The 264,609-nt window shown below is 42.0% G+C and overlaps 2 protein-coding genes across 3 annotated transcripts; one reads left to right on the forward strand and one right to left on the reverse strand.

The window, feature by feature from the left end:
• Nucleotides 1-22,021: 22,021 nt before the first annotated feature.
• TMEM252 (transmembrane protein 252) lies at nt 22,022-25,674 on the forward strand. Its single transcript, XM_030877193.1, has 2 exons — nt 22,022-22,299; nt 25,437-25,674. Exons 1-2 carry the CDS (start codon nt 22,022-22,024, stop codon nt 25,672-25,674), a joined length of 516 nt encoding a protein of 171 aa, XP_030733053.1.
• Nucleotides 25,675-32,505: 6,831 nt separating this feature from the next.
• PGM5 (phosphoglucomutase 5) lies at nt 32,506-226,559 on the reverse strand. Of its 2 annotated transcripts, XM_030877055.3 has the most exons (11): nt 225,867-226,559; nt 201,612-201,774; nt 194,592-194,738; nt 191,062-191,187; nt 186,642-186,832; nt 185,886-186,040; nt 107,630-107,745; nt 90,150-90,285; nt 86,400-86,583; nt 68,490-68,624; nt 32,507-34,132 (listed from the first exon to the last, which is right to left on the reverse strand). In XM_030877055.3, exons 1-11 carry the CDS (start codon nt 226,125-226,127, stop codon nt 34,043-34,045), a joined length of 1,704 nt encoding a protein of 567 aa, XP_030732915.1. In that variant the 5' UTR covers nt 226,128-226,559; the 3' UTR covers nt 32,507-34,042. The 2 variants fall into 2 exon arrangements, with proteins under 2 accessions (XP_060155960.1, XP_030732915.1); XM_060299977.2 differs by lacking the exon at nt 194,592-194,738 and having other exon boundaries at nt 32,506-34,132.
• Between the last annotated feature and the right edge of the window lie 38,050 nt (nt 226,560-264,609).

The following is a 264,609-nucleotide window of genomic DNA, read 5'->3' on the forward strand; positions in this document are numbered from 1 at the left end:
GATTAGCAGATACAAACGACTATATATAAAATAGAGAAACAGCAAGGTCCTACTGTATAGCACAGGGAACTATATTCAACATTTTGTAATAAGCCATAACGAAAAAGAATATGAAAAGATATATATGTATAAAGGAATCACTTTGCTGTACCTTGGAAACAACATTTTAAATCGACTATACTTCAATTTTTTTAAAAAAGGCAGCTGAGGTGCAGCTCCTTGATTGTTATCATGCAGGATCACGGATGCAGAATCGCCGTGACGTGTCGGTTGTTAAGCTATTATCTACTCTACATTCAGTTTAGCGATGCTGGGGCCTTTCTCTTTCGTCAACCGCCTTCCTGGTAGGTTCTGCCAGCAGAGGGCAGTAGAGGGAGCCTGGACGGCAGGAGACAGGAGGGAGCAAAAGTCCCTTGTGCCTGTTTGCTTGTTGGAGGCGCCAGCCTCACCCCGGCAGTTACCTTCACGCCAGCAGCAACATCTGGTTTCAGATGCCAGCTTTCTTTCTCACTCCCAGAATCAGCCTGTGTCCCCACAAAGGAACCAGCAGCTGCCCCGGGGCTCCCACCTCTTCACAGGGGACTCCTCCTACCCAACTCCACAGACCCCATTTCTCTGAGCCCCTGGGTTTTGATAACCCCTGTTTATTCCCTTCATTCCACCAACCCCAGGAGCGGTGGCTCCCTCCTGTAGTTACTACATGTGGGTACCACGATGTCCCCCATTTTTACTTTTCAGCCTCCCCTACACTTGTTTAATGACCCCACGACATTCAATCTCTGTTGAAGTACCCAGTGTGGGTTCTCTTTGCCTGCCTGGACTCTGACTGATTCACCAGTTCTTTTGACTTTAGGAGAAGCTAAGTATCTAGATTATTTTATGGAATCACTCATTTTTTAAAATACTGTGGATAGAAAAACATGTATCTGAAGACCAAATTCAGCCTCAGAGCCAATGCAGCGGTATTCCCTGAGATGAGGGTTGCCGCATCCCTTGCCAGTTGCTGGGATTATCAGCTATGGGCAGCTCACTGCCGTCCCCGTCCCCAGGAACTCCCCTCCACTGAAGGGAACTACCTGACCTGGTCCAAGAATAAACCCCTTCCCAAGGACAGCCTGTGGCCAGTGACCGGCTGATATAGGGAAACAAAGGCCTGGCCCCTAGCTTCCTTTTGGGACACCTCTGGAGGGCCATCCAGCTGCAGAGATCCCTGCACGATTGGCTAAGGCCTTTGGGTTGCAGCCGCATCGTGGGACAGCTTTTCCCCTTGCCCAATTCTGCCTTTTTCACATCCTTACTTGTACAGCCCCCTAGAGCACCCCCTAATGAACCTGCACGCGGCTCTCTATCACAGAGCCTATTTCCAGGGAACCGAAACTAAGCCAAGGCTGCATTAGTTTGGTGTACAGAGCATTACACTCACACAGGAAGCACGTGAAGAAACAAGAACAATTAATTCGCCAAGACATATTCCACTGGGAAGAGGGCAAAGTAGAGAGAGAAAATAATTAGAAGAGTCCACGTAAAATAAGATGGGGACTCTCACAGGAGTGAAGATAAGGCGAATAGTCCCCAGAGGCAGAATGGTCATTAAGAGTGTGATGACTTCCCTGGAGCTGCTTTGGGAACCATAGCAGACATCCTTCCCCAAAGCCAAGAAGACACAGCAGCCACCTCAGCCTTTTCTGTCTCTGAATGGACAGAGAAGGGGAAACACTGCCAGGGACTTTATTTAAACAAAATTTGAACTCGCTCCACCAGCAGAGGTCTCCCCATAGCCTAATGGGGGAACAAGTGGGTGTTTTGCTTCTGACCAGTGGCTTGGAAAGGTAGGAAAAGGCCTGTGCTTCCTTTCTGTTGAGCAGTGCTGGGGCTACAAGTGATGGAGACACCGGCAGAGTCCCCACACGTGTGTAGGCTCTTCACCAGCAGCAGGAAGGAGCCGCCCCTTTCACATCTCCTGCACTGGTTGGTGCAGAAGGGAAGATGGACCCCGACTGAGGCCTGGCCTTTGTAGTTTCTACAGAATGCAGTATGGGCGCCTCCATGGCCTGTCCCAAGATAACTTTCCTGGGAACGTGAAATGGCTGTTTTTTTTTTTTTTTAATTAAAGTATAACATGTCCCTTTCCCTGCTAACTCCCTTCTGTAGCTCACCCACGTTTGTCTGATCAGCAGGCTGGTCAGAATCACGTCAAAGGGGAGATGTCGGGAGGCAGGGGTCAACCACACTGTAATATTTAACTATATTACTTAAAGCAACTGGAGAAAAGTCATTTTAATTTTCAACTTCAAAGAGAGGCCAAGGCCAAGCGGATGATTTTAGTATTCCCTGGGGACAGGTTGAGGAATAACATGTTGAAGGGCATGAAAAGTAAAGTAAGTGAGGCCTCCGTTATCAGGAGTCAGTGGCCTAGCTGGCGCCTCTCTGTCTGTAGGCCTGAGGCTGGCAGGGGAGCCGAAGAGACAGAAAAAGAATGATAGGCAGTAGAAGGCAGAGAGAGAATCACGCCACTTCAGGTATCACTAAGTCACATCTCTGAATGTGTGTTCTGATCATTAGCGACACAGAGAAGTCCGACGGGGATGAACGATTTCATTGTAGGGATCTGATTAGCCAGCAACTTACTATCAGATGAGTAGCACAGTCAGACACCTGGTGAACACACGCTTCTGTTAGACAGATGAAGTTGAGCTGGAGTTGACAGCCCTTATCTGGAATATCAAAGAAGTCCAAACCTCCCAGAAAAGCTCACATGGCAACGTTCCACTTTCAGGCACTCAGGTGTTCTTTCGAGGACGTAACATCACAATTGGCCACATGTAATTATTTAAAGAAATGTCTTAAATACAGTCTTCTTCAATCTATTCAAAAAGAATGATTGAGCCACTGCTGTGTACCAGACCCTGGGCATGGCACTGTGGTTCCAAGGCGAAGAAGCACAGCAGATGCATTCTTGGCCTTGACGGAGCTGAGAGTCTCATGGTGAATATAGACCTTAGAACAAGTAAATAATTACAATTGTGCTATGTGTTACGTTGGAAGGACCTAATCTTACTCAGGAACCAAGGAAGGCCTCCCTAAGGAGGTGACAGCCTTCTGAGACTTCAAGGAATAAGGGAAGCTTGGATACATTAAGAGATGAAGGGAGAAGAGGGCTCCTGGAAAGAAAAGCATCTCCAGAGACCCAGACATGAGATGGTATGGTACGTATGAAAGGCTGAGAGCAGCCCCAGATGGGAAGCTATGAGGGAGAGACCAGGGAGATGGTCAGGAACTAGTTACGGAGCACCTTTCAAGCCAGATTGATTTGTGGCTCTTCCTTTCGATTTTAGTAGGGCAGTGACATGGTTAATAGATCCCTCTGTCTGCAGAGTGAAGAATGGATTGGAAAGGGCCAAAGGATGCTGTGGAGAGGCAAGTTAGGAAGCAAATGCCCTTGTCCAGAAGGGAGATGACAGTAGTTTGCATCAGGATGGTAGCGTGTAAGGGAGAGGGGTGAAAGTTATTGCAAAGATACCTTTTTGAAAGCTATATAGGCATGAAATAAAATTGAGAGACAGAGAATGCAGTGTGTGAAGGGCCAAGAATGACTCCCAGGGTTCCAGTTTGCCTAGTGGGTAGATGGTCATGAAAGATGGGTAGATGGCTGATGAAAGAAACAAGGGAGGTTTGTAGCTGGCAGTGGGGTAGGGATGGGAGCAGGCCTGGAAGGGATGATGGCAAAAGGAGCTCTGACTGTGAACTACTCTGTGCTTTCTGAGCGGACATGTTAAGCAGGCAGTTGAAGATATGGGTTTGGAATTGATATAGACAGACAGGTAAAGACAAAGGTTTGGGAGTCAAAGAAATAATGAGACCATATACACCTGTGGCTCTCAAACTATTTTTTTTTTTTTTTTTTTTTTTTGCGGTACGCAGGCCTCTCACTGTTGTGGCCTCTCCCGTTGTGGAACACAGGCTCCGGACGTGCAGGCTCAGCGGCCATGGCTCACGGGCCCAGCCGCTCTGCGGCATGTGGGATCCTCCCGGATCAGGGCACGAACCCGTGTCCCCTGCACCGGCAGGCGGACTCTCAACCACTGTGTCACCAAGGAAGCCCCTCTCAAACTTTTTTGATGAGGATCTACAGTAAGAAATGTATTTTACAACACACACACACACACATCCCAGAAACAAATTACCCTGAACAATTCTCACCTCTGCCACGCCTGATGTGCGGTGATTCTCTGTTCTTTTTCTGTGCTGGTCAAAACTTTTATGTTGATTTAATGGCCTTACAATGGGTTACTACCCACGGTTTGAATACTCTAATTTAGAGAACACATGATGAGAAGAAAAGAGGGTCTATAAAATCCTTCAATGCTTTGAAATCCTTCAAGCTTTTAAAGCTCATCTGTATTCTTCTCTGCAAAGGCTTCTGTAGTCTCACCATTTAAAATTAATCATTCTTTCCTCCGTGTTCCTCTAATGCGATGCTTATACTAGTTTAGAACTTATTTTCCTTTGCCTTATGGTTGATTTTTTGCATGTCTCACACTAAGTTTTCTAACGACAAAGACCATGCCTTACTCTCTGTGCTCCCCCCAGCACCAAGGGGCAAACCTGCTAAGAGTTAATGCCACTCACCAAATATTTCTGGCTATTAGAGTCTTCTGGGTCTATAACAGGTTTTCACTTCTTGGTCCCCTATGGTTGGCTGGGGACATGTGGCCAATTAACACCAATGAGTTGTAAGTAAAGTGATGTGTGACACATCTGGGACAAAATTTAATCACCAATGCAAGACCCTTTAGGTCACCTTTCTTCTTGGCTATTGTGACTGTTCATGCTCTAGAGAATAATTCCTCCCTCAGCTGGGATAATGTCAACTTATAACAGAGCCCCAGCTGATCTATGACGGCCATGGTGAGTGAACAAGAAATAAACTTTTGTTATTGAAAGTCACTGAGATCTGGAGGTTGCCACAAAGCAAAGCCTACCCCATCCTGATTGATACACTTGTAAATGGTAATACTGTGAGTCTAGAATTTTTACAAAATCCATTAGAAGCAGCAATCAATGTCTATCACTTGTAAATTAATCAAGTAAAATCATCAGACTTAAACGGAGCTGTCAAGAGAGGCACTGTGATATACAATGAAGAGTGTAGGATATAGAGCCCATGAGGGTTTGCAGACAGGCTCTAAATGACCTTGGTCACTGATTCTCTCAGAACTCAGCATCCTCCGATCTTGAATGGAGCTTATGATATTTACCTTGTGGTATTGATGCAAGAATTAGAAATAGTAAATGAGTGGTACCTGGTACATGGTGGTACTCAACAAATTGTTATCACAATTGTTTTAGGTGTTTTCCACGTTGGATCATGAGATGTGAGAAACTATACATATTTCAATTTAAACCAAGGTACTCACTGCTAACTCTTTCCTATTCATCAGCAGCAAGTTGTCCTCACCAATCTTCTTTCACTCATCTTTCAGAAAAGAAATAAATTTGGGCCCCTATTGATTTAAAAAAATCTATGAAACTATTATATGTGAAGAGATGACGGTTTACTTATAAACATCACTTCTCATTTAGAGAAAGGAACGTTTTAATAAATTATTCAACTTTATGCTTGCTAGACACCAGTGACTCACAGTAAATAAATAGATGCATTGAAAAAAGGGAAAGAGGGACTTCCCTGGCAGTCCAGTGGTTAAGACTCCACACTTCCATTGCAGGGGTCACGGGTTCGATCCCTGGTCATGGAACTAAGATCCCACATGCCTCATGGCATGGTCAAAAACAAAAAAAAAGGGCAGGGGGTGAAAGAGAAAAAAAATAAGACTGGATTTGTTTTTCAGTTTTTGTGGATAGAAAATCGGAATCATCAGATTTTGAGGCTCCCAGTTATATTTATAAAATTTGAAAAAATAATTCTAGGTTTGATGATATGTGAGTATAATGTTGTCTTATGCCTTCTTGGTTTGATTTCCAATACTTGTTCAAGTGTAGTGAACGATTCATCCCAATACGCTTCCATAAAGGTTTCTAACAATCTGAATGTCACAATCCCATGAGAGTTCACAGTTCCTATCATAGCATTTTCACGACTTGATTACACTCCTGGCTGTGAGGAGTCTTGACTTCAGTCTCTCAACATAAACAGAATGACTCATCCTTCTGAGGCAGTAAAGAGCAACTTGGGTAGATCAACACCATCTTTATATTTCTTACTACACCTGTAATTTAGAAACACATCCCTTCTGGAGTATTTTATACATACTGTGATATGTGCTGAAAGAAACATTGTGCTCCAAAGATAGGTTCTTATTTCTAGGGCTTTAGAAAGAGAGAGGAAAATCTCAACATCCATATTTCCCAGTCCAACTAAGGATCAACTTCTTTTTCTTTCATTGAGGTAAAATTGGTGTATAACATTGTTAGTTTCAGGTGTACAGCATAATAATTCAATCTCCGTATATACTACAAAGTGATCAACACATAAGTCTAGTTGCCATTCATCACTATTCAAGTGACACCCTTCACCAATTTTACCCACCCCTTACCCACCCACTTCCCCCCTCTGATAACTACCAACCTGTTTTCTGTATCTGGGTGTTGGTTTTGTTTTGGTTTTTAGATTCCACATGCAAGTGAAATCACACAGTATTTATCTTTCACTGCCTGACTTATTTCACTTAGCATAATACCCTCAAGGTCCATCCATGTTGTCACAAGATTTCCTTCTTTTTGTGGCTGAGTAGTACTCCATGTGTGTATGTGTCTGTGTGTGTATATATCTCACATACTCTTTATTCATTCATCCGTCAGTGGATACTTAGGTTGCTTCCATATCTTAGCTACAGTACTTAATGCTACAATGAGCCTAGGTGCATATATTTTTTCAAATTAGTGGGGTTTTTTTTTCCCCTTTGGATATATTCCCAGAAGTTGAATAGCTGGATCATATGGTTGTTCTATTTTTAATTTTCTGAGGAATCACCATACTATTTTCCATAGTGGCTGCACGAGGATCAACTGCTGCAATAGCACAGAAATGTAGGAGAGGGGGAATCACATAGAAACACAGGAACGCACACAGTTAGTGTTCTCTGTTCCCAAATCAACCTTCCTCCCTGCTTTCTCTCTCCACTGCTACCCCAAGTCTCTACATTTGTTCTCACCTGTTCAACTGAAAAAAAAAAAAAAATCAGATTGAATCAGGAATGCTTATGAACTGCTACATGCCAGACATTTCAATTAGTCTTAAGGATCTACAAAGCTGACATTCCTCTCTCTCCTCAAGGACCTTATGATTTAGTGGTGAAGAAAGAGAAGAAAATTAGTATATACACTCCAGTATGATGAACTATGAAGGCTCATTCATTAAAAATAATGTTTTCGATAACATATGTTGTTCTACTCATACACTCGGAAAAAATATGGGGATCAAATTGACAGGCTGAGCACACCTGTCTGCTTTTCCTTCCCCACTAAATTCCACTGAAATACCAAACAAGAAAAGTTACAGTCAAAGATCAGATAATGTGAAGATATTATCCTTGAAAACAGAGGAAAGATAGAATTGGATTGAAAGAGCAATAAAAGCGGGGCGGGGGGAAAGCCAGCAGAAGGACACTGCAAAGGTAACAGCTGTTTTGTGCACTAACTTTCTAGAGGAACTTCAAGCTCAGGGTTAACAGTACAGCGTAGGGAGGGGCCTTGTCAATAATTATCTGGTAAATAAACTAAAAGACTGTATTATGAACTAAGGGGCTTAGCATGATCCACGCATGTGCATCATACGCTGAAGTTCTGGCACGAATGACGTCTGCTCCTATGTTAAAGCCTCAGCAACTGCTTCAACCAGTGAAGTTGGGTGGTCTCCTATCAGAAGGGCGGCCTCTGGGCAGAGAAGTAGGGCAGAACTTGATACGTCTACCCATATAACAACAAGAATTAGAGTGGGAAGAGGTGACAAGAAAAAGAAACCACAAGATGCTTCTGATACAAGAGGTTCCCAGACCTCTTACGCTGGGGAGAGGCATCTCCCACACGAAGATAATCTACCTGCATGTCTGCAACATTCTACTCTACACACCCTAGAAGGCGGCTCTTCAGTCAGAACCTTCATTCACCTGGGATGCTTATTGCAGCCATAACATAGAAAAGCAGCCTTGTGAAAGAAATACACAGACTTCTGGATTACTGAAAATAGAATCACCATTACTTAAAATTGGGCTGAGGGCTTCCCTGGTGGCGCAGTGGTTGAGAGTCCGCCTGCCGATGCAGGGGACACGGGTTCGTGCCCCGGTCCGGGAAGATCCCACATGCCGCGGAGCGGCTGGGTCCGCGAGCCATGGCCGCTGCGCCTGCGCGTCTGGAGTCTGTGCTCCGCAACGGGAGAGGCCACAACAGTGAGAGGCCCGCGTACCGCAAAAAAAAAGAAAAAAAAATTGGGCTGAATATTCAAACGGGCTGTTGAGCGGCACCCCGCAGGCCTACAAGGCCTGTACTTGCCCAGCTTTAAGACCGAAGAAAGAGCCCGGGGTCAGCGACAGAGACATCAATGGTTTAACCGATGGGGGAGCTTACTTGTCTGCAGCAAGGTCCTGGAGCTACACCCCACTGTGTACGTCCAACGGCGGGCAGGACAACATGGCAGGCTTCACTCCCGGGGGAGGGGAGATTGCCAGTTATAGGGGGACTGACAGCAGGTGCGCTCGCTGGTTACCAGGGAAACCAGCAGAGGGCACGCCCCTCACTGCCCCTTGATAAGAACAATCATCAGCTGGGGCCTGAGGCGAGTATGTAAAAAGGAGGTCAGTCAGGTGAGTAGCGTGTAGGTGAAGCTGGCACTGGTCAGGCAGGCGATGTACAGAGACCAAGAGAACAGCCACCTTGGGTGGCCTGACCATACATGGGCACAGATGAATATTATTTTAATGAGCTGCAACATTGGGCCGAGGAGCTCTTTCAAAACAGTGCAAAGATATGAAGATATTTCCAGAAGCTACTACATCTGTCTAGAGAGTTTTGTAATGGAGGGAACAAAGGCAATAGATGGAAGGGCATTCAAAAGTCAGAGAGGACTATTTTTCAGAGCTGAAGAAATATGAAGTCATGGGTTTTTAGGTAATTTATTTGTTTCTATTCATTACAGTTTTTGAAACTTTGGGTCCCAGGTTGCCCCTTCTTGGGCTAGTGCAGTCCTCAACTAGGGACAATTTTGATCCCCAGGAGACGTTCACCAATGCCTGGAGACACTTTTGATTGCCATGACTGAGTATCTAGTGGATAGAGGTCAGGGCTGCTATTAAACCATGTACAACAGGGCACAGGTAAGCCCCACTGCAAAGGATTATTTGGTTCAAAATGTCAGTATGTAGTGCAGAGGATGAGTGCAGGCTAGTAAGGGCCCCTTCAGGTTTGCTCCTACACCTCTTAGGCATAACTCCCGAAGTTTTTGTTAGTTTCCTTGTTTGGGGGGTCACTATTATATCTCCTAGGTCTTCTGCCCGAGACCTAGAATCAACCATTTGTTTACAAAGATGGTTGTTTTGTTTTGTTTTGTTTGTTTATTTTGGGGAGAGACCACAATCTGAGTGCTAGGGATGCTCTTTGCTGTTGGGTTTGTTTGCTTCTAAAAGCTTTTCAGTGCCAGATTATATGCAATTTTCATAAACAGCAAAATAAATCATGAATTCGTAAGTGCTTTTTCAAGCTAAAATGTAAGACTATGCAGATCTTATTTAACTTTGATTTTTATGTGTATCTTATGCTGAAATTTTTGTCCATACTGACATTAACCTGTTTGGCTTATCCTACCATACACATATAAAAATTTGAAAATAATACTTTATATTCTTACTAACAATAAGACTACTTAATATATAGTAGGATTTATTCCTAGGTTTTGCTTTTGTTTTGTTTTTCATTAACGTCTTTTCCACTAAGTGAAAATACTGCATTTTAAATTTACTTAAAATAATTATTTTCATTACGGTTGGTTATCAACCTGATCAGGAGTTAGCTTTATTTGTTTCCTATTTCTTTTTTTTTATTTGTAGCCAGAAAATATGCCCAGATGTATTTGTTTGTTTGTTTGTTGGCATTTTCCTGCTTGGTGTTCTCTGAGCTTCCTGGATCTCTGATTCGGTGTCTGACATTTGGAGAAATTCTCAGTCCTTATTGTTTCAAATATTCCTTCTGTTCCTTTCTCTCTTCTCCTTCTGGTATTCCCATTACACATACCACACCTTTTGTAGTTGTCCCACAGTCCTTGGATAGTCTCTTCTGTGTTTTTTTCTTTTTTATCCAGCCTTTTGTTCCCTTTACTTTTTTATTTTGAGGATTCTATTGATAGATTCTCTAGCTCAGAGTCTTTCTTCAGCTGTGTCTAGTCTACACAAGCCATCAAAGTCACTCTTCATTTCTACTGCAGTGTTTCTTATCTCTAGCATTACTTTTTGGTTATTTCTTAGGATTTCTACCTGCTTATATTGTCGACTGTTCTTGCACGCTGTCTGCTTTATCCATCAGAGTCCTTAGCATACTAATCACAGTTGTTTTAAATTCCTGGTCTGATAACTCCGACATCCCTACAATGTCTGGTTCTAATCTTTCAAATGCTGTCTTTTGCCCTTTGGTAGGCCTTGTTTTTGCTTGGTTGTTTGTTTCTTTGTTGACAGCTGGACACGATGTACCAGGTAAGAGGAATAGCAGTAAACAGGCCCTTAGTAATGTGGTGGAGAGGTGGCAGGGAGGAGAAGTGTTCTGGAGCGCTATAGAATGAGAATGTTTGTGTCTCAGGTTTTTAGTGAGCTTGTGCCCTCTGGACTGTGAACTTCACAAGTGTTCTCAGTTTTGTTTTGTTTTGTTTTGTTTCTCCCCCCTTAAGTGGGACAGGATGGCTAGACGGGATGAATTTGTGTATTTATCTTCCTCCATATCAAAGGCTAGAGCCAGCTAGAGTTGGGTATTTCCATTCTCCCATATTGGTTAGGCTCCTCTTAACTAGTTTCTCCTGAGGGCAGGCCTCATTAAGAAGAACAGAGTGCTCAGGGATATTTCAGAATAGTTCCTTTTCCCCTCCCCCTGCCAGAAGCATGAGGGGATTTCCCCCCAGTATTTACTGTGGGAACTTGGCTGAGCTCCTAGAAGTAAATCTCACAATATTGTGCAGGGGTCCACCTCTGACGGGGCCCCTCTGCAGTTTTTAACTCTCAGAACTGTCCACGGGGAGTCTCCAGCAATTTTCAATTCAATTTTCAGTGCAGTGTCTTCCTGCACTGGCACTAGTCCCTACCATGGTTCCTGGCCTCGAGGGGCTCCAGGAAGCCATGACTCCCTGTATTCACCTGTCAGTCTTTCTAATCTTGGAGGCAGTGGTTTGCCTTGTGTCCTCCCTACTCTCATGGATCCAAGAAAATTGTTGATTTTTCAGTCTATTTAGCTCCTTATTTGTTAGGATGGTGTGGCAACTTCCAAGTTCCTTACATCAGAACCAGAAACCTTAAGTCCTTCATTTAAAAAAGAAAATATTTAGAGATTGCCCTGTCTTTCAGTTTTAATTTAATTTTGTTTTAATTATATAAAGCGTGTGTCAGTTCCAATGTCAAAACTATTTTTAAAAGGCACATTCGGACAAGTCTGTTTTCCAGTCTTGTCCCTCCTACACTTTTACCTCCCTCTTCCTAAAGGTAATCACTTTTTTAAAAATTAATTTTGTTTGATACTTTCATTGTTTCTTTTTGAAAATATACAGGCATTGATGCATATATATTTTTTATCCCATTCTTTTATAAAAATGACTTTATTTAATAGACTTTATTTTTTAGAACAATTTTAGGTTCACAGCAAGATTGAACGGAAGTGCAGAGATTTCCCATATATCCCATGCCACACTCACATGCATAGCCTCCTCCATTATCAAACCCCACAACTGATGAACCTATAGTGATAGATTATTATCACCTAGAGCCCATAGTTTATATTAGGATTCAGTCTTGATGTTGTACATTCTATGGGTTTGGACAAATTTATACTGGCATGTATCTACCATTGTTTTATCAACTACTCCTTTTTTTATACTCTAAACTCTGTTGTTCACTTTGACTTTTTATCTTATCAATATATCCTGGATATCATTCTATAGTAATATAAAAATATTACTCATTCCTTTACAACTGTATAACACTATTATGTGGATGTACCTTAGTTTTTTTTCTGACCCATTATTCATAGCCATTTGGGTGTTTCCAGTTTTATGTAACTATAAACAGTGCTGCTGTAATGAGTGGATGTATGCATTTATACTTTTGGGTTTTTGCCAGTGTATCTTTGGAACGAATCTCCAGAAGTGTGATTTCTGGGTCAGAAGAAAAATACAAACGTAATTTTGCTAGATTTTGTGTTCCCACGAGTAACATATGAGAGTGAGTGCCTTTTCCTAAGTCTTACCAACAGAATGTGTTGTCAGACTTTGAGATTTACCAATCTGACTGGTGAGAAATTGTATTTTAGTGTTTTTCCTATTACAAGTAAGGTTGAATATTTTTTCATTATTTAAGGGCTATTTTCATTTCTTTTTCTATCATTTATATGTTTATATATTTTGCTCTTTTTTTTTTTTTTTTTTTGCTCTACACGGGCCTCTCACTGTTGTGGCCTTTCCCGTTGCGGAGCACAGGCTCCGGACGCGCAGGCTCAGCGGCCATGGCTCACGGGCCCAGCCGCTCCGCGGCATGTGGGATCTTTCCGGACCGGGGCACGAACCCGTGTCCCCTGCATTGGTAGGCGGACTCTCAACCACTGTGCCACCAGGGAAGCCCACACAAAGGCCTTTTTAAAAAGGCCTGAATAATAAAACCAAATGTGCTGACTCTTGGAAAAGATCAGTACATGAACAAGTATCTTTGAAATAAGCTAGTAAAATAGCTTTCTTGTCTCATCAAGGAAAAAGTGTAAAGACACAAATAGCAATGTTAAAGAAATGGAAAGGTGACATACCTACAGAATCAGAGGAGATTTTAAAATTATGAGTGAAACATATATATATATATATATATATATTCTATGTGCATTTTCTAGGAAACTGTACATTGCAAAAACTGATTCAAGAAAAGGAGATAACACTATATTAATCCCTAGGAAACTTTGAAAAAGTAATTAAAATTGCCCCATTTAAAAAGATTGTGCCAAGGATGGTCTGCTTCTGCCTAGAATGTAGAAAGCTGGAAAGAGCTTTGTTCTCACTCTCCCAACAAGGAAATGTCTGATAACCTACAAAAACCATAATTTTTCTTGAATCCATCAGAGAGCTGAAGTTAAAGGGAAAACAGCCTGAAGACCAAGGAAAGACAGGAGTCTCCAAGGGAAGCTGGGACGTGAGCCCTGGCTCACTTGTGGTAGGTCACACAAGCTGGTAGCAAGAATCCAGTTAACATTTTTAGTGAATTGTTAAATGTTAAATGTGGGCTAACTTGAGAGAACAGAACCACTGGGAGCTGCGGGCACAAGGGGAGTTTGCACCTACTTTTCTAGGTTCTTTTCCGTGGACCTTCACCAAGCTGCTACATGAATGTCAAAACCCCACCTGACGTTGTTAAGCTACAGCTTGGGGAGAGAAGGGCAGCAGAACCTCTTCCCCCAGGACAGAGCTGAAACCCATGTAGCTGGGGTCAACGAAAAGGAAAAACACCCTCTACCTCAAGAGGAGGGTCAGGGAACCATCCTGAGGCCAGATCTTTAGAGGAGACTAATGTTGGAGAAATCGTGGGACCACTGAGAAAGCCCTCACCCCCAAGACCCAGGACCACAGAGCCTGCCTAAGACTGAGGTGGACAGGATAACAGAGAAAGCCCCTGACCCCACCACCCAGCTAGCAAGCACCAGTCTCAAGCAACAGCAGTATACTGCTGAGCGAGTAGGTGAGTGTGAAGACCCCTTGTGGGCCCACAGTGAAGCTCTACAGTCGAGAGCAGAGGAGAAACACTGAAAAAAACCCCTCCAGCAACCCAACCCTCACCCCAAGCACCAGTTAACACATGAAGAATTGGAAACCAGTAGTGCACCGAAGGTAACCATAGTGACAGTGAAACCCAAACTCAGTTCAAATCTTGACTAGATTCACTCGACCCGGTCCACGGATAGGTGAGCACAGAAGGAGGTGTTCCCATTTCCAGGCATGGCATAAATACTACTTACCTTAGACTCTACTATCATATGCATACCATCTGGCATTCAATTAAAAAAAACCCCAAACTGTAAGATATAAAAAAGTGAGAACAAAAATGTCTTGGATCCTGTGGTTTTATGAGTGAGTTCTACCAAATCTTTGAGGAACATCTAATTATGCTATCATTTAAGTCATCCAAGAGTATTAAAAACCAGGGAGGTAGGAAATAGAAGATCAATATTAAAGAAAATTTCATGAGGTGGGATACAGAACCCACTTCATATTTCCAAGTCACTGGCCATCACACCAACTGGTGTAAGCTAGGCAGTCAAAGCTGCCCTGGCCTGAGGCTTCTGCTCTGATCCAAAGTGGCCACCGAAGTATGGCCTCCTTTCAGTTTTCTAAGGATCCATAAAGAAATTAAATCTCTTCTGGCTTGTTTCTGGATTAAATTGGAAGCTGAGCTCTCTCTAGAGCAGAATTTGTCTTGTTTGGTCCACAGACATGACCCAATTTCCTCACCAAAACTTTACTTACAGAAACAGGGGGCAGCTCGTAAGCCATATTTGCCTATTTGATTTTTTAAACATTGTTTGAAGTTTTGATTTATCTTGAGTACTGAGTTTTTGGTGCCCCCAGAAGTCTGTACTCTAGTTGAGTGCCTCATGGGCCTCCCCCTGCAGGGGCAGCATGAGTCCTGCGTGCTGGTCTCATAGCCCCTTACCTCACTACACCACACTTGCTCTCTGAAGCTGTTTGTCCTCTGCTGACCTAAAAATGCCTTCATTTAAACCTTCCTGAGTGAGTGAGGGGAGAAAAGAGAGGTGGGGGAAAGGGTCAGAAGCAAAAAAAACAAGGAGCTGGAGGAGGAAGTGGCCAGTGCCCAGTGAACCCACACGTGTGAAAGGCTAATCCAGAAATCACTCAGTAATCACCACCATGAAATCAGACCAGGTGACATCGCTCACTGCGCAGATACTCACCTTCCCCACCTCCCACAGAGCCTCACTTCCTAAACCCAAGTGACCTTCTGAAATCTGGCCACTCTGTCCCAGCTCTTGGCCCCATGTCCCTCCTACGCAACACCCTTTACACACCATTAGCTTCTTTCCAAAGTCCCCATCTACTTCTCATGAAGGGCAACGTGCTTTTCCGGCTTTCAGGAGAAGGGTGCTGGCCCGTGTGCTCAGTCAACAAAGACGGGCGTGCAGAGGGCTGTTAGAAGTTCCAAGACACATCTTACACTGGAGAGTTTGAAAAAAGGGTGAGGTTTTGGAGGCTCGGAGGTAGAAGGCAGAACAGTGCTTGGAACTCAGCTGCACTCAATGTTCAGAACGGCACTGTGGGTCAGTCATGCTCAAAGGAACAGAGTGTTGAAAGAGTGATTACGTTTTAAGATAGTTGGGCTGTCCACCAAATAACATGTTACTGCCTACTGCCAAGTCAGGCGCTACTGTTGATTGGTGAATTTTAATGAATGATAATAATAAATAAACTGGTTTAGAAGGAAGACATCATTTCTTAGGTGAATCTCTTGTGGAGGGGATGGGAATTGGGATGGGGGATCTTGGCTTCCACTGGGTCCCAGAACGTTTCTTTATAGAAGGTGGGCCTCTGTCCACACTCCTCCCAGAGTATCCATTTTCTCATCAATCCCATGCTGACCATCTTAACTTAGATGAGTCATCCATCTCTCCCTCTTGCAGTTTCTCTGCCTGAAATGGAGTCAGTGTCATTGGCCTCTTCCCCTCACACTGAGTGCTGGCTAAGTGGCAAGGTGGGCGAGCACAGGAAAGGAGGCCTAGGAGTGAAGGCAGAGCCGGAAGACAGGGCCCAGCCTAAGGAAGGCCAGCCAGAGGCCCAAAGGTCTCCTGAAACTGACTCTTTAAGGTGATATTTTTGGTGTTTGGCTGTTTATTGGACTCTTTTCATTTTTTCCCCAGTTCTGAGGATCTGGCCTGTTTTTTTTTTCCCTCTCTATCATTATAACTGCTCTTCTGCTGGGGTTTCTGCCCCTTCAAGGCTGAGGAAGACCAGAAGGCTTCCTCTCAATGTTCGTGCTACTGTAGTATCACACAAGCAAGCACACACCTTCTTTCATTTTTCACTTTTCAGAACTATTTCCACTGCTAGGGATTGTGGGGAAAGAGGGCATATACCACAGCACAAAGAAACAGGGAAACCACAAGTAATTAGGATTATTTAAAACTACAGATCACTTGTTTTAGTTATCCTTGGTCATTTTTGAGGTATCAGAGGGGAATAATGCTCATAGAGCGGTGATGCATGTGGTTCAGAACTGAAGGAGAATCACAGTAAAAAAAAAAATTTAATAATTTATATATTTAATTATAATAATAAACACAATCATGCAAAAATAACTTCCACATAAATCCCTCACTAGTGTGCCTCAAGAACCATGAAGGAGACACACACGTTCTCAGAAATACTTCATAGTTCTTTCTTTCTTTTTTTAAAAAGTTAATTAGTTAATTTATTTATTTTTGGCTGCGTTGGGTCTTTGTTGCTGCGTGCGGGCTTTATCTAGTTGCGGCGAGTGGGGGCTACTCTTCGTTGCGGTGCACGGGCTTCTCATTGCGGTGGCTTCTCTTGTTGCAGAGCTCGGGCTCTAGGTGCACAGGTTTCAGTAGTTGTGACACGCGGGCTCAGTACTTGTGGCTCACAGGCTTAGCTGCTCTGTGGCATGTGGGATCTTCCCAGACCAGAGATCGAACCCATGTCCCCTGCACTGGCAGGCAGATTCATAACCACTGCACCACCAGGGAAGTCCTAATACTTCATATTTCTATACTGATTTTTGCCTCACCCCCCCTTTCTCATCTACTTTCTTCATATACTACAGATTCTCCTATACTTCCTCTTTGGGGCCCCATCTCATCCCAGATAAACTCCTTAAATACTCTGAGCCCAGGGACTCACTCTTTATTTTATATAAATTTTATATAAAATAACTAAGATCTTCCACCCTTCTGCCACTTCCTGGATCTTGCTCTTTCCTATTCAATTTCTCACCAAAACAAAGAAGCGAAAAACCAACCACCACAACAAAATACACTGCTCTGGAATGACACACACCACCTTAAAGGGTGTTGGAGAGGAAGAACCTATTTGACAAGCTATAAGGCACTAGCTACCCTTTATTGGAACTGGAGGAGAGAAAACATAGAGACACTTCCTTACTCAGATATTCATGTGATCCCAGGAACTATAGGCCTGACGTGTCATAAGGCCCAGCCTGACTAATCCTCAAGTTTTGGTTTAAAACAAAGAAGCCCAACCCTATGCGCTTTTATGGGCAGTTCTCAATGAGAATGTTAGCCCTCCTTACTCTAATACTTCATTGTAGCTCGGGGGCTGTACCATTTACCTGTTCTTGGGACCCAAGTCCTAGTGCAGACCTTTCCGTTGGAAATCCTGGGTCTTTCCCAGCTTTTTGGATTTACAGCAGTGATGATAGTAATAATAATGGTGAGGATGATTATAGCTGACTTTGATAGGGCACTTTCTATGTGCTTGGTACTGGGTAAACACATAAAACCGATTGTCTCCTCTGGTTTCCAAGTCCTAAAGAACTGTTTTAGTTACCCATTGTTGCCTAACAAATTGCCCCAAAACTTAGCAGCTTAAAGCAACACACACTTGTCATCTCACAGTTTCTGTGGGTCTAGAATTTGGCCATGACTTAGCTGGGTCCTCGGTTTCAAGTTCTCTCAATCAAGGTGTTGCTTAGGGTCTGGTCCTTTCAAGGCTCATCTGGGCAAGGCTTTCATGTCATTGGCAGGATGCAGCTCCTCACTGGCTGGGGGACTAAGAGCCTCAGTTCTTTACTGACTGTCGGCCAGAAGCTGCCTTGTCATGTGGGCTTCTCCAATATGGTGGCTTCCTTCTCCAAGAGAGCAAGCCATGAGGGCAATAGAGAGAGTCTGCTAGCAAGACAGAGGTCACAACCTTTTGTAACCTAATCACAGAAGTACCATCCCATCGGGCTTCCCGGGTGGCGCAGTGGTTGAGAATCTGCCTGCTAATGTAGGGGACACGGGTTCGAGCCCTGGTCTGGGAAGATCCCACATGCCGCGGAGCAACTAGGCCCGTGAACCACAACTACTGAGCCTGCGCGTCTGGAGCCTGTGCTCCGCAACAAGAGAGGCCGCGATAGTGAGAGGCCCGCGCACCGCGATGAAGAGTGGCCCCCACTTGCCGCAACTAGAGAAAGCCCTCGCACAGAAATTAAGACCCAACACAGCAAAAATAAAAATAAAAATAAATAAATAAATAAAATTTTTAGCACGTACCATCCCATAACCTTTGCCATATTCTATTGGTTAGAGTCAGGTCATTATGTCCAGCCCACACTCAAGAGGACATGGATAGCAGGCGGGAGGGATCTCCAGGGGTCATTTTAGAAATCTGTCAACCTCAAGACCAATTGAATCTAAGAACTCCTCTGTAAGTTTAACTGAAAGTGCTCAAAGAATTGCACATTGAGGGATGTACAACATTCTTTATGCTAATAATAAATATATTGGACAAAGGATTAATCTCCAAAATATACAAACAGCTCAATATCAAAAAGACAACCAGTCCAGTTAAAAAATGGGCAGAAGACCTAAATAGACATTTCACCAAGGAAGATATACAGATGGCCAAGAGGCCCATGAAAAGATACTCAACATCACTAATTATTAGAGAAATGCAAATCAAAACTACAATGAGGTAACACCTCACACCAGTCAGAATGGCCATTATCAAAAAAACTAGAAACAGTAAATTCTGAAAAGGGTGTGGTGAAAAGGGAAACCTGCTGCATTGCTGCTGGGAACGTAAATTGATACCACTATGGAAAACAATATGGAGGTTCCTTAGAAAACTACAAATAGAACTACCATACGACCCAGCAATCCCACTGCTGGGCATATACCCTGAGAAAACCATAATTCAAAAAGAGTCATGTACCAAAATGTTCATTGCAGCTCTATTTACAATAGCCAGGACACAGAATCAACCTAAATGTCCATTGACAGATGAATGGATAAAGAAGATGTGGCACATATACACAATGGAATATTACTCAGCCATAAAAAGAAACGAAATTGAGTTATTTGTAGTGAGGTGGATGGACCTAGAGTCTGTCCTACAGAGTGAAGTAAGTCAGAAAGAGAAAAACAAATACCATATGCTAACACATATATATGGAATCTTAAAAAAAAATGGTACGGATGAATCTAGTGGCAGGGCAGGAATAAAGATGTAGACATAGAGGATGGACTTGAGGACACAGAGTGCGAGGGAGAAGCTGGGGCGAAGTCAGAGTAGCATCGACATATACACACTACCGAATGTAAAACAGCTAGCTAGTGGGAAGCAGACGCATAGCACAGGAAGATCAGCTCGGTGCTTTGCTATGACCTAGAGGGGTGGGAGAGGGAGGGTGGGAGGGAGGCTCAAGAGGGAAGGCATATGCGGACATATGTATGCATATGGCTGGTTCACTTTGTTGTACAACAGAAACTAACACAGTATTATGAAGAAATTATACTCCAATAAAGATTTGTTAAAAAAATTAAAAAATAAACATATATATGAATTGACATATTAGATACTGGAAGTAAACATACATTTGATTAAAATTTTGAATATGGCAAAAAAAAGAAACAGTTGGAGAAAAAAGGAGAAGGGGTTGCTTTAAGGCTACAAGGATAATATCAAGATTAGAAGATGAAAGTAGGTGAGGATAAGGATTGAAGCTAACAAAGATAAAGGTTACGAGGTGAAATGAGGAAGGACTGTATATTATTATTATTATTTATTTTTTTTTTTTTGGCGGTACGCGGGCCTCTCACTGTTGTGGCCTCTCCCGTTGCGGAGCACAGCCTCCGGACGCGCAGGCCCAGCGGCCATGGCTCACGGGCCCAGCCGCTCCGCGGCATGTGGGATCTTCCCGGACCGGGGCACAAACCCGTGTCCCCCGCATCGGCAGGCGGACTCAACCACTGCGCCACCAGGGAAGCCCTGTATATTCTTTTTTATCCGGTGACTTTCTCTCTTTCTCCTAGCCCATATCATGAAAGTAGAGCTGAGGAGGTGGTGGGTATGAGGCAAAAGGGTATACATGGAACTTCTACTAGGGCACTGCACAAAGAACTGCTTTTTCCATTGGGATAGTAAATGGAAAAGAATAGTAATGCAGTAATGGAGTATCAAAGAGGAACTGAAGATAACCTTTCTGGACAAAAGTGATCCAGAGTCCCTCTGGGAGGAGACTTTTGGCAGGGACATGTCAAAGCATCAAATAAAAAAGGAAGGAATCAGAGCATGAACCTGCTCTGGAGTAGGGTGTCTAAACCAAAGACAGACAAGATGGAAGAAACCAATTCCAAACAGAATACAGAAGGCTGGTTCTGGAAAGATTTTTGTTTCTGTTTTTTTTTTTTTTTGCTCTACGCGGGCCTCTCACTGTTGTGGCCTCTCCGTTGCGGAGCACAGGCTCCGGATGCACAGGCTCAGCGGCCATGGCTCACGGGCCCAGCCGCTCTGCCGCATGTGGGATCTTCCTGGACCGGGGCATGAACCCGTGTCCCCTGCATCGGCAGGCGGACTCTCAACCACTGCGCCACCAGGGGAGCCCTAGAAAGATTTTTTTAAGGCAGTGCTACATAGAGCAATGGTACAGAGGAGAAGACAGGGAACAATTTTTAGCAGCATCTACCAAAACAAATTTCATTTAATATGTATTTTGTGAGGGGAAAAAATTGTAGGACTTTTCAGAGCCTTCAATATTTTAGTGCGCTCTGTGAAAGCCTAAGATATGTTGGGGGGAGGGTAAGGATTGAACAGGCAGCACTTCTCATACGTATTTGTTTTTCATGGAGGTGGAAACATGCTACACATGTTTAGGGAATGCTCTTTTATCAAATACCTGTGGCTTTTTTGAGAGCAGGAACGGTGAGATCTGGTTTAAATACTTCTACTGAGCCAAGTGTGATAGCCAGTGGTTGAGCAATAGGCAAAAAAATGTATCTAACACCTATGTATGAACAAGAAATGACCCTAGGATTATTTCAGCATTGGGGCTGGGGAAATGGGAAAAGATACAATGGGACAATGGGAAAGATGGGAAAGATACAAAATCAGACTCAGAGCAGAAGCCACCAGATTATTACCATTTACAACCATCCTCAGAAATCCCCTCACATTCCTGAAGATCTGTCAGTTACAATCCTTCTCCATAGCACTTTCTTCCCCCTCCTGCTGACACTCCCCTTTGAATCAGGGAGTTCACCCCTCAGCTTTTTTCATGGAATCCTTCCAACATTATAAAGTGAAGGCAATAAAGGGAGAATCACTGAGAGAAGCAAGACAAATATGGTAAGAGCCTTAACAATTATCTTTTTAGGACAGAAAAAGGAAGACGCAATTAGGAAAGGACTCCCTGCCAAACCACAAAGAACAGGGTTCAGCAAGGAATGCTAATTTCTCTAGCATTAGTTTGGAATCACCCGCATGGGAATCAAGAGACTCTTTTAATCAAAGGATGGGAGACCTTCCCTCAAATAACTGGGGTCAGCCTAGGGTCCCATTCAGCTCAGAAGAGCAAGAGAGCTATGCCACGCCTTCCTGCAGTACACAATGCTGCGTTTTTAGGTTAATCAAGGATATTACAGTTACTTTCAATAGTTAATGAATAGCTTCTAAGTGCCTGCTTCATTTAATTGTCCAAAGGCCAGTTGGTCCCAGAGCATATAAAGCTGACAGCTGGCTAATGAGAGCATTCTCTCTGAGCAGGGGAAGCAGGGGAGTGGCAGGGTCAGGGAGCTGGGTTCCAAAGAAGCAGGGATGCAGAACAGAACCTGTCTAGCTCTCTGTGCCTTTGCCCTTCTGACGGGCTTCCTGATGATCTGCCTGGGGGCCTTCTTCATTTCCTCGGGCTCCCTGTTCAACTGCCAGGGGAACCTGATCCTGGCCTATTTGCTTCTGCCTCTGGGGTTTGTGATCCTTCTGAGTGGAATTTTCTGGAGCACCTACCACCAGGCCAGTGAAAGCAAAGGGGTGTTCAGCCGTGTGCTCAGACACTACGGTGCTCAGGGGGCCCTGCCCCTGGCCACAGTGGACAGGTACGTGCTGAGAAGCCAGAGGACTGGGGAGCACTGAGGTGGGGCTGAGTTCCGGAAAAGGTCAATGACTTCTAATCCACTGGCGAGCAACTTACACGTCCCATGGGGCTGTGTGTCTACAACTGAAGCTTTATTGTCAGGGAATGACTCTGGGATTAGACATTAGGAAGAATGGTGCTGCCTCTGGGGAAAACTATGAAGTAGAGGGAATTTATGCCAGAGAATAACCACCCTTCTCCCATCACCACTGAAAAACACACCAAAGCCAATTTAAGAGGCCAAACTCATTTTCTTTTGTTGTATCATGGGAGCTGTCCTTACAGGCAGGTGATGGTTAGTTATTCCTCATAACCTGGCTACCAGGTTGTAAGGAAAGCAAGTCCCAGACCAAATTCTGTCACGCAACAAATGAGCAAGCAAGCATGAAATCAGCTATACAATCTCTTCGTGAACTCAGTGAAGTCCCAGCTTTCTGTACTCTTAGGTGTTCTGATCACATATTACATGAAAGATTTCCCTGAGACAAGGCACTCATATTCCAGAGGTAATCATTGGTTAACCTTACTACCTCATACCCATTAGGATGGCTATTATCAAAAAAGCAGAAAACAACAAGGTTAGCAAGGATGTGGAAAAACTGGGAAACCTGTGCACTGCTGGTGGGAATGCAAAATAGTGCAGCTGCTCTGTGGTACGGAGGATCCTCAAAACATTAAATATAAAATTACCACTTGATCTAACAATTCCACTTCTGGGTATATAGACAAAATAATTGAAAGCAGGGACTTGAACAGATATTTGTACCCCAGTGTTCACAGCAGCATTCTTCACAACAGCCAAACTGTGGAAACAACCCATATATCCATCAATAGATGAATGGATAAACAAAATATGGTATGTACAAAAGATGGAATATTATTCATCCTTAAAAAGAAAGGAAATACTGATGCAGCTATAACATGAATGAACCTTGAAGACAATACGCTCAGTGAAATAGGCCAGAAATAAGCCCAAAAGACAAATATTATATGATTCCACTTATATGAGGTACCTAGAGCAGTCAGATTCATAGACAGAATGTACAGCAGTGGTTACCAGGTGCCAGGGGAGGAGGGAATGGAGAGTTACTGTTTAATGAGTACAGAGTTTCAGCCTGGAATGATGAAAAAGTTCTGAAGATGGATAATGGTGATGGCTGCAAAACGATGTGAATGTATTTAATACCATTGAACTGTACACTTAAAATTGCTAAAGTGGTAAATTTTATGTTATATGTACTTTACCACAATAAAAAAATTTCAGTTAACCTTATGGTAAGTATCGGACAACCAAAAATCTCCTAATTTCTGGCTGAACACGGAATCATTTAGGGATAAAACCTCAGGCATCATCCTTAAGGTACAGTCTGCAAGACTCCATAAATTCTTTTATTCTCTTCATCTAAGATATTGGGTCGGCCAAAAAGTTTGTTCGGGGTTTTTCTGTAACATCTTATGGAAAACCCCGAACGAACTTTTTAGCCAAACAATATTTTAGCTACTCCATGTACCTTGAATATAAGTGATTTTTATCCATGACAGTTGATTTTTGACATGATTATGCTAATTAATAAGATACTAATTACAATGACCAAAATCCATTTCCAATGTTTATTATACTAACTGCAAGGTCTCTGGGTTTGATAAAAAATTAAAGATAACTGAAGTGATTGTAGAAGATGCTTCTAGAGTGATGGTTTTCTTTCTTTCTTTCTTTTATTTTGGTATAAATGTTAGATGATTGCCTCCAGAGTGTGAATTCCTGATAAGAATAACTGATTGCCTTTAGGATGTAGCTTAATTTACTAACACATGCATAATATTGCACTGTCTGTGCTGAAATACTTTAAACTATGGTATCACGACACCTCCCTTTTACTGCCCTTTCTGCTGCATCTAATAGATGCCCAGCCCACTCAGAATGGCTAGTAAGTCAGTAAATGGTTAAGTTACATTTCTCAGAAGGATTTGCATTCAAAATGGGTACCCAAAGGGGTCTGCAATGGTGGAATTCAGGACACTGGGAAAGCGAAGCAGTGTGGGGAGACTGGGGGAAGGGAGAAGTGGATGGGACATGGGGGCAGGCAGCAGTCATCCTGGAGCCTCTCAAATCACTCCAGGGAACAGCTCAACTTTCTGTCTTCAATGCCTTTACACATGTGCCCCAGGGCATAGCCTTGGCTATTCTGAGTGAAGCTCAAAGCTTCAGCTCTTTGTTTTTGGGCCTGGTAACATTGGAATGGAGCTGCGGCTACAAATGGCAGTCCCTGTTCTGTTGTGGTTACGTACCACAAACACTCCCTGTAGGCACTGGAAGGACTCACTCTATAAATACACAACTAAATCAAGCTCACCCTCCCGCTTCTTCACCTCCACGCCACCCCCAATCCCATTCACGATGGAGAAGCCAGAGGATTTAGCAGTTAGCAACACTGGGCAAGATTACCGATGAGTACATCAGCTCTGGCATGAACGGCTCCTTTAGCCATTGGCCTGTTGGCATGGAAAGGACCACGACTGAAATCTACATAAAGTTGTCAGTTGAAATAGTTTGAGAAATGAGTATGGCGGCGGGAGGAAGGGCGGCCTAGCTGATTGAAAGAGTGATAGGAAAGAGAGAAGCATCTGATATAGTTCCGGAATCTTCATGGAGCTGGTTTTCATTCATTATTTTGTTGGTTGTGAGGATCTGAGACAGTGAGTGCAATCGAGTAGAAGAGGATGTGTGTGAATGGGGACAAAAATGTGAATGAACTAAATAACTGGATAGAGAGATGCTCCAGCCAAGGCCCCCATGTCCCCTACCCCTGCTAAGGATCTCACACTGAAAGTCCCTGGTTCCAATGAGTAAGAGAGAGGGAATAGTCTGGAAAAAGATGAGTATAGAGGCACACATCCAACGGCTGACAAAGAGGGTTTTGCTGGAAGAGCAGCACATTTTTAAAAAACTGGTGATGCCAGGGAAGAACATCTGTTTCCGAATCAATGTTTCTTAACAGTTTAACTTCACACGATGTGATTTGAGAGAGGCAGACATATGCCTCTTTGGCATGAACCGCTTAAATAACACATGTATGTTTGTGGCATTTTGTCCCCCAGGCCAGATTTTTACCCTCCTGCTTATGAAGAGAGTCTTGATGCTGAAAAGCAAGGCTGTCCTGCAGAGCAAGAGACCTCGGATGTTCCTCCACCTCCGTATACAGAGATGGGCCTCGAATTTGAGGATGAAGGTGATGCCCACCCGGAGGCCCCACCATCCTATGACGAGTCTGTAGCAGACAGGGTGGAGGCAGCAACGCCACTGCAGGATGCTGAGAGGCAAAACCAAGAGTGCTGAAGCAGGGGAAGCTCTCCAGCCCTCATGACGCACCCTCATGGGATGCAGCTGCTAGTAATAAACCCAGGCAGGGACTGTGGGAGGAAAAGCCACATCAGTGATCCCACATGGGAGTCTGCAGAGGGGATGCTGCGTGTGACAGCAATGCAATTCCGCACACGTGCTTGGCCTGCAAGGGCAGAGCGGAGCCCTGGAAGGGTGTGGTCGGCACCAGGCAAACGTTTCAAAGGATCTCAACCCAGGTGAACTTTTGGACTGCAAAAGTGTTGTGAGAGCTCTGCTCCACGGAGAGCTTTTCTGCTCTCTCAACTCCTCTCCCATTACCTAGACCCCCAAAAGGGAGGAATAGATGCTGCTTGGACACCACGTACCTTCCTGTACTGAATTACCAATAATCACAAAGGGAAAGCATGCTGGCAATGAAGGGGCATTATCATTTAAATTGTGGGTTCTGCTGGCTGGCTTTGAAGTTATCCTCATTTACCGTATTACCAGAGTGACACAGTAATTCACACTGTAAGAGATTTGCCTCTGGAACCCATGAATGTTATTTTGAATGACTTTACTTTAAATACGTGTATTTTATTTCTATGTGAAAGGAAAGTGACTTCACTATTTGCTTTCAAAATGGCTCAAGTACAAAATCTTAAATGAGTATTTTAAGAATGGATGGTTGTACAAGCATATATGATAAGATTTCTTAGAGACTCAAGTTGAATAAAGAGAATACTTAAAAATTCATCATACACAGGATTCAGGAAAAAAAGAATCTGTACTAGCCATAGGTTGTATTAATACAGAATTGGACATAAATCTTGAAAAGTTTTAAAATACCCATATATTTCAGGGAACCCCCCCTGTAAATCTCTAGGATTTGAAAGAAAGGAGACTATATTGTAGTACCTTAATCATTAACAGAAAATTCTTTGTGTCTCAAGATACAGATCCAGGCACTTTTAGACTTAGGACATTTATTTTAAAGCCCAGTGATTCCTCGTCAGCTTCATTATATCTTATTATAAGTTTTAATGCAAGAGGACAAATCAGGTGGCAGAATGGTGGGAGGAGATGCAGCCTGATGCTTTAGAGCTTGAGCAAAAACCTTCATCTCTCTGGGCCTCAGTTTCCTCCCCCATCAAGGGAGGACTTTATGTTGGGATTAATATCTAACAATCGGGGAATGCCTTTTATATCACAGGCACTGTGTTATGAACTTTTTACGCTTTTTATTTAGCCCTCGCTATAGCCTTCAGAGATAAGTGCTATGGTTATTCCCATTTTACAGATGCATAAATCGAGACTTGGAGAAGTTAAGAAACCTTTCCAACAACATACAGTTATTTCCAGGAGGGTGAAGAAAGGTTCCTAGGGGGCATGGGAAGACATGCTGACTTCACACTTTTGTGCTAGGTTGTGCTAATCCTGTCCTACTTCCTCCTCCCAGGGAACAGTTTGGACTTGTCTCCCACTTGAGGAAGTGGGCCCTAACAGGAAGTGGAGCCCCAGGGTTGCAGCACTATCTTAAAGAGAGGCAGCAAAGGTTGCTTTAGGGTTAACAGTCTGGCTGCTCTTTTAAAATGTAAATAAGCCCTCCGTTTTCTGCCTAGGAGCTTGGCCCTCACCTCCTGGTGTAATTTCCTTTCATCTGATTCTTATACTGTTGATGAAAGATGGTTCCTAATGATAATAGACAGCCTTGGTGAACGGGCACAGGAGGGCTTTGGACAGCGGTGGGAAGGATGGAGAGCTTTCAAGAGGATAAGGGTTGTAGAGGTAGGATGGGGCCTCTGTAGCCTCCTCTTCCCTGTTATTGCTGAGTGCTCAGATGAAGCATGTCCTGACAAATACACAGGAAGCCATAAAAGGAAATCCTGGTTCCTTTACACAAAGCAGGACTTTGGGCATCTGTGATTTGAATCCTTGACATCAAGAACATAAGTGGACATGAAGGTCACTCGTGGTTCTCCAACAGGAAGGCGGTCATTTATTAGCAAGGCGATTTATTATTTCTCTCTTGTCATCTCTTTCTATTCCTCTACTGAGATGGTTATCCTGAAATTTTCCTTGGGGTCTGAGCACATTCACTGACCTGAACAAGCTCTATAACTGGGCTATCGTCCAGAGTTTGAATTTGTAATAGATGGTTTTTCCAACTACTGGTAGTCATGTGAGACAAATGTAATTTTGGTTTACATAAGAAAATTGTTTTAATCTCTTTCCTGCAATAAATTTTGTACTTAAACTTTCCCCTTTTTTGCTGTTTTGTATCAGAAAAAAAATCAATAGAGGAGCGTAAGTCAAAATTTTATTCTCCATGTGGAACACAGCATCCAGATGAGTTAATCTTTTTGCAGAGCCTAACATCATTGAACATCAACTATTGAGTCAGAAAATGAGCCATGTGCCTTTCATAAAGAAATACGACTAAGAGATATTTATTGCCTTTTTTTTAAAAAAAACAAATGTACTCTGAAGCAAGCATCAGAAACATGGTTACTACCCACAGCAAATCCTGCCTTTGAGAGGCCTACCAATTAAAACCCACTGGGCGAGTCAGACAAAAGTGTCCTGTTGCCCACAGATTGGGAGAAAATATTTGCAAATGATGTGACCGACAAGGGATTAGTCTCCAAAATCTACAAACAGCTCATGTGGCTTAATATCATCAACACAAACAACCCAGTCAAAAAATGGGGAGAAAACCTAAATAGACATTTTTCCAAGGAACACATACGGATGGCCAAGAGGCACACGAAAAGGTGTTCAACGTCGCTAAGGATTAGAGAAATGCAAATCAAAACTACAATGAGATTATCACCTCACACAAGTCAAAATGGCCATCATCAGAAAATCCACAAACGATAAGTGCTGGAGAGGGTGTGCAGAGAAGGGATCCCTCCTACACTGTTGGTGGGAATGTAAATTGGTACAGCCACTATGGAGAACAGTATGGAGATTCCTTAAAAAACTACAAATAGAAGTACCATATGACCCTGCAATCCCACTCTTGGGCATATATCCGGAGAAAAACACGGTACGAAAGGATACACGCACCCCAACGTTCACTGCAGCACTGTTTACAACAGCCAAGACATGGAAGCCACCTAATTGTCCATTGACAAAGGAATGGATAAAGAAGAAGTGGTACATATATACAATGGACTATTACTCGACCATAAAAAAGAATGAAATAATGCCATGTGCAGCAACATGGATGGACCTAGAGATGTCATATTAAATTAAGTAAGTCAGACAGAGAAAGAGAAGTATCGTATGATATTCGTTTATATGCAGAATCTAAGAAGAAGTGATACAAATGAACATATTTACAAAAAGAAACGGACTCACAGACTTAGAGAATGAACTTACGGTTACAGGGTGCGGGGAAGGGTGGAGGGGAGGGATAGTTAGGGAGTTTGGGATTGACATGTACACACTGCTATATTTAAAAAGGATAACCAACAAAGACTTACTATATAGCACAGGGAACTCTGCTCAATGTTACGTGGCAGCCTGGATGGGAGGGGAATCTGGGGGAGAATGGATACATGTATATGTATGGTGGAGTCGCTTTGCTCTCACCTGAAATTATCATGACATTGTTAATCGGCTATACAATATAAAATGAAAAGTAAAAAAAAACAAAAAGTGTCCTGTTGTGATTAATGAAAATTCATTGGCCACCCCTGGAAGATTCACTCAGGGGAAGTAGACATTGTATCCCCTCTTCCTCCTGAAGTTTACAATCAATTTAATGGTGATGAATCGAGAACCACGATACTGTGAATGGCAGGCAGGGCACTTAGACTATGAGAAAGTGCAGTCTTTACCCGTTACCTCCTCTGAAATGTGGACGGCGGGGTGGCGGGCTCACGTGTCAACAAGGGAAGGGAAATTCTCAGAGGCGATGACTCTCCAGTGTTTTAATCTTATCACATCTAAGGAGCCACCTCCACCCCCAGAAGATAAGCATGACGAGGTCAGTTATAGAACACGCTGTGCTGCATCTTTTGCACACCTGAAATGTAGAGTATACTTTGGGCCCCTCCACTCAAAAACTCCCACTCGTATCCATCCTTTAAGATTCTACTTAAGCACACTGTCTTTGGTGAGGTATCTCCCCAGGCCACCTATTTTGTAAGGCACACACTAGGTGCTAAAAGACGTGGGAAGATGATACAGACATGGGTTTATACCGCATCCCTTCACCATATTCTATGCTCCGTGACATGACAACTTAGGCTGATGCACATACCAAGTGGGTCGTCAGCCGCATGAACCGTCCACTGAAGACGTTTCCAGCTGGTCGGAGTGGAGCAGGCATTCTGCTAAGCTCTGCCGCCTCGGATAATCTCTTGCTGTTTGTAACTTCTGAAGAGCCAAAGACTGATTTACTGGGAGTTACCTCATTTCCAAAGGCGTGTGATGTCTCAGCCCCTTCACCACTCAGGAATGGAAATCTCTTCAAGGCAGGTGTCTGGGATATCAGGGTCCACGTGTTTGGCGAGTAGCCGGTGGGTAATCAAGCAATAAAATGGAGTCATCTGTTATATCACTACGAGTTCCCGCAGGTGCATTTCAAATTCCCCACACCCGCCACAAGCCGTGGCTGATGGATGTGTTGCCAAGGTAAATCCTGTGCCTTACACTGAGCCACGCTGGCCAATCAGAAGTCACCATGCCATTAACCCTGTCATTGCCTGTATTACCTGCAGAGAACACTGGCTCAGTGTGGCCAACTCTCAGCCCATTGTGCCACCACGGGATTGGTCATCAATCTGAAGCTTCCTGTGCAGAAAGCCTTCATGTCTTGTGCAAGCCCTTCAGCCTGCAACATCACGCAGCACTATTTGCGCCAAGAACACGGTAGATGTAGGCTGCACCTTGGATCAGCAAGATGGCTAAAAGATCTCATTTTAATAATGGCTGTCTATCCATTTCCAAGCTCAGTCAATAAACTCAAGAATCATAGATGAGGCAAAACAACTTTTTGATCTAGGGGACTGGCTGACACAGCAGATTTCACATCCTCGGTCCCCTCCCGCTAAGCGCCTCCCTGGCACACATACACACACATTTCCAAACACTCCCTGGGAGGGTAGCGGCACTGCCCTCTTTGGGAATCACTGCATTACGTACACTGGTGCTTGTCATTGCTCTGGAAGCATGTGGTGCAGTGAGTGGACACCTCAATCCTAGCCGATCACAGGAGTGGCCTGACAGCTGCCATACTCTATCCACAGTCCCTCCCACGATTCTCTCCTGTGGTCCCCACAACATTCGTGGACCTCTCCAGTCATCTACTCCTAAGAGAGACTGGTGGCTGAAGCTCTGTCTTTAAGAACCAAAGAACATTATGTGCAGAAGGGTGACTTCCTGTCTTTCACTTCTCCCGAGGGTAAGGCAAGAGGATGTGCATGTATAGCTCAGCAAGAGAAGCTTGACTTTTATGTAAAGCAGAATTCATACCTTGGCAGTGTGATATGAAGCAGGCTCCAGAGGCAGGCTGTGTCCTGAGCCACTAGAGAACCTTCCCTTTTGCAACCTCGCTGAGAAAAAGCTCCATAAAAATAGGTGGCTGTGCAGCTGCTTCTTTCCGCAGCTGGGCCCAAGAATTTGCTTCGTCTGGTATTTATAACGTTGTGTCTGCTTCAGCCCCACTCATGCCAGCCAACCTCTCACTAGACCCAAAGCAAGCCTCTTCTCCAGCCATCCTACCCCTCCACTTCTAGTCTTTGTTCTTGCTACATTCACCCCTGGTGAAATTACAGAAATGGTTACCAGGCCCAGGAAACTCCACTCTTTGGGAAATCCCTTAGGTGCTAGTGCCTTCCATCTCTGAGTCAGTCTCTCTGTGTATTCCCACAGCCGGTTGCTTGTGCCGCTGCTGTAACCTTCATGTCTACCTGATTCATTGTGCATGTTAGCCATAGCCTCCCGTTCCCAAACTACAAACTCACAGAAGCAGGGATAATATTTTATGCATCCGTTTGCTGCACCAAAGAAACCCAGGACTCTGCATAGAGTAGTTGTTCAACTGGTGTTTGCTGAATGAATGAATTATATTTGTGTTGCTGGACACACATGACTCCATACTGAAATAAAGAAACAGGATTTTAAAATGAGGATTAATTTACATTTGAACTTCAAAGTTCGACATGATGAAAAGTTCAGCAACTTGAGAAAAAATATTGAAAAATAGGCTTAGCTGTCTAAGCCTGAGTGTATCTAGTTGTGCTGTCATCAACCTCCACTTTCTTTTTTTTTAAAAAAATACATTTGTTTATTTATTTTTGGCTGGGTTGGGTCTTCGTTGCTGAGCGTGGGCTCTCTCTAGTTGCAGTGAGCGGGGGCTACTCTTCGTTGTGGTGCGCAGGCTTCTCATTGCGATGGCTTCTCTTGTTGCAGAGCACGGGCTCTAGGCATGTGGGCTTCAGTAGTTGTGGCACGCGGGCTTAGTAGTTGTGGCACACGGGCTTAGTAGTTGTGGCACACGGGCTTAGTTGCTCCGCAGTATGTGGGATCTTTCCGGACCAGGGCTCGAATCTGCACTGGCAGGCAGGTTCTTAACCACTGCGCCACCAGGGAAGTCCCATGGACCTCCACTTTAAAGATGATGAGAACCAAAGCCACAAGGCAAGTTGTATTCCATTGCTGATAAACTTCATAACTAGTTCCTTAGAATCTCAGCTCAAAGCCACCCTACTATTATTTTGAAATCAAGACACTTGTGATGAAAGATTAGATGCCACGTTCGTTTCTTCTGACGCCCAAAGGCAGTTTTGAGCACTTTGCCTTCTCTGTTCCATTTATTTACTAAATTCCCAAGATCATAATGATGAATACCAGCCCTTGCAAGTGTTCTGCAAGGCAGACTTATCAGAAGAGTGACTAATACTGGAGTTTGTCAAATGGCAAGACAAACAAATAAGCAAAAATCCACAATTCTTGTGTAAGGTTGAAATCAGAAATTTCTTTTTTATTAGCTACTAAAGGTCCTAGCAAGTTTCTGACAGAAGCATAGATAGAAAATGGAAACAAATACCTTGCTGGGAATGTCTCTCTGCTTCCCCTAATCTTGACTACAGCAATAATGAATTTCTGAACGGTCAAAGCGCACCATGTTATCTGTGCCAATGACATGATAAGTGGGTGCGTTCCCAAGGAAGCAAAACATATGCAAACAGGTCCTGTGCGCCCAGGGTTCTGGCTGAGGACTGACGGAGGCTGCCAGGGACACAATATCTTTTTTTCTGGGCAAATAAAGCCAGCTGTGACCCTCTGCTTTCCAGCAGGGGACCCCACCCTCCCTGCCGTCTCATCAGGCCCATCACTGTGCCACCAGCAAGATTCTCTTCCAGCATCCACTTCATCTCCTACTTTTACAGCATTTCACTGTCTCCTTTTACAGCCATGACCAGTAAGATCTGAACTGTGTCCAAACAAGTGCATGAAAACAGGCCCTTATTGGGAGATAAGTTAGCAGAGTGAGAAAGTCAGAGAGACAGCCAACATGGTGGTATTTTGCCTTCGCAGCAGGAATTAGTATCAACTCATGTACCAACCCACGTGATATAATCAAGACGGGGCCCGAAAACGTTTAGCATTCATTCTCAGAGTCCTGCTAAGAAATGACCTCCCACCTGTGTAATGAATGGCTGAATTTGAAGGAATGCAGCCTGCTTAATAGCTAGTATTGATATTATTTACAAAATAAGAGAGAAAAACACCCTTTGATATGTTTTGTTGAAAGTGTGTCATTGTGGTTTGTAGAAAGCTCTTGAAGATGTGAAGGGGGTGGCATGGGGACTTTGGAGATGGGAAGGAGGGTGAGTGGCCATCAGGTGGTTGGTGGGCATGAGGTGGGCTATTAGGAGTTCTACAACTTTCACCCATGGGAGACCTGACCTGGGATGAAAAGTTAAATCCTCCCGCTGCTGAAGAGAGCCTTCTTAGGTCTGTCCGGGAGCACCTGGGGCTCAGGGTCAGCTGACTTCTGGCATTGCACTCTCCTCCGTTATTCCAGAACCTTCTCTCACCTGACGCCAACGATGCACAGATGCCCTGACTATTCCCAGCCCCCTGATTCTCTCTCAAAAGGGCAGGTTCCCTTGTGTGATAAAGCAGATATCAGATGACAGTGCAGCTTTCAGAGACAACCGAAGACCCTGTTGCATTTGCAGAAACTGACTAAAACCCAAACAAAACAGACATTTTTTTCTTTCCCCACCTACCCCGCCCACCACCAAATCAACCTTTGTTTTTTTTTCAAAGTCATAAGAGGCACAAACAGGTAGCAAGAAGGCATGAGTGAAGCGTCCCCCGCCGAGCGCGTTCTTTTGGCTGTGCTGAGTGATCTGTCCTCCGTTCAGGTGATGACAGTAGGGCCCCTCCGGCCGGTTCTCTCGTGAATCTGGGATATTTTCAGCGCGATGGCTATGAGAGGGCTTAGCACTGCCTGGAAAAGGAGGAAGAAAGTCTGTGAACAACTCGAGTCAGTCACAGGAGGGCTGCAGGGATGGGTTTCTATTCCAAGCATCTGGATTCAGTTCTGATTTGTGGATCTGGACACCTGTTCGCTGGTCCCTGGTTTCCTCTTCCGTAAGAGGAGACTCAGTGGGCGGGCGGTTAGGGAGAGGAGAGGCAGCAGTTGATCTCCAAAGTCTTACCTGGCTCCCACACACATTGCTCTAAGATAGGAGCTTGCACAACCCAACTACGAGAGTATTGAAGCATTTCGGGAACAGAGCGCTGTGAATCAAGGAAGTTCAGAAAACCCCCCAGTCTTCCTCTGCTACATTCCCTCCCCAACACATACCCGCCCCCCCGCCCCACCCCCCCCGCCACACACATGTGCGTGAACTTGAGGAAGAACACTCATTCTACATCCTAAGTCCATGGACCTGATGAACCTACTCTCCTGATGTTTTGGAGAAGACAGACCAATCCATCAGCTAGCGCTGCAGAGAATAACAGCTCATTTCTTCCCATCACATAACACAGTGGCTCATGGGGCACCTCAGCGTCCCCTAGAAGGAGGTGGGGAGGTTTGGAGGCCTAGGGAATAGATTCTTGGAAAGGTGAAGGACATGAAGGGGAGTGAGAATCACGTCTTGCCCTTTAGCTGCTCATCATTTCATGAGACTCAGGCAGCGTTTTCCAAAGTGAGAGCACACACCACTCAAGATGATTTTAGGTGGTGCAGGAGATGATTTTAGATGGTGCATGGGCATGGCACCGGAACACTGAGAAAGTCAGTCTATTTTCCATTCTTCTTCAATCCTCCTAATTTCATCAAAGAGAAAATCTATTTGCTGCCAATCTTTAACACTTTTACCAGGACAGAGCATGCCTCAGGCAAGAGTTACCTAGATAGAAGGTAATATCATTGTATTTTTTATTGCATTTATTTTTTATGATGAATTTTATTTATCAAGGGATGCTGTTTTATTTATCAAGGGAGTTTACCTAGGGATACTGTTTTTTCCTTGGAGAGCACTGATGTAAGCTTTCTAGAATAAAAAAAATAGATTTAAGTGAAAACAAAGTTAAGTCCATTTAAAGACGAATACTAATATAGGGGTACTGGCAGAAAAGAAGTTTGGGAAATGCTGGCATAAGGGGAAAAAAGATATCATATTGAGGAAAATAAAACCTGTATTTTTGGAGGGGAGAGAAAGATTCTATTACTTGCAACCTACACGTATTCCTAACAGATAGAGGGACGGAGGGAATGCATGCATCCTAATCAGACAGCAAGAGCCCAAGCAAACACCCAGGGCGCCAGAAGCACAAGTAGCCCAGCTGTCCTGAGTGGAGTGTGGACACAGGGCATTCCTGAGCCATAAGTGAGCAACACTTGTTTGGAGAGACCTAACCACCAGGGCCAAGTGTAAGGTTTTAATTCATTAGGTAAGGGGAGATGTTGGAGGTTCCTGAGCTAAACGTTGACACTGTCAGAACTGTGCTTTGGAAAGAATGCTCTAGCAGCAAGTCTCATGGTTTAATACATTTATGGCTAAATGTATTACATTATCTCACTCTATAGAGATGACGAGATGAAGCAGCGCAGATGTAATCCTGGAAGCCAGAAGAGAAGTGAAAATCTAGAGCCTTTTCACAACTACACAAGCAAGTGCTGCTTCCTTCTGGTTCCACGTCCATCAACTTGATACACAGAAACAGAAGCATTTCTTTTCCTTTTAATAACCCAACTGGTGCCCAGAAAAATTTTCCACTGGCACATTTTGCCAGGCCCTGTTCCACAGGATGCCCACAGGGCAGCATCTGGATTCTTTAAGGGCCAAGCACCCACTTTGTATAGATGTCAGAGTATTAGCTTTCCTCCTCTTCCTGTCTTCTCTCCCCTCTTTCCTTCTTCCCCCCTTTTCGGCTATCTAAGTCTACATAACACCTATAAGAGAGGTAAAGTGAGGACAGAGAAAGAGAATAAAGCTAAAATCAATCACTTTGAGGTCCTGGAGGATGAATAAAGCTAAAATATCCTATCAATTTAAGAAAATGCAGTGAAACTGAATTTGAAACCCTAACCCTGACCCTCACTTTTTTTAAAACCGAAAATTAAGACCTATTTTGTTTGACAGCATTGTAAGTTTCAAGATTAAGGATTTTCTACTCCTTACCTTTAAGTGGTGGTACCTATTGGCAAGAGGGTAAGGGAGCACAGCTGTAACCGATACTGTAAACACTGCAGGTGTTCTGTTAACTGATCTCTGCTGAACTCTACAGATGAACCTATGGTGCCCATTTCTTCTGTAAACCATCCTGACTGAGGTCCACTGCACACTGGATGTCTGTGACCAACACATGACTCTCTAACATGCTCAACTACTTCTGCCTCTAGCAGTTATGTGCTTATTAGGAGTCAGTTACGTTTGTTCCTAAATATGTTAATGCCTGTTGTACTTGTTATTGAAACTATGAATTTATTAAATTATATGTAAACCACGGAAATGTGAGAATAAATAGGAAGAGTTCTTTCTATGAAAATTAAGTTGAATGTTTTGGAAAGAGTTAGATAATGGTGATTAGCCATGCCTGTCCAATTAGATGTGAGTGAGATGCTGTAAAGTACTGGGGAGAATTTTTTAAAGTATAGAACGTTCTTTTTGCAGATTGCCTCACAAGTGGCCTTAAGTTCCCACTGACAATAAAGAAATTAAAGGTGAACATTACAGATTATGAATTATGAGTGGGAATCTTTTGTAGAAAGATAATCACAACACCAAAGAGTATGCTCATATTCAAAGAAAAGGTGTTGGACCAAAATTAAAAGATTGACAAACAAACATACATTTATATGTTTTGTGCTAAAAAATAGAATGGTCAAGATATGTGTACATTTAATTACCCCTTTTAACTCTCTTTTTGGAGTAGTGAATTAAGTACTTGTCCCTTATCCTGACCATGTCAGAGAAGAAGGCTTCCATGGTAATTATGCAAACTGAAAGGAAGGAAACACATTTTTGCAAATTCTCCATGAGGAAGACCTTGAACATGGGAACTCCCACCCTGAGCAAAGAGTTCCAGGCCAGCCTGACACAGAAGCTGTGGAACAATCTGCCCTCAAGAGACTGTGAGGGTTTGGGAAGAAAAACATCAGTGATGATCACCATGGACTGAATACTACTGAGGTCCTTTCACACATTTTTCAGGAACCCAGAAAGTCTTCAGATGCTTGTAGGATCCTAGGGAATTCTGGGAGAGATCCCTAAAAGTGCCCAAGTTTGAATTTTTTTGCCAGCCTTGTGAAATGGGAGCTTCAAGTCATAATTTAAGGATCATAAAGTATTTGTTTTTCTTGCTTGAGTGTGCATGTGAATGTGTGTGTGTACACAGGATGCATGGTCTAGAATGAATGGTTACACCATGAGAGCACGAGCTTTGTCTAATTTAGGGCTAGAAAAGTGCTGCTACTTCGGAGGCATTGAATAAATATTGGTGGAATAAAAGCATGCTATGTCAGTTTGATGAAAAGAAAATGATGAGGCTGATAGAGACTTCTGTGGCCATTCATGAAGGGCACTCTGGGTGAGCCGGAGGGTCAGTAGTACTGAATTTTTACTGTCACGTTTTTCTTTAGAAATCACAGCTTTGGTATGTGTGACTCCCAGATACTCTTCTCATTTCATCAACCATTCATCATGGAAAGGAGAGAGAGGGAGATTCATTTTTCTGAAGCAATTGGAAAGGTCCTCAGACTGGGGAGTGAGAAGAGGGGTAAAAAATTAGAAGCCTGCAGATGTGAAATTTCTGAGAAGCAGCTGGACACAGAGCTTAAGAAACAGAGAGGAGCACGGGATGATGTAATTTGATTCTTTCACGTGACAGATGAGGAAACTGAGCCCAGAGAGGAGATGTGATTGGCCCAGGGTCACACATCTGTTTGGTGGTTGAGCTGGGATAAGAACATAGTGATTCTTCCTCTACTGCCCTTTCCATGACACAATTCTGAACACAAGACCCATGAATGACAAGGAAAAACAGAGCGGACAAGATGAGCCTAAGAGGAGAGATAAAGAAAAAGTAGGATCGTCATCCCACTGTACTAGACCAGACCCACATCAGATGAGGGGTCAGATAGGACTGATTAGCCATCCCCACTGGCCAAGAACAGGTGGACAGTGGGGAGAAGAGCATTTCCGGTTTTGTGAATGTATTAGATGTTCCAAGATGACTCTTGGTGAATGAAGGAAATAAACTAATAGAGACTATAATCTATTAGAAATATAGTATCTTTTTTGTAATTCCAGTGCTTCTTAGAGCGCTTGACATAGCTTTTCTACGCTCAAGAGTAGGACGCAGAGAGTGCTCATCCTGCAGCAAACGGCATCGGCAATGCCTCCATTCGAGGGTACTCACACCGCGGCCCCAGTCAACCTTGGAGGTTTGGGTGGCTTTTGCTGTCATCTCAAGTTAATAAGCCTAGAGAGGGAAATGGAGTCTGCCTCTATTTCAAATTCTGATACTTAGCTCCTCATGGATTTTTTTGCATTGGTTTTGATTTTTTAAAGTATTGCATTACAATATTTATCTTGAGTACTGAATTTTTGGCACCCCCTTAAATTCTACACCCTGCTAACCTCAGCCTCATCCTAGCCCTGTGTTAGGCTTTAACCTGTTCATACCCGCCCCCTGCCCCCCCCCAAGGAAAGAGGTTTCTTCTTTCCCTTTCTTTTTCATCTTCTCTCTCGTTTTATATTGTTGTTGTTTTGATTCACATTCATGTAAATTGGAGCCATAAAAACAAGCCCCTAACAAATGAACTTCTTACCCTGACGGCAATAGACAGGAGAGGTGTAAATGATCTGAATGTCACAAGACTCAAAGTAAATAGGTAACGGATTTTTTTTGGAGAAAAACAAATGCTAACCAGAAACACAATCACTTATCAAGTCATATTTGTTCGAATCTGTGGAGGGAGCCCAGGGCTTGGCTGGTCCCAGTGAGGACTGTGCATCAGGAGAGTCAGAGGAGTATCCACGTGGGAAGGAGGGCATGGGGAAGACGGTACTTATCCTGGTTCATGGTGTGAGGCAGGTACTAAAACCTAGAGAATGCAGATCATTCAACAACATGAAACACTGCCATTCCAACATCCACAAAATAGGGATACAACAAATGCCACGTTGGCCTGATGCTTAGAGGCAACTTGCATCAACACTTCTGCTTGGGTTAAAGATGAACCACCTTTCTCTCATGATTTCATTCAAACATTCATTTTTAGTCCGTGTGCTTAGTCTAAGGCAGCGGTTCTCAAACTTGAGTGTGTAGCAGAATCACCTGGAGGGCCTGATAAAATGCAGATTGCTGGACTCCTCCCCTGGAGTTGCTCATTTAGGACATCTGGGCTGGGGCCCAAGAATCTGCACGTCTAACAAATTCCAGGTGATGCTGATATGCTGGTCCAGGAACCACACTCTGAGAACCACTGTCCTAAGGAATGCCCATGGATGTGCCTGTCAAATGCCTTGCTCCAGCTGGAGCCTAGGTTGCCTTGTTTGTTCACATGGTCCCACTCCTTGGCCACAGCTGACTGGACCAGGAGTAGGTCCCTGACCTACAGGCAGCGGATCCATAGGCTGGCCAGTGACTGAGCAATGGCCTGAGGCAAAACCTGAACCAGCTGATCAGATTTTTTCTGATCAATTTTTTTAAACTGGTAAGTAATGAAAGAAGAAGCCAGCCAGCAGTGGGAGCTAAATTAACCACGAGGTTATAATTCACTAATCACAAGGGCATAAGGCACCAGGGTAATCCAGGATTACGAGAAAGCAGAGATTCTGAGAAATATGAAAAATTCTAAGAAATTTAGAAAAGATCTTGGAGAAATAAAAATTAAACAGAGCAGAGGGAAATAATAAAGAGTTGGGAGAGAGAAAAGGATGGTGTACGTCGCAATAATCTCGAAAGTAAAGATCCACTAACTCCTGCCAGGCGGGCCTGAATCAATAACCTGCTCGAGGTCTAGTGTCTGAGACCTGGCCCTACTCTTGGATTTCTTGAGTTACCTTTGGTCTGTTTGTGCACTAAAATAAATCAAAATTTGAAAACAACAAAATCACACTAATAAGCAAACCCCGAGTATGTTTTTCTTGGATCACTTTGAGGAACCATCACTATCCAGCTTTCTACCACCAGTGAGAAAAAGCTTTTTTTCCTCCTAAAACGCAACCTCTTGCAAACTGAAAGTAACTTCCTCACCAAATCAGCTCAGGGCACCACCTTCCCCTTTCCGCTACTAGCAGATCCCACCAATCTCTCCATCAGCTGGGCTGGAAGTGCACTTTGGTGAGTCTTTCTCTCTTTTCCCCACATCTAAGCAGTCACACACTCCTTCTCATCCCATGGTTCCTCCCTTTAACACAGTCCCCTATTACCCCTGGCTTGCAGGAGTCTGCTAACTCTTCTCAGGCTCACCAGAGTGCGCTTTTAGGAACTCTAATGTAAACGTCCTGGATGGTTTCCTAAGCCTAAGGTGTGCCCTTGCAGTATGGCTGTCAGCTTCTTGACAGTTGGGTCTTACCCTCTGTGGTAGGCAGAATACTATGCCTCAACCCCCAAAGATATCAGGTCCTGTCCCCTGCAATCTGTGAATGTGACCTTATTTGGAAAAAGGGTCTTTGCAGATGTGGTTAAGTAAAAGATTCTGAGATGACAAGATTATCCTGGACTTTCCAGTTGGGCCCTAAGTGCAATCACAAGAGTCCTCAGAGGAGAGGGTCAGAGGGAGATCACATGCACACACAGAGGAGAAAGTGATGTGGCGATGGGGACAGAGATGGTGGTCACCAGCCAAAGAACGCCTGCAGCCACCAGAAGATGGAAGAGGGAGGAAAAGATCCTCTCCCAGAGGCTCCAAAGGGAATGTGTGCCTGCCGACACCTTGATTTCAGAATTCTGGCCTCTTGAACTCCGAGGGAATACATTTCTATTGTTTTAAGTAACCCAGTTTGTGGTAATTTGTTACACAGCAGCCAGAGGAAATGAACACACCCTTCCTTTCCACCATTCCTCCCCAGTCTTCTGCCTGCTCCTTGTCTCACCCCACTGCACCCCTTGAACAGTGACCTCTCAGCCCACGCTCTTCTCCACTTTTACATGGTTGTTCTTTCATTTTGGACCAATGCTGAAATCTTAGCCATCCCTCAAGGCCTTTTTCATGAAATCTCTCTGATAGTCCCAGGAAGGATCTCTCCATTCTCTGACCCCTTCACTTGCTTCTCTGATGATTCCTTTTTATCTTGATTTACAGGAATTTGTAAGGGTTTTCTTTTCTTTCCTCTATCACATTTCAACTAAACTCTAAGTTACTACAAGGCAAAATTTTTCCTAAATGTGTCTGTTTCCCTCCCTATACTATGTCTTGCCCATAAGAGATGCTGAAAGAAATGGTGGGCTTGGGATATTGTTTCGAGTGCTTAGTGCAGTGGGCGGTATACTGAGAAACTAACTTGTGCTTTGCACCCCCTTTATCAGGAAGGTTCACCAGGACGAGATGAGACTGTCCATCCAGTCTCCCTCCTGCCTCTTCCTCAGCCCAAGGGGAAGCCAGGAACTGCTCTGCCTGTGAAGGGTTAGCAGGTGCTTGGGCGGTTCTAGTTAGCACTAACTGCTAATGTGGAGATAGGGTTGAATGAAACCTTCACAATTCAGAGTTCAAAGAAAAGGAAAGCTGTCCAATCCGAGGAAGCAGGAAAGGGAAAAGAACTCTGAGAAAAGGACGGCCTGTGGCAGTGGAAAGGGCTATTAGGGAAAAGACTCTGTGCCCCTGCCCAGAGCAGTGCCCCAGACAGAGGACAGGACAACAGCAGAGGTGAAGGCGACCACAGAGACCTGCGCTCTCCCTCAGGACGGCGTGTGCCCTCCCCCTGCTCCATCCCCTCTGAGCTGTTTTATATGATCTGGAAAAGGGAAGGAGCCCCAAATGGCTACTGCTGGGCTTCTTGCCAATTCAGACGGGAGTTAGAGGTCCACACAATACAGAAATGTGACATTCCTTGCATCACAGGAGTCGTGGAAAAGTCCATACCTGCTATAATTATAAACTTGTAGGCGTCCTCTGGCTTTGCTTCCAATACATCTCAGCACTGGAGAAAGTTTCTTTCTTTTCTTTTTTTCTCTGAAGTCTTTTTGTAATTGAAGTATAGTTGGTGTACAATGTTGTGTTAGTTTCAGGTGTACAGCAAAGTGATTCAGTTATATATTCAGTTATACATATATAATTCAGTTATATATATATATATTCTTTTACAGATTCTTTTCCCTTATAAGTTATTACAAAATATTGAGTATAGTTCTCTGTGCTATACAGTAGAGAGAAAGTTTCTGATTACATTGCCCTTCAAATCTTGAACACTTACACAATGTAACAGAGAGAGCCAAGTATAGGAATCTGTAACTGTCAGGGCAAATTTATAAGGGCCCTGCCCAAAGAGGCAACCAGGGATGGAAATCTATGCCGGCTTCTCTCAGCAAGCCAGGCATCCTGGCAAGGGGCTGCATTTTCCCAGAGGAAGGGTGCCTTTGTCTTTTCACAAAGATGCCATCCCCTAGCCTCACCACCCTGTGCATTCCCGCTGAGGGAGCCTTTTTCTAATTTGCACAAAGGGGGCCTAGAGGCGAGATGCTGCCCTGTTTACAGAAGCCCAGATTTTGGGTAACAAAGATGACTAGCTATTTCAAATCCACCTGAGAAGTGTCTAGAAGAGAAACTGTAACAAAAAAAAATCAAATACATTTGTTGCTAATAAAAGTTAAGTGAGGGCTTCCCTGGTGGCACAGTGGTTAAGAATGTGCCCGCCAATGCAGGGGACACAGTTTCGAACTCTGGTCCGGGAAGATCCCACATGCCGCGGAGCAACTAAGCCCTTGAGCCACAACTACTGAGCCTGCTCTCTAGAGCCCGTGAGCCACAACTACTGATCCTGTGCACCACAACTGCTGAAGCCCACCCGCCTAGAGCCCGTGCTCCACAACAAGAGAAGCCCCCTCTGGCTGCAACTAGAGAAGGCCCGCACTCAGCAACGAAGACCCAATGCAGCCAAAAATAAAAATAAAATAAATAAATTTTAAAACAAAGATTAGTCCTTAAAAAAACAAAAAGTTAAGTGAAAATGCTGCAAACATTTTGCTCTTTAATATAATACATATAACCATGGTCCTAACTGTAATCCCCTTTTCATGTAATAAATCTATCTATCCATCTTGATCCAAAATGGACCTAAAATTAACCAAAATAGAGGATATGAAAAATGACTATAGATAAATCTGAATTCCGAGCCCAACCCTGAGGGAACCCATCTATTTTGTGAATGTCAGAAAACAGGCCTCCATAAAAGCTCTCTTCTGAGGGGGAGAAAGCCATTCCAGGATATAAGTGATGAGATACTCCCAAAGACGTTCAATCAAAGCAAGAACTAAGCTAGCGTTCTGGGAATGCAGTGATGAGCCTAACATAAACCGCACTGACCAGGCCAGCTGGGCCTCCTTCTCCATGGCCCTCCCCACCTTTGCAACTGACTTGGGACTTCAGGAAGCAAAAGGCAGTGCTTAGGCAGTGCTTGTTTTATCCAAAATAAATCAGAGGAGTCATGAAGCCATTTTTCCTATTTATTCCTATAAATTGGAGCTGCATTCGGTCCCTACTCAGAAGTATCGTGTTGGGCTGGAGAAGGAGAGAAAACAAACATGCTGGCCAGCATTTGGGGGCACAGCCAAAAGGCACTAAGCAGAATCCTGGTGGCCTTTCATTGTCCTGTCACGCAAACACAGACCAACCTGCGAGAGTTCACAGCTTCCATTCTATAGAACCGCTCCCCTGGTCACTCTTTCCCTTTTCCTCTTTCCTCTCTTCTCTCTTTCTATCCCCTCATCTGCCACGAAAAACATTGCAAAAAAGGTGGGAAATAGCTAAATGGTTCAGATCGTCACAATTTCTGCTTTCCTCCTCCAATGTCCCTATCGTGTCTTCACGTTTCGACTCCACAGCAGACTTCAAAGGTTTCCCTGATGTAGAATGCACTTTCCAGTTTAGAGGGAACCTAGAGTTGCCCACCTCCCTATCGCCACTTGCAAAACTGTTACCAGAAATATAACTGCAAGACTGAAAGCAGAGGTTTAGAAAAAAAAAGAACTACTCTCCAGTTCAAGTTCTCAAAGGACTCTCCTTGTAGCCATTTGCCTCCTCTTTTGAAGCCAAGGTCTAGGTTATTAGTAGTCGTCATTTTTTAAAAACTAGGTTCCTAGGGTTGGAACAATAATGTGATTCAGCTTGGCTTTCTGCGTATAGATCCCAGAAAGCCTGGCTCCTTAGAGATGGATTAAAAGCATCAACAGAAGTCTCCCAAAGATTGGTCAGCAGACTGCTACCTGAGGATGAGGTAAGAATCACCTGGGGATGCTGTTGTGGGCTCCAGTCATGGAGATGCTGTTTCAGTGAATCTAGGGACCAGGAATGGAATGTGTAGCTCTACAAGCTCCCACAGTGATTCTGCTGCATACCCAGGTCTTGAAAGCACACTTATTCTAGAATCTGCAGTGAAGAATGGTGGTTATAAGCATGGACTCTGAAGCCAAACTGCCTGGCTCTACCCGTTATGAGCTGTGCAAGCTTGGGCACCCGCCTTAACCTCCCTGAACCTTCATTCTCTTTCCATGAAAGAGGGAGCACTTACCTATTGTGATGGGGCTAGACTGGGGCATGCAAACTGGAGATCCATGGCCACCAGATCCACTCAAGCATCTCTTATTTTTGCTGGCACAAACTTAATATATACTTTAAAAAATATGAACTGAATGCCTTTAGATGGCATGCCAGTTCTAACTAACAACTTCCTACTGTCCTATGCCCTGCTGCCCTATTCACATGGGTGAGCTATCTGCCTGTCATTTGAATTTCTGACCCCAGGGTTTGCCATGGGGTGCATGCCCTGTAGTCACCCATCCCTGTCACAGGAAGCTGGCTGCTGTCGCGATGTGGGTGGTGGGTCTGTTGGTGAGAGGATGGTGCACGCCCCAGGGCTGCTCCTGAGTGCAGCTTTCGCTCCTGAGGGTGGCTTCGCATGGGGAAGAAGAGATCTATGGATACAGTACCAAAAAGCTCCTGACTGAGTTTCGAGGTGTCCTGACCCCAGATCTTACACCCTCTCCACCCTGGAGGAGCACCTGCAGCCAGCCTGGGTTTAGTGGTTGTACAACTTGAGGCCCAATATGGAACGTCTATCAGGACTATAGGGTACCCCCGGAGACCTGTGATCCTTAGACATAGGTGGTCATAGGTTTTTCCTCAAGGTGCACTTTAGGATCATGAAACCAAGCTTGGAACCTCAGCCAGCTTCCCTGTACCTTCCTCAATCTGCAGTGTCCACTGGACGTTTTTTGTTTTAGATGTTGGGGGTAGGAGTTTATTAATTTATTTATTTTGGCTGTGTTGGGTCTTCGTTTCCGTGCGAGGGCTTTCTCTAGTTGTGGCAAGCGGGGGCCGCTCTTCATCACGGTGCGTGGGCCTCTCACTATCGCGGCCTCTCTTGTTGCGGAGCACAGGCTCCAGACGCGCAGGCTCAGTAGTTGTGGCCTCCGGGCCCAGTTGCTCCGCGGCATGTGGGATCCTCCCAGACCAGGGCTCGAACCCGCATCCCCTGCACTGGCAGGCAGATTCTCAACCACTGCGCCACCAGGGAAGCCCCCTCCACTAGACTTTTGAATTTGGTTCATTTAACAGAAATTGAACACGTTTGCACACTGTTCATATTCAACCAAACTAACTCACCTTTCCACACTTCCAGAAGACCAGTTACAAATATTTGGTTCCAAAGCCCTCATAGGTCTAGGCTCAGAAAGATTATTCCAGATAATACATTTAAGCTTCCTTTCTTTCATGGCATTACTGGATCACTGTGGTGTCATCAGTGCCACACACCGATACCTACTGTTTCTCTCCTCCCTGCCACAGAAGGCTGAGCTTCCAGGCCTTCTCATGGTAAGGCAGGGCCCTTTGACAATTTCCAGGCAGTGGGTGGTCACTTTCAGCCAAAGCTCTTCCTCTCCTTATGGTAACCAGCTGCTGGGGAGCAAATCTGCCACTCCAAAGTGTCTCTTTGGCACGTAGGTTATTTCGAGCTGAAAACAATGAAGGCCCGAAAGACCCAGGAAGAAATTTTGACTTTCCCCCTAACTGCCTAAAAAATAAATTAGATAGAGGGTCTGTTCCCAGAATAGAGCTTTCACCAGAGACATCTGCAAAGAATATGGGCTTCGTGTCGGGGGAGAAACAGGGCCTAGAGATGCATCGACTCTAAGTCCCATTGTTTCTGCACAGCCCAGAAAACATTTATTTACCAAACCTTTGCTTTTCCATCTCCAGATCAACTGCCTTCCCCCTTTTTGAAGTCCCAAGCCCTGACAACATCTTCTTTTATCTTTAGCTGAAGATGGTATTTAAGGTGAAGGTTTCAGCCATTTGGGCAAGTTACTCAGTTTTTCTGGGTCTCCCCAATTGTAGACATGTTATTAAAATTTTGTCTGATTTTCTCCTGTTAATCTGTCTCGTGTCAGTTAGACCAGCCAGAAGAACCTAGAGGGTAGAGGACAATTTCTCCCTCCCTAACACAGCGATGTTCTAGACACCTGTTCTGTACACTTGGACCCTGGAGTAAGAACACAGAGGCAAGCACCCAGCCAAGCTGTGCTGAATATATAATAGGAATGAGAAGTAAACCTTATTTTCAGTGGTGGTTTTAAGCCAGTGAGATTTTGGGGTTGTTGGTTACTATGGCACTGGTCTAGCCCATCTGGACTAATGAAAATATTATTCACTAAAACGAAGTGGGAAATGCCATTTCAAAAACATTTTCCAAATCAGAAGGTGTGAAGAAAGAGAGTATGTCTTGGAAACTCTATACTGCTGAACTATTGTTTGCCTTTAGGCCTTAGGCCGTCTTTATTATATTGGATATTCTGAAGCCAATTAAAAGGATAAGAATGATGAATTAGTTTTCAAACACGGCTACAAATTCTTTGGGATTCTTTCCATTAAGAGGTGGGCCTAGTCCCTCTTCCCTTGAAACTTGGCAGCCTTATTCAACCAATACAGTTGGACAGAAGTGCTGTTCTGTGACTCGTGAGCCTGGGTCACGAAGCCCGGCGGCTTCCCCATATTGCCCTCAGCAATGTCATATGCAAGAAGACTTACTATCTCGAGGCCAAAAAGGTAAAGAGGCCTCCAGAAGACTCCAGCTCCCAGCCATTTGAGTCACTCCCAGTTTTTCTAGTTTTCCCATCAGAGACCCCAGACATCAGGGAGCAGAGGCAAGCTATCCCACTGTGCCACATCCAAGTATTCCTAGCCTACAGGGTCCACGAGCGGGCATAAATCATTGTCGTAGGGTGCCACCAAGTGTTAAGGTGATTTGTGAAGCAACAACAGGCAACCAGAGTGAAAGGTGAGCCGTCTAAACAGGACTTTAGGCTGATGCATTGCTTGGCCATTCATGAGGCGGGGAAAGAGGTTAAGGCTTAAGTGCAGTGAGAGAACTTACAGTATGTTGGTTAAATGCACGGATCCATTAGGCTTGGGCTTAATTCCGTCTCCAGCCCTCACCAGATAAGGTTCTTAATCTCTCTGTGCATCATTGTGTTTTACTGCGCATCAATTTTGAAACTGGGACGCTAATAATCGTTCCTGCTCCACGGGGTGATAAACATGAAACGAGATACAGCATGGTCCTCAGCAGCATCTCCAGCCCTGCACTTGTGACTCTGTCACTGAAGGCTGCCAGGAGGCCTCACCCTGCTCAATATGCAGCTTGCACATATGAACATCAGATAATTCCCGCTCTTGCCTAAGCAGTCTTGGAAGCCAGAAGATGTTATGTTTCCTGGCTGGGTTTAGGTCACAGGCAATAGAATTGGCTACACAAGAAGACAGAGAATTGATTTACTGACTTGCAAAAGTCTTGGGAAAAGGAAATTCCTTTCCTTGCTCTCATCTATAGTTTGAGCCTCGGGTTCTGAAGTTTTAATTCTTCTTCAGCAGTTTTTAATAGCTGACACTGAATATGTACCATGTGCCAAGCACTATTCCAAATTCATGCGTTGAGTTAATCTTTATAATAGATGGTTATATTTTATGTAATCTCTAACAGATATATCTATCATGTGAGGTAGGAAGTATTATCCCCATTTTACAGATGAGAAAACTGAGGCTCAGAGGCGTTACATCACTTGCTCAAAGACACACAGCTGGTAAGTGGCAGAGCTGAGCTCTGAACCCAGTTGGTGTCATGATTTTAACAGCAAAGCTGGGCTGTATCTCACTACCCTAGACTGCCCTTCTACTGGGGGAAAAGTTGCCATTTTCTGAATATTTAAAATATTTGTCTTCATGCCTTTACTGTAAAAGGTTTCTCTGTTTCAGGTACGCTATGAAAACTACCTTTTTAAGGACTGTGAAATGCAGCAATCACAGGGAAGTGCATAAAAGTTACATACTTGAATTACATGTAAAGCTGATGCTTGTACTTCTGAGGCCCTTGAGCATTTGAGCTCTCCATGAACTCATCAAATTTTTTCCCTAGTTAGCATGACATACTGTCAGCACATATAGCCCATGTCCAAGATTTTTCTTTAGCAATGTTCTTTATGAGATTAAAGGACTTCCTTTTGATTTCTATCTGCAGAGTTTTTATCATGAATAGATGATTTAGGAAAGCATTTTATCAAATGCTTTTCTGTATCCATTTTGTTATTATTGATACTTTCTAACTTAATTGCCCTTGTGATAATACTCTGCATTGTTTCATTGCCTAGTTAATTTTTATACATGGTTAATTTTTGTTTTGTTTTTTTGCGGTACGCGGGCCTCTCACTGCTGTGGTCTCTCCCGTTGCGGAGCACAGGCTCCGGACACACAGGCTCAGCGGCCACGGCTCACAGGCCCAGCCGCTCCGCGGCACGTGGGATATTCCCGGACCGGGGCACGAACCCGTGTCCCCCGCATCGGCAGGCGGACTCTCAACCACTGCGCCACCAAGGAAGCCCCACAGTTAATTTTTATAGTGAATTTTTATACATGTTCCCTGTGTCATGAAAACAATTTATATGTTGATATTGTTTGCTGTAGTATCTATATAAGTCCATTAAATAAGGCATGTTAACAATGTCGTTCAAATATTCTACAGCCTTATTAATTTTTCTATCTCCTTGTTCTAATAATTCCTGAAAGGGCTGTTAAAATATCCCAGGGCTATTGTCAGTTTCTCTATTTCTTCTTATAGTTTTACCAGTTTTTTGCTTTATAAATTTAAAATTATTAGGTCTTCCTGGGGGGAGTTAAAGTTTTGATCATTTTGAAGAGTCCCTCTTTATATTAAGCAATACTTTTGACCTTTATCTGAAACTAACAGAGTCAGATTTTTGGTTGTTAGTTGTATATATTTTTCCATTTTTTTAACTTCCAAATTTTCTGTATTTTTATGTAAAATGTGTCTCTTATAATGAGCTTATATTTGTCTTTTTAAAAAAATCCAAACTTTGTCTCTTCCCTGGAGCACTTAGTTCATCTATATTTAAAGTAATAACAAATACATTTGTGTTTAAATCTACCATCTTATATGCTTTTTATTTGACCAACCTGTTTTTCTTTCTTCTCTTGGATTGATTTTTTTAAGTTATTCTCTGTTTTCCTCTCTTAGGTTGGAAGTTATAGTCTTTCTATCTTTGTGTGTATGTCTGTGATGGTCCCCTAGAAACTACAACATGAATCCTTGACCTATCAAAGTCTAATACTGATCCATAAATTTACTTTCTTCCAAAATATGCAAGGATCTTAGTATATCTTAAGTATGATTACTCTCACAGTTCTTAGAGCTATTATGGTTGTCTATTTTAGTTCTTTATAATATTAATATGATAAAAATTGTCAGCACCATAAGACATTACTATTAAGGTTTTATATGGCTAATGTTCACATAAACCAACCCCTAGTTTTAATTTTTCTTTGCTTTTTATTCCTCGATGCATGTCTGAGGTTCATGGGGGATAATTTTCCTCCTAACTGAAGAATATCTTGGAGAATTTCTTTCTGTATGGGGCTGCTGATAGCTCATTCTCTCAGTTTTTGTCTGTCTAAAAACGTCTTCATTTTGCTTTCATTTTAGAAAGATCGTTTCTAGACTGTCAGTTATTTTATTTCAGCCTTCTGATTGTCAAGGTTGCCGTTGAAAAATTAGTTGTCAGTCAAACAACTTGTCTTTGATCTTCTGTAGTTTTAATCTGATGTGTCTAGATGTGAATTTATTTTTATTTACTCTGTTCAGGCTTCTAGCACCAGTGGATTGCTTTCCTTCATTGGTTCTGGGAAATCCTCAGCTATTATCTTTTCAAGTTTTACCTATACGCCAGTCTCTCTCCTCTCCTTTTGAGACTCCAATTAAATTATGCTGGACCTCAATGTATCCTCCACGTGTCTTACCCTCTATTCTATATTGTCTATTGATTCTGGTGCACACTGCTTTGTCTCTTCAGGTGCTTTGTAACCTTTTACCGTTTGCTAGCCATTTTGTTTGAAAACGTTATTGTAGAAATAACTTGAGACCTAGGATATCACTAGCATCCTTCATCACCTCCTGTGAGATGCCTGAGGGCACTAGTAGTTCAGAGCCGTGGCTTTATAACCCCTGGATTACAGTCTGTAGTCTACCTTTGGAATGATTCCCTTCAAATTTACAATCTAGAACAGGGGTTACTGTACCAAGATCTCTGCCTTTGATGAGTTCTTAGCTCTAACTATTTTTCCTTCAGCCACAGGAATGTGCCACACAGGTCTGCCTCTTAGCCTCCTTCGGTTCGTCCTTTGGGTGGCAGAGGCAGGTGGAAATAGACCAGGTTCTGCATTGGACCTGATGCCTGTCACCGACACCTTGTGTAATTTGCCAAAAGCAGCTCTTCTTAGCCCTTCGCCTGGGTAGGCAGATGCCCCGGGATAGAGAGAGCTCTGGCTCATCTCCCTGAGCCCCAACCTCCTTCCTATTCATGTTGCTATCTTATTAGGTCATTGGTCATTGATGCTTTTCCAAAGATATTTTTACAGATTTCTTTCAGCTTTTCTCTTTTCAGAGGGAAGGTTAGTTTGAATCATCTAGCCCACCCATACTAGAAGTCCTTCACACAGACAAGGTTTTGTTTTGGTTTTGGTGATCATTTTCCTGCCAATATTAAATTTCCTATGAAATCTAGATTTCTGAAAATTCGGGGGATCTGGCAACCCTGGGCTCACAGATTAACAAGGCAGTAACTGGAGAGAGCTGAGTGTCACCAGAGTTCCCACTGTGCTCTATGGTCTTAAACTAGCCCCAGTCTAGAATTGGCTGCCTGTCTAAACAGGCATCTGAATTGGCCACCACTGAATACGCAGTAATGAAATAGAAGCAATTAGATGATTTCAATATTAATGAGGATACATCTTACCTGGATAGTTCTATATCCAGGAATCTAGGACATTCTAACTTACATGTTTTCTTTTTCTGAAACAGGCAGTCTCACTGTGAGGGGCTTGAAGGCTGTGAGTGAGGGCCGGCAGATTTGCACGAGGAGCCATAACAGTTTTGGGGAATGAAGGGGCTGAGGTCGCCCCCAACCCACCGTCTCTGAGATTCAGATTCTCCACGTGGACTGAGCTGTCTCCTCTCAGCCCAGTCCTCCCAGGGGCACTCCCGAGGCTGGCAAAGCAGCGTGCAAAGGAAGCCACGGAGAGACATGAGGAGACTCTAGGTCCACTTTGGCAGGGAGAACTCCTGGCTGAGCGCAGTTCTGAGAACACAGGCTCTTTTCCTTTCCCACCTTGAGAAACCACCGAGGCCTAGGGGGATCTTCAGTGGCCTAGCCCACCATCTCCTTTCAGGCCCACCACTGGGGAGCCCACCCTGGGGTGGTGATACTACTTCTCCAGGGGAAAAGTTAACAGTCTCTTTGCATGTCCCATAACTGCCACCCCCCAGCCCACTTGATGTAACTGGTCACAGGTAGCATTGTGGCATTCTCTAGCCTCTAGAAGGTACAGCCTTCTAAGAGAGGACTAGTTCTTTGGAAAGGATTTGAGGACATAAACAGGGGTAGGAAGTCTAAAAGAGAAACTAGACTTCCCACTGCTCTGGAATTGTGGGGCTCAGGGGTTGCATCTGAGAATACTCTTAGAGGATGGGTTGGGAGCATCAGTGATATAGCAGACTGAAGACGGGCACCCTGATTACTCTATTTTTTCATAGCTGGGTGCACATCCATATATATATATATATATATATATACACACACACACACACACACACACATATATATATATATTTTATATATATATATGTGTATATATATATACACACACACATATATATATGTGTGTGTGTATATATATATATATTTTTGTTGTTGTTGTTGTTGTTGTTGTTTTTTGCGGTACGCGGGCCTCTCACTGCTGTGGCCTCTCCCGTTGCGGAGCCCAGGCTCCGGACGCGCAGGCTCAGCGGCCATGGCTCACGGGCCCAGCCGCTCCGCGGCCCATGGGATCTTCCCAGACGGGGGCACGAATCCACGTCCCCTGCATCGCTAGGCAGACTCCCAACCACTGCGCCACCAGGGAAGCCCACCCTATATTTTTTGATACCACATAGCACAGCACCCTAGCTAAGACCATGGGCTCTGGGGCCAGAGCCTAGGTTCAAATACCAGCTATATCATTTAGAAATAGTAGGTTATTCAAATCCCCAGGGCCAAAGTTTTATTATTTGCATAACAAGAATGGATGAGTACGTATCCCATTGGACTGTGGTGAGAATCAGATATAACTCACACAAAACACTTAGCATTCTACCCTAACCCAATACAGGCAGGCATGTAACACAAGCTCATGAATATATTATTACTGTTGTTGTTATTCTTGAAGCAGGAAGCCTGGCTTGCTAAGACCGCAGGGGGCGGAATTGAGTAGACCAGCATTCCAGCCCCAGCGTGTTGACCTTCGATAGACAGACAACAACTCCTCTGCCTTGTGCTTCCTTGTCCATAAAATGAAGTTCATACGATCTTTTCTGACGGAAGATCAGATACAAAAAGATTAAGAATATCACCAGTGTTCTCAGCTCTTTGAATGAAAGACACCCAAAGTCATTCTGGTCAGAACTAAGATCTCTCTGTATCAGTCAGATGCTCTGGGCCCCAGGAAATCCCTTCCTTTTTTGTTTGTGTGCACGGGGGGCCCCTCTATCCAGCCAGAGGGAACACAGTCAGATGGCAGGTGGACAACACAAAGCTGTAAACAGACGGAACAGGTGTGCCTACACTCGGAACACATTCCTTCAGGGTGTGTCTGTGTCTAAAGCAGTAAGTTAGCGAGGACCACCACAGGGAGAAAGGGCAGAAGCAACCGGGGAAGAAAGAGAACTTGGGCTGTGAGGCTGTCTGAGCAGGGGCAGCGCAGCGGAATCCTCAGCGCCAGGCTCTAAGGCGACAGCAGCGAGCCCTCTACGTACAGCCTTCCCTGCGATATAAACACCGCGCCTGGAATTTATGGGCGGCGAATATACATTTTACGAGTGCAGTGACTGAAAGTTTCTTCCACTTTTGACAAAAGAATATGTTCTTCCGTGGACTTTGCCTCTGTGACGTGGCTGCCATACTGCCCTTAAGTCCTTGAAGGATGCTGTTGGCCTTTTCATCGAAGTGGTGCTAGACTGTCTACCTACAATTTTGGCAAGGCTTCCTATCTCTGTAAAATCAAATCAGAACTTTCTTCATCCCCAGGTTATTTTGAATCTCTCAGTTTGACTAGTAATTGTGTGAAGAAAACACAGTCTAACACTACAGAGTTGATACTGAGGTAGGGTTTCTATGGTGATGCAAAGTAAAACTGATTTTCTTGTTTTGTTAAGTTTCTGAGAAGTGGAAACAGGTCTTCAAAGGTCTTGGGACATTTGTCTGAGTTATTTTCTGCACTTTTTGTAATCTTCCAGGAGGAGAGAATAGCAGAGGCCAGCTACCCCTATAAATGCCTCCTAGTGGTTTGGCTTTAGAAGGATTTATCTGGTCTGGAGGGAAAGTCAATCCTGCCAAACAGAGGTGGAAATAAGGATGCTGAAGGTTACCAGAGCAGGAACGCTCAGACTTGAATGTGGACACAGATCCCCTGGGGAGCTTCTTAAAATGCAAAATCTGATTTGGCAGGTTTGGGGTGGGGCCTGAGATTCTGCATCTCAGAAGCAACCAGGCGATGCTGATGCTACTGAACCAGGGACTACTCTTTGGGTAGCAAGAGTTTCAGGTACTGAGAGAAACAGTATAAATTATATCTGCTTTTAACCTGCTTAGGGAATCGTATTCGTTACACGGACGGTGAATTCATCAGGACTGCAAATTCTGAGCAGTATCAAAACGAAATACCCTATGTTGATGTAAGTCGGGGCCGGCAGTTGGATTCACCAATAGAGAAATGCCCAGGTGGTTAAAGACAGCACAAAATGTACAGCTGGAAAATCTTAGTCAGTTATCAAAGTATCTTAGCTTTTGTTAAGTACCATACCGCCCATCCTCATTGTGATACCTGAGGCTGTAACTAAAAGCAAACCAAGAACAAAAAGCAACAACAGACTTGGCTTCCTAAGGGATGTGGGGCTTCTGTGGGCGGTGGGTTTGAGGGTCACTGAGAAAGCATCTGAAATGCAATCATGCCTTGTTAGCCACTCCTGGGAGCCCCATTCACACCAGGACACAGTGTCAGGGCACTCCTGGCTTTGCACAAGTAGAAGTGGCCCACACTTGCTGCCCACGTGTTCTAAGTACTGTCCAGGACTCTCTCTCATACCTTTCTTTTTTCACACCATTTTCCCACAAGTTCCTCCTGAACAGCTCTCCTTTGTCTTCCAATATGGTTCTAATGCTGCTCATCTGAAAATCATTCGTAAGCAACTGCTTTAAAAAGAAAAAAGAAGGAATCCTTCCTATAAGAAACCGAACACCTGAAAAAGGAATTCGATTTCATGAAACAAACACACTCGAAGACATTTTCCTTTCAGGTTTTCTTGCCATCGAATGCTGGGGATTCAATCTCAGAAGGCCAGTTTTGGAGATTTCCAGGGATATTTGATACTTGTTTTGAAAACATTAAAATTCATCTCTCTATATAAACACACATGTGAATACGAATGTAATTGTACCTTTTACAAAATGTATTGTTGAGCCAAACTCATTTGGATGTATGCTTCCCTGAATATAATCAGAAATTGTGCATAATGTTCAAAAAGGCCAGGGTCAGCAAACTAGAACCTTGGGCTAAGTCTGGTCTACCACCTGGTTTTTGGATAGCCTGTGAACTAAGACTTAGCTTTAGCGTTTTAAATCATTGAAAAAAAAATCAGAAGCATATTTTGTGACGTGTGAAAGTTATATGAAATTCAAAGTTTAATACCCATAAATAAATTTACTTATTCATTCATGTATTGTCTGTGGCTGCTTTTATGCTACAGCGGCAGTTGAGAAGTTGCAACACGGACAATATGACTAGTGTTACGGGTTGACTCGTGTCCCCCACTCCCACATTCAGCTGTTCCAGCCCTAATCCCCACTACCTAAGAATGTGACCTTTGGAGATAAGGTCTTGACAGAGGCAATCTAGTTAAAATGAGGTCTTGAGGGTGGGTGCTACTCCAATATGCCTGGTCTGCTTACAAGGGGGGAAATTTGGACACAGGTACACACAGAGGGAAGATGATATAGAGACAGAAGGAGAAGACAGCTATTTACAAACCAGGGAGAGAGGCCTGGAACACATCCTTCCCTCACAGCACTTAGAAGGAACCAGCTCTGCCAACACCTTGATCTTGAACTTCTAGTCTCCAGAACTGTGAGACAATACATTTCTGTTGTCAAAGCACCCAGTCTGTCGGACTATTACATCAGCCCTAGCAAACTATTACAGCGAGCAAAACTTAAAGTATTTACTACCTGGTTTTTACAGAAAAAGCTTGCTAACACCTACTCCATGGGACTAATTTTTAAAAAAATTTTATTGGAGTATAGATGATTTACAATGTTGTGTTAGTTTCAGGTGTACAACAGAGTGAATCAGTTATACTATATCAATACATATATCCACTCTTTCTTATATTCTTTTCCCATATCGGCCATTACAGAGTATGGAGTAGAGTTCCCTGTGCTATACAGTAGGTCCTTATTAGCTATCTATTTTATATATAATATAAAATAGTATATGTCAATCCCAATCTCCCAACTCATGGGACTAATTTTTTGCATTTAATGCTTTGAAGCCAGCAAGCACATGCCTCATAACAAGCAACAGAGACTCCAGAAATCCTGTCTTTATCTCACACCTACCCTAGTCTTTAAATACTTTTTCTCTGGCAAATGAGTTGGGAACAACCAACCAATGGCACATTATCTTGGATAAAACAGAATTATTGAACAACCCCAACTCAGTACCTCTCGCTTCAAGCCAGGAGGGCAGCAAATTTGTTCCACTAGCTCCATGGATGTAAGAATTTTAAATAACGGGAGGAGGGAGAAAAGGAAAGGAGAATGCACAGACAGGAAGAGAATTTCAAATTCATTTTTGAACCTTTCAATACAGAATTATGTAACTAAAACATTGTGTCACAGGGCCCCGGCACCCTCTTATAAGACCAACATCTTTAAAAGCTGCCGGTTCACTTGGGATATCTTCCATAGATCCAGTTGGCCCTCAGAGAATTTAATGGCAGATGATAAGACAAGACAAGTTAATTCCATTATAAAACAAATTGCTAGTTAGTCTGGGACTTTTTGATCCTCACATGATCAAAACTCTGGTCTACATTGCTATTAATAAAAATAATGGCAAGAACGAAATTATTAACGACAGCAAACATTTAGTGAGCATTTTTTATGTACCAGGCATTGTCCAAAACACTTTAAATGAATTAGTTCATGTAATCATCACAATAATCCTATGAAATAAGTATTTTTATCCTCATGTGACTGATAAAGTAACTGAAGTTTACAGAAATTAAGTTGCCCAAGATTACAGAACTGGAAAATGGCAGACCCAGGGCTCAAGACCAAGGATGTAGGGTTCCAAAGCCCAGCCTCTCAACGTGGGCCACGTGGCCTCAACGGTATATGAAAAAAGCAAAATCTTGGTGCCTCCACAGTTTTATTCCCCTGAAAAAGTCACTGTGTTTTCTTCCTCTTTGTATTAAGCATGTCTCCATTCTGATGCTTTGACATTTGGGACCTTGCTGACACTGGAAGGGACAGCTCCTTCAGGATTAGCTAATTTCTAGAGAGAGCAGAGAGCTCTCCTGGGGGCCCCCTCTTTTATAATTAGAGCTCACTCCCCAACCACCTGCTTTGTTGGGCTCTCACACTCAGACCACTAGCCACCTGCCCTAATCACCCCAGGGCCAAGTACCCGACAACTAGGAACGTAGGAAGCCCTATGCCCAGAGCCTGCTGAAATTGTTCAAACTAGCTAATCTTAAGCCTACGAACCCTGCCTCCCTTCTTCCTTTCCATGGAAACCACAATAAAAGCTCTTAGCTACATTTCCCCCTATTCCTTCTGCCTCATAACCAACCGTGGTTCCTCCCCCCGCCTCCCCCGCACCGTGGCAGTGCATGGAGTGACTTGTCTCACCTCTTGGGAATGGTGAGTAACAAGCTACCTTTTCAATGACAATCCTCTCCTCACCTACTGGCCTCACCATACCGCAATAATAATAAAACCTACATTTTAAAACACTCTTATAGCCTCATCTACCTCCCATGCCCCTATAATTAAGTTTCGAATACCTACCAAACAATGCCTTACATGATGACTTCTACCAACAAAGGTGCTCGGAAATGAAACCAAGCAACCAACCACCCGTTCCTCCCCTAAAAAACAAACAACGAAAAACAGTACAACAAGAGTTTCATAAACCTTTCGTTGTTTTCCCTCCTGCCTAAGGCTGAAGTATTCTGCTATTGATATGCTGCTCTCCCGCTCTCCCGAAGTTTGCGTCATACCTCCCAACTTTCCTGGGAAGCGAAAACAAAGGATGCGGAACCCCCCCACCCCGACCTGCATCTTGAATAGGGTTTCTCTTTTGGGGATTAGGGCATCAAACTTAAAATCAGCCAAGAGCAGACAGGAGAGCTAAAAACAGCCACATTCCTCACCTCTACTGCCCAGACCCCGCGTTCATCATGGGAAAAAAGCGTGACCGTGGTGGGGAAGCCAGACAATGCCGCCTCCTTCTCAGGCTGCTTCAATGCATGGTCTCGTCCTGAGCCTTCTTCTGAATGTCACAGGCAATCTCAAGGTTCACCATCAGTGTTTATTTGCCAAGGTACACTCTTAACTTATGAGTAAAGCAAAGGATTTACTCTCCACCAAAGAAGGGCACTGATTCAAAGAAAGCCTGAATCACCGCCAGCCTATGAGCCTTCAGTAGCTTTCTGCTGAAAGGCATGGAAACTTGGTTGTGCTGTGCGTCTGAGCTGGAACAAAGAGGATGCTGGGAAAGCCAGATTGTGCCGGCCACAGCTTGTCAAGCCCATTCACCTGGCGAGAGGAGTTATGGCCAGTGACCCTCTGTGCTGTGACCAAGGCAAATTCATTCATGCTCCCTTTTCAGGCTGAGTAAACAAGATCCAGCAAGACTCCAGGTTAACCAATAGCTGGTTAAGTATGTGCTTTGGGCACAATAAAGCAGAAGCGCCAAAATAAATAGCCTTGTAAGGAAAAAAAATACCAAGGTTTTGTTAGATTTCCTTACCTTTATTTTTAAAGCTGATTTTGTTTTTATTTTGAATGACACGCAGGGACGTGGGGAGAGGAAATCTAATTTGCTTTCAGAGCTTTGGGTCTGTAAACCTTAATTCAAAATTGACCCAGAGCCAGGATCAAGGCATGACTTTTAGCTGATCTACTTCTTAAGACCACTAGGTTCTTGGGATAAATTAGCAATATCAAGACAGTCTGACAAGATTTGGAGCAAGGGTCTTTTTTGCATATACTGCAAAAAAAGGAGGATTTAAGATGGGCCCTATTTGTGGGATTGACATGAGTGACAGTCAGCTGTCATCAAGGCACACGCTTTCCCACAAGTCCCTGAATGTCCACAGTGTGGGGGGACAGGGTGAGTCTCTGCCCCAAGCCAGCACACACTCAGTACCTTAAAGGGAGTTGTGATCCCAGCAGAGGCCGAGGGAAAGGTGCATTGTCGTCAAAACCCTAAACAGCCCTGGATTGCGACAGTCACTAGCCCCTTCAAAACACCTGCCAAATTCCAAGCCCAAGGGAGTTTATCACACACCATCAGATGACCATCCCAGGAAAGGTCCCTCAGTTCCAGGGAAAACAATCCGCAGTAATAGCAGAGCGTGAGTCCAGATTTCAATATCCAAGTGAGAAAAATAAGGACTGTTTGCCCTGTCTCTTTTTTAATGGGCAATTCACCTAAATGAGTAGAAATAAAGAAAACCCATACATGTTTGCTTCTTTCTCAATTTTAATTCCGCTCCAAGTGACTCTGATTGGTGAAAACAGTTGTACTAAATTCCTTTCTAGGCCACTAGAGGGAAATCTAACCCACCTCACCAGAATTTGTTTCTTTTCTTTCTTTTTTAAAAAGTAATAATCACAGAACCAAAATTTTTAGGCTGAAGAATACGTTGAAATGTTACCTTTCTCTGTTCCTTCCACCCTTGCCCATATTTAAAAATTATTTGAATCTTTGTGGTCATGGAGACTTCTAGAAAAGCACAAACCAGCCATCTTAAGTTGGGAAATTGTTCTAACAGGCAATCTGAATCACTTCCAGTTCAGCTTGAATTTATTTCCTCAAATTACATATTCATCAGTTATGGAGAACAGCTGGTCATCTTTCTCTGCATCACATTATTCTTTAAATTCCTGAAGACCTCCAGGTCACGCCTCTCTTTCAAGCAAAATGAGCCAGCTCTGCAACTTGGCCATAGAGTTTACATCCCAACCCTTTAACCACGTGCTGCTCTTCTCAACTCTCTCTGCATCACTCCACCCTCCCCCATACCTCCAAACTACAGCAATACAGACTAAACTCTGAGGAGAAAAATGAAGTATTTCATGGTTTTCCTTGCATGTATGGCTATTAATACATCTGTGTGCTGGTTTTCTTTTTGAATACGACATACTGGTTTTGATATATATTTATGTAGTATGATTCCAAAACCATGTGTATATATGTGTGTATATAAATATACAAACACATACATACATAAACACACACATATGTATACATACATATACATATATATTTTTTCATCTTGTTATGAAAATTGAATGCCTAAGTTAATGTCCATTTATGTGTCACTTCTTTTTTTTTTTTTTTGCAGTACGCGGGCCTCTCACTGTTGTGGCCTCCCCCGTTGCGGAGCACAGGCTCTGGACGCGCAGGCTCAGCGGCCACGGCTCACGGGCCCAGCCGCTCTGCGGCATGTGGTATCTTCCCGGACCAGGGCATGAACCCGTGTCTCCTGCATCGGCAGGCGGACTCTCAACCACTGCGCCACCAGGGAAGCCCTATGTGTCACTTCTGAATTCCATTCTATTTCCAAGTTTTCCACAACACGCCCATTATTTCAATATCTAACTTTATTCTCCAACTTTTTAACCACTTACTTTAGATCCCTATTAGCTATAAAACATAACTGGTATGTATTTATAACATTATTCTTTTAATAATTTTTAATAACCTATTCATTGCTAATTCAAATTAAGGAGGAGAAAACTGGTTGTTCTCAAAGCACTCACCGTTATCAACATTTGTACGTGCAGTATAATAAAGAATAGATTCGGTCTTTGTCCCTGGCACAGAACTTCCAAAATCCTTTGAATTTCCTGAGTGACAGGAGTGTCAAGCCATAATAAGCCCGTTTCAACCATACCTGAGTTTATGTTAAGGAAGTGACTCTTGGTGCGAGCCGAGACAGCATCAGGATGAGGACTGTAGCCCAAGGAACCAACCAGGTGATGAGAGGATTGGAACCCTCCACCCAACCCCCATGTCCCAGGAAGGGGGAGGGGCTGGAGACTGAGTTCAATCAGGAACACTCAGTGATTTAATCAATTGTGCCTAGGTAATGAAACCTCCAAAAACTCCTAAACAACAGGGTTCAAAGAGCTTCTGAGCTGGCGAAGACCTCAGGGCGCTCCGGCAGCAGCATACCAGAAGAAGGCGTGGAACTCTGAACACCCTTCCCTGTGTACCTTGCCCTGTCTCTTCCATTGGGCTGTCCTCGAGTTGCATCCTCTATAAAAAATCACTGAGAGTAAGTAAAGTGCTTTTCTGGGTTCTGTGAGTCATTCTAGCAAATTATCAAGCCGAAGGGGGAAATCATGGGAACCCCTGAATTTGTAGTCAAATGGGTGGAAATGTGGGGAGCCTGGGTGCCCATTTGCAGCTAGTGTCTGAAGTGGGGGCAATCTTGTGGGACTGAGCCCTTAACCTGTGGGTCTGGGCTAACTCAACGTAGTTAATCTCAATTGAATTGAACTGTTAGACACCCCGTTGGTGGCTAAGAATCAGAGAATTGGTTGTTGGTGTGAGAAAAAAGTCTCTCAGTAACACTGAACCGAGGCTCCAGGTGCAACCTTGGGTTCAAGCACAGGTAAGAAGAAATTCTCTCTCCTCAGGACCTCCTCAGGACCTCAAAACATGGGTTTTATTAAGACCTAGTATGAATCTCCAATTCAGACCTTACCTGATCCGTGGGACTGAATGTTCCCTGACTCAGTTTACTCACTTGCAAAAGCGGGACGATAATTCCACTCTGGGGGCCACTGGAACCAATAATAAAATATTGGATACATCTAAAATACTGGGTTGGCCAAAAAGTGGGTCTGGGTTTTTCCATACAATGTTTTGCCCTTTGGGCCAACCCAATATGTAGAATGGTGCCTGGCATATTGTAGACCTTAAAAATGACAACTGGTTTTATTCAAACCCTCAATCACAGAAGAAAACCTGATGGTAGCACCAAGGTTCATACTGAGTACAGTTTCCTGTGTGATATAATCAGCGTGAGATATTGCAAAGCAATTAACACTGAATACAGATCTTCCTTGATTTACGATGGGTAACCTCCTGATAAACCCATCTTAAGCTGAAAATACCGTAAGTCAGAAATGCATTTAACACACCTAACATACGGAACACCTTAGCTTAGCCTAGCCTACCTTAAACGTGCTCAGAACACTTACATTAGCTTACAGTGGGGCAACTTCATCTAACACAAAGACTATTTTATAATAAAGTGTTGAATGGCTCATGTAATTTATTGAATACTGTACTGAAGTGAAAATCAGAACGGCTGTAGGGATACAGAGTGGTTGTAAGTGTATCCATTGATTGTTTTCCTTTGAGATTGTGTGGCTGACCGGGAGCTGTGGCTCAGTGCTGCTGTCCAGCATCACCAGAGAGTATGGGACCACATATCGCTAACCCAGGAAAAGATCAAAATTAGAAGTACGGTTTCTACTGAATGCTTATTACTTTCGTACCATCAAAAAGTAGAAAAATCAAGTTGAACCATGATAAGTCGGGGACTGTTTGTATTTTCGTTCATTTGGCAAAATTGTACTGGACATTTACCGTATGCCAGGTGGCATTCTGTGCATTAGGGATACAGTGAAAAAAAACTAAGCGCTGGCCTCCTGGTGTTTTATTCTACTGGGTGGAGACAGACAATAAAACAAACAAGTAAATATATATGTGACGGGACTATGTACTATGGAGAAAAGTAAAGCAGGGCAAGGGAGCTAAGTCACACTCGGGTATGAGGGCTATTTTATGTAGAGTGGCCAGGGTAACCCTCATTGAGGAGTGAGGGGGAAGGCCATGCAGATATCAGAGGGAAAAGCATTCCAGGCAGAGGGAACAGCCACTGTTAAGTGCCATGAGGCAGAGTATTCTTGGCATGTTCACCAAACAATGGCTGCAGTGGAGAGAGAAACAGGATGAGAGGTAGGAGGTGAAGTCAGAGGGAGAAAAGGGGCCATTTTCAGTTGCGTCTGAGACCACAGGAAGGGTTTCAGCTCTCTGAGTGAGCTGGGGACCCACTGGAGGATTTCAGAGTCATGAGGTGATCTAACATGTTTTTAAAAAAGTATTCTGGTTGCTGTGCTGAGACTAGGGTGTGGGCAAGGGAGTGGGCAAGACTGGAAGGAAGGAGGCCAGTGAGGAGAGCACCGCAATCGTCTAGAGAGGACAGTAGTTTGGCCCAGGGTAGCAATGGTGGGGATGGTAAGTCGGGGTCAGGCTCTGGTTGTGTTCTGAAGGTCAAGTTGATAGGATTTGCCCTTGGATGTGGGGTAGGAGAGAAAGAAAGGAGTCAAGGATGAATCTTAGATTTCTGGCCGAACCTACTGGAAGGATGAAACTGCCACTTACTGAGATGAAGAAGACACTGAAAGAAGCAGGGTTTGGTGGGGGAGGGGAGCAGAGCGCTGGCAGGCGTCAAGTTGGAAAGACCTACAAGACATTCACGTGGAGTCCACCAGGCAACTGGGAAGTCTAGAGGACAGTGGCCCATGCCTGCAAGGGCACTAAAAACAGGTGTTGCCCCTTCGACCATTTTAAAGATTTCAAGGTCGATCAAATATACTTTAATTTTTTAAAAAAAAGTTTAATTCTGAAAATGGAAAAAATATCTAAATAAAAATCAAATTTCCCCCTTAAAATTTTTTTTTCAAGGTCCTGTTTCTAGGGCTTCACAGTTCATCTAACTCTTAGCTGTTCAAGTGCGGCCCCTGTACCAGCAGCACAATATGCCTTGGGTCTTGTTAGAAATGCAGACTCTCCAGGCTTCCCCAAACCTGAGTCAGAATCGTCATCTTGATAAGATCTCCAGGTGATTCATATATACCTTAAAGTCTGAGACGCACTCGGCTAATCAGAATCATCTGGGTAGCTTTTTAAAACTATAAGTCCAGGCGGAATAATTAAAGTCAATCTCCGAGAGTGGGCCCAGGCGTGTTATCCTCACCAAGGCCGCCAAACGGTTCTGATGTGCAGTCCGGGTTAGAACCACTGATCTAACTCTTCCCCTCCTGGCCTGCTCTCTCTGTACTACTGGGTTTATATTGCTGACGCTCTCAGAAACCCATCTCTAAAGAGGTGTGCAGATCTCAGAGAGCAAGAAGGTGTGTAGCTAGAGTAACCAGCTGTTTATCTGGGATCAGTGCCCCCTTTCACTCTCAGAAGTACCGTGGTTTAGAAGATAAATTATATGCTCTCCCAGCATAGTACAAAAGGGCTCTGGGCTTTATATTGCTGGATTATAAAGTCAAAATAAGAACAGCTAGGACAAAACACCAGATGGCCTTTGGTTTGACAGAGGAATCCAGTGTAGAGAGACTTCTGGTGCTTAGATATTAGTTTTTAAGGTGTTGTATGTACAGCTTATCAGAAATACATACATAAATTCCCTCAATTTGTAAGGAGGGTTAGAGAAGATCAGTCTCCTTCCAGGGGCTGGATGGGGTGGAGCGCGGTTACAATCTGCAATTATAGTTCCAAAGCCAACTGCTGATTAGCAGGGAACTGATTATCAGCCTGTGATTACCCCAGGCCTTAGCTAAACTTCTCCTTCCTTTTCCTTTTGGATCTTTTATTGTTTATTAGCTATTCCACCCTCAGGCTCAAAGGGACAAGGAAAGAAGGTGAAGAAAAAGTGAATTTAGCGGTCCTGCTAATAAGCTTGGTGGGAAAGAAAATGGAAATAACTGGACTGTTTCTGGTTACCTGTGAATTTAAATTCTTTTGGCTCATCCCTTTTTCCAAATTATTCCCAGCTGGTGTGAGGGCTCATGGAAGGCCTACTGATTGCCAGTAAAATTAAAGTAAGCTTGTATTTTGAAAACTGTGTCATCTCCAAGAAATAGGCCTTGGAAGCTTTCCTTCCTAATTTACCAAGGACACAGGGTGAGGGCAAGGCAAGCACCTCTGCAACTCATCAGAGCCCTCCCCCCGCTTCCTCCCCTTGCCACCAATTCTTAGGTGCACATGAACAGAATTTTTTAAAAAATACTTTCTGATGTAGATAAGAAATTATTTTACATCAGCTTAAGACAAATAGCATAATCACTGTTAGACAAAAGGACTCAAATGGAAAATCTACACTCAGGAGTAGAGACTTACGTGCATATAGATTGTATCACAAGTTTTCCTAGTTGCATCACTAGGATAGCTATGAATACTTCCACAAGGCAACCACAGTATAAATGTTTAAAACATGTTCTGTTCACATGTGTCTAAAATGTCTGGAAAAGAAACTATCCATGTGCAAAGTAGAAGAGCCAGATGCTGATAAGCTAGTTAAAGGGAACTCTTGTTAAATGACAGTAATAAGGGAGTCTTCTTGTTAAATAACTTGTTAGCATGGGTAAAACATCCAAAAATACCTGTGGCATTAGAATAAGATTATCAATGGAATCTCTATAGACCAGAGACGTACTTTTATGGGCTTCTGAGTGCAAGTGGGAGTGTGTGTGTGTGGGGGATCTGTTCTCTGCTTTCTGGGCTCTGAGTCAGAACAAGCTAAAAAGGTGGAAGAGGGACTTCCCTGGTGGCGCAGTGGTTGAGAATCCGCCTGCCAATGCAGGGGACACGGGTTCGAGCCCTGGTCCGGGAAGATGCCACATGCCGCAGAGCAACTAAGCCCGTGCACCACAACTACTGAGCCTGCGCTCTAGAGCCAGTGAGCCACAACCACTGAGCCCGCGTGCCTAGAGCTCGTGCTCTGCAACAAGAGAAGCCACCGCAATGAGAAGCCCGCGCACCGCAACAAAAAGTAGCCCCTGCTCGCAGCAACTAGAGAAAGCCCGCGCACAGCAACGAAGACCCAACACAGCCAAATATAAGTTAATTAATTAATTAAAAAAAAAATAAAAAGGTGGAAGAGGTCTCTGTAGCTAAGAAAGCACCACACGCTGGTGTTGCCCTGCCAGGCCCCGGACCAATAATAATATTAGCAGCTTGAGCAGAAGGCCTTATCTTTGATCTCTGTTAACAGTTAACTGCAGGCTTTTCCTTCCAGAGCTCTTGGAAGGCAGAAGCAGGTGGTCCTGGAAAGCAGTGCTGGAAGGAGGCCCCCCAGTGGTTAAACTTAGATGCCTAGGGACAGTTCAGCAGTAATTGAGACAGGTGGGCCTATTGAGAGATGCTGCTTCCTCTTCCTTAGGGGTTTAGATGCCTTTTAAAATCTTACTCTAAATTGTATCTTGACTGAAATATATTACACAGTACGGCTTAAGATGATGAGCCAGTGATGTCTGGTCTTTGAACAAGGTGTTCTATTTTCATCTAAAATTTTTAGCTAGATCATAAGCTAAATATTCTGAGGCCCACCTAGCTACGTCCGGCAAAACCCTCACTTAGGGTTACAAAGGGAAGGAATACCAGCGATCAGAAGAAGAGCCCTATCAGTGAAGGGATTTCCCAACCATTCAAAGTGGCAAACTTTAACCAACAGGATGGGAAATACACAGCAATGGCGATTATAACCAGCACTACTTATGGTTTCTTTGACGTATATACTTACCACACAACCTTCTAGCAGCAGACCTGTGGTGGGTTTCAACTTCAAAGTAAACCTTAAAAACAAAGTGGTACCACTTGGCCTTTGGGGACCACCTCAGAGAGAGACTCATATGTGTATAGGGTATTTTTACATGTGTCTAATGGCTTGGACATACTTCTGCAGTTAGTGCAAAGGTAAATAAAAATAAGAAAACATCATAACCACTTACCCCGTGCAAATAGGGAAAGGAATGTTGAGGAAAAAATAGCCTCGAATCAGAGTGAGTCAGAGTTGGTGAGGCCAGGAATATCATTCCTCACCCTGTACGTAGCTCTGGACTTTCAGGCCCTTGCTTTAATCTCACTTCCCAACATGAGATGTAGAAGAGTTTTATATGGAAAGACAGTGTTAGCCTCCAATTCTCGCATGATTTGGTACTATCTGGGGTGAAATATACTCAGTAACAAATTATGCTGGCAGAGCGTGGCACATCCCTGCGTGGAGAGCCTGGGATCCTGAGAAGGAAAGGCCAAAGTCTCAATGCTGGCTTCATGCTCTGCCCCTTCACACTCTCAGTGACCCTGACAACAGAGGCCTCCCAGGCCTCTTCTTCCCCATCTGGGGTAATTTTACTCCAGATAGATCCACTGGTTACAGAGTCAGATGTAAGGTTCTATGGTACCATTTTCATCAAGTTCTTTGAGACCCTCCAAAGAAAGACACCATTAAAAACAAAACCAAAAACCACTAAATTAGTTACAAAGAAAGATAACCCTCCCTGGTATCTTATTCCATCCATGGCGCAACTTTGGCAAATTATACCTGAAAATCCTGGGCAACTCTACACTGAGAAGCAGTGAGTTTTTCTTTGCTTCTCTACTTCTCCACAAAAGAAGCATTGCAGATGGAACCAATGGTTTCATCTCAAGGAACCATTTGCTCAAGGACTCTGCCTCAAAACCCAGGCTGAACTAGAGACCAAGGCAGGGAGGGGCAGCTAGCAGTGTAGATGGAAGTGCCCAACATTATAATGGGTACTTTCTGGTATTCAGTAATGTTGCCGGGAGTTTTAACAAATACGGGGGTGAGGATATGGTTGTGCTGTTGCTTTTCTAAGTGAGTTTTTAATTAGCTCTGTGCTGACAACTTGAGGGGGCTCTGCCATACACAGCCCAGCCCAGCTGTGTCAGCGTCCTCCCTTCACTTTAAATTCAGACCAGCCATGGCCCCTCCTCTCACAGTGGGCCACGCAGCAACCTCAGAGAGGAAGCCCTGGGTAGCATCTATAGTGGCACCTGACAGACATGGTCCAACCCAGAGTTTTCCGAACACTTGGGAACCCATCATTTACATGAGTATAGACAAGGCTCTGAAGAGTTTGACCCGCTTGACTCTAACTCAAAATTTCCTTAACTGGTGTATACAAGGTGCCTCTCTTGAGGTTACCACAATCAACAAACTGCAGAACAGTCAAGAGAGGCAAGTGGTTTCGGAAATGCTGGTCTAAACTCACAGATGCTTGAGAGCAATTTTTCTGTTTCAAACACTGCAATAAATGAGTTAAATCTGCTTAGAGTCACCCGCAGTTTGTCCCTGATAGCTGGAGCTATCAATACACCTCTCCAGAAAGTAAAATCACCCCCACTAAAGCTCCTTAAGCTTTCCAGGAGCAGTAAGACACACAGTGCTGAGAGCACAGCTCCGTTCAGGTACCTGGGGCTCCTGGTCATGACCACTGGGATCCCTCTCATAGCTTTCTGCATACAGTCTGATGGTGGCCCGCACACCACTGGAGGAACTGAGCCGGAAGATGAGCCGAGATGCATCTGAGAAAATGATCCTCAGGCCCTAAGAGCAAGAATATCAAAGGATGGATCAGTGAACAAATGAATACACAGCTAAAAATGACGAATACCGACCTTGGAGATTAGTGTATTCTTATCGTCCAAAGATGCTCGGCATTGTGACAGTTTATAATTGGCTCTCTACATGCACCAAACAGGACAGTGAGGTAAACCTAGAAGTTACTTAAGGTTATCTATTTGTCTCTGTTCTATTTCTGTTGCCTTCTGGTTCATGTTGGGGGAGGGTTAGGAGCAAAACTATGAACAGATGCTCAAGATCCCTTGGTCTGGTGATGCAGAAATCAGAAAGCGGTAAAGGTAACAAGGATGGGGTGATATTTAATAAATGTCCCTGGGGTAATACCTAGGAATAAACCTACGTAATGAGACAAAAGACCTGTATGCAGAAAACTGTAAGACATTGATGAAAGAAATGAAAGATGATACAAACAGATGGAGATATATACTATGCTCTTGGATTGGAAGAATCAACATTGTGAAAATGACTATACTACCCAAAGCAATCTACAGATTCAATGCAATCCCTATCAAACTACCACTGGCATTTTTCACAGAACTAGAACAAAAAAGTTCACAATTTGTATGGAAACACAAAAGATCCCGAATAGCCAAAGCAATCTTGAGAACGAAAAACGGAGCTGGAGGAATCAGGCTCCCTGACTTCAGACTATACTACAAAGCTACAGTAATCAAAGACAGTATGGTACTGGCACAAAAACAGAAAGATAGATCAATGGAACAGGATAGAAAGCCCAGAGATAAACCCACGCACATATGGTCACCTTATCTTTGATAAAGGAGGCAGGAAAGTACAGTGGAGAAAGGACAGCCTCTTCAATAAGTGGTGCTGGGAAAACTGGACAGGTACATGTCAAAGTATGAGATTAGATCACTCCCTAACACCATACACAAAAGTAAGCTCAAGATGGATTAAAGACCTAAATGTAAGGCCAGAAACTATCAAACTCGTAGAGGAAAACATAGGCAGAACACTCTATGACACAAATCACAGCAAGATCCTTTTTGACCCACCTCCTAGAGAAATGGAAATAAAAACAAAAATAAACAAATGAGACCTAATGAAATTTCAAAGCTTTTGCACAGCAAAGGAAACCATAAACAAGATGAAAAGATAACCCTCAGAATGGGAGAAAATATTTGCAAATGAAGCAACTGACAAAGGATTAATCTCCAAAATTTATAAGCAGCTCATGCAGCTCAATAACAAACAAACAAACAACCCAATCCAAAAATGGGCAGAAGATCTAAATAGACATTTCTCCAAAGAAGATATACAGACTGCCAACAAACACATGAAAGAATGCTCAACATCATTAATTATTAGAGAAATGCAAATCAAAACTACCATGAGATATCATCTCACACCAGTCAGAATGGTCATCATCAAAAAATCTAGAAACAATAAATGCTGGAGAGGGTGTGGAGAAAGGGGAACACTCTTGCACTGCTGGTGGGAATGTGAATTGGTACAGCCACTATGGAGAACAGTATGGAGGTTCCTTAAAAAGCTACAAATAGAACTACCATATGACCCAGCAATCCCACTACTGGGCATATACCCTGAGAAAACCATAATTCAAAAAGAGTCATGTACCAAAATGTTCATTGCAGCTCTATTTACAATAGCCCGGAGATGGAAACAACCCAAGTGTCCATCATCAGATGAATGGATAAAGAAGATGTGGCACATATATACAACGGAACATTACTCAGCCATAAAAAGAAATGAAATTGAGCTATTTGTAATGAGGTGGATAGACCTAGAGTCTGTCATACAGAGTGAAGTAAGTCAGAAAGAGAAAGACAAATACCATATGCTAACACATATATATGGAATTTAAGAAAAAAAAATGTCATGAAGAACCTAGGGATAAGACAGGAATAAAGACACAGACCTACTAGAGAATGGACTTGAGGATATGGGGAGGGGGAAGGGTGAGCTGTAACAAAGCGAGAGAGAGGCATGGACATATATACACTACCAAACGTAAGGTAGATAGCTAGTGGGAAGCAGCCGCATAGCACAGGGAGATCAGCTCGGTGCTTTGTGACTGCCTGGAGGGGTGGGATAGGGAGGGTGGGAGGGAGGGAGATGCAAGAGGGAAGAGATATGGGAACATATGTATGTGTATAACTGACTCACTTTGTTATAAAGCAGAAACTGGCACCATTGTAAAGCAATTATACTCCAATAAAGATGTAAATAAATAAATAAATAAATAGGAAAAAAATGTAAAAAAAAAAACTCAAAATGGATTAAAGACCTAAATGTAAGGCCAGACACTATAAAACTCTTAGAGGAAAACACAGGCAGAACACTCTATGACATAAATCACAGCAAGATCCTTTTTGACACACCTCGTAGAGAAATGGAAATAAAAACAAAAATAAACAAATGGGACCTAATGAAACTTAAAAGCTTTTGCACAGCAAAGGAAACCATAAACAAGATGAAAAGACAGCCCTCAGAATGGAAGAAAATATTTACAAATGAAGCAGCTGACAAAGAATTAATCTCTAAAATATACAAGCAGTTCATGCAGCTCAATAGTAAAAAACAAACAACCCAATGCAGAAATGGGCAGAAGACCTAAATAGACATTTCTCCAAAGAAGATATACAGATTGCCAACAAACACATGAAAGGATGCTCAACATCACTAATCATCAGAGAAATGCGAATCAAACCTACAATGAGGTATCATCTCACACCAGTCAGAATGGCCATCATCAAAAACTCTAGAAAAAATAAATGCTGGAGAGGGTGTGGAGAAAAGGGAACCCTCTTGCACTGTTGGTGGGAATGTAAATTCATACAGCCGCTATGGAGACAGTACAGAGGTTCCCTAAAAAACTAAAAATAGAACTACCACATGACCCAGCAATCCCACTACTGGACATATACCCTGAGAAAACCATAATTCAAAAAGAGTTATGTACCACAATGTTCACTGCAGCTCTATTTACAATAGCCAGGCCATGGAAACAACCTAAGTGTCCATCGACAGATGAATGGATAAAGAAGATGTGGCACATATATACAATGGAATATTACTCAGCCATAAAAAGAAATGAAATTGAGTTATTTGTAGTGAGCTGGATGGACCTAGAGTCTGTCATATGGAGTGAAGTAAGTCAGAAGGAGAAAAACAAATACCGTTTGCTAACACATATATATAGAATCTCAAAACAAAAAATTGGTTCTGAAGAACCTAGGGGTAGGACAGGAATAAAGACACAGACGTAGAGAATGGACTTGAGGACATGGGGAAGGGGAAGGGGAAGCTGGGATGAAGTGAGAGAGTGGCATGGACATATATACACTACCAAATGTAAAATAGATAGCTAGTGGGAAGCAGCCACATAGCACAGGGAGATGAGCCAGTGCTTTGTGCCCACCTAGAGGGGTGGGATAGGGAGGGTGGGAGGGAGATGCAAGAGGGAAGGGATATGGGGATATACATGTGCATATGGCTGATTCACTTTGTTATACAGCAGAAACTAAAACAACATTGTAAAGCAATTATACTCCAATAAAGATGTTTAAAAAATAAATAAATGTCCCTGGGGCCAAAGTTTGTCCCTTATGAACCTGCTGAATGCAGTCAGGTAGGCAATTTATCTATTACAGTATGACAAATTACCCGTGTTAAATCTACCCCCACATGATGTTAGACTTTGCTTAAGTTCTGCTCTGTTTCTGTCCTCATTCCCACATTCCTCTGGTAGCCATGGAAGCCTACAATGAAATGCTCAGGGCTGGAGCATCTGCCGGGTTCTGAGGGTTTCTGTGTACGTCCTCATCCTCTTGGTTCTCTCCTTCCTTCCTACTGGTAAGACCTGGCCACCAGGGTGGGGTCGGGGCAGAGCTGTGGCAGCACCTCACACTGCTGCCCAGGATTTGATTTTTGGCTCGGAACGTCACTATTCTCTATGCATCTCTTCTCATTAGTGGCAGCAACATTTTAAAAAGTATGACTGGGGCTTCCCTGGTGGCGCAGTGGTTGAGAGTCCTCCTGCCGATGCAGGGGACATGGGTTCGTGCCCCGGTCCGGGAAGATCCCACATGCCGCGGAGCGGCTGGGCCCGTGAGCCATGGCCGCTGAGCCTGCGCGTCCGGAGCCTGTGCTCCGCAACGGGAGAGGCCACAACAGTGACAGGCCCGCGTACCACAAAAAAAAAAAAAAAAAAAGTATGACTGTAAGATCATGTTGTGACTTCTGTTGAAGGAAATTGGTTTCCTTAAGGCAACTGTGAAAGTTATTGTTATAAATAAGCATACTGGCAGGGGCGACAAGAAAAAGAGCCGGGAACAAAATAATATGTCTGGTCACTTGTTACTTCCTAAAAAATAGAAGTCTCACGCAACTTTGATACCAGTCATTTTCCCTAAGAAATTTACCCTGGAAACGTCTCTGGCCTCAAATCCTGCTTGTTAAGAATAGCATTATTAAAAATATTCATACGTGCCACGTGAACTTGATCGCTAATCTCTTACTCCCTCCCCCATCTGGTGATATCTGCTGGGAAACACTACGATCCCATCTGTGTGGTTTTCTGCTTTTTAAGTTGTGTAGGCATGCTTTGTCCCGATACCCAAACAAAAAGCTTAGTCTCTTTTGGAGGGTTCAATGTCTGCCACAAGTTGTGTAATGAAAAGGAGCCATGTCCTTTCCTGGCAGCCCATCACTCTGTGACACTAGCTACGCAAACAGGTTGATTTTGTCTGGGATTCATTCATTAGGCACACATTTTACAGCAACCCTTAGGGATCTGGTATGGGGCTAAGCCCTGGGTATATGAAGATAAAGACAGTATTTGCTCTCCATAAGCCTGAAATATTCTATCACAATGAGCAAAATTATTTTCTTAACCACCTTATGCTGCTGGAGAAGTGAATAGTTAGGAAATTCCCAACAGAGCAAACAAAACAATTCCCTGCTATCCAGAAAGTATGGTATACCAAATTCTGTTCAGACTGACAATGAAGCCCCAAAGGTTGGTTCCACCATTATATTCACAGCCATGTTTATATATATATATTTAAAATTTTTTTAATTAATTAATTAATTTATTTATTTATTTTTGGCTGTGTTGGGTCCTTGTTTCTGTGCGAGGGCTTTCTCTAGTTGTGGCGAGTGGGGGCCACTCTTCATCGCAGTGCGCGGGCCTCTCACTATCGTGGCCTCTCCTGTTGCGGAGCACAAGCTCCAGACGCGCAGGCTCAGTAGTTGTGGCTCAGGGGCCTAGTTGCTCTGCGGCATGTGGGATCTTCCCAGACCAGGGCTTGAACCCGTGTCCCCTGCATCGGCAGGCAGACTCTCAACCACTGCGCCACCAGGGAAGTCCCACAGCCATGTTTTTACAGACTTTAAGGCCGAAGCCCTAAAGCGCCTGTTGTTGCAGATACTAAATCACTTGAAGCCACCTCTTCTGAGGACTTCCCAGACTTAACCCTTTAAAGTAGCTCCATTACACAATTGACTTCCCAGATTAGTTTATGGCCAGTGGGTGGTACTTAAGAATTCAGGCCATGATAAACCTTCAACATGTATTATCGGCTCATAGCTAAGCCCCTTTTACAGTGAAATCATGTTTTGTTTTGTTTTGTTTTTTCACTGAGTGTAGCCATATCTTTGGCTGTACTCATGGAAGGTTGGTTAGAATCTGTATCGGGTAGCCTGGAATAGATTTTGCACTCGAAAAGATGATAAGAGAGTGAATAGCACACATCAGCCTGCTGGAAATAATCCAGTGTCTTCTCTCTGTCCTAAGGAACCATGAGATCTTAATAGAGAATCCATGTTGCTTTGTGAGACCTCCCAGTGAAGGCCATAACAATTCTCCTTCTCCACATGGAACAGAAAATGTTTAGACCCAGCCCAGCTCTCTGCTGCAACGACCGTAGTTCCGTGTCTGCTGAGCGTCACTTGGATGTGTGAATAGTTGTACTGGATTGCTTTGGGGTCTGCATGTTGTGCCAATGAGCTTAATGAATTTGTAACCTCAACATGAACCATGTTCTCTCCAGCATGTATCATCACCTGCTATCAACTAAATAATAAGGCCAAAGTAACCACTGACCAAGACTTGCCAAGTTTCGAAATGTTCCATAATTCCAACAAAAGAATACCAATAATATACTTGGCTTTAGAAAATTTTTTAGGTTAAACCAGGGGTTGGCAATATAGTTTGTCAGCCAAATTTGACCTGCCACCTGTTTTTATAAATCAGGCTTTACTGGAACACAGACATGCCCGTGCACTTATGTGTTGTCTGTGTCTGCTTTTGTATTACAACTGCAGCACTGAATTGTTATGGCAGAGATCGTCTGGCCCACAAGGGCTGAAATATTTACTATCTGCCCCTTTACAGAAAATGTTTGCTGACCCCTGGTAAAAACTATTCCATTATCCACAACATAGAACACTTACCCTTCAACTCTACCCCAGAAAATGAAAAATATAACCGTATGCCTATGGAAATCCCAGTAGAGAGAAACTATGAAGACTGTTATAAGGGTATCCCGCAGGCACTGCACCTTCCAGTCGTAGGTTCATCTGGACATATATTTGGCCCAAATCAACTTACTTCTGATCACCTACTCATGACAGAAATAGATTTATTAAATCGCATTTTTGTTTTATATCCTCACTTTTATTGCAGGGTCTGCAAGGCACTGTTATAAAATCCATTTTTCGCAGTCGCTATAGGAGACTGTGTGAAGCTCCACATTAGACGTCTCCTCAAGAGCCAAGTTGTTAGGAAAGCCTTTCCTTTCCTGAGGAAATGGTATTTTTTTTTTCTTTCTGACAACAAGAACTTTATAACTAACCATAGTTTCCTTTTTAATATGGCTGCCAGGACACTTAATGCCAAATTTGAGGTTCAGCCCAAGTGGATCCTTATGACTTGCATAATTTAAAATTTTTCTTCTTCTGTTCTTGACTCTCTACTCTTATTTATATTTTCCCTAGTCTTGATTTCTGTTTCTTATTTATATTCTAACAACTTCATTATGTGTGTTTGCTGCCACAAATCCTCTTGAAGAAACAAGGCCCAGTGCAAATGAATAAAATAAGTTCCCTTTACACTCTTAACCCTAAAGTGTTGGAATCACTGAATTATGCCGTTGGGTCCTTCATTAGCTGATAAGCTCTGGGAGGGAAAACCCTTACGTTCCTTGTTCACCGTCTATTGATACAGCCTAGGACAAGCCTGGTACACAGTAGGCCCTCCACAGACACTTGCTGAATGAATGTCATTACATGTCCAACAGCTGGTGTGAGCATTACTGGAAGGCCTCCTTCCACAGGTGACAAGGCCAACTGGAAACACGCTCATATTCTTCACTAATGAACTGGGGCTACATATTCACCTTGAAGGGCAATTGTGAAAGATACTATCTCTACTCATCCTTCATTTTTAGGGCAAGGGTCGGTTTTAGCTAAAAACAGTGGAGTTGAACCATGGTAAGTTCCTGTCCCCAGCTGTGTGATCTTGGACAAATCATTAGCTAGCCTATTGACTGCAAAATTTACTGCACACTGAAATCAGCTAGGGATCTTTAAAAAATTAGTGGTACCTGGCTCTCACTCCAGACATTGTGATTTAATTTGTACAGGGTGTGACTTGGGCACTGGGATTGTAAAAGCTCTCCAGGTGATTCTAACGTGTAGCCACATGCGGACAGCACTGTCGTAGCCTTTTTTTTCTAGGTCACCTCCCTCATGTACCAAGTGACTGACTATAGCACACGTCAGTCTTAAGGAAGATGCCTTTAAGATCTGAGGTTTCTTGCATATACTACCATCAGACTGGGATCTTAGGAGGCCATAACGCAGGGGCCTAATAAAACATCATGTTGCTGCTGAGTCCTGAAAGCCTCCTCCTAGCGCCTTGTCAGCAGCAGAACCACTAGAAGCATCTCCTCTTGAGCATCTGACATTAATTGTTTCTAGCACAATCTCCTAAGGAATTCCTGAAGCAACAGTGAAGGAATCCACGATACCACCGTAACCATAGCAGCTATAGGAGTGGGAACTTCCAGGATGACACAACAGCCCCAAGCTCAAAGAAGGGATGAAGATGCTCTCCTCCATGAGAAGATAATGTTAAGTATGGCGTGGGGTACACAAAGGGCACTGCACTTCCAGCCCAGGGGAAACACTTTGAGTGGCCATAGTTTTATGCCTCAGCGACCAGGGTGGGGTTTTGCCCACCTTAGCTCTGTCCCAATGAGAAAGAATTGTTAAAGAACTGCTCCACACAAAAATCCTGCAGTCTGCTTCCAGTTATCTCTGTAGCATTTCTTTCCCTCCCCAGATTTGCCCCCTCTTCGGTTTGCCGTTTGCGGAGTTTGGAAACAATATAGGAATAACTAGAGAACTGAGCTGAAATTCTGGCTTGGCTTGTTAGCTGGCGGTCTTGAGTAAGCCATTTAAGCTCTCTAAGCCTTAGTTTCCTAAAAAGCGGATGAAAAATAATACACCCTGGCTTACTGGATTGTTGTGAGCAACAGATCAGAAAATGTATGTGAAAAGTGCTTTGAAAATTATAAATCACTATATAAATAGAATTATTTTTCTTATGTTAAAGCTTTTAGTGAAAATGGTGCTATGCTCTAACTTGTCTAACTTTCCAGATTTTGCAGAAGGTTGCTATATAAAGCCTAAATGGCCATGGTTTGTGGTGCGATGCTACATACTTATTTTTAAATTAGGCAGAATTAAGATTAATTTTATTTTTAAAACTTTGCCATGTCCTCTGAAATCACTACTAAACACAAAGATCTGTTACCATTTATCTTCTCCATATCTCCCACCGAACTGGCTTCCTGGCAATAAAATTCTCTTTCCTGGATGGTCAATTTACAATCCTAAGGTCTTGAAAGGAGGACCTCAGGGTCATCCAGGCCATCTCCTCCTTTTACTGAAAAGAACAGGGAAGTCAGAAAACCTGCTCAAATTAACACAACCAGTAAATGCAGGAGCCAGGGTTTCAGCCTATGTCTTCTCACTGCAGGCTTATAATTTTAGGTTGAACCATATGAAACCTCTGAGAGCCATACATTGCTTCTCATGTGAAATATTTGAACAATATCTCATATGTTTTGTATGGTCCTGCAAACTGGCACAGAGCCTTCTGTAGAGTAGGTATCTGATAAACGTTTGATAAATGAATCTTGGGTTGTTTTCCTTTTTCTTTTTTTTTTTAAGCCCTTGTGTAAATCAACGCAGGGAAATCTGCAAGTTGCTAAGTACAAGCAGAGCTGCCAGATGTGAGTTTGGAGACTATAGGACATGTTGCAGCCAGGCGGGGAAGGAGGAACTGTACATTACCAACAGTTATTTGGCAGCATCTGACCTAGTCGAATACCGACTTAGGAAGAGTTCCAGGGGAAAACAGCATATGGCCCTGAAATCTGGTACAATGTCGCATATACAGTCAGTTGGCCACCCCAGGCATATGAACCTGGAGACAGGACAGGCTTGGAAGAGAGTGATTCTGTGAGATTAACTCAGATGTTATCTCCCACAGGAAATCCCAACGATTTATCTGGAACGCTTCAAGGTGAAAATATCGCTGTGTAACATCTGAACCATATTTTGTAGAAGAAAGCATGCAGCTTATAAAGCAGAAGATTTGGATTGGACAGACATTTCTTGCCACGAAAAAAATCACCTAGAATTACCCCATTTTTCTTTGTTTAAGTCACAGAGTTAGCTGTGAGCATGAGTTCACCAGTGGCTGAGCTGGGCAGCTGCTAGTGAATACCATGCCCTCATATAAATTACAAGCAATGCCCTCTCTGGGTGGACAAATTACGGGAGAGCATCTTTCCTCTTGGCTGGTCTGGATTTCAGCTTCTCCTCCAGCATTAGGCCCGTGCCTTTGTGCAGTGCACTGACTACACAGCCATACCCAGCTGCCCTACCCCTGGGAGCAGTTCTCATCTAGCCTTTTTTTTACAACCAACCAGCACTCTTGGGAGCCAACAATTGCAAATAATTATCTGGGGAAATCAAGGTCAAATGGCTTCTTAAGTGCACTTTTACAACACACATCCAGCAAAAACCACATTAGGTGATGAGAGGCGAAGTGGGAAGTGAAGACATAAATTAGTCCTCACCCAGATTCTAACTATCAAGTCTGGAACAATGGAACTAGGTCACACATGTTCCATTTCCCTGGGTCTTTGGCCAAAATGGCCAAAATGGCTGCTGATGCCTGTTCACTCAACACCAGGCCCGGTTCAGGGATATCTGGGATTCAGACATACTTTACCCAGACAACAGGGGTAGCTTCCTCCCTCAGTTCCTGTGATAGTTTGCAGCTTTTTCCTTTAATATTTATGTTTCCTGGTGACGGTTGCCCCCCTGACTGCACACAGACATTAGTAGTTCAGTAGGAAGAAACTGGGATGCCATTCCAGAAGGCTTAGATTCTTACCACACATCTTAGCAGGATTCTACTACCAACATTTTAGAAGATAGCCCTAAAGCAATCAATTATGTCAGGAGAAGGTAATTCATTATAACAAAACTCCAACAAATCGGAAGCAGGGGAGTCAGAACTTCCCAACTAACCAAAAACAGTGTCTCCCTCTCTCTGTTTCCAAATCAGCCGACAGGTCATTACAAAGCACTGAAAATATATTTGGTCCTTGGAAGGCAAATAGGCAAAATCATAGGAAAAGTAGCCATTAGGAAAAAATTTCTTTAATCCATAGTTTTCAAGGTATCCTACTAAGCGGCCCAATTGTCTCTATTTCCCACAACTACAGTGTTGTAGAATGAGCACTGGAGTTGAGAATCATAATCACAGCTATTGTAACATCCCATGGGGAATGTGATTGCCCATAGGAAACCCAGCTCTTTCTCTGGAAAGCTAAACAACTGTCTAAGTACATATGATGGAAGAAAAGCATGTAGTCTGATAAGATAGTTTCGCCGGAGTCAGCTTCCAACCATTCTTCAGGACCCAGCTTAAGTATCATCTCCCCATGGAGAGCTTTCCAGAGCCCTAGTCTAGGTTTGTTTCTTCTGCTATGCACTTCCAAATAAGTGATTTCTCTGTAATATTGTTAAACAAACTCTGAAGTCATTACAAGATTAATGTCAGTCTGCCTTCCCTGCTAGCCTGTCCTGTGTGCTGTTTTATCCTCAATGCCCAGGAAGCTGACTGCATGTGGTAGGTGTTTGGAAAATAGTCATTAAATGGATGCAGACGTGAATGAATCAAACTTCTACTACCTTCACCATGTTGTACTAAGGTGGGAAAGGAAGGTGTATTTATTAAGGGAAATTTTTTTAGACATCACAACTTGCAACGTAAAAAGGATTTTTTTAACCCAGGTTTGATCACAGTATACATTTAACGATTATACCTCACTCCCTAAACATTTCTGTCACTCAAGGACTGTTAATAGGTACTAACATTCAGATTTAGCTAAATTCCGTAGGTGGGATAACCAGTCTGACTGAAGTGATTTCTTAAATTCTACTTCTAGATGCCCAAAGCACACTCTAGCAAATGGCATATTATAGGACAAGGATTGTTAATATGACAGTCTCTCACTTGGTTCATTGATTGGAATGTAATAAAAGTTGAAGCTTGAAGTTAAAGGATGACCAGTTAACTCTGAGTAGAGAGCCCCTCTGGGGCCCCAGATTTTCCAGCTAAGACTGTTCAGTTGCCTTCATGTGAGGCCACCAGAGACGAGGCCTCAGTAAACTTCTCTATATCTGTTGACCAGGAGTTGGCAACACCGCAGTATATATTGAAGCACCACATGTCAGACTGAAATGTGATTTCAAGATTGCCAATTCACTTTCTTTATTATTTCTAAATACCAAAATTAAGAAGTACAGACACCTTCTTGTATATTAAAATAACAACACTAAAAGCAAACTGACTTCAGAATCAGTCTTCAAAGTGTGCTTTGTCTCTGAACTAATTTCAAATGGTTCTTTTTTCCAGGTTAAGGACAACATCAAAAATGTTTCCACACAGGCTGCATAACTTGAAGAGGTATTAATAAGCTCAAAGTTAGTCTGACATAATCAAATTGGATTTGGTTTTCCACATCAGCTAACTGGTATGCATTTATTTACATCAGTTTTTTTTTTTTTTAAATATCAGCTGAACTTTTACTTGCAAATGACTTCAGCACTCATAGAATTTAATGAGTTTTGATCTTTTAAATAGAAATAAAGGAGTTGGATGAGACATAAAGAGAGATTTGTTTGGTTAAATATTGCTCCTGAAGTATCAAGGTTTCTCATTTCAAAGCTAATTTTCAAAATACAGGTCATAGTTCTGGACTGATGCCCACCCTGGTGGCAATATGCCATCACTCAGTGCTGGTACCATTTGTGAAGTTGTCTTTCTTTCACAGCACCGGCATTGGAGCATCCCTTCTCCCAAAGCCGGAGAGTCTCATAGTCAGGGCTAGAAGGATGAGATGGGGAGGAAAACACTAACAGATAATCTGAGTATTGATAATGTTCCCGGGGAAAGTGATGGTTGAGGGAAGAGAGAGCGCGCCAAGCACCATGGAAAATCTTGATATTTGCACAATGAATCCATCCTTGAGGAAAGACTGGGCCACCCTTCATGCCTTCAGGAGCCGTCTAACCCTTCCTCATCTCTCCTATCTATTTATAAGGCATAAATCAAGAACCTCTTAAATTAGTCAGCAGTTTGATCCAACTGCTCCCCTACTCTCACAGTAGCTACTGGCTATTTTTCCCACTCGTATTTGAAGAAACCATCATCATTCATTCATGTGACTAGATTTTACCAGAAAATAACAAGTGACACATCCTCATGGGACCACAGAAAGACGAGCTGCGATTGTTGAACCACGCCTCTCAACTGCTATTTCTAAATCAGAGCCTCTCTTGGGTTCTGTTTAATGGAAGACACACATCAACTTTTCTCCTGGCACCCAAGGTCACAAAAATATCAGACACTTGGAGGCAGCCATAGTAAATTCCATGAGACCCGACAGGCCACAGTGAGGCCAGTGAGGTCCCTGGGAATTCACATCAGGGGATGAGTACTTCAGGGGGTTCCTTCTTGCTCTTTGAATGACCTCCACAGGATCTCACAGGCAGGATAGATTTTTTTTTTTTTTTTTGTGGTACGCGGGCCTCTCACTGCTGTGGCCTCTCCCGCTGCGGGGCACAGGCTCCGGACGCGCAGGCTCAGCGGCCATGGCTCACGGGCCCAGCCGCTCCGCGGCACGTGGGATCCTCCCGGACCGTGGCACGAACCCGCGTGCCCTGCATCGGCAGGTGGACTCCCAACCACTGCGCCACCAGGGAAGCCCGGCAGGATAGATTTTGCTGAACATTTCCATAGGAGTGGAGTAGATGGTGGGTGCAGGTGGGAGGGATGGCTTATCACCAGAACAGGATTTTCATTTCATTTTGGATGGAGAAGCATTTCTTATCTCTAGAGATACATGTAAAACAGCTTTTTTTTTCCCCCACGGTCTGTTTCCTGACTCTGACCTCAAATCAAGGACAAAAAGGGGACAGAGCTGCCTTAAAAAACCTTTTTCTTTCTGAAGCAAAATGTATGTGTGATGGAGGGTGGGGGGCCGTGGGGGGAGGCAGAGAAATGTGAGTTTGAATCAATTCACAGATAGCTCAGAAACTGACGGGGCCTTCCCGTATCTTCACGTGACACCCTGCAAAGTTGTTGTTGTATATGCTCTTCCCCACTGCTTTGCTTATCATTTATGGTTCATTAAATGCCAAAATCTTTCTTTCCCAAGGATGCTCTTTTAGCATAACTTATTTTAGTTAACCAGTTATTAATGTTTATTAGGTACTAGGACTTTATATCTATTATCTGATTGAATTCTCCCAATGGCCGTATGAGTTAGCCACAATTACTATTCCTATTTCCACAGATAGGAGAGAAAGGCACAGGGAGGTTGAGTAACTTGCCTAAGATCACCCAGCCAGGAGGTGGCAGAGCCGAAGCTCAAATCCAAGACAATCTGACTTTAAGCCTATACACTTAAATGCCACTCACGCCCTTTCCTCAGACTGACATGCAGTCAAGTTAAGGCTTCTGATAAGGGGGAAGGAACTGATATTTCTTGAGCATCAAATGAGTACTAGCTACTGTGCCTGGGGGCTTTATAAGTCTTTCTCCTAAAACCTTCTCCATAACCCTATATGGTAATTATCAGCATGCCCTCCCCCTCTCCTTCACTGTGTTGAGGTTCAAAGAAGTTAAGTAACATGCCCAAAGCCACAAATCTAGGCAGTGACAAAGCCAGCCTTCAAACCTATGTCTGTCTGACTCCAACATGACAGAACACTGGAGAAACCATAGCAATCGGCCTCCGACAGCAAAGAGAGATGTTACATTATTATGTTTCCTTTCAGTTTTGCTAGGTGAAGCATACTTCTGTTTCTCCTTGTGGAGGTTAAGTCTCCTTGTATCTTAATTTTGAAATAACCCATAATATAGTAGACTATTTTTAAGTTACAGTATTCTATAATTGAAAAAACATAATAACAAGGGTTGGTGGAAGTGTGCAGAAATTGGAACCCTCATACACTGCCAGTAGGAGTGTAAAATAGTACAATTGTGTTTGGAGACTATCTGGCAGCTTCTTTAAAGGTTAAACAGAGAGTTAACCATTTGATCCAGTAATTCCACTCCTAGGTATGTACCCAAGAGAACTGAAAACCTACGTCTACACAAAAACCTACATGAATATTCACAGCAGCATTATTCATAATAGTAAAAAAGTAGAACCATCTCACATGTCCATCAACTGAGTGGATAAACAAAATGTAGTTTATCTACACAGTGGAATTATTATTCGGCAATAAAAATGAATGAAGTAGTGATATATGGTATAGCACGGATAGACCCTGAAGACATTGTGCTAGGTGAGAGCAGCCAGTCACAAAGGACCACATATTATATGATTCCACTTATGTGAAATGTCCAGAATAGGAAGACCTATAGAGACAGAAAGTAGATCATTGGTTCCCAGGGGTTAGAAGGGAGATGATAGCTAAAGAGTAGATGGTTTATTTGGGGGGAGATTGATTAAAAAATGTGCTAAAATTGATTGTGGTAACAATTGCACAACTTTCTCTATGTACTACAAACCATTGAATGGTACACTTTAAATAGGTGAACGGTATGTTATGCGAATTATATCTCAATAGAGCAGTTATATATTTATATTAAAAAACTGCACCATGAAAAAAGCCAATATTATGCATTTGATAGGCTCTCAAGAAATACCTACTGAATGAATGCACCAAAGCACTTTATGACTATTTAAAAATAATACTAGTTTATTTAAATTCAAATATGTCTTTTAGGAATGGATAGTTTATTTTGCAACAACGTTGCATAAACTATGCCCCAGACTCAACTGTCCCCTGAGGTGAATGCTGATACTACTGACATCCCACGAGTGCTGAAACATGGTCCTCAGTGGTGAAAGATTAGCAATGGCCACACCTGTGGAGGAATTTCCCCTCTGTTCCAACAGGAACAACTGTGGTGAAAGAACCATCTGTGGCTTGCTGACAATAGGGATGCCGCTGAGTGTTAACTGATCTCCCGAAACCCTCACTGAGCCAAACCCAGACCAGCAAGAATCTCTAGTGTGACTCAGGGCCACCAGCTAATGAAGGTATCACTTGGGTCCTGGAATCCAGGAAGATGAAAAACTACCCTTCCTTTGTTACTTGAGAAACTCCCAAGAGCAGGTCCTGGTAGCACTTATCTATTTATGGTCACCTTTGAGGACAGATGAAAGAGTATGGGGAAAACATCAATAAATGCCGGAGTAAAAACAGAAACCAATATTCAGGGCTGAAGAGGAGGAACACAGAATAAATCGAAGTCCAAACTTGAGATCCAGTTGAGGAATTAGCCTGGTGTGAATGATTAAAGAAAAGCCAAGAAAAAAAAAGCACCCAAATGCTGAGTTCATTGAAGAAGAAACAAGGTAGAGTATTAGTAGATTTAACAGCTGAGCTCATAAACAAATGAGCTCAACAAACAAGCTCTGCATGAGTTGATATGGTCCAGAACCTACCAATGACTAGACATTCCCTTCAAGGAATAGTTTTCAAGCCTTCCTCATCAGGGAACAAAAAACCTCTCAGGGATACTTTAGAAAGCATGTATTTTACGACTCTTAAATTCTACAGTAACAACAACAAAATAAGTCTTGGATTAGGGAAGTTTGTTCTGAGGACCCTGTGTGAAACAGAAGTGAAAATATGGTACCAAACTGGAATAGATTATCTGAGACATGGAGGCTCAAAGATGCACATGTGCTGTGTGCTGGCTTCATATCTCCAGGGATTCACTGGTATTATTTTGGAGAGAATTCAATCCATTCTACAAGAAAGCATCCTTGTGCAAAACAAATCACAACTACAAAGCCTTGCGTAAAGGTTAGGAGTTTTTATGTATGCTATTTCGTTCTATTTCTTAAACAACTCTGTGAGATAGATGTTTCACAGATGAGGAAGAAACTGTGGCTCAAAGAAATCCAACAACCTTCCCAACTAATAAGTGGCAGGGATAGGATTCAATTCTGGGTCTTCAAACTTCTTAAACACTACTTTCTCCACTACCCTACACCTTTCCAAAGTAAGACTGTAATGAATTTGTCCAGCCATGGAAGGCCTTCAAGAATGAAAGACTGACATTTTGATAGAGATGAAAGATCACTACAAAATTAAGCAGACCAGAGGGAGAATATAACAAGAGTAACAGGAGGGTAATGGGCTTTGGAACATCGGCAAGTCAGGGGACCCTAGGGCAAGGACTATGTATGAAACACCAGTCAAAATAAAAATAGCAATATCTACCGTTACATCTAGTCCCCTAAAGCCTACAGCTTCTGATTTATTTTGTTGTCTGTACTTGGTGAAGCACGTATAAGAAGATAAGAATTTGGGGATTTTAGAATGGAACTCCTCTTAACATTACTCAGTGTCTTATTTAGACTATAAATGTTAAAATGTGCTCCCAGAGTGGCCAACATTGCCATAGCCAATAAATAAACAAAATCAAGAAGAAAAATAATGGTAATAGCTTTCAACATCTCTCATACAATTCACAGAGATGAGATCATAATAAAAGTTGTGGTTGATTTTGCCACTTATCTTTCATTTAATATAATTCTCCACCACAAATCTTACTTTGGGGTTTGTGGGGCAAAATTTCCAATTGTCTCTTCCCCTACCAGGAGTAACAAACCCATCTGGCTAAGCTCCTATCATTGACATAAGGTAATGACATAAGGTAATAAAAGGTGAAACATCCCTGTACCTGGGGGTCCCAAGGAAAGGGATCCCTTGCTCTTGGAAACTTTTCTGAATCTGTCACCAGTCATGGCCACTATATAGAGGGACTGCAGGCTGCAAACATTTCAGAAAGAAATGTTGGGTCTAAATCTATTTGTGGTGTTGGCCCATCAGTTACCAAGTGGAGAGAATACTGGACAGAGAGCCAGGGCCCTGTATTCTAATCCACTCTCTGCCATTAAGGAGGTAGGTAACCTTTGCCGAGGGCTTTCCTCTCTCCTGGCCACAGGGCTCTCATCTGTAAAATGAAGGGCTCGGAGCAGATCATCGCTGAAGATCTCTCCAGTTGTAGGATATTTTGCATCCCCACCGCACACCACCCCTCCTCTGCTTGATAACCTGTTCTGGCGATTTCATAGCAAGTACCTGTTTCTTGGTCACAGTGCCATCCACGGGGTCCACGTACTCAAAGCTGTCTGTCTTCGCCACACTGTAGACGTGGCTCCCCACAGCAAACTGCTGGCCGATGAAGGACTTGTCTGTGACCAAGGCCTCCAGGTCCCTCATGATGTAATAGGTCGTCTTGGGCTCTAACGCCTCGTAATCAAACCTGGTGAGGGAGGAGCAGGACACAGGATAAACACAAATCTTATCAGAGAACCAGCAGCTGGGTGGGCCTCTCAAGGTCATTTAATCATTGGTTTTGTTTAAAGAAGAACAGCACAGAGAAGCATCTGCAGCTGGTCACCCCTCTTCCCCCTGCCAGCCCTCCATTCATTCCCCACACAGCAGCCAGCATCATCTTGTAAACATCAAATCATGCCAATCCTTTCCTTTAAATCCCTCCAAAAATGCCTGTCATGTTGACAGCAAGAGTCAAAACCCTAACCACAGCCTACAAGGCACTGTGGGATCTGACCTGCCCACGTCCTTGATTTGACTCTGTCCCACTCTCGCTCTGGTTCGCTATGCTCCAGCCACATGGGCCCCCTCTTCAGTCCTCAGAGACACTTTGCCCTTTCCCTTCGTTGGGCCTTTGCTCTTGCTATCTGTTTCCTTTCCCTGGTACAATCTTCCCCAGGCTACTCAAATAGCTGACACTTTCCCTTCCTTCAGCTTCCAAATTTAGTGTTACCTCTAGAAAGTGACCTTCTCTGACCAGTCATCTAAGGTAGCTTCCCTCTATCTCTCCCCCGCCTCTTATCATCCTTTATTTCTTCTTTTGGTAGTTACCCCAATCTGTATTTACTTTGTTTATATATTTGTTTCCTTATTTCTTGTCTTTGCCCCTGAGTACTGTAAGCTCCAGGAGGGTAGAGATCTTACCTGTTTTGTTCTCTGTTGCTTCTGACAAGTAGTGTTTTTTGTAAGTGATGGAATGAAAGATGGGAGGATGTGAAGGAAGAAAGGAAGGAGAGAGAGGAATCAAGGCAGGGGAAGAGAGAAGGAGGAAGGGAATTCAATGTACCATAAAACCCTCTTGGAAACTTGGAAGAAATATCACAATTGTTCCATTAAAAAGAAGATCCCCCTAGCCAAGAACATCAAATATAACAATGGGGCTGGGAGGTGATTAGGGAAAAAAAAAAGACTAAAAATAACCCTTATCTCATTTGTTGTTGTGGAGTTTAAATATGATAATGCATACCAAGTAGTTGGCACAATGCCCGACGCCAGTGCTTAAAACTATTAATTACTTTTATTCTTAGTCACTGCCATAAGGAATGGTCTTTCCCGATGTCAGATGGTTTTGACCAAGTCCTTATGGCACACCCACGGGGCTCTGTTTAAGAAGGAAGCCCTAGGTGGGGCAGCTGTGCTCACGCAGCTGTGGTGGGATCTCACATTGGGCTCTCTGTAAACAGGAAAGAAGGTGAGTTCTCAGAGTGAACTAAAGAAGGAAGATCTGAATGGTTGTTACTACTTTTTTCCACCCAAGACCTTTTGTGACTTCAGCAGACAACAGGGTATTGGCTGAAAGGAATGATACCATGGCTAACAATGGGTCCCCTGCACCTGCATCCCCCCTCTCTTCTGTTCTCTCTTACACAAGGTGTGTGTTCTAATCCTAGATTCTCTTTAAAGATTACTTTTTGGGAAGGTAAAACCTAGCCAAGCAGAGAGGGGCAGGAGGTTGGGATAAGAGGGTGTAGCAGGAGACAGAGAGGCACTGAAAGAGATTCAGAAGTTGAGAAAATACGCTAATGTGACAGGTCACATCCAGTCTATGGCTGAGGTCATCAGACCAGCTGCCCAAATGCTCATCTTCATGCACATGCAGGTTCTAGCACTACCTTCCCCTCACTACCCCAAAACACCCCCTCTGACCATCACCCCCAACAACACACTTTCTACCTTCCCCTCACTACCCCAAAACACCCCCTCTGACCATCGCCACCACCAACACACTTTCAAGGAAAGAAATTTCAAAATGGAGAATTCCTTCTGGGGTCCACTCACACAAGGAAAATCATCTGGGTTCTCAGATACAACTGCAGGCTCAGTATTAGTTAAGCCAAAATTGTTTGATTATCTCCTCCCCACCAAGAAAGCCGTCAGGCTAGAAATCATTTTCTTTCACAAGCACTTTTAACCTACCTTTCCCAGAGGCTGAAGGAAATGTTTACTTTCATTCTACCTATTCCCTTGCCTTTTTCTTTATCTCTGTGATCTCCTTGTACAGAAATCTGAAACATAATTCAAAGTCCTACAAGAATTTATACCTCCACTGCATTATATTCTCTAATATGGTATTTGTTATGAAAAAAGTAATTGTCATGTAACCTCTTGGCCACGAAAAAATGAACTATATTACAAGTACACTTATCATAATACCATGTCTTCAAAATGCTGGCAGAAAGCTAGATAATCATTCCACAAATTATGAGGAACGCATCCCTGACTCAGAGCGATCTCACTAAGCCAGAGGCTGGCAGTCATAATATATTTTATCAGGTTGGAGTTTTTGGAGCAGCTTCAGGCAATAAAACAATTTGCTGTGCCAACTGGTCCCTCTGGTATGCCAAAAAAGCCCACAGGAATCAGGATTTTGGGCACTTGTTAGAAATACTAGTGAATAAAACAAGTTCCCGCCTGCCTTGAGAGTCCTTATTATAACACAATGAATAATTTGAGGTGATTTCCCGCCTGTCACATCCTCAGCCTTCTTAACTAAACAGACACCAAGAATATGATGGCGCTGTCTACATTTCCCACAGTACTGCAGTCTCTTTGATTCTACTGAAAACTATCACAGGCTTCCTTATTCTCTGATATTTATTTAAGTAAATGACCTCTTAAGAGAAGAAACAATCACCTTATAAGGGAAGTCTAAAGCTTTCTTTCTGTCCCTTAAGCTCTTGAAACGCAACCAAACATCCAAAGTAGTTAACTATTCATAAGCAAAGCCAATGAGGCACCGTCTCTGTTTTTAATACACAGAGAGCCGCTGAGACTACCCAAGGATTCCCTGCCCTAATCCCACATTCTCCACAGTTAACATCCTTTCCGACCACTGCTCCCCCTAAACCATGGCTTGGTACTAGCATATCTAGCAGGCAGCCACACAGCCAGAAGACTCTGCCCCCATCGCTTGCTTCAACAACAGGAAAGTGGTAGAAACCCCCAACCCTAAGCTCTTTGCCACTGACCTTTCCCCTCCCTCCTTCCCAGGGTAATATTTCTTTTTTCTGTAACTCCTTTCATGCGGACAAAACTTTAGCAAAATCTGGGGCTCCTGAGCCATGTGGTCCCTTCAGAGGATGCCAGCTCAGGCATCTTGGTCACAGTTTGGACCATTAGTGGGAACTTCTGTCTTTGCCTCGTTTTCCTTGATAATTATGGGTGGAGAGCCAACAAGGAAAGCCCCCAGTATGACTGTACAACTTTCATGGCCACCAAAGGACCTTTCAAGGTTCTGTAGTTCAGATTCCCTCTGGGGATGGCTGCCCACCGTACAGGCAGGATGAAAGATGACAGAGGGGTGTCACCAGGGGAGGGGTACTCCTTGACACCACTGTTACCACCTCTCAGGGTTATCTGGCTCTAGCGTCTCTGCTCCTCAGATCTTCCTGAAAGATGCCTCCCTCCTAAGGTTCTAGCCCACTTTTTTTTTAAAAAAAACCTTCTCTAAGAGCAGTTTCCCAGGGTCCATACAGAGACCCTTGCCCTTCTCACCTGCAGTAGTAGTGGCGGCCAAATTTGGCCCAGTGATCTCGGACAATTTCCTCCACACTCTGCTTCCGGGCAGCGATAATGGAGAGCCAGACCAAGACAGCCCAGAGGCCATCTTTCTCCCGGAGGTGATCAGAGCCTATGGGAGAAAGGAACAGTCTGCTGAAGATTTGTTCACGGGGGAAAAGTTAAAGCTAAATGAACTATGAAGACCAGTTAGCACTTGAGTGTTACATTGAAATGGTAGGATATATTTATCTATTGTGTGAAAAACATGTCCCACAGGACTTCCCTGGTGGCGCAGTGGTTGGGAGTCTGCCTGCCGATGCAAGGGACGCGGGTTCGTGTCCCGGTCCGGGAGGCTCCCACGTGACGCGTAGCGGGTGGGCCCGTGAGCCATGGCCGCTGAGCCTGTGCGTCTGGAGCCTGTGCTCCGCAACGGGGGAGGCCACAACAGTGAGAGGCCCGTGTACCACAAAAAAAAAAAAAAAACCATGTCCCATAATAAACTTGCATTTCTAAAAGTATGCAACCGAAATTCAAATAACACAAAACAATATCAAAAAGTAAAATAAAATCCTGGAAGTTGTTGAAAGGATCCAAGAGCCAAGCTGACATCACATTTGACTAATGGTATCGTTCATTCAGTAAATATTCGGTGATCCTTACAGTACACCAAGCATTGGTCTAGGTACTAGGGATACGGCAGTGAACAGGATAGCTCTTTATTCAACAAGTTTGAATTCAAGAAGGCAGGGAGGCGACAGGAAAGTAGATGAAAGAACAACATGTGTCAAATAAGGACAAGAGCTATGAAAAAAATTAAACTGGGTGATAATGTCACAGAGCACGATATCAGCAAAGACTTCCTTACTAGGGCAGTGCAGCTCACCTAGAGTAGGGTTGAATGGTACTCCCTAACCCCACTCTACCCGCCGAAGATATGGCCACCCAGAACCTGTGAATGTGACCTTATCTGGGGAAATAGTCCTGCAGATATAATTAAGTTAAGGATGTTGGGGTGAGATCAGCCTGGATTACCCAGGTGGGCCCAAAATCCAATGACAAGTATTCTGAGAAGAGAAGACACAGGGAGGAGAAATCCAAAGGAGCAGGTTATGTGAAGACAGAAGTGGGGATGAGAATTATGCTGCCACAAGCCAAGGAAGGCAGGGAGACAACAGAAATTGAAAGAGGCAAGGAAAGGTTCTCCCCTAAAGACTTCAGAGGAAGCATGGCTCTGCCAACACCCTGATTTCAGACTTCTGGCCTCCACAACTAGAAGAAAATTAACTTCTGCTGTTTTAAGCCACCCAGTTCTCGGTAATTTGTTATGGCAGCATTAGGAAACGAATACAGGTAGTCAGGGTCAGCCCCGCTGAAGTGATGATACGTGAGCTGATACCCGAGAAGAAGGAGTCAGCCATGCAGAGATCTGGGGACAAAGCACAAAGTCCCTGAGGCAGGAAGGAACTGGGAAGCTTATTCCTCTAGCTATTTACATAGAAAGAGAGGCAGCTCATATTGTGGCATTCACACGATCAAGTGTGCAGGCTAAACAGGTAGCTTCCTGTGCAAAAAGAACCCAGAGGAATATGTTGGAGGCTCATTTAAGCATCTGTCTATTGGCCAATTGTAAGCTCTGTCCTGAATACAAAGGAATGTGCTGTAGTGTAAGAAAGGTGATATAATGGAAAAAGCATGGGGAAGGCTTTGGAATTAGGGTTTAAAACTAAACTCTTCTACTACCCCGGAATGTGAGAAGTTATCGCAAAGTTGTTAACCTTTCTGAGTCTCAGCTTCTCATCTGTAAAATGGGGACACTATCACCCATCTTGTCGGGTTGTCATATGAATTTAATCACACTCAGTGGGTAGGCTCTGGAGTCAGATTGCTCACATTCAAATTCTGGCTCAGCCACTGACCTTTGTGTGACTTGCTGTCCTCATCTGTAACATAGGGAAGTAATAGCCCCTCCCTCATGGGTTACTATCATGATGAAGTAACTAAATACGCCCAGGCATTTGGATCAATGACTGGGATGTCACAAGTGGTTGTCTGGTTGTCGATCTTACTGGTAATTCACATAAAGTACCAACCTGGTGCTGATTCCTCAAAACGTGCTTTGAGGCAAATTGTTCTCAGTCATTCATTTAATTTTATCCTCTGACTCTAGCTACAGCAATGTCTTAAGACCAGGAGACTGGGACCAGGGGTTGGATCATTTCTTCTTGCAACAGAGCAATAAGAATGGACAACAGTACTTGGGTTTCAGGGCTATGAAACATAGAAACTCAGAAAGGAAGACCCAATGACACAGAACTGTTTAAACTTTGAAAATGGACTGAAACAATACACCTTAGTTAAGTTAGGCAGCTTTGAGAATGTCTCACCAAAGCTATGGACCATTTATACTTCTTGGTACATTTGCAGTGTTAAATGTTAAATGTTTTTCCTCGAAAAGAAAAACATACAACCTTGAGAGGACAGTGAAGATACTTAAAAGGAGAAATGATCAAGTCTTTGACTCCTCCATACACTGGTCAATGGTCTGCTGATGACACTTTTAGATGTCTGGTTGTGAGAACCAGACATCTTCTAGTTAGACATCTTCTAGCCTGAGAAGACCCTGGGCTTTTAATCATCACAGCATGGAGTGACTCTAGTCCCATCCAAGGCACTCTGCACACTGCTACAAAAATGGAAGAAATTTGGAAGATGCTGGGTTAGCTCCATGGCCTAGTGCAAAAAAAGAAGTCTAGGAAGCCCTGCCCAGTGGGATAATTTCAAAATCCTTTGTCCTTTTACAGCTGAAAAAAAATCACTTTTATTTACTGTCTAGAGAGAAATACCTTTTTGTTTTAAAACATGGGCTTTGCATACCTTGAATCTCCAGCTGGATTACATTACCTAGAGATAGACCCATTAGATGATAAGTCTGACATCTGATAAGATGTCATAACTTAGGGGAGAGAGACATAAAGTTATTTTAGCAGAATCAAAAAAAAAAAAAAAAAAGCCCACACAAACCCACCTCAACCCTTTGTCGCCAGCCACATAGTAAATTGTGAACTGGCTTGGATATTCTCACCTACAAGTTAAACATTGCCCAGATTCATAAGGGGTCAATGATCAAGAAAAATTAACTGTGCTTTTTACAGCTGTTTGAGGTGGGGGATAGAGACACTGATGACTTGCAATTACACACACATGATTCCACTGAACTCTCATAATGTGCTTTAGAGGGGGCTTTGGGGAAACAACTTTCCTTTTAATAACTCTGAGGCAAGTGAACTATAATGCCGTATCCGTGACAGATAAATTCAACAGGAAGTGCAGAAAATACAAAGGCATCAAATGGTTTCCTAAAACCCCACTATAAACAGAGTGAAAATGGATGCGAGAAATGCTGACACTATATATGACAGGACTAATAGACTTTATATTAAAAATGTTTTTATAAGTTAATCAGAAAAAGAGGAACCCCAATAGATAACTGGGTGGATAGGCACAAATGAGCAATTTTCAAGAGAAAAATATTAACAGTCAAAAACATTTGAAAAAATGTTCAATCTCACCTCAGTCAAAGAAAAGTCCATAAAATGGAATCCCATCTGGGGACTTTCAAATTAGCAAGCGTTCATTAGGGGCAGGGGAACACCTAGTACTAGCAAAGTACCAGTGTAAACGTGTACAGTTTGGTGGAATAATTTGGCAATAATAATCAACAGCCTTAAAATAGCAACCAGCTTTGGACCCAGCTATTCTATTTCTTAAATTTTAGTCAAAGGGACATTCACTAAAGCAGCTTAAAGGAGAGAGAAAGTTGAAGAAATAATAAAAAGGAAAAAAAATTGTTTCTAAAAGAAGAAGTTGAAAAATGAATACTAATTGTTAAAGAATAGGAAATGGTGGAAAATGCATACAAAAACTTGTGTAGATAGATAAAATATTGAATAAGAATCTTTGGTAACACATGGAATGATGTTCATCCAATTTTAAAACAAGTTAAAAAATCAGGTTACCAAAAAAGAGTATTCAGTATTTTTTTGGTAGAAGAACACATTTAGATATGTATTTATGTGTGTGCACAGGTTATCAACAGGATACACGCCCAGCTGTTAACAGTGTTATCTCTGAAGCAGTAGAACTGCGAATGTTTTGCTTCTTTTTCCTTTGCAGTATTTCCACAATAAATGTATATTATTTTCATTATAAGAAAAAAATTTTAAAGTGGTCAACGGTGTGTACAAATTCACATTTGAAAACATGAAATCCCATCTACCAAGGGTTAGCTGGGATATTAAAGGGATCAACACCGCTGATGAACAAGTGATGAATTTTGAACCTATTGCTCATCCCATTTCTTAGATTGAGTAATAGCTATTTAGAGCATAGAGACTGTATCTGACTCCCTCGTGGGGCTCACAGGTTTTGGGATTAGGTTCAGGATGTACTGTAAGGCTTTAGGACTTGACAGAAAATGAGAACAGGGAAGGCAGTGCACTGCTGAGCTGTCAACATTAGCCTTGGGGGAAGCTGGGCTTAGGGGATGTGTTTCGTTCACCTCACAGGGAGACTCCACTAGCAAGGACAAAGCTTCAGATTCATCCCAATAGCCCCTAGGGCATTTCTACTATTGCTGACAGCCCACGAAGAGGGGCTCACTCAGCCTGTGTTTCACTCCCTATCTTCCCAGGCAAAATCTCTACACTGTGAACAGTTATACAGTTGTTTGGGGAAAAACAAATAAAATAGCTCTTTTACTTCATATATGCACAGCTGCTCCATCTTTAGAACATGAGATTCCAGAAAAAAATTCTTCGGCACTAATATTTATACATGCATACTATTGCCTGTACAATTTTTAATAGATTTTATTTTTTAGAGCAGTTTTAGCTTCCTAGCAAAATTGAATGAAAAGAACGGAGAGTTCCATAAGAGTCTCTGTCTTCACACAAACACAATCTCCCCACCATCAATATCCTGCACCAGAGTGGGCTGTTTGTTACAAATGATGAACCTACACTGACACATCATCACCCAAAGTCCATAGTTCAGGTGAGGGTTCACTGATGGTGTTGTACATTCTATGGGTTTTGACAAACATATACCCACCATTACAGTATCATACAGAACAGTTTCACTGCCCTAAAGTTCCTCTGTGTTCTGACTATTCATCCTTCCCTCCCTAGTAGCCCCTGGCAACCACTAATCCTTTTATTATCTTTATTGTTTTGCCTTTTCCAGATTATCAAATCATTGGACTTTTTAGTTTGGCTTCTTTCACTTAGTAATATGCATTTCAGGTTCCTCCATGTCTTAATAGCTCATTTCTCCTTAGCATTGAGTAATACAGTACAATTTTTGAAGTTTGCTTCCTCTGGATTTCTGGCTGGTGGTGCAGCCAGAGCTTGCCACCTGGTTCAGAACACTGCAAGAAGCTTTAACCCATATTTCCAAAGCCTGTAAGTACCACTCAACTGGTCTTCCTCTATCCAGGCTAGCCCAGCCTGAAGCCCACTCAGACTTGCTTTGACCAGCCTGGAAAAGCAGTCATCCCCACCCAGATACCAGAAGGAAGGGGCTCAGCTCTCCCCGCCACAACTCCAGGAAAAACTGACACCAAAAACAGGTCTATTTTTTTCTTATCAGAAACATCCCTACTCTTCTATTCCCTAAAACTAGACTTTGAATTTTCTCAAGCTTTAAAACCATATTACTTTGAGCTAGGCAGTACACCAGTAAGTATACTGACATAAAAGAAACGGGGGGAAAAAAGAGAGTACTCAATCTCAAAGGAATTTTCCTCAAATGGAAATGCCAGCACGGGCAAATCAACTCAATAAAACACCACACATGTTACTAAAAGATCAAGTCATCTCAGCTGAAACTCAGATCAGGAAAGTCTGAATTTGTCATTTGGGAAAATATAAATCATTATGCACCTGTTGCCAACTCCAAGCTAGAAATAAGTTAGTGGTTCTCAACCCAGGCTACCCATTAGAATCTCCTAAAGAACTTATTAAAAATACCAATGCTCAGGCCCCACCCCGGACCAATAAAATCAGAATTTTTGGCAATGGGACCCAGGCATCAGTATATATATTTTTTAATTCCTTGGGGTAATTTTTATGAGCAGCCAGAGTTGAGAACCTGTTTTAAGAGAAACCTACTCAAAACAGTCCCATATCGGGGGCAGATTACTTAGGGGTAGTGAATTAGGCCTCTTCCTCTATTTGCTCAAATTTGGCACTAAAGGAAAGTGGTCATTGGTCTCTAGTTCAATGGATGCCCCTGGCCCTAGTCAGGGGGGGGCCTCTCACTGGAGCCAGCTTCAGTATCATGGTGTTCCCCCACCCCTTTTGTCTGGAAATCTTGTGAGGGCCTTGCCAAGTGTGGGGTAACCAACTCATCCTGGTGTGCCTGGGACTTTCCCCATTTTAACAGGAAATGAACAATGTCCCAGGAAACCTTTCCATCCCATGCATACCAAGGTGGCCGGCCAGCTGATAAGGAAGGCCACTTGCTCAAAGAGGTTCCTGACGGTTTTCAGGATATGTGCATATACAGCACGTATCTAAGCACACATAGTTCCTAGAGGCAGAAACGATAGGAAGTATATCTGTATACTTGTTCTTGATGCAGTTACACAGCAAGATAAATTCCATTTTTGGAAGAATAACAGCAAGGCACCGGGCACTTCACTCAGTACTTTATACATCTATTATCTAATTTTGACAATTTGATAGCTTCTCTTTACAGATAAGAGATTGAGGTTAGGTCATTTGCATGAAGTCACATGGCCACTAAGGGGTGAAAAGAAGATTCACACCTGGGCAGTTTGGCTCCAACGCCTGTGGACATAACCACTGCTGGAAATGCCCAGTAAAGCCAGTGGTCCTCAGGAGCTGCAATGAGGCAGATAAAGTGCCCCAGGTGGTTAGACCTGAGGCAACCCTTCTGAAGATCTGGGTGACGGATTGGTATTTTTTCCTCCTCACACTAGACATTCAGGAGAAGTTGCCAAATTTCCCTTTACTTCTCCTCTCCTATCGATTTACCCTTTTCATTTACAGACGAAGTTTTCATTAATTTGCAGTGAAATTCTTTCCATCCTCTTTTTATACACTCAAGGATTTGTCTTTTCAAAATAGTGAAGTCATGAGGGAACACTGGGAGGCAGCCCTTGCAGGGAATCGGAGATTTGAGAACATGCTATTGAACTGTGACAGGTTGTTGTTTTTGTTGTTTTTTTTTCCGTGTCTCAAATTGCTCATGTTCAGCTCTTTAAATCTGGCCAAAAAGCAGGGCTCATGGAAAAATTGTCACTTTTCCATGCTTAAAAAGAAACGCTTCTTGGGCTTCCCCGGTGGCGCAGTGGTTTAGAGTCCACCTGCCCATGCAGGGGACATGGGTTCGTGGTCCAGTCCGGGAAGATCCCACATGCCTTGGAGCAGCTGGGCCCGTGAGCCATGGTCGCTGAGCCTGCGCGTCCAGAGCCTGTGCTCCGCAACGGGAGGGGCCCCGACAGTGAGAGCCTCGCGTACCACAAAAAAAAAAAAAAAAAAAAAAAAGAAAGAAATGCTTCTTAAAAAATTAATGCTCTAAAATGTTTACAATTGGAAAACAAAGCTGTCCTGCATGTAAGCGGGTCAGAGCCAGCTGTCAGCTCAGAAAGGTAGGATGGCAGTAACCGACCGTGTAGCTCATGCTGTGCTGTGGGCATCCTGGCTCCCAATGCTATGTAACAATAAATTTGATGATGATGATGAAAATAATAATAATAGTGTTTGACACAATAATGCAGCAGGGCTCTTGGCTAGTATCCTGACCGTTGCAACACCCTGTAAACTCCATGAGGGAAGGACCCGTATCTGAAATGACTCATCATTCTATCTTGGCCCTGGCTCATAGAAGGTGCACAGTAAACCTTCATTGAATGAGTAAATGAATGATTAGGTGAAACTCTAGTATGTAGTGTGATTCATCAGATTCACTCCTCACTAAAAGCTAGAAGCAACCTAAAAAGATATATGGGAAAAAACTTTATAGATCATCCCATTGAACAGATTCAGCTTACGAATGAGGAAACTGAGGCCCAAAGAAGTGATCTGTGTAAGGAAGTTCAATGACAGAGAGGGGGAGTCAAGGTCTAACTGGGTCTAACTGGAACTGTCATCTCCTGGTGCTGTGTTGCTTACATGACACCATTCTTCCACGTCCCCGGCATGCCTTCCATCCCCATCTAAAAGAATTAACCAGATGGGAGAAAAGGACACCTTTGGCATGTCCTTAAACAGGAGCAGCAGAGCAAGACTGGGTTTGAATCCTGGCTCTGCCGTGTTAACTTGGCCAGTGGTTCGACTTTCCTCTCTAAGCCTCAATTACCTTATCTGTGGTCATTATGGTCCCTAGTTCATTTTAGAGTCAAGAAGTCTCAGTGAAATGACATATAGGAGGCCCTAAGAATGTACTTATCACTCAAGAGATGCTCAATAAATAACAAGTATTAGCACTGTTTCATTAACACAGCAGCCTACAGCAGCCAGGCCATCTATCCCATCTATCCCAGAGGAGGAAAAAGCGTTAACTACGTCAGGGCTGGTCAGCTGACACTTGTCCCTCATAGGAGCAAGCCAAGGTACGGGACAGTGGGACCTCCTGACTCGTATGTCCCATCCCATTTCTTTGTCTCCAGTGCTGATGGGAACAACACAACCCTCTAAGAATTGTTCCTTGCTTGGTCATAAGCTGAACCAGAAATCTCTCGAGCAGGTTTAAAGCCTGCACCACAGGGTTGAGGACTTGTCACTCTTTAGGCATTGTACTTTGTTCTCAGTGGGGCTACCTGGCACCTGGGAGAGAGCAGCAGGGGAAGCCTCAAAGCACAACCTTAGGGACTGTATCTTAAATACCAAGGGATGGGCCCCCTTGTTAAAAGCCCCCTAGTAGACACTGTGAAAGGAAACCCTTAGTCTGTTTGGAATTCTTCAATCCGTGAAGATTGAAGAATGATTTCCCAGGATTCCCAGTCCCAGCATGCACGGGTAAGTGTGGACACAGCCTCAGAGGGAGGCCCCATTCCTTTCTTTCTGCTCCACACTTTGGTGTCACACAACACCCCTCTTGCCACTTTTCATCATTGAAAGGGTCAGTGGAACTGGAACTGTGGCGACCCCAAGAAAAGGTTTTGTTTTGTTTTGTTTTTGATGGAGACATTCTTTCCACTCCAGGTGGGAGCTCTCTTGCCCAGCACAGGGGTTGAGAGTTTGTAGAGGGTCCAGAGGAGAGTTTCAGTTTTCAGAGTTTACAAGGAGGCTCTTGGGGAGTGTCAAGCACAGCACCTCTGTGCTCTGGCCCAGCCTAGATTGAATTGCACATGTGCACACAGCCTGTTTCAATCTGCCCAGCAGAGAAATTGCTCTCCTTGTGCTGATAATGCTGTCATCACAGCCTCCTCACGTCACATCTGCTACCCAGCCAAATGTACACAAATCGGCCAGAAATAAGAGAAAGAAATGTGGTAGAACCTCAATAATCTGAAACTCACAGATATATGGGCCTCCTTCTCTGGCCTAGAGACTGGACAGATGTGAAAACTGCCAAATGTAGAGTTAATGATTATCTAAATAGGGAATGAACTAAAGCTTTCCTTTATTGTACCTTAAAAAAATCTGGCATTAAATAAAAATAACTGTATAAGTAAGAGACAGTTAAACCTATTCAATATTCAACAGCACTCCTGTGAACCTAATCTTGAGTTAGGATGTACATAGTTCATGTGTGAAATACAGATGAAGAAGCAGGTATGGAACTTGAAAGTGTTATATACTGTTTAACTGTTATGGAAAATAAAATGTCCATTCACAAAGCAACCAGAGAGTAAGTCAGTAATATGAACCATAAGACAATAGAGCAGAGAATGTCTCTGCTAAAGGCTGTAAGAAGATCTTTATATACAAAAGATCACTAAAGCTGGAACCTGGCCGCTATTGAACACGGCTATTTACAGGTAATTGTCAGCAGCCTCCACTCCCCCCCGGGAAATAAATACATTAATAAAATGAATTATAAATACTTAACAGGATTTAAATTTTTTAATCTGTTCATTAACACAGGTCTTGGGAATGAATTTTCCTAGAAGCACTTTGTTCGCTATTAATTTGTGCTAATAATGATGTGATAATTGAAAGTACCAAAAGTTTATTTCAAAATTTTATATAATTCCAATTTTAATATCATTCATAAAATCCTTCCTCACCGCCTACCAACCGGTCTATATTTATGTGGTTTTGTTTTCATGAATTCTCCCAAATCTTGGGATACCCTAATGCCCAGATTTCCAGAAATACAACCACTCAAGGATGATAAAAATATAACTACTAACAATGCAAAGAAGAAATACCAAAATGGAAATTCTTTGTTTCTTCCTCCCTTCTTTCCTTCCATCCATCTACCTTCCATCCACCTTTCCTCCCTTCCTCCCTTCCTCCCTCCCTCCCTCCCTTCCTTCCTTCCTTCTTTCCATCCTTCCATCCAACCCACAATCACTCAAAGCCTATCATATATATAAGAAATAGAGCTGAGCAAGAGAGCCATGGCCCCTGTCCTCAGGGCATTTACGGTTGCATGGCAAGCAGAGGGATCCAGAAAAATCTCAAAAGACTGGAAAGATACTCGAGATTTCCTGTGAATGAAACACATACATACTCTGGGCCTCTTCCTTTTGTGCTAGAGACTGGAGAGATATAAAAATTGCCAAGGTCAAGAGCACCAGAGTTCACAGTGAAAAAAGTTGGTGTGACAATGAGGGACAAGTCATGTTGGTGCCAGGAGACCTGGATTCAATTCCAAATTTCCAGAAAGAGATGGAGGTATACAAAAGGCTTAGCAATGCCCCCAGTGCATACTAAGTGCTCGTTTAAAAAGATAATTGTTATTATTGTGAAGAACTCAACAGAGAGCACTTTCTTGGAAAGAGAAAACACTGTTGTATTGCCTGATTTTATTTGGCAAATTTATATGGCTACTGACATTAACTTTTTAAAAATACATAACAAAAGTAATAGTAATACTCAAGATGGTGATCAGCTTGGAGGTCTTCCAGGCATTCACAAACAGAGCAATTCTTTATGTTACCTGTAAAGGGACAAGCTTTGGCGTGATAATTCATACACTGCCCAGATGGTATGACTTCTTACAAAACTGATGACAATGATAGCAACCAATAGAGCATCATCAAGAAATTGCCCCCAAACCTCAAAGTTTTTGGTTTTTTAGCTCTTAGTTTTAGTATTTTAGTACATCCCCTTTTGTGTATGGGAACAAGTCCAGATTCCTTCCAATTTGGAACTTGAGAGAGTTAGCCAGAATGCCATTTAGATGAACAGCTTTCTTCTGTTAAAGGATTTGTAAAATGTTCTCCTTTCTCTCGGAAAAGAGTTTTCCAAAGCCCTTCCCAGGAAGTGGATGAATATCTGGCTCTAGCACAAAAGATGATTTGGCTTCTGAAATGACCTTGGTTCTTTGACAGAGCAATAAATATAGGCTCCCTATTGTCCAGGACCTGCACCTTTCCACAGGAGAGAAGCCTGAACTCTGATCCTATCACCAGCTTGTTACCTTGGAAAGTTCTGGGAGCTCAAGATGCCGGCTGATTTTCCCCTGAGGGAAATTTCCACTCAGGGTATATCCTTCATCTCTTGGGCAAAAAGCTTGGCATTCCTGAGCCTGAGGCAGATCCATATTTTCAAGGTTTCTTGGCACTAAACTATGCTTTCCTAGTTGGTACACAGCTCCATGCCCCAGGGGCACTCAAAAAGGCCTCCACTAGAGAAAGCTTTGATAAGTTTTAGAAGCGTCTCCCTAGTCTCAGGTCTAAAATCTTGCCATCTCTCTGCTTTCTCCTTCCTTAATTAGCCCACTTGGTTTTGAGAACTATATCCCAAGGCAGATGGGGAGCTCCTGTGATCAGCTGACTTTTACAGGCTGGAATTGTAAGGGGTCAGAGAGACCATGTGGCTTGTCTGTAGGTGGCAGGTGAGGGTCTTGAACGTAATCATCAGCTTCACATTCCAGGCCTCTAGACTTCCTGAACCGAACTTGGGGTGGCATCTCAGACACACTCTTTCTACCTTTCCTGATGAAAAACAAATACTGGTTTTCACTAGAGTAATGTTTCCTACTCCTGACTGCTCATCAGAATTACATGAGGATACTTATTTAAAATGCAGACTCTCAGGCTCCACCTTGCCAGGGATTCCAAGCAAGGATAGGATAGAAAAAATCTATATTTTTAGCAAGCTTCCCAGGTGATTCTTACACATTCAGCTCAGTGCCTCTCCAAGAACCGGCATTAATGAGGAACAGCATGAATCCACTTTTTCCTTCCAAGACTGAGTGGTCCAGTTCCTCAGGCCTTCTAACAGTCATTCACTGTCGGGTGCTGGAGAGATGGAATTAGCCATTGCTTTCATCGGAAAGACTGATCGGCACAGTGGAAAGCAGCATACACTGTAGGGCAGGAGACCTTTTAGTTCAACTGTAATTTAATTCAAGTGGAGGCCTTTTCCAGGCTCTGGGGCCCTGGGTGAGTCACTTAACTACTTCTTGGGTTCAGGAGCTTCACCTGGTGCATCAGACCAGTGTCACCAGAACCTGAAGAATGGTGGGGGTGGGCAATACCTTCAGAGCTCTACACATTGGAAAATCTCTTGTGCTCCTTGAAAGGAAAATGGCAAAGCAAATATAACAGCGAGAGGCTTTTAGAAGTCCCTTCTAGTCCAGCCCACATGTGGCACTCAGCATAACAGTCTGAAAGCAAAGCTTGCTGGAAAGTGGCTGCAAGCAGACCTCCCCCCGGGAAGACCATGGTTTCCTACTTCCAGTTGAGTCAAGTCTCAACGTCTAAGCTAGGCAGGCAAAGGGCTTCAGAAATGAGCCCCTCCCCACTGGTATTTCCAAGACTGTTTCTTGATACTCCCTTCTCTACCCTACGCTATACGTCAGAGGTTAGTGAACTACAGCCCATGGGCCGAATTTGGACTTAGGCCTATTTTTGTAAGTAAACTTTTATTGGCACACAGCCATACTCATTTATGTACTGTCTATGGCTGCTTTTGTGTTACAGTTACTGAGTTGAGTAATTGTGGAAGAGACCGCACATAGCCTCTCAGTTCACAAAGCCTAAAATATTTACTATCTGGCCCTTTACAGAAAAAGTTTGCCAACCCCGATATAGACCAGTTTTTTCAGTCTTTTGGCCATGACCCACAATAAATACATTTTACTGTGAGATCTAGCAAACACGTAGATACCTGTGCACACATTTACATATAAATATTTCTCAAAATAACATTTACCTTTCCTAAATACAATGCATTCTGATAGTTTCTAGCCTATTATGTTTTCTTAAAAAGCTGTTCACGACTATACCAACCTCATGACCCCAAATTAGTCTTGATTCATGTTCGGAAAATACTCTAGACAAACTGAACAGCTGGCTACTTACAACACATGGCCCCTACTCTCCCACTTCTATTCCTTTCTTGATATTGCTGCCCCCATCTGACAAGGCTCTGTCCTTTCATCTTTATGTGTGCAAATCCTTCCCATTCTTTAAGAACTACGCAAATTCCATTTCTTCCAGGAAGTCTGCTTTGAGCCTCCAGTTCCAAACCACTTTCTCCTTTTCTCATCTCCCACAGCACTTTTTCTGTTCCTCTATTGTGGAACTTTAAAGTTTCTGCTTTGTAGAAAACTCACCTGTGCATCTTTCTAACTATGTACCCTAAAGATCTTGAATTTCTTAAGGCTATGGTCTTTTTTGTATTCTACACACCATCCAATACAGTGCCTTGTACTCTGTAAGTACTTTATCCTTTAATTTTAAAGACTATAAACTTATGGTCTATTGTAAGCACTCAACAAATGTTTATAAAGACAGAGAGAGAGAAAGAGAGAGAGAGAGAGAGATAACCTGGACTTATCAGTTTCCATTCCAGTTGCTAGATTTGTGTTATTTTAATAACCAGCAGGGAGAATTTTTATATACAATATACAATCCCTGATTTTTTGAGTCACAGTCACTGGTTTAGACACACAGAACACCAAAAAGGATACACAGAACACCTATTTTTAGGGCCTCAGCAGAGAAAAAGTATAACAGTTTCAACTATCCCAAGCAGACCTGCCATCCATAAGTTCTGAGATCAAACAGTAGTAATTGAGAGAGCTTGATATGATCTCTCTTTTTCCAAGGAGAAAAAGGTGCCTGTCAACCCTTCTGCACCATTAATGCTATTAGCGTCTAGCTGATTTTGGTAAAAGGAGAAAATTTCCCAGGAGAAAATTCCTTCCGGAACCCTGACATAGCCTGAAATGCTGTCATTATGACTAGTTAGAGTGGTTTTACTGCAATCTGTTTAAGCATGACCAAATAAGACTTATTCTTAGGAATTCAAGGATGGTTTGGTATCAGCAAATCAATCGTATTTCATTACATTAACATAATAAAGGAGAAAAAACATTAATATATCACTTGATTCTGAAAGGGCACCTTCCATCAGCCATTTATAATATGATTCTAAGAAATATTAGAATAGGAAAAAAAACTACATAAGCATGATAGGGATTTTACCAATATTAAAACAAAATCATCAAAATAGATGGTAAAATACTGAATTGATTTCCATTAAAATCATGAACTATCACAATTGTTATTTAATATTATTTTGAAGATTGCAGCTAGTGCCATAAGAATATGAAATAAAAGATCTAAATATTAGAAAACACAAAAAATCTTTAGTCATAAATTATATGACTGTATACCTAAAAATGTAGACTTTTTAGAAAAGAAAATGTCATAATTAATGATAGAATCTGTTAAGGTGGCTGTGAACCAGAGAAAAGGCATATTAATCAATAGCTTTTCTTTATCTGTTATATGTTTATATGTTATGTAAACAAATTAGAAAGGAAAATGAAGATATTAACATTAAAATCAAAGCTGTTAAAAGCTCTATAGGACATATGACCCAGTTTCTTCAATGAATAAATTAGAAAGAGAAAAGGTAGAGGGGAGAAATGCAGATTAAAAGAGACTTAAGAGGTATCAACGAGTTATGATGTAAGATCTTTTGGATCCTAATTGTAAAAATTTATCGAGGGAAATGTTGAGAATAGGAGAAATTATTAAGAAATTACTTTTGGAGTTCCACTTCTGCACTTCTGTTTAGGATGTGCAAATCTATAAGAGAATGTCACTCCCATCCCAGTAATAAGAAAAGGCCAGGAAACTACAGCATAACTTTAAAAAAAAAATCTGAGGTCACAGGAAATAAAGTGAATTCCAAAGAGTCTCAAGGCAAGACAGGACACAAACCATCTCACCTTTAGCAGAGCACAGGAGAAAGAGGATGCTTCCATACAAGTGAATAATAAGAAGTCACATAAGAGTTTTAAACATTCTTAAAGGCCAAGTATAGCCTATTATGATAGTTTTAAATTGCTTGGAGTCCCAGATATGAAGGGCACATTCCAAGTTATTTCCCATAGGCTCCACTGGGTACTCACAAGAAAGACTGGAAAAAGAGAGAGAGAGACTTGGTGGTGCTGACATGCAGGAAATGACCAACTCCTGCCAAGAGATAAGCCTGAAACCCTTCTAGTTCCCCAAACATTTCTTTCATAGGAAACAAAAGCCTTAAGCTCCTGGATGATTGAGCTTCAAACCTTCTCATCCCTAGGATCCAGGCAGAGGTCCACTGCTTCTGAAATAGGGGTTGAAGTAAAAACTCTCTGTCCCTGGACAAAGAGTAGGAAACCTTGGGCCCAGAATCCTACACCAATACTAAACAGACCTGCTGCCACTAGAAAAGGGTCAAGTACCTAATAATAGGGGTCTATTTTGTCTCACAGACATGCAGTAATTGCTGAAACCTGTGAATGCAACAGAAACACTGAAAAATCTCCTCCATCTCCCCATCATCACTTTCAGTACATAGTAAAAATATCCCACTACCAGAAGAATTTGAAGCCTGTGATACATTGATATACTAAAGATTATAACAGAAACAATAAAATCCAAACCCAGCTCAACTCCTGACTATATTTAATGTAACTTTGCACACTAATGCCCTGAGAGAAGAAGAGGTATGCCCATTTCTGTGTATAAATATTATTTACCTGAGTCTCTACTGTTCTTATATACATACAGTCCAGCATTCAATGAAAAATTATGACATGCAAAAATCAAGAAAGAGTAAACCATTGCTTTATCAAAAGACAAAGCAATCAACAGAACTAGAGTTAGAAAATAACCAGTTATTGGAACTATCAGACAGAAAGTTTACAATAACTATGTTTAATATGTTAAATGATCTAATGGAAAAGATAAACAACAGACATAAACAGATCAGGAATTTCATCAAAAAGATGAAAATTATTTAAAAAGAGTCAAAGAGAAATACTAGAAATAAAAACTACAATATCAGAGATGAAGAAATCCTTCACTGCGCTCAGCAAAAGATTGGACACAGCTCAGGAAAGAATTAATGATATGCCAATAGAGATTATCTTGACTGAAACACAAAAAGAATAAAGAGTAAACAAAACCAAATAGTGCATGTAAGGGCTCTGAGACAACACATGGTCACAAATTATCTAACATTATGTAATTAGAGTCTCAGAAGAGAGGAGAGAATAAGGAAAGAGAGATATTAGAAGAGATAATGGCAGAGAATTTTCTAAAATTAATGAAAAACAACAAACAACAGATCCAAGAATCTCAAAGAATCCTAAGCAGGGTTTAAAAAAAAAATACATGTACCTATACATTTTATTAAACTGTTAAAAACAAAAGATAAAAAGAAAATGTTGAAGCCAGCCAGAGGTGGAAAGTAGGCGAAATTTAAATACAGAGCAATGGTGGTAAGAATTAGAGCCGACTTCTTGGAAACTGTGCAAGCCAGAAGACAATGGTGTGACATCTTTAAAATAGTGAAAGAAGAAATTATTTTTTTAACATTTTAGGTGTGATAATGGTACTACAGTTATATATATATATATATAAAATATATATTTTTTCTTTTTTTCCCTCAGTACCCCTTATACTTATAAGATTCACACTAAGGATTGCTTCACAATAATCAGAGGGGAGGGCTCCTCTTGTGGATGAAGGTAGAGATAAAGTAAGATTGACCAGGAGTTGATGATGGTTGAAACTATGTGATGAACACATGGGAATCTGATATATTTCCTCTCTCTCTCTCTCTCTCTCTCTAAAAAGAAGAAGAAATGGGCAGAAGACGTGAAGGTGTCATAGCACATATCCCACTAGGTTTCTCTGATTTTTTTTTTTTTTTTTTGGCCTCTAACTCTTTCACCAGCCTTTCATTCACAGTGGACTCACAGGTCCCCAAACTAGGGTCACAGAGTTCTGCAGCCACCCTCTCCAGTAACACCAACCCAATAAAGCCTACCAGTGCCAAAGCTCTCTTCTCCACACAGAGAGCACCGGCCTGAGTCCATCAAATTTGAGAAGAATCTCCATCCAGCTGGGGTCTCATACACAGGGACCTTCATTGATTTGGCCACTCTGAAAAATGAAATTCGAGGCAACAGTTAATTCATATTTCTCCTTTCCTTTTTTTTTCCTCAGCACATAAGGAAGTCTTTAAGATCTGTTACTGCCATAACTAGATTTTAGAACATCCTGAACAACATGGACAGTTTTCAAGATGTCAAGCCATAAGGTAGAGAATGATAAATAGCCTATTCCAATGGTACTCAATTTTGCTTTCCCCATAATATAGAAGATGTTCAGTTAATGTATAGCATGTTCTCACATTTATGTTTCACTTCTATATATATTCCTTTATCTTGGTGGTAAGATCCCAGTTGGGGAATCTCAGAATTTAAATTAAGGTGGTATTTGGGTGCAAACACTTCGGAATATTGTTTGACAGTATCTACTAAAGATGAATATACACATATCCTATGAACCAGCAATTCAACTCCTAGAAGTTAATGCTAACGATGTAGTAGACACTGTGGTACACTGCTCAGCTTCACCTCCAACACGCACACGCGCACACACACACACATTTTAGGACTTTTAGGACTGGAACACTCTACCAGCTTCTAGGAATGTTGATGGCTTCTAGGAATGGTGACAGCTCACGGATGTGGCCCCCACTCTCTGCTAAAGAGAGATGTCTCACTCAAAATCATGCTCCCTTCCTTGGGTCAATCCACACCCAATGCCTGGCAAATGAGAGATGTATAAAGGTCTAGGCTTCTTGCCCCTATTTGGCACAACTCTGTAGGGCCATTTCAGCTCCAACTTCTCTGTCTGATCCTCCTTCCTCACTCCCCCATAGGTATTGCTCTTGAAGGAAACTTTGATCTTGATGGCAGAAAGGAATAAAGTTCCTGCAAGCGAATCTATCTCAGAGCTGCTTCCTGGGGAGCCCAGCAGGTGACATTACTCAACAGAGTATGTATACAAGATTTTTTAAAAAATGATCATAGAATCACAATTGGTAATAACTGAAACAAAAGTCCATCAAAGTAGAAGGGACAAATGATTTGCAATATATAATGCAATAGCATAAATTTCAGTGAACAAACTAGTGCTACATGCAACAACTTGAATGAATCTCACAAACATAATATCACGTGAAAGAAACCAGTATCAAAAGAATACACACTATACAGTTCCATTTAGATAAAATTAAAAAACAGCTAAAACTAAGCTTTACTGTCAAAACTCAGGCTCAGAGGACCCAGAAGGTCAAGTATTTTGTTCAAGATCTCACAGAGATAAGAGGCAAAGCTAGATTCTGGACCCAAGTCTGCTTAATTTCTGTCCATGTTCCATTCCACTACACCATGCTGTCTCCCCAAATGTTTTAGTGCTTCAAGACATATACAAACCTTAAAGTTGGCTGGGGAATGAGCTGCTGCCACAGACACTGGCCTGAAGAGTTTCATCAGCCCCACATGGAGGCAACCCAAAGAGAAAAACATCAAATGCCTGCCACCAGCAAGGTTTAGTCCTTTGATGACTATAGGTGCAGAAGGTGACCATGGAGAGGAACCAGTGAGGGTATCTCGGTGAAGAAGAGGAAGAAAAATACACATAGGACAAAGGACACGATGTAATAGTGATTTCTTTAGGTTTGTTTTGTGGCCACCTAGAGGAAAAAATATCTAGAACTCTTGCCAGAGGAACATAACACTTCTCTTTCCATTGAACCCAAATGTAATTAATGTGCTCACAATCTTGAAAAAACTGTGTGCCAAGTCTCTTTCAAGTTTGCTTTGAGGGACTTCCCTGGTGGCACAGTGGTTAAGAATCCACCTGCCAATGCAGGGGACATGAGTTCCATCCCTGGTCCGGGAAGATCCCACATGCCGTGGAGCAACTAAGCCCATATGCCACAACTACTGAGCCTGCACTCTAGAGCCCGCGAGCCACAACTACTGAGCTCGCGTGCTGCAGCTACTGAAGCCCGCACACCTAGAGCCCACAGAGCCCACAACAAGAGAAGCCACCGCAATGAGAAGCCCATGCACCACAACAAAGAGTAGCCCCCCGCTCGCTGCAACTAGAGAAAGCCCCCGCGCAACAATGAAGACCCAACGCAGCCAATAAATAAATAAATAAATAAAGGTTCAACTTAAAAAAAAATGTCTTAAAAAAAAAGTTTGCTTTGAAAACAAGCACCTTTTGGATGCTTGGGTGTTACATCAAAGGTTCTCTTTTCCTCAGTAGTCTAAGAAAGATATACAATCATGTTTACATCCTGGTAGGAATAATGAAATAAATCCTCTCCAAATTGGAGAGCAAAGGTAAGCTTTCACAGCCATTAATTTAAGGTCAGAAGCTCAAGGAAGGAGAAATCATTCACACTGAAGCCTTCTAGGGCAGCACATAATAAAGCCGGGGTCAAAATTAATTTAGCTAAAATGAACGCATAAGATTACGAAATAGAATATGCAACATGGGGCAGAAGTGAGGGTAAGAGAGAGGCTAGAGGGTGTGGGGATATATATTCTCTGGCCAAAACATTCTTGTTGGTTCAAAGCCAAGTTGGCAGAACTGAAAGGAGGGGAGAGGATTTCCCCAGCTCCACCCTTCTCAGCTGACCACTGTCACGAGGTCATCAGGCTGAAGGCTGAGGCTGGATTTTAAAGGACCGGATACTTTTATGACTATGAGCCACATCTGCAGCTGTACAAGCTAAGATAACAATATGGGTAATTAAATTCCCGGATCCTGAGCATGAGTTGATGTGTCCTACAGTCAGAAAGGAATGCCCCTCCTTTCTCCTTCTACTGAACTTGGGACCCATCCCAAGCATAACATTCAGCAGATACCAGGCTCTAGACTGGTTTTTGGCAGGAGGCCCCAGTGGAGTCTCTGGTACAAAAGCTAAAAATGAAGCAGCTCATGCTGAGGGTCTGCACCCCTCTCCTCGACTACCACCACCATGTGTCAGAGACAAACAAAACTCACTTTCTAGGAAAGACCAGCATATGAAGGAAAAGAAAGAAAATGAATCTGGGCCACAGTTTTCCTGCAGATGGGAGTGAGCCTTGGTAGCCGAAACAAAACAAAACAAAACAAACCATGGTGGGCTTCCCTGGTGGTGCAGTGGTTGAGAGTCCGCCTGCCGACGTGGGGGACGCGGGTTCGTGTCCCGGTCCAGGAAGATCCCACATGCCGCGGAGCGGCTAGGCCCCATGAGCCAGGGACACTGAGCCTGCGCGTCCGGAGCCTGTGCTCCGCAACGGGAGAGGCCACAACAGTGAGAGGCCCGCGTACCGCAAAAAAAACAAAAAACAAAACAAAACAAAAAAAACATGGTGGATATAAGCTTCTTAGTGTGGATTTTAAAACCTCTAAAAATGTGGCTTCAGGTTGGAAATAGCCTCAACCTATTTTGCCAATACTTTCTCCCATGATACTCCCCATATGCTGCTAAAAACTGAACCATCTCTTATTTTCTAAATATGCTCTTGCATTGTTGTTGTTGCTTTTTACAAGTCCTTCTTTATGCTTTTCATATTACCTGGATTAATCCTCCTTTCCAATCTCTCTCAAAATACTTCACTTTGCTTCAAAACCTATCTTAAATGCCCTGCCATCATGAATCCTGTGGCAAAGGCTGCTAGTGGTCAACAAAAGTATCTTTTCCTGGACACACAGCTGGACTACACTTCCCAACCTCCCACGAGGTTCACTGTGGCCACATGCTGAGTTCTAGCCAACGGAACCCCAGTGGAGACAATGCACACGCTTTTCAAATCTGGTTATTAAAATTTCCCATCCTCCATGCTCTTTCTCCTTCTGCCAGTCTAATGTGGACAAGCCCAGCAATCCTAGAAGCCACATGTTGAAGACGGTGGACCTACAAGTTGGAAGGATCTGGATCTCTGAATCACCATTTGGAGCAGAATTAGTCACCAATCAGGAACACTTGTTTTTAACTTCTAATGACTGAGAAATAACCTCTTGCCATGTTTGAGCCATTGTATACTTTGGGATTAGTTCTGTAGCACCAGCTCCATTATCGTAACAAATACAATTCTTTTTTCATTGCCGTTATCAATCCAAAGTAACCCTTCCTGCCCTAGGCTTCCTCTCTTGGTAGGGGGTTTTTATGTTCACATTGTCACTGTATATGTTGTTACCTTCTTAACACTCTCCCTCCACACACAGATACCACCACTACAACCACCAGTGTGTTAGTTCTTTGAGGGCAGGGGCTGCATCTTATATGCCTTTATAGCTCTTCAATGTCTAGGATAACATAATACCTTGTCAGACTTGCCCTCAATAAATTCTGCATGATTTCAGTTGACTAATATCTATTGTTTAAGGAGTATTGTCGAATAGCAAGGGGAAAAGTATCTCTATTTATGGTCTTTTCTCATTGTAGGTTCCTTATATTATATTAAGAAATAAGTAATTTCTGCATGTTTTATTTAAATTAGTCATTTTGAGCAAAGAGAATTTCTCCAGGTATTAATTGGTGGGGCTATCAGGATAAGACAAAGGCAATTTCTTGAAAATAAAGATGTTACAGAATTAGGGCAGTGAATATATGAGAGTCAAAAGTCTGAGAAACAGAAGGACAAATTATTTCTATTTTACCAGTCTGGTGGTCGCCTTACCCTCATGTGCTCAAACAAGATAACAGATACAAAAGCATCCTGAAAGATCCCTAAAAGCTCACTACATGTAGAGGTGCCAGCACACCCACCTTTGCACCTCCCGCATCCAGCGCCGTGCATGCCCACAGTAGGTATTAAAATGTGTATTAACTTAATTACACAGTACTACATCAGTGTATGTGACAATATTCTACTGGAATACCAACAGTTACTAATGACTCTCTTTTACCTTGCGAGAGAACAGCCAAATAAAAAATGACTAATTATATCAAGTACATGAGGCAGCATCAGCTACTCTTGGAATTCTACTTTAAGAAAGTTCCAATAGATTTTAAAAGGACAAGATCCAGGTCGCTCTTCCTTTAATTTATCTTCAAACATCCACTTTCTTAAGAGCTGAGCACACCTCTTGGTTCTATTTTCTACATACTGAACTCTCAGTCCCTTCTTAAAAAGCCTCCATCTACATAGATTAGGAGATATCTGCATCACATATATCCAACAAAAGACTTATACGTGGTTTATATGTAAAAACTCCTACAAATCAGTAAAAAAGGCAGATAACCTTTAAAACATGGGCAAAAATCTTGATTAGGCACTTTACAAAAGAGGATATTCACAACCCACAAAATGAAAAGACAACCTATGGAATGGGAAAATATATTTGCAAACCCTATATCCAATAAGGGGTTAATATCCAAAATATATAAGGAATGCTTACAACTCAATAGCAAGAAAACAATCTAATTTTTTTTAAATGGTTAAAGGGTCTAAATAGGAAAATAAATTTTTCTGAAGAAGACACACAAATGACCAAGAGGTACATGAAAAGATGCTCAACATCACCAATCATCAGAGAAGTGCAAATCAAAACCACAATGAGATATCACCTCACACCTATTATTGGGTTTTTAGCCAACCTGACAGAATGGCTATTATCAAAAAGACAAGAGATAAGAGAGCCAGTGTGGATGTGGAGAAAAGGGAACACTTGTGCAGTGTTGGTGGGAATGTACACTGGTACAGTCACTATGGAAAATAACATGGAGGTCCTCTCCTCAAAAAATTAAAAAAGAACTATCATATGATCCAGTAATCACACTTCTAGATATTTATCCAAAGGAAATGAAAACAGGATCTCAAAAGGATATCTGTACTCCTATGTTCATTGCATCATTATACACAATAGCCAAGATACAGAAACAACCTACATGTCCAATGACAGATAAATGGATAAAGAAGATGTGGTATATAAATACAATGAATATTACTCAGCCATAAAAAAAGAAGGAAATTCTGCTATTTGCAACAACATGAATGAAACTGGAGGGCATTCTGCTAAGTGAAATAAGCCAGAGAGAGAAAACCAAATACTGTAAGGTATCACTTAAATGTGGAGTCTAAAAAAAAAATAAAGCTGAATTCATAGAAATGAAGAGTAGATTGGTGGTTGCCAGGGACTGGGGTGGGGAGGTGGAATGGGGAGATGGTGGTCAAAGGGTACAAATCTCCATTTATAAAATAAACAAGTTCTAAAGATGTCTGTATGTGTATAACTGAGTCACTTTGCTGTACAGCAGAGATTGGCACAGCATTGTAAATCAACTATTCTTCAATAAAAAATTAAAAGATAAATAAGTTCTGAAGATCTAATGTACAGCACGGTGACTATAGTTATTAACATGTACTGTGTACTTGAAATTTGCTGAAAGCAGAATTCCCACTAAAAAAACTATGTGAGGTGCTGAATGAGTTAATTAACTTGATTGTGATAATCATTTCACAATGTCTATCAGTATCAAATCATCACGTCGTATATTTTAAATATATTATAGCTTTATCTGCCAATTATATCTCAATAAAGCTGGAAAAAAATAACCAAAAAAGCTAGTCATTGGTGACAGAAGTCAGGATAGAGGTTATCTCTGGGGAGGAGGGGGAGGTAGTGATTGGAATGGGGATCGAGGGAGCTTCAGGAATGCTGTTCTGTTTCTTGATCTACAATGGTAGTTACATGGGTGTGTGGTCTTTGTAAAAAGTCCTTGAGCTACGCATGAGATGTGCCTTGTTAAATATACATTATGCTTCATTTAACATTTATTTATTTATTTTTAAATAGACCTTTACTGGAGTATAATTGCTTCACAATACTGTGTTAGTTTCTGTTGCACAACAAAGTGAATCAGCCACATGCATACCCATGTCCACATATCTCCTACCTCTTGAGCCTCCCTCGCATCCACCCTATCACACCCCTGTAGGTCATCGCAAAGCACCGAGCCGATCTCCCCGTGCTATGTGGCTGCTTCCCACCAGCTATCTATTTTACACTCGGTAGTGTATATATGTTCATGTTACTACTCTCACTTCGCCCCAGCTTCGCCCTCCCACGCCATGTCCTCAAGTCCATTCTCTATATCTACCACTTTATGCCTGCCCTGCAACAAGGTTCATCAGTACCATTTTTTTTTTTTAGATTCCATATATATGCGTTAGCATACAGTATTTGTTTTTCTCTTTCTGACTTACTTCACTCTGTATGACAGTCTCTAGGTCCATCCACCTCACTACAAATAACTCAATTTCATTTCTTTTTATGGCTGAGTAATATTCCATTATATAGATGTGCCACAACTTCTTTATCCATTCACCTGTCAATGGACATTTAGGTTGGTTCTATGTCCTGGCTATTGTCTATAGTTCTGCAATGAACATTGTGGTACATGTCTCTTTTTGAATTATGGTTTTCTCTGGGTATATGCCCAGTAGTGGGATTGCTGGGTCATATGGTAGTTCTATTTGTAGTTTTTTAAGGAACCTCCATACTGTTCTCCATAGTGGCTGTATAAATTTACATTCCCACCAACAGTGCAGGAGGGTTCCCTTTTCACCACACCCTTTCCAGCATTTATTGTTTCTAGATTTTTTTGATAATGGCCATTCTGACCAGCATGAGGTGATATCTCATTGTAGTTTTGATTTGCATTTCTCTAATAATTAGTGATGCTGAGCATCTTTTCATGTGCCTCTTGGCCATCTATGTCTTCCTTGGTGAAATGTCTATTTAGGTCTTCGGCCCATTTTTTGTCTGGATTGTTTCTTTTTTTGATATCGAGTTCCATAAGCTGTTTTATTTAAAAGAAAAAACCCCTGTAGTATTTATGACTGAGTACATGTTTAAATTAGCCTTATTTACATCATCCCAGGAAATACACTACTGAAGATGGAGTTTAATAGCATTCTGGACATGCTGGTTAAGGTCTGGTAGACATGGAACAAAACTGCCTGCAAGTTTGTCCCCTAGTGTTTTCACATGGATGAGTTCACTCCCAGATCCCTTCTTTGGCACTGCTGGCTGGAGCTGCTCTGAGGTAAAAGGCTTATGTGAGTTTGCACTTTAAATGCATTTCTAAGGCAGCCTACTCAGCTCACCAATAAGAATTAAGCAGAGTTCAACTAGGCCTTGTTTTCTAATACCAATCTCAAAGTTCACTCCTTCCTCATCCTTTGAGTGGAGCAACTCACACTTTCAGGTAAAATAAATATAAAACATGAGGCTGTCACAATAAGATGACCACAAAAGTTTTTCAACCATATACATAAATATTAATATATGTCAACTTTAGCAGCGAGCTGCTTGTTCCTGGGGCCTGTAGTATCTCAGCCTGGTCTAAACCTCAAAACTCACATACTAAATAACACCTCCCTTGCCTGTCTTATCGGGGAAGTCATAAGGATCAAATGAGATGGTATAAAAAGAAAAGAAAGTGCTCTAACAACTGTGAAATGTCCTACGGTATTACAACACTATTACTGTTCTGGGTATTGGAACTTTCACTTAATCCAAAGGGAAATGGACATATCATTTAAAGAATATTTATTTTTTTTAAAAAAGCAAAATATAACTATGTTTCATGCTCCCTAAAAAATTCTAGATTTGGGGCAATTGTAAAACAAACAAAGGGGGACCCCAAACCCAGGGGCTTTTGCTGCTTTATCTAAAAGCTTCTGTACTTTCATTTTAGGTAAGTGTTACAGAGGAAAACAGGATCCTTCCCAATTAGATTTTAAGTTTTGTTAGGAAACATAAGGCAGGCATATTTCTGAGGATGTTCACTTAAAAGAAAAAATTTGGCTTTGGACTTGCACCAAAGATCCAAGAGAAAAATACGTAAAATTGAAAGAATCACAGGTTCACTCTCTTAAGCTCGCAAATACTCGGGAACCCTATGTCTGGGAATCAACAAGTGTCTATGTTTACCATCTTGATGCTTGAGAACTCTGATGTAAATTGTTCCTGGTTCTAATTATTTTCAAAAAAGAAAAACTGTTGAGGGGCTAGGGCTGGCAAATATTAAGCCCCAAGTGTTCCAGTTAAGCTGAGAGATAAAGAAAAGACTGACTGTCAGCTGTTCTTCAGATTCCCATGAGATTGCTCCCTGAAGAGCAAAAAGTGAAGCGTCTTCTTGTCTTTTTGTTTTGCTTTGAATTTTAAAGTATGTTGACACCTTACTGAAGCTTTTTTAAAAGCCTATATAATACCCTTGGAAGATTTAGAATCAATTCCTTTACAACTGTAGACAAAAAGTAGTAAATACTAACTGATGTGACAGCTCTAACCCAGGAGATAAAACATCTCACTAAACAAAGCTTCTCTTTCTTAAAACCTTCTGTGTTTCCTCTTCTGGATTCAATCAGCATCTTTTCCTGGATGGTATTAAAAAATCTTATTGCTTTTATGTCATAAAACAGGAGAAATGGGACATCTGGGCATGGAACATTAAATAAATATACAGCGACTGTAAAATGATACTCGTTTTTTTTTTTTTTTTGGCGGTACGCGGGCCTCTCACTGTTGTGGCCTCTCCCGTTGCGGAGCACAGGCTCCAGACGCGCAGGCTCAGTGGTCATGGCTCACGGGCGCAGCCGCTCCGCGGCATGTGGGATCTTCCCGGACCGGGGCACGAACCCATGTCCCCTGCATCGGCAGGCAGACTCTCAACCACTGCGCCACCAGGAAAGCCCGATACTCGTTTTAAAGGAAGAACAAAACCCAGAGAAAAGAAGTATTTGTGTAATGCTACATCACCATTCTATGGGTAATACCATGAGCAGAGGTAAACATTAAAATATCATGTCATTATCACTTTTCTCAAAGATCTGTGGCTTAATGTATGACCCAGTTTGCCGTTTCCTGGGAAGTCATGTCAAGTCATCAGGCAGCCATCCCTAAATGGGCTCTGAGAAAACGAGTATTTATCAAGGGACACAGAAGCACCCACCCCAACTGAAAGATATCACATATTCAAGGCTGCACTTACCCTTCCAGGATGTCCATCCTTACTCAGGATTGGGTTTAATTTTGCTGATAAGTATAAAGAAAGCTCATGCCACATTAATTTATCTTTTTAAAAAGTTTTGATTTAATAAGACATAGTTATGTGGAAAGAAACTATTGGAGAAGTTGATGTCCTTTTGTGGGAAATGATGTTTACAGCACAAGGTAAAGCTGAGTGGACAGGAAAGGTAGGCAGACGTGCACTGCCGTGGAATCAAGTCCAAACACCTTTGCGTGGACGAGAGGATGGACTCTGAATTCTGACTGCCTGAGTCCCCACCCAGCTCCACCCCTTCTTGGCTGAGTGACCTTGGCCAAGTTACTTAAACTCAATAAGCCCAGCTCTTTCACCTGTGAAATGTAATAACACTGAATCTCCTTATTCAGGGAGGACTAAATGGGGTGACCCTTGGGAAGCCCCAAACATTCAGAGAAGTGCACGGACAGCAGCAACAGCTGTTAGCATTGTTACCTCTCCAGCTGCTGCTTCCTGCATTTCCCTCTATCCTCCTGCCAGAGCACACTGCTATTTTGGTAGAGCCTCCTTAAAGCACTATGCAGCTTCAGTTCCTGGCACACATAGTTCACATAGATGGGGATACTCTTCATATCAGTTAGAGTCCCAACAGGAATAGATGACACACTCAAATTGAGTAATTTGAGGAGAGTTTAACACAGGTGCTGGGCTTTCCCGGTGGCGCAGTGGTTAAGAGTCCACATGCCAATGCAGGGGACACAGGTTCGATCCCTGGTTCAGGAAGATCCCACATGCTGCAGAGCAACTAAGCCCATGCGCCACAACTACTGAGCCTGCGCTCTAGAGCCCGTGATCCACAACTACTGAGCCCACACGCTGCAACTACTGAAGCCCATGCACCTGGAGCCCGTGCTCCGCAACAAGAGAAGCCACTGCAATGAGAAGCCCGCACACTGCAACCAAGAGTAGCCCCCGCTTGCCGCAACTAGAGAAAGCCCGTGTGCAGCAACGAAGACCCAACACAGCCAAAAATAAATAAATTTACAAAACCAAAACACAGGTGCTATTTACGCAGGTGTGGGCAGTGGAGAAGGGGAGCACGATGGACAGTACAGTACCCCAGGGCAAGTAACATCAGGGCGAGCATTACACCACCCCCAGTCTCATTCCTGGAACCAGAGACGGAGCTGCGTGAAGAGGGCTGCCTGGCAGGAGCCATGACCTTCAGAGGAGACATGTTGCCAGCCCATAGAAAACCGTCAAGGAGAGAAATCAATTCCTGACCCCATTCTCCTCCAGCTGCCTGACATCTGTAGTGCCCCCAATTGTCCAAACCCAACTGAAATCAGGAGGGAAGATGAGCCAGTTGATACAGTCCATAGAGGTCAGCCTGTGGGACAGAGTGTAGGGAGAGAGTGGAGAGGCATCCCGGGGCACATGGAAGATACCCAGCACTCTTTTCATCCAGCCCCCTACACTCAGGCTATTTCGACTATCCAGGTCAATGTGTCCAGTCCCTTCTTTGTGCTGCCACAGGAAACCCTACCAATTACACACTCAGCACAGGTTATTGCATTAGATGTTGGGACAGCTGACTGCCTCTAATCTGTGAGCCCCTGGAGGGTAAGGGCTCTGACTGGCACAGAGCAAGTACTTAATGACATTTGTTAATTCCATGCAAACATTGTGGGCTCCATCGGAACACAGACTTCTCCTACATGGGTACAAACGTCATTTAGATTCCAGAACTAAGTCCTTCAAATACCAGAGGGAGCAAGTACATGAGACCATTGAAAGCTCAGGATAAAATTAAGTTACGGTGGATGAACTTCCACGTGGAATTAATTACAAAGAGTTGGCTGAAAAGATTGATAGGCAATCCAGGGGCAGGGCCAGTGAGGGTGACTGACAGCAGGGCTCTCTGCTATCTAAATCTGGTCCTGGGGTTCTGTCCCTAGGGAGGCAGTAGGGGAAGAGCAAGGAGATGGGGAAAGCAGCTGTTTGCATTCAGGGTGACCCATGCAGTGGGACAGACTCTCTCTCAGAGGGCCTAGTGGTCTCTGGAGGACGGGGACCAAAATAGGTTGGTGAGAACACACAGTTCCTGAAATTAATTGAAGAAGTAGAGCCTCCGTGGGGAATTACAATGCTTCTCAACTGTTCTTTCCCCCTTTTCAGAGACTGAGGCACGGAAATGTTTCTCTGTGTGGATCCATTCCGTGTTTTTGGCTGATTGCTGGGCCTAATTGGGGACCCACAGAGGAGGGACAGGGTCAGCAGAGGACACGGTGGCTTCTGGGCATTGAGAACCACTGTAGGGGCATAGTCTCCTGTGAGAGGAACAATTCTCTTCAGGTCAAGACACCACTTCCTGCGGTGAAGGGATGATACAGATGAGTGGAGAGGTAGAAGCACTGCCTTTTCCATCGGCCCAGGCTGCAGCCCAAGCAGTGCCCTGGTGCTAAAGGTACTACATCATCTTTGAGACCCAATAATTTCCAGCTTTCAAAAAAGCGTGGTAGCACACTACTTTTCTTAGAAGAGAGCACTTTAATGCACCTGTGAAAACACTGTCATAATAAATATTTAAATGTAAGTGTCCTCAGTGTGAACATTGCCCCCTTGGAATGCGGGGCCCTTACACAATGCACAGCCTGTGCAACTGGATGCAGAAGCTCTCCATCAGTTTCACCTGCGTGTAGCCAGAGCAGAAGCTATGACTCTCAAGTCCCTTAAACACGTTCCTGGTGTAGCAAGGGGTGGATCACACCCTCCCCAATGGTCCTATGACTCAGGGTGGACCCTAAAGCCTTTTGCAGTCTTTGGACTGTTGAAGACACAACTTTAAACAGCACATTTTCTTTTCCTCCAACCGTATGCCCTACCCAATAGCATTCAGAAGTGGTGAACTCTGTGAGTGTGCATGTGTGGGTGAGGCCTCAACCCATATCATACCAACCATATTAAAATATATCTACATCTCACATAAAAACTGACTTCTTGCTTTAAAAGAATCTTGAAAGGATTTTTATAATTTTGTTTTTGAAATGAGGCTACAAGTCACTCAATTAACTATTTTTTTTTTTTTTTTTTTTTTTTGGTTTTTTTAAAAGATTTATTTATTATTTATTTATCTATTTTATTTTTATTTTGGGCTGCATCGGGTCTTAGTTGCAGCACATGGGGGATCTTCGTTGAGGCATGCAGGCTCTTCGTTGTGGTGTGCTGACTTCTCTCTAGTTGCAACATGTGGGTTTTCTCTCTCTAGTTGTGGTGCACAGGCTCCAGGGTACATGGCCTCTGTAGTTGTGGTGCGCAGGTTCCAGAGCATGTAGTTTGCGGCATGCAGGCTCTAGTTGAGGTGTGCAAACTCAGCAGTTGTGGCACACGGGCTTAGTTGCCCCCGCGGCATCTGGGATCTTAGTTCCCTGACCAGGGATCAAACCCGTGTCCCCTGCATTGTAAGGTGGATTCTTTACCACTGGACCACCAGGGAAGTCCCCATTTCTGAGAATGTTTTGCCTGTGTTCTCCTCCAGTAGTCTTATGATGTCATGTCTTATATTTAAGTCTTTAAGTCATTTTGAGTTTATTTTTGTGTATGGTGTGAGGGAGTGTTCTAACTTCAGTGATTTACATGCGGCTGTCCAGTTTTCCCAACACCACTTGCTGCAGAGACTGTCTTTTCTCAGTTGCCTCCTTTGTCAAAGATTGACTGTAGGTGTGTAGGTTTATTTCTGGGCTCTTTATTCTGATCCATTGATCTATATGTCTGGTTTTGTGCCAATAGCATGCTGTTTTGATTATTGTAGCTTTGTAGTATTCTCTGAAGTCTGGGAGGGTTATGCCTTCAGCTTTGTTCTTTTTCCTCAGGATTGCTTTAGCAATTCTGAGTCTTTTATGGTTCCATCCATCCGTATGGTTTTTAACTCTTATGGGTTTTTTTTCTTTTTTTTTTTCCAATGGGAAACTAGCTAAATTAATTATATTGCATATACACAATAAAATACCAGCTACTCCAGCTTTCTTTTGATTTCCATTTGCATGGAATACCTTTTTCTGTCCCCTCACTTTCAGTCTGTATTGTGTCCCTAAGTCTGAAGTGGGTCTCTTGTAGACAGTATATATATGGGTCTTGTTTTTGTATCCATTTAGCAAGCCTGTGTCTTTTGGTTGGAGCATTTAATCCATTCATGTTTAAGGTAATTATCCATATGTATGTTCCTGTGACCATTTTCTTAATTGTTTTGGGTTTGTTTTTGTAGGTCCTTTTCTTCTCTTGTGTTTCCCACTTAGAGAATTTCCTTTCGCATTTGTTGTAGAGCTTGTTTAGTGGTGCTGAATTCTCTTAGGTTTTGCTTGTCTGTAAAGCTTTTGATTTCTCCAACGAATCTGAATGAGACCCTTGCTGGGTAGAGTAATCTTGTTTGTAGTTTCTTCCCTTTCATCACTTTAAGTACATCATGCCACTCCCTTCTGGCTTGTAGAGTTTCTGCTGAGAAATCAGCTGTTAACCTTATGGGAGTTCCCTTGTATGTTATTTTTCAGTTTTCCCTTGCTGCTTTCAATAATTTTTCTTTGTATTTAATTTTTGCCAATTTGATTACTATGTGTCTCGGTGTGTTTCTCCTTGGGTTTATCCTGTATGGGACTCACTCTGCTTCCTGGACTTGGGTGGCTGTTTCCTTTCCCATGTTAGGGAAGTTTTTGACTATAATCTCTTCAAATATTTTCTCTGGTCCTTTCTCTCTCTCTTCTCCTTCTGGGATCCCTATAATGCGAATGTTGTTGCGTTTAATGTTGTCCCAGAGGTCTCTTAGGCTGTCTTCATTTCTTTTCGTTCTTTTTTCTTTATTCTGTTCCGCAGCAGTGAATTCTATCATTCTGTCTTCCAGGTCTCTTATCCGTTCTTCTGCCTCAGTTATTCTGCTCTTGATTCCTTCTAGTGCAGTTTTCATTTCAGTTATTGTATTGTTCATCTCTGTTTGTTTGTTCTTTAATTCTTCTAGGTCTTTGTTAAACATTTCTTGCATCTTCTCAATCTTTGCCTCCATTCTTTTTCTGAGGTCCTGGATCATCTTCACTATCATTATTCTGAATTCTTTTTCTGGAAGGTTGCCTATCTCCACTTCATTTAGTTGTTTTTCTGGGGTTTTATCTTGTTCCTTCATCTGGTACATAGCCCTCTGCCTTTTCATCTTGTCTATCTTTCTGTGAATGCGGTTTTCGTTCCACAGCCTGCAGGATTGTAGTTCTTCTTGCTTCTGCTGTCTGCCCTCTGTTGGATGAGGCTATCTAAGAGCTCAATTAACTATTGACAAGATTTCTCATCTATCATGTACACTTGGGAATCCTTTCAAAATGAGAAAATACATACTACAAATTATTTTCAAGTGTTGACTACTTGGATACTAAATTTAATAATAAAGTGACAAAATGTTACATTTTTACATTAAACTAAGCAGTTACTCATGTCGATGTTTCAGTTTTCTTCATTTTGGAGTTAACACCATTGACCCTCGGACAATACAGGGGTTAGGGCCACCTACCACCTGTGCAGCTGAAAATCCGCATATAACTTTACAGTCGGGCCTCTGAATCCATGGTTCTGCACCTGCAGATTCAACCCATCTCAGATCATGTATTACTGTAGTAGGTATTTAGTGAAAGAAATCTGTATATAAGTGGACCCGTTTAGTTGAAACCCGTGTTGCTCAAGGATCAACTGTAATTGTTTTCAGGTCTCTATTTTTAAGGCTATGAATATCAAAGGCCCTAGGAAAGAAGCTGAGGATGCCAATGAGGGATAAAATGACCCAAGTGCATGTGGGCATGTGTGTGTATGTGTGTGCTTGTGTGTGTGTGGACATGTGGGGGGGTGGGCATGTGTATGCATGTGTATTGTGTGTATGAGTGTGTGTGTGTGGCGGGGTGTGTGGGTGTGTTTTGGGGACAAGGGCAAGTGGTGTAACTCTTGTCAGAATCTTAGGTAGTTTCTTGCACAATAAGGTTTCAGGGAGAATGCTTCATCTTCTCCTTCACTTTATCCCCAGCACATTCTGCATATACTATACTTATTTTCAGCAGGTCCTACAAATTTATTTCTGAACATTCCATCCCAGAATTCTCTCAGCCAGCTCCCATTTTCTCTGCCAATATCCAATGCAGTTAATAATGCCCATCTGGAAAGCCAGATATGGAGGCATGCAACCCCAGCACACTAACCTGGCACTAGGCTACTGACTGAGTTTCTTGGGAAAATCTCAAGGCAATGCTCCAAAGGTCAGAAGAAAAATATGGTCATTCACTTGTAACAGACTTTCTAGCTGGATGAAATATGACAGTTGGGGTTCTTTCCCCTAGTGAAACCAAATGTGCATATTCAACTCAAATAAAAGTAGCAAAATGACTTCCTACGATGTAAACTTTTATAAACTTAGAGTAAGATGACATCTATTGGGTACCCAGATAGTGGTTTGTTGTTTTTTTTTTCGCGGTACGCGGGCTTCTCACTGCTGTGGCCTCTCCCATTGCGGAGCACAGGCTCCGGACGCGCAGGCTCAGCGGCCATGGCTCACGGGCCCATCCGCTCCGCAGCACATGGGATCTTCCTGGACCAGGGCACGAACCCGTGTCCCCTGCATCGGCAGGCGGACTCTCAACCACTGCGCCACCATGGAAGCCCCCAGATAGTGTTTTTAAAGGCCTCATCTGGCACACAGCTTGGACGAGTCTCCCTCTTCTCTTGTTTAGCTGGCGGTGCTTAATCACTCAGTTTCACAGAAGATGCCAGTGCTACCCACACTTTCTTGATAATAACAATCATCTGGGGTACTTATTAAAGGTACAGATTGCTAGGCCCCTCCACAAGAATATCTTGAATTAGTGGGTCTTGGTGTCTATACTTATAACAAGTAGTGTTTCTTATTTCTAGAAGATTCTTATTCTAGGAGGGTTTATAAAAAGCTGTGAGTGAAGACAAACTATATGCAAATGATGGTGATCCGTTAAGCAATGCAACCATATATATTTGTATGTATATATATAGACTTTGGACAAGATAAAAACCTTTATTTACAAACATTCTATTACTTTAAAGATATATACAGAGTAAAGGATTTGGATTAAATATGACAAATATATATATGATATATATATACATATATATATGTGCGTGTATTCAAAATGCTAATAACCAAATTTTGCTGTACATATCGTACAATGTTTAAGAAGTCCTCAGAGGATATTATTCGATTGGGAGTCCAGACTTAGATTGGCATTGAACATCAGGGCTAGCCTAGATGTGAGTCTGTCTCGAGAGAATACGGAAGATGGCAATCAAACCCTGGCAGGCTGAGGTTCAGCCCTCGGCGCACCACAGCACTTGCCGCAAATGTGAGCGGGACATCTGGCCCCCTAGCCTGTAAGTACCGCACTCTCTGGAATCTGACAAGCCTGGGTTCAAAGTGCAGCTCTTATACTTTTCATCCTGTGACCCTCATAGGCCACTTATCCTCTTTTATTTGCAGTTCACATCCAAGAAACTGGAATAATAACAATACCTGCTACTGAGAGGAGTGGGTTTACTTCCCCACTCACTTCTCCTGTAGTGCTCTAGCAGTGGTCCCCAACCTTTCTGGCACCAGGGACCGGTTTTTTGGAAGACAATTCTTCCATGGACCAGGGGTGGCGTGATGGTTTTGGGGTGATTCAAGCTCATTATATTTATTGTGCACTTTATTTCTATTATTATAGAAATGCCTCAGATGCTCAGGCATTAGACCCCGGAGGTTGGGCACCCCTGCTCTAGGGAGACTGGGCAGCAGAGTGGAACAAGCTTGGGCTTCTTGGATGGAGCAACCTGGGTCAAAATCCTAACTCCATCTTTCACTAACTTTTGCTGGTAAGTCGCTGCATTTCTGTGCATCTCAGTGTCCTCACAGGAAGAGATGGGGGTGTTTGTGACACAGTAAACATCCCAGAAAAGCAGCACAATTTGACAGGTAGAAATCCTCACCCTCCTTGGGGTAAGTGGGTCTTCTGAAGGCTTCAAAGAAAAGTGACTCATCCATTAGCGATAGCCTGCAAGGAAACAGGGGCTGCCAGAGGGGTTTGAACCTGAGAGATGGCTGTGTGGGATCGGGACCTGCCACCACCCCGCTTCCCTCCACTGTGGACTGGCACAGAGTGTTTCCTGGGAAGGTGCTGCATGGGAACTAAAAGGGCTATGACCTTGGGGGCCCCAGGGCACTCACAGCCAAGCTTGGCATCAAGGGAAAGAGTCTGTCCTCCCTTGAAGAAATACTCTGCAGTTTTACCTTCCAGGGACCCCAAAAGCTTGCAATTTCCAGGTAAGCCAAGCTTTCTGCCCCCCAGGACTCAGGAATACAGCTTCCCTCACTTCAGCTAGCTAACTCTTATATGTCCTTTAAGTCTCAGTTTCTGGGAAGAACCTCCAGACCCACAGAGGTTCCTTGAAGGCAACAAGATCACCCCATCACAGGTGTCTCTTCTGCTCTCCCATAGCCTCGTGCAAAACATCACTGCCCTGGCCCATCTCCTCCAGCAGCTTCAGGAGGACAAGGGCTGTGTCCTTCTCTGAAGACCAACTCCTAGCATAGGGCCAGGTACTGAACAGGTGCTTGAGGGATGTTTACTGATTGAAAAACAACCTCTGAGCTACATTCTAACAGGGTCAGGAGGGATTATCAGAAACTCAGAGGTGGGGAGATTCTACTAGGCAGAGCTCCACCTGCCTGAGAATCACTGCAGGGGACAACAGGTGCTCCTGATGGGAGTGGGTTATGCCTGTGAACAGAAAAGCAGTTTGAGAACCTCTGACCTAACCCGAGAAGAGAAGGGAGGTCTATTAATGAAATTAGCAAGGGCCCCTGGGGTACTGGATAGAAGCCTCTGGATGGGACCAGGGCTCTGCCTTGAAGGTTCGGGGGCATCAAGGGACGTCCCGTGCAGGCTTCCCTAAGTGTTCTCCCCAACACCCCCCTGGCCTGGATGATGTAGCTACCTGGTTGTCCTGGCAGCATGGCTGATGCTGGACCTGCCTGAACAGAGCGGCAGGAGTTTGAAGGAGACCCACAGTCGTGTTACTGTCCTTTTGACCTATCATGCAGGACTCTGTTTTCTGTGAAATGTAGCTCAAGCAGGTAGAATTCAAAGAAGGAAGTGAGTGTGATTAGCTGCACCGGAGGAGACAATCTATGTGCCTCCAAGTGGAAGCTCCTCCTCCTCTCAAGGCCTCTCTTTCTCTTCCCCAAACTTAGCTATCTCTTTCCCTTTGAATTCTAACCCGGAAGTGACATCAGTGCTCCTTCCTCTCCCCATCTTTGGTACCATGGCTCTAGGAGTGGAGTGTCTACTCTTGGGGAAGGGAGTTAGGGATGCGGTGGGACAGAGCGAACACTTAGCGAGCACTGACTAGTACCAGGCACCATGCTGGGTGCTTCCCTATGGTAATGCACTGACTCCTCCCAGCAATCCCACAAGGCATTATTTATCCTCCTCCTTGTGCTTCATTACCTGTTGCCTCTTCCAGAGAAAGTGCCCCAGCGCAGAGGCCCTGCGGCCGAGGTGATCTGAGCTGATGGGACCAAGGCTGAACCGGGTGTCCACCAGGTGGACAGAGCCAGACGAGACCTGTTGGCTCTTTTTTTTTTTTTTTTTTTGGCCGTGCGGCATGTGGGATCTTAGTTCTCTGACCAGGGTTCGAACCCGTGCCCCCCGCGTTGGAAGCACAGCACCTTAACCACTGGAGCGCCAGGGAAGTCCGTCCACCTTGCTTACTATCAGCACTGAAGAGCCCTCCGAACTGCAGTTTATTTCCGTGAAATCTCTATAGGATTGCTATCAACCCTCTTTGTCCTGGTCCTATACTTGATTCATTTCTGCCCGTGGCAACCAAAATACCTGGATTTAAACAACCATTACCACCAGACTACACACCACAAAACTGAGGTACCAAGAGATTAAGTTGTTTGTCCAACGCTGTAACAGATAAGTGGCTGGGCAGGGATTCAGGCCCTGGCCTGCCTGATTCCAGAACCTATTCTCTGTACAATGAGTTGTGCCAAGACATTCTTCAGGGCTGCTAAGAAGACTTCTGGATGTGTTTTGAATTCAAAGAAAATGCTGGTAAAAAGAGTGCTGTATCGGAGCAGCGGGAGCTATAGGAAATTCTTGCTGCAAAGAGCAGAACGATAGCTCTCTTCTGGCAGCAATAGTAATAATAGTAACGGCTAACAGGTATCAAGCATTTACTTACTATGCACCAGGCACTGTGCTAAACACTTTAAAATGGATTTTACCGCCTTTATCTTCCCCATTTTTAGATAAGGACGTTGGGCCTCATAGAGGTTATGTAATGTGTCCGAGTTCTCAGAGCTAGGAAGAGGAAGCTCTGTGGTTCAAGGCCAGCCTCTCTGAAGTCGAGACCTCATGCTACATGGAGACAAATGCTACAGTGCAGACAAGACTCGTCTGAAATCTTAAGGAAGCCGTGGTCACCTCACTGCAGCCATCATAATAATTTGTAACAGGGAGCGGGGTGAGGGGTGTCCAAATGAACATCAGGATGTATAAGTTGTGAAGTTCTCACTACAAGTCAGAAGGCCAAGTGGTGAGATAGGCTTTTAGTAAAAACGAAGAGGCCAACAGCGCTAGGCAGCGAGCACGGTCCTCCGAGGTTTTCCTCCCCTGAGCTCAGTGCCAGCAACCCCCTGTGATTTATGCTTCCGAGTGACACAGAGCTTGCAGGCACCAGCCCTGCAGTAGCGAGGAAAATGGATGGACTGCCTGGGGATGTTTTCCCTGCACGCACCATGTTCCCTTAAAAGGCCCTGAGTGTATATACAGTTCTGACATGAGTGCAGGACCAAATAACATGGGGCCTCTCTTTCCCTTATATGGTCAAGTATGACAACAGCACCGTCCCTCCTAATTTATGAAGCGTACAAGTGGAGGAATGTCGATCAGGAGACGTGGGGAAGTTTCACCAGAGAGAAGATATAAAGCTCATCTCGCTGGCAAAGGACTTCCAAGACCAAGTGGAACAGAATGCATACTTGCTGAGGTTTTGTTGTTTTTTTTTTTTTAACTCCGAAGAATAAACACTTTCATTCCTCTTTCAAATATCATTTCTCGAAGCCAAAGAATATGCTGAACTCCCCTCAGAATCAGATAAAGAGAAAAATAAAGCAAGAATTAAAACTTGTAGAATGTATCCTTCATGCATACACCCCCTCCAGCCCTAGCCTTTGTTTCTCCATGCAACACACACACTCACACACACACACACACACACACACACACACACACACACACGGCATATACACAACCACTCAAGTATCTGAAAAGAAAGGACAATTTCATTTGAAACATAACACAGAAATGGGACACAGTCCTACTTAGGAACAGTCAGCTGCAAATACAGAGAGATCTTAGCTACAAAGGGCCTTAGCCATTTTGTCAGAAGTTACAGACCAAGTTTACCCATCCAGTCTGTGTCCTAAGATAGGAACCAATGAAGACAAGTGTATGGGAAAGTGCTTTGTACATCATAAATCATATGATATCCACAGTTAAATACTGTGTTCATGTCCTCATAGCATTGTTATTTTTAAATCACTATTATTTTGTGTATTATATAATACACAAGTAGGTTTCTTGGATACAACCAAGTATAAGTTATATCGCAACTTAAACTACCTTCACCTTGGCTGTACTTCACTTTCATTTGGCCAGGACTCTGAATCTATTTGGACTACAGTCTGGTCCACATGACCAAATTCTTCCGCCTCAAAAAGCCAAGAAACCCTTGGATGTCCACTATAGGTTTTAATGGCACACTGTACAAGCTAGTAGAGAAGGATTCAGGCATTTTATACACATAAAGCATATTCCTTCACCATTTACAAATGACATGTATGCATGGAGCACCTTGAGTGAGATATTCTTAAAAAGCACTTGGAGATCCCCAGACAGAGGGTGCAGTACAAATTATAAGACTCAAGAAAACAATGGACTGTGCATCCTTCAACATAACTCCCCACATGAGATGTGTTTACTGTGCAAGTGTAGCCTGGAGGTTCAACTTCTAAAAACAGAAATTTAGAAATCAGACTCTGCTGACCCCAAACACATGTCCTCGCCTAGAAAGGTCTATTTAAGAGCCTCGTAAGATTGGTACAATAAGGAAAACTCTCAAGGTACTCATGGCCAACTCTCTACCCCACAGCTTTATTACATGGCTACACTGGTGGCAAACAGACTGAGAGGCCTGAGGACAAAATGCAGGAGCCCTGGGTGGTTGTGACTCTTGTGCCCCAATGCAAAGGCAGTAGAGTCCCTGGCTACCCTGATGTCCACTGTCTTCCCAGCATCTTCACACTATCTAGTGGGCTTAACGAGGGAGCTTTCAGGGCCATGCCCGTTGCCCTACTTTGAATATTTTGTAATAACTGCAGCTCCAACTGAGAAGGTTTCCTTTCGTTTCACTGAAAACCAACCAGTAGGTATGCAAGTCTGCAGACTTGATCAACTGCATCAGAACTACCTGACCATTTCGTTTAAAATGTAGATGCCTGGGCTCCACTCAGCATGGCCGAATCCGAATCTCTGGGGACAGGGCTTTGGAATACGCGTTGGAATAAGGACATCTCTACCCACCCAACCTCCACAAAGATTCTTATGCATGCTAGCATTTAAGAACCACTGCTATAAGCACTCAAAACATCCTGTTGAATTTAACACAGTCTTATACCCAGCTAAGGAATACAGTCATGGCCCTGGCCCCAAAATATATCTCTCTTAATATTTGTAGCAAAAAGAGATCTTAGGGAACAGCAAATCCAACCTTTTCATTCTTTAAATAAGGAAAGCAGAGGTCCAGGAAGAGTAACTAACTTGCCATGGCATCTTATTGCCACCTTACGGCAGAGTCCTTTGGGAGTTGGGATCCTGGTCCAGTTCCTAGCCTACTGCTTGTTCTGCCGTAACACCTTCCCCACCCCTCCCTGCACCATACCCACACTCAGTCACACACTCTCCAGAGCTGTTTAGTTTAAAATGTAGCATGCCCGTACTCCAATAAAAATTAATTTTTAAAAATGTAGAATACCCCACCATGGTGATCTGGAAACTGTTGTTTCTGTCTGTCCAATATCCAACCCCTTCTCAAGCAAACACCTTTGGTAGACCTACCCCCTTCGCCCACTGCATGTCACTCAAGGCGGCCCCCTCTTCCCTGGCCAAAGAGCAAGCATGTGATTCAACCTAGACTGAGCTCTGAGTGAAGTGACATGGGGAAAATGTATAAAGTTTCTTCCTTGATCTGGAAGGCAATTGTCTAACAAGATTGTCCATATATAATTGCTGGCACCCAGGTTCCTATTATTTTTTGTTGTTGTTGTTCTTTAATCTGTAGATTTTTTTTCTTTTCCATCACAGTTTATTACAAGATATTGAATATAATTCCCTATGCTATACAGTAAATCCTTGTTGTTTATTTTATATATGGTAGTGTGCACCTGTTAATCCCATACCCCCAATTTATCCCTTCCCACTTCCCCTTTGGTAACTATAAATTTGTTTTCTATGTCTGTGAGTCTGTTTCTGTTTTGCAAATAAGTTCATTTGTAATGTCTTTTAGGTTCCACATATAAGTGATATCATATGATATTTGTCTCTCTGTCTGACTTCATTTAGTATGATAATCTCTAGATCCATTCACGTCGCTGCAAATGGCATTATTTCATTCTATTTTATAACTGAGTAGTATTCCATTGTATACATGTACCACAACTTCTCTATCCTTTCATCTCTTGATGGACACTTAGGTTGCTTCCACATCTTGGCTATTGTAAACAGTGCTGCTATGAACACTGGGGTGCGTGTATCTTTTCAAATTAGAGCTTTTGTCTTTCTAGATATATGCTCAGGTGTGGGACTGCTGGATCATATGGCAACTTTATTCCTAGTTTCTTTAAGGAAACTTCATACTGTTTTCCATAGTGACTGCACCAATTTACATTCCCACCAAAGGGTTCCCTTTTCTCCATACTCTCTCCAGCATTTATTATTTGTAGACTTTGTAATGATCGCCATCCTGACCTCAGGTTGCTATTATTTTTGAGACCAGCTTTTCCTTTGATTCTCAGAGTTACCCCTTATTCTTCTATTGCATTCCTTTTAAGTTGGTCTGTCACTAATATGCCAAGAACCCTACTTGACCCCTGCTTACTTAACCCAAAACCATAAATGGGCAAGCATTTGATTCGATTCTATGGAAAGGGAAGTTGGTGTTAAATATCTCTTTGCTGGAAACAGAAAGGATATGAGACTTTGCAGTTGGATGAGTGGGGATGCAATACTGAAAACCCCTGTCTCCATCAATAACCACCACTCTACTCTTTCAAAAAAGCCTAGTCTTTTGCCTTGATCCCCAAACACTCCATCTAAACTAAAGGGCTTAAGATACTATCTGTACAGCTGAAAACAGAAATAGTCATGAACCCACAACTGCAAAGTGATCTAAATGACCCTGCTAAGTAGCGCACTCAATCTCAAGATCCAGTGCCCAGAAGTTATTGGGCTCACCGTATCTACACAAGTAGACAGATTCTCCTCCTTGTCAGTCTGGGTTTTATCGTTAATGTCCTCTCCCCAGGGCAGCACTATGGTCCCTGACATGCAGCACATTTGCGTGCGATTTCCACATAATAGGAGCAAGGCTTGTTATTTTAAAGCTGTAAGTGCCATTAAGAGGTCTTCCTGCCAAAACCCATATGGCTCTTTTGTTACAAAGCTATACAAATATTTGTGTTTTCCTTTTGACTTGGCAGCAAGGCAAACTTTCAGATTCTTTACTGCTCTTGCATTGAAATGTCTTCTTGTCTCCTTTTGAAGGTTATTTACTATTTACTGTGATTCTCTAAAATGAGTTCTAAGTTTTTGAAGGAGAGTTCCAAAACTGTTGTTTAAGAGGCCCATCATTGGGTAGTTGCTCCAGAGAAGTACTGTTCAACCCAGACAGCAACTTAGCATTAGGAGGAAAGATTTTTCAATGTATTTTAATTAACCCACAATAAAATGGACTTTTTGGTGTGTTTTGAATTTTGACATGTGTATAGATTCATGTAACTGGCACCACAATCAGGAGACAAAACATTTCCATCACCTTCAAGAAACACCCTTATACAGTCACACCTATCACCCGCCCTGGCCGCTGGTAACCACTGCTCTGGGTTCATCTCTTTAGTTTTGTCTTTTTGAGTACCATATAAATGGATTCGCACAGTATATGACATTTTGAATCAGGCTCCTTTTACTCAGCATAATCACCTGACAGTCATCCAAGTTGTGTGTACCAGTAGTTCCATTTTATTGCCAAGTGGTATTCCACTGTATGGATATATCACAATTTGTTTATCCAGTCACCTGTTGAAGGACTTTGGGTTACTTCCATTTGGAGATTATGAATAGAGCTGCTATAAATATTTGTGTCCAGGTTTCTGTGTGAACCTATAGTTTCAATTCTCTAGAATAAATACACAGGAGTAAGATTACAGTCATACGATAATCATCTGTTTAACTTTATAAGCAACTGACAAACTGTTTTCCAGAGTAGCTGTATGTCCCATTTTGCATTCCTACCAACAGTGTATGAGAGCTCCAGATGTGCATCCTCATCAGCACTTAGTATTAGCAGGACTTTTTATTTTAGCCTTTTTAATCATTATGTAGTGCTATCTCACCCTGGTTTTAATTTGCATCTTCTAAAGGCTAATGATGTTGAATATCTTTTAATGTGCTTATTTGGCATCTATACATTCTCTGTGGATCAAATTTTTTGCCCATTTTTAATTGGACTGACATTCTAATTCTTCCAATGTGTTTTTAAAATTATACTTTCCTCTATGAATTGCTTTAGCGCTTTGGTCAAAAATCAACTGGCCATATTTATTAGGGTCTCCTTCTGGACTCTCTATCATGTCTCACTGATCTATATGTCTGTCCCTTTGCCAATGCCACGCTGCTTTATGCTAATTAGAAAATGTGATTCCTCCAGCTTCATTCTTCTTTTTCAAAATTGTTTTGCTTATTTTAGTTCCTTTGCCTTTCAATATAAATTTTAGAATTGATCTGTTTCTATCTACCAAAATCCTATGGGAACATTTACTGGAATTGTATTAAATCTAGATATTAATTTGAAAATAAATGACACCTTTGCTGTGTTGAGTTTTCCAATCCATGGACATGGTATGTCCCTCCAATTTAGGTATTTTTTCACCAATGTTTTGTAGTTTTTAGCATATAGATCCTTATGTGCTTTATTAAATTTGTAGCTAGGTATTTTATGTTCTGAGCATTGTAAATAGTACTGCTTTTTGTCATTTCGGTTTCCAACTGAACATTGATAGTATAAGGAAATACGACTGATTTTTGAGCATTGACTTTGCATCCTATGATCTTCCTTTATTAGTTCTGGGACTTTTTTGTGGCTTCCTTGGGATTTTCTATGTAGACAATCATGTCACCTGTGAATAGGAATAGCCTCATTTCTTCATTTCCACTCTCTATATGCCTTTTAATTCCTTTTCATGTCTTATCACATTGGCTAGGACTGCCAGTACAATGTTGATTCGTAGTAGTGAGGGTGGACAACTGTGTCTTGTTCCTGATCTTGAGGGGGGAAGCATTCAGTTTTTCACCATTAACTATAGTTTTAGCTGTAGGTTATATTGTAGATGCCCTTTATTAGATTGAAGAAATTTACTAGATTGAAGATTATCAATTTTATTCATCTTTTCAAAGAACCAGCTTTTGGGTGTTGATTTTTTAAATTGTTTTACTGTTTTCAATATCACTGATTTCAGCTCTTATCTTTATGATTTCCTGTCTTTTACTTGATTTGTATTTATTTTGCTCCCTTTTTTCCCAGATTCTTAAGGTGAAAGCATAGATTATTGATTTGAAAACTGTCTTATTTTTTAATATAACCATTCGATGTTATAATATCCCCCTTCTGTAATGCTTTATCTGCATCCCACGAATTTTTCTGTGTTGTGTTTATTTTCATTTAGTTCACAATGCTTTAAATTTTCCTTGAAACTTTCTCTTTGACCCACAGATTACTTAGAAGCATATTGTTTAAATTCCAAATATTTACAGATTTTCCCCTTACCATTCTGTTACCAATTTTTAGTCTAATTCCTTGATGGTCAGGGAATACACAATTCTTTTACATTTTGTTATTTTTGTTTGCTTTAGTGGCCCAGGATATGGTATACCTTGGTGAATGTTCCATGCACTTGAAAAGAATACATATTCTGCTGATGGTAAGAGTGTTCTATAAATGTCAATAACACATGGTTGATGGATAATGTTGTACAGTATTTCCATACCCTTGTGGATTTTCTGTCTAATCTATCTGGTTTTGTCTGTTCTATCAGTTTCTGGGAGAAAATTGTTGATTTCTCCAACTAGAATTTTGAATTTCTCCATTTCCCCTTCTTGTTCTGTCCATTTTTGCTTCACATACTTTGAAGTTCTGTTATAGGAGCATATACACTTAGGATTATTATGTCTTTTTAGTAAATTGGTCTAACGTAATTTCAGTTTTCAAAGACTCTGCAGTACTGCTGAGTTCTCAAAGCCAATGTGTACGGTTTAGGGTCAGATCCATGCATGCTCAGCTCAGAAGTGAACCCAGTAGCTCATACACATAACTTGAGGGTCATTTTTCCTGACCCCACCCTCTTTTTGATCTCCCTGATACTTTCCAGCTTTCCTAGAGTTCTTTTTGGTATTCTGACCAGAAAGCTGGCACTTCATTTACTCCATTCTGCCACACACTTCCCACGTCTGCCCCTGTTTCGGGGGATAGGGAGAGTCAAGCAGTGGGAAGACAGAGAAGAAAAACAAAGCAATGGTGTTTCTCTCTACTCTCTTGGAACTACTTCTCCAAGTGAGGGGAATGTTTCCTTCCCCCTAAGTTTTAGGTTCCTGCTGGCCACCTTACTACTATTGCTACTGCTACCCCTGAACTTCTTGGGAGCTATGGCATGAGAGAATGGAAAAAAAGGAGAAAAAAAGAAAAATGGGGAAATTCCTCACACAAACTCTCTGTGTGTTAGGCTCCTTGAGCCAGAAGAAGAGGACTTATCCTGGAGTTCTGTCTGTGCTGATGTTCACTTCCAGGTTTTAGACTGCAATGAGTTCAAGCTGGAGGATACTAGATACACCCAAAAGGTAAACCCATTACCAGTTTGGTGGTACTTTAAGTTCTGGTCTTCCCCAATCTGTCTGCTACTATTTACTTTTTTGAGTCCTCAAACAGTCGTTCCATACTCCTGTCCAGATTTTATAAGCTACTTTCCGTGGAAGACAGGGTGTATAAAATGTGCTTACTTCATCTTACTTAAAAAAAATCAGAAACAAGAGGAAAGCTTTTTCAACCTTCAGATTCCCTGGCTTCACACCAGACCTACAGGCTCTTAAAGGGGAACTGGGAAGTGGGGAACAAAATGTAGATTTTTGGAAAGCTCCAAAGGAGATGTTGATGCACAACTGCTGTGGAGAGCAGAATATTTCTCAGAATATGGTCAACCAGCTACAGATAACCTGCAGCTGCTCAGATTCTACTCCAGATCACTCTGATAATGGCGAAAGTTTAAGAACTCTGGGTCCATAATCAAAGATTGCAAATTCAAATGCCGCCACAGGCCACACAGGTTAAGCAACCAGTTGGACCTATGACACCAGAGAATTATGGGGACCATGGTGAACTAGAAAGTCCATGTCTGCTAGGGGTAGCCTCCAGTAAGCTCCAAACAACTACTCCTATGCGGGAATGCAGGCCCAGTAGCACCAGAACTGCAATTATTCAATAAAACAATAACAATCTGGATTTTTATACAAAATCTACCAATTTTTAAATGGTAGCAAAATAATTCAAAAATGTAACTGCAGGGCATCCATTTGGTCTAGAGAGAAATTGGTAGCATTTCTATAAAGTAATTTGGTTGTGCATTATATAGTATATGTGTGTGTGCGTGTGTGTGTGCGTGTGCGTGTGTGTGTGTGTGTATTCCTTTGAAAAATTTGATGTCGGTCCTTGAATACCTGCAGATCCCCTACATGTAGCCAAACTATTCATTGTTTGGAAACTTTGTGGTGCAGCAACATGTGTAAAGTATAACACCCTTTGGAAAGAGATATTTACCAATTTATAGACTGTTGCCCATGAACTGGGCTCCCTGGGGTATTACTAAGAATTCCTTTTTCTTTAAGGCATATCATTTAATGGAACTTGCCAAGCTTCCTTTTCCCCCATTAAGAATATTTTTTAGCAAAGCCTCCTCTTTCAACAAGAACCTGGAGGAAATGAAGCAAGGGGAGGAAATTAGTAAAAGAAAGAAAAATCTCAGAAATTATTGAATTTATGTTGCCAAGAATTTTTAATTTGCAAGTTACTGAAGGGTATGTGACACGTCTCATTTGATTTTAATTTCAAAGTGATGTGACCTGACAGAGAAAATGAAGTGAAATGTATGCTACAAACATTTTTGTATACAAACCAGTTCTCAGTTATTGTCACTACTAGAAAATCAGGAGTTAGTTATGCATAAATATGACACCATATTTAATTTTAGTGAAGAAATTCATTAATAAAGATGAATTTACACTTAGTTCCAAGCTGGTTCACTTAACTGGTGAAAGCATATTGCTATCCAAACTGAAGTTAAACACCTGAATGTCAGGAAATATATCTGAGTACACAGTGCGGAGTAAAAAGACTGGGCCTTGGAGTCAAATAAAAGAGAATCTAAATTCCAGCCCCTTAACCTACTAGAATATGACCTTGAGCCTTGGTTTCTTCATCTGTAAAATGCAGTTAATAATGAAAGTTTTTAACTCGGGTTTCAAGGAACAAAGTCTCAATTCAAGTTAACCTCAAATAATAGGGTAGGATTCTATGAGATGAAGTAGTCTATATACATTGCAGAATGAGAACACAGATATTTTGATCATGAGGCCAAGCTTTAAAAGAAATCCAAGAAACACTGAATAACCAGGCTTCACAAACATACATTTTTCAAAAGCCAAGGAGGAGACATGGCTTGTCACCACCCTGACCCAGCTATTCCTTCTCACTGGCAGCATCATCTTCCATTCTATATGTTTTTTGGTTTTTGTTTTAATTTATCTTCTAGGTTCTGTTTTCTCATTACTCTGGGTCTGGCTTACCTCTCACTTCCACTCACTCATGACTGTCATAGCCCCACCAGATTCCTCTACCTTAGGACCTAAAAGCTTCTGCTCCTGCTTAAGGAGGATTCCTACCTGGTTTAGTCACATTCACACGACTAAATTCAAGATGACTAAAGAAAAGAATCTGATCGTGTTTTAATTTCCTGTTTATGAAGACCTTTTTCTCTATTTCAAGGGACACTGACCAATCTGTGAATAGGCCACATTTGAGCTGATCAGCCACCCTTGGCCTAATCTGTTATGGCTCAAATTCATTTAAAAGTCAAAGTAATATCACTCTTCGGCAAAATTTGTGATGCTCACTCACCCTGGTTAGGTTGCAACATCACAGAGAAATCAAAAATTCTAACACTAGGTTTCAGACCTTTGGCTATCTAGCACATGGATTACTACAAACACTCTCTCACAGAGTAGGCGTAAATGTATCCCAGCTATGCAAATTCTAACCCATACCTGTGTTGATCTGAACAGATTTCAAATCCACTTTGATATCTGCGGTATTAAACCAGGACGGTTTCCTTGAGGGACTCCTAAGAACTGGTGAGTAATATATTTTACAGGGGATGGTTCCAAACATCTGCAGACTTGTTCAGTTAAGTAAATAAAGAGTAAAATCCCCATCGTTCTACCTTTCCCCTTCTTTTGGCTCTGAGCCCTCAAAAAGCAGAAGGTTAAAAGAAACCAAAATAACATTTTTCCCAACCTCTTCATTTTATTTATGTATTTGATTTTTACAAGGTTCAGTGAGCAAAACATGGCCTTTAAACGAAAGATTACCATCACATGAGTGCTATATCTGACTTGGAACTTGATTCAAACCAAATCTGTTCGTCGACCAACAGGTCAAATGTGCCCGGTCCAAGTACTGGGGAATGTTTAAGAGCACACATAAACACACAGCCATCAAACTGACTTGAATTGGACAAAATAAACAAAATCTGGCCTAAATGGGAGTTTTTTCAGTACTGTCTCTCAGCTTTCAAAAAGCCCTGAAAGAAAAATTCACAGCTTGAATGTCTCAAAAGAATCCTCCAGTGGGTTAATGGATTTGTTTGCTAATCAAAGCTAAATCAGAAGGAACTTAAATTACCTTTGCTCTCGGCAATCTTTTAAAGAGGAGATTTTCATATTGGTTTGGGACTGTCCTATATAATTCTCTGAAATTGGGGAACATCAATTTATAAATGTAAAGGTTCATGAGCTACTGGAACTCAGAGATTGTCATCTGCTCCTCTTCCCTCATTTCACTGCGAGGAAGCCAGCACAGAGTAGGGAAGAAGCAACTTGCTCAAAGTGCACGACTAGGGAATAGTAGCATTCAGATTAGAACCCATGCCTCTGGGGGCAAGTTTTTTCTTTGGAGAGGGGTGTTAATTCTGCAGCAGCAAGTACAATTTTGAAAGCATACTCTCTTTGACCTAGAAAGGACACTTTTAGGAGCCAATAGTATAGAAATACTAGTAAAATGTGCAACATATATATACCAGGATATCCACTGCACCATTGTTTGTAGAATGAAAAACTGAAAGCAACCTACATGGCCAACAATGGGTGAATTGTTGAGTATAAGATTCCATTATCACGCAATGGAATAAAACAGCTGTTAAAAACTGTACAGTATATTTAAATGTTCTGCCATGGATATTCGTGAAAAACTGTAAAGTGAAAAGGCAATTTTCAGATCAAAGAGCAAGTATGACCTCATTTTTTTGTTTGTTTAAAAAACAAATTAAAACTGTATGTGCATATGTGCGTTTGTGTGTATGTGTGTGCGTGTGTGTACAATGTCTGGAAAGCCACACACCACAGTTTAAAGTGGTTATGTATAGAGAGAGGAATTTTAAAAAACAAAAAGCAACACAACACAAAGGCTCCAACAAGAATAACAGAATAATCTGAGAATATGTTAGTAACCTGAGGCAGACTGCATTCAGGAAAGACTCCTGGGCTGCAAACAGCTAGCACATGAGCAGTGGGAACTCCTAGGGGTGGACTGGATGGAAGGGGATGGGACGTGGGGGGCGCAGCTTTAGCACTGCATTGATCTTCAGTAGCCACCACCACCCCTGTATTCCTTGATGTGAAAAATGACGTTCTCTCCATCTTGTATAAAGTGTTTTTCAAACCTAAGTTTCATTCTCCCCAGCACTCGCCTTCCAACCAGCTGCCTCCTTTACCTATTCCTAGAGGGAAATTCTGGAAAACCACAGCACAGAATCCTAGAAAATCCACCCTTTGAGATGGAACAGACTCAGACTCTTAATAGTGCATTTTGCCCCTGTATCTGTTCTTCTTCTAGAAGAAGACTGTAAATATATTATCAGGGGTTTCTCTGAGCACACATTCCATTGCCACAGGCTTGAGAACTGTGGACAAGTTGCCTGTTATGGAAAGCTTAACCTAAGCTAAGTAAAGCAAGAGCTTTAATAGCTATATTAAATCCCTGTGTCCTTTTTTAAAATGCTTTTGAGACAGAGACGAAATTTATCATTATGTGAGTATTCCTAGCCTCACTCTGAACCCTGGAGGCCTCTGCTCCCCAGTAAAGATAATATTGTCTCTGCCTGCTTAGTGTCTCCTCTTTGCCTAGCCTCTAAAGAGATTTTTTCTTACCTTGCCAACTTAATTGCTGGGTCCCTGTGACACAGAATAAGAAGAATGGGAAGAAAGAGGAAGGACTAGAAAGACAGAATCCAAGAGGTAAAAAAAGAGTGGGGCTTCCCTGGTGGCGCAGTGGTTGGGAGTCCGCCTGCTGATGCAGGCGACACGGGTTCATGCCCCGGTCCGGGAAGATCCCACATGGCGCGGAGCGGCTGGGCCCGTGAGCCATGGCCGCTGGGCCTGTGCGTCCGGAGCCTGTGCTCTGCAGTGGGAGAGGCCATAACAGTGAGAGGCCCGCTACCGCAAAAAAAAAAAAAAAAAAGAGTGGAGGGCACTGGGGAGTCATGGAAAAGAGAAAGTGGAGAAGAAGGCTCCAGGGGGTCTCCAACAATAAGGAAATGGAAGAACAGGGTTATGAGAATCTTAGGCAAGATCTGTACATTGGATCCCCTTTACCACGTTCTGAGAACTGCAAGCACAATTTAGAACCACTGTTCATTTGCTTTTGATTGTTTCTTTGAATGTCACACTGCTCTGAAACTTAGTCACATAAGGCCAGAATTTATTCAGGATATAATACATTCCAGGGGAACAGGCAGGTATGATATTCATAGAAATGTATTTAAAAGAACCATGGTGAGAACCAATAAGGAAATAGTGGATTGAAACAATACTATAGAGCAAATACACTTAACAGACATATATAGAACATTCCATCCAACATCAGCAGAATACACGTTCTACTCAACTGCACATGGAACATTTTCCAGGAGAGATCATATCTTAGGCCACAAAACAAGCCTAAACAAATTTAAGAAGACAGAAATTACATCAAGTATCTTTTCTGACCACAATGGTATGAAATTAGAAATCAATAACAGGAGGAAAGCTGAAAAATTCACAAACCCATGGAAATTAAACAACACACTTCTGACAAACACTAAATCCAAGAAGAAAGAAAAAGGAAATAAAAAAATTATCTTGAGACAAATGAAAATGGAAGCAGAAAAAGCATTTTTAAGAGGAAAGTTTATAAATGCATACACTAAGAAAAAAGAAAGTTCTCAAATAAACAATCTAATATTATACTCCAAGGAATTGGGGGAAAAAAAGCAGCCCAAAGCTAGCAGAAGGAGGGAAATGATAAAGATTAGAGTAGAAATAAATGAAATAGAGAAAAGGAAAACAATAGAAAAGATTAACAAAACTAAAAGTTGATTCTCTGAAAAGAGCAACAAAATTGATAAACCTTTAGCTAGACTCACCAAGAAAAAAGAGAGAGGAATCAAATAAATAAAATTATAAACAAAAGAGGAGACATTATCAGCTGATACCACAGAAATACAAAGGATCATAAGAGACTACTAGAAACAATTATTTGCCGGCAAATTGGACAAATTAGAAGAAGTGGATAAATTCCTAGAAGCATACAAACTACTGAGACTAAATCATGAAGAAACTGAAAACCTGAACAGACCAATGAGTAAGGAGATTAAATCAATAATCGAAAACCTCCCAACAAAGAAAAGCCCAGGACCAGATGGTTTCACTGGTGAATTCCAGCAAACATTTAAAGAATTAATGTCAATCCTTTTCACATTCTTTCAAAAAGCTGAAGAGAAGGGAACACTTCCAAACTCATTTTATAAGAACAGCATTACTCTGACATCAAAGCCAGATAAGGACACTACAAGAAAAGAAAACCACAAGCCAATATCCCTGATGAATATAGATGCAAAAATTCTCAACAAAATAGTAGCAAACCAAATTCAACAGCACATTAAAAGGATCATGCACTTGATCAAGTGGGATTCATCCCTGGGACACAAGGATAGTTCAACATATGCAAATCAATGTGATACATCCATTAATACAATGAAAGACAAAAATAATACGAACATCTCAGTTAGATGCAGAAAAAGCATTTGACAAAATTCAGCATCCATTCATAACAAAAACTCTTAACAGGGTTTCCCTGGTGGCACAGTGGTTGAGAGTCCGCCTGCTGATGCAGGGGACACAGGTTCGTGCCCCGGTCCGGGAAGATCACACATGCCGTGGAGCGGCTGGGCCCGTGAGCCATGGCCGCTGAGCCTGCGCGTCCGGAGCCTGTGCTCCGCAACGGGAAGAGGCCACAACAGTGAGAGGCCCACGTACCGCAAAAAAAAAAAAAAGAAAAAAAAACCTCAACAAATTGGGTACAGAAGAAACGCACCTCAACGTAATAAAGGTCACATATGCAAAGCCCACAATTAACATCACACTCAACAGTGAAAGGTTGAAAGCTTTTCCTCTAAGATGAGGAACAAGACAAGGGTGCCCATTCTCGCCACTCTAATTCAGCAGAGTAGCTGAAGTCTTAACCAGAGCAGTTGGGCAAAAAAAAAAGAAATAAAAGGCATCCAAATTAGAAAGGAAGAAGTAAAATTGTCTCTGTTTGCAGATGACATTATCTTAAATATAGGAAACTCTAAAGATTCCACCAAAAGACTGTATGAACTAATCAATGAATTCAATAAATTTGCAGGATGCAAAATCAACAAACAAAAATCAATTGTGTTTCTAAACGCTAACAATAAATTATCTGAAACAAAAATAAAGAAAACAATCCCATTTACAATAGCATCAAAAAGAAAAAACATCCTTATTTGTCAAACCTTAAAAAAAGAAATCATTGAAAGAGAGAGTAGACTGGTGGTTCCAGGGGTGCGTGGAGGGTTGAGGGAAATGGGTGAAGATAATCAAAGGGTACAAACATCCAGTTATAAGATAAATAAGTTCCAAGGATGTAACATACAGCATGGTGACTATAGTTAACAATACTGTGTTGTAGACTTATAAGTTGCTAAGAGAATAGATCTTACAAGTTCTCAGCATAAAAAAAGGTAACTACGTGTGGTGATGGATGTGTTAACTAACCTTATTGTGATAATTATTTCTCAATATATCTGTCTATCAAATCATCACATTGTGCACCTTAAACTTACACAATGTTATATGTCAATTATATCTCTATAAAGCTGGAGGGGAAAAAAAAAAGAGCCATGGAGTAAAATCCATTGCAAAAACTATTTACTGAGAAAATTTAAATATCTGATGCTTATGTGCATATTATGATTGATTATCCTAATTTCAAAAGACAAAGGACCTGAATTTAAGGAAAGAATTAAGTGAGAAAATAATATTCTAATTAGAAAAGAACAATCATCTAGAAGTTTTCAAACTTTCTGGCTGTCTTTATTTCTGACCATAAAAGAGACAAGATATGGAGAACTCAAGTATATACACATACAGGTATGGGAAAGGAAATCTGAGATTTCCCTTAAAATGAGAAAGTTGAAGCCATTTTTACACCTGGAAACAAGGGTTAAAAGTCCTCAAATTAGAAATAACATCCAAGGAAATCTGATTCCTGAGAAGTTGATAGACGAATTTAACGTCATTGGGTCTTGAGAAAATCAGGATTAAATAAGGAAATAAGAATATGTGAAGGTCAGTGGGGAAAGTACATAAATGCTCTCCTAATTTTGTTCTAAATTATTGACCTCTTATATTAATGATACGCTAGAAGAGATTAAAAACAATGAAAATATCTGTAAGTAGAATTTATTTTAATAGAGTAAACATTCTGGAAAGGAAAAGCATGAAATGTATTAATTTGATTATCCATGAGACATGGAGCAGTGCAAGCCCAGCTCAGGGCTATTGCTCATGCACATCCAGTGCAAGCACAAGAAATGGAATATGAAACAAAACTGTAACAGCCACTCTAATCTGGGCTGGAAAATTCAACTTGTAGAATGATGACAAATATCTCAAGGTTAAATTTCAAAACTGTAGAGAAGACAAATGGAAACTGTATATTTCCAAAAGTATTCATTTTTGAGAGCTATTTCAATAATGTATGCTTATTTTGCAGAGTATTTCTACATTTCAAATGATATATCTCAAGATAACAACAGAAGGTTTTCAATTGGGTTTTGCCTTTCAAATAAAGCCGAAGGGTGTTAAGAGAATAAAGCAAATAATAACCAACCTCAGGTACCCAGATACTGCTCCTCCCCCCAGCAATAACAACACTGAGTCCTATTCTAGATCACTGGCATTCTTCCCTGTGTAACAGGATCATAACGTTCAAGTCCATCCCTGGCTGTTGTTCAAAGGATGAGTGTGGAAGATAGGATAAAAAGAAACTGTCTTCAATTGCAACAACATAGATTATCTCTCAGAAAGAATTCAGAACTGTGATAGCCATTAAACTCTGGGATGGAGGTCTGAGAAAAACTGTGGCCTGTTCTTCTCCAGATGCTAGGACAAATAGGATGAGTGCTCTTTAATCCAAGACTGTGTAATTCCTAGGAACCAATGAAAAACTGTATTTGGGGGAAATTTTTACCACATTTCATTCCAAATATATTTTATACTATTTCATTCCAAAATATACTTGTTTCATTTAACTTCCAAAAACACTGACCATGAACATTGTCAAGCAGTGAGTTTTGTCTTTTGTGGGATATAAGAGCAACAAATACTTCTTGAAGGGAGAGTATTAACTGGCAATTTGGATGAACTCTTTGAGGTAAGATTGTGTTTTAAGAAACTTGTGTTAGCAGGAAGTGCAGTTAAGCGTCACTCTACTGCTTTAGAATCTGAATTGATTGGTTTTATTGGTTGATTGATTGGCTTTGTTGGTTGGTTTTGTTAGCTGGTTAGATGGTTGGTTGATTATTTTTAACAATTGATTGTATTTACTCTTGCAGAAATTAAGAAAATGGTAACTCCCCACAGCAGGCATGCATTTAGTTTAATTAGAGTTCTGTCTCATTTCAGAGGCAGAGCATTAATATTTTCTTGAGACCCTTAAGGTGACAATGGAAACTAATGTATACTAAAAGCCTATCATGTGCTAGGAACTATTCTAAATGTTTTTTTTTTTTAACATCTTTATTGGAGTATAATTGCTTTACATTGTTGTGTTAGTTGCTGTTGTATAACAAAGTGAATCAGTTATATGTATACATATATCCCCATATCCCCTCCCTCTTACATCTCCCTCCCACCCTCCCTTTCCCACCCCTCTAAGTGGTCACAAAGCACCAAGTTGATCTCCCTGTGCTATGCGGCCGCTTCCCACTAGCTATCGGTTTTACATTTGGTAGTGTATATATGTCCGAGCCACTCTCTCACTTTGTCCCAGCTTACCTTTCCCCCTCCCCGTGTTCTCAAGTCCATTCTCTAGTAGATCTGCATCTTTATTCCCGTCCTGCCCCTAGGTTCTCCAGAACCTTTTTTTTTTCTTTTAGATTCCAAATATATGTGTTAGCATACAGTATTCGTTTTTCTCTTTCTGACTTACTTCACTCTCTATGACAGACTCTGGGTCGATCCACCTCACTACAAATAACTCAATTTCATTTCTTTTTATGGCTGAGTAATATTCCATTGTATATATGTGCCACATCTTCTTTATCCATTCATCTGTCAATGGACACTTAGGTTGCTTCCATGTCCTGGCTATTGTAAATAGAGCTGCAATGAGCACTGTGGTACATGACTCTTTTTGAATTACGGTTTTCTCAGGGTATATGCCCAGTAGTGGGATTGCTGGGTCATATAGTAGTTCTATTTTTAGTTTCTTAAGGAACCTCCATACTGTTCTCCACAGTGGCTGTATCAATCTACATTCCCACCAACAGTGCAAGAGGGTTCCCTTTTCTCCACACTCTCTCCAGCATTTATTGTTTGCAGATTTTTTGATGATGGCCATCCTGACAGGTGTCAGGTGATACCTCCTTGTAGCTCTGATTTGCACTTCTCTAATGATTAGTGATGTTGAGCATCCTTTCATGTGTTTGTTGGCACTCTGTATATCTTCTTTGGAGAAATGTCTATTTAGGTCTTCTGTCCATTTTTGGATTGGGTTGTTTGGTTGTTTTTTTTATATTGAGCTGCATGAGCTGCTTGTAAATTTTGGAGATTAATCCTTTCTCAGTTGCTTCATTTGCAAACATTTTCTCCCATTCTGAGTGTTGTCTTTTCGTCTTGATTATGGTTTCCTTTGCTGTCCTAAAGCTTTTAAGTTTCATTAGGTCCCATTTGTTTATTTTTGTTTTTATTTCCATTTCTCTAGGAGGTGGGTCAAAAAAGATCTTGCTGTGCTTTATGTCATAGAGTGTCTGCTTACGTTTTCCTCTGAGAGTTTCATAGTGTCTGGCCTTACATTTAGGTCTTTAATCCTAATTTTAATCCTAATCCTTTAATTTTGAGCTCATTTTTGTGTATGGTGTTAGGGAGTCTTCTAATTTCATTCCTTTACATGTAGCTGTCCAGTTTTCCTAGCACCGCTTGTTGAAGAGGCTGTCTTTTCTCCATTGTATATTCTTGCCTCCTTTATCAAAGATAAGGTAACCAGGCTTCCCTGGTGGCGCAGTGGTTGGGAGTCCGCCTGCTGATGCGGGGACACGGGTTCGGGCTCCGGTCCGGGAAGACCCCACATGCCGCGGAGCGGCTGGGCCCATGAGCCATGGCTGCTGAGCCTGCACGTCGGAGCCTGTGCTCCACAGCAGGAGAGGCCACAACAGTGAGAGGCCCGTGTACTGCAAAAAAAAAAAAAAAAAAAAAAAAAAGATAAGGTGACCATATGAAACTGTGACCATAATCACAGTTTCAATTTCAGTGCTTGTGATTGGACTGTTTATATTTTCTATTTCCTCCTGGTTCAGTCTCAGAAGATTGTGCTTTTCTAAGAAATTGTCCATTTCTTCCAGGTTGTCCATTTAATTGGCATATAGTTGCTTGTAGTAATCTTTCATGATCCTTTGTATATCTGCAGTGTCAGTTGTTACTTCTTTTTCGTTGATTTGAGTCTTCTCCCATTTTTTCTTGATGAGTCCAGCTAATGGTTTATCAATTTTGTTTATCTTCTCAAAGAACCAGCTTTTAGTTTTATTGATCTTTGTTATAGTTTCCTTCATTTCTTTTACATTTATTTCTGATCTGATTTTTATGATTTCTTTCTTCTGCTAACTTTGGGGGTTTTTTGTTCTTCTTTCTCTAATTGCTTTAGGTAGTTTATTTGAGATTTTTCTTGTTCCTTGAGGTAGGACTGTATTGCTATGAACTTCCCTCTTAGAACTGCTTTTGCTGCATCCCACAGGTTTTGGGCCGTCGTGTTTTCATTGTCATTTGTTTCTAGGTATTTTTTGATTTCCTCTTGATTTCTTCAGTGATCTCTTGGTTATTTAGTAGCGTATTGTTTAGCCTCCATGTGTTTGTATTTTTTACAGTTTTTTTCCTGCAATTGATATCTAGTCTCATAGTACTGTGGTCGGAAAAGATACTTGATACGATTTCAATTTTCTTAAATTTACCAAGGCTTGATTTTTGACCCCAGATATGATCTATCCTGGAGAATCTTCCATGAGCACTTGAGAAGAAAGTGTATTCTGTTGTCTTTGGATGGAATGTCCTATAACTATCAATTAAGTCCATCTTGTTTATGTGTCATTTAAAGCTTGTGTTTCCTTTATTTATTTTCATTTTGGATGATCTGTCCATTGGTGAAAGTGGGGTGTTAAAGTCCCCTACTATGATTGTGTTACTGTTGATTTCCCCTTTTATGGCTGTTAGCATTTGCCTTATGTATTGAGGTGCTCCTATGTTGGGTGCGTAAATATTTACAATTGTTATATCTTCTTCTTGGATTGATCCCTTGATCCTTTGTAGTGTCCTTCTTTGTGTCTTGTAATAGTCTTTATCTTAAAGTCTATTTTGTCTGATATGAGAATTGCTACTCTAGCTTTCTTTTGATTTCAATTTGCATGGAATATCTTTTTCCATCCCCTCATTTTCAGTCCGTATGTGTCCCTAGGTCTGAAATGGGTCTACAGTAGACTGCATATATATGGGTCTTGTTTTTGTATCCATTCAGCCAGTCTAGGTCTTTTGGTTGGAGCATTTTACCTATTTACATTTAAGGTAGTTATCAATATGTATGTTCCTATTACCATTTTCTTAATTGTTTTGGGTTTGTTATTGTAGGTCTTTTCCTTCTCTTGTGTTTCCTGCCTGGAGAAGTTCCTTTAGCATTTGTTGTAAAGCTGGTTTGGTGGTGCTGAATTCTCTTAGCTTTTGCTTGTGTGTAAAGGTTTTAATTTCTCCATCGAATCTGCATGAGATCTCTGCTGGGTAGAGTAATCTTGGTTGTAGGTTTTTCCCTTTCATCACTTTAAATATGTCCTGCCGTTCCCTTCTGGCTTGCAGGGTTTCTGTTGAAAGATCAGCTGTTAACCTTAGGGGGATTCCCTTGTGTGTTATTTGTTGCTTTTCCCTTGCTGCTTTTAATATTTTTTTCTTTGTATTTAATTTTTGATAGTTTGATTAATATATGTCTTGGCATGTTTCTCCTTGGATTTATCCTGTATGGGACTCTCTGTGCTTCCTGGACTTCATTGACTATTTCCTTTCCCATATTAGGAACGTTTTCAACTATAATCTCTTCAAATATTTTCTCAGTCCTTTTTTTTTCCTCTTCTTCTTCTGGGACCCCTATAATTCCAATGTTGGTACGTTTAGTGTTGTCCCTGAGGTCTCTGAGACTATCCTCAATTCTTTTCATTCTTATATCTTTATTCTCCTCTGTGGTAGTTATTTCTACTGTTTTATCTTCCAGGTCCCTTAACTGTTCTTCTGCCTCAGTTATTCTGCTATTGATCCCTTCTAGAGAATTTTTAATTTCATTTATTGTGTTGTTCATCATTGTTTGTTTGCTATTTAGTTCTTCTAGGTCCTTGTTAAACGTTTCTTGTATCTTCTCCATTCTATTTCCAAGATTTTGGATCATCTTTACTATCATTACTCTGAATTTTTTTTCAGGTAGACCGCCTATTTCCTCTTCGTTTGTTTGGTCTGGTGGGTTTTTACCCTTCTCCTTCATCTGCTGCATATTTCTCTGGCCTCTCATTTTGCTTAACTTACTGTGTTTGGGGTCTCCTTTTTGCAGGCTGCAGGTTCGTAGTTCCCATTGTTTTTGGCGTCTGCCCCCAGTGGCTAAGGTTGGTTCAGTGGCTTGTGTAGGCTTCCTGGTTAAGGGGACTGGTGCCTGTGTTGTGGTGGATGAGGCTGGATCTTGTCTTTCTGGTGGGCAGGACCACACCTGTTGGTGTGTTTTGGGGTGTCTGTGACCTTATGATTTTAGGCAGCCTCTCTGCTAATGGTTGTGGTTGTGTTCCTGTCTTGCTAGTCATCTGGCATGGGGTGTCCAGCACTGTAGCTTGCTGGTCATTGAGTGGAGTTGGGTCTTAGCATTGAGATGGAGATCTCTGGGAGAACTCTTGCCGATTGATATTATGTGGGGCCGGGAGGTCTCTGGTGGTCCAATATCCTGAACTCGGCTCTCCTACCTCAGAGGCTCAGGCCTGACAGCCGGCCGTAGCACCAAGATCCTGTCAGCCCCATGGCTGCAGTGCCTTCAGAGTTGGAGAAGCTGCCCTGCAGTGGTTGTCCTTCTGCGCTGCACATTAGAATCACCTGCTTCTTCCTTGTTTTGCTGCAAAGGCAGGGTTCCGTAGAGAAAAACAGTAGCCTTGAAAATAGTCACAGCCCTGAGATGGCTTTCTTTCTTCCTTGGTGCTTAGTCGGGTTTCTCTTGCTCACAGGGGGACTATGTGCAGAGGCCTCGTACCTGGCTCTTCCAACCCTAAATGTTTTAGATTATCATTTCATATAATACTTGCAGCAAGACTGGTATAATCCTTACAACAGAACAATTACTGAAGCAGACCCTAGAGTGTTTTATCCATATACCTTGAACCACTGGATAAACCTAAACCGAGACAATGTTCATCTTCATTTTGCAGATGAGGAAAGCAAAGGACAGAACAGTTAGAAGATTTGTCCAAGACTACCCAGCTAGTAAGCAATGGAGTTGGCATTTGAACCCAGCCCTGCACCATGGATTCCACCTCCCCAGTTATGTGACAATGAGTCTATGCAGGAAATCTGAATTGTGGGGATCGTTCTCCAAAACACACATACTCAGAGAAATTCCACCAGTTGCATTGGACTTCTGTGCACGTAAGGTTGCAGAATGTGAAAGACAGAGACAGCAGCCTACAGGGGAAATTGGGTCTCCGGCAGCTGCTTTGAATTAACATTAAGAGCCAACATTAAGCAGTGAGAAGCACAGAGCAGAGTGTCCTCTAACAGACACTCCTGGAAATCCTGATTCCATGCAGAATTACAAACTCCAGATCTATATTTCCATACTCCTGACAGGTTGTTAGCTTGCAGCCGAAACACAAGATGTGATCCTGGCTCAGGAGAAACAGGAATTAGCACGCCTGCCTGAAAGCCAGGGGCAAAGCAAAGAATACGCACAGGTACTTTTGAAATAGGAGCTGAAATCACAAAGTTTGAAAGCATTTGCTCATTAATATAAATTTGGGATAAAGAAATCATCTATGGGTGGTCAAAAGTAAATCAAACACCCACCAAACCTCTAACTACTTCTGCACATATGAAATTGCCACCCATACCCCACGCAAGACAACTGTGCTAGATCCATCTCCCTTTTGACTTTTAAAACTTGCAGATCATTAATACTCTGTCTGAAACATAGAAAAACTGTTTAGTCCCAATTGTTTAAGTGACAATCTTGGGCAAATAACATCTTCGTGGTCAAATCAGAACATTAATAAATATTGTCAAATTGAGTTTCATCTGTATGTGAGGTCCAGTGCATTTATTTTTACCAAACTCTACAGATGACTGTACTACAAAGCATAATCAAGTGTATAATTTTTAGCTAAATTTGGGGAGCTCTTTAACAGAATACTGTAAAAGGAAAGCCCCAATGTTCTATCTCATAAAGAGAACTCCAAGTCATTGCTCAATAGTGCGGTTGTCCAACATGAAACAATCTGGGGTCTGAAAACCGTATCAGAGTTCCCTGAGGGTTTCCACAGAAAACAACAGTAATTAGAATTCTGGAGCAGAGCTGCTGTCTTTGACAATCTCTGCCCTCAGAGTTCAAGCTGAGCCAACACTACAAGAGGCTTCAGAGTAGACCCAAGACTGGCTTTCAGCCAGCCTTCAATAAATTACAGAGACTCCTGAGGAATCAGTTGCAAAACAACCCAGAGTCTGAGGCCAAGGCAAACTTTTCCGAACTGTTTATCAATTTCTACTCCCCTTATCAAAGTTCTCCAGCAATAGGCAAGTGGCATACACATGATATTTAGACATGGACTTATTCATACACAAGTCAAAAGCTCCACATTCTGATCCTCCCTGCATTGGCCAGAGACCCCCAGCATCCGTGCCCACAGCAGGTGGCCGTATGATGCTCAATAGGATCAAACAGGGATCTTCTGCTCCAGAGGGGATGTGGACACCCTCCCTAGCCCTGCTGTGTCAAGGAACTCTGTTTTCACATCCTGGCTCTTAGAGCACAGTCTGGAGTTCTCGGACACAAGATATGGTTATCAAGCAACACAGCAGAGGCCCCTTCTGTCATCTTAACCTCTGTAACAAGATCTTGCTTACAGAATGACCGATATTAGGGGGAGATGATTAAAATATTTGACCAGAGCAAGAGCCTTCCCTGAAATCATGTTACATGGGTCAGGCCAGCTCCACCCTTTAACCCCTTCTTGGGGAATTCGCAGACTGAAGACCAAAGTCTTCCACTCCCACTGGGAATTCTGCTCTTAGGGCAATAAGGCCACCTGTGCTACATCTGCCTCTCTAGCTCCAGTTTCTAGCACCAGTGTCTGGCATTTTTAACAACTCTTTGATGAATGAATGTTTTGGCAAGTCAGGTGACGGTAAGGAGCCTATCCTGCATTAGCCGTCTGCTCGGTTTATTTCCACTGAACCATCACTCATTGAGATCTTATGACAGGCCAGGCCACACTAGGATGCAAAGATGATTAAGGCACAGTCCTGTCCCAGAAGACCAAGTAGTCTAGGGGGAGGCCTTATAGTTGAATCGTTTTGATAGAGTTTAAATATGGAAATACGGCCACCAAATGCAGATTCTGAATCCTGCTGGCTGCTTTCAAGAGGGCATTTCAGCATTCTGACATTCTAGGAAAGTTACCAAAGGGAGGGGTATTTGGATGAAGGGAAAAGCTCAAAAGACAGGATAGATTAAAAAATGTTCATTCACTTTGACTCCATAATCCCTCCTCTGGAACTAGTCCCAGAGCAATTGGTCAAAAAAAAAGCTTAAATGTACAAAGATGTTTTTCACCATATTATTATAATAGGGAACAACTGTAAACCATTTAAAGGTCCATCACTAGAAGACAAGCTAGTAAATTACAGCACAACATAACGTTAGATGTAAAAAGTAGAACACAAATTTGTATAAGGTACTGTGATTGGAACCATTTACACATAAACAAAGACCAGAGAGGAACTAAAAGTGATTACACAGATGTGTAAGGAACCTGAAAATTGCAAGCTGCTTTTACATATTCTCTTACTGGATACTCCCAACAACCCTGGGAAGTAAGTAGTATGATTATGAAGCCACTTTTTTTTTTAATGCCTAAGGAATGGAGATCCGGAGGATAAGTGACTTGTCCAAGGTCAGAAGAGAAAACTTAAACACTAGAAAGACATCTACTCTCAAAGTCCTTCTTTCCATTATATTACTCTGTTTCTGGAAAATGCAAATCATTGTTGGGCTAGTATAGGTAAAATATGTGCTAGCTTTTAATTACCAATATACATCTTTAAATAATTTAAAGTGCTTTCAGTAGTAAATTTAATTTTAAAAATATATCTAGAGTAGCATAGCGGGGTTTCACACATCAAATAGCAGCGATAAACAACTTTGTTGAGAACCAGGAGGTGTTTCTTTTTTTATCTAAAACTGAAAATCAGGAAAATGAGAATCCTAGTCTTCTTTCAATACAATTCATCTTGATCCCAGTTGCAGAAAGCCACTTTGGGCATCCCTTGTCATTTTTTGTGTCCTGGTTTTACTGCAGTGAAAGTTAAAACTCTGCTTTAATTTATAAGTCAATAAAAGTTGCTAAGGTGTTATCTTACTGTTTGACCAAGGAATACAATTGCTTCAAGATGGTTTCCCTCCCACGTGCCAAGCAGACAATCTTTTAACCTGAATGTGCAGCACTGAACTGAACTGTATTAAAAATATTTCTGGAATTTAGGTATCTTAACTGCAAAATAGGACAATGCATAGGATAGGCTTTGATTCAACCCCAGCATCCTCTGAGAGTATGCTCTTGATTTTCTCTCTCCATTATGTATATTAAGGAGTGTAATATCAAATATACATTTGCAAAATTCCAAGCCCACTTCCCTCTAAGATACACACACCATTGAAATCTTCCACAACTCCTTTTACCAGCAAAGTACCTTGGAATCTGCATTACTCTACACTTCACCCCTCTCCCTTTCATGGTGGATTGGATTGTCATGACATCATTAACCATATGGGACACTGTCACCATGAGCCTTGCCTGTCATCTTTTGAAAACAATGTAGCTATTTGGATGTTTCTACCATGTCATCAAGGGAGTTGCCTCTCTTGCCTTCCTCTTGCTCTTTTTTTCTCTCACTGCTGTAGAAGTTCTGATACTCTGGATTGTTCCTAAGCTTGTCCCTTTGCCTGCCAAGGGCAGAAAACAGGATGCGGTGACCTTGACTACAAAGAGCATACAGGAAAATCCTCAAAAAACAGATCTCTCATTAAAATTTAATCATTTATTTGGAATAAGAAACTTCATTTTTTTAATGAACAGCAAATGAAATGAGATTTATATCAAATTTGCCTTGCTAGAAATATGTTTAATCACATAATAACATTAATTTCAGATAGAGAGGGAAGAAGGTCAATTTTGGACATCAGAAGACATGTCTGTGTAGGGAGGGCAATGTGAAATCAGAGTGTCAGATTTTGGAAGGGATCTTTAAAACCAAATATTTCAACCTCCCTCCTGTAAAATCTATGACAATGGAGCTGACTAGCTTCTGTGGGTTTCAGGGCTTCCATTTCAAGCATGTCCATTTAATTCCTTTGCAGAGCAGAATTAATAATTAAAGTTTCTCTTATATTGAGTTAAATTTTGTCTCTCCCTAAAACTTCTACCAGCATCTCCCCTCTGATTAAATACAGAATAAACCCATTGTTTTTCCACTTAGTGGCTTAGGTTAAGATTTCTCCCAAGTGGTTCCCAAGGAACCCTAGTTCCTAAGAGATGTTAATAGGTTCACCTGGGTTGGGGGTTCTTTTCTCAAATAAGTTTGGGAAAGACTGCATTCTTTACCCCTCTACTGGAGAATCACAGCAACCTGTTAAAGGCTGTGAAAAGTTTTTTTAAAAAACAAACAAAACACTCTATTCTATCTTTATTTCCTCCCTTTTCAAACTTATTTTGCCTGTGGAACCCCTCTGCCTTGCTTTGGAACACCAATTAACACTTCTCACGAGCAGTGTTGTTGAGAAACACTGTGGGAATTACAAAGCTGAGTCTTGTCTTTGCTAAACATCTCCGGTTTTGTCAAGAGCTCCACACGGGAAAAACTTCAGACACTTCACACTCCTTGTTCATCATGAGGTCAGCAGTGCCTGAAGGGCAGATCTGGGGAGGGAGGAGTGAGGAGTTCTGAAATGATGTTAGGAGAGAAATGTCCACAAACTGCATCTCCTTCTAATTTTGTCAAGGGACATGGCGGCAGTGATATATGGATGAGTTTGAAAATAAAACTCAGCCTCCTCAAATTCAGCCCCATCTTCCCCATCTGGGTTAATTCTGTCTCCCCAATGCTGTCCTGTTTCCCTATCCACTTCCTGCTCCTCCCATGGCAAGGAGAGAAGAAAGAGAAGAAGGAGGTAGGATTATGTATCTGCACACCACACTCTGCCTGCTCCAAGTGTAGTGTAGAATTATTAATTATTCATGGAATGCTAACGGATCTCCAAGGACCTCAGCCCCTGAAGAAAAGGGAGAGAGAGAGAAATGGCCTGCCTGAAACTGTTACCATTCCCATATTATTCCTGATTCAAATCGTGACTGTGCAAAGCTCTGCAGTCCGGCTCCTTAGAGCCTTCTCCCTTCAAAGAGGCTTTGCCACCCTAAGAGCTTTGCGACTCTTAAATTCAAATTATTGTGCATGTTTTTAAAATATTTTTACCTTTGCAGAATGTTTTTATCCTATTACTGATTGTCCTATTAGTATGCTAATTTATTTTATTTCCTTTAATTATCTCATCTACATGTTTACTTTTTTTACTCTCCTAAATGGGGAAGAGGGAGCAACAGGGCATACAGGGAATCTTGAGGATCAGTGTGCTACCAAGGTGGGGAGTGGGGGAATTTTGCCCCACCCTCATTATCTCCTTCAATCCCTCCCAATAATTTAACTAAATGTGAACAAAAACTGAGTCCTTACTGTGCAAATGGAGTTTCAAGACAATTCCTCTAGACCCCTTCCGAAAAGATTATGATGATTAAAACCCTCCTATACAGTCATATTGGAACCAATTGATGTTATTAAATACCCTGTCAAGTCATCAAATCATTATTTTATTCTTGTTGGGGATTTTTCCTCATACTTGTTCTGTCAAAAGTTAGGAGAATTACAGTAAGTTTTCTCACTTCTATGGAGTTTCTAAAAAAAATTATTGCCTATTTAAGAATATCTATATATATTTTGATGCTGATATTTAATACATAAATATTTATGAAAGCTATTTTAAAACTTATTGATCTTCATTACTTGAACGTTTTCTTACCTTGCTTTTTGCTCTCCTTTCTTTTTTTTCTCCTAACTTTTTATATATCTTTGCCTCACAATTTACTTTTAACCATTTAAACTCCATTCCGAGAGTCTTTGCCCTTTAAAAAGATATATTAATTCATTTACATTTATAATCCATACACGCACACAAATCAGGGACTTCCTTCTGTCATCTTGCTCTGTACTTTCTGTACTTTATACTGGTTGCTAACTCTGTCTACTGCTATAGTGCCTCAAGTTTACTGCTTTATATTTTCTTCAGTGATTTGGCAGGAGTATATCCCGTTCTTAATTCTATTTGTGGTTTATTCACTCAACACATATTTGTTGAGTACTTACAGTATGAAGGTACTGGACAAACTGCTTTAAACTTCAAAAAAATTACAATCAGTGTGCAATGTTTTAAAATAAGGTTAGGAGTAATTTTTTTTACACACTTATACTTTAAAAGTTTGGTGTTTTGATCATTTAATCAACAGCCTTTAATTGCTCATTTTCATTCTTAATATGGATAATGTAAACTAAGTTAAAACTCATCACTTGACTCTCATACTTGTTCTGAACCTCAATACAGATGTTTAAGTCTTTTCCCAGATGTATCTGAAATGTTAAGATCTGAGGGACAAAAAAACAAATGTAGAACTGTCTAACTTTCTAAGATTCAAAGAATTCTTTACATGCTGTTTCAAGTGCCTTTTGAAATCGGAAAGCCCATTAATCACATAGTACAACACAGTCATTTAAAATCATCTCCAAGCCCTCCATGACTAAGAACTTGGGAAATTATATCCTATCCTTAATTTTTTTTTAACATCTTTATTGGGGTATAATTGCTTTACAATGGTGTGTTAGTTTCTGCTTTATAACAAAGTGAATCAGTTATACATATACATATGTTCCCATATCTCTTCCCTCTTGCGTCTCCCTCCCTCCCACCCTCTCTATCCCACCCCTCCAGGCGGTCACAAAGCACCGAGCTGATATCCCTGTGCTACGCGACTGCTTCCCACTAGCTATCTACCTTACGTTTGGTAGTGTATATATGTCCATGCCTCTCTCTCATTTGTCACAGCTCACCCTTCCCCCTCCCCATATCCTCAAGTCCGTTCTCCAGTGGGTCTGTGTCTTTATTCCTGTCTTACCCCTAGGTTCTTCATGACATTTTTTTTCTTAACTTCCATATATATGTGTTAGCATACGGTATTTGTCTTTCTCTTTCTGACTTACTTCACTCTGTGTGACAGACTCTAGGTCTATCCACCTCATTACAAATAGCTCAATTTCGTTTCTTTTTATGGCTGAGTAATATTCCATTGTATATATGTGCCACATCTTCTTTATCCATTCATCTGATGATGGGCACTTAGGTTGTTTCCATCTCTGGGCTACTGTAAATAGAGCTGCAATGAACATTTTGGTACATGACTCTTTCTGAATTATGGTTTTCTCAGGGTATATGCCCAGTAGTGGGATTGCTGGGTCATATGGTAGTTCTATTTGTAGTTTTTTAAACTACATATAGTTTATGTAGTTCATACTGTTCTCCATAGTGGCTGTACCAATTTACATTCCCACCAGCAGTGCAGGAGTGTTCCTTTTTCTCCACATCCTCTCCAGCATTTATTGTTTGTAGATTTTTTGATGATGGCCATTCTGACTGGTGTGAGATGATATCTCATTGTAGTTTTGATTTGCATTTCCCTAATTAATGATGTTGAGCATTCTTTCATGTGTTTGTTGGCAGTCTGTATATCTTCTTTGGAGAAATGTCTATTTAGGTCTTCTGCCCATTTTTGGATTGGGTTGTTTGTTTGTTATTGAGCTGCATGAGCTGCTTGTAAATTTTGGAAATTAATCCTTTGTCAGTTGCTTCATTTGTAAATATTTTCTCCCATTCTGAGGGTTGTCTTTTGGTCTTGTTTATGGTTTCCTTTGCTGTGCAAAAGCTTTGAAATTTCATTAGGTCTCATTTGTTTATTTTTGTTTTTATTTCCATTTCTCTAGGAGGTGGGTCAAAAAGGATCTTGCTGTGATTTATGTCATAGAGTGTTCTGCCTATGTTTTCCTCTAAGAGTTTGATACTTTCTGGCCTTACATTTAGGTCTTTAATCCATTCTGAGCTTATTTTTGTGTATGGTGTTAGGGAGTGATCTAATCTCATACTTTGACATGTACCTGTCCAGTTTTCCCAGCACCACTTATTGAAGAGGCTGTCCTTTCTCCACTGCACATTCCTGCCTCCTTTATCAAAGATAAGGTGACCATATGTGCGTGGGTTTATCTCTGGGCTTTCTATCCTGTTCCATTGATCTATCTTTCTGTTTTTGTGCCAGTACCATACGGTCTTGATTACTGTAGCTTTGTAGTATAGTCTGAAGTCCGGGAGCCTGATTCCTCCAGCTCCGTTTTCCATTCTCAAGATTGCTTTGGCTATTCAGGGTCTTTTGTGTTTCCATACAAATTGTGCCTATCCTTAATTTTATACAGACACAATGACTCAAATATATAGGATAACATATAAGCAGAACTCAGAATTAATTGTATGTAAATGCAATATTGAGGAACCCAGATTTAGATTACAACCTCTCTCAGCATGGTTTCTGTAAAATCAAGCTTGAGTTTTTATTTCATTCATGTTTATTACATGATGATATAGCTCTTATCCCATTTTATAGACCCAAGCTGAGATCTGGCAAACTCAGGCACCATAAAATATCTGGTTGATTACTCTAAGTTTTAAAAAAGGATTTTAAGGGAAAAAACTTTTGTTAACTAAACTTTCAAAAAATCTGCTCCAGAATATTAGATCCCAAACTTTGCTAAACTGCTTATTTTAACTAAGTCTTCAAGCAGATTCAGGGTACACTCAACACAGTACCCTGTTTTAAAATAGGGTAACCAAATTTACAGAACTGTAAGTTTGCTAAATATTCATTTAAAATTCTATATAATCTTTCTTCGCTACAAATTGTTGGTACCCATGTCTTAATCTAATATCCACTTATGAAGCAAATATCTTGTATCAGCCAGGGTCCAATCAGGAAAGCAGAATCAACTCTAGGTATTTCAAGCAGTAGGAATTTAATATGGAGAATCAGCTACCCAGGAGCTGGAGGAGTAAGCAGCCAAACAGAAGAAAGTGAGACCACCAGAGATTTGCAATATCAGGAAATGGTCACAACCTTCAGGGCTACAGGGGCAACAAGAGGAGCCCAGATGCTGCAGCCATTCAAAAGGAACTAGCTCCTCGCCTCTGGGGTGAGGTAGGAAGCTGGCAGTCGTCAGAGACCTAGGGAAATGTAGCTTCCTGAGATGTAGGGCCAAGGAGGGGAAAAGCAGTGAATGGATTTAATGCAAAAGTGAAGATGACCAGGACACAGGCACCCACGTGTGTACATGTATGCACACACACACACCCCCACACACGATTCATTCATCTACCTTTCCTCGGCTTTGCCTTCCAGAGAAGAAACCATCCATGACCAAAGCAGGAATCCCAAGTTAATATAACTTCTTTCAAAGCTTCTATGATCATCATAATACCTTACACTTCTCTAACACTCCACTGTTTCATAGCACATTCAAAACCATCCATGCGTTTTTATTTTAGTTTTTACAACCACCACATGAGGCAATTCATGTATTAACAGTCTCATTTTACAAATGAGGAAATTTAGAGAGATTAAGGTATCTAACTAGTACACTGCAGAGTTAGATCTAAGTCCTGGATTCTCCAGGCACCAAGAGCAGGCTCTTTATCGTCTGCCTACTGATGAGTGCCTGAAGGTCACAGGTGAGCAAAGTAAAATCTCTAGGCTTTAAGTCACCACATCTGGCCACACACTAAGAAACGAGGCTATATTAAGCTGATCACAGGCAATAGCCTCTCTTAATCAACTTTATGCTTCAAGTTACCCATTTTAAGAAAAATTCATCATGGCAATAATTTGTATGGCGCATGACTGCTTACAAAGTGCTCCCCATTTCCCCATGTGATATAATAATATTCATGAAATACATCATGGTACCTAACCCATGTCTAATCTGCAGGCATTGTAAGTGAATAAGCTCAAGGTCAGTGAGGTGGTTTTTTTTCCTCATGGATAATATGAATCTTGTGACCTACTGCATGAATTCAAAGAGATCCTTTTCCTTCATTTGTACTCAAAATCACAGTTAGAGGACTTTTCTTCAGATGTGACCTATTTCTAACTATTTCCCTGACCCACAAAATCACAGACAACAAAGCAGCTCTGTCTCTGTTTGGAACACACCACACCTCAGAGGTTTGCTTCTGGGAGTAACAGAGTTTCAGGGTCTTCAGAGTCCCAGAGTGAGGGCTGGGCTATGCCTGCCCCCAGTAAGGCAGGAATGGCCAATCCCATTAGATAGCTGGGATTCCTCCTGGTGTACCTTTGCACAAAGTGCTGGATGGTAACCTGATCTAGTCTGCGAGGCGTGACAGCTCCAAATACTGGAATCAAGGCACTTTCATGCATTTGGCAACTATTCTTAGCCGGGACTCCAGATGAAAAGCAGCCGCACCGTTCAGTACGGAGCATCACAACCTGATTGGAATCTGATTGTAACAGCAGGGCTAGCACTCGGCAGAACGAGGATTTCCAAACAATGTCAGACCCTGATAGAATTCTCACAAGAGGGGAAAGGGCCATCTCAAAAAAGACACAAAGCCTACCCTAGTTGTGACACCAAAAATTCTCTCATTTCTACCACGAAAGTGTTCCGTTTGGGCTCTGAGAATATGCAGAGGGCATGGTTCCCTATGGGTGACGGACATTTCCAGACTGGGAGCATTTAAATGCTACATAAAAAGAGCAGTGGGTACTGGTTCCCAAGAAATGCTTCTAAACAAAGCTAAGCGTTGGAGGAGGAGATGGTTTGCAGAGGAGCTGTGGGAGCCTCCCGGGTCCTATGCCCTCTCCCAGATCCTCTCAAGTATGGCTTCTTCCACCTCAGCTTCACAATGCCCAGCTGGGTCAGAAGTAATACCCACTCTGGCCCTGGCGGAGGCCAAATCACCCCAGGCAGGGCTCCACCTACAACCACTCTTCCCAAGCAGGGCGCCCTCCTCTGTCTGGACGCCTGGCTGGTGGTAGAAATGGAGGAGAAGGAACAGAGCTGAGGTCTGAGAGCTGATCATTAAATCTACGTGTTCTCAGATACAGAAAACAAACTTATGGTTACTAAAGGTGGGTGGAGGCGAGGGGTAAATTAGGAGTTTGGGGTTAACAAACACATACTACTGTATATAAAATAGATAACCAACAAGGACATACTGTAGAGCACAGGGAACTATACACACTACTGTGTATAAAATAGATAAGCAACAGGGACCTACTGTATAGCACAGGGAACTCTACTTAATATTCTGTAATAACCTATAAGGGAAAAGAATCTGAAAAAGCATAGATATACGTATATGGATGTGAATCACTTTGCTGTACCCCCGAAACTAACACAACATTGTAAATCAACTATACTTCGATAAAAATAAAATAAAATTTAAAGATAAATTAAATTTAATTAAAAAATTAAAATATACTAATCAAGTAAAAAAAAAATCTACCTGTATTTTGCTGTTTTGCCCATAAAATGTCCAGTGATGGGTGCTCCGCATATTTATGGAAAACTATGAGCAGCCACAAAGCTTGAAAACTGTAAGCAAAGCCCTCAAGACATTATCTGCTGTTCATCTTCTTCTCTCTCAGACAACTGGAAGTACACGTCATAGTGCCTGCATCTCCCTCCTAATTAAAGCAATCATAATATGCTATGGAACTGAGATCAATTGCGTGTTATAGTAAATCATACTAATTTCATAAGTCTTCTTTTTTTTTTTTGCTGTACGCGGGCCTCTCACTGTTGTGGCCTCTCCCGTTGCGGAGCACAGGCTCCGGACGCGCAGGCTCAGCGGCCATGGCTCACGGGCCCAGCCGCTCCGCAGCATGTGGGATCATCCCGGACTGGGGCACGAACCCGTGTCCCCTGCATCGGTAGGCAGACTCTCAACCACTGCGCCACCAGGGAAGCCCCATAAGTCTTCTTTAATCTGATTTTTTCTGTCAAAATCCCAAAGCAGAGGTTTATTTCTACATACACCGTGGGAGGTGGGGGGAGGCACCTGGTGAAGTATTAAGTAAAAGCTACGGCCATTTTAAAACAGGCCACCAAATCCTTACCACCTTTTCTTTTTTCAGTCGACTCTTAGCTCACATAAGCCTGGTTCCTCAGGCTGTATCAACCTCCCTCCTGAACTCGCATCTCCTCACACCTCCTTCCTCCCTCGGACTCTGACACCCAAATCAAGAGGCTGTGGGCTGGCAGGAGGGGTCCAGGCACACGACCTGGAGGGAGGGGTCCTGAAAGCAAAGAGAAGAGGGCCCTGACAGGGGTGCCAGCCACGCCCCACTCCCACCGGCCAGTTGCTAAAACCGAGTCCCATGGGCTCAGACGGGATTAGGTGAGATGCCATCCAAGGCACGGCACCTCGCAGGGCAGGCGCGTCAGGAGCAGTGAGTCATCTGCACAAAGAGCGGGCGGCAAGGCGAGAGAAACAGAAGCAGCCTGCAGCGGCCACGCAGAGCCCGCTTCTCTTCTTTCCTGAACACAAGGTATCCTTTCTTTTATCGCCCTTTCAGTTCAGGACAAGCTATCAGTGACAGGGTCTGATTTCCAAAGCGCTTCTCTCTCACACCCTCAATGCGACAGGATGCCAACTAAAAGGTCTGTAAGCTAAAAATAAGACCACTTGTCTGTCAAGTCGAGCACAGGGCCCAGTGGGTTCACAGCCCAGGAGGCCTTTGTCTAAGCCGAGGCAGAGTGGGAGGCGGCAGAAAACTCATGGGGCAAATTCTCAGGGGACTCCTTCCTCTGAGTTCACAGAGGTAAATATAAAAGCCTTCCAGTAGGTTTGCCCTCTGGAATGGGGCACTGGGGTTTGGCAGGCAGATCTGACCTCTGGAGTTCATATGAGCCAGAGATGCCTTTGGTCAAACTCAGCAAACAAAACGTGGGACCCTGCAAGCAGGTGAGTGTGAGGAGACCATAATCCAGGGACGTGACAGAGAGAAGAACAAAGCAGAGAGAGAGGCCCTCTGTGACCCTAAGAAAAACAGCTCTGGCTCTTGTCAGGACAGAAACAGAGCAAAAAAGGAGAGATCAAAGACGGGAGAATTAATCCCCTCTCTCCAGTGGTGTCAGAGAGGGCTTTGGCAACTGCCTCAAATGAAGGGTAAAATCCCACTACTGGGCACATACCCAGAGAAAACCATAATTCACAAAAAGACAAGTGCCCCAGTGTTCACTGCAGCACTATTTACAACAGCCAGGTCACGGAAGCAACCTAAATGCCCATCGACAGACAAACGGATAAACAAGATGTGGTACATATATATACAGTGGGATAGTACTCGGCCATAAAAAGGAATGAAATTGGGTCATTTGTAGAGATGTGGATGGACCTAGAGAGTGTCATACAGAGTGAAGTAAGTCAGAAAGGGAAAAGCAAATATCACATCATAACGCATATATGTGGAATCTAGAAAAATGTTACAGAGGAACCTGTTTGCAAAGCAGAAGTAGAGACAGAGACGTAAAGAACAAATGCATGGATACCAAGGGGGAAAGGGGTGGGGTGGGAGGAATTCGGAGACTGGGATTGACACATATACATTATTGATACTATGTATAAAATAGACAACTGATGGGAACATACTGTACAGCACAGGGAACTCTACTTAATGCTCTGTGGTAACCTAAATGGAAGGGAAGTCCAAAAGGGAGGGGATATCTCTATGTGTATGGCTGATTCCTTCTCTTGTGCAGTGGAGGCTAACACAACGTTCTAAAGCAACCATACTCCAATGAAAATTAATTTACAAAAAAAGAAGTGTAACAGGCAGGGAGCAGTTACTGCCAGAGGTTCCATAACACAGAAAGGGAAATTCAAGTCCCTGGGAAGCCAGGGGCAGTGGAGAGACATGGTTCCACTGAGCAGAGCTAAGAGGCTTCCCCTGGCTTCCTCCAAAGCCTGGCAGATACCATCAAATCCCGGGAAATGTGGATGTCAACACTGAAGAAAAATCTTTCTCGATGGCCAGGAAAAGAAGGCAGGCCTCAGTGGCTACAGCTGAAGTCAATAGGTTTTGAAGACAGATTTTGACCCCGAATTTAGCAGCATCTATATGCTTTCAGCCTCTTCTTGCCTGATTAGGCATATAATCTACCTTTTCCAGCATTCGTTTCATTTCTCAATACACCTCTGTGGTTAAAAATGCCTATCCTCTATTTTGGATATTGCCCTGAATGATGGAAATGAGAGGATGTGTGACCCAATGGTCCATGAAAAAAGGCATCCAGGTACTTGATCAAAATTCTCCACAAATGGAGATGTGGCACAAGCATTTCACTCTCCCACCAGGGCCCAGGAGAGTACACTCCCTCGTTCTTTGACTCTCACTGCTTCTTCCCAGAGGTCCCCCAGGTTTGGCAGAAATCTCGGAGGGAGTGAAGAGCTATCACATGTGCTTCTCAGCAGAAGTAGCCTGAAAGGCATAACCCACTGTCAAAGAAGGGACTCCAAATATAGTCTGTCACTATGTCTCATCGTTTTTTGACAAGGAAATCCTATTTCACAGGAACCTTCTGCTAAACCTAATTTAAAAGCTGTATCTACTTTATCCATCTTTGCAGCAGACAGTATAAAGACACCAGCAGGCCTGTATCCCGTCAAGAGGGTGGTTATCTTATCAGGATGGAGGACCTAGCAAGAGGATGGCTACTCATGGGACCTGAGCTTGCCCAGTCTTCACACCTCCCGTTGGTATTTGATCCTGGCTTTCCAGCCAACCTGTTGAACCCCGTGAGGAAAGAAAGAATCTGTCAACATTCAGAGCTGAGGAGGAAACAGCATTTTTGAGATAAAATTCCCTTTGTGGCAGATGTATATTTTTCTAGCTTTATCTAGTTGTCTTTCCTCAACAGAGTCGCACAGCAGTAGATTTCATAAAATAACAAAATCACACGTAATCATGAAAGCTAGAAGCACCCCCCCTTTGAGATTTCCTGCTTAGAGGGGCCTGAGATAAAGTTCTAGAGCCGGGCACATTTCTGAGTTATCTCACCATAATTGTGTAAGGTTTCTCTGTGTGCCTTAATTTTCTCATTCCCTGCTTTTCATAAGCCCGGCACAAATAATTGGATCTGCATATTCGGGGAAATTTTAGGGCTTTAAAATATATCAATACCAAATGAGAAGAAAGAGAATAAATATTCCTGACGTCCTAGTTTGTGTTCCCCAGGAGCAGGATCGAATCCTGAAGCAAGGATTCAAGTGCACACATTGATCTGTGGGGGAAGGAAGGAAGTGGAGAGAACACAGGTCGGGAGAAGGGAAGTAAGACACAGAAGGGAAGAAAGTTAATAAAGGTTGGGTTCTCAAGCCAGTTATCACAGTAGGTGACTGAAACTTAATCCTGCAAAGATGCTCTAGGAACCTGTGAAAACACATGCCTCAGGATCCTGCTGAGGGGCAGGGGAGCTGGGGTATTTATACACCAACTCTCTTCGGGCACTCTTGCAGCAATCCCAACAGAGCCATCCATAACTCCCTGTGTGGACTCCCTTGGACTCAAAGTACTTCACCTAATATTTAATTTTTTCTTACTATTTCAGTGTGTGGGGTTTTTTGAAGATTGCGCAAAGTCATTGGCTAACCAATAATCAGATAGGTAGAGCATTTGTAGAAGGAATTCCTCAGATCTTACATCTTCCCAGAAGCATGCACAATTTATTTCAGACCTGATGGCAATTCCACTCTCTTTGAACTCTCCAGAGACAAACACCAACTTTACTCTTTTGAATGTCAGTTATTTTTGGACAGTGTCAGATACCAACTTTACTCTTTTGGATATTGAAAAATGAGGCAGTTTTCTCTGCAAACCAATTCGAATCCTACAGTAACAGCATCTTTAATTAACTCTAGGTAGTAATCCTGAAGGTGGGGGGTAGATGACAATCTCTAAAATTTTGTGAGTGTGAGTGGGTGTGAGTCTGTGTGTTTGCATTCTTGTTTCTGAGATATTTTGATACGTTTGGGGAGAATCCTCCTCCACAGGGAGCCATTCTTACTTCGGAGAGAGAATGTGGTGTAGAATGAAGGTTGAAAAGTGTACACTCACCACTGAAACCCAGAACAGAAATATGATGAGGGAGAGAAAACACCAAAAACAAAAGAGAGTGACATGAAGAGAGAGCCAGACAGGTTAGAAATGGTTTGCTTTAAATAAGAAGTAGCCTCAGGATTCTCTCAAATAATGTCGCTTGTTATGTCCATATTTTGACAAATGGAACCACGTTGTGCTGCCTGTGTCCAAACAGTCCTGATCTCAGGCCCAGCCCTGGCTTGAGAAATGGAACCCACACAGTCACGACAGGTTTCCTACCACATCACTCATGTTGAGGTTGGAGCAGATGAAGGTTAGATGTTTCCTGTCAAAGTGTGAATCTCTCCCCAAAGAACACATCAGTGTCCTCCATCTCTTCAAGCCACACATAAGACCAGGGGCCTCCATGCAGCTGGATTTCTCCTTAACCTCACTGTTCCATTTGCTAGATCAGTTATCCCTAAACAACATGCTCTGGAATTCTGTGTGCTTCTCATAAATGGAACACGGCACCAGTTTTATAAAAGGGAGAAACTATTAAGAGAATGGCCCCCGGAGCCAATTAGAGGAAATACAGTCTCTGACACGCAGCTGCCATGACTAGTTGACACTCTTGGCTTAAAAATACTTAACACGTTTAGGGGATGGAGGGGGCACCCAGAGCATGAGCCCTGAGATCTAGAAATTCCTGTGGAAATGGGTCCAATCAACAAAGTGTGATTTCATCAATTAAGGAAAACCCGGCCACTTGCGGAGAAAATTTGGCAACTCTGCAGCAGTGCACCCTTTCCTATTTTAGGAAATAGAGAACACTGAATAAACAGAATGTAGGAAATACTAGCATGTGATATTTGTCAGAAGCACGCTATAAATGTCTGTTAACTCTATGACTCTCGACTAAAGTATCAGGAAGCACAATATGCGTAAGGCTCACTTTCAGTTGCCAGAAACATTCTGATTGAGGGAAAGAATTTTCTTCAACAAACAATTCAGGAAAACTGAAGATTTAGATGAGGGAGGAAAAATCAGGTAGACTATGTTACTAAGTAATAATAACAGCAGTATCCACTGAGTGCTTATTCTCTGCTGATCACTTTACACATATTATCCCATCTGAGTTGTACAACAACCTAACAAGGTTAAGTACTCTACTTTTCTTTTTCTTTTTTTTTTTTTTCAGTTCCCTGACCAGGGATTGAACCAGAGCATCTTGCAGTGCGGAAGTGTGGAGTTTTAACCCCTGGACCGCCAGGGGAGTCCCAGTACTCTAATTTTCATTTAACAGATGAGAAAACAAGCACAGAGAGGTTAGATAACTTCCCTACATTTACACAGCTAAGTCATGGTAGATCTCTCACACTTGAATTCAGGTCTTCATGAAACTAAAGCTCTTACTCTTTATAGTCACACCTTTTTTGCTCACAGTGGATGGTTTGCTCCAGAATGTTTTGTTTTCCAGATCTGACTCAACCCTGCTTACCACCATGAGCGACTACTATGGTCAAAGCATTATACTCAGATTTAAAAAGAAAGATAAAGAATAAAATGTGGTCCCTGTGGAGCTCATTCAAGGGCTTCTCACTAGAGACATTCATAACCTAAGAGAAGAAAGTTCCATTACAGCCACAAGTCTTAATCCTGGTCCAGGCCAGCGTAAATGGTTTCCTCTCAGCACTTTCATGGCTCCTAGTATGGCATTCCTCACGTTGCATTGTAAGTGCTACTCAGGATATCTGTCTCTCTCACTTAGTCATAAATTTTTTGAGGGTAAGCACGAACTGTATTCACTTCTAACACCATCTCACCTGGAGAAGGTATTCAATAAATGTTATTGATAAGTAAGTGAACAAACTGTAATAAGCAAGTGAAATCAAAGGCAATGGCATTTTCAGGAAACATCCATAATTCTACAATGTCTTTTGACACCGGGGAAACACTTTAAATGAATTAGCAGCTACTGACAGTTGCCCACCCGAAGTCATTCACACTAATTTACTCATTAGCAGAACAATGACTTTATTATTTACCCTCAGCAAAAGTGAATGTACTATAAAAAAGAAAAAACGGCACTGGATGGTTTCCGGAAAAGTTTCCTTGACTTTCAAAAGACACATAAATAAAAGGCAGTCCCTTTTCTTCCATAAGACCACATCATATGTAGGGGAATGATCTAGACTTGCTGGAGCCGATCCATGAGGAAAGCTCACCAAGAACAAAGACCACACCCTGAGGATGACAGAACCTAGCTCCTTAATGATGAGACCAAGGCGATGAGTTAGCCTCCTCCCCCTTGGAGCTAGTTCCTTCTAGACATTTTATTTTTATTATTATTTGTTTGTTTGTTTTTTTATGGTACGCGGGCCTCTCACTGTTGTGGCCCCTCCCGTTGTGGAGCACAGGCTCCGGACGCGCAGGCTCAGCGGCCATGGCTCACGGGCCCAGCCGCTCCGCGGCATGTGGGATCTTCCCGGACCGGGGCACGAACCCGTGTCCCCTGCATCGGCAGGCGGACTCTCAACCACTGCGCCACCAGGGAAGCCCCTTGTAGACATTTTAATATGTGAGCTACACCTTTCCCTTACTGTTTATGTCACTTAGACTTCAGGTTTCTGTTACTTACAACTAAAAATCACCTTGTTTCCTTCCCCAAAACCTTGCTTCCCAATCTTTGTTGTTATATCATAACTCCACAGGTGAGGATCAGTGTTAGTGGGTTTCTTCCATTCTGAGCATCAATTTACTTATTTATAAAATGAGGGAAATAAGACTTTTCTCATTCAGTTGTCCTTTCGGTTTATCTTTTCTTTGGTGGATTAGGAATATCATATCCTCTTCCTCATCATCATCATTCATATCGTCATCATTTATGTCATCATCCTAACTTGTTCAGTAAAGAAAAGAATAAAAGATTTTCACCATGTCAAATGTTAGAGAAAATAATATTTTATAACTGCATAGATTACAATATTCTATACAGAATGTTTAGAACATCACCTAAATTAAACCCATGGCAGAGACTGCCAGTTGTCCCACTATAACTATTCTCCCCTTCCTTCTTGATAGAAAACCTTTGATTTTGAGCTGTGCACATGGCCATTCAGAGTGAAGACTCCATGTCCCAGCTTCCCTTGCAGCTAGGTGTTGCCATATCATTAAGTTCTGGCAAGCAGGATATAAGCAAAAGCATCAAATATCCAGGCTGTGAACCTCTTTAAAAAGATTGTGTATCTATCTTTGCTCTTCCTTTTGCTCTTCTTTATCCTGTACTCCAGTAGCTGCATAAAATGCAGACATGGTAGTGGGAGCTCCTGCAATCTTGAAACATGAGGGCACAAGCTACACCCACATGAGGCAGAGCAATGAGCTAGAAGGAGTGTGAGTCCCTGGGAGCTCTGTGGAGAAGGGCCACTATACCAGCCCTGACTACTTCCCTTCTAGAAGGGGAGAGCCAGGCTTTGAGAAATGATAAGCATCAGTAGTACAGTCAGAAGTACCAACATGCTCACACACATATCTCCTTTTCTGTTTGATTCTACCGTATCTCTGTGAGAGCTCCCTCTCGTCACCCCGCCCTGGCTCGATGTCATGCCCACCCAGAGCCACAACACAGCCCCTGATCTCTGACCTACTTCAGGAGTTGGTCCTCAGATGGAAATTTCCACCAAAAATCCAAACAGCCTTGTCCAAATCAACTCTCATTCTCAAATTTCTCATGCTCCTGGCACCCACCTGCTTTGATAATATTCACGTAAATATACCTCATTTAGGGAGGAATATTTACCCTTCCACCCCCCAAGACTCTCCCTAGTGCACCAGAGGACTTGGCTAATGAGTCTGCAAATAAACGGACTACAGAGGAGCTTATAAACTTTTTAGAAGTCATTATAAAAGCAGGAAACAACCATTACAACAATAAATTGGGATTGAGATGGTAACTGTTAAGAAAGGAAGTAGCTAGTGGTATATTAATAACAAAGAAAGCCACTTTCACAAATCTCTCCTCTGTCCTCTCCTCCCCACACACGGGTATATCACAGAGCAATTGATTTGGTCATAATGTTTCTCTTATTTTACCTTTTTAGCTTTTGGCTGAATACTGAACAGACTGTGAAATGGGCAAGTGCTTATGTTACGCACACAAACCACATTATATATTTTAATGGGATGTATATATAACACAACACCAAAATCCCAGCATCAGAATTAGCAGGAGGAAAAAAACTTTGAACTCTGTATGGAGGTTTAATGGTTCTGGCCAAAATACACACAGACACAGGTGTGTTTTAAAAGAAAAAAAGAAACCCTATGTTTTCCCATAAAGACAGTTTTTCTAAAGAGATGGGGTTTCCAGGGTCCAACAGTTCAGGGTCCAAGTGCTTCTATGAACAAAGAACTTTTCATCTGTAACAACTCTGAAGGATATTAATAAAAAGGCAAAAGATCAAATGGCAACGGGTCTAATCCTCGATCCCTAGTTGAAAGGTTCCATTTACACACAGAGAAGAGCTAAAGAAAATGAACAATCATTCCTTACAAAGTAATCTGAAAAACTACCAAATGCAGATATTTGAGGGTCACACAGCAGTCTTCTAAAAGCTTGTTGTACCGTGAAATGTGAGGGACCCATAGAAGGAACACCACTCAATAACTGTTAGCTACATGGGGGATATGGGCTCTAAGTTTAGTCCCAGTTCCTTAGTGTGGAAGAACAGCAGACTAGTTATTAGAATCCACTGCCCATTCTTGAGTTTGTTATCTTTAAAACTCCATCATCATGATAATAACAGCTAACCTTCCTGGAGCTCTCACTGTGAATGGCACTCCTCTAAGCACTGTCCATACATTACCTCATTTAATCCCAATGAGAATGATGCTGTTATTATCTCATTTAGCAGGGAAGACCCTGATTAGGGAACCAGCCCAAAGTCACAGAGCCAGAGAGCAGAGGATTCAAACCCAGGTAGTCTGAGTGCAGAGGCCAATGAAAGTCAAAGAGAACCACGTTCCACTCCATGCATGCACGCATTTGGGTACACCGGCAGGCCGAAATGTCTGCACTCCTTAACCTATGTCCTCTTTTTCTAGCACACGTACTCTCTTTTCTCTCCCACTCCTAAATTTAGTAGAATCTGTGTAAGGCAAGCTGCAGGATACAACGTCATGATTTGGAAACACTCTCCAAGTCTATCGTTAACATTCAGACTGAAGTCATGAGCCTTTGTGAATCTAGCAGAATACCTTCCATGGAGAATATTAATAAATTTTGTTGATGGTGATGTTTGACAAAGGAGGAAAGGATGTGGAAGAGGAGATGAATTTCAGCAGCGAATCCAGCACCTAGCAGTGTGCCTGGCACATAGTAGGTGTTAAAAATGGTTTTTGAAGAATGACAAAGTGGAAGGTAGGTAAGGAGAGAGGGAGGGAATAAAGGAGGGAGAAAAGAAGGAAGCAAGGAAGGAAAGAGGGAAAGAGCAAGAGAGATGGAGGAAGGGAGACAGAAAGGAAGGAAGCGTAGAGAGAAGAGGATGGGAAAGAGGACAGATGAATCCTCAAGCATATGCTAGGATCAGGGTAAGCACCACCACTCTAACACTGTTGTCAGTTACGTAAGTAGCAGAGGATCGGCTGGGGTATGAGGAGGTAACAAGAAGAAGGGCCTCTTGAGTTCTTAACTAGGTCCTGAATTCTCCCTCCAGAACTGCACCCCAATGCACTCACCCAGCTCACATCCCCTTGTCATCTATTGGGTCCTAAATTGCTACCACTACTCCTTCTGGAAAGAGAAAGAAAAGATCTTGCTTTGGAGGAAAACTGCATCCATTCTCTGTCATTTGGTATGGGAAGGAATGACTGTCCTCCCAGCTCCACTTAATAAGGGGAAAAGGCTTAAAACTTTCAGCATCTCCCATCCTTCATGGCCTCAGTGAACCGATGGATCAGAGATGATACAAACCCCAACCAAAGTCAAGACTCAAGGACATGTTCACACACACAGAGTTTTATCCTCCTAGTTTGGGATTAACATATACACAATACTATACATAAAATAGATAACCAAAAAGGACAGGACCTACTGTATAACACAGGAAACTATACTCAATATTTTATAATAATCTATAAGGGAAAGACTTTGAAATATATATATATATATATACACACACACACACACACACATATGTATATGTGTGTGTGTATGTATATGTCTATCTATATATATATCTGAATCACTGTGCTGTACAGCTGAAACTAACACAACATTGCAAATAAACTATACTTCAATTTAAAAAAAACTCCTCTTATAGTGAGGTGGATGAACCTAGAAACTGTCATACAGAGTGAAGTAAGTCAGAAAGAGAAAAACAAATACCATATGCTAACACATATATATAGAATCTAAAAAAAAAAAAATGGTTTTGAAGAACCTAAGGGCAGGACAGGAATAAAGACGCAGACATAGAGCATGGACTTGAGGACACGGGGAAGGGGAATGATAAGCTGGGACGAAGTGAGAGAGTGGCATGGACATATATACACTACCAAATGTAAAATAGATAGCTAGTGGGAAGCAGCCGCGTAGCACAGGGAGATCAGCTTGGTGCTCTGTGACCACCTAGAGGGGTGTGATAGGGAGGGTGGGAGGGAGACATAAGAGGGAGGAGATATGGGGATGTATGTATATGTATAGCTGATTCACTTTGTTATACAGCAGAAACTAACACACCATTGTAAAGCAATTATACTCCAACAAAGATGTTTAAAAAAATTAAAAATTAAAAATATTTTAAAAACTCCTCTTAGACAAGGTAGTGTAAGAGCGTGAGGCCTAGAAATCATGCAGACATTTGCTCCACCAAAGGGAGAGCCGGGAGAGCCTGGAGAGCCAAAGGCAGGGAACACCTGAGGATGAAAGTAATACCTCCTAAGGCAAAGCAGAGAGGAGGGAATATTCAGGTATCACTAACCTGCTGGATCAAGGTTCACCTGAGGCCAAAGCTACTTCAGTTAATGTGGACCAACACATTCCCTTTATTATTTAGGCCCCATTTCAGCTAGTTTTCTCTCATTTGCAGCACAAAGATCCTGACTGATACAATCTCTTTGTAAGTCCTGGATAGAGAACTTGCATTCTTAAATACAGGCAACAACTTACCAAACAATTTTCCTCCATGCTAGGATATAAACCACTGATGCAATCAGGGACTGTAAAAGAACTTGGAATTCCAAATGACAAACTTAAACCTCAGGCAGAAACCTGATCAGAGATGAGATGAGTGGACTCCCAGGTCTGAATTCTATCCTCACCTGTTTGGGGCATACAGACAGGAGCTGACACCATTTCTTTTTCTTTTTCTTTTCCTTTTCTAAGCATCGATATCTTATATACAACTGGCAGCACATTATTTACTAAAAGACCCCATTGTACTTAATTGGTATCTTTTATGTTTCTGCTCATCAGTGTTGTTTGCCCAAGATTAAAAACTCTTAGAAGGAATCCTATCAGCTTCACCCACTTTACACAGAATGTTATGGAGAAAGGCTGCCGAAACCTGATAAAGGTTTTTTCGTAGAGCCACTGCTGATCTTACTACTGCAAGCAAATCCTGAGGTAAGGGTATAAAATTCAAATGCTGCCTTGAACTCCCGTCAACAGTTTCCTGGAAGTCTTAAATTAAAGCCAAGAACTGCTTCTTCCAGAGCTTTACTAAACAGCAGTGATGTTCAAGGTCAAATTACAAGACATCTTGGGGTTGAATCTAATTCTGCTTGTCTGATGTCATCCACCACACACATAGGTCCCCCAACACAGACACACACACCAATAGACACAAATGACATTCTGATATAATCAGAATGTTCTCCTGCTCTCAACAATAAGGAACAGCAAAGAAATTAGGAGACTTGGAATTAGACAACCTGGCACCAGTCTTGACTGCTTCCTTCTTGATGGGCAACTGTAGGCAAGTTACTTAATTTCCAAATATTATATTTTTTCTATAAATAAAATGTTGATAATAGCACTTGATACAAATACTTCTGAGGGTTTGTGTGAATATCAAACAAGATACTGTAACGGAATCCACTGTAAATAAAAATGCATTTCCTCTTACTCTGTGCTGAGCAGGCAAAACTTTGGGGCAGTTTCTCGATTCCCCTGTGCATGTTTTTTCGATACTATTCTTCCCTCAGCCTGATGGGTAAGTGAAATTGATGATATTTAGCAATTTAAGCAGTGTTCCAACAGGTTCAGCTTAACACTACCCTAACAGGTTGAGGTTTAAAATCCATTAGAAAACATTTTTCGGTGAGAGTTACAAAATTCATTTCAAACTATAAAGCGAATACAAAAAGTCCATTTTTTTTTTGTACAAAAAGCTCTTTCACTCCAGGAGGATCTTCAGGTCTGAGATGATTTATCATAATCTTCCATCATTTAAAAGCACTGTAAAGTGCCAAGCTTCTCTGGCTGCTTGACAAAGCATACAGTTACACTGACCAAGCAAAGAGTTACGCTGGGCTATCCTGTCTTCCTTACATATTTACGTCACTAAGAAATTTGACTAATGACCTTGAAATCTTAGAACTTTCAGCTCTAAATGGAAGTCTTTTGCAAGACAAGCCTGCAGGTAGTACACTGACGTTCTGGCTCACCACAGAGAAGGAGACAGTGTACAGCGACTCCAAAGACCACTGGACTCACCTGAACCAGCCGGTGTTTACTGACGGTCTGGTAGATGCAAGCCTTGATGCTGAGATCTGGGGTCATTCAAATAGAGTCACGATCCATGACCCCAATCATAAAGGAAGACCCAAGACAAGTTCTTTGTTTTGCTTTCAAATAAATAGGGTTTGATTATTTTTATCACTTTTATCAAGGTATAATTGATATAAAATAAAATTCACCAATGTTAAGAGTATATAGTTCCATGAGTCTTGACAGATAGGTAGATAGATAGAGTTGTATTGCTACCACCATAATTATGATATAGAACATTCTTATCAGCCCAAAAAATTACCTCATGCCCCTCTGCATTAACGAATGGGATTGATTTTTAAAGTGTATAAATATCTTTAAGTCACAAAAAAGAAAGGAGGCTATTAACCAAATGCACCCGCCAAAAACCAAAATTGAGATAATAAATAAAAGCAGGTCGTAAAGTCAACATTCCCACTGGAGACCAACTGCATCCACTTAGCCCTAGACTGAATGGCATCGAAACCCCTGCTTAAAATGCTCTTTAATCCCCAATCACCCAGAGTGGTGTAAAGGAACTTCTTTCAGTACTGGCAGAACCCACCAATGGTCAGAATTACTTGCCAAGTGCCAACAAGTGCCAAGTCAGTGGAAGGGCTGAGAAAAGGATGCTGGACACCATTAACAATGACTATGCCTTTCTAGAAACAGAACCAAAGAGTGGCAAAGAGTCCTTGCCAATACAGCAGGCCAGAGAAAGCTGATTTCTAAAAATGGTTTGCCTGCGTTCACATGGAAGGGTGATGATGATTATACGTTTTGGAACCCAAGTCACTTAATGCTCATCCAAAATTGTTTTTCTGATCAACAGGGAGAGCAAAAACCCAAGACAGCTCTGAACAACTGACAAAAGATGGTTTATCCAACATCTCCAAAGCTCTTGCAGCCTCTAGTCTTAAATGTTACCAATTTATTCCTCTCGCTTTAGCTAATTAATTTATAAGTGCCCTCTACTGAACGTAGGCATGAAATTGCTTTCTCATCTGACACCAGCTCTCAGAAATACTGACAAGCAGGCCTCAATCATTGCCAGCATCCTCTCCAATAGGTGAACACAAAAAGCATAGAGGAAGGCAATGCTAGGCATGCTCAAACTGTCCTACTTAGCTCCTCACTCCTCACTCTACTTAGCAGGGCAAGAAATAAAGAAACCTTGGGCTTCCCTGGTGGCGCAGTGGTTGAGAGTCCGCCTGCTGATGCAGGGGACACGGGTTCGTGCCCCGGTCCGGGAAGATCCCACATGCCACGGGGCGGCTGGGCCCGTGAGCCATGGCCGCTGAGCCTGCGTGTCCGGAGCCTGTGCTCCGCAACGGGAGAGGCCACAGCAGTGAGAGGCCCGCGTACCGCAAAAAAAAAAAATAAAGAAAGAAACCTGAGCTTAAGTTCAGGCTGTGGTTTTTAGTTATTGACTAGGAAATAACTGCTGCGTCGTTGCTTCCTTTTATCTCATCTTTATTGTTATAATCAATACCCACATATCATTACTAAAATCCAACTCACTACAAACTTACCTAAATGTAAATTAAAACCATAAGTCAGGCACAGTTTTATTAGACCCAAAAAAAGACTGTGCAATTATACATCATTCATTTTCTTCTTATCATTCAGTATACTTACATTCCTGTGCAACCAGGTGATAGTATCGATAAATTTAATTTGTAAAAATGTCCAAAGAAGCATGTTTGTTCATAGAGCTGTGGCATTCTAGTTACTTTTTCTCCCAAATAAGAAGTATCCAAAACGGGAGAAAATCTCATTCATTCATTTAATAAGTGCATACTGAGAACCTATTCTATGCCAAGCTACTGGCTAAAACCTTCACCTTTGGGGGGTTTACAGGACATTAGGAGACAGACAAGTATATGTTTTCAATGTCTGTGACAATTGTGATAAAAGGATCTCTAAAGAGCAAGTTCTGTGTATTGCTTTGGGGTAGAGAAACATGACATCAAAGGAATACTTACTAAGAAGGTGATGCTGATTCAAGTCTTGAAAGATCATGAAGAACAAAGTGGGGTGGGATGGGGCAAAGGGAACACATTTCAAGGAAAGAGAGCAGGATACGCAAAGGCACATCAGTGTGAGAGGCCATCAAATTTGGGAAACTGTAAGCAGCATAACACGTCTAGAGGGCAGGATAAAAATGGTAGGCAAGAGTGAGATGTAAGTAATCCAGAGATTATGCATGTTTTAGAATCAGGAGATAGGATCACATTCTGCAGGCTTCTGAAGCCACCAAGACTTTTTTTTTTTTTTTTTTTTTTGCGGTACGTGGGCCTCTCACTGTTGTGGCCTCTCCCATTGCAGAGCACAGGCTCCGGACGCACAGGCTCAGCGGCCATGGCTCACAGGCCCAGCCGCTCCACGGCATGTGGGATCTTCCTGGACCAGGGCACGAACCCATGTCCCTTGCATTGGCAGGCGGACTCTCAACCACTGCGCCACCAGGGAAGCCCTCCACCAAGTCATTTTAAGCAAGGGAGGGAGGTGCATGGCTCTCTGCCTTAGAACAATCGCTCTTGAGGTGTTCTAGAATATGGAATAAAGAAGAGGAGGTCTGGGGCCAAGGAGACCAGTTCCCTGACTATTGCGATAGTGTAAGCAAAAGATTATGAGAACCTGAAGTAGGAAAGTAAAAAATAGGGACGGAGAGGAAAGAATGACTCAGGAACTATTTAAGGGATTTTTCTAACAGAACCCAGTGACTAATGGTGTGTTGGGAATGAGGAAGAAGTAGAAATCTAGGATTATGATAGGTAATTCACTCAGATAATAAACATAAAAAAGAACAGTTTTAGGGAAACATTTTTAAAAATTGCTATTTACACATAATAAATTTGAGTTGTATATAGCAGAGCTGTCTACTGACAGCAATTTGGATATAGAACACAGGTTCATTTCTGTCTGAAGAAAAAGGATGAAAATTAGAAGTGCCTAAAATTAACAAGGGCCTAATATCCACAATATGCAATGAACTCATGCAAATCCATCAAAAAGGGGAGAAAACCCTAAATAGAAAAACGGGCAAAGGACAAGAAGAGACAATTGATAGAAAGGAAATCCCCAAGTATCTCAAGCATCTGAACAGATGCTCATTAGTAACATGAGAAATGAAAATTTAATACAGCAACGGTATACTACTCTCTATCTATTCTACTGGGGGAAAACTAGAAAGCTAGACAATAAAAGTATTGGCCTGGTCTTGAAGATGCAGGAACTGGTGGGCAAAGCAGGCTAGTGAAGCCATTCTAGAGTACAATCTAACACAGGATTTGGTCAAATTAAGTATACACACTGCCTCTGACCCAAACACTCTGCTCTTGGATACACATGTGAAAGAAATTCTCACATAAATCCCAAGGGGCTATTCATTGTAATGGGAGGTAAGAGGCATGCTGAGTGTTCACAGCTGAGGGAACAGAGGTGACCTGTGGATACACACGATGGACTACTATGCAGCAGTTAGAAGCAACACACTAGATGCACACAGAGCCACTGAGAGGATCTTAACACAAAGTCTTTAGTGGAAAAAAGAAACCAAATGCAATCTATTATACGGTACTAGTCACAATCATTTAAAATACATGCGAATAAAACAACATACACAAAGAAAAGGACACCCAATAAACACACATTTGTGGTTGTCTCTGGGGGGAAAGGCAGTCAAAGAAAAGAGAAATACATTAATTTTTTAATAATAAGAAATGTCTCCCACTGGACAAATTAGGAAAGGATTATTCAATGATGAGCATGATTAACTCAACTCACTACACCCGAGTTCCAAAAAACTAGGACAAGGGTAGGACTGGGAGACAAGCGGGCAGAGATTACCAGAAAGACTGGCCATTGTACTGGTTACGCTGCTTATTCTTTGTTTGCCCCCTTCCACCTTAAGAGTCCCCATTACGTTCTATGCCCATCTCTGCCCTATTCACTTCCCTAGGAGGCTGAGCTCCACAGGTTACCCTCTGTCTTCCACTTGGGTTTGGTCAAGAGGAGGTATCATCAAGAAATCAGAGGGTGGGAAAAGAGAGAAGTTGGGGTATTTATACCTCCCTGACAAGCTCAGTCCCTGACAACTCCAAACCTCACCAGGCTATGGTTACCCTGATCCCTCCCTTGACCCTTTAGTCCTGGGAGAATTCATAGCTTTTTGATATTGTGAGTCCTGGGATACCTCTCCATCACTTCTTGATTTTTTTGGTTTCCTTCATTATCTTCACCCATACCTCTGTGGACCAGGTCATTAAGCTACTATTACAAAATTCTTTTTAGCAAACCCTTTTGAGGGTGCCATCTCTTTTCTCCCTTGACCCTGACCTAAATACCTATGGAGAGTTTTAGGGCAATAAGTACTCCAATAAAGGGTATTTTCTCTCATAATTCCTATCACTCTATAGCACAAGGGATGTATGGGAGACTGAGTAGTTACATATTAGCTCACAACACTATCTCTCCCCTTACTGCCGTGCATCCTGACTGACCTTGGAGACAAAATGGCACAGATCTAAAGGATGTAGCAAGGACCAAGGTCAGCGTAGATCAGTAGATACTTGCAGGATTAACACTGTTTGCATTCCAATGACCGCCTGAATATATTTAAGATAAAGCTACAGTACATGTTTCACATTGGGGATTGGCAACAAATAGCTGTAGACTACATTCTGAAAAAATAAGTATTTTCACATGTGTTATGGGCCATTTCTAATCTCAGCATCAAAGCCAGGTCCATCTGCACGTTTCCAATCTTTGATCCTACCCATAACCTCCTCAGCAAGTCCTTCCCTGGCTACCTTATCTTAGTAGGGTGTTCCACACCCGCCCATTATTACCACACCAAGTTCATTTCCCCTGAACATGCATTACAATTTGTGCTTCTATTTTTTTCTTTACTTGTTATTACTCAAATTCTCCATTAGACTGTAAATTCCATCAGGGCAAGGGACAGTTTTCTAGGACCTAGAAGGCCCTTAATAAATATTTCTTCAGTGAATAAATGGTGAAAAACAGGAGTGACACAAAATGCAAAAACCATCATGTTTATGGGTGGTGGACCTTATGTGGCGGACTTTGTAGTCAAAACATACTTTTCAGATCTCGCTCCCTTGTAGTGTATACAAGGATGCTCGCTGTGTTTGAGGCTCTAAATATCTCTAACGAGGAGACTTCAAGTCTGAGTGTGTTTGCCTTACTTAAAACAGCATTCAGCACAGCCCCAAACACAGATGGGCGCTTCATAATATTACTGAAGAATGATGACACTGAGGATTATTTAATACCTCCTCATGGGGTGGAGACAGACCTTGGGCCACAAACATAGCGTGAATGTGCTTTACTTCTCAAATAATCTGAAGCAAAATTATTTCATCTGCAACCACAAATCAGACACATTCAGAATGACAAAGCCCCAAAAGAATGCCATTTTCAAGACTGAAACTGTATTATTCTGGGGTAAATGGAATCCTTGTTTCAGTGATACTGTAAGAGCAGAAATTAAAGATACTAAAAGTCTTCCCTCGGGGAACAACTGTTATCTGTGAACAATGAAAGTTTGTCTGAATAATTCATCAGCTTCAACGATGCAGGCCCCCCTTATTGGGGAATTCCAGGAGTTTGGGCAAGTGTATCATTGAATGTGTCTCAGCCACTCCGTTGCCATTCTGCCAGGGACTGGCATTTATGGGTACATTCCTATGATTTTATTAATTAAAAAAAATAACCTATATGGGAAACCACTGTCAAGATAAAATTTTGAGGGTGCATTTATTTTACTAAGAAGAAAGAAGCTTATAAAGTGTCCATCATGAGAATCCACCTGGGACTCCACAAGAGATCACATACCCAAAACAAATCACCACGTCAGAGCCCCACAGAATTCTGAATCCCAACCAGCAAGCATGAATAATCCTTTTAAATGGTCACTTACATATCAGAACAGGTCCTTTGTGAAATTTCTAAGCAAGGCCTCTGGTTTCTGACCGAAACAGAGATTTATTGGGAAGGGGGGATGAAGTGAAATCAAGAACTACTGGGAAATTTCCACGAGAAAAGAGGACAAATGGTTTTTGTTGTCAGAATAAAACCAGCCTCTCCTGGCCAGGGTACGGAAAGCTGCTGACTACCCCACAGGAGAGTTGAGCAATATTTTCAACTGGTTTCTCAGGGACCATCCTGATTAAGTTGTAGTTATGGGGCAGATGCAATAGTTTCAAATCCTGGGTTGCTGTCTTATTAGCTGTGTAACCTTGTACAAGTCACTTAACCTCTCTGATAACTGGTTCAACATCTTTAATATGTTGAGAGTTAATGCCTACCCAATTACCTTACTAAATTATTGCAAAAATCAAGTGAGTTCAAATTTCCGAAAGTTCTTTCTAAATTATAAGATTCTGTATAAGTGGAAGGTGTTATTAAATATGCTCGCACAATATTAAATACCCCACATAGGACTCAGAAGCCTCTATGACTCTGGGTTCTCCATTTCTAGAGATGGTCTGCTTTTTGCTTTGCTCTCTACAGTTTCACTGAATTTTTTTTTTTTTTTTAAAGAAAGATATAAACAAAGGCAAAGGGGAAAAAATGGAATCATACGTCCTACTTTTTGGTGCTGCTAGGCAAGAATTTTAGGCTGACGCTTGGTTCATCACCATGACTTGATATCAATATCACCTGAGGGATAGAAGTAAAATAGGGAGCATCCCAAAGGCATGTGATTCATCTCCCCACTGATGGAAGAAGAAAACATCAATTTACAGGAACCAGTTATATTTCTAATTACTAGCAGCAAACAACTGGAAAACTAAAGTTATAAAACTATTCCATTTACAATAGCATGAAAAGATATAAAATACTCATGAATCAATTTAACAAAAATTGTGTAAGACTTCCACACTAAACTACAAAACATACATAAGAGAAATTAACCTACAAAGTATGCAAAAGAAATTAAAGAAAACTAAATAAATTGAGACCTATATCACATTCACAGACTAGAAATCTCAATATTATTAAAATGCAATTCTTCCTAAATTTCTCTATGGATTCAACACAATCTCAATCAAAATCTCAACAGGCTCTGGTAAAAAAATGACAAGTTGATTCTAAAATGTACATAGAAATGCAAAGGACCTAAGATACATAACTTTGTCTATATGGAGAAAAAGAAAATAGAGTTGGAGGAGTCACCTGATTTAAATATCTACTTTAAAACTCCAATAATCAAGACAATGTAATATTGGCATAGGGATAGACAACAGATTAATGGGACAGAAGGGAGAATCTTGAAATAGACCCACATATATATGGTCAACTGATTTTTAACAAACGCATCAAGGGAAAAGTAAATTGTTTTCAATAACAACTGGATATGGGGAAAAAGTGAACCTCACACAAAAATTAATTCAAAATAGGGACTTCCCTGGTGGCACAGTGGTTAAGAATCTGCCTGCCAATGCAGGGGACACGGGTTCAAGCCCTGGTCCAGGAATATCCCACATGCTGCGGAGCAGCTAAGCCTGTGTGCCACAACTACTGAGCCCGCGCTCTAGAGCCCGCTGGCCACAACTACTGAGCCCGCGTGCCACAACTACTGAAGCCCGTGCACCTAGAGCCCATGCTCCACAGCAAATGGAAGCCACCACAATGAGAAGCCCACACACCACAACAAAGAGTAGCCCCCACTCACCACAACTAGAGAGAAAGCCTGCACGCAGCAACGAAGACCCAATGCAGCCAAAAATTAATTAATTAATTTTCAAAAATTAATTCAAAATCATCATAGACTTAAATGTAAAAATTAAAACTACAATGATTCTAGAAGAAAACATAGGAAAAACATCTTTTTGACCTTTGGGTAAGCAAAGATTTCCTATAGAGGATAAAAAGAAGTATATACCAACTATATAAGAAAAAAAAATTAGCCATCATCAAAATTGAAAACTTATGCTCATCAAAAGACACCATTAAGAAAAAAAAATGGTTCTGAAGAACCTAGGGGCAGGACAGGAATAAAGACACAGACATAGAGCATGGACTTGAGGACGTGGGGAGGGGGAAGGGTAAGCTGGGACGAAGTGAGAGAGTGGCATGGACTTATATACACTACCAAATGTAAAATAGATAGCTAGTGGGAAGCAGCCACATAGCACAGGGAGATCAGCTTGGTGCTTTGTGACCACCTAGAGGGGTGGGATAGGGAGGGTAGGAAGGAGACGCAAGAGGAAGGAGATATGGGGATATATGTATATGTATAGCTGATTCACTTGTTATAAAGCAGAAACTAACACACTATTGTAAAGCAATTATACTCCAATAAAGATGTTAAAAAAATAAAGAATTTGAAAAGGAAAGTGAAAGACAGGGGGAAAATGTTTGTAATACATATATCTGACAAAAGACTTATTATCCAGGGAAATCCCTGGTGGTCCAGTGGTTAGGACTCTGTACTCTCACTGCCAAGGGCCTGCTTTCAGTCTCTGGTCAGGGAACTAAGAAAGATCCCACAAGCCGGCGGCGTGGCCAAAAGAAAAAAAAAAGATGTATTATCCAGAATATATAAAGAACTTCTATAAATCAATAACAAAAAGACAAACAGTGCATTTTTAATTGAGCAAATACATTTTGAACCCGTACGTAACAGAAGAGCTCACAAGTGGACAATAAGCATATGAAAATGAGCTCAACATCACTAGAACGATGTAAATCTAAACCAAAATAAGATAATACTTTGCATTCACTAGAATGGTTAAAATAAAAAAGACTGACGACACCAAATATTGTTGAGGATATGAAGCAACTAGAACTCTCACACATTGCAAATAGGAGTACACGATGGAAAATAGCTTGGCAGTTTCTTGTAAAATTAAACATACATCTACCCTACAATCAGGATTCTACTCCTAGATATTAACTAAAGAAATGTAGATGTGTCCACAAAAAGACATGTAAGAATGCTTATAATGGCATGATTCATAGTAGCTAATAAGTGGAAACAACCCAAATGTTCATCAAGAGGAGACTGGAAAAGTAAACTGTGATATATTCATACATTGGCATACTACACTGCAACAGAGGAGGATGAACTAGTGACAGACGCAATGGATGTGGATGAATCAAAAAATATATATTAAATGAAAAAAACAGTAACAAACGAGTACATGGTATATGACTCTATTTATGTGAAGTTCAAGAACCGGCAAAACCTAAATACAGCAGCAGAAATTATGACAACGGTTGCCTAAGGGGTATTGCAAGGAGGATGGGGGAACTATAGGGGGTGATGGGAATGTTCTATATCTTATTCTGGATGGTTGTTACCCAGATGTATACATTTTTCAAAACTCATTGAATTGTAGCCTTAAGATTATTCATTTCACTGCATATAAAATTTACTTAATGAATGATTCAATGAATGGTAACACCATGCAGAGATAACCACACAAATCCAGAAGGTGGGATTCTGCAGGACAACTGGTCAGGTCTCTTCAAAAATTACTGTCATTAAGTAAAAGATAAAGGGATTGTGGTAGATTATAAAAGACTTAAGAGATGTAACAACCAGATGCAATGTATGGTGTTAGACAGGATGCTCCTTCGGGCAAACCCTCTATTAAAGACATTCTGGGGACACTCGGAGGAAATTTTAATATGATCTTGGTTTTAGATGACATAAAAATGTATTAATACAAAGTGGGAGATTGTTGATAGAAAAAAAACAAGTTACAAGGCAGTCTGTACTTTCAGATCTCCTTTTTGTTTTTACAAAAAGGCAAATATATATTATATATTGTGTATATTATATATGATTTAGAACTATGTATGTATATTATATATGTATATAAAGAGATCCAATAAGGAATATACATTTATCAATTAACATAAGTAAGTCAGGCAGAGAGATATGATGTTTACATTTTCTTATTTTTCTGTGTTTTCTAACTTTCCACTATAAACAAATACTGCTTCCACAATAATATATGTTGCTTGAAAATATTAGTCTCTGAAATTCACTGTTTTATAAGACAAGGTAAAAGATGGATGGATAGGGCCAGGAGAAAGAAACCTCAGACTGTTCTATCTACTAAGTGAGTCTCCTATTGGGCATTTTCCATGAGTATCTTATTTCATTCTCACAACAAACCTATGATGTATCTTCCCCGTTTTTACATAACTGATGATGATACAAATGAGCATTTTAACATAATATTACCTGACCTCAAGACTCATGTTCTTTCCACCTCACTTACATATTTAGTAAATTTTCTTACTAAACATTTGTGAAATATTTACAATGAACCAGGCATTCTGTTACATGCTTTACAAGAATCACCTCAATCCTACCTCATAACAATCCATGTAAGGATGATACTGTTATAACCCTCGTTTTAAAAATAAGAAAACAGAGGCACAGAAATCAAATAAGTCCCCCAAGTTCCCAACAGCTAAAAAGTAGCAGAGCCAAGAATCAAGTTCAGGCCACCTGATTCTTCACACGCCCACCCAGTATACTACAGCATGTCTCTAAGTTCCCATGCTTTCAACAAGTTCCCAGTGGAGCAGGGGAGTATAAGTGACAGCTACCAGCAAAGGGAACATTGATATCAGAGGCCTGCCATGAAGGCTTTCATGCTGACATCCTTGCTTACCTGTCCAGGGCTGTGCTGGTGGGCATACTCCTCCCAAACCCTCGGACCCCCATCTGACGGAAATACGGAATGCAAGAGAGGTTGGCGGCAATGATGGCCAGGGAGTCGGAAGGGCTCACGAAGAAGCCATTTTGGCCTAGGATCATATAACGGTCCTGTGGGAAAGAATGTGTGAAAATGTTCAGGCAAAGGCATCTGCCGCCAGCAGCCCATTCCCATCATCATTACAAGCCACTTTACTGCCATTCCACATTTAAACAACATAAAACAACTTGAATGAAGCCAAAGAGGGCATGGGAAACCAAGATCTCTGAACATTATAGGGCCCACGATCTTGACACGACTGGGAATATATCCCACCTGTCGAAATGTGGATGACTTCCTCAGGCTTCAGTAGCCTCTATATTCTTAATTCACACTCTCCCCCAAACATAATGGAGAACAGAGATTATTGCTAAAATAGCTCGCTTCTTAACATGGTGATTTCAACAAAATCAGCCATAATAAAGACGTACTGCATGAATTTTTTTAAAAAAGAAATAACCTCTTTATAACATAAGCTTACTTGAAAAAAGAAAAGTAATGGCTATTTAAGCGCAATACTTGGCCATTAGATAGAAGGGCAGATGCAGAGCCAGTTAGGGCTCATATGCCCCATACATGTCAGCCCCAGAGGTGTCCAATAGCTCTCCGGTTTCCAGTGCTTGGCTCATTATATAGCAAAAGGACCAGCATGCAGAAAACTTCCCTACTTACCCCATCAGCATCAAATGCAGCTCCAAACCCATATTCCCCTCCTTTCATAGCTTCCAGAAGGGTCGTTGCATATGTCAGGTTGGGGTCAGGATGCTGCCCTCCAAAATCTTCCAGGGGAACACAGTTGATTGCAGAATTGGCTGGGGCCCCCAGCTCATCACACAGGACTTTTCTCACATAGGGTCCCATAACTGAAAAAAATACACAGCAATATGAGATCTTTGCAGAACCTCTGCCCCCCCTGCCCCCGCAACCAAGGGTGTTTTGCTCTGCTTAGAACAAGAAGGTGACTTAATAGCACAAGAAAAAAAAAGATAAATTCTACAAGTTTTCTCAAGACACAGCACAGAATAATATTTACTTCAACTACTACTCACTGAGCATCTGCTATGTGCCAGTGACTGTGTCAGGCATATAGAAGTTGTATTCAATAATCCAGTTCCATGAAATTTCTCTCCAAAACTTATCTAAAATATTGCCAGAAATAAATCAACTACCTAACAATGATTTATTGACTGTTACTTTTTATGTACGAAAAGCTTCAGCTGAATATATGCAAAAGCACTAACAGGCCCTAGCAACATTCTTTGTCTCTACAGTCGTTTTAACTCTGCCAAGTGTATAATTAAACACTGTAAAACACTGAAGCATATAAAACTAAGCACGTTTTACAAAATAAATGTTAAGGAGTTGTGTTTTCCAGTTCAACACACAGCCGTGGAGTGCCTAACACGGAACTCCTATGTGAAGAATGGAGGGCATCAAGGGACGCAAAGCACCCAATTCTGACATTACTGGGCTCTCAGTCTAGCAGTGGGATGAGTCACATCTACAGGTGAGTGACTGCAATGGTAAGACTAGTTCTATTCAATGTATATTTATGAAATAATATGATCCAATGGCTTGAAAGAAGAAATGACCACAGGCAAGGCTTCAAGAAGAAGGCAGCATTTCTGGGAGGACTTGGAAGAATATAAATTTGACAGGAGTGAGGACGCCATCCAAATGGAAAGAACACTATAAGCAAGGGAACGGAGCCTGGGGTAGAACATACAGCAAGCACACTTGGGGATCAGCACATAATCCTGTTGGCTGAAATATATCAAAGTACCGCTTTCCATTTATTTTCCATTAATACAATTCAAACCTCAAAGAGTGAACATCTTTTGATTTTTCCTGGCCAGCACCCCTTTCCCCTTCCTCCAGTAGCAGCATCTTGGGTTTCCTTTGGAGAACCAATCCTTTTCCCGTCTCAGTTCATGTGATCAGGATGTGGCTAAACCCTACTTACCCTAAGGCTGGGGAGGTGACCTAGGTCTGCCACTCAGTATCCTCCATCCCTCAACCCGAGTGACTGATTCAGAGATGAACGCACAGTACAAGCTAGGCAGTGAGGCTCAAATCCAAAACATTGCTCAAACTGTTTGGAAAGAGAAGCTGTCTTCCCTCTAGGCCAGATAAAGCTAAGGTAAGAAACTGAAAGAGCCTTTTCTGGGGAAAAGAACCAGCCCAATAGGAAAAAGCAAAACAGCCCAGCCAGAAGACCTCAGAGTGAAGCCCCTGGAAGATAAGTTCCACACATGGGCTCAGAGCTCCCAACAAAATTTTTAGTACCTCCCTCTTAAACATGCCAGGCAGCCAACGACCACCAAACTTTTGAGGAATGCATCTAACATGAGACCAAAACAAAGAGAGTAAAGAGCAACCTGGAGAAAGCAGAAACTACACAGAGAGAAAAAATATTTTAAAGTATATTTCAGTCATATCTTAATAGAGATCAGTAAGATGTGACAGAATGGCTAAAACTGAAGAGACTGACAATACCAAGTGTTGGTGAGGACATGGAGAAACTGAAGCCTTCATACTCTGCTGGTATTGCAAACGGTACACTTTGGAAAACAGTTTGGCAGTTTCTTATTAAGTTAAACATATACATCATATGACCCAGCATTTCCACTCCTAGGTATTTATCCATCCAAGACAAAGGAAATCATACATCCCCATAAAGAACTTGTTCATAAATCTTTATAGCAGCTTTGTTTTGTAGTAGCCAAAACGTAAAAATAACCCTAATTGTATCAACTGGTGAATGGATAAACAATATGTAGTACATCCTTACTATGGAATACTACTCAATAGTAACAAGGAATAACTACTGATATATACGACACCATGAAGGCATCTCTAAAACATTATGGTGAGTGAAAGAAGCCTGAAGAAAAAGGCTACATATTGTATGCTTCCATTTATATGGCTTTCTGGAAAAGGCAAAACTGGGGCAGTTGGGGGGGCGTGCTAGACAAAAAGCAGATGAGTGATTGCCAGGGACTAGGGGAAGGAGGAGGGGTAAGACTATAAAGAGCCACAACAGAACTTGTGGAAGTGAGAGAAATATTCCATATCTTGATTGTCAGAGTGGTTACATGACTATATATGTTTGTCAATCCTCATGAAACTGTATACCAACAAGGTATCAATTTTACTACATATAAATTATATACCTCAGTAAACCTGACTTATTAAAAAAAGATATGGCATTCATGAAAGATGAATAGGAAGCTATTTTTAAAAAGAGATTATTTGGAAAACAAAACAAAAGTTTTGAGAAATTAAAAATATGATAGTGGAATGAAAAACTTAATGGAAAGACTTGGAGATAAAGCTGAGGAAATCTCCCAGAAAGTAGGAAAAAACAAAGAGAAAGAAAATGGGTGGTGGGGGAAAGAATAGGATAATTAAAGGATCAGTCAAGTAGGGCCAATATCTAAACAACAGCCATTCTGGAAAGAAAGGAAAGAGAAAATAATGGAGGAAATCATCCAAGAAGTAATGTAAGAAAATTTCCCAGAATTAAAGGACACAAGTTTCTAGATTAAGAGGACCATCCAAGTTCTCAGCACAATAGAGGAAAACAGTCTCACACTAAGACTCATCATTGTGAAAAGAAGGAACACTGAAGATATGTCAAAGGCCCTAAAAGCCTCCAGAAAAGAACAGAGAAAGATTTCACACCATAGATTAAAAATCAGAACAGCATCAGATTTCTCGAGTTCAGTAGTAATAGCTAGAAGACAATGGAGCAATGCCCTCAAACTTCTGAAGAAAAATAATATCCAACCTAGATTTCTATATCCAGATAAATAGCAATTCAGAGTGAGCACAGAAAAAAGGCATTTTCAGATATACAATGACTCAAAACATTTACCTCCCATGAGCTTTCTCTCACAGAGTTCCTGGAGAACTTGTTCCTCCAGAATGTAGGAGTAAATCAAGAAAGTGGAAGACAAAGGATCCAGAAATAGGAGAGTCACCATAAGAAAGGGGTAAAGGGAATTACAGGATGATGCTAAGTGGAGATTCCAGGACAACAGCAGCTCACAGAGCAACCAGTGCAGAGCAGAGGAGATCCCAGGTCTCCAGGAAAATGAAGTGAGAGAAGATTTAGACACTGGGAGAATATGAGGGTTAAGAGTGGTAAATACACTTCACAAAACCTAAACAGTGAGAAAACAGGACAATTACTAATTCCACAGAAGAAGTTGTTCTGTAAGGAAAATATAATTACAGTACTTTTCATGGCTCAGCAGTGTTATGATAATGTAGACAGTAGATACCGATCTTCCCAAAACGATGATATAATTAGTTTAAGGAAGTGTGCTTGGATTTAGTGACCCGAGAGGGTGAAAAAGAGCTACAACCTCATCTTCCATGGTATGAAGTCAGTAATGCCCCAAACTGAAAAATCAACAAGGAGCCTTATAATCATAGTACTTAGTAACAGGAAGATCAGTACTTTAAAAAAAAAACACTGAAAGAGTTTAAAAAAAAAAAGGTAGCCTCTGAAAAGTAGGAAATTGGGGGAAGGAGTTGGGAATGGATTTTTTCATAATAAACTTTGAACTATTTGACCTTTTAAACTGTGTACGTATCAAAAACAATTTTGAGGGCTTCCCTGGTGGCGCAGTGGTTGAGAGTCCGCCTGCCGATGCAGGGGACACGGGTTTGTGCCCTGGTCCGGGAAGATCCCACATGCCGCGGAGCGGTTGGGCCCGTGAGCCGTGGCCGCTGAGCCTGCGCGTCCGGAGCCTGTGCTCCGCAACGGGAGAGGCCACAGCAGTGAGAGGCCCGCGTACCGCAAAAAAAAAAACAAAAAACAATTTTAATAACTACAGTTTTGCTATCTCCACTCTAACAGGCATAGCCTCAAAACCTTTTGTTCAAGCTTTGTTTTCATTTGCATCAAAAGAGAGAAATTAGAGCCCTGAAGTTTTCCAGAGCATCCCAAATACCTGAACACACACACACACACTGTATGAATATCTATAAATCCAGCCTTCCTCTTAATCCCAGAAACCCAACACACACTGAGGTCTCCTTTACCATTTCTTGCCCACCACTTGGTAGGAGAACACGCATTTACCTCCGTGCATGGCATCAATTCGGATCTTCAGTTGGCTGGGCCCAGTCAGCAAACTCTTGATGGCATTAAAGTCAAAGATGGTCCGAAGGAGGTTGAGATAGATATCCACTGGGTCCACTATCTCCACTAAGGATAGGAAAGCAAAAGGAGACACCAGTGACTACCCATGAAGAATACTTGGAAGCATAAAAATGCATGAAATTGGGATCACAATCACATCATAACCCCACACATTTACGTGGGAAGCGAAGTAACCATTTGCAGACAAAATCACAAATTAAAGCACAATCAAGATGCTGCAAAGTTTGCAGGTGATCGGAAGGTGTGAAAAATCTCAAGTTATAAATTCTTCTTTGCAAGTGAAAAAAATCAACCACAAGAATAAAGTAGTTAAGATAAAACTATGCCTACTGTCCCTACTCCCACCTTCTTTCCCTCCCCCAAACTGCAACACCTCAATGCTAAGAGGCATCTTGGCACAGCCGGTTGCCTCTCCTGTGGGGAATGGCCAAAGAATGACTCAGCTGGCCTGAAACAAATCAAGACGTGACCTCCGCAATGACCCCTACTTTCCAAATGCCACGGTGCCAACCAGATCCAGGTTCTGAATTGGTGGTGACGGATATTTGTCTGAGTTTGTGTGGCGTCTCCTGCATGCCCAGTCTAGTACCAGTCTCAGGGTGAGCGCCAGCTATTTGGAAATCCTCATTAAACACAAATGCTCTCCAGTGTCCTGCACCACCCAATGACCAGGCATGCAAAACGAGTCTTTTCCACTTATTTCACAGATTCATAAAACCCGGAATACATCACAGTTTTCAACCTTGGCAATCAGTACATAATTAATACTCAGAAAGTACTTTTCCTAGAAGTAATAAATATTTTATTTTAGGCACTAAAATTTGTCCACGAGCCCTGCTTTTTAAATTCGTAGTTAAATTTTGAAACTTACGTATGCTGTTTCTCAAATTTTTCAAAAAACATACTACTTTAGAATCCTGAAACACTTAAACCTGCACTAAAGATATTACCAATCCACCTTTAACAATTTTTAGTAAATCCAGGTGCAATAGTTGATGGATGAGATTTTATATGTAATATGAAGCTGTCCCTTCGTCTAGTCAAATACATGTCTAAAAATATTTTTTCTTGCACTTAAATCAAGGTAGTATGTGTGTCCATTCAAATATAATGTAATTACCGTTTACAGAACACAGATAGTTTTTAATCATCTTTGGATATTTGGAGGATATTAATCTATAAGATAAATTAAAAGTTAATCTATATGAACTGTACATCTAAAAATGATTAACGAGATATACTTTACGTTACATATATTTTACCACAATAAAAAACTAATCTATAAAATAAAAGGTTATGGCTTGAAGTTTTACTCACTCTACAATTTAGGATATTTTTGGCAATTATTTCATTCTGGTTCTTTTCAGAAATTCCTGAACCACTTGTCTAAATACATTTGGTATGTATAGCAGATAACACATAGTACCAAACAGAAATGTAAAAAACAAGGAAGCAAGTAGAATTCCATGAAAACTGAAAGTTCACATCACATAGTTCATGCTCTTCATCCTTTAAGGTGAAATGTCAAAGACTGGTTTGTTTCCAATTAACTCAAGCCTTGCTCAACATTTAAAACAGCAAGAACACAGTACATAAATTATCCCAAATAATTATCTCCAAATTCTTCTTGGGAGCCAGGGAATGTCTCTATCTACCTCGTGGTATCTGTAGCATTATAGAAAACTCATCAAGCTAGCAATGTGCCTGGAGCAGTGGGCCTGAATCTGAGCTCACCAAACATCTGGGTCTCTTGGACAACAAATACAATTGTGAAGATACCATAAATAAATAAATAAAATTTCTTCCTGATGGTAATACCTGCTTTTTCTTAGTCATCTTATTTGCCAGTCCTTCTAAACATATGTAATCAAGTACACTTAAATCATTTGTTTAACATAAAATATCCCTTGCGGACTTCCCTGGTGGTGCAGTAGTTAAGAATCCACCTGCCAATACAGGGGACACTGTTTCAAGTCCTGGTGCGGGAAGATCCCACATGCTGCGAAGCAACTAAGCCCGTGCGCCACAACTACTGAGCCTGCACTCTAGAACCCGCAAGCCACAACTAATGAGCCCTGTGCCACAACTACTGAAGCCCGTGCACCTAGAGCCCGTGCTCTGCAACAAGAGCAGCCACCGCAATGAGAAGCCTGCGCACCGCAAGGAAGAGTAGCCCCCGCTCGCCACAACTAGAGAAAGCCTGCGTGCAACAACAAAGACTCAACATAGACATATACATACATACATATATACATAAATAAAATTTGAAAATAAATAAATAATATATCCCTTGCTTTTAGTTGTCAAGCGATTGTGCAAGCGTGTGTGTGTGTGTGTGTGTGTGTGCAAACTCTCAACTAGATTAGTAAAATCAGGAACTGTTGCTTCCAATAAATATCACATGGTTTTCAATTAATTTCTGCTCACTAGCTAAGCAAGCAATTGACTCAAAATCTTCCAAGTCAAATGTGGTAGAGTTGGCCCAACACTGTGACTCCAAACAGTCCATTTCAAGCTCTTTTCTGTCCCTAAAATACCATGTGGCCATGAGCCAGGTAACTAAATTAACTAAATTAAATTACTTGTAAAATAACTAAACTAAATTAAATTACTTGTAAAATAAGGATACCATCTTAACACAAACTGGATTTAAGCTTATAGGGGCACTGAAGGAGTAAAAAATTGTTAGTTTTATTGCTACTTATATGCCTTCTAGGAAAGAAACAACAGGATAATATAAAGGGTGAAAAAATGATATGCATATCCATGGCATTAATGTTGTTATATGGTTCAATATTAATCTACAAATTGAAAGGTTATAATGGAGGACTTAGAGGCTTTATTCATTCTATAGTACAGGATAATATTTTTTGACAGCTTCATCCCAGTTTTTCAATTCTTGAACCATTTTCCTAAATCCATTTGGTACTTTGTAAATTCCTTTGTAAAATCTCCTAACACGGAGTGTAATGTGGAGCAGGTGATCATCAATTGTGCATTGAATCAACATGAACTGCGTGGTTCTGGCTTGGAAAAGAAATGCCTACCTTCCATGGGAAATTTTAATAACCCCACTACCTTTTAAGGTCTCTTCTTAATTATCTAAAGTATTTCGGTATGTTCACCTTAATTGCTTAGAAAAGCAAAGACACGTTTTGGCTCCACAGCCTGTTCCTGGAACACTGTAAAAGAGTCAGCCATGAAATGTTCCCTATGCCAAAAATGATAGAGAGTTTGGAAAGTCGTTTTGGAAAGTTTGCCAGTTCTAAATATCTTGGCTGCCTTTATTTCTCTCTGCACCACACTCAGATTACATCTACTTATCAAGTGTCACTCCTGAGATTGATAATTCCATCACTTTCGTGTGTGCTTTTCCCTGAAGAAAAAACCAGAGTCACGCCCATCCACGGAGTTATTCTGATTTCTTCAAAATACTGTTTCTCTGTTACCTCTAAACGGTTTGAATTTGTTCTCCAGGTCAAACTCTTGTCTTCCTAGTCGAGACAGGTCGATTCGTAAATCAGGGCATATGGCGTATTCCTCGATTGTTTTGCTGATCTGATAGATTTTGTCTGAGACGACATCTGGCGCAGGACCTAAAATTTGAAAATAATGCACCACCGAAAATAAATCTGCTTAAAAATTAAATCAGAGAAATGTTAGTTCCTCCTCCACCAAGCAGGAGAAAGATTCATTTTTGCTCTAGACAATGGTCACCAGTTCACAGTTCGATGTACCTCGATATTTCTTATCCTTCCACTCTGGAGGAAACGTGGCCAGCCTCACCTGTTCCATGTAGGCCAATAACCCACATGTTGGTTTGTTTTAATCCACTTCTAAACAATGATATGTCTTCCCTAAAAATAGTCGCACACCTGCCAGGGAGACCTGGTTATGTCATCAGCTTTATTCAGGATATGAGACACAAACAGGATATGCATTTGACAGAACTGAGGGATTCCAGATTTTAACTGCAGCTTCCCAAGTGCACCTAGAGAAAGAAAATACGATTTCTACTCCCAGACCTGCTGCCTATTTGATGCATAAGCTGACCAGGATACATTATTTTCCCCAACTCACACTCTCTAGTGACTCCCAAGTTTTTAAAGTGAGGTTTAAAATATCTGATGCACTTCCTCACAAGGTCAAGCTGACAGTTAAGGTGAAGTGATAGGCTTTAAATGAACTGAACATGAAATCAATGGTTGTCCTCCTTTAATTTTTCTTTTCTTTTTAATTTTTATATCTTCATGCAAGCAACTTTAGGTTTTCTACGAGTTTGGGAATCAAATAAATAAGTAGATTGAAAGATCTAAAACATAAATAATTGATAACTTTGTATATTGATCTCACTCACCAGCTATAACTTTCTACTGAACAGAAATTATTTCTTGATTTCTTTTATATCCCAGCGCTTAGAGCTACACTGCCCAATTCAATAGCTGCTAGCCACATGTGGCTCTTGAACATTTGAAATGTGACTAGTCAAACTGACATGTGCTGCAGTTACAAAATACACATCAAACGTTGAAGAGTTATAGAAAAATAGAATACATTACATTAATAATTTTATAGTAACATGTTGAAGTGATAATATTTTGGATATATTAAGTTAAATAAAATATATTATTCATTTCACCTGCTTCTTTTTACTTTTTTAGGTAGCTACTAGAAAATTTTTAATTACAAATGTGGCTCACAATATATTTCTTTCTTTTTTTTTTAACATCTTTATTGGAGTATAATTGCTTTACAATGGTGTGTTAGTTTCTGCTTTATAACAAATTGAATCAACTATACATATACATATACCCCCATATCCCCTCCCTCTTGCGTCTCCCTCCCCCACTCCCTATCCCACCCCTCTATGTGGTCACAAAGCACCGAGCTGATCCCCCTGAGCTATGTGGCTGCTTCCCACTAGCTATCTATTTTACATTTGATAGTGTATATATGTCCATGCCACTCTCTCACTTCATCCCAGTTTACCCTTCCACCTCCCCGTGTCCTCAAGTCCATTCTCTATGTCTGCGTCTTTATTCCTGTCCTGCCCCTAGGTTCTTCAGAACCTTTTTTTTTTTATTCCAGATATATGTGTTAGCATGCGGTATTTGTTTTTCTCTTTCTGACTTACTTCACTCTGTATGACAGGCTCTAGGTCCATCCAGCTCACTACAAATAACAATTCCATTTCTTTTTATGGCTGAGTAATATTCCATTGTATATATGTACCACATCTTCTTTATCCATTCATCTGTCAATGGACACTTAGGTTGCTTCCATGTCCTGGCTATTGTAAATAGAGCTGCAATGAACATTGTGGTACATGACTCTTTTTGAATTATGGTTTTCTCAGGGTATATGCCCAGTAGTGGAATTGCTGGGTCGTATGGTAGTTCTATTTTTAGTTTTTTAAGGAACCTCCATACTGTTCTCCATAGTGGCTGTATCAATTTACATTCCCACCAACAGTGCAAGAGGGTTCCCTTTTTTCCACACCCTCTCCAGCATTTATTGTTTCTAGATTTGTTGATGAGGGCCATTCTGGCCGGTGTGAGGTGATACCTCACTGTGGTTCTGATTCGCATTTCTCTAATGATGTTGAGCATTCTTTCATGTGTTTGTTGGCAATCTGTATATCTTCTTTGGAGAAATGTCTATTGGGGTCTTCTGCCCATTTTTGGATTGGGTTGTTTGTTTGTTTTTTGATGTTGAGCTGCATGAGCTGCTTCACAATATATTTCTATTGGACAGTGCTGCCTTAGAGCATAGCACTGTTACCGTCTCCCAAAAAAGGTGCACTGAACATATGAAAAGGAATAATGACCAAACTCATCAAGTTGCATACCTTAAATGTGTGCCGGTTTTTTATATATCAATTACATCTCAATAAAGCAGGGGGAGAGGGGGGAAAGGAACAGCAATAGCACCATTTCAGTGGATAGAAAAGAGCCTAGTAGATTTTACCCACGTTTTCTCACATAGGAAAAGTGAAGACCACAAAGAAGTAAACATAGCCCTTCTCAGCTTCACTCCTTACCATTTTTTATTCTTTTGCAAAACTTAAAAAGTAGAGTGCTATTTACTTTTTGCATTTGTTTATGCTTGCCAGATGACACACGTCTATCCCTCTGCCTCCCAGGCACCACACTACGTTCTTGGGATGTTTCCATCACATTTTAAAAGTCTCCATCTGAGTTTGTTTGCCAAAGCACACTGATTTCCAAAAGCAACACTGATAACCTCTGAGTCCATCAGCATCCTCTGCATCTCTTCACATCTTCCCGGTTCTTGACATCTTCCACTCCAGTGACTTCCCTCTTCATTTTAGTCAATTCCTAGTACAGTCCTAGTACTGTCTTTTGATATGCTTCTTGCAAAAATATCAAATTTGAGTATCTTAATCCCACAAATTCCTAATCTTTCATCTACCCTACTTTGTACCCCTGTGAACCTGTTCCTCATTCCTATACTGATGCCCAACATCACTTGATTACTCCCAGGCCATCGGTCCATTTCATTTCACTGGTCTCTTATCCTAGAAGGACCCTATGGTCTAGCATTTGAGCCTTGCCTTTGTTAGTACAATAAGACAAGCCAACATTTGTTGAAACTTACACATACCACCTTTCACATCGTACGTGGAATTCAGCATTCACAAAAAGCAGATGAAGTAAGAATCATTAGTATCCTCATTTTCCAAATAAGGAAACTGAAATTGGAAGAGGTGACCTTAAGACAGGTCACATCACTCGTGTGACAGAGGCTGGGTTTGACTCCTAATAGTCTGATGTCAGCTCAGACACTCTTAACAACTACCAGCCCACCTTATGCTCTGCCATGCCCGCACTGCCATTCCCCAATCCCGGGACATCACCATCATCTGCTCCATTGCTGCTATTCCCACACTCCCCCCATGTATTACTGAAGGCAGTCGTGAAATTACACCAACTGGCTCCCCCGAAAAATGAGACTGCTTAACTTCAACTCGGTCCTCACAACCCCTCAGGAATCCTCAACAAATTTCCCAGAGGACCTTTTAGAAAACATATCCATTTATCCCCTTCTCTATCCTTTCCCCGTTATCAGAGCAAGTTACATTTCCTCTTCTTTTTTTTCAACAGATATAGGCAAGTATTTCCCAAAACTTCCACTCTGCACCCTCAAAGTGCTTCTTTCCCTCATCTCTGCCTCCTTACTCAGAAGTTCTACCTACTTCTCAGAATCTAGGTTCCAAATGAGCTCCACAGCTTATGAGTTCTATGACACTGGGCAAGTTTTTTAAACCATGAGGATTAAATGAGAACATGTATGTAAAGTTCTGACTATGAAGCTTGGCACACTGTAATTATTCCAAAAAATCAGTATTTTTATTACTGATTCCTTTTGTCCTCTAGCACCTTCTCTGCTATTTAAAAACATGCTCAGAAAGGTCCTGTCCTCTAAATAATTTAAAAGCAACATAGCTTTAGATGTGTCCTATTTCCCTGGATGTGCCTACTAATTCTATAGACACTTCGCTTTTAACTTATGCCATAAGATGTATTTGTATGACACCCAATAGAAGAGATGAATGTCTGCAACTTCAGATGAAGGATAACATGGTAAAAGTCACTCTAAGTGGGAAGAAACCAACTGAATATCTCCATGCCATCAGGAATGTTAGTCTCATTAATGATGCCAAGACATGTAAACATGAAGAATTAAATGTAAGAGGAAGGACTTTCAACAGAGTTAAAGGCTAAACGATAAGTTCAACCCCCTCCCCCTATTCAGGATATGACTGAACAGGTCTCATAACCTCCTGTAATTCGGTCTACGAAATGGTTATTTAAATAATATCTTCCCCTTTTATGCCTCACAAGTTATCATAGAGATGACTAAGATTCTCTTGCAAGACACGAAGTCAGACATTAATTTAAATGATTAAATACACAATTTAGTTTGGCAACTTATATATTACATTGCTCTACAAATTCCCATTTTCTGAGCTCATGAAATGGCCTGTGTTATCAGTGTGCAGAACACCTACGCACTGCATATTTTTTCCTGAAATATTCAGTAGCTGCTGCAAGACTAGATGTTGGCCCTAGGTGTGCTTCTTAGTGAAGCAGGGTTTCTTGAATCACACTTTCAAGAATGAGGCTCCTCATAAGGTGTTTTTTTTAACACGATGTGAGTAATGTTCTTTCTCTGGATAATGTCCAAAATGGCTGCAAGGAGGGGGCAATCATGTACTTCCCCTTCAGGATGTGCTATTTTGCCTGGGCCAGGAATGCTTCATAATGGCAACAGTTGTTGGTTAAAATTCAGCTCCCACCCACATATACACGAAGACTCAGTATTCTAGATTAAAAGAGATTTAAGAGACTTAAAAAACAGATGCAGGGGGGTGGGATGAATTGGGAGATTGGGATTGACATATTTACACTACTATGTATAAAATAGGTAACTAATGAGAACCTACTACATAGCACAGGTAACTCTACTCAGTGCTCTGTGGTGACCTAAATGGGACGGAAATCTTAAAAGGAGGGGATATATGTATACGTATAACTAATTCACTTTGCTGTACAGCAGAAAGTAACACAACATTGTAAAGCAGCTATACTCCAATAAAAATTAATTTAAAAAATAAATAAATAAAATTAAAATTTAAAAAAACAAATGAAATGCATGGTTCTGGGATAAAACTTGGTTTGAACAAAACAGATGTAAATAACATCCGGGGGATACTTGGAAAATTCTGAATACAGATTAGGTTTTAGATGATATTACAGAATTAGTATTATTTTTGTTAGGTGTGATCATGCAGTTATACAGGAATACGTCTTTATTTTAAAGAGATGTCAGAAATATTTGGGTGCAAAATATCTTCATGCTGTAATTTACCTTTAAGCAAAATGGAAAAACAAAGTAATGGAAACATGGTATCCATTTATTATCCTTCCTGCCTTTACATATGTTCAAAAAAATTTTTAATTCACCCCTATACACGTACCCCACCCCAATAGGACTTCTAAACTATAAATTTCTATAAATATAAGAGAAAGTGAAATAATTCTAAGCATGTCAGTGAGAGAAAGTCAACACTATAGGAAAGAGAGAATGTAGGACTTATGCTAAGGAGTCATCTGTCTGACCATGTGACCTTGAGTAAACAGCCTCTCAGGGCTTTGATTTCTTCACCTATAAAATGACAGGAATGATCTAAATGATTTTGAGGGTCTGTTCCAATTTTAAAATCCAGAGTCCTTCCATGTCAGATAAGCATCAACATTCAACCGTTTCACTGTGCTGAGGAGTACAGAGGACCAAAATGGGTTTGAGACCCCATTATGCCATTTCCTCATCATGTCACCCTGGGCGACGTGATGCTTAATTTTATGCGTCAACTTGCTTTGGCCACAGAGAGCCCAGATGTTCATTTAAACGTTATTCTGGGTATGTCTGTGAGGGTGTTTCTGGATAAGATTAACATTTGAATCAGTAGACTGAGTAAAGCAGATTGCCCTCCCCAGTGCGGCTGGGCCTCATCCAACCCACTGAAGGCTTGGACAGAACAAAAAACTGAGAAAGGGAGAATCCACTCTCCACCTGACTGTTTCCAGCTGACACACTGGCCCCTCCTGACTCAGACTGGACCTTACACTCTGCTGCTTCTCAGGCCTTCGGACTCAGATCAGAACCCTAACATCCATTGGCTCTCCTGGGCCTCCAGCTTGCTGACCAAAGATCTTGGGACTTCTCAGCCTCCATAATCACATGAGCCAATTCCTTATAATAAATCCCTATACAGATCTTCCTCAACTTACAATGGAGTCATAGTCCGATCAACCCATCGTAAACTGAAAACATCGTAAGTCGAAAATGCATTTAATACACCTAACATCATGGTTTAGCCTAGCCTACCTTAAGAGTGCTCAGGACACCGATGTTAGTCACCACTTCTACAAAATCATCTATCACAAAGCCTACTTTAAGGTAAAGTGCTGAATATCTCATATAATTTATTGAATACTTACCGAAACTGAAAAACAGAAATGATTGAATGGGTACAGAACGGCTGTAAGTGTACTGGCTGTTTACCCTTGTGATTGGGTGGGAGCTGCATTTGCTGCCCCTGCCCAGGATCACGAGAGAGAATCATACCACGCACACATTGCTAGCCCAGGAAAAGATCAAAATTCAAAATTCAAATGGAGTAGTTTCTATTGAATGCATATTGCTTTTACACCGTTGTAAAGTCAAAAAATCTCTAAATCAAACCATCGTAGGTTGGAGCCCGTCTATGTGTCCTATTGGTTCTGCTTCTCTGGAAAACCCTGACTAATACAGGCACCTCACTAGAAATTTCTGAGCCATTTTCTCTCTTCCTTGCTTGTCCACCATCAGTGGGTCACTGTAAGACTATGACAATATAAAAAGAAAGAAATCATGACAATTAAGCCATATTCTGAACCGCATACCTCCATTGGCAACATTAAATTTCACTCCAAACTCTCCCCCTGGTCCTCCAGGGCAGTGGCTGGCTGTCAGGATGATTCCACCAGCTGCCTTGATCTTTCTGATAATGCAGGATACAGCAGGTGTCGACAAGATGCCATTCTGTCCAATAATCAGCCGACCAATCTAGATTAGCCAAGGAAAAAAAATCAATCCAGTTACATGGGATTGAAGTGCATTTCAATGAGAAAGTGTCCCAGGCTCTATTAGCACACACTAATCACCTGGCAAAAAGAACTGAGTGGGGCTTTCCTGGTGGCACAGTGGTTGAGAGTCCGCCTGCCGATGCAGGGGACATGGGTTTGTGCCCCGGTCCGGGAAGATCCCACATGCCGCGGAGCGGCTGGGCCCATGAGCCATGGCCGCTGAGCCTGCACGTCCAGAGCCTGTGCTCCGCAACGGGAGAGGCCACAACAGTGAGAGGCCCACGTACCGCAAAAAGAAAAAAAAAAAAAAAGAACTGAGTGGGGTTAAGGTGGGGGGCATGTGTAAGGGGGTGGGGGGAAGGGTAGCTCAGGCGTTGTCTTTCCTTCCCCATGTCTTCAAGACCATTTGGGACACCCACATCTCAGTCAGTTATTAACCTGTAAATGGGATCTGCCTCATTGATTTTCAGTAGTTTAAAACACCTGCTTTTGCTGTACACCTGCAACAAATGACATTGTTAATCACCTATACTCCAATATGAAATAAAATTTTTTTTAATATATTAAAGAAAACACCCACTTCCGATGACCAAAGGGTTAGCTTGAATCACACGAGAAGTTCTTAGTTTATACTGGCTTAGAAACCCCACGTGTACATGCTGGAAATTACAAGAAAAAAAAACAGAGCACTTGTCTGCTTCAGCTTCCTTCTCTGCCTCAGCACAAGCTCACACAGTAGGGACCTGATCTGCTACATCCTCATCGTCTGCAAGTGTATTTTAACTGCACTGGGAAGGCCCAGTCTCCTGAAGGCAGAAGTCCTATTTTGGCAACGTGCTAGGGACATTGGAGAAATCCAGCCATGCTAGGCAGAGATCTGGAGGTCATCCATCAGTGTGGCCAGACTCTCTATAGCTACAAAACTGATTTTTTTAAAAAGAAAGAAAACAGCATAGCCCTGCAGAGCATTACTCCATATGTTTTGTTTTAAAATAGGGCCCAACGTCTTCCAATCCAGTGGTTCTCAAATGTTGCTACAAATCAGAATCATTAGTGAAGCCTAGAAAATTCTAGTACTAAGTAGTCTAGTAGTCTAGTCCAGTACTAAGACTGCCTTCCAGACCAATTATATTGGAATCTCGGGGTGGGATCCTGAGCTCCACAGTTGTTTCCAGTATTCAACCAAGTTTGGTGATCAAACCCCCTCGCTACTCAAAGGACCAGAGGCATGGGCATTACCTGCGAGCCTGGGAGAAATGTTAAACCTCAAGCCCTACCCCACACCTACTGAATAAGAATCAGTATTTAGCAAGACCCCACCCCTTCTCCACATAATTCATTTGTCTATTAACGTTTGAGAAGTACCGACATAGCCCAGCAACCAAAACCAGCTCCCGTGTCCAGCTCAACAGCAGTTACCCTGACACCAACGATAGCATTGCTGGAAGTAGGTCACTGACCAGATATGACAATGAGAAAATAGACCAAAAAAAAAAACCTTTAAAGGGCAAACACAAGAGCTCCAAAAACAAAGCACTCTTGCGATAATTCAGTATAGAAAGACCCACACTCTCCACAACCTCCCCAGAGCACATATTTGCAAGTGGATGAGGCAGATTATAAACAAATAAGCCTAACAGTAGTAGTGGTAGTAGTAATTACTAGTTGGGTACATATTGGAAAAAATCAGCAGGTTTCGGTGATAGAGAATAACGGGGTGTTAATTTTAATAGTAACAGTAACAATTATAAGAGCTACGGGAGCTTGGATTTTATTCTAAGTACAAGGGGAATCCATAGAAGGGTTTTAAGCAGTGGAAGTGACCTGATATCAGTTACATTTTTTAAAGATCATGGGCTGAGCAATCCAAAAGATCGTATTAAAAAGCAAGTCATTCACATCAGCAAAGCATTCCAATGTCTGTCCTCGTCTCCCACCAACCCCAGGTAAAGTCAAAGTCTTCATGGTCTACCAGGCCCTACATGACCTGACTGCCATCACCTGCCATTCTCCACTTCCCTCCCTCCCTCTGCTCCGGCCACACTGGCTGGTTTGCTGTTCCTCACACACATCAAGTGTGCTCAGTGCCTTTCCATTTGCTCTTTCCTCTCCTTAGAGCACTCTTATCCAGGTATTCATAAGCCTGCCCCACCCCATCCTTTGGGTTACTGTTTCAACGTCAACTAATCAAAGATAGCACCCTTGACAGCCCTATACAGTAGGGCACCCATAAGTCCGTAATTTCTCTACTGGCCTCTATTTTCTTTATCCTGTTTAGTCTTCTGTATTACACATATTACCCCTTAATATTTTCCATTTTATTTGTTTATTTTCCCACTATATATAAGTTCTAAGGACTTTGGTTTTTTCACTGCTATACTCTGAGTATCTAAAACAAACTTAGCATATACTAAGTACACAATAAGTATATGTTGAATTAATTAATTGAAAAAAATGAATGAATGATGAGGGAGTGGCTGCAATATGCAAAATGCATTAGAGACTGACAAGAGCAAAAGGAGAAAGATCAGATGGAAGGCTCTCACGGCAGAGCTGAGTGTGGACAACATCTTGGACTAGACCAGAGGCAGCAGAAATGAAGAGAAGTGATTACATTTGAATATATTTTTGGAAGGAGAATGAACAGAACATGTGGGTGGAATGAAATATGGAAGAGATATATAGTAGCCAGCCCCTAAGATGGTCCCCAATGCTCTATGCATTCTGGCATTCATGCCTCGGTGCAGGACCCTCCCACAGCGAACAAGGCAGATCTGAGTGATTAGTAGAACACCGCAGAAGCGATGGTGTGTAACTTCCAATAAATGACATTGCTGCTTCTGCCCTGCCCTCTTGGATTGTTCACTCTGGGGGAAGCAGCCACCATGTCACCAGGACACTCAAGGAGCCCTGTGTAGTCACCTGAATGGAGAGGACCTGAAGCCTCCCCCCAACAGCCAGCACCCACTTGCCAGCCGTGCAGGTGAGCCACCTTGCACTAGATCCTCCAGCCCTTCAAGCCTTCATATGACAAAGCCCCCACCAATATGCAACTGGGACCGAGTCAGAACAACCTCCCTCCTGTCCCAGAGAAACTGTAATAGTAAATACTTGTTTATTTTAAGCCACTAAGTTTTGTCATAGTTTCTTACACAGAAATAAATAACTAAAACAGGGGCAGTGAGGAAAGGAGCCAACTCACAGCTGCTACCTTTAATAACTTGATGGATGGTGGTGCCATTGATTGAGAAGGGAAAGACAAAGGACAAAAATCACACTCATATTTTATCCAGAGCCAAGATAAATCATGTTCCACATGCTTTTGTTAAAATTTATTTAGTCATTCAACTTATTTTATTGAGTATTACCATGAAACAGGCAATGTAGAAGACCCTGCAGGTACAGTAATGAATACAAATTAGTCACTACCCTCAAGGAGTAAACATGCAGATTCAAGAATGTGAAAAATATTTGTAACTTTTGTTCATAATTTTCTCTCTCTCCCGTTTTTCAGGATTATTCTTAAAGAAATAATCTTTAAAGGGGAAAAAGGCATTATGTGTAGACACTTCCTATAGTGGTATTCATTAGAGGTAAAAAAATTTTTTTAAATCATTATAAATGACTAATAATGAAGAACCTGTAAAATAAAGTGCGATGTATCAACTTATGGAATATTCTTCAGCCATCTAAAAGGATTATTATGAAGACCGAGCACCTGTGGCAGACCACAGAAAGTTATGCTCCCCTTTCACAGGGCAGGACTGTTGCTGGGCAGCAGCTGCCCAGCCGGGGGCTACACTTTCCAGACCACCCTTGCATCTAGGTGTGGCCACATGACCAGTTCTCGCAATGAGTGATAAACTACTATGAGAATGAGAAAGAAGTAACGTGTGTTCCTTCTGGGCTAAGGCTGTTAAGGAGTAGACACGTCTTCTCCTCACTGCTTATTTCCCCTTCCACAGACTCAACACAGGTGACCACACAGCTCCAGGAGATGCCAGAGCAAGAAGATGAAAAGAACCTGGGTGCCTAACTCACAGGATGGGCAAGAGTCTTTGTTCACCAGCAAAATCCCCATTGGACTATTACGTGAGTGAGAAATAATTTTCTATTGTTTTTAAGGGAATAAAAATTGCCGAGGAGACCTTTAACTCTCCTGGAGGAGGAGTAAGACATGGAGATCACCTTCCTCCCCACAAATACATCAGAAATACATCTACATGTAGAACACCAGAACACCTACTGAATGATGGAAGAAGACCTGACTTCCCAAAAGCCATGTGACTGACAGGGTCTTCATGCTCCGGCCGGGTGTCAGGGCTGAGCTTCTGAGGTGGGAGAGCCGAGTTCAGGACATTGGTCCACCACAGACCTCCTGGCTCCACATAATATCAAATGGCAAAAGCTCTCCCAGAGATCACCATCTCAATGCTAAGACCCAGCTCCACTCAATGACCAGCAAGCTACAGTGCTGGACACCCACAGCCAAACAATTAGCAAGACAGGAACACACCCCCACCCATTAGCAGAGAGGCTGCCTAAAATCATAATAAGGTAACAGACACCCCAAAACACACCACCGGACATGGTCCTGCCCACCAGAAAGACAAGATCCAGCCTCATCCACCACAACACAGGCACCAGTCCCTTCCACCAGGAAACCTACATAACCCACTGAACCAACCTTAGCCACTGGGGGCAGACACGAAAAACAACGGGAACTACGAACCTGCAGCCTGCAAAAAGGAGACCCCAAACACAGTAAGTTAAGCAAAATGAGAAGACAGAGAAACACACAGCAGATGAAGGAGAAGGGTAAAACCCCAGCAGACCAAACAAATGAAGAGGAAATAGACAGTCTACCTGAAAAAGAATTCAGAGTAATGATGGTAAAGATGATCCAAAATTTTGGAAATAGAATGGAGAAAATACAAGAAACGTTTAACAAGGACCTAGAAGAACTAAAACGCAAACAAACAATGATGTACAACAAAATAAATGAAATTAAAAATTCCCTAGAAGGAATCAATAGCAGAATAACTGAGGCAGAAGAACGGATAAGTGACCTGGAAGATAAAATAGTGGAAATAACTACCGCAGAGCAGAATAAAGAAAAAAGAATGAAAAGAATTGAGGACAGTCCCAGAGACCTCTGGGACAACATTAAATGCACCAACATTCGAATTATAGGGGTTCCAGAAGAAGGAGAGAAAAAGAAAAGGACTGAGAAAATATTTGAAGGATTATAGTTCAAAACTTTCCTAATATGGGAAAGGAAAAAGTCAATCAAGTCCAGGAAGTGCAGAGAGTCCCATACAGGATAAATCCAAGGCGAAACACACCAAGACACATATTAATCAAACTATCAAAAATTAAATACAAAGAAAAAATATTAAAAGCAGCAAGGGAAAAATAACATACAAGGGAATCCCCATAAGGTTAACAGCTGATCTTTCAACAGAAACTCTGCAAGCCAGAAGGGAGCGGCAGGACATATTTAAAGTGATGAAAGGGAAAAAACTACAACCAAGATTACTCTACCCAGCAGGGATCTCATTCAGATTTGATGGAGAAATTAAAACCTTTACAGACAAGCAAAAGCTGAGAGAATTCAGCACCACCGAACCAGCTGTACAGCTGTACCAGCTTCTCTAGCAGGAAACACAAGAGAAGGAAAAGAACTACAAAAACAAACCCAAAACAATTAAGAAAATGGTAATAGGAACATACATATCGATAACTACCTTAAATGTAAATGGATTAAATGCTCCAACCAAAAGACATAGACTGCCTGAATGGATACAACAAGAAGACCCATATATATACTGTCTACAAGAGACCCATTTCAGACCTAGGGACACATACACACTGAAAGTGAGGGGATGGAAAAAGATATTCCATGCAAATGGAAATCAAAAGAAAGCTAGAGTAGCAATTCTCATATCAGACAAAATAGACTTTAAAATAAATATTACAAGAGACAAAGAAGGACAATACATAATGATTAAGGGATCAATCCAAGAAGAAGATATAACAATTGTAATTATTTATGCACCCAACATAGGAGCACCTCAATATATAAGGCAAATGCTAACAGCCATAAAAGGGGAAATCTACAGTTACTCAATCATAGTAGGGGACTTTAACACCCTACTTTCACCAATGGACAGACCATCCAAAATGAAAATAAATAAGGAAACACAAGCTTTAAATGATACACTAAACAAGATGGACTTAATTGATATTTAAAGGACATTCCATCCAGAATAACAGATTACATTTTCCTCTCAAGTGCTCATGGAACATTCTCCAGGATAGATCATATCTTGGATAACAAATCAAGCCTTGATTAACTTAAGAAAACTGAAATCATATCAAGTATCTTTCCTACCACAATGCTATGAGACTAGATATCAATTACAGGAAAAAATCTGTAAAAAGTACAAACACATGGAGGCTAAACAATACACTACATAATAACCAAGAGATCACTGAAGAAATCAAAGAGGAAATCAAAAAATACCTAGAAACAAATGACAATGAAATCACGATGACCCAAAACCTATGGGATGCAGCAAAAGCAGTTTTAAGAGGGAAGTTTATAGCAATACAATCCTACCTCAAGAAACAAGAAACATCTCAAACAACCTAACCTTGCACCTAAAGCAATTAGAGAAAGAAGAACAAAAAACCCCCAAAGTTAGCAGAAGGAGAAATCATAAAAATCAGATCAGAAATAAATGAAAAAGAAATAAAGGAACAATAGCAAAGATCAGTAAAACAAAAAGCTGGTTCTTTCAGAAGATAAACAAAATTGATAAACCATTAGCCAGACACATCAAGAAAAAACGGGAGAAGACTCAAATCAATAGAATTAGAAATGAAAAAGGAGAAGTAACAACTGACACTGCAGAAATACAAAGGATCATGAGAGATTACTACAAGCAACTATATGCCAATAAAATGGACAACCTGTAAGAAATGGACAAATTCTTAGAAAAGCACAATGTTCTGAGACTGAACCAGGAAGAAATAGAAAATATAAACAGACCAATCACAAGCGCTGAAATTGAGACTGTGATTAAAAATCTTCCAACAGGTTTCCCTGGTGGCGCAGTGGTTGAGAGTCTGCCTGCCGATGCAGGGGGCACAGATTCGTGCCCCCGTCTGGGAAGATCCCACATGCCGCAGAGTGGCTGGGCCCGTGAGCCATGGCCACTGAGCTTGCGCGTCCAGAGCCTGTGCTCTGCAACGGGAGAGGCCACAACATTGAGAGGCCCAAGTACTGCCAAAAAAAAAAACCTCCAGAACATAGGCATAGAGGGAACTTACCTCAACATAATAAAGGCCATATATGACAAACCCACAGCCAACATCATTCTCAATGGTGAAAAACTGAAACCATTTCCACTAAAATCAGGAACGAGACAAGGTTGTCCACTCTCACCACTCTTATTTAACATAGTTTTGGAAGTTTTAGCCACAGCAGTCAGAGAAGAAAAAGAAATAAAAGGAATCCAAATCAGAAAAGAAGAAGTAAAGCTGTCACTGTTTGCAGATGACATGGTACTATACGTAGAGAATCCTAAAGATGCTATCAGAAAACTACTAGAGCTAATCGATGAATTTGGTAAAGTAGCAGGATACAAAATTAATGCACAGAAATCTCTTGCATTCCTATACCCTAATGATGAAAAATGTGAAAGAGAAATTAAGGAAGCACTTCCATTTACCACTGCAGCAAAAAGAATAAAATATCTAGGGGTAAACCTACCTAAGGAGACAAAAGACCTGTATGCAGAAAACTGTAAGACATTGATGAAAGAAATTAAACATGTAACAAACAGATGGAGAGATATACCATGTTCTTGGATTGGAAGAATCAACACTGTGAAAATGACTATACTGCCCAAAGCAATCTACAGATTCAATGCAATCCCTATCAAACTACCACTGGCATTTTTCACAGAACCAGAACAAAAAATTTCACAATTTGTATGGAAACACAAAAGACCCCGAATAGCCAAAGCAAACTACAGAAAGAAAAATGGAGCTGGAGGAATCAGGCTCCCTGATTTCAGACTATACTACAAAGCTACAGTAATCAAGACAGTGTGGCACTGGCACAAAAACAGAAATATAGATCAATGGAACAGGATAGAAAGCCCAGAGATAAATCCATGCACCTATGGTCAACTAATCTATGACAAAGGAGGCAAGGATATACAATGGAGAAAAGACAGACTCTTCAATAGTGGTGCTGGGAAAACTGGACAGCTACATGTAAAAGAATGAAATTAGAACACTCCCTAACACCATACAGAAAAATCAACTCAAAGTGGATTAAAGACCTAAATGTAAGGCCAGACACTATAAAACTCTTAGAGGAAAACACAGGCAGAACACTCTATGACATAAATCACAGCAAGATCCTTTTTGACCCACCTCCTAGAGAAATGGAAATAAAAAGAAAAATAAACAAATGGGACCTAATGAAACTTAAAAGCTTTTGCATAGCAAAGGAAACCATAAACAAGACAAAAAGACAACCCTCAGAATGGGAGAAAATATTTGCAAATGAAGCAACTGTCAAAGGATTAATCTCCAAAATATATAAGCAGCTCATGCAGCTCAATATCAAAAAAACAGACAACCCAATCCAGAAATGGGCAGAAGACCTAAATAGACATTTCTCCAAAGAAGATATACAGATTGCCAACAAACACATGAAAGAATGCTCAACATCACTAACCATTAGAGAAATGCAAATCAAAGGTACAATGAGGTGTCACCTCACACTGTCAGAATGGCCATCATCAAAAACTCTAGAAACAATAAATGCTGGAGAGGGTGTGGAGAAAAGGGAACCCTCTTGCACTGTTGGTGGGAATGTAAATTGATACAGCCACTGTGGAGAACAGTATGGAGGTTCCTTAAGAAACTAAAACTAGAACTACCATATGACCCAGCAATCCCACTACTGGGCATATACCCTGAGAAAGCCATAATTCAAAAAGAGTCATGTACCACAATGTTGATTGCAGCCCTACTTACAATAGCCAGGACATGGAAGCAACCTAAGTGTCCATCGACAGATGAATGGATAAAGAAGATGTGACACATATATACAATGGAATATTACTCAGCCATAAAAAGAAACGAAATTGAGTTATTTGTAGTGAGCTGGATGGACCTAGAGTCTGTCATACAGAGTGAAATGAGTCAGAAAGAGAAAAACAAATACTGTATGCTAACACATATATATGGAATCTGAAAAAGAAAATGGTTCTGAAGAAACTAGGGGCAGGACAGGAATAAGGAAGACGACGTAGAGAAGGGACTTGAGGACGTGGGGAGGGGGAATGTAAATTGGGATGAAGTGAGAGAGTGGCATGGACATATATACACTACCAAACGTAAAATAAATAGCTAGTTGGAAGCAGCCGCATAGCACAGGGTGATCAGCTCAGGACTCTGAAACCACCTAGAGGGGTGGGATAAGGAGGATGGGAGGGAGGGAGGAGATATGGGGATATATGTACGCGTATAGCTGTTTCACTTTCATATAAAGCAGAAACTAATACACCATTGTAAAGTAATTATACTCCAATAAAGATGTTAAAGAAAATCAAGTTTTTTTGCTATAACAAAACATTTAAGTTTTGTTAAAACATTTAAATATTCAAGTTTATTTGCTATAACAACTTACACTTTCTTAAGTAGTAGAGAGGGAACACAGACAATGCTAAGTCAAAATGCAGATATCTAAATAACTTTTAAGCTATTACAACAATTTACAATTATGTACACTTTGGGGCTAGCACTTAGAAACATACAGAAATAAATATGTACGGTTTATTTGTTAAATAGGAGAGATTATAGATACAGTTTATCTTATTAAATTTGAATTTTTTAAAAAGGTAATATCTTCTCTGTTTAACATTAAAGTGGGAAAATACACTTGAATAAAATTTCAACCTGAAACATTTTAGTTGTCAGTGGAGGATTAATAGGAGATTAAATTCTAGTTATCTGGAAGTTTTTGCTCTGTGGATCTGCTCATTAACCCACCAATACCAAAAAAAATGAGGTAATGCTGGACACTGTATATAACTCTAGTTGAGGGACTTCTGAGAGGAGACAACTGCTGGAGGGGATGCAGGAGAGCGGGTGATGAGGCTTCTAAGATAAGAAATGGAAAATCGTGAAGATATTTGTGCCCCGGGGGAATGCTCACCAAAAAGTGACCTCAGCAAAGGAGGATTTAAATAATCAAGTGGCTAGAAGGACCAGCTCTGTCAAACCAGTCTGACTCTTTCCCCAGCCACTCCTGTCATTGCCCAATGGGCTCGTGAACAGGGTGGCCAACGGCTGCAGGGAGGGAGATCAAGCGTGGGCTCAGCACATGGACCTCCACTCATCAAGGCTGACCTGGCTGCGGCCACCGCTGAGGGCCCTATATGCCCCCAGCAGAGACCAGCCCTCAGTCCAAACTCCACCTCTGTGTTCACATTACCCTCTCTGTGTGTCTGTTTTCTCCTCTTCTGTAAATTCTCCCTCTCCTAATTAGCCCAAGGCAAATGTCATCAGAAAAGCTATGACTTTCAAGATCTAGTAATTGATCAAAGAAACATAACCTTTGGAAGCCCTGTTGTATAAAGAAAAAGCAACGGCAACTTAAAGTTAAAAGATCTAGATATGAGTCTTTGCTCCACCCCTGACCTAAGGCAAATTGTGTCACTTGTCTGAGGCACCTTGTCTTCATCTGCAAAGTTGAGAGGGTTCAGGGTCATGAAAATTCATGTAAGATGAGATTATATAAACTCTTCATGAAATTCAACATGACCCAAATCATGCTATTGCCTTCCCCAAGCCCCTTCCCCTCCCCCAACATTTAAAATTCAATTTTAGACCTTAAATAACCCTTAAACTACCATTTCCCTTTCTGAAAAAGTCTTAGAAGTACTATTCTCTGCCAATGTTGCAGACTGCTACCTTGCAAGAAAAAGATGGTCTACTTACATCATTGGCTTTGGTTTTGTTTACAGCATTGAAGCAGGCAACATCTGACTTCTCTTCCTGAGTGAAACCCAGACCACAGGCTGGGGAGGTCTGAGCCATGGCACTCTGCTGCTCCCTCGCTGACCCTCCCAAAGGGGCACTGGAGGAACTGTCACACCCATACCATACAGTCTGTCTTTGACTGGAGGAAAGGAAACCCCACCCAGCCCTGCAGATGGTGCACCAACCTGGGTGGGCTTTACTGCTACTGAGAAACATGTCCTTCAGTTCCCACTAGGAAAGGGGGGCAAAGTAGACCCCAGTCCAGTGTGGCTTACACACACACACAGAAGGCACACAGATACAGACAGATACCAGGATCCACAGGTAGCCATGAGAACACTGTCACACCAGCGCCTGCAGACGCATACGTGAGGCACACACTTCCCCAGACACCCAGATACACAGACCCAGCATTAACTTGTTCTTATCCAGTCATGACTGCTGAATGCTAGGGAAAGGGAGGATGTAGCAGCTAGCCATGTGCAATTACCATCAATCATTTCCCTCAGTGCAGTTACTTATAATCCCTCTGAGTTTATTCTTCTAACTAGATGCCGGCGTCTTCCACCAACTCTTACGCCTCACCTAGATTGCATCACCATTTACTCCACCCATGAGTGGGCACAGCAAGTGCCTCAGGAATCGATATGCCCTTCCACATACCACAGACCAGTGTCCTGAAATAGAGAAAATTTTATTTCATGAAGCTTTCTCCCAGCACATCCATACTTTACACCACGTGCCGTATACAACGAATTTTGTTAATGATTTTATTTCTGATGGCTCCCTCTTTTCAGAACACTAACAACTACTCTTCTAACTTAGATTTAGTAGAGTTCAGTTTCTAATTAGCTCAGATTCAAGTCCCAGAGAGCAGCAATATACAACTTAAACGCTCAGGCTAGAATCTCAGGGTAGACGTGGAATTTTGATACCAAATGATTTTTCCCCAGTAACATAACAACTAAAGAAAGCAGGATTGTTTTCATGTGTGAAATCACTTAAATAAGATTTCCACTTTCTGGTTTCCTTTTAACTTTAAGTAAGTCATTAAAAAAAAGAGTCCCACAGAGAGAAAAGAAAAAGTAAGCATGACATTCTTCAATAACCTCTGGTCACTGCGTCACATCCCTGTCATTCCCAAAGTGACTCAGAGAGAGTAAAAAGGGCACTAAACAGAAACTTCCTTGATGTTTCACAGACAGAGTGCTGTACAGGACCACACAGCCACCACCGTGTCCACCTACAAAGTGCATGGAAAGCCATAAACACAAAGATGCCTGTTTCTCATCTTCTTGGTTAAACAAAAAACAAAAGCCATGAAGGAAACCCAGAGCCACGCTGCTGTGGATGGCCAGGCTTCAGTCTCTCATCCCTGCTGTCAGAGAGGAGTGCCAGCCCCTGATCACTGCTGCGCATGAGTAAGCAGGAGATGGCTAAGTGGAATTTTGAGAAATAACAAACTCAAGACATGGATGTAGTTATCCAAACATCAAGGGACTTCTCCATTTGCACATGGATAATTGTGCAGTTATACGTTTCGTTACACGGAGACCGGATGGGAGCAACCGAGCTCATCCTCAGATGCGTGTTCCCCTGGAAGCCTTGACACACATACCCAGGGGCTGGAGGGTGAGACGAGAGTTCATTAGAACCAAACCAAGCTGTATTTCACATTTGATTCCCAACATCTGAACAGGTGCAGAAAAGTCACAGGCATCTGGAAGTTTGGCCCAAGTTCTATTCCTCAATCAGCCCACCAATTCTCAAGGTTCTCACTGAGAAGATCAGGTACTCTAGCTTTTCTTGGGTGCAGAATGGGGACAATGAAATTGGAACTTATGTTCCTACTGGTAATTCAGTGCTTGGAAGATACTGAAATCTTTACCTTAAGATATAGAACTCGGCTCACTGAAAGAAGAAAGGGCTCTATCTGCTGCCATTTTATGAGGTGATCAACCCAACCAGGTACCAGGATAAGAACTATTGGATCCATCTGGGTCAAGAAAGCAGGCCTGAGTGCCCTGAGATAAGCTGAGATTTTGGCATTCAACGGGAAATGATGCAAAAATGGACTTGCCACCTGCCGGCTATATGACTTTGGACAAGATCCTGAACCCTCTGTATTTCAGTTTTATTACCTAAAAGATAGAGGGTGAAAGAAAGTAACACAGCCAAGCTCCAGTTCAGCATCTGACACCCAATAAATCTTTGATATATTTCCCTTGCCTTCCTTGCTGGTGTCATTTCTTGATTCTTAATTATGAATTTCTAATTCATAGTAGTTGAATGCATTTGTTGTTTCACCAACCTGCAATGGTTTTCTAATTACAAATATATATACGACTTTTATATATATGACAAATATATGTATATATAGTATATGTATGACATTTAGAAAGTACTCATAAGCAAGAAGAAAGTAAAACTCATCTGTAAACCTAAAAGTGACCACAGTAAACATTTCAGTGTCTAACCTTTGTCTATGTGTCTTGGGATATCTCCCTCTCTCTCATTTACATATTTATATTTTTACAAAAGGGATTGTCGTGTAGTCTACATCTTTCACTTAACATATCTACCCCTTCCGTGGAGTCTATCTTTCTCTGTCACTGACTATTTTTCCACAACATGATTTTAGTGGCTGTATAGTCTTCCATTATTTAAATGTACCATGGTTTACGGACCAATATAAAAGTGTTCTTTTACCTAAGTTTTTATATGTGAAACTAAAAATGTTTTTATATGTGAAACTAAAACTATCTAATTTAATCCTATGGAATAAATTTAACTCAAAGTAGCTTGCCACCAATTAAATAGAAAATTAGTTGTAACACACCTACGTAAGTGCAATGTCTTCTTTCTTCTTTAACCACCAGAACTGCTCATTAAGAAACTGCTGAAGTCCATGGTGATTAGTGACAGGACCTCATGTCTGTATCCTCATCTTGGCCCGGATCTTCCTATTTTCATTGCCCCATTTATGCCTCTGACTTGCACCGTCCACTGGTATGTCCCATGCCAGACTGCTAACTTACTCACGTTACTGAGCTCACAGCAGAGAGCTGTCCGTACAAGATCCTGCCTGGAATGCAGGATTTATACTACTTATATTTCTTACTATTGGTCCATCCAACTCCAGCACAAGTTCTATTTATTATCATAGAAACATAGGTCATTTGGGAACATATAGTCACCTCCTTCAACTCTGTTCTGTCTTCAGATACTTCTGTCACCTGGGACTCTGCTCTACTCTCCTTTTGAATATATCCAGGGAAGAAGATGTATCTTCGGGGAGGGGGTGTCCTGGGCACATGTGTACACACATATGTTATTTGATAAACTATCTAAATGCTTAAGAACACTTTCCATCTGGAACCTTTATAAGTAGACAATATACACACACACACACACACACACACACACACACACATAAAATCCCAAAAGAAAAAACTGACTATCTTTGGCTCTTTTATAGATAGAATACATATATAGAGATTCATATACGTATTCCTCTCTATATGTGTGTGTGAATTTTTTCCCGGAAAAATCTCAGTCTCTCTTTATAGCTATGTGTTTTTTCCTGAGTAGTTGTCACAGTAAATTAAAATACATATATGTGGATCTTTAAATAAATTCCATCAGACCAATATCTGTCTGGTTGGGAAATAATTACTGTCCATTTGCTAAATGCCACCAACCCTTATACTATGTTCCAGTGAACTAAAGACCTCTGGCAATCATAGATTTACAACTCAGCAAGATTAAACAATTTACTGTTATTTATGACAGCAAAGCTAGGTCTTCTGTATTATATTCCACGTTAGCATCTGTCACTTTACATTTGGGAGATCCTGTCCAAAAAAAGATTATGCCTCCTAACCAAACATTCAGCAGGGCTGTAGGAACAGGCACCCTGACAAACATCCTGACAAAATGCTTTAAAGCATCGCTAGAGCTTGCAGCTGTGCATTTTCAGACTACGCAGCAGATGAGCGTGGAGTCTCTTAGCCTCTGCTTCGTCTGTTCCTCTCAGTAATCCCTCACATGGCCCAGTCCATTAGGCTTGAAAATCCGCATGAAATGAGCAGATTAAGATCTGGCCTCAGTTGGGGCAGTGGAGCAGGTATAGAAGGGTGGGTCTGCTCCTAACGTAGCCTGAGCCTCAGAAAGGTTTAAGATTGAAAAGCATGGCATTGACTCAGCTGATTCATAATAGGAAATAATGCACAGACCACGCAAAAAGAAGTCCTTTATGTTGAGTTAAAGTCTACGCCAGAGCAGCTGCTGCCACCTCAAGTACCGTGACAGGGTGTGCACACATGTGTGTTTGTGTGTGCATGAGTGAGTGTATGTGTGTGTGTGTGTGTGTGAGCATTCATGCTGGGAGAGGGGAGAGTATCATGACTTCAGCAGTCGCCACCCAAGCCTTAGCCAGCAGCCTGCAGAAATGCCGAAAGTCTTACTAAAGCAACTGTGATCACCACATCGACGGGCGCCTTCGATCAGTAAGGCTACTGAGAATAAAAAGCATATATGCACATGTCCTTTTATTTTAATCAGAGAAAAATAGTTTGGTAATAGTGGTGCTATGTGAAACAATAAAATAATTGACAATAATCCATTACCTCATTCAATCCTCCCCAAACCCCTGGAAGATGTGGGAGGCAAGTATTACGACAGTGCCTATTTTTATAAACAAGGAAACAAACCCCAGAAACTAGGTGACTTCCCCACAGTCATACACGTTGCAAATGATAGTATAATGATTCAAATTCAGAGCTTCTCCTTTTTTTCTTAACTACTCTCTAGTGATGTGTTTAATTATGAAAGCAAGGCATGTATACATGTGTAATTACTTAATAAAGAGAAGTATATGAGTAGAAAGGGAAAGGATTCCCCTCCCCCACCAAACACACCCACATACCCCAGATATATTCACTGTTAACTGTCTGGACTATGTTCCTCCAACCCTATTTTCTATGCCTAATTATATACACAAAAGTGGGATCATGCTACACATGACCCTGTACTAATTGCTTTGTTTCACTTTAACAAACTATCATCCACATCTTTCTCATGTCACATATAGATCCACCTCCTTCACTTATGGATATTAATGCATTCCTAGTGTGGTTGTGTCATAAATTATGTACCTGTTCTCTACTGCTGAACATATAAATTGTTTCCAAGTTTTTTTTTTTAATAAAGCTGTTTTTTTTTTTAAGTTTTTTTTTTTTGGGGGGGGTGGCCCGAGCTGAGCAGCATGTGGGATCTTAGTTCCCCAGACCAGGAATTGAACCCACACCCCCTGCATTGGAAGCGTGAAGTCTTAACCACTGGACCACCAGGGAAGTCCCTCCAAGTTTTTCTTTAGCAAAATGCTGCAGTGAGTATTCTTGTACATAAATGTTTCTACCTTTGTATTAGAAAATTTATAGGATATATTCTTAGAGTAAAGGATTCTTAGATTATTGGACAAGTACTCTATTAATTTAGATACATACTGCCAAATTGCCTGATCAAAAAGTTGTATCAATTTAACTTCCACCAACAGTGTACAAACATGACAATTTTCCAACACCTATGCCAGCTCTGAGTATTTTCCATTTTTTTCAAATTAATGGATTGTTTTTATTTGTATTTCTTTGGTTACTAATGAGGTTGATCACCTTTTCATGCATTTGTGGTTGCTGCTGACAATATTTCTTTTAAACTGTTTGAATTTTCTTATTGATTTGGGAAAGCTTTTCATATATTGTAGATATTAACCATCTGCTGTAAAACTCTCCTCCTAGTATTCTGTGAGGTCTTTTGTCAAGCAGGATAAACTCTGGTCCTATGATTTCAAATTCTTTTCTATTTTTTATTATAAATGTCTAAATATAAAACTACATATCCCTAGCTACCAAACCAGACTCTTATTAGAGGAAAACAATAGAAAGGCAGTAAGTATTCTATTTGTACAAAGCATCTATTAGTAGAGACTTGGAAAGGGAAAGAAAATTGTCTGTGACTTTATGCCAAGAAAAAGAATTTCTTTGGGGATTCAGTGTTCCTAAAAATTTTTTTTCTTCAAACAAATACAGGCATTACTCCAAAATTTGACGTCACTAACAATGCAGGAGATGAAAGGTATTGAAAGGCTCAGAAAATGTGGATTTTAACAAGTCTTGTGTATACCCCAGATATCCTCTTATTCATAAGTAATGCGAGTCAAGTCAGATGAAAGAACCGAAAACTTTCCCTTTGGCTATGCAAGTATAAACAGTAAAGGCATACTGGCCAAATCTTGAGTGTTTGCAATTAGCTGTCAAGGCTGTAGGCTAACAAAGGACATTGCAGCCCTAGCTTTTTACCTTCAATTTAAAAATCCCTGGGAAATTCAGACCTTTTTTTTTGTTTCTGCTGCCTATTATTCCCAAATAATCCTATTACAGTGTCCATTCATGTCACTGTTGTCTAACAGAAGAGTGGCCAGAGCCCAAAAGATGAAGGGTAAGGTTGGTAAAGCCAATACCTCTCCTTAGATTCCCCCCAAATAGGTTCCAACTTCTATTCCTCAAGGCTGTACAGAAACTAGCAAACTTCCAGAGTTCACAAAGGGAACAGATGTTTTATAAAAAATTCTTAGGGCAGGTTTCAGACATAATGTTGCTGATGGGTATCTGTCTTTTCAATAAACATCATTATATTTTATCACAAGATTTAATAAAGCAGCTTAGTTAAAAATGCCATCTGGGTCTCTGGACACATTAAACAAAGCTTAAAATAACACACCCCAGCAACTGGGAGGGCCCAGCTGTTCTCAAAACCTCTCCCACTCCTTTTACTTCCTCATAAAAAAGTGAATGAGGACTTGAGGCTAAAAGAGTCAAGAATGAACAGACCCAAACAAGGAGAAGGGTGGAACCAAGGGCTCCCTAAAATTTGCTATTTGCTCAGATAATAGATTTTCCATCTCCACAATTCAGGGATGAGGATTTGGGAAGGGAAGCAAGATAAAGTTATGGGAGGCTCTTTAGGGTTTTCTAATATATTACAAACCAGCCCTTCCTAACATCTGGGCCATAGTAGCCCATTCCATTCACCTATTCTGTTGTGAACACCCATAGAAAATACAGAGCAATCATCACCCACTTCTTTTGCCTTCTAGAGATAGGACCTGGAGCTAGCCACGCCCAGATTTCCAGATCCATCCCAGGAAAGAAGCCTTAGTGTTACAGTACATGTTTCCCTCTCTTGCTTCCTTCTTCTTTCATCACTACTGGCCACCCACCACCATATCCCACTCTGCTTCTCTTCCAAATATATGTTCCTTGTCTTTGGGACCAAACCAAAATTTGTTGCCCAGATAGTTCTCATAAATGCCAAGGCAAGTGTATTCTCATTCTTTGGAAACAGACACGTCTTTATGACCTGTTGGAATCAAATACAACCTGTGCCAGCATCTATCCGGAGGGCACGCCCAAGCCCCTCACTGATCTAGCATTCCTCATATCATTTCACTTCATTTTCTACCTCTAAAAGATTTCACAAGCCATTGAGGAGCTCTTGAATCCTGTAAGCTGCACTGTATGCCAATATTATTATCATTAATGCTGATCATCATATGGCCAGTACAGTGCATGGCTAACTGGCAAATGGATTTTCTCTTGGCTAAAACTTGTTACAGAGCTCTAGGTTAGTCCATACACGCAGTCAAATCATTATTATCTGAGATGTATTCAGCTGACCATAGTAATACTCCCTTGCATTTCTTAGTGCTGTGGATGTTACAAAATGCTTTCATATGCAGTGCTTCATTTGATTCTCAGGATAATTCAGAGATGCTATCATACCCAATTTATAGATGAGAAAACAAGTGGTTTCTTGGTATGTCAAGAGGCTAAAGCATTTGCACTGCAACTTGTATGTCAGAGCTAGGAAAATAAGGCAAGCCCTCCAGCTGCTGATACAGTGCTTTTTCTACCATACCTCATTGCCTCCTGGGCTAAAGTCAAAAGAGAGTGTGGTTATTGTATGAAGAAATCTGGTCTGGGTTTGCCAATTATGTATTTGTAGTATTTGTCGACCTCCCTTTATTTAACCGATAGTTGCTTTTGATTGTAACAGTCTGGCTCCATTAAACACACACACACACACACACACACACACACACTTTAAATGTTAAATTATAGAACTGTGCTGTCCAGTATGGTACCTACTAAGCACTTGTGGCTATCTAAGTTTCAATCTTAATTAATTAAAATTAAATAAAATGTAAAATTCAGTTCTTCAGCAGCATCAGCTGCATTTCAAGTATTCAACAGTCAAGTGTCCTAGTTGGCTAGGACAGTAGAGATTACAGAACATTCCCATCATCACAATAAGTTCTGTTAGACAGTGCCAATATACAATGTCATCTCAGAAAAAGAAGACTTTAGAAAAAGTCAGAAACATCTTCAGGCAGATACAGTTCTGTCACCTGTCCAATATTAAAGGTAGTTTAGGACTAAAAAAGTAGATTTTTACAAAGAGGAGGAAGAAAGACAAATGCCCTGAGCTGCAAATGGATCTACCCAGAGAAGCAAAGGCATTCCTGTAGCCATTATGATGCATTTGGCTTTTCAGTTCTTTAAGACATTAGAATAAACTGATACACAGAGGATCTAAACCCCTGAGGAGGATCTAAAGCAGATGGAAATAGAAATAGGATAAAAAAATCAATTAGTTTCAAACTAAGTCTGATCTCAATTCATTTAAATGACACTATTTACTTCATATACTTAGTTTTTTGTTGTTTGTTTGTCTGTTGCTCTATATAGCATGACATAGTTTGTAACTTCAAAAGGGGATTAAAATACTTCTGGGGTTTTTTAGATAAATTCACATAGCCCCGTAAAAACTACTAAAAAAAAAGGTAGTTTCTTTTCATTCTTCAATAATCTATTCAAATTGATTATATAAAAATCCAGGAGTCCATAGTGATATTCGAAAAAGTGAAAGCAAAACAAAACAAAATTCATGTGTCATCAATGGAGGTGGCTATTTCACCAAATTCTTACTCTGAAAATTGGTAATTAAAAAAGAGAGAGAAATAAACACATATTCTGTCTTTCCAGAAGGAACTATATTACAGAATAATCAAATAGCCTAGTAGTGAGGAAAATACCCAGTTTATAGAAAAATGCCAACTAAAACATGTAGATGGAATTAGAGAATTTGAAAATCATCATTTTGAAACCCCTAATGAAATAATCAACTCAAGCCAGTATCATTAATGGATGCTAAAACAATTGGGTAAAAATTGATAAGGAACTGAATATTCACATGGTACAAAGTGCACCCCACAGCCTACTGCTAGTCCCAAAGGGGAAAATAATGGACCATACCACCATAGCTCTATAATTATCTCAGCATCACGGATGATGGAACAACCAGAGACTATGTTTCCTTGTATTATGCAACTGAATACACACCATCACCTATGAAATAATCTTATAAAAAAATACCGAACCTGACTCTAATTAAGCCTTTAGACTGATTTCTAGTTCTCACACACACACACACACACACACACAGGGAATAGAGTGAAAAGTTAAATGACACCATAAAGAAGTAATCAGAAAATTCCAGAAAGGAGGTGGAGGAGACATTCTATAGAAAAACCAACCGACCTAGTCTCGGCAACAAGTCAATTTCGTTAACAAAATAAAAAAAAAAAGGGAGGTACTTTCTAGGTTAAAAGAGACTTAAGACAAATGTAATGTGTGTTCCTTGATTAGAAGAAACACGCCTGAACAAATTAGGTATAAAAGACATTTCAGAAAAATTGAAGAAATCTGAATGTGGACTGGGTCATAAATAATGTAAAGAAATAATTTTTTATTTTGTTTGGGATGTTAATGATACTGTCACTATCAAGGAAAATGTTCTTCTTTTTTAGAGATCCGTACTGAAAAACTTAGGGTAAAATGTCATGTTCTTTAATATATTTTAATATACTTTAGACCCTCGAAAAGATGAATCAAACATAGAAAAATGTCAACAATCTAGGACAAGGGCATATGGATGTCGTTAATCTATTCTCTACACTTTCCTGAAAGCTTGAAAGTTTCATAACTTTATGAGAAAGTTTTTTAAAATCTCCAATTGTACAGGTATTTGTGTAGGAATCTATTTCAAACTTTATGAGATATTAAAATATTAATAGTGTAGTTTATTGTTTTAGAAATTCCAAACTTCTGTTTTCCTCCAGCAATTTCATAAGCGAAGAGCAACAACCATTTTTTATAGAAAAACGGCTTTGTAAAATTAACTTTTTCAATCAAAACCAAGGTTTTTCAGAGAGAGAGAATGCAGCCCACCTGGTCATATTCAAGTCAGTTCAAAGAGAATAAATTCTATCTTCTACTATTTTCTTTTCTTTTTTTTTTTACTATGAATATCCAATGGGAAATCAAAAAAAGGCCAAAGCATTTGGAATTGAAGTTCCCCATTCCTGAGTATAATCAGCAGGCCAAGTCAGGAGGCAAGTGCATCCCCATCAATTTGCAATCATGCAAGACCAATTTTGCTTACTGTGGTCCCTTTTAAACCGCCTCTCGCCTGAAGTCAGCCTTCTGATTATTCACTTTGCTTTAGCAAAAGCTCCCACGAAGCTGAACAAAATGAGGAAAAGACTGGTGAAAACTGGCTGTTTGAAATCGTTACAAGAGTCAACCATCCCTTTCCCCCATGCCCGTCCATCTTAGAATTAATACTTTCAGATTATTTAAAAGACGGTGCGGGCTTCCCTGGTGGTGCAGTGGTTGAGAGTCCGCCTGCCGATGCAGGGGACACGGGTTCGTGCCCCAGTCCGGGAAGATCCCACATGCTGCGGAGCGGCTGGGCCCGTGAGCCATGGCCGCTGAGCCTGCGCGTCCGGAGCCTGTGCTCCGCAACGGGAGAGGCCACATCAGTGAGAGGCCCACATACAGAAAAAAATAATAATAATAAATAAATAAAAATAAAAGACGGTGCTTCTGTGTGGACTTTAGTTTGTCATTCTGTCCTTCATAACAACTGGTAGATTAAATTTGACTCTATTTTAGGTATATATTAACGTATGCTAACTATCTCCTAAAATAAACTCCACTCATAAAGTCAATAAAATGTGTTTACAGAGAAGACCCACTGAAGTTAAGAGACTGAAGAGTCCTTAGCGTAAAGTGTGCCAAGAAATAATAAAGCATAATAATAACGCGTCCATGCAAATCAACAACTGTAACTCCAAACCTTTCCTGACCCGCAATAAATATTGGACAGGCCATGTTTTTCTCACTCCTTGGAAAACCTGGCCCAGGAAGGAGTATGAAAGCTGCCACAGCTCTCCCAAGGCTCATTATTCTCCATCATTCCATGGGAACGGCTTTGTCAGACAAGAGTAAAAGACCATTTGTTAACCTCTCTCCAAATCCCTGATTCAGGCCAACTTTCATCAATCCCAAGTGAGGAGCCAGAGAGAAATACAAGTCTTATAATCTCCAGCAGCATCATCTGCTGGGGCTGGAGATCACAGTCCCACCACCCAGCTCACCCTCACCCCAGCCAGGCCCTGTTTCACCCAACTGCTTTTTGGTTAGTAAAAAAAAAAAATCCTCTTTCCCTATTCCAGAAACACTGAAAAGGGGGAGTTAGAGTAGACAAACGTGAAGCATGGACAACCTCAAAGTTGTCTTTCTAAGCAAGAAATGAGAAAATTAAAAAGGATAGGGTTGGAAAGGAGGGAAGGAGGGAATTCAAAAGCCAGATCATTGTTTAGTTTCTCTTTTTTAAATGTTCACACTCACTTATACATCTGCACAGGTTTCACTTAAAGGGAAGTTCTATGTGTGTGGATCTGACTGCATTAACAAGGCTTAAGTTCCTCTTTTAGACAATGTTTCCCACAGAGAATTCAGGGACCCTTGAAGTCAGTATCCCTCTTGAGACGCTGCTGGCTTTGGAAAGGAGGAAATCAGGGTATGGGGATATGTCAAAAGATGCGTCTAGTTGTAGGATAGGGAGAAAGGAAGGAGAAAGAGAAAAACTCAAGGTCTGAGAATTCAGATTGCAAAAGAAGACTACTTAAGTGGTGCGAGAAGGGAGAGGAAAGGAGGATGAAAACTGCAGGGGAGAAGAGGCATGAAATGTTGTAAACTGCCAAAGGGCATCTTGGAGAGAAGTTGGGAATTGCTTCAAGAAAAGCATTGCAAATCTCATTTCTGACCATTTAGAGATTTGCCTCCCCGGAACCGAGAGCCCAGTCTGTATAGGTTCACACTGATTCCCGTCCCATCCTTTCCCTAATCAAATCAATTATGAACTATAACTCCATGAACCAATGATATTAAAAACCTTCAGGGTCCACGCTTGCTAAATATGTCAGTAACCAACACTGGTGTGTGTGTGTGTGTGTGTGTGTGTGTGTGTGTGTGTGTGTGTGTGTGTGTGTGTGTGTGTGTGTGTGTGTGTGTGTGTGTGTGTGTGTGTGTGTGTCTTCGGAGCCAACACTACGGTTAAATTTGGCAGAGCCAAGATGTGGAGTAGAAGAAGACTGCAAATAGGATATAGAAGTGGGGTGGGGAGGGGGACAACTATCAATATATTGGTAGCGGGAGGGTAGTGAAAACGGTCAGAACAAATATTTTTAAAGGGTTGGGGAAGAGAAAGTCGAGAACAGCGAGCAGGTGCAGGACATGGTCAGAGTCCAGAGAGAGTTCAGGGCTATGTGGCTGGTCGGTCGGGATGCCCGGCTGGGCTCAAAGAAGGGCGAGCAACCCTTAAGGCCTTTCGGAGCGGCGGGCGCGACACAGCCCGGGCGTCCCGGGTGCGCCGGGGAGGCTGCGGGGAGCTGCGGTGGCGGGACGCGGACGGAGGGGACCTGGGGGAGCGGCCGAGCCCGGGAACAGGGTGGGGGTCTAGGCTGGGCCTGGGGCAGGCCGGCGGAGAAGGCAGGGTGAGGAGGGGGACTGAGGACGCGAGGGGCGGCATGTCACTCACCCCGTTGGCCGCGGCCATCTGCACCACGATCTCCGTGGCCGTCCTGCTGAAGTACCTGCCGTCGCTGCCCACCACCATGGTGCAGCCCTGGCGGTCACGCAGGTCGATGGACGACAGCACGCTCTGGATGAAGTTGGGCAGGTAGTTGCGCTGACCCTCGAAGAGCCCGGTGGGCCGTCGCAGCCCCCCGCCGCCGGCCGGCCGCTGGTCCTCGTAGGGCGCCGTTGGCACCGTCAGCACCGGGATGGGGCTCCCCTCCATGGCGCCTCCTGGCCGGTCCTGCCGCGGCTCCGGGAGCCGGAGGGAATCTGCAGCCCGACGGGGCCCCCACCAGCTTGGCGGCGCGCCCGGGCTCCGCCTCGCGCCGCGGCCCCCTCTGCGGCCGGCCCGCGCCCCGCGCCCTCCTGCCGCGCCGACCGCTCCTCCCTCTGCGCGCGGCCCCTAGCTGCCCCCGCAGAGTTTGGCCTCTACCTTCCAAGAAAAGTTCGCACCCGCCCAACTTCCTCTCCGGCCGGAGCGCCCGACGTGCCCGCAGCTTCTTCTCCCAGCTGGACTCACTTTCGGGGTGTCCCAAAAGCCCCTTCCCAGTGCCAACTACCCCGATCCCGGGGACGCCTCCTCGCGCGCCTAGCCCGAGCCTTCCCCGGTGATCGCGTCTCCCCCGGCACACCCTCCGCTAGAAAACAGCCGGGGAAGGGGTGGTGTGAACTTGACCAGGATTGGGGGTCCTCTCCCCGTACCCGCGGCCCCTCTCCCCTCCAACCCGCAGCCCTGCCTCCCGGCCTCCCAGGGAGAAAGCGGTTTACAAGCACCAGTTTCTCTTTTGAACAAGGACAGGGGTGGAGTTGGGAGAGGGCTGAAACCTTTTGCCATCAGAGAACAGCCCCAGCCAAAAATAACCCTGGAAGAGCGAGCTGAGAATTGTTATCTTCTGCCAGCGCTGAAATTGGAGGCTGGGCGCTGCGAGTGTGTCTGCGTGTGTACACACACCCCACCACTACCATTTGTTGCAGGGAATCACATACTGTCAGGCCCTTCAATCCAGCAGGATCCACCCAGCCATCCACACTTTTCCCCAGGCTCTCTGAAGGCAGAACACTTCTCAGGAAGAAAACTTTTTTTTTTTTTGCTTGTTTGTTGTGGTGGTCACAACAGCAGAAACACAGATGCGTGGACGCGTATTTCCTTATTCTTCTTGCCCTTTCACCCTCCCTGGCCCAGCTCCTGCTTAGAAACAGGCTGTCCCACACTGTATGTGTCCACACTGCGGAGCTCTTACCAGGATTCATCGCTTTCACTAGGAGGAGGGTAAAGCCCTTTGTAAGGTCCTACCAGGAATGAATGAACAAACCCAAATTAAACAAGGACAGGGTACCAGGAACTGGGCTTGCTCCTTTCACAAGCTTTCTGGCATCTGGGGGTGGGGTGGGGAGAGGGGGGTGGTCAGAGATGTGCTGCCTTCTCTCCATAAAGCCCACCAAAAATCCCAAATCAAGAAATTCCCCATAGAAAATAAACAGGCAAAAAGGATAAAGCCCCAAAAGGGAAGAAACAATTCTCATTTTTGCTTCTATCTCCTTTCACCCTCAAAGCATTTTTGCGCCCACTAAAGTCACTGAAATCTCCTGCTTCTTCTCCTCCTCCAAATATTGTCCACTTCCTGGGACTAAGCTGGATTTGCTGCAGGATTATAAAGTGTTTGATCACAGTAAGATGACTGTGAATAACAGCTCACACTTATATGTTGTTTTGCAGCTGACAAAAGGCCTTGCATCTGTTTTCTCTTTGGAGGCTCAAAACAACTAAAAGAAGTAGTAATGGCATTCATATCATTCCCATTTTACAGATGAGAAAAAGGAGGCTTTCTGTGAGGTTGAAGGAAGTGGCCAAGATGGCACCTACATTCAGTACAAATTCTTATGTGGCCCCTCCCCTTTTTATTAATATCATTAAAGTGTGAAGTCATCAACTGAATCCTATTGAGACTCTAGCTCTTCTCTTCAACAGTGAAGGTTGTGTGTGTGTGTGTGTTGCTGTTGTTGTTTTGCCTCTACTCTCTCCATTCCCCTGTAAAGTTCCTGACTTTATGGTTGAGGGAGCCTTGTCTTAGCACCAAATAGAATGTCAACACTTCTAAGGACCTGTGCACATCTCTATGATGGGGCATTTTTTTTAACCACTTTCTAATAACATTTCATTTTGCAAGGAAGGACAGTATCATTCCCAGGAGAGGGTGGTAAGTCCTCTGTCCCAGACAAGAAGAAAAGGATGCAGCCTCCAAGCCTCAGACATAACCAGAAGGTCTCCAGGACTCCATCTCTGCACTTCTAGGACCTGCCTCTCTCTTGACATCACCATCATTCTCTCCTACCACAGCCCAGCTCCTTCCCCAGGGCTGAGGACAAGTCAGGCACATCTCAGATAAGATTTTACAGCTTTACCAGCCAAAAGGAAAGTCTCTTCCCTTGGTTCTAATCCCCAAATTCCCAAAGACTCTGGTCCAGTTTGAGGCAACGCAACCAACCACAAAGCAGGAACCCCACAGTGAAAGGGACAAAGTTCCTCCAAAGTCAGGGGGTGCTGGTCCCCAAAGGCAGGAGAGATGGGCAAACAAACCGTAACTGCCCACCACATAATTGACACTTTCACTGATAAAGTCTTTTGAATATTATTTTTCTGTTCTCTGAATTCACACAGCACTTTGCACCACCCATAAGGAATGTTTCCTGTGCTGCTGCACCTTTCTGTATGTCTTCTCTCCTCCAGCTGTACGTGGCCTTGGAATAGTTCCTTACCCTCTCCTCACCTCAGTATCATCATTGTGAAATGGGGATTATTATAATCCCGACCTCATAAATTGTTGGGAGGATGAAAATATATTAGTACAGTGCCCGACAAACAGAAGGGCATTCAATAAATGTTAGATATTCATATTATTGCCATCTATATATAGTATTTGTCATTATTATCAATGTCTTATATACTAAGAACTACATTTTATATCTTTGTAGACCACCACTGTACGTAAACATCTTTGGGCAAAGGTAATATTATATAAAGTTTGGTTGAATTAATCTGTGGCTTTTGACAACGGAAACTCAAGGTATACAGAGTAATTTGCCCTTGAAACATACAAAAAGGGCTTATGAACTAAAGAAATCTCTTCAAAGCTGCCCCCAATTTTGATCAAGTTAATTCCAACAAATGTGTCACAGTGATGGAGAAAAGGAACCTGAGAGGGCTCCACAGGTAAGAAATGCCTGCCCAGAGTTGCTCACTGGTAAAATGAGAAGGTCAGATTAGATCAGTGTTTCCCAAAGGGTTTTCCTTGTAACACAAGTGCCTCCCAAATGCTGCATAAGCGTTTCATAGTCAAGTAACTTTTTAAAATCCTGCATGCTCTATCCCATTTTTGGAGTTTCATGATATGCATTTTCACACTGACACCTCTGAAAGGGCATCAGTTTAATGTCTTCTTGAACCAGTGCTTTTCCCAACCTAAACTCACACAACTAGTTTGCTTAGGGAAAGGGACTCAGACTAGCTTTGGAGCTACAGCTAGGACAGTCCCCTCCCCACTTCATGTGTCCTCAGTGGGCTAGGTCAGGGATAAATACATTTTCCTGATTCTAAGGGGCTGGTCATCCTTCTGTGCTGAGTTCAGAGCTTCTCTATAGCGTGGGTCACAATGAAGTGGGCCCTGTTCGCCTACAGATGCCTTCCAGGCTTCTCTGAGCCTCCAGGGAAAGGCCTCTCACTGAGAATTCTTGGCATGAAACAGGGGCAACCGATATATCCTTCCTTCCCCTTGGGATTTCCTTGCTCTTAAAAAGGTGTCAGCTGCTATCATCGTGTAGAGACTACACTAGCTGGCTCACCTAGATCAGCATTTCTCAAAAAGAGAATGTGGGGTAAAATATATCTTGAAACACTTCAGACTTCATCCACCCTCTGGGAGATTCACAAAGCATATTAGCATATGAAAGACGCCGTGAAGTTCCGCAGGAAAAATACCTATTTAACTTTAACCCAGCATTCCCAAATTTTATTTGACCATGGGGCCCATTTCCAAAACACCTATGAAGAGATCAAGGACATTAATATTCCATGAAACACTTTAGATCTCTGGGATCCCTTCGAGCCATATCATTCTATGATTTGCTTTTTTACTTATGAGGCATTAAAAGATTAACTTCTATCAGGCTTCCATTTAGGAACTTATCAGAACGTACAAGCGGGGGCACTGGTAAAATTGCCCAGTTAAAAAAAATACCCTTGAGTGATTATGAGACTTAAAATGAATTTTATACACACACGCACGCGCGCGCGCGCGCGCACACACACACACACATACATTTACATATAATTTTATTCTCTATACTCTGTTCTTCCACACTGCCCTGCCCCCGATCCCCTGGCTGGCAGAAAAGGCTGGCACAGGTCTGGCCCATGGTAGTTTTATATTCCTGCTGAGTCGGAGTCCACTTCTGTGCACACAGGGCATGCTAAAAACACACTGTTGACTCACTGACTCTTAAGAGCAGAAGAAATGCCAAAAGTACAGGACAAGAGGCAGAAAAGCAGGTGGAAAATGTCATGGGGCAGTCCTCTAAGGAAGCGCTAGTTCCCTTTTTAATCTGCCCAAACCTTCTGGTGGTATGGAAAGTCAGTTATATATTTCTCCTAAAACGCCACCTTCCACTAAGCCTTCTGTTCCCCAACAAATGAAATAACATATAGTAATTCCAACAGAACTTTGTTTCTCTACTTCCTTCAGTGTAAGCCCACTAAAGTGAGTGTTCAAGTGATGGAAATGTGCATGTCACATGTGTATCTTATAAATGGTTGTGAACTTGTCTCTGTGTTCTCACATCTAGGCTTCAAAACTTTGTTGCCAACCTGCATCAGTGACTACCCAGTCGGCCTTGGACAAGTCGCTTACCCTCTCTAAAGCTCACTTTCTGCATCTGTAAAATGGGCATAATGCTATCTACCTCCTAGGGTTGATGATCATATTCAGAGACCTAATATGTGAAAACTGCTTAGCACAGGGCCTGGAACATAATAAGGGCTTAATAAGTGCTTACTGTAATTATTATGATTATTATTATTACTATCACTAAAATAGTTATTATTGTTATTACAATCATTACTATAATAATTATTACTATAATTATTATTACCATAATAATTCTTAATCTTTGTATCAAATAGTATTGTCTTTGAGGCATCAATGGACTATGTCTGATTAACTTCCAGCACAATATCTAGCATAAGATCACATGCAAATTAGGGAACTAGTGTTAAGGATGAAAAAAATTATTTTTATTGACCCTTAAAGACTTCATACGTAACTGGGCAAAAAGAGCCATCCATCTCACACATGGAAACTCCAGTTCCTCTGGAGTTTGTTTTTGGAGGTAATTACAGGATGCCTAGGAACACTGAAATGCTGTTTATAAATCTCCTGAGACCAGCACAAGGTGATGGGCACAACCAATGCAGATGTGGCCTCCTGACTGCTGCATGCACTGGCGTCAACTCTGAAAAGCACTTGATGTCAACTAACTTGTAAAAACTGTGCTTTTCGGAAAGCAAAAGGTTTCATTTTAATTCAGTTTTACCTAAACATAATAGGCCTCTGATCTGCCAAGAATGAAGATTTGATTTCCGTGTGTCCCCCACAGTATCTAGAAATATCAATGATATACAGTAACAGGTTATTTAAAACTTTAGAGTGTTATCAAAGTTCTTTATTCTATAAAAGGCAAATAAAGTTTACTTTTCTAAAGGAATCTCAATACTTTTTAACAGCTGAATTTTGTTTCTAAAGGCTTCAAAAAGGAACACAATTTAGATCTTTATTGAAAAGGGAATGTGGGCTTCCCTGGTGGTGCAGTGGTTGAGAGTCCGCCTGCCGATGCAGGGGACACGGGTTCGTGCCCCGGTCCGGGAAGATCCCACAAGCCGCGCAGCGGCTAGGCCCGTGAGCCATGGCCGCTGAGCCTGCGCATCTGGAGCCTGTGCTCCGCAATGGGAGAGGCCACAACAGTGAGAGGCCCGCGTACCGCAAAAAAAAAAAAAAAAAAGGAAATGTATTTTCCATGTTTTACTTAAATTATATTGCATTAGTCATTTGCAATCATAGTCTATATGGAATTTTCCTTTGGTGGTTTTTATGTTTGGGTTTTGGGAAGGGACCCCCAACATATGGCCAATCTCTGAATAAATATTTTAACATTCCTATGTAAAGTCATTTTTTGAAACGCTGTTTTATATCCATCTATGCCATGAAGCTAAATAACATGGCTTGCCGTACAAGCCAGTATTCCTGCCTTATGAATGGGTTTTTTCCAACCATGAAGTCTGGGTGAATTTGCATGACTGGTAGTGAAATACTGTGTTATCAGACCCAGCCAGTTTGATGCCATCCTCAAGTCCCTCTAGCCCAGCCCAGGTCCAGCTCAGGTTTTACTCACACACTTAACCAGGAACTACTATCCCCAACCATTCTCTGCACCCTGCCGGGCCAATTTTCTCTGTGAGATTCTTCCAACCTTTCCCCCATTCCCTCAGAGTACATCTACAGAGGACACACACATTTGAAAAGTAACTCAAGCAAATAGAGAAACAATGCACACAACCACTGCATTTTAACCTAGGATTTTCTGGACATGCTGTTTTAACCCAAAAATGATGCCAGTGGTTGGAGTTTCATAGACTAAACTATGGCTCCCAACTTCACAGCCATGCCCATGGGTACCTTCACTGTTTTGGCATTTTTCTTCCTCCTGTTTCTAGTGTTTTCTTGGAAGCCAGAAAGTAGTCACTTTTCATTTATCATGGAATTGATTTTTTCCAACTTTCGGTAGGAGCCAAAATCAACCTGGAGATTTGTATCCAACAACAGTTCTGTTTGTGCATCTGAGATCCCCAACAAGTGTGACTGACTCAGGAACATCGTTCATGACAGCAGCTCAGAGCTCAACAGTAACGTTTTATCATTGACCCTGCCAGGTGTCCAACATAGGGTGTTATTCCCTTTTACTGTGTCCAAACTTCTGATAGATATTAATCATTGGGATTCAAGAATGAGGAAATGGACTTTCTGAGAATTCTCAGCAATTCCAGAATTCATGTTAGTATTCTGTAATTTTCATAACACTTGTACTTACATGTTTTTGAAAAATAATAAGTGACTATAATAATAAGTAGAGAGGGGCTTCCCTGGTGGCGCAGTGGTTGAGAGTCCACCTGCCGATGCAGGGGACATGGGTTCGTGCCCCGGTCCAGGAGAATCCCACATGCCGCGGAGCAGCTAGGCCCGTGAGCCATGGCCGCTGAGCCTGTGCGTCCGGAGCCTGTGCTCCGCAATGGGAGAGGCCACAACAGTGAGAGGCCCGCGCACCGCAAAAAATAAATAAATAACTAAATAAAAATAATAAGTAGAGAATCGTTTTTCTGTGATAGGATTACATGAAAAGTTTTCATGGTCTTTTGTTTAACAAGATATAATACCAAATGTATGGTTTATTATTATGATTAACCAACAAATTGTGACAAGATTATTGAATTCAATAACCTGTAAAAATGATCTCTACCTGATAGACACAGGATCATAGAAAACATTAAAAAGAAATGAACGTTAACACAAAATAAATGCTAAATAAAAATAATTTTTAAATTGGAAGGTAATTCCACAAATATTTAAAGATTCTCATTCTTTAAATGAAATTTTTAACCCCACAAAGCATCAATTGTTCTAATAGAATTCAAATAATGCAATATTTGGATCTCCTGGCAAGGTGAAGAGGACTACAGAGAAGTAATTGTCAGAATAGACGATTTAAGGACATATTTTGCTTCCAAAACCTGGTATTTCTTAGAACACCACTAATATGATTTGTAAGAAGTATCCTAAGGCCTATAAACTTACTAATATTTATCTGCAAGAATTATTCACTGTCAGCAGTGGACAGAGCAATGAAGACACTTAGAGCAACAGACACAAGAGAGTCTCCCTGATGCTTCTCTTCCACTGCTCATGTCCCGGTTCCCAGAAATGCTGACCTGGACCTTTGTCTCTGTGCATCAATATTTCCTGCTCTTGCTTTCAACTTGAAGTCAGTGAATTTCTTCAAACCAGTAAGGTCTCTATACGGACTATTAAGCTTTAATTCTCACAGGAGAATTATAACACTTCTTCCACTTTTCTGGATTTCTCAACTGATAGTTCTCAGAATCTAGAATTTGGTAGTCCATATAAATTTCCCTCAGAAATGCCAGAAGGGAATTCCCAAATGGACAAGTGTTTTTCTCTATATTCCTCTTCACAAGAAACCATAAACACAGAGATTTCCCTCTCATCACCAAATTTTCTCTGCTCACTATCGTTGTCACTTCTTTAGATGCCCTACTCACAGTTTCCCCTCCTCTGGAAACAGCCCCAATACCATGGGACAGGTTCTCAGTGGTTATGTCCTTTCTGCATTACCCTGCATTCTTGACCATATACTGGCAGCTGACCTAGGGAGGACACCTGGCCCAACTGGATTCTCTTACTGTCTCTGGAATTCGAATATTGGAACCCAGACATACAAAGACTGGGGGCCACTGTGGCCATATTGATATTGATATTGATGACAGGTGTGGGAGGGGTTGAATCTGTACCTACCTGTTGCTCAAATCCCAGGAGCTGTCCTGAACTCCTCTTTCCCAGTCATGGGGTACTTAAGATGCCCCAATAATCTTTATGAAATCCCTCCCTGGTTTAAGCTAGCCAGAATTAGTTTCTGTTGCCGCCAATCAAAAGCAAATACATAATTATTCCTTGGCCCTAGTTCCTTTAATCTGTCAGGAAAAGAAGTAAAAAGTGACAACATAAGATACCATTTATGTAACATTTGGAAACACACAAAGGAATACTTTGTACAGTTTATGATGCACTCATATGTAGTATGGACATAAATCATCAACAGTGTGCACATCTATATCAAGATCATGGCTGCCTTGGGGGATGGGGGAGAACATGGGCCCGGAAGAGGCACAAGGGGAGACTTCAACAGTTACAATAATGCTTGATTTCCAGGTGCCCATACGACCCAGTTAGCCTGAGCCTGTTGAATTTACATTTGTTAACCCAGCATAATTATCAACAGAAGGCCCTTCTTTCTCAAGAGTATCCCAGTTTGGATACTAAGCTCTATGACCATGCTTTAAGAACACTTTAAATAATTATAGAAAAATACTTCTGCATATTTTCCTGTATGGTTGAAGTATTTTATAACAAAAATAATTCAAACTTATTACACATACAGAATGTAGCTGCCAAAGCCCCTGCTTTGATATCCCAGCCATGAATCCCTCTAGAGCACCTTCCCCATACAACACGTGAGGGTTCAACGAGACCAGCTCTATGAAGCACTCATCAGTGACCTGAACTAAGAGACAGTCGCCATTCAGGTGACATTTCTTTATTCTAACCAAACTCCTGGTAAGTTATTTAGGGACATTTTAATTTTTTTTTTTTCCTTTTAAATTAGTTTTATGAGTTATCTATTTTATACAAATTAGTGTATATATGTCAATCCCAATCTCCCAATTCATCACACCACCACCTGCCCCCCACTTTCCCCCCTTGGTGTCCATATGTTTGTTCTCTACATCTCTGTCTCTATTTCTGCATTGCAAACCGGTTCATCTGTACAATTTTTCTAGGTTCCACATATATGTGTTAATAAACGATATCTGTTTTTCTCTTTCTGACTTACTTCATTCTGTATGACAGTCTCCAGGTCCATCCACATCTCTACAAATGACCCAATTTCGTTCCTTTTTATGGCTGAGTAATATTCCATTGTATATATGTACCACATCTTCTTTAACCATTCATCTCTTGTGGACATTTAGGCTGCTTCCATTACCTGACTATTGTAAACAGTGCTGCAATGAACATTGGGGTGCATGTGTCTTTTTGAATTATGGTTTTCTCAGGGTATATGCCCAGTAGTGGGATTGCTGGGTCATATTGTAATTCTATTTGCAGTTTTTTGAGGAATCTCCATACTGTTCCCCATATTTACATTCCCACCAACAGTACAAGAGGGTTCCCTTTTCCCCACACCTTCTCCAGCATTTGTTGTTTGCAGATTTTCTGATGATGCCCATTCTAACCGGTGTGAGGTGATACCTCATTGTAATTTTGATTTGCTCTTCTCTAATAATTAGTGATGTTGAGCAGCTTTTCATGTGCTTCTCAGCCATCTGTATGTCTTCTTTGGAGAGATGTCTATTTAGGTCTTCTGCCCATTTTTTGATTGGGTTGTCTGTTTTTTTAACACTGAGCTGCATGAGCTGTTTATATATTTTGGAGATTAATCCTTTGTCCGTGGATTAGTTTGCAAATATTTTCTCCCATTCTGAGGGCTGTCTTTCATCTTGTTTATAGTTTCCTTTGCTATGCAAAAGCTTTTAAGTTTCATTAGGTCCCATTTGTTTATTTTTGTTTTTATTTCCATTACTCTAGGAGGTGGGTCAAAAAAGATCTTGCTATGATTTATGTCAAAGAGTGTTCTTCCTATGTTTTCCTCTAAGTATTCTATGTCTGGTCTTACATCTAGGTCTTTAATCAATTTTGAGTTTACTTTTGTGTATGGTGTTAGGGAGTGTTCTAATTTCATTCTTTTACATGTAGCTGTCCAGTTTTCCCAGTACCACTTATTGAAGAGACTGACTTTTCTCCATTGTGTATCCTTGCCTCCTTTGTCATAGATTAGTTGACCATAGGTGCATGGATTTATCTCTGGGCTTTCTATACTGTTCCATTGATCTATATTTCTGTTTTTGTGTCAGTACCATATTGTCTTGATTACTGTAGCTTTGTAGTATAGTCTGAAGTCAGGGAGTCTGATTCCTCCAGCTCCATTTTTTTTCCCTCAAGACTGCTTTGGCTATTTGGGGTCTTTTGTGTCTCCACACAAATTTTAAGATTTTTTTTGTTCTAGTTCTGTAAAAAAATGCCATTGGTAAGTTGATAGGGATTGCATCAAATCTTTAGATTGCTTTGGGTAGTATAGTCATTTTCACAATACTGATTCTTCCAATCCAAGAACATGGTATATCTCTCCATCTGTTTGTGTCATCTATAATTTCTTTCATCAGTGTCTTATCGTTTTCTGAGTACAGGTCTTTTACCTCCTTAGGTAGATTTATTCCTAGGTATTTTATTCTTTTTGTTGCAATGGTGAATGGGATTTTTCCTTAATTTCTCTTTCTGATCTTTCATTGTTAGTGTATAGGAATGCAAGAGATTTCTGTGCATTAATTTTGCACCCTGCAACTTTACCAAATTCACTGATTGGCTCTAGTAGTTTTCTGGTGGCATCTTTAGGATTATCTATATATAGTATCATGTCATCTGTGAACAGTGACAGTTTTACTTTTTCTTTTCCAATTTGTTTTCCTTTTATTTCTTTTTCTTCTCTGATTGCTGTGGCTAGGAGTTCCAAAACTATGTTGAATAATAGTGGTGAGAGTGGACATCCTTATCTTGTTCCTGATCTTAGAGGAAATGCTTTCTGTTTTTCACCATTGAGAATGATGTTTGCTTCGGGTTTGTCGTATATGGCCTTCCTTATGTTGAGGTAGGTTCCCTCTATGCCCACTTTCTGGAGAGTTTTTATCATAAATGGGTGTTGAATTTTGTCAAAAGCTTTTTCTGCATCTATTGAGATGATCATATAGTTTTTCTTCTTCAATTTGTTAATATGGTATATCACATTGATTGATTTGCATATATTGAAGAATCTTTGCGTCCCTGGGATAAATCCCACTTGATCAATGTGTATGATCCTTTTAATGTGTTGTTGGATTCTGTTTGCTAGTGTTTTGTTGAGGATTTTTGCATCTATTTTCGTCAGTGATATCGGTCTGTAGTTTCTTTTTTTGTAGTATCTTTGTCTGGTTTTGGTATCAGGGCGATGGTGGCCTCATAGAATGAGTTTGGGAGTGTTCCTTCCTCTGCAATTTTTTGGAAGAGTTTGAGATGGATGGGTGTCAGCTCTTCCCTAAATGTTTGATATAATTCACCTGTGAAGCTATCTGGTCCTGGACTTCTGTTTGTTGGAAGATTTTTAATCACGTTTTCAATTTCATTACTTGTGATTGGTCTGTTCATATTTTCTATTTCTTCCTGGTTCAGTCTTGGAAGGTTATACCTTTCTAGGAATTTGTCCATTTCTTCCAGGTTGTCCATTTTATTGGCATAGAGTTGCTTGTAGTATTCTCTTAGGATGCTTTGTATTTCTGCACTGTCCATTGTATCTTGTCATTTTTCATTTCTAATTTTATTGATTTGAGTCCTCTTCTTTTTCTTGATGAATCTGGCTAAAGGTTTATCGATTTTGTTTATCTTCCCAAAGAATCAGCTTTTAGTTTTCTTGATCTTTGTGATTGTTTTCTTTGTTTCTATTTCATTTATTTGCTCTGATATTTATGATTTCTTTCCTTCTGCTAACTTCGGGTTTTGTTTGTTCTTCTTTCCTCTACTTCCTTTAGGTGTAAGGTTAGATTGTTTATTTGAGATTTTTCTTGTTTCTTGAGGTAGGCTTGTAATGCTATAAACTTCCTTCTTAGAACTGCTTTTGCTGCATCCCATAGGTTTTGGATCATTGTGTTTTCATTGTCATTTGTCTCCAGGTATTTTTTTATTTCCTCTTTGATTTCTTCAATGATCTCTTGGTTATTTAGTAACGTATTGTTTAGCCTCCATGTGTTTGTGTTTTTTATGCTTTTTTCCCTGTAATTTATTTCTAATTTCATAGCGTTGTGGTCAGAGGCAATGCTTGACATGATTTCAATTTTCTTAAGTTTACTGAGGCTTGATTTGTGACCCAAGATGTGATCTATCCTGGAGAATGTTCCTTATACACTTGAGAAGAAAGTGTAATCTGCTGTTTTCAGATGGAATTTTCTATAAATATCAATTAAATCTATCTGGTCTATTGTATCATTTAAAGCCTGTGTTTCCTTATTAATTTTCTGTCTGGATGATCTGTCTTTTGGTGTGAGTGAGGTGTTAAAGTCCCCCACTATCAGTGTGTTACTATCAATTTCCTCTTTTATAGCTCTTAGCTTTTGCCTTATGTATTGAGGTGCTCCTATGCTGTGTGCATATATATTTATAATTGTTATATCTTCTTCTTGGATTGATCCCTTGATCATTATGTAGTGTCCTGCCTTGTCTCCTGTAACATTCTTTAAGTCTATTTTATCTGACATGAGTATTGCCACTCCAGCTTTCTTTTGATTTCCATTTGTATGGAATATCTTTTTCCATCCCCTCACTTTCAGTCTGTATGTGTCCTTAGGTCTGAAGTGGGTCTCTTGTAGATAGCATACATATTCGGTTCTTGTTTTTGTATCCATTCAGCAAGTCTGTGTCTTTTGGTTGAAGCATTTGATCCATTCATACTTAAGGTAATTATTGATATGTATGTTCCTATTACCATTTTCTTAATTGTTCTGGGTTTGTTTTTGTAGGTCTTTTTCTTCTCTGTGTTTCCCACTTAGAGAAGTTCCCTTGGCATTTGTTGTAGGGCTGGTTTGGTGCTGCTGAATTGTCTTAGCTTTTGCTTGTCCGTAAAGCTTTTGATTTCTCCATTGAATCTGAATGAGATCTTTGCCAGGTAGAGTAATCTTGGTTGTAGGTTCTTCCCTTTCATCCCTTTAAATATATCGCGCCACTCCCTTCTGGCTTGTAGAGTTTCTGCTGAGAAATCAGCTGTTAACCTTATGGGAGTTCTCTTGTATGTTATTTGTCGTTTTCCCCTTGTTGTTCTTAATAATTTTTCTTTGTCTTTAATTTTTGTCAATTTGATTACTATGTGTCTCGTCATGTTTCTCCTTGGGTTTATCCTGCCTGGGACTCTCTGCACTTCCTGGACTTGGGTGGCTATTTCCTTTCCCATGTTAGGGAAGTTTTCGACTATAATCTCTTCAAATATTTTCTCAGGTCCTTTCTCTCTCTCTTCTCCTTCTGGGACCCCTGTAATGTGAACGTTGATGCATTTAATGCTGCCCCAGAGGTCTCTTAGGCTACCTTCATTTCTTTTCATTCTTTTTTCTTTATTCTGTTCTGTGGCAGTGAATTCCACCATTCTGTCGTCCAGGTCACTTATCCGTTCTTCTGCCTCAGTTATTCTGCTATCGATTCCTTCTAGTGTATTTTTCATTTCAGTTATTGTATTGTTCACCTCTGTTTGTTTGTTCTTTAATTCTTCTAGGTGTTTGTTCTTTAATTCTTCTAGGTCTTTGTTAAACATTTCTTGTATCTTCTCAATCTTTGCCTCCATTCTTTTTCTGAGGTCCTGGATCATCTTCACTATCATTATTCTGCATTCTTTTTCTGGAAAATTTCCTATCTCCACTTCATTTAGTTGCTTTTCTGGGGGTTTATCTTATTCCTTCATCTGGTACATAGTCTTCTGCCTTTTCATTTTGTCTTTCTGTGAATGTGGTTTTCATTCCACAGGCTACAAGATTGTAGTTCTTCTTGCTTCTACTGTCTGCCCTCTGGTGGATGAGGCTATCTGAGAGGCTTGTGCAAGCTTCCTGATGGGAGCGACTGGTGGTGGGTAGAGCTGGGTGTCGCTCTGGTGGGCAGAGCTCAGTAAAACTTTAATCCACTTGTCTGCTGACGGGTGGGGCTGAGTTCCCTCCTTGTTGGTTGTTTGGCCTGAAGTGACCCAGCAATGGAGCCTACAGGTGTTTTGGTGGGACTAATGGCGGACTCGGACTCCAGGAGGGCTCACACCAAGAAGTACTTCCCAGAACTTCTGCTGTCACTGTCCTTGTCCCCGTGGTGAGCCACAGCCGCCCCCCACCTCTGCAGGAGACCCTCCAACACTAGCAGGTAGGTCTGGTTCAGTCTCCTATGGGGTCACTGCTCCTTCCCCATGGGTCCTGATGCACACACTACTTTGTGTGTGCCCTCCAAGAGTGGAGTCTCTGTTTCCCCAAGTCCTGTCGAAGTCCTGCAGTCAAATCCCACTAGTCTTCAAAGTCTCATTCTCTGGGAATTCCTCCTCCCGTTGCTGAACCCCCAGGTTGGGAAGCCTGACGTGGGGCTCAGAACCTTCACTCCAGGGGGTGAACTTCTGTGGTATAGGTGTTCTCCAGTCTGTGAGTCACCCACCTAGCGGTTATGGGACTTGATTTTATTGTGATTGCGCCCCTCCTACTGCCTCATTGTGGCTTCTCCTTTGTCTCTGGATGTGGGGTATCTGTTTTGGTGAGTTCCAGTGTCTTCCTGTCGATGATTGTTCAGCAGTTAGTTGTGATTCCAGTGCTCTCGCAAGAGGGAGTGAGCACATGTCCCTCTACTCCGCCATCTTGAACCCAACATCAGGACATTTTAATTTTAATATTGTATGTAGGTTATACATTCATAAGGTTCCAAATTCAAAAAGTACAAAAGGGCAATGAGAAGCGTTCCAGCCCTGCCCTTGTTTATCTCCCTAAAGACAACTAAATGTTTCTAGATTTTTTAATACCCTTAAAGAATATCCTGTGTAAATAAGAAAATATATATATATATCTGTATGTGTATTACCCCATTAGAAGCGCACAAAAACTCTTTGAAAATATATCATTATTACTCCCATTGTACATGATGAAATTGAGGCTTGGAGCAATTAAGTGACTTACCTAAGGTCACACAGGTGGTAAATAGCAAAACACAGGTTCAAATCGCCTAACCACTACAAGTATTGTACCAAATTTTGAAAAAGAGAAGTGGAATTAACCTACTACAATGAAGGCATAGTTCAGGTATCAAAGAAGCAGGCACCCACATTCCCAGCTCATCTGGAAAGCTCAACTTGCCCCAAAATATCTCCCCTTGTCATAAGAAATTCCACCTTTTCAGATTTTTACTTAGGAGCTTAGAGTGCTCAGCTCTTCTCCTAGGGCTCCCTAATTAAAACAGAAATAGAAGTCCTGGAAGGCTGAATATATGCTAACACTTGGAAATTTGTTGGCTCTCCTTCCTAAGGCAAGGCACTGAAAGGGAGAGTCAGATGGGGTGGGCAGGGGGCATCCTTGAGGAGTGGGGACAGGAAACTGAAAGGCAAGACAGGACGTGACAAAGAAAACCACCTCATGGTTTCTCCTTGAACCTGCCCTAACTTAGGTTTACTAGGTTCAGCCACTGATCACCATCAGACCAGTCAATCTGAGTTGTTTTTAATATGATGACGAACATCAGTTTCATCCTTTCATCCAACATTCTCATCTGGCTCTTCTTTCGACCAAGGACATGTACGTTGCCAGGAAGAGTGTGGGCAGTTAGTTCTCCCGCTCAGGAATCTGACGGTTCTGAGTTACCCAGGATCACCCACCTTAACACCTGCCAGTTTGTATCCTGAGTCCTAAGGAGCACTCCCCCTCCCCCCATGCCTCAAGTTCTGGATATAGCACAGCCTTGAACACAGCAACATCCAGCCCTCCAGCAGGAAAGTCCCAGGTATCCAGAGGCAAGAAAATGCGAAGATGAACTCAGGAACGATGAGCCGAATTGTGTTTCTGTTTGAACACGGATATTAAGGGCTTCATTCAGGTTACATCAGAGCCAATCCTCAGAATCAAGAGGAAGCTCATCCCTAATACACAGAAACTATAAGACGGAGGGAAAGGAGAGGTCAGGCCTCACCTTGGCAAGTGCCAATGACTGGCTCAGGATGGTATAAAATATTTGTTCTGAAGCCAGATATTTGCCTGATCATTTGGACACTGCTTGCACAACCAGAAAAATCAGTTAGGAAAATGTGTTGCTGTGTGAGGCTTGGAACTCAGTTATCTAAAATTGCAAGGCAAGGCAAAATTTTCATCCAAAGTGAGTGCCTTTGTTTGTCTTGACTGATTATTCTAACATCAACAGCCTCTAAATAAAGTGTTGAAGATCATCACATAACTCCATCTTTCTCATCCCTCCCATACGGTTTCAGTTGCCCAAAGTCCACCATTAACAACTCTTCCTGCTGAAATCTGGCTCTCTGAGGAAGAGCATCCAGAAACAGAAGACACAGATCAGGGAGTTTCCTCCTACTAGAACTGCTGCTTTAGTTTAACTTGAAAAAACCCACACCCAGTTCCTAATGTAAAACATCTGAACCACCAGGTCTTCCACAAGCAAGACGGTGCTTACGCTCTCAGCGCGCTCCATCCTACATGCAACCAACAGATTGCTTGCCGAGAAACAGAGCCTGGCTGCCAGGAGAGCAACATTCCACCAGACCCTGATTTAGCAAGACATTTCCATATCATACCCCCAACCAGCTGGAAATCTTCCACTGCTTTTGTGCAAAGATCTAACTCATCTCGCTGAATTTACTGATTTAAAAGTCTAATTCACTGCACAAAAAGTGTGACAGAAGGAAACCAAGTATACCAGCCTTCTCCTGCCAGATTGCCCCAGACTAAAGCTCTTGCATGTTCATTCTGTAAAAAATGGTCCAAATATGCTCTGCAGGAGATGCTGGTCCATTGGTCATCCTCCTATTCTTGCTGCAGAACCTTGGCTGACGGCACTGGAGGAAAAACAAGTTTATCAATTACAAGAGCAACTAAGCTCACTCCTCCGTGAAAAATATTAACAAGCCTAATGTCTCTTAAGCTTATGAAATAAGCACTGAAAATCACAAAGGACTCACAGTTTTAAAATGTGACATACTTTCTCTAAGCAGTGAGCTACCTAGAGATGCAATGTTTACATTGCAAACCCTCCCAGAGCAGGGGTCATGAGGCTCAGCTGTCCTTCAGTGTTCAGGGATGAGCCATTAAGTGCAACGGAGCCTGCCAGGGGACAGTAACTTGGAGAAGCAGCCCAGGGAAAAAAACGAAGTGAATCCATCTGCTAATTATAAAAATAGCACACACATACATGTAGCTATACATATACATTTTTTTTAAATATGGCTTTTACACACGTAATCAGCCCATAATGACTTTTCCTGGCTAATCATCAAGGCAAAAGTCTTCTCTTTTTCCTGCACCTTTCTAGGCTTCTTTTTTAAAAAAAACTTCTTCTATATATAAATGATCAATTCATTTTCTGTAATTTGTAGTCCCCTCCCCATTTCCCCCACACTATCTATTTACACCATTGTCTGCCACAGCTCCTGGGCATCCTCAAACCCCCAGCTTCTCTCTTAGGTTAGGACAGGCATGTCCAGTAGGCACCAAAACCTCATCCCTACTGCTTTAATTATTTTATTGCCTCTAAGAGAAATCTCAGGATTGCAAACTACAAGGAGGCAGAGATGTGTCCACATATCTCAGTAGGAAGAGAGTATCATATGAAAAAAGATTATACTACGAGTCAAAAGGAACAATCCTTCTGATAACAAATCATCCTCTAAATGCACTTAGGTACCGATTGGAAGTGTACATGGGAAAATGATCCAACAGCACCACTTACAGTAAGAGCTGTTAAGTGCAACACTGTTGGTCCATGTCAGCAAAGAAAAGCAAGCCAGCTCATCAGAAAGGTTGACCTCCCCCATTCTCTGCAGAAAGACTGTGCACGGGACAGGAAGCCAGTGCAATTAGTTTGTCATCATTTGAAGGGAACACACAGATTCTAGCAAATCTTGGGGAGGAAATGTTCTTATTAGGCTCTGCTGACCGATGAGGAATGACTCCCACCTGAGACAAAGTGATTTTCACCAGAGGCTCCTAGTTCCTGGAAAGATAGACCAGGGAATCCTCTATTACATCTGGTATATATAAATAAAGCATTTCTTCCTTTGTAATCAAGGCTCTCCCCAGAACTCACACCAATCCAGACTTTATGAACTGCCTCTTCCAACTTGCTTTCAGGGTCTCCAGGTCAAAAAGAAATATAGCACAAAGATGCTTTCTCCTGAGGGATCATACATAAATTCACTCAGTCTGTTTCTTTTCCACATAGAGCAACAAAGCCATAAAGACTTCCATCCACTCTTTGGCTCCTTCTTGGTTAAGGTAAAATAAATCTTAGACCTCCGTCTGCATATGGCAGGTTACAGGCGAGTGAGGCTTGGCTAGGGAGATTTGACTTGGAAAAGTCCTCTCTAGGCCTCTGTATGCAAGCAAGCTGGCGGAGAGGTGCAAGCAATTATGGCTGCATTTCAATTCCCCAAACCCTATAATCAAGAAGAAGGAGGAGATATGGGGATATAGGTATATGTATAGCTGATTCACTTTGTTATAAAGCAGAAATTAACACACCATTGTAAAGCAATTTATACTCCAATAAAGATGTTAAAAAAATTTTAAATAAAATAAAAAATCAATTTGATAAATAATAAATTATATTGTTATTCTTAAAAAAAAAAGGAAAATTTTGTCTGTCCCTTCATATATGTGTGTTGATGAAAGAGAGAGTTTCAACTATCCTTTTTATTGACTACATTGTTTAAATTCACCAGACAGTGACTCCATCTTCACTTTGCCTGGATAGACCCAATTCAGGACACATTTTCAACAGCTTTAACCTCCTCAAATCAAAGAGAAGAATCAGCAGTATTATTAAATTCAAAGTTCAAATAAGGTCTTTTCTTATTTCATTTTTATTTGTAATGCGCCCATTCCTCCAAATGCCATAATCAGGTAAGATCACAAACCCTGACTGGGCAACCATATTATTAGAAAATGCAATTCTTACAATTCAGTGTGTAACTACACTTTTAATAAGCCCTCTACTCTTCCCCATGTATTCTCCATTAGACACCCCTTCTCAAATTTAAAGTCATAGATACAAAAATGTTATGCCTTTAGAGAGTCTAGTGACTGCCCAATCCTGTAATTTGATGGGTGAGAACACTGAAGCCCAGAGGAGGTTGTCATTTGTTCCCAAAGCCTTAAATAAATAAAAGGGAAGATGACCAGCTGACAATTCCCATTCATGTCCAAGGGCAGAGGCCTGCCCTTGGACATGAGTCCAAGGAGAGACTTAAGAAATACTGATACCTGGGCTCCACCTCCCAGAGATTCTGGCATAAGTGTCTAGGGTTTGACCTGGCCCTAGGTATTTTTTTCAAAAGTCCTCAGCTTATAAAAAGCTGGCAGGTTGGGTTTCCCTGGTGGCACAGTGGTTAAGAATCCACCTGCCAAGGCAGGGGACACGGGTTCGAGGCCTGGTCCGGGAAGATGCCACATGCCACAGAGCAAATAAGCCCGTGTGCCACAACTACTGAGCCTGCACTCTAGAGCCCGCGAGCCACAACTACTGAAGCCCGCATGCCTAGAGCCCATGCTCTACAACAAGAGAAGCCACCGCAATGAGAAGACCGCAACAAAGAGTAGCCTCCGCTCGCCGCAACTAGAGAAAGCCCACACACAGCAATGAAGACCCAACGCAGCCAAAAATAAATAAAAATTTAAAAAAATAAAAATAATAAAAAAAGAAAGCTGGCAGGTTATAAGCGAGCAAAGCCTGTACAGCCCGGTTTAAGAAAGAGGAGTCTAGATCAGTGGTTCTAGAACTTTAACTGCCTCAGAACTACCTGGAGGGCTTGTTAAACTACAGATGGCCTGGCCCCACCTCCAGAGTCTCTGGTTCAGGGGATCCTGGTGGGGCCTGAGTATTTGTATTTCTAACAAGCTCCATGCTAATGCTGCTGTTCCAGGGACCACATTTTGGGAATCCCTGCTAGTTAGACCATACGAGATCAAAGCTCAAACTCATTCCAAGAAATTTTCTAGACCCATAAACAAGCTGGAGTTGAAGCAAGCACCTTAAGGATGAAAAAAGTTTAATTATGAACACTTAAAGTATTTCGTCTGTTCCCTCATATACTCATATTTCTCTCAATGTATAATACTCCCAGCTTGCTTGTTTTCATCCTCAGAAATAACTTTTCCATCAGAACAAGTTCTAAACATAAGCTGTAAAAATATCTTGGGATACAGCCCCTGGAAAAACCCTGAGGGAGTCTGGCTCTGGGTTCCAGTCCAGATGGGCGGGTTGCAGCCATCCCTGCTTGTGTGAAGGGCGCCCCCTGGAGTTCTGCCACAGATGGTGCCCAGCATCTGACAGTTGGCGGAAAACACAGCCTCTTTGCTTTCCCCTCAGGAAGCCACCCCAAACTGCTCTGAGGAATCCCTTGAAACCCATGTTACCTCTAGGACAGCAGGTTTTCCCAAAAGCACTTTGCCTTTGCATCAGATTTATTATACGGCAACAAAGAAAAGAGCAACGCCGAAAAGACTTCTCTCTTTTTAAATTCATACTCCATTCATAGCACACTGTCATTATCAGTCTGTGCGAAGCCTCTCTCGTTTTATTTTTTCCCTCTTATTTCTGATCCTCAGCAACAAAGAAAAGAGCAATGCCTAAAAGACTTCTCTCTTTTTAAATTCATACTCCATTCATAGCACACTGTCATTATCAGTCTGTGCAAAGCCTCTCTCGTTTTATTTTTTCCCTCTTATTTCTGATCCTCACACTCATCCTCCCTATTTTTTAGGCAACCTCTCTAATATGTTAGAGATATGTCCTTCAATATGCATGTATCCCTGTAGAAATGAGTAGGGCTGCTCTGTATGCGTATGTGGCTTTAAATTACATAATGGCATCGTAATAGAAATCTCATTTCTTATCGTTACACTCAACGTCATGTTTTTAAGACCTACCCATGTTGCTTTGTGTCCACCTAAGATGCACCCAACCACATTTTGCTTATTGAGAAGTTGCCTTTACACATGTGTTTCTCACAGTGAAATCAGGATGCCGTTGAGTTCGAGTGTTTCAGACCAAGCGAGATCGTCTGCTGGGGTTAATCTAACACCAGATGCATTTATCCCTGTTTTAGGACTGTAACTAATTCCTTTCCGCTCCATGTGGTCCTGCTCTCTAGCTGGCATCACAGGTGTCTTCTCTGAAAAGAAAAAGATTGTGTCCCTTGGTTTCCTGTCAGTCCCTCACTTTTTTTTGGACGGGGGCTCTTTTTCAAAGAGTTTGCACCAAAAAGCACAGAGATGGACTCCTCCAAGGGAAACGTCTCTATCATCTACAACTTATCCTTGCTTAAACAAGATCATTCCAGCCTATGGAAATCGTTTTCTTTAAATAAGAAAAGTTGCCTCAATTTTGGATTGCAGGTTTCAGATCAGAATGAAAAAAGAGTCAAATTGCCAATCAGAGAGTCTTCTGTTCTTACTCTGCTTACTTACTCCTCTTGCAGATGTAAGTAGTAAATCCAAAACCAAATTCTCTCTCTCGAGATGTGAACTCCCACCAACACCCATGAGGAGGCAACTGGGCTCACACAATAGCACTTAATTAAAATCTATAATTTCCACATGTATGTGAGATAAAAAGAACGCATCTTTGGGCCTATTTCCAGCCCAGGCCTTCAGAATACGTGAACTCGTACTTCTTTATCAACTGGACCCCATGAAGTGATAAATATAAGGTACCAAGATTTAAAATGCAAGTAATACTTTCCTCAAGACTCTGAGATGAGCCCTTCACAAGTCTGTAGTAAAAAAATATTAAAAATAACTACCATATATTACGTGTTTATAACGTGCCAGGCACTGTACTAAACATTATTCGTGTGTTTTCCCATTTAATCCTCATAAGCCTATGACATAGATTCTTTTTAATCCCCATTTTCAAGATGAAAGACCTAAGATTCAGAGATGAAAGAAAAAGAAAACTTTAATCCCATTATGCAAGATTAACTCATTCCCCTGAGCCAAAAAATACATCTCCCTTCTCCTAAAGAAATATTGTTTAACTTGTTTCTCTCTCAAGCGCCCATCCTCTCTCTCCTCCCTGACTTCAGCCAGCATCTGGAATTCTCTGGGGCGCCCATCTCCTCCGTGTTCTCTCCTCCCTTGCAGTCTGGGTGCCTCTCACAGCAGTGACACAGAAAGCCATTTCCTTGGTCCACAACTAACTCAGACTCTGAATCTCTTTGAACCCTCGGCCGCCCCATGTTTTCAATCCTCTCCTGCCTTGATTTCTCTGGCGCTAGATGGTCTCAGTTTCTTGTGTCTCTTTTCACATCTTCTGACCATTTTGCCAATTCTTCTTCCTTTGCCACCCTCATGCAACAAGGCACAGCACAGCTCCTGCCTCTGCCTGTTTCCTTAGTCCCTGCTGGTGTCCCAGGAGCTCCCCTTGCCCCCAGACTGGAGCCTGTGTCTGGGGTAGTTCCCCTCCCCACCCAAGAACCCTCAGCCCCTGCCCGCCCGTGGTTACCCCAAGAGCCTGCCAATTCCTCAAACTCTGCCCCTTCCACAATTTCCCAGTGTTGGCCATTTATTACCTGTGTGAACCTAGGCCTCAGTTTCCTCCCATATAAAACAAAGAGCATGAACTCAATGATCTCTAGTGTCCTTTCTAGGTGTGCCCTTCTCGTATAGTTCCTCTCCATAAACAGAGCAAACTCAAGCCTCTTCAGCCTGGCATTCAGTGCCCTCCACTCTATGCCCTCTCCTCACCTGTAATACCCTACAGGTCTCTCAGCCTTTCCCTGAAACAGACCCACAGGTGCTTCTCTGCCGGTAAGCTCCCTTCTTTATCTCCAATATCTGCTTGCCAAAGTCCCAGGTCAGCTCCAAAAATCTTCAATCCTCGAGCAGTTTTCCTGGTTGAAAACCATTCTGCTCGCACTGTACCTGAGAGTCCACCGCAGCACTTGTGATGGTATACGTAGATTCAGAGCCCGGTGAACGCGTGCACGGCCCCGCCATCTACCTGCAAAGCTCCGAAGGCAGATTAGTCTCCAGACCTGGAGCCAGACAGCTTAGGTTTGTTTTGTATTTGCTCTTTATTTTCTGAATATTATGATGTTTTGACATCTTCAAACACCTTTCTAGTTGAGGAGAGACTGCTCCTCCCAGGGTCAGCCAGTTCTTAGAGATGACAAAGGGCTCAGCCAGAGCATACTCTTGATAGGCACACTAACCAATCCAGAGCCATCCTTTTTCTGTCTGGCCCTTACAACCCAGGAAACAATATTCCTCTGGCTTAATCATCCCAGGGCCAAGTACCAGGCAACTGGAGACCCTCTAGAGCCCAAAGCCCACCAAAACTTCTCAAAGTAGCCAGTCATGGATGGGAACCCCAATAAAAGCTGTGGCCTAAGCTCTCCCCTCGCAGCTGCCTTCTGCTTCTCTGTACTATGGAAGCCAGTGAAAGCCTCTCTCATAAGGGGATTTTTGACAGCGATTTGAAGAAAGTAAAGGAATGCCACTTGGATATCCAGGCAGAGGGATCAGCAAGTGCAAGGGTTCTGAGGAAGAAGAGAGCTTGGCATGAATGAGGGACAGCAAGGATAGCCTGGAGTCTTAAGAGATGAGGTTTCTGGTGCCCTTTGACTGCTGCAGAGAGCCGTGCCCTCCACCACACAGCCCCGGCAATGCTAAAACATACCTATGCTAGGGATTTGTCCCCAGATTTCCTTTCATCACGACTTATCTTCCAGTATCCTACCTCAGAAAGCAAACATTTCCTGCTTTCTCTTAATAATGACTAATCCAGCTCCTTCCCAAAATGTAAGGCTAGTGAGGACACAGACTTGGTCTGTTTATTCACTGATGTATATACAGCTCCTATTTCAGGGCTGGAAACCAAACAGGCCCTCAATAAATATTTATTATACAGAGGAACTGGAAAACCTAGCCCTGTGACATGGTAATGAGGCAGCTGACCCTCTTGAAGGCAGGAGATTTAAGTTCTAGACGTGTTGACACAAAGCAATAAGGAGACGACCTCTAAAAATCACACATGTCTCTGAGCCTCACTTTCCCCCGTAGAACTAGAACTGGGCCTGACAAAATCCTGCTGCAGGTATGACCACGCCCCTCCATGTGCCCTCCCATGCCCAGCAGACTCTCCAGTGGACCATGGCTCTCTCTCTGTCTAGACAAGACCTCGGAGTCTTTTCTAACCCAAGGCTCTTAGCAGCCACTACCAATTGGTCAGAGATGATCCTTACAATGAACCCAATTTGCCATCCTTCATAAGATTCTTTTCAGCTTTTATATCCTATGATTCACATCTAAGCAAGTCCCTTTCTTTGGCCACACGGAGGCACACGTTACTGCAAACACAACCAGTCCTGGACTGCAGGAAATCACACTGCTCAGGGTCAGGTGAGCCCTGCTGGCTCCCTACCAAGGCTCTTCTCAAGCAGAAACAACCAACTCGTAGTGCTTGCTTTAATTCTAGCAAATATTTTTCACCAAAAAACTCGTTCAATGCTAGCTTTTTCAGACTCTTTCAAGGCTGCCAGGATTGATCCTTTGAGTAAACTGAGCGCTGTGGTTCCCCTCAAATCCTATCCGATAGGGATTCATAAATACTCCACACATAAATACACAAGCCCTAAGGCTGAAAATCGGAATGGCCAGTCTTTGAGCCTTTAAATAACTCTGTATCTCTGGCCAATAAGAGGGAGTTGCTGGGCTTCCCTGGTGGCGCAGTGGTTGAGAGTCCGCCTGCCGATGCAGGGGACGTGGGTTTGTGCCCCAGTCCGGGAAGATCCCACATGCCACGGAGCGGCTGGGCCCATGAGCCATGGCCGCTGAGCCTGTGCGTCCGGAGCCTGTGCTCCGCAACGGGAGAGGCCACAACAGTGAGAGGTCCGCGTACCGCAAAAAAAAAAAAAAAAAAAAAAGAGGGAGTTGCTGAGGTCCTTGATTTGGTTGTGATGTTCTTGGTCCCAAACCCTTTGGCCTGACCTCTCCCCCTCAGGCATCCATTCCTGACCTGCCCCTGACCTCTCTTCCTGTGCCCGAAGTTTCCTCGCCCCTCATCTGACTTGGATGTTCCTCTTTCTTACAGCATGCACTTGCCTCTCAGGATATGGCATCTTTCAGCCACTCCGGGTGACAAGTCCAGCCCAATTCATCCCGACCTCATGCAGGCCCATGACGATGGCATTTCTGCTGAGGGAGAGAAATACACAAATATCCAGATACAGAGCAGGACCATGAAGGTCCCCAAAGTCACATGGAGAAACGTGGAAGGCAGAGCACACCTCTTTGTTTCAACTTCCTCCCAAAACCACTGAGGAAAGTGTTTTAATGACACAGACCCATAAGGACAAAGAAAATTGGAGAAGAATCAGCAGCAGAGACATTAACAAAATTTTAAAAGCTAAAAATGGATGAACGATAGCTGTCTTTGTCAGCCAGAGAACATCAGCTAAAAGAAAGCTTTATTACATGGGCCCTGTAACAGGGGACTTATAAACATTATGGAAAATGTCTTCAATTCTGTGTTCTAAAAAGTCACCAAGACCTTGATCAGATACTTGTTATCAAAACAACTTCCTTTTCATTCGTTCTACCAAAATGTCTCCATGTCATCATCAATGACTCTATACTCTTCTTCTTACTCCATTTCTCACAATGATGGTGCCTTGGGTGCCTGAGGGGCTCTAAACCCCTATGAACTCCAGGGACCCACTGCCAAAGTCATCCCAAATAAACACACAATGGAAATGAAAATGGTGTGCTTGCTATGCAAGCACTGCTCCAAGACAGCTCCCAACCCTCCAACCCTTCACCCCAAATCACCATCCTAAACATTTCTTCCTTCTGCACAAGTTTTGACCTGACTGCTGGGGCCTCAGCCACTGATTCTTACCCCTTATTATTCTGCCTCAAGATTGCATTCTTTCCTCCTTTGAAAATAATTCTCATGTCCACTCTGAGGAATCATGCGTTCATTCTTCTTTTTTTTTTTTTTGTCCCTGGACCTTGTTAAAAGCTGTTCCTCAAGCTCCCAGCCCTTTGTGCTACCTGCTACTACCTGGTAATACACTTCCAGAGCTAGCTCTCGATAAAATGGAGGGCGCAACCACAATAGTTATTCTTTTGAAGACTTTTCTGCAGTAATACCTGAGATAACCTCAGCAGAGATACAACTTCTGAGGCTATAGTTTAGCAGAGACAGGGTTTAGGGAAGCTTGAGCCCTGGAAAAGTTAATATACCCATGAGAGGGTCTTTCTCAAGAGAGTGGTGGCTGAGGGCTTGATGCCATCAAAAAGCCTAAATGCAGATGCTGCAGGGTAAAGAGGAAGCCGTGAACATTATTCTCAGATACAAATATGTCACAGCTTATATTTTGGGAGGAAAGTCCTGACTCCAAATTGTACTGATTGCCCTGAGTTTATGCTGTGTGATGTAATAAAAAGAGCAAGAGCTGTGAATCTTTGATAGGGGTTCGAAGCCCAAGTTTACAAATTACAACTTGTGTGATCGTCCTTAGTCTTTCTGGACCTCAGTCTCCTCAGCTGCAAAAGAGAGGTGATGGTAATACCAGCCTCGCATGCTCGTGTCAAGAACTGAAAGTTCTCATCAGGAGAAAAAAAAATTGGTAGTGGTGATGCATGTTAACTGGACTTACTGTGGTGATCATTTTGCAATATATACAAATATCAAATCATTATGTTGTACACCTGAAACTAATATAATGTTATGTCTCAATAAAAAATCTAAAATAAATTAAAAATAGAAAATATATATTGGTCTTAGGGGAAAAAACGTTCCACATTTAATAGCAAGGTAAAATAAAAGCTTTCTCTTACTTTTATGTGGCTTCCATGTAAATTGTCACACTGATAATGGGTTCAAACTGAAACTTTAAAGAAAAGAATTTTAAATAATATACGTAAAAGTGTTTCCTATGATGCTCATTACACAGTTGCCCTTCAGTAAGTGATGAGTATTGTTTTTCTTCTCAGTTGGACAAAGGCCCATTTCATTTCCACGTGGATGTGAGTCTCAAGAGCACCTCTGCTAAGGGCAAGGTTTTCCTCATAATTAGTTTAAAATCTTCCCATACACTTGAGTAAATTTTGATTCAATCGAGGTCCTCCGTTATAACAGAGAAAAGACAAAAAAGTTTTAAGAACAGGAGTTACTAATCAATGCCTTATCAGATCAGAGAATCTGACTTCTATGTCTTCATGGGACCAACCAGGATGAGTTTCATGCAAAATGTGCTCCAACAGAAAAGATAAAACGATGATTTTTCAATCCTGGCTGCACATAAAAAATCCAAACAATTAATTTAGAATTGCTTGAAATGGAGCCCGGCATCAGAGTATTTTTAAGAGCCCTCCAGTGACTCTAGTGTATAGCCAGGATGAAAAACCACCAGGATTTTTTTTTTAATGACCTATTGGATGGAGGGCAAGAGTTTACTCGTGTAAATATTTGAAATGTTTTCCAAACCACCTGAGTCTCAGCATAGTTGCTGTTAATCATTTTCTGAAAAGTGGCCAACAACCTGGAAGCAACCAAGATGTACTTCAGTAGGATGGAGGAATAAACTGTGGTACATCCAGACAATAGAATATTATTCAGCACTGAAAAGAAATGAGCTATCAAGCCATGAATGCATATTACTAAGTGAAAGAAGCCAATCTGAAAAGGCTATTTACTGTATGATTCTAACTATATGACATTCTGGGGAAGGCAAAACCATGGAGACAGTAAAAAGATTAGTGGTTGCCAGGGTTTAGGGGGAGGGAGAGATGAACAGGCAGAACACAGAGATTTTCGGGCAGTGAAACTACTCTGCATTATACTATTGATATAATGGTGGATACATGTCATTATACAGTTGTCCAAAACCATAAAATATACAACACTAAGAGTGACCCCTAATGTAAACTATGGACTTTGGGAGACAATAATGTGTCAATGTAGGTCTGTCAGTTGTAACATAGGTACGTCTCTGGTGGGGATGTTGATAATGGAGGAGGCTATGCATGGGGAGGGGAGGGGGTATGTGAGAAGTATATGTACTTTCCACTCAATTTTGCTGAGACCCTAAAACTGCTCTTAAAAAATAAAGTCTATTTAAAAAAAAGAAAGAAGAAACCAACAGTCCGATGCAAGAGCCTTTAGGTCAAAGTCATGAAGATTGAGATCCCAGGAAGTACCAGGATGCCGCAGGCATAGTTGCTCATTACCTGAGCCCAAAAGAAGAAGTGGGTTTGCAGGTGAAGAAGCAGGTAGACTAAAGCTCCAAAAAGGAGATGGAGGAGAAGCAACAGGAAATCTGGAAGTGGAGCAGCAGCCAATGTGACAGCAAGACTTGAAGATGCAGAGCAAGGGCATCACCGAATGACCCTAGCGGGTGCACGTGCAGCCACAGCTTCCCTTGACCTTCAGCCTGAGCCCTCCTGCTGGAAGGCTTGCTCTGGATACCAGCACGTCAAGCAGATGCTGACACCATGAGGGTTATTTTTTTTTTTAACATCTTTATTGGAGTATAATTGCTTTACGATGCTGTGTTAGTTTCTGCTTTATAACAAAGTGAATCAGCTATACATACACATATATCCCCATATCTCCTTCTTGCGTCTCCCTCCCACCCTCCCTATCCCACTCCTCTAGGTGGTCACAAAGCACGGAGCTGATCTCCCTGTGCTATGCGGCTACTTCCCACTAGCTATCTACTTTACATTTGGTAGTGTATATATGTCCATGCCACTCTCTCACTTCGTCCCAGCTTACCCTTCCCCCTCCCCGTGTCCTCAAGTCCATTCTCTATGTCTGTCTTTATTCCTGTCCTGCCATTAGGTTCTTCAGAACCAACTTTTTTAGATTCCATGTATGTGTGTTAGCATACGGTATTTGTTTTTCTCTTTCTGACTTACTTCATTCTGTATGACAGACTCTAGGTCCATCCACCTCACTACAAATAACTCAGTTTCGTTTCTTTTTATGGCTGAGTAATATTCCATTGTATATATGTGCCACATCTTCTTTATCCATTCATCTGTCAATGGACACTTAGGTTGCTTCCATGTCCTGGCTATTGTAAATAGAGCTGCAATGAACATTGTGGTACATGACTCTTTTTGAATTATGGTTTTCTCAGGGTATATGCCCAGTAGTGGGATTGCTGGGTCATATGGTAGTTCTATTTTTAGTTTTTTAAGGAACCTCCATACTGTTCTCCATAGTGGCTGTATCAATTTACATTCCCACCAACAGTGCAAGAGGGTTCCCTTCATGAGGGTTTTTTGGGTTTTTGGGGGGGGGGTTTTTGCGGTACGCGGGCCTCTCACTGTTGTGGCCTCTCCCGTTGTGGACGCGCAGGCTCAGCCGCCATGGCTCACGGTCCCAGCCGCTCCGTGGCATGTGGGATCTTCCCGGACTGGGGCACGAACCCATGTCCCTTGCATCAGCAGGCGGACTCTCAACCACTGCGCCACCAGGGAAGCCCCATGAGGGTTATTTTTAATTGCTATGTGTTGGTTGCCTAACAGGCATAGAGGACAAAGGTACTTCCTCACTCCCTTTGAAGTGAGGCATGGGCATGTGATTTGATCCGGGCAATAAGATGTAAATGAAAGTGAGTGGGCCCTTCCAATGGAAGCTTTCAAAGCCATCATACACTTACCATGCTTCAGTCAGTGACTAAGGGTACCTCGTGTTAGAGCTAAAATTAAACTTTTTTATATTAAATCACAGAGATTTGGAGGTTGGTTATTACTGTGGTATAACCTGTATCTGTTGATTAATATGCCACAGTTTGGGTTTATGAACGCAGCTCTTCCAGCTCAGGGTTTCTCAACCTCAGCACAATTGATGCTTGGGGTTGGGTGGTGTATTGTGGGGGTTATTCTGTGCACTGTAGGGTGTTGAGCAGCACCCCTGGCGCCCCGTCCCCAGCCGCGACAATCCAAAATGCCCCCAGACAGTGTGACTCCACTTTCGGGAGGTACCTAGTCAGATACATAGAGACAGACAGTAGAATGGTGGTTGTCAGGGGCTGGAGGGAGGAAGGAATGGGGAGTCATCGTTTAATGGGTACAGAGTTCCAGTTTTACAAGATGAAAAGAGTTCTGGAGCTGGATGGTGTGGCTTTAAGCACAACAGTGTGAATGTACTTAAAGCCACTAAACTGTACACTTAAAAATGGTACACTTTATGTGTGTTTTGCCACGATTTTTTAAAAATGGAGGGAAAAAAATGTCTCCAGATATTGCCACATGTCCCCTTGAGGGCAAAATCACCCCTGGTTGAGAACCACTGTTCTAGCTGCAGGGGCACCTCATTGAAATGTATGTGTGAAAACGCAGGGCTAGGGCTCGGCTTGGTTTTACACCATAAAGGGTTAGAATTTCAGTCCTCCTCAACTGGTTTTTATCTGCTCTGATTTTCAGCCAGGATCTCCACAACAATTAAATAGTTTGATCCAGAAAAGGCCCCTCCCTATAGACCCGAAACTGATGTGAAAGAAATAAGCCCTGTGAAAACTCTTACACTGTTTTAAGCTTTCCCCTCCGTTTGATAAATCCTAGGGATTTTATTTGGACTAATTCTTCCTAAAACCTACTGGTTCCTCACGCAGACTCTAAGGTTAAAGGGCAAAGGGACGTCGAAGCAAAAGAATGGGGAGACTGGAGGGCCTCCCCAGCAGGTGTGTGACTGTCATTCGGAAGTGCTCATGGGTTTCCCTTCTCGAGTTCACCTTGAGCAGTAGTCCTCATGTCTGAGAATAAACTAAGGCCAACACAGGGGTCCACATGGTGATTGGCTCTGCTCTCCGTGAACTGAATTCCATCTGACACTGAAGCAGCAGAGGGCTTCTTACGTCCACCCGCACTGCCACCACCCTGCCTGATTACCACGGAGAATCCTCTGTGTATCTCAGCACTGGGGCTTCATTCTTACCCCTCCATCCTTTTCCATAATGACTCCCCCCACGTTGCTACAGTCTGGAGCCATGACACAGAGGGCAACCTCAGTGCCGGGCGAAGACTTCATGTCAAGGTCAGGCGTGGGCACCCTTGATGGCAGGGCTTCTCTCTCCGGCCCTCAAGGACATTGTCCAGGTTGACACTGAAACTGCTCCCCCAAAGCTCTCTAATAGGCATGAACAGATTACCCTCCTCTTCTTGGTTCCCATGGCCAGAATCCTTAACTAATCCTCTACCCACAAAGTAGGGCTAGTTTCACAAGCTGTTGTTTCAGCTGCTTACTTCGACATCTGCTCCTCATTTGCTTACTGAACACCTCCTACACGCACGGAGCCGCAGCGTCACGCTGCATCCCGCTCAGCTTTTTGCCCCCTCCATCCTCGAACACATCTGCATCTGCACACACCTGCCCCACTCGCTCCCACCCCAGGGCTGCACACCATTGATCCATCCCCTCAGGGGCTTGCACCATCAACTCCTTGCTCTCAGTCTGGAATCTAACCTTCCCATCCCCAGGGCGCCTTCATTTATTCGACACAGGTACATGTTTAAGCCTCTCTCATCTTGGAAAAAAAAAAATCCTCCCTTTATCGCCATCTCTCTCTCTCCAGCTTTTTTTTTAATTGTTTTATTTCATTCATTTTATTAAAAATATTGAAGCAATCATAGCGAAGTGTAAACTATCAATAAAGTAGTAATAGAATTTTTTCATTTCTCAAAATAAAAGAAAAAACTTTCATTAAGAATGCTTCAACATGCCATTCCTAGCTATATTACATCATTTTTATAGAGAAAACCCATAAAATTCACTTCTTCATTACTTCCATGGAATACAAAAGTCCCGAAGGACTTTGTCTAAGTTCATGCTAAACATCAGAGAAACAGTTCCCTCTCCAGCTTCTGAAAGCAGAGTCTGTAATATTCTTTGCTACTCATTTACCCCTGTACTGAGTTGATCAGTGCTCCCCACAAAATTCATGTCCTTCCCAGGAACCTCAGAATGTGATCTCAGTTGGAAATAGGGTTGTTACAGATTTAATTAGTTAAGTAAGGCTCCAGTGTGACCAGTGTCTTTATGAGAAGAGTCGTCACAGACGGCACACAGGGAGAAAGCGGCACGACAGTGGAGGCACAGATTGGGGTGATGTGCCCCCAAGCCAAGGAAAGCCAAGGGTTGCGGGCAGCACTGAAAGCTAAGAGAACGGCATGGAACAGATCCCTTCTCAGAGCCTTCAGGGAGAGCACGGCCCTTCTGACACCTTGACTTCAGACTTCTAGCATCCAGAACTAGAGAAGATAAATGTCTGCTGTTTTAAGCCACTCAGTTTGAGGCACCTTGTTAATGGCAGTCCTAGGAAATGAAGACACCCCTTAAGTCACCGTGGCTTTTCTTCTGGCTTCAGGATTCTTCTGCACGTGACCTGCTAGGGCCAAATCCAGTCTTCATTGTATGTGACCTTCCTGGACTCAGGCTACTCATTTATCCCCTGCCGTTGCTCTTCCGCATCTGTAACATCGCTGGCCCTTGGTTCTCCGCTGCATCCTTCTCAGCCCCTCGCTGCCTCCTACTCGCTGACGAGGGGCATCCCTGTGTTCACCCCCTCTCTCTTCCACTCACCCCCTGTTGTGATCTCATCCAAACGCCAGCTCTCCTCCCGCCTACAAGCTGAGGACGCTGCACCCCTGCCCGCCAAACCACTCTCCTGAGTTCTAGGTTTTAATTTCCTACTGCCTCCTAGACATTTCCACCTGACACTTGTACACACATCTCAAATACTACACAGCTAAGATGGAAGTCATCGTCTAGAACTCCCTTCTCAGACAAGCCTGTTTCTCCTCCTCCAATGTGTCCACGCAGGGGCACAGGTCACACATCAGACGTCTTCCTGGACCCCTACCGCACCCTTCACTGTGGTCACGAAGGCCAAAGGATGTTGCCCGTGAGGGTTTGGGGACTCCATGCCCTCTGTCCATCCCTGCCACTGCTTCGGCTCTAGCTCAGACTGTCACCATCTCTGTGACTAGTACCAAATCCCCCTTTAAGGCTGCTCACCGGAACTGCTTTCTTATGCCACCTTGAGGCAAGTCACTTCCCTGGTCAAATGCTTCAGAGGCTCCTGGTTACCTGCAGGACACTGCCTTCAGCACACCTCGGCTTGGAAACATAAGGCTTCTTAGCACTTGGCTCTCAGAAGTTTAGAGTGAAAGGACTCTAGATTCAATTCCAAAATGCACCACGTGCTTGCTGTGTGGCCTTGGGCAAGGTATTTAACCTCTTTGTGCCTCAGATTAGATTCCTCATCTGTAAAATGGGTATAATAATAGTATCTATCTCATTGGGTTGTCGTAAAGATTAAATGAGTTATGCTTAAAGTGCCAGAACTGTTTCCAGCACGTGGGAAGTGAGCACTGAACATTAACTGCCGCTGCTATGGAAACTGCGTTCTTCCTCCTTTCCTCCCAGCTCCGCATGTACCTTGTTCTCCAGCCAATCAGAATCACTCTCTCATCACACTCTGTGTTCCCCTGGTTCCCAGCCTCCACACACACTGCCTAGAATACCTTTTCCCTCTCCCCTCTCAGCCCGAGAACTCAGTGAACATGCTTCAAGACTCATCTCCTCTGTGGAGCTGCCCTAGCCGCCCCTCTGCTGGGCTCAGACGTACTCCTCACCGGGCCCTCATCAGTTCCTCGTGTGTTCCTCTGTCAGAGCACAGATCATACTCAATCATAACAAAATGTCTCCTGCCTCTCGGTTAAGTCCTCAGGCAAGGCCTGTGCCTTACTGATCTTGGCAATGCCAGCACCAGGCATAAAGCAGCTCGATAAAAGCTGTAGAATTAAGTAATGAGTAGCACAAGGCGGAGTAGAGGCGCGGTACACATATGTCCTAGGCCGCCTGGGACGGTCCAATTTAGGCGATGGTCCTGACATAATTATTAAAGCACCCCCTTTAACGCTTAACAGTGTCTCCACATGCATAATAAATTATCAAGTCACTCTAGGTATTAGAGCTGAGATTCTCTATCTGACCCAATACTCCCTTTGTCTAACGACTATTCTGGAATGCCCCACGTACTATCCTTAAATAAAATTGATAGATAATAGAATCTGAATAGAATTTCCAAATAATTGATGCAATGCCCTAGATAGCAGGTAAAGAAGACTTAAAATGAAAGTAGCTTAAAATAAAATTACATGTATTTTGATGTAATGTAATGATATATGTAATGATATAATTTATATGTATTTATAAAGTACATACAAATATGTATTTATAAAATACATAAATAAATATGTATTTTATACATATAAATATGTATTTTATTTATACATATTTGGGTAAATGACTTGCTTCTGGCCAAGACAGTAACAGAGACCAAAATTACCCTCCCTCCCACCTCAAAAAACTAAAAAACTGGACAAAAGGCATGAAACAATGGTCTTCAAGACACTGGAATTAAGCAACAAAGGACACTAATCCCCCAGATTCAGTAAACAAATGAGGTGAGCTCTTCGATTGTCCCCGTTTACTGCCTTGTGGGGCTCCCTGGCCACAGCACAGGGAGGGGGATGCAGACAGAGCCCAGGGGTCTCCCTGAGGGCAGAGGGCAGAACTGGGAATCTGGGAAGGCCAAGGTGGCTAGAATTCACAGAGCAGGGTACTGTGGAGAAGAGCGCTGCACAGAACTTCAGGGAACACTCACCCCCCTGTGTATCTAGCAGAGTACTGACTAGAGCATCCATGGGAGAAAACTACCTGCAACTGGAGAGAGAACGACCCATGAGGGAAAAGCACTGGGTGCCCACATGCGGCCATGAAGAGTGCCTGGTGCCATCAGTTAGAGTAGGAAACCTCAATTCATGAGGCAAGAGTCGAGGATGCAGATGGGTTTTGCCTCAGTAGGGGGCAAACAAGCCCTAGACTAAATGCTGTTCTTACCACCTAATAAAGCCAGATCTGAAAGGATCACACCCTTTCCAAGTAGCTGAATGCTGTGACAGAACAAAGCTTAAGAATATTTATAGGAATAACATTTATCACACACCCAACAAGGTAAAATTCACGATGTCTGTTATCCAATCAAAAGTTCTCAGGGCTGTGAAGAGGCAAGAAACTATGACACACAAAGATCAATCAAAACCAATCCAGAAATGACACAAATGATTCAATTAGTATACAAATATATTGGAACAGTTACTGTAACTGGATTCTATATGTTCCAGAAGCTAAAGATTTAGCATTTTAACCAGAGAAATGGAAGATATAGGAAAAGACTCAAATTGACTTCTAAAGATGAAGACTATAATGTATGAGATTTTAAAAAATACACTGGATGGGATTAATAGCGGATTAGACACTGCAGAACAAAAGACAGGTAAATTTTAAAACACAGCAACAGAAATTACCCAAAATGAAACAGAGAGAAAAAAATACTAAAATAAATTAACAGAGCAGCAGTGAGCTGTGGACAACTTTAAGTAGCCTAATATATGTGTATCTGGAATCTCTGGGGGGAGAAGGGACAGAAAGAATAGTTACAGAAATAAAGGTTAATAATTGTCCAAATGCTCAGGTAAGACCGTGAACTAGTTACACGCTTACGTTTAAACACGTAGATTACCATGACAGCAACAGCTACAAATGCAGACCATTGCAGAAGGTGATTCAAACTCAAATACCATGAATGGTTTTTTGCCTTGGGTGGGACCCTAAGGTATATTTCAGGATGTTCATCAACCCTAAACCTCACCCGAAAAAATGTCAGTAATGCCTCTCAATCACTGCACCCAAAACACAAGAGTCCCTCCCTAGAGTGAGGTGCCACTTCTCTGAGGGCCATTGGGCTACAGTAGACAAGGACCAGCAAACTATGGGCTGCATTTGTATGGCCTGTGAGCTAAGAATGATTTCACATTTTTTAAAGATTGTGAAGAGAAGGAGAAGTACGAACAATAGTAGAAGGAGGAAGAGATGAAATAAAGGGAAAGAGACAGATTATAAGTGGCCCAAGAAGCCAAATATAAGATTTTGCTGACCCCTGGTCTAGACTCCAGAGGGAAAAGGACATCACATGGCCCATTCCTGCAAGGCGTTTATAACCTAAAGGGGAACGCATCTGTTAGGATTCAATCCAAGAAGCAGAACCATGATAAGCAATATGCAATAGGGATTTAGTACAAGGATTAGACTTTGTGCAACTGTGGGAGCTGGTGAAGAAGCCCACAGCAGGCTGATGCCTTCGTGCCCGGTGGGGGCCGGAGGTCACTGCAGGTAGACAATGCATCCATCTGGAAGAAAAGCTACACGCGATGTTGGGGAAAGCAAGGACAAACAGGAACCCACCAGAGCCAACTGCAACCGATGAAGACAAACTAGAATCTGCGTCTGTCTCTCTACATGTGCTAATTCTATTTTTTTTTTTTTTTTTTTGCGGTACGCGGGCCTCTCACTGTTGTGGCCTCTCCCGTTGCGGAGCACAGGCTCCGGACGCACAGGCTCAGCGGCCATGGCTCACGGGCCCAGCCGCTCCGCGGTATGTGGGATCCTCCCGGACCGGGGCACGAACCTGCGTCCCCTGCATCGGCAGGCGGACTCTCAACCACTGCACCGCCAGGGAAGCCCGCTAATTCTAATTTTTAACGTGTTGTGGTGACGCCGTGTTATTATGCGGGGCTTCATTGACAGGCAAGAGCATTTCTTGTTGTAAACAAGGAGAGTTTGCCCAAAGGCTATGTACTTCACTATGCTGGTCCTTGGGAAGCAATGGTGTACATGCTTGTCCCTCACACCAGAAGGCTGAGCTAAGCTAGCACGAGACCTACGCTGGGAACCTTCTAGCAGGAAAGAAACCGCATGCCTTGTACATCACCCATATGAGGCAGGAACTACAGGACGCCCACCATGTAAAGACTGACCAGGACTCAAGAAAGAGGGTATCAGGGAAGGTTCCACCGATACTTAGGGACACATTACAGTTATTATCATCACTAAATAATAGCTGACATTTATAGAGCATTTAGCCCGGGCCAGGCTAACCATTCACATGCATTATTTCATGTAATCTTTACAATGAAATCTATAATTATCACCATTGGATAGATGGGGAAATCGAGACTTTGAGAGGTTGTTTGTCCAAGATTGCAGCATTAGTAAGAGACAGAACTGGAATGCAAACCAACACACTTTTCATCCAGAGACCCAATTCCTCACTACCATCTATCCTTGGAAACTGGGCTAGTCCCTGAAAAAACTTGAGTCTAAGTTTTATTTTAACAAACAGAAGCTGTTTCCCTACAGTAGGTACTTTTTAAAAATTGGGGTATAGTTGCTTTACAACGTTGTGTAGGTTCTGCTGTACAGTGAAGTGGATCAGCTATATGTGTACATATATCCCCTCCCTCTGGGACCTCCCTCCCACCCCACCCTCATCCCACCCATCTAGGCCATCACAGAGCACCGAACTGAGCTCCCTGTGCTATACAGCAGGTTCCCACTAGCTATCTATTTCATACATGGGGGTGTATATATGTCAATACCAATCTCCCAATTCATCCCACCTGCCACCGCCAGTGTCCACATGTCCATTCTCTCCCTACAGTAGGTGTTTAAATCGTTTTAGTAAACATAGGAAATCTACTCCAGGATTAAAGTTTCAAAGCTATTGAATCTAAAATATATACATATATTTGTATATGTCATATACAGATATGATATGTGATATCATATTAATTAAGTGCTGAATGCTGTGAATCTGGAAATTCAGACAAACAAGAAATACCTAACAGCATCATATAAAACACCAGCTGCTTACCAAACAGGTATTGAATGGTTAAGAATGTGACCTATTCACAGCGATATCGGCTCCGTGCTTTGTGACCGCCTGGAGGGGTGGGATAGACAGGGTGGGAGGGAGGGAGATGCAAGAGGGAAGAGATATGGGAACATATGTATATGTATAACTGATTCACTTTGTTATAGAGCAGAAGCTAACACACCATTGTAAAGCAATTATACTCC

This window comes from Globicephala melas, chromosome 6 (assembly GCF_963455315.2).
Source record: "Globicephala melas chromosome 6, mGloMel1.2, whole genome shotgun sequence".
Taxonomy (NCBI): Eukaryota; Metazoa; Chordata; class Mammalia; order Artiodactyla; family Delphinidae; genus Globicephala; species Globicephala melas.

Excerpts from the sequence above, each read along its gene's own strand:
- TMEM252 (XM_030877193.1), top strand. The coding sequence starts at position 22,022 with ATGCAGAACAGAACCTGTCTAGCTCTCTGTGCCTTTGCCCTTCTGACG. Across the intron at positions 22,300-25,436 it reads CCCCTGGCCACAGTGGACAG|GCCAGATTTTTACCCTCCTG; the intron begins GTACGTGCTGAG and ends TTTGTCCCCCAG.
- PGM5 (XM_030877055.3), bottom strand. The coding sequence starts at position 226,127 with ATGGAGGGGAGCCCCATCCCGGTGCTGACGGTGCCAACGGCGCCCTAC. Across the intron at positions 194,739-201,611 it reads ATTTAATGTTGCCAATGGAG|GTCCTGCGCCAGATGTCGTC; the intron begins GTATGCGGTTCA and ends TTCAAATTTTAG. Across the intron at positions 107,746-185,885 it reads ACCAGCACAGCCCTGGACAG|AGTGGCCAAATCAATGAAGG; the intron begins GTAAGCAAGGAT and ends TTCATTTTTCAG.